This window comes from Lepus europaeus, chromosome 3 (genome assembly GCF_033115175.1).
Source record: "Lepus europaeus isolate LE1 chromosome 3, mLepTim1.pri, whole genome shotgun sequence".
In the NCBI taxonomy this organism is placed as follows: domain Eukaryota; kingdom Metazoa; phylum Chordata; class Mammalia; order Lagomorpha; family Leporidae; genus Lepus; species Lepus europaeus.
Window position 1 is genome coordinate 3287764 of NC_084829.1, and position 276152 is coordinate 3563915.

General features: G+C 48.9%; 5 protein-coding genes across 9 annotated transcripts; 1 reads left to right on the forward strand and 4 right to left on the reverse strand.

Annotated features, from left to right (window-relative positions):
- Positions 1 to 971: 971 nt before the first annotated feature.
- On the reverse strand, positions 972 to 106725 carry MYLK4 (myosin light chain kinase family member 4). 3 transcript variants are annotated; one of them, XM_062183864.1, is made up of 13 exons: positions 105585 to 106725; positions 86962 to 87232; positions 28473 to 28551; positions 25097 to 25202; positions 21812 to 21905; positions 21626 to 21735; positions 19988 to 20129; positions 16918 to 16988; positions 16081 to 16209; positions 14716 to 14868; positions 11503 to 11581; positions 8397 to 8474; positions 972 to 4693 (listed from the first exon to the last, which is right to left on the reverse strand). In XM_062183864.1, the coding sequence occupies exons 2-12, from the start codon at positions 87118 to 87120 to the stop codon at positions 8430 to 8432; spliced, it is 1167 nt and encodes a 388-aa protein (XP_062039848.1). In that variant the 5' UTR covers positions 87121 to 87232; positions 105585 to 106725; the 3' UTR covers positions 972 to 4693; positions 8397 to 8429. The 3 variants fall into 3 exon arrangements, with proteins under 3 accessions (XP_062039848.1, XP_062039840.1, XP_062039856.1); XM_062183856.1 differs by lacking the exon at positions 105585 to 106725 and adding an exon at positions 102054 to 102121; XM_062183872.1 differs by lacking the exons at positions 14716 to 14868; positions 105585 to 106725 and adding an exon at positions 102054 to 102121.
- Positions 106726 to 107098: 373 nt separating this feature from the next.
- On the forward strand, positions 107099 to 127535 carry WRNIP1 (WRN helicase interacting protein 1). The gene is made up of 7 exons (XM_062183880.1): positions 107099 to 107972; positions 109763 to 109954; positions 111131 to 111372; positions 119613 to 119842; positions 125202 to 125357; positions 126006 to 126085; positions 126751 to 127535. The coding sequence occupies exons 1-7, from the start codon at positions 107169 to 107171 to the stop codon at positions 127024 to 127026; spliced, it is 1980 nt and encodes a 659-aa protein (XP_062039864.1). The 5' UTR covers positions 107099 to 107168; the 3' UTR covers positions 127027 to 127535.
- Positions 127536 to 159383: 31848 nt separating this feature from the next.
- On the reverse strand, positions 159384 to 167129 carry SERPINB1 (serpin family B member 1). 2 transcript variants are annotated; one of them, XM_062183897.1, is made up of 7 exons: positions 167064 to 167129; positions 166069 to 166244; positions 164407 to 164544; positions 163641 to 163758; positions 161473 to 161615; positions 161229 to 161396; positions 159384 to 159903 (listed from the first exon to the last, which is right to left on the reverse strand). In XM_062183897.1, exons 2-7 carry the CDS (start codon positions 166234 to 166236, stop codon positions 159499 to 159501), a joined length of 1140 nt encoding a protein of 379 aa, XP_062039881.1. In that variant the 5' UTR covers positions 166237 to 166244; positions 167064 to 167129; the 3' UTR covers positions 159384 to 159498. The 2 variants fall into 2 exon arrangements, with proteins under 2 accessions (XP_062039881.1, XP_062039874.1); XM_062183890.1 differs by lacking the exon at positions 167064 to 167129 and adding an exon at positions 166741 to 166854.
- A 34726-nt stretch (positions 167130 to 201855) lies between these two features.
- On the reverse strand, positions 201856 to 213776 carry SERPINB9 (serpin family B member 9). 2 transcript variants are annotated; one of them, XM_062183911.1, is made up of 8 exons: positions 213702 to 213776; positions 213253 to 213353; positions 210945 to 211122; positions 209625 to 209762; positions 209126 to 209243; positions 206883 to 207025; positions 205351 to 205506; positions 201856 to 203958 (listed from the first exon to the last, which is right to left on the reverse strand). In XM_062183911.1, the coding sequence occupies exons 3-8, from the start codon at positions 211110 to 211112 to the stop codon at positions 203551 to 203553; spliced, it is 1131 nt and encodes a 376-aa protein (XP_062039895.1). In that variant the 5' UTR covers positions 211113 to 211122; positions 213253 to 213353; positions 213702 to 213776; the 3' UTR covers positions 201856 to 203550. The 2 variants fall into 2 exon arrangements, with proteins under 2 accessions (XP_062039895.1, XP_062039902.1); XM_062183918.1 differs by lacking the exon at positions 213702 to 213776 and having other exon boundaries at positions 213253 to 213554.
- Positions 213777 to 243893: 30117 nt separating this feature from the next.
- On the reverse strand, positions 243894 to 268636 carry SERPINB6 (serpin family B member 6). The gene is made up of 7 exons (XM_062183929.1): positions 268400 to 268636; positions 255433 to 255607; positions 253571 to 253723; positions 250443 to 250560; positions 249238 to 249380; positions 245001 to 245156; positions 243894 to 244440 (listed from the first exon to the last, which is right to left on the reverse strand). The coding sequence occupies exons 2-7, from the start codon at positions 255595 to 255597 to the stop codon at positions 244036 to 244038; spliced, it is 1140 nt and encodes a 379-aa protein (XP_062039913.1). The 5' UTR covers positions 255598 to 255607; positions 268400 to 268636; the 3' UTR covers positions 243894 to 244035.
- Positions 268637 to 276152: the final 7516 nt, after the last annotated feature.

The following is a 276152-nucleotide window of genomic DNA, read 5'->3' on the forward strand; positions in this document are numbered from 1 at the left end:
GAGGCTCCGAATGGTGAGGTGGCGGTGGGGAGGTGATGTGGTAAAGGGGTGTTTGGCCCTCCCCTGGGGGGCGTGGTGAGGGAGACCATCCACTCCATTCTACCCTGAGAGGACGAGGGAGGTGAGGAGCAGGAAGACAACTGATTCTCATCTCCGAGTCGCTGCCCCGTAACTCTAGCTTTGAAGATCTATCCCTGGGAAAGAGCGGAGCTGTGCTCCAGGGCTATTTTGCTCGGATATTGGAGGGGAATGAGGTGTCCTCGCTTCGGGGGGAAAGTCAGAACACCTGGCTTACAGGCTCAAGAAGGAAAAGAGGGACAGAACTGCTGAGGGAGAGAACACGACCCCTCCCCAGGCCTGTGGCACAGGAGGGAAGAGTCCAGTGGGCCCCTCTTAAGCCAGACGGGTTGGGAGATCCCAGTGCTGGTGGGACAACGCCTAAAACTTCCCTTCCCTGGTGGGCTAAGTCAGGAGTGTTGGCTGGGCCTAGATGTCGTCCAAGATGCACGTGCAAGCTGGGGACCTGGACAGTCCCCAGGGCCGACACGGAGCTCAGAACGTAAGATTGCCACTTGTAATGGGATGGCCCTCCCTACTGACCGTCTCCTGTTGCCTGAACAGATTCTTCTCAGGGCCCACGCGTAGTCAGCGACTCAGGAAGTCCACCAAAGGCCTTCGTCATTTACCAGCGCCGTTCTGGCACTGGACACGTTACACAGCTCTCAGGTGACAGCTCTGTATTGATAGGAAAAAGCAGCCCTCTGGACACTGTAGGGGTGCGTCGTGTGCGTTCCAGTGGGGAGCCACCTTCAGCCATGGGGCTGGCCTGTGGACAGCTCCAGAGCCCCTGGGAGAAGGAGGAGCCTGAAGGTGCCTTGGGTTCTCAGTGTCACAGGAATTGACATGTGAGACTGCACTGCATGGGGCAAATCTACTTCCCTGAATAATTAACCTCATTAACAAAGGAGTAATGATGTCCATGTTTGTTCTTTAATATAATACACGTATATGACTCATATCTCTTTATAAGACAAAGCAGTACGCTTGATCGAAGCTACGTTCAGAAATTAAACGTGTGCATGATGTAGGCGATCACCACGTGACGAATCATTTGCATTTCCTGTCTCCATGGAGAAATTTCATCGGAAGGACTCAGGCGATGTCTGTCAGCTGATGACAGCAAAATGCACAGTCAAGACCAGCACGCTCCAGCGCCGGGCGTTTCCTGCTGTTCTGAGTGGGTGGCGGGAATCGAGTTATCAGCCTTCATGGAAGGTGGAACTGCCCGTACAAAACACACCTCAATACACGGCTCTTCTAATCTAGGGAGCTACCCAAGGGAGTGGCCTGACTCTCAGCGGCCGGACTTTCCTCCGGGACGCAGCAATTTGCCATTAGGAGGTGAAGTTTTCATCTCACAAAGGCTTTGGAGGAGTATACTGTGACGGGTATGAAGTCGCAGGCCACGCACGTGACAGACGGGCCAGGGACAGAGCGTGAACTGAGCCCATCAGCCGCAGCCCACCGGGGCATCCTCCTTCCTCTGCCTTACGCTTTTACGAATGTATGTTCCAAATGAGGGTTCATCCGCTGAGCCACAGCCCAAACGAAACAAGCAAACGTATGCCTGCTGGCACCCTCGCTGGATGGCTGGGCAAAGGTCAGGGAGGGCAGAGGGACACACACACACACACACACACGAAACAGGAATGAAGAGCAAGATTCTCAGTGCCCTGGGACAAAATCCATATTTCAATTCTAAAATAAGAAAAAAATTTTCACTCTACTAATTTCCATGAAATGAATGAAAATATAAGTATTCACACATCTTTCAAAACATATTCACGTAAGCCCTGACAATGGCAGCATGCCTATTTACATCTTCAAGGAAGGAAAGCAAATGAATATCAAATCAGACACAAAAACTCCTGAAAACAAATCTACGGCCATCTACAGATGTGTGTTACCCAAGCTCAACCTCGAAATCTGTTCCCCAAGTTAGTTCAGGACATAATCCCACAATTTAAAAAAAATGTAAGAAATAAAAGCAGGAGCCCGTTTCCTCCCAGATTCCGGGTAGTTGTTGGTGTCTTCTAGATGAGTGAACGTGGGCCTGTTTTCTCCGTAATAATTTGTGGGGTTTATTTCTCTCCAGGCAGTGGGCAGTGGCCCCTCGTGGCTGGGAGAAAGTGCGCAAAGCTGCATCACCCTGTTAGAGGGTGGAGGAGAAATACACTCTCCAACCCTGACGACTTCTTGGAAAAACTGATCAGGATACAGCCCCTGTCCGGCCAGACGCAGCTTCTCCGGGCCCGTGCTCACATCTGGTTTGATCCCTGGGCTTTGCAAAGCCCCCTTTTCCCATCAGAGCAGCAAGTCTGCCCAGATACCGGCAGCAATCCATGGGCGTGGAGCGAGGGGACAGGATGAACCCGAGACTGATAATCTCCCATTTCGCCGAAACCCTAGACTGTAATCACCAACTGTGCAAGGCAAACCGTCCTCAGCTCTCATAAAAAGGCACCCTGCTGGCACAAGGATGCCTTCCCAGCCAAATGTGGAAATTTAACTACAAATTCAAACAAGATCTGTTTTCAAAGTATGGTCTCCTTTCTAAACCTCAAAGAGAAAAAGGAAAACTCACACCCACTCATGGCAGGGCCATTGGTGGATTAATCTGACAAAGAGCCCCTTCTAAGCTACCTCTTCCATGTAGCCCATGCGTGGCAGGGCCTGGGGAAAGTTGGTCTGCCCATGTGAGCCAGAACTGAGCTGGAGGTGAGCAGCACACCACGCGAGAGATTTCCTGTTTGATTTGGTGGAGGATCCCCACGGCAGGACAGAAAACGCCCTTCCATGAGAGATTTCAAATCAGACCCTTGTGTCCTATTTAGCATTTGAGTCAGTGCCAGCACTCTGTGGTCTGAGTATTAACGCAGGCACTGGCTTGTATTTTTCCAGACTCAATGAACAGCATCAGCTAAAGATAGCACAGTAATACAACACTTCAGTCCCAGGGCTTGGTGTGTGTGTGTGTGTGTGTATGTGTGAATTTTTTGAAGGGCACTAAATTAAATATTTGAAGCATAGTCACATAACAGGAACATGGGAAACCAACCTTGGATAAATGCATCGGTCAAAGGGAAGAAAGAAAAATTGAAATGCATCATAACAGAAGCGCGAAGGCTGGGAAGGGGTAGGTTCTGTAGGGGTAGGTGTGACCCCGAGATTGGCATGTGGCTGTCACTGAATGATACATTTCGCTTCTATCTCTACCTTTACACTGAACAGAATAAGGACAGCGCCTGTGTAGTTGACCCTGGGCAGGCTGCAAGAATTCGTGAGGTGGGTGTGAGAGGGAATGAAGGAAAGCTGAGGCGAGTAAAAGCTGGCCTCAGTGAAATGGCCACCAAGAGACTCTCACTGCCCTCCACTGCTGTCAGGACAGCAGTGGCCTAGAGTGACCGGTGGCTACACAGAAAGGCATTGTGGCAGCTGATCTCAACACAGCAGCCATTTGACACGGAAAAAGGAGAGCGCGCAGCGGCGAGCATGGGTGGAGTGCGCAGTGAGGTTTCAGTCTGGCTTGCACTGTCTCTTCCTCCTAGGGAGATGGTGCCCGTTTCCCTTTGTACAAGCGCCAGTGTCTTTCTGTGCCCGACTTGCCAGCCACGGCAGAGCCCACGTCCCCATTAAAGATCTGTTGGGAAATGGTACGTGAACTTGAGGACAGGACGCTCCCGCCTGGACATCATCCTGGTGTCCAAAAAGGGAACTGAACAGGGAGTCCCTCTGCCTTTGGCTTCAGACTGCTCCCTCATAGCCACCGAGTCACATGCGATCCCGTGAACATCTGTGTTTGCCTAGAAACGGGAGGGCTGCTTCCAGGGGCGCCCACACGGGCCACCAAGCGCTGAGCCTTCCCTTCGCAGGGACAACAGGGCTTCAGGACACGCCCGAGGCTGCTCACGCCCTCCCCAAGGGGGTGCTGCTAGAGTGACACCATAAGCAGAGAGCTGTCACTTCGCCTCTCAAACCAGGCTGTTCCGTGCGGCTGGCCTGTCAGCCGGGAGAGGGCAGGGGGTGCGCTGTGAAAGGCACGGAACGAATTTGAGAGTAGGGACAGCGACTTGGGAGGAACCTGAGCAATCGTGGGAGAGTTCAGGATGAATGGGAGGTCCAAAGGCTGCGGCCTCAGGGCTCGGAGCTGAAAGGTTTGTGTCCCAGCAAGCCAATGGGCTGGCGTAACTGCAGCTGCTCTTCAGGCTTCCTCAAGAAAGTCCGAGAGACCACGTGTCCCCGGGGGTCCCAGACGGAGGACTCTTTCTGGCAATAGAAACATCCCCTTTGAAAGGCACAGAGCGGTGACGGGGCTCCACTTGCTCCCTGTCCGTACATCTTCCAGGTGTTAGGACCCCAGCCATGCTCTCTCTCCGACAATCTGAGAAACAGCAGACACAATGCAGCCCTGCCCCTGTGACGAGGGTCAACCAGGAAAAACAAAGTGTGGGGGGCTGTGTGAGCCCCCGGAGGCTGCAGCGCTGGGTATCCCCCTTGAGCTTGGAGAATCACTCAAAGTCCAAGTTCAAAGGGTCCCCCAGCTTTGGCCACCCGTCGGCACAGGGGTCAAGGCATCAGAACTGCTGATTTTTCCAAAAATCTTCTCAAAGCAGCAGCAACCGCAGTCGTTTTCCTGCAAAGCAAACAGAATATGAATCTTGTTAATTCAGCAGGACTTTCAAATTGTAATTAGTTGGTTGTGCCCCTTAGGAAAACCACAGATGATTTCTTTTTTAATAACGTATGTGTGGATGTGAGAGAGGAAAAAAAAACAGAAACCTCTTGACCAGTTCCACTGCTTACCAGAGTGTGTGTGTGTGTGTGTGTGTGTTTTTTTTTTAGTGGATGCAAGATATTTCTGTTCTATTTGCAATCTCAGAGCACAAGGCCCCTTTGTTTTATCTGAAGCACAGCTGTTCCTGAAGCTGTTGCCACCCATCCCTTGGTCAGCTCAATCCTGGAGTCTTAGTGAGGGTGCATGGCACACTGGGAAAAACACTTGTCCCTTGCAATCCCTAGGGGATTGGGCCCAGGGCCACCAGGGCCACCAAAGTCTGTGAGTGCTCAGGTCCCTTTCATAAAACCTCATTGTATTTGCATATAATCTGCCGCAGCCTCCCCGGGTGAGTTATAATACCTAACGCAATACAAAGCTATATGTAGTAGTGCTGGTGATGTGTCGTTTAGGGAAAAACAAGAGGCCAGCGCCGCGGTTCACTAGGCTAATCCTCTGCCTGTGGCGCTGGCACCCCGGGTTCTAGTCCTGGTCGGGGCGCCGGATTCTGTCCCAGTTGCTTCTCTTCCAGGCCAGCTCTCTGCTGTGGCCTGGGAGTGCAGTGGAGGATGGCCCAGGTCCTTGGGCCCTGCACCCCATGGGAGACCAGGAGGAAGCACCTGGCTCCTGACTTGAGATCAGCGCAGTGCGCTGCTGCAACACGCCAGCCGTAGTGGCCACTTGAGGGGTGAACCAACGGCAAAGGAAGACCTTTCTCTCTGTCTCTCTCTCTCTCTCTCTCACTGTCCACTCTGCCTGTCAAAAAAAAAAGAGAATAACAAGAAAAAAAGTCTGAATAAGGCCAAACACAGTGTTTCCAAATATGTTTTCCTTCCTTCCTACCTTCCCCTCTTCCTTCAAGGGTGTACCTCCCCTTCCTTCATTTCTTTTGAAAGATTTATTTCATCAATTTGAAAGGCATAGTGACAGAGAAACAGCAAGCAAGAGAGAGAGAGAGAGAGAGAGATCTTCCATCCACTGGTTCACTCGTCAAATAATCATAACCGCCAAGAGCTGAGCCAGGCTGGAGTCAGGAGCCAGGAACTCCACCCAGGCCCCCTGCATGGGTGGCAGGGGCCCAATTTCTGCTGCTTTCCCAGGCACATTAGCTGGGAGCTGGAGAGGAAGCAGAGCAGCCAGGACTCACACCAGCACCCCCCTATGGGATGCCAGCGTCACGAGGGTGGCTTCACCTGCTGTGCCACAACACTGGCCCCTCTTTAAAAAAAAAAAATCCATTCATTTATTTGAGAGACAGACACAGAGAGAGCTCCCACCGACTGGTTCCCACCCTAAATGCCTGCCCCAGACACAGGTGCTCTGACATGGGATGTGGGTGTCTTAACTGGTAGGCTAAGTGCTCCCCTTCTTTTTTTTTTTCGAGTATTTTCTATCCTTGACTGGTTGTGGCTGAGAACACAGACGCCAGCGATGGGGGAAGCAGCTGTGTTCCCATCTGCTTTCTGTCCAGCTCCCACCTGGACCTGCGCTCGGCCATTCTGTGGATGCAGTGGTGCCCTGGGCCGGTCTCCCCCAGGCGGGCAGGACGTCAGAGCGGAGGCCGGCAGTGAATGCCACCGGCTTGATTTGGGAAGCGTTTCTTTGATGCATCAAAAACCCTCTAACAAATTGCAGGAGATTTATATGCCTCAATTTACATTGTGGATTATGCCTTATTCGTTTGGCCTGGAACTCTTCCTTTTTCCACAGGAATAACCTTCAACCACTCGGTTTTTAAAATCAATATTATCTCAAGACTGGTTGCACTCATAATGGATCTCGCCCAAACCCTCCTCTTAGGCTGGCAGAGAACGTCATGGTGAAGGGTGATCTCTTTGTCCCTTTTATTCAAACTTAGAAGTAGCATCTTAAATTTACGTTTCAATTTACAAACGAGAAGTAAGAATATCAACGAGGAAGCATCAGGACCCTGTGGTTCTGAAATGATTTTCTCTTGGCCTGCAGTGGGACCCAGGTTGATTTCCGTGGCCCTGGAGCGGGAAGCGGCCAGCCCAGGTGAGTGCCAGGAGGCGGACGTGACCAAGTGCAGACAGCGCCCGCCTGGCCGTTCCTGCAAAGCGTATGTCTCACTGTGCCAGCGTGAGCATCTCCAGTGCTGCTGGCTTTGTCCTCTAATTGCCGCTGTGTGGGCTGCCCCGGTCCCTGTCACACTGGGTTCAAAGCGCAAAGTGCAGTGTGGAAAGATTCTGTCTCCTCCCACTGCCATTTCCTCCCCATTCTTCCCTGGCCAGGCCCTGGCGACCGGCCCGCCCTGGAATGCACCCCCCTGTCACCCGGGCATCCATTCCCACCAGGCCTTACAGTGGGAAGGTGGTTTGTGGCAAACCCTTGGGGTTTTGTGGTACTGGGGACAAAACTGCTTCTGGGGGAGAGGGTGAAGGAGGGGACAGAGCAGGAGCGGACATGGGCCCGCTGCCTGTGACTCGAAGCAGAGGACCCTCCCTGGGCTCCAGGACCCCAGGAGAACAAGAGTCCTTGGAAGACCACGGCCTGTTTCTCTTCCCAAAACTTATGGCCTCGCTATTTGCAACAAAAAAAGAACAGTCTTTGTAAATAGAAAAGCACGCGGGCCTTGCTGTTAACGTTTTGTAGATTTCCAAACAAAGGATAGGCTAAGCCCAAGGGTTTTTGCTCACATTGGTTCCCGCCCATTATGATAGACTGATTTCTTTCTACCTCATCTTGTTCTACAAAAGCTTCAAGGCCGCTTACAGGAATACACACGGCCAGAAAGTCAAGCAGAAACCTCAGACTCAGAAAAACACAGGTCAGAATAGAGGATTAGGGCAGTGGGCAGCAAGTCGCCGACTCACAAGTCGTAAATCCTGCCCAGTGGTTACAAGTGAGCTGCACAAGTGACCATGGACTTATGGCCCAAGACTAGGGGAGCCGGATGACGGGAAGGTCCGTGACCCCCAGCAAGGACATAAATGTTGGGGGCTGCTAAAGGCCCCCCATAGAAGTACACTGATGTCCTATCGTCTAGGGCATGCAGCAGTCTGGACTGTGGATCTGAATGGAGGCATTCGTGCGTAAAACCATCTCTTAAGAATTCTGCCAAAACTCCAGGTGGGGGAGAAGAGAATGCACATCTGGGCTGGTAGGGAGTGGTGCTTTCTGGGATCAGAGGCCGAGCCAAGGCCGGGAGGCAGCTCAGGGGAGAGGTGAACGCAGGCTTTAGCTTCTGAACCTCAGTTTTCCCGTCTGTACAAAGGGAGTATGTCTTCCTCTGGCTCACCGATTGTAAGGGTGACCTGGGCCAGTGTCATGCCTCCTGAGCTGACTACTGAGTGCTTCCAGTGTCCCAGGCCCTGGGCTCGGGGCTTTGGCTCAGTATCCCACCGGAGCCACACAGCAAGCTACCATTCCCAACCCACACATTGGGAAAGGGCAGAATCAGGAGGCAAACACAACAGTCTGCTGTCAGGGCCCTCTGCCTCCGCAGAAACACTGCCAGCCTCCCAGTCTGTGCAAGCTCAAGTGTAAGTCCTTGCACACGCCCTTCCCTCAGGGTTTGCACAGAGAAAGCCCTGGCACCAACCTTTCAAACGGGCATCCACCGTAGACTCTTTGGTCACAGGTTCTGAGAATCAGAGCTGCAGTGCGGCTTCTTCTTTTTCTGGGAAAACCAGAAGACATTTTGAGAAGGGGGACACCTGTTTCTATCACTTCCTGACCTACAGAATGAGAACCGGCACAGGGTCAACACAGGAGCACGACGATATTGTCTAAGATGCCTTCGGGATGGGTAACTAATATGATTCATAAAGGAATGTTATGCTTAGACTTGGGGCCCATCCCCAGAGGATCTCATTGTGTATGTGCACAATTTTTGTGTGCAAATATTCTGAAATCTGCAACACTTCTGGTCCTGAGCATCTCGAATGAGGGGTACTCAACATGCAGTTTATTGAAAATACGAAACACCGGGGCACAGCCGGTGAGGCCACTCCCTGCAGAGCTAGCCCCCAATATGGGTGCTGGTTCTAGTCCTGGTTGCTCCACTTCAGATTCATCTCCCTGCTAATGGCTTGGGAAAGCAGTGGAAGATGGTGCTTGGGCCCCTGCATTCACATGGGAGACCCAGAAGAAGCTCCTGGCTCCTGGTCCAGCTCCTGCTGTTGCGGCCATTTGGGGAGTGAACCAGCACACAACAGAAGATCTCTCCCTCCCTCTCTCTCTCTCTGTAACTCTGTCTTTCAAGTAAATAACTTAATCTTTAAAAACAAAATAAATAAAGAAAATATAAAACATTAAGTCTGGATATTGGTTTTCAGTAGCATAGAAAAAGAATGGTCTGGAAACTTCATTCAAGCGCCGTCCACCAGCAGAGGCAAAGCTCTGACCTTGAGTCCAGACTGTCACCCTCATCCTGTGCCTTCATCTATGGATGGTGATAATAACAGTGCCTGCCTCTAGGCTTGGTATGAAGATTCCGTGAGTTAACTTTTGTAATGTACTGGAACAGTGCCTGGCACCATGTTACATAATTATAACTTGAATGATAACCAGATTTTTACAACAGAATTTACTTCTTTAATTGTCATCATTCTTGAAATATCTACTTACCTTGGGCACTAGCAGTTAGGTGGAATAACAAAAAAGGTGATTTTTTGGTTGTCGTTATATGGTTTTAAAAATATTTTAAAATACTTTTTGGGCTGTACAATGTCATTAATTCTCTACTGTGGTTTCTATATTGTCCTGCCACGTCAAAGTGTATCTGGACACCAATAAGCTCGGATAAAAATACGTTGGTGGAGAGTGGGCCTAAAATAGGTTGGTCACCCTAATAAGCAGTTTATGTCGTCTGGGTGAGGTACCAGCTAGGTAATAAGTCTATTTTTGCTTGACATCAGTACCAATTATCAAGGAAAGGTATATTCAGACACAAATAAAACTTGGTTCTGGTGCTGGATTTAGAAGTAGAGTTAATTTCAATAAAAGCTGGATGTGGAAAAAATGAGTACCTGAAGCACAGTCATTCCAGGGTTTGTTGGTCAGGGGAAAAGTTCCACTCGGAAACCCCAGGGAGTGGGGAAGAAAAGGTGGGAGAAATGAACGTGTGTCAGGCTCGTACGTGCCAGGCTACGGCAGCGCCACCCTCGTGAAACCTGTGGGAGCTGCGTCCCCGGTGAGCCTGTGTGCACCTAGCCGGCCATCCCACGTATGTGGTAGAGACCTGTGCCACACATCTGCTTCTGTGTCCGTTCTGTAATCCACGGTTATTTGGATGGAAATGACATGCAGAAGGCAACGCAGCTGGTTAGGGAGGTGATGGTAGTGATTTGGGGAACAGACGTCCCAGACCAGGAAAACCATGGAGCTGGAATGAGTGGACAGATTCCAGAGGAATAAGGGACTTGGGGATAAGTGAAATATGAGCTGGGGAGGGGGATGGAAGGAGAGGCAGGAAACAAGGAAGATGCAAGATCTGTTGAGGCTGCCCAGGGGGCACCCTTGGCCTGGCCTGAGGAAGCGGGAGGGGGCGCTGAGGGGAGGTGTGGGGAGCTGAGCTTGGTTTAGGGCTTGGAAGGTCCAAGTGGAAACACACTACTGGGCTGGATCTGAATCGAAGGATCTGAGGCTTAGGGAGGAGTTGGTGCAGACAGAAGTGAGAGAGCAGTGACATCAATGGGAGCAGGTGCGAATTCACTGTAAGAGGTTACCACAGAATGGGGCTCCCTGGAGCTCAACAAACACTGCGGTCCTCAGACTCTACTAAAAGTCTCCTTCACAAATACCTGTATGGCATCTTGTCCCAGCTCAGTGCTGGAGTTAAGACCTGATGCCTTGAGCAGGCCAAAACAGGTCAACAGAGCTTAGAGCTCTAACTTCTCTCAAATGCATATTTGTCTAGACTTTCCAGTGCTTTTTATGTTTGTATACCCTAGGCTACACACGAGGGTCCTTCAAAAATTTTATGAAAAATGAAATTACAAGGTAAGTTTATCAGGGCAAGTGTTGTGGCACAGAACGTTAAACCATCAGTTGTGACGGCTGCACCCCAGTCCCAGCTACCCTGCTCCTGATCCAGCTCCCGGCTAACGTAGTGATGGTCCAGGTACCTGGCCCCCCGCTGCCCATGTGGGCGACTAGGATAGAGTTCCAGGTCCTGTCTTTGGCCTGGCCCAGACCCAGGAGTTGGAGCCGTTTGAGGGAGTGACAACAGTGGATGAAAAAGCTCTCTCCCTCTCTCTCTCTCTCTCTTTCTCTCTCCCTCTGTGTGTCATTCTGCCTTTCAAATCAATCAATCACTCTTTTGAAAAGGGATGTTTCGTTTGGTACAGAACATTTTCAGATCCATGCAGTTTTGTCATGATAATCACTGTCCAAGAACGTTGTGAAGAGCCCTCACACGTGTGTGTAAGTGTGTGCATGTACCACAAAGCTGCGACTCATTTATAGTGAGTATGATGAGTTGACAATAAAGATAACCAGTGAAGGTGAAAATAACACTCTACTAAACATATACAAGTAATATTGGCATTTTTTTAAAATATGAACTGCTCAATGAAAGCATTTTAACAAACACAAGATTTGAAAGCTATGAGGAAGCACTTCTTCACTTAGGGTTAATGTGACTGGCTGGCATCAGCTCATCAAAAGACAGGGAAAGAAGAGGAGAAAGAAGAAGGCATGGTCACCTGGGCACTGAGCCTGGCGTGGAGCTTGTGGTCTGCCAACCAAGGGTGCTTGAGAGCTTCACTCGCACTTATCCTCCAACTAGAAGGAAATCCAGAATATTAGTAGGAATAGCAAATGAGGATGCACCTGCCACTGAGCCGCAGGTCTGACCTCTCTCTTCAGCAGACCAGAGGCCAAATGCAAACCCACAGACAAGCCTGCTTCTCTGGCCTGTGTGCTATCACTGATGGCAATGGCTACCATGAAATTCAGGCAGGGTAGCGCATGGGTAAGGTTCGCAAGACAAAACACTGAAACTCTAGTGAAGAAACAGACGTCTTCTTTCAAACACAGATAACCATTCCTGGGACAGAACATGTAAGCTTCAAAAATCCAAGAACCCCAACAGTCAGTTAAATGGATAGATTAACAAATGGTTAAGAACAAAATGCTAGAGTGATTCAAACGCATTTGTGTACTGAAATTTACAATAAATATTACTAACTTTTGAAGTAAGGACTTTTGAAGCATCAGATAAAGTACAGTAGGTACCTTTATGAAGAAGTGGCATCCTTAGAAAATAATAAAGATCCTATTACACCCTAATGCTAGGTTTTGTAAACTCGTTTGGTGTGCAAACAAGTACCACATTAAACCAAATACTTTTCCAAATCAAAACTGCAAGTGAGTGAGAAATTGAAGCCTGAGTGCTTCTGACAATGCCAAGCAAGGAGCTCCAGTAGCTGAGAGGCTCCGGTGTGTAGGTCTGCGTCAGCGTGCGTCCTCAGCAGACGCCGGATGTTTAAGCTGGAGACCTGAGATAGCCCTAGTCCTACTTCAGCGAGAGCGTGTTGATAACACCCCCTTCCAGGACCCTGTGCAAGCAGAGGTAATTTTTGGAAACAAAGAAACAAACAAAAAAACTCTTGACCTCCAATGTCTGTTGCATGAGTGATTTTGTTAATGTGATCAATTCTCCATATTGACTCCCCAGAGCATTTCAACAGCTGACAGTACTGAAAAATGACCATTACTCTTTGTAATAGTCTGAGACTATTACACTTTGTAATAGTGAACAGTAACATTATACTCATAATTAAACTTTTAATAATGTTTCGGTACATTTTTGTGCCCCGGAAGTACAAGCTACAATAGTGGTATTTGGCTTGGCCTTAGTTTCAGGCCAGAACTGAGTCAAAGACCACACCTCTGCTGTTCTACTCGAATGGCTCCAGTGCAGCCCTCAGGTTGAAGGAGCGGGCAGGGCACAGGGCTGGGGTCCAGCAGGCCTGCTTTCGCATGTCCTTGGTGTTGACCGACTGCTCTACTGCTCTCGCCTTCTGTTTGCTCACTGTACATTAATCGTGGTAATACCCACACACGCAGTGTGACCTGGAGTTTCCATCAGGTATCACTAAAGAGTGTGCATGTACAACAGGCTCTCCGTCAATGTGAATTTCTCACTCTCCAAAGATGTGATAGGGTTCACATTTCCCATCTGCTCACTGCCTGGGACAGTCATGTGCAGCTAGTAACCACCACTTCACCTGTCATTGTGTCTTCCCATTATGAAAGACAAGGAAAGCCCACTATTTCCAAATCACTCCCCACCACCCCACTGACACTCCTGGCCTGGCTAAGCCCTCTTTGCCTTTTAGAAACTCAGTTCTGGCTCTTTCTTTGTGTTGTATGAGGGAACTTGGAAAAGTGTGTGGAAGAATGAAATTAAGGGGTCAGCATTGTGGTGCAGTGGTTTAGGCCATCGCCTACAACACCAGAATCCCATGTATAAACCGGTTCAAGTCCCAGCTCCTCCACTTCTGATCCAGCTCTCTGCTAATGCACCTGGGAAAGCAGTGGAAGACGGCCCAAGTACTCAAGCCCCTGCACCCATGTGGGAGACTTAGATGAAGCTCCTGGCTCCTGGCTTTGGCTGGCCCAGCCTTGATCTTATGGCCATCTGGGGAATGAACCAGTGGATGGAAGATCTTTCTGTCTCTCTCTCTCTGTCTCTCTCTATATATATAACTCTGCCTTTCAAATAAGATAAATATTAAAAAAAAAAAGAAAAGTGAAATTAGAAGATAAATCTTGGGGCCGGGGCTGTGGCATAGTGGATAAAGCCTCTTCCTGTGGCACTGGAGTCCCATGTGGGCACCAGTCCAAGTCCAGACTGTTCCACTTCCTATTCAGCTCCTTGCTGATGGCCCAGGAAAGCAGTGGAAGATGATCAAATGCTTGGGCCCCTGCACCTACGTGGGAGACCCAGTAGAAGCTCCCGGCTCCTGGCTTCAGATCAGCCCAGCTCCAGCTGTCGTGGGCATTTAGGAGTAAACCAGCAGAGGAAAGACTTTCTTACTGTCTCTCCCTCTCTCCGTAGCTCTGCCTCTGAAATGAATCTTATTTGGGTACAATTAAATTCAGCATGTCTTTTTTTCCATAATTCTCTTTTTCCGTAAATTTTTAAAATGTTCCTCATATACTAGCCCTGAAAAATCTCAAATACTGTTTATGGCTTTGGTATAAAGCCATTGGAAGCAGTGACGAGGTAATCACAATGCCCTTCCCCCACCATGATTCTAAAATGCAAGCCCCCCTATTTCAATGCCACTGTTCTTCATCCAGCGCATTTTGAATTGTACGGGTTTGGTAAGAGAGAACACAAAAGGCCGTGTAACACATAACAGTTAGTGTGTGGCCCTCAGGGAAGCTTGACAAGGGTTTGCGTCTCCATTGTGCCATTTACTGGCAATGTGCTCGTGGGAAAATACTTAGAGTCCCACCCGCAAGACAGTAATAAACATCATTTCTACCTCATGAAATTGGGAGCTGGGGTGGTGGTTAAAATAGACACTGTCTCTAAAGCACTCAGTGTGGTCTGGCGCAGAGTAGGTTTGCAAATAACACGCTGGCTAAGTGTCCAGCTGAACGGAGCCATTGCGTGCTTTGTGAAGGTGCGAGGGTAGCAGAAATAACTTAGCCCAAACCCTTCATTTTCAGGCTGAGTCAACAGAGGCTCTGCAGGGGTCCGTGACTGTCAGGACTTCGTCACGAAAGGCAGGACGGACGTTTCTAGAGCCCCATTCGAGCCTCACAGAGGCAGTCTGAGCTCTCAGATATCAGCAAGATCTCTGCCACACTCTACTAGGCACACATCGTACATGTCAGCAAGGGAATGCGTCCCACGAGCCCTGCTGAGCCCTGCTTCTCGCGTGCAGGACCGACGTGGGTACCTCTTCTCCTTGATCAGAAGCTTGGAGATGAACTCCCGCGCCTCCTCGGAGATGTCCTGGAACTCCTCGTCCTCCAGGTCCCACCTGCAGGCCAGGATGTTGTTCAGCGTCTCCGCGTCATTGTCTCCCAGGAAAGGCGACAGACCACTGAGTCTACGGCACATGGGATTCAGAGACAGTAATTTTTTAAAAAGCCTCAGATCCTTTACAGACAGGCTGTTTTCGGTTCTGTCATGTAAGAGTGAGAGAAGGAAAGTAATCCAATAATGAAGCATAGTTTTATGCTATTCTGATCAAGACAGTGCCCCAGTGCCTATGAAGCACCCACAGCAATGAGGACAGCAGCTACCCTCAAATCAGAATCTCAAAGAGCAGCACAGCTTCCCCTGCAAAGCATCTTTCAGGAGCCCTGGCATGGTGGCTCAGTGGCTAGGACACCACCTGCAACAACGGTGCATCCCATAGCGAGTCCCAGCTGCTCCACCCGCTCCAGCTTCTTGCTAATATGCCTGGGAAAGCCGCAGAGTGTGGCTCAGGCAGGCTCTGCCACTCACCTGGGAAACCTGGATGGAGTTACAGGCTCTCAGCTTCAGCCTGGCTCAGCCCCGGCTGTTGTGACCATGTTGGGGAGTGAGCCAGTGGATAGAATACCTGTGTACATGTGTGTCTATGTGTGTGAGAGAGGCTCTGCTTTTCAAATAAATAAACCTTTTTAAAAAATAAAGCGTCTTACAGCTGGCAAGTGCTGTCACCAGCTCAGATGGGGAACACCAGGAAGGCCCCCTTAGGATAAGGCCCTCAGACCATGAGCTTTGTCTCTTAGAATTGTTTTCCGGGCTTTAGGTGGTTTCCTAGGAGTTCAAGTGATTGGTGAAACGCACGGCCATTTACTTTCTCAGATGAAGTGTGGGAGAAAAATTCACTCTGTTCATCTGCAGGATTCAACAGAACCTATAAACCAACTGAATGTAGCACAGTGACACTTATTTTTTCTAAAGATTTCCTCTATTTATTTGAAAGGCACAGTATCGGGCAGGCGGGGTGGGGGTGGGGGTTGCGGGCATCTAAAGCCAGGAGCCAGCAACACAGCAGACTATGTGAGTGGAATGAGCACAAGCACTTGGGCTGTCGTCTGCTGCTTTCTCAGGTACATTAGCAGGGAGCTGGATTGGAAGTGGAGCAGCTGGGACACGAGCCAGAGCTCATTTGGGGTACGGGTATCAGAGATGGCTGCTTGACCTGCTGTGCCACAATGCCAGCCCTGATGCTCATTCTTAAAAGATCTAAATTCGGGATTTTACATAGCCAGGCCTCTTAGAATAGGCATGGAGATTGTGAACGAATGTCAGAGAGAGAACTGCTTACAACATGTAGGCGATGACTCCCACGCTCCACATGTCCGTGGGGAAGGAAACAAAATCATAGTTCACGACTTCGGGGGCGAGAAATTCTGGGGTCCCAAAGTTCACCTTGAGCTTCTCCCTGGGTTTGTATCTGAAATTTAAGAGACACAGTGGAGGAATGGAGAGTGTTGGTTGAGAATCAGAACTCGTGAACACTGAAACAATGCAGTCCATGCAGCTTGTACGGAAGTCCCAGGGGTTTTCAGAGTCACACTTCACACTCTGAAACCTTAATAATCTGAAAGAACTGTGGGCAGAGACACACTGAATACTCAGGATGTCTGAATGATCGTCCGTGACAAAAGCAAAGCTGATGGGGTCCGTGACATGCAGATGGTGCCAACAAGTCAATATTAATGAATAAGCAAGGTGCTCCCACAGTCTACCACGTCCTTCCCACCTGTGTCCAATGTGCTGACTTGTTCATGGGTCCTTGTTGAACTCTTTGTTCCTGGCTCAACGTGGGCCAGGACCCTTCTCCATATTGTTTACACAATTACTGTTCTCCGAGTAAGTCTTCTCTTTACAAATGGAGCACATAGAAAAGGCAAAGGCCAACTCTTCCAAATGTAAAACAAATGGCTCCTGGCATAGTAAACGCCACTGTTGCACGTGTTCTAGAAACCTCTAAGCATTCCAATCTCAAATTCAGCAAGGTAAGGTTGAACACAATTTTTGTTAGATTACTTCTGAATGAGGGCATGAAACCCAGGGGGCGTATCAGATTTACCTTTGCTAAGAAAGCGCATCTATCACTTCCCTTAACTCCATTCACACACCTATGCCCGAGTAGACTTACCTTCTTGCCAATCCAAAATCAATAATTTTTATTTGCTTAGCATCCCGATTCACACACAGGATGTTCTCAGGCTGCCGGGAGAAAGAGACACATTAGCAATGAAAACAACCATCCTTCAGTCAAATTGTCCTTGAACCACAACTAAAAATACAACGGTACTCAGGAAAAACATATCAGGCCTCTCACTTGGGGACTGGCTTGTCTGCGTGGGTATTTTCTCCTTTAATTATGTGGTGGATGAGGTTGTGGGTACCCTGCCAGCCTTGCATTACCCTGCCTGTCCCACTCCACGGGTTTTGCAGTTACCATAATGCCTGAGTTCAGGCAGAGGCCTTCTGGAGGGAAGGAAGAAAAGAGGCTGCCTTGGGACACTGCAGATGAACTGGCAGAGCCCCGCTCAGAATTCGACATCTGCCTCCAGAAAATTATTAAGTATGAATTTCTCCTTTTTGGAAGAGGACTTCTTCCAAAGATTTATGAGTTCCAGGAGCAAGGGCCTGATTCATCTGAGCAAGCACTCTGAACATGCAATATAACCCGAACATTGTCGACCTCTCGATTCCCCCTTTGCGCTCGGTCTATGAGGAAGTCCTCCTGTGAAAGGCAAAGTTTCCTCTCTTGGTCGTCCTGCATTCTGTGCAGTTCCAGGGTTCCGCTGTGCCTCGTCCTGATGCCCAAGACCCTTGACTAAGTGTCCCTCTGGTGTTCGACTTGGGTGAGGCTTCACCTTGCTGGTGAACCACTCGGGAGGGAATGGGGGAGAAAAGGAGGCTGTAGCACCACTGTTCAGTGTTCATAGAATGTGTTACACATGTTCCTACATTCAGTGGGATAGAGAAACTGTGGCCTGGGAAGAATATGGGATTTGATTTAAAGTCAAAGTCACCCATGAAAGAGAAATAAATCTTTCAAAGAAAAGCCAAGAACTCTCCAATGTTGGTCCCAACACTCTTGCCTAAGAACTGGACAGGAAATCAGCCAAGTCACTGGATGTTCAAGGCTCCGTTTCCTCATCTTTAGATAGGATCTTGGCTTCCGCCTCCCACACCTTTCTGGAGAAGAGGTTCAGATGAGAAACTCAGCCACAGTTTATGAAATGATATAGTGTCTCCTTAATCAATATTCAATAGTCCATTTGATTGAGTATAGTGTCTTTGGAAGACTTTCTCTAAAATATCTCTAAACCAGATGTTGGGAAGTAAAAGTCATTTTATACAGACATAGTGGGTGCTATGTAAGAACAGTTGGTTTCATGCTTAAATAACTGATCGATCATGCACAAAGCCGTTAGTTGTCCAAGAATACAAGGACATCCAAAAATTGGTTTGCAGAATGCAAAGAAACACCTCTGAGGGCATTCCCCAAAGTTCATGTTTCACGGTCATGAAAACCAAGAATAAAGTTTGCAAAACAGAAAAGCATAAAAGAGACCTTTTTTAAGTCACCTATAATTTCCCCCACATAGGAACAAGCACTTTTAATATTTTTGGCCCTTTTCCTTCTAAGGAGCTTTCTGAAAAGCTGGGTCCTTAACGACTCATCCAGCCGTCATCTTTAGTATTATCTTTACATATAAGCCATAGCTAAAATAACCCTTTGCAAATTCTCAATCAACATTATGAAGCCACAGGCAGAGTCAGTTGGCTAAGGATAGGTCAGCTCCCATCTCCAGTTGCCAATGAAATCCCTGCAGGGATATCTGTGGACTATCTACACTCAGTGGAAACATTCCACGAAAACAGGCATTATCAAACTCAGTTCATAGTAAGGGCTTTGCTAATGATTTTTAACCTCCAACTTGGTCATTTTATATCCCACTTCCCCACTCGTCTCTTGCTCCACAGTGGATGGGAAAAGCAATGCCCATAAATCAAGACAGTGAGAGGAGCAAAGCTGGAGGAAGAGAGGCCCATGGAAACCTATTTAAGGAGGCTAAATTTATTTAGCTGCATGATCCCTGGTGATTTGCAATAGTTGGTATATTATGTGGAAGGTATATTTTATCTCACTGACATGCTCTACAGACAGGGAAATGAGAAAATGATGGAGCCACACAAGAAGATATACTTTAGACTGCTTAGCTCCAGTGTTCGACTTGATCATGGCTTGGGGGCCTGGGTTTTTTCTTGGTTGTATCTAGGACTGTCTGGAGTCCAATACTAAGAACTTCATAATGAGAGTACCAGCTGTTCTGCTTCTGATTGCACTCCCTGCTAATATGCCTGGGAAAGCACAGAAGATGACCAAGTGATTGGGCCCCTGCATCTACTTGGGAGACCCTGACAGAGTTCCAGGCTCCTGGCTTCAATTCCAACCAGCTCCAGCTGTTGGGACCATCTGGGGAGTAAACCAGCAGGTGGGAAAATCTCCTTGCCCCCAGTAATTCGGCCTTTCAAATAAATAAATAGATCTTCAAAGGGGGACAGCAAGAGCCATGAACACAAGAAGAAAGGAAGGCAACTTGCTTCTCACGTGTGCAGTCCAAAATTCCCAGCATGGCACCCCCTGCCCACACCCTCTGCTCCTCAGCACTTCCGCCCCGCCCGCCCTCTGGCTGCTCTGTATTCCATCCCATCTGGCGTCTGCTCCTTGTTGCACCACACCCACAGAGACTAGATCCCAAAGTCCAGACTTTCCTGAAAGACTTCAGGAGGACCTTGGGGATTCTTGGAGATCCAGAAAGGTTGGCTACCACCAGGGGATCCTGAGTTAGCTAAAATCCACCCAACTATTTGTCTTGCTCAGGAGAAGGATACCATGGTGGTGGTGGTGGTGGTTTTAATTCTAAACTTTTAAGCAAACCTTCCACCAGGCTGAGCTCTGTAACACATGCCAATCACAAGAATCCGAATAGCAACCTCTAAGGATAAGACATACAAATCTAAGGGGGCGAGAAAAGTTGAGAATGAGGAGATGAAGTTAAGAAACTCAGTTATTATTCATTCCTGAAAACACAGCCAGGGACACCACGGATGTCTTGAGCTGGTGCACAGGCTCTGCTGGGACACAGGATCCCCATGGGTGAGGCCCAAGAAGCTGCAGAGTCCGTGCCCTTGAAGACTTGCTGTACCTTCAGGTCCAAGTGCAGAATGTACATCTGATGCATGTGCCTGATGCCCTCACATATCTGCTTGACAAACAGGATGGTGTCCAGCTCTGTCAGGTTGTAGTTGTCATCAATGATGCGGTCAAACAGCTCCCCACCATCCACACTGCAGAATGGAGAGAGGGAAACCCTTAGCTCTGCTCCCTTAACCACCATGAGCTTTCCTCGTAGCCACTTGGCATACCAGTTCCTTAACTATGCAGAAAGATGTATATGCACAGTTACTTCTCTGCCCTCTTTGCTACCTTGTGTTCAAGGTTTGTCCTTTTGTCTACCTTCACATTTGCAAACAGAAAAATCTCAAGGGCTCTTTTGCCAGTGGCTGCAGCTTTGGGGTGAGTCCCTGTGTCCCACTCTTGAACATGTGTCAAAGATAAAGAGGACTCTGAGAACGCAGGGAGGGAAATCCAAACGCCAACTGCAGGTGAGTCACCCCTCAGCCCAGGAAGACCCGAGGCTTATCACCTCAGTGAAAAGTTGCATCTAGGCGGCGAGGCGAGCCACTTTATTATCCAAGATGCCTTGCTGCGCTGTGGTAAACAGCACCCAAAATAGAAAACAATACAAACTGAGTCAGAGTATGGATTCAGCATAGAACTAGTCATTTTCTAACTCACCGGGGGTTACATTTTTATAAACGCGAGTTTAAACTGAAGCTTCTCAGCTCCAATCATTAGCAGATACAGTAATTTCCCTTGTCCACTGGCTCACTTCCCGCTCTTTCAGTTACCTGAGGTTGGCTGTGGTCAGCACAGCACAATAAGCTATTCTGAGGGAGACACACGCAGAGACCACATTCACAGGAGTTTACTATGGTGTATTGTATTAACTATTGTTTTATTATTAGTGATTGTTATCTCTTCCTGTGCCTAATTCATAAATTCATCTTTATCATCTTTATCACAGGTGTGAATGTATAGGATAAAACAGCATACATGGGGTTCAGCACTATTCCCCACTAGGGTTCTGGGGACATACCCCTCATGGAGAAGTGGAGGCTATAGCATGTAGTTAAAATATGAAGTAGTGGGGACTGGTGTTGTGGCTCAGTGAGTTAAGCCACCAGCAGCCCATATTGGAGAATCAGTTCAAGTCCTGGGGGCTCTGCTTCCTATCTGCCTACCCACTAATTTGCCTGAGAAAGCTGCAGAAGATGGCTCAAGTACTTGGGCCCCTGCAACCCCCATGGGAGACCTGGATGGAGCCCTGGGCTCCTGGCTTCAGCCTAGCCCAGCCCCGGCTATTGAAGCCATTTGGAGAGTGAGCCAACAGATGGATGGAAGATCTCTCTTTCTCTCTCTTTTTTTCTCTCTCTCTCTCTGTCAGTCTGCCTTTCAAATAAGTAAATAATAAATCTTTTTAAAATAAAGTGCAGTAATTGCCTCCCTCCAGGTCACACAACATGTAAGTTTGTCTTTGACAGTGTAGCTTCAATGCAAAGCTCGATCTGCTGTGTCCGTTAACTTCTCGTCAATGACTACAGTGGAGCTGCACAAGCAGATGCAGTCTCCTCGCTGGGACTGATGTGACCGTGTGGTTCTCAGAAGCGATGGTGCATGAGCTTGGGGGCAGGGGCACGTGTGGGAGGTCAAGGACACCTACTACTCCAGGACCAGGACGATGTCATTCTTGGACTCGAAGGCATCGTAGAGCTGAATGAGGTTCACGTGGTCCAGCTGGTTCATGACGTTGATCTCGTTCTTCACTTCCTCCTGCATGGAAGGGCATGGGCCTCAGTGTGGCGGAGCCAGGAAGGGGGAGGGGAGCACCCCCTCCTGTGACCTTTACCTTGTCCTTCACGCCTCTGGTCTTAATGATTTTGGCGGCCAGCTTCAGGCCTGTTGCTTTCTCTTCGCACTTGTGGACCTGGCCAAAACGCCCCCTGCCAAGAAAGGGGGCACAGCGTCAGTCCCTGGCAGTGGGTGATGCACACTGGTCCTGGGCATGGCTCTCTGCGCTGAGTGTGCAAAGTGGTGAACTCAACCACTGCATCCAATCAACTGTAAGACAGTGTTTGTCCAGGTGTGGTCTGTGTATCGCTGGCATCAGAAACACCTGGGCGGTTGTTAAGAACACAGGTTCCTGGGACCCACCTCAGACCTACAGCGGCAGGAGCCCAGGGTGAGGCCACAGAAGCTGCGTGTTTAGCCCATTCCCTAGGTGATTCTATACCGTACAATTTGAGAACCACCATTAGAGATAACACAGAATCTTTCTAAATATGTACACGAGAATGTGGTAAGCAGGGCTTTATAAGCATGTGAACAAAGCCTTCTGTGTACCTGGCCCACCAAATTCTTTTTGGAAAAATGCATATAAATAATAATAATATCGCATATAGACACATTTAATAAGAATACATTTTACATAGTTACCTTTGGGTTTTTGATAGTTTAGCTTAGGTACAAGGGATCTTCCAAAAGTTCATGGAAATGTGTCTAAAAACTATGCAAGAATTTAAAAAAATTTGGACCAAAATAGCTTATCTTTAGACTCTATTTTATACATGTACTTTGTAAGTCAGGTTTATACCTACACAATCACACTCATAAGCAACTTTGATATTTGATTTGCTCACTCTGATTCCTTATTTAGGAATGTGAAATAGACCACATGTCCCTGCTGTGTGCAATGGTGGCTGTCATGGCAGCCAGTGAAAGGGGGGCCTCCCAAGCAATACAGGGGACTCGAGGGAGGCCACACCACCAGAGACAAGGGGTCACGGCAACATTGGACCGAGGCAGGGGCCACCACAGCTATCACATCCCGCGCAGCACTGAAGCAGGTGGCTCTTGGGTAATGACGTCAGATTTCTGTAAACACCCCTGAGCAGTGCCTTCAATTCCAACCATGGCTCCAGCTGCAGTTTCTACTGGAGCACACCAGCACAGCACAGAATAAGAAACGCTTTTGTGCCTTCACATGCCACGGTCCCTGGAACTGCCTGACTCCAGGGCTACCTCAACTCTCGGGCTTTGCTGGGTCTTAAATGTTGCAGCTACCTCACAGAATTCATGCTGGTCCAGCAGACCGATAGCCTCATGCTAGTGGAACATGGATATCAGAGAAGTTATAAATACCCTACAGTCTACAAGGTTAAGACATGATCCCAGAAAATTCCTGGTATCCAGTGATCTCTAGCATATTGGAATATCTCTGCCAAGGATGCCAGACTAGCTGCTGATCTTGAAACTCCTTATACTAAAAAGGAGATACAGGGAGGGCATTTGGTCTAATGACAAAGGCACAGTTGAGATACCCACGTCCCTCATTGAAGCGCCTGGGTTCTATTCTTAGTTCCAGCTCCCAATTCCAGCTGCCTGCCAGTGTACATCCTGGGAAGCAATAGATAATGGCTCAGGTAGCTGGGTGATCTGGATTGAGTTCTTGGCTCTTGGTTTTTGCCTGGTCCAACCGCAGCCATTGTGGGCATTTGGGGGGGTGAACCAGCAGGTGGAAACTCTGTCTCTCTGCTTCTCACATAACTTTTTTTTAGCAGGAAGAAGTACAACTGGGGGTGATCTCTCTGCATTTTTAAGCAACGCATTCACCTGCGCTCGTCTAACTTACTTGTGGGTGAATTACAGCTGCTGATGTGCAGTGGCGCCCAGAGCAAGTGATGACCAGCCACTGGTGCAGGGCCACCAGGCCCAGAGGGGCAGAAGGGAGCCGGTGACAACCCTTACTGGAAAAGCAGCACAAACCCTTGGAACCATTTCAGTTTTTTTCTGCAAATAACTATCCTCCTTTAGCGAAATAGCTACTGGCTTGCCACTGGAGTCCCTGAAGATCCGAGTATTTCAGACTTCCGTGGCACCAGTTCGTATTTTGTAATTCTCATTTCTCCCTCAGCTTATCCCCATGGACTCTTGAGGGTTTTTTTTTTTTCTATGATTAACCAGCTGAGAAAAAGAAGTCAGGTGGCTCCATGTGGCAGAGAGCAAAAGAAATGTGCAATGGGAAGGGAAGAGCAGACTTTACCAGTATCAACTACTTCTTGATGACCAATCACAGACAACCTGTACCACCTATAGTTTCCATGTGTTGACATATTTGCATGTATACATGCGTGTGTGTGTGTGCACATGTGTGAACTTTCTGACTTCCTCTTCAGAGTTTGCACTAATGTGCTGATGGTAGTAAACTTTATCATTTAGGCCTTGAGTTGCAAGAATTATAGGTGGATTTTTTTTGACAGGCAGAGTGGACAGTGAGAGAGAGAGACAGAGAGAAAGGTCTTCCTTTTCCATTGGTTCACCCCCCAAACGGCTGCTGCGGCCGGCGCGCTGCAGCCGACACACCACGCTGATCAGAAGCCAGGAGCCAGGCGCTTCTCCCAGTCTCCCATGCGGGTGCAGAGCCCAAGCACTTGGGCCATCCTCCACTGCACTCCTGGGCCACAGCACAGAGCTGGACTGGAAGAGGAGCAACCAGGACAGAATCCGGCACCCCAAGCGGGACTAGAACCTGGTGTGCCGTCGCCGCAGGTGGAGGATTAGCCTGTTGAGCCGAGGCACCGGCCTTATAGGTGGATTTTGAATGAAGCCAAAGAAGAACAAACATCCCCACTGTGAATGCAGTCCTGATGCACCCACACCTTCCTTCTCTAGGGAGAAAGGGTGCACGTAGGTGTCCCTCAAACAAACCTTTCAGTACAGAAAGTAATCAACTGAACCGGGTGATAATAATTAATACAGAAACAACAGAACTGGAAAACCAGCCATAATGACCGAAAGGTTTGACACCTGCCACAAGAAATACACAGTCTGGACTCATTTCTCCACTTTGTCTCACAAGGTTTAAGCCACGGCTTTGGACAGCTTCTAGACCCTCAGCGACGCACACTGGGATGTTCTGACTCTCGGACATCAGAACACAGGAAGTTGGGCAGATAACAAGCACAGCCCCTCCAGGGTCCTCACATCAGCCTCTGGCAGCAGAGACGATTGGCAGAAATGGCCGCAGCTCCTCCAGTGTTTGTTTAGGTGGAAGATGGCCAAGGTGGAGGAGCTCCTCAGGCTCCCGCAGGAGGCTGCTTCCATTGAAAGACTGTTCAAACCACGCGTTACTTACCCTCCTAAAACCTCTGTCTTGCTCACAGTATAGAAACTGTTGACGGCCGCCTGCTTGGCTGTCACAATGCGATGATCGAACGGGGCAGCGGGAGCCAGGATGTCATCTTGAAGGTAAGAGGAAAAGAAGGGTCACTTGTCAGGCACCCAACCTCTTTATGGCATCAAGCGTCGGCATCCTGATGGAGATCTGTCATTTAATAAAATATTACAGGCCATCTGTGTCACACCTAAGAATCCGAATTCACTTTCACTTTTTGTCATGATCGGTGACTCTGAAGGCGACCCCTGCCGTCTTTGAGGAAGACGGTCAGGACCCCACAACCACTGCTCTCACCGTCTTCAGGCCCAAGAAAGCTCAAAACAGTCAAAAATCTCCAGCTCTAACTGAGTCCAAACAGATGCTACCCGCAAGCCTGGGCCCATTTTCATTCAAACACAGGAAATTGTTTGATCAATTTCTTTAAAAAAAAAAAAAAATCCCCACAGTCCATTATTTTAATCAAAATGAAGAGAAAAGAAAGGAAAAATGAAACATTTCTTCACATCATTGAAATCTTTGACATTATGAATTACTTTCCAAAATGTTGTGGGCTTTATTTAAGACACATGTAAGGCACAAAGATGACTTTTTCCTGGCTGGCTGGAAATAAAACACCCAATAAAACTAGGTAAGTGTGTATTCTACAGCTCTCAAATTTCTCCCACGTTGCACCTTCCTTCTTACGTGTTTAAGCTCTAGTCCATGTCGGCTTCAGTTCTAACTTACATAATTACTCAATAATATGTCTCCCCATATTCCTTTTACTTTTCCATGACTACTGCTGTTATAGTTGCTGGCCACGAACCTACTCATTCTCCATTTATTCATTTATTAAGCAGCCACTGCATACAGTAATGATACTGAGGGCAGTAGACAACAGCTTTGCTTTCAATGATTTATGTTTTTCACAATACGTTTCTTGAGCAGTTATCTTGTTCTAGATACTGCCAAATGTCAACGTTCTTTGAAACTTTAGATAACATAACTCTCTGGGAATTGGACTTGACAGGGGCATTCACCTCTCACATTGTAAGTATGCTGGAAAATAACATCATGAGCCAATTCTCTTGGTGGCATTCATTGCTTCAGATTTACAAAAGAAAATGATGAGTTAAAGACACAAGTGATTCGGGATAACATCACAGATCCCTTAGACTGCTAGGCTGCGTGAGGCTTGGCTGCAGGTGCTTGCATGAGAAGGTTAAGAAGCCTGAAAAGTCTGCAACAAAAGCCGTGTCCTACCCAGTGGGCTTCCCGGGCCTGGCTCCCTGGAGGTCTTCGTTCCCGTGGGCTCCTGGGGCTTGCCCTGTACGCGTGCCTGGGTTCGCAGGGCTTCCTGGGGCCTTTCCAAGGCTCGCTCTTCCCCTGCACCCCCTACATCTATTCTGCTCTTTTTGCTGTCCTCGTTGGCAAAGGACTCCTCCTCCTCCTCAGTCACTCTGCGCTTGCTGCAGCCGGTGGACTCGCTTTGGTCCGCGTTCTGGACAGTGAGTTCTGTTGCTGGATTTCCCAGGCCTGGGGATGTGGCAACGGGCTTTGTGCTGCTGACACACCTGGAAAATAAAACCCAGTTGCAGCTCTCAAGGTTTCAAGGTGAAAACTTTCAGATGGTTCACATCCTCAGCATCAAAGCTTCCCTACAACGGCGGCTCAGGGAAGAGGATGGAGGCTCTGTGAGGGAGTTGACATTCTGGCATGGGACCGGAGAAGAGCAGTGTGCTCCCCCTCTAGAGGGGTAGAGTTACCAGGACCCCAAGGCTTCTCCCCAGTGCCCTCCTGGTGACCCCACAGTCTTCCAATGGCCCTGTCCCAACGCAGTCATTCAGCAATGCCTGATTTGATCTTCTCTTACACTTTCTTTCCTTACAGGAGGGAGAAGTGACTAAAGTACAGCATAGTAAAAGAAGCAGTAGTCTCTCTGAATATTAACAGCAGTGAGCGTAAACCTTTGTTGGTGGGAGATCTGACCTAGATTCTGGTTTTGGACAGCTCCTGCCCTTACTAAGCACCTCTTTATAAAGGGACTTTCTTAATCATCACTAGTGTTTATATTTAGTTCCTGGAAAATTAGGATGCCTGCTACAGCTGGGGGCGGGCCTAGCCACAGCCAAGAGTCAGGGCCCAGGAACTCCATCCAGTTCTCCCACATGGATAACAGGGACCAAACTACATCACCTGTTGCCTCCCAGGTGCACATTAACAAAAAGCTGGACCAGAGCAGAGGCAGACTGCACCTGAGGCACTGGGATGCAGGCTGTGGGCATCGCAACACCACCCCTGCCGAGTCTTCTGAAAACCCTGACTCCTGTGAACACTAACCGTTACTGCCTTTGTCTACCAGCTGGGAGAAGACTTAGAAAAGAACAATAAAATGACTAAAAATATCACAGCGACACAGAAAAAAAAATAATAATAGGGAGAAAATGTCACTGAAAAACCCACATAAGCTGAGAGACGGTTCTGAAGCTTTGCTTTAAGAGTACGCCCTCCGTTTATGGGGAGATGCACATCAATCTGCAGAGGCGTCAGCCGTGGTGGGCGCTGCCGTGACCCTACCTTCCGCGGGGTTGATCCCCGTTAGCTTTATCAGCGTTCTGCTCTTTGCTAAAGCACTGGGCGGGCACTGTCTCACTTGCGGCTGTTGATTCTCCTGTTTCCTCCGCTTCTCTTTCACCAGTGTCTTCCTGAAATCCAGTTTTCTCTCCTTTGAACACTGGACATTCATTTTGATCCATGGCAACTTGCATGTCGTCTCCAGCTCTACTATTCTCCTGTCCGTTCAGGCTGCTAGAAGCAGCTTTTTCATCCATATTCGCTCTTGTCTCTGTGGAAGTCCTTGGAGTGCAGTCTTCGCCACCATCTGGGCTTGCCGAGTGATACATGGTAAAACTTCTCTGCGTGAGAGAGGTGTTGGTCTTCTCGGTGTTTTCTACGTTGAGTATATGAACCTTTTCTTTTTCAGAAGAGAGCTGCTTCTTCTGAGTAGATCTTTCTAGAAGCCACCATAGGACACAAAACATTTTAATGGGGATTTGATGTGACCAGATATATGCCAGGCTTCCTATAATGGCATTTTTATTCAGGTTTCCTTCTATTAGCAGACAGAAGCTTTAAACAGCAAAGTAGAAGGAAATAGGACCAATTGATTGACAATTGAGTTTCAAGAGATTTTCTTGTTTGTAGCTGGTAAGACCCAAAGCCATTCAAATAGAGGTATTCAGAAAACCGCACCTCCCCCTACAAGGCTCCAGGGCCCTGTGAGTTTCTCTGAACAAGCAAGGCCTCTGTGGCAGAGCACTCCTGGCATGGTTCTCTAGTCTTCCAGAGGTGTTACCTGTGAGGGCTGCTGGTCTCTCACAGCTGGCAGGTGTCCTTCCCTCCAGACCGCGGTCCGGCCACGCCTCCTCCTTAGCCTGTGGATGCACAAGGGACTGAGGTTACTCACACACCAGGGTTCTCAGCCTCAGCACAGCTGACACCGTGAGCATCACAGGACGGAGAGAGGATCCTTGGCCACTGTCACACACACCAGTCGTACCTTCTCTCTCACTTGCAATAACCATAGGTGGCTCCGTATATTTGAAGTTTACTCTCAGTTATTCTATATTAACGTTGGCCCTGTTTACCCTGCTATACAACAGATCTCAAAACCTGTTCCTCCACTTTGAAAATTGGTCAATCAAATATCATACGAATTTAAAAATCACCAGAAATTGCGAAATGTGCCCTGGGAAAGAATTACCCCAGGCTGAGAACTATTATATGGTTTCAAACAAAGGGGGAAAGCACAAAAATTAACAGTAATGCAGACGACAGAATAGTATGAACTAAAGAAATGTTGGATAGACAATGGGATCTGAAAGCAAATGGACTCACTATTTTCAAAGAAATTCTGTAAAACTCTGTCATTGTTTGTAGAAGGCAGCTCATCTTCGTGAATAGATTAAAGGATATTGATCATGTGTATGTCACCCTTGACCTCTGTTTAAGTTATCTTGATGTGGCTCACATATAAATCAAATAAAAATGAGAGGATATACGTGAACAGGCTTTGTAAACCAGAAAGTCGGAGATGAAAGCAAGTTTTGTAAGAGGAGCTTTCACATTGCTTAGAACAGATGGCTCTTTTCCTGAGTAGATAAACACTCTTCTTACAACCCTGCATTCTCTGAGTTAGTTTAGCAAACCCTTTTAAAATACCATATAAAAGGTAAACATTAGCCCAATCCACCCAAATTATCACAAATTCTAAAGTTATGCCTTATAAATGAATGAAATTGTATGGATGCCCAATGATTTAGGCTCCTTCCTCACTTTGAAACAGAACACAATTTGCCTTAGGGTGATTCGCAAACCCAAAACACCCTGTAAGTGTGGCGCACAGACTCAAAGCGCAGTTTCCAGTTTCAAAATTTCTCCATTTTTCAGATGAGGACCCTGCAACCCAGGGGCTTAACAAATCTGTGGAAACCAAGGTTGGAGATCAGAGCCTCAGAGGTTCTTTCCAGGAAACGTGCAGATGGCCGTGCCTGCTTTTCCACTGCAGGGAAAGTGGCCTTCAGTTAGGGAAGCAAAACCAGTCACTCCGTCCTCTAAGCTTGCACAGAACTCGGCGTGTGCCCCTACTCCTCGTGTCTCCTGCAGTATGTTGTGGAACTTTTTCTTCCTGGTCATTTTCTACTAGATTGTGTGCTTCCAATGGACAAAAAGACCTTGACTTCTGGGGGCTTAACCCAGTAATGATGATGATGGTGATGGTGATGAAGAAGGTGATGATGGCAGTGATGACGATGGTGTGGTTGGTGATGATGATGATAGCAATGATGATGGCTCGCATATACTGAACATGGGATATGTGACAGCAATTCTTCTACACACTTTATAATGTTAACTCGGTTGCTCCTTATAACAACAATTTGGGATAGATAATATTGGTCCCATTTTACAAATGAAGTTAGATAACTTCCCAGTGCTGTAAAGTCTGGAAATAGTAGAGCTATAGTTCTTTTTTTTTTTTTTTTTTTTTTTGACAGGCAGAGTGGACAGTGAGAGAGAAAGACAGAGAGAAAGGTCTTCCTTTTGCCGTTGGTTCACCCTCCAATGGCCGCCGCGGTAGGCGCGCTGCGGCCGGCGCACCACGCTGATCCGATGGCAGGAGCCAGGTGCTTCTCCTGGTCTCCCATGGGGTGCAGGGCCCAAGGACTTGGGCCATCCTCCACTGTACTCCCGGGCCACAGCAGAGAGCTGGCCTGGAAGAGGGGCAACCGGGACAGAATCCGGCGCCCCGACCGGGACTAGAACCCGGTGTGCCGGCGCCGCAAGGCGGAGGATTAGCCTAGTGAGCCGCGGCAGCTGTAGTTCTAACTTAGATGTTCATTTCAGACTGTGCTCTTAATTTCTACTTTGTATTGACTCGGAGAAAAAAAAAGAATGATTAGGGACATGTTACATTGTTAATATTTATTGAGATCTACTACTTTGGTTCTTTTTTCTTACCACAGGAGGTTAAAAAATTTAAGAGAAAAACCATAAAACGAATAACAGATTAGCAGAATGAAGAGATAAACATTTATTGGTCAAAAGATTAGTTAGGGCCAGCATTGTAGCACAGCAATGTAAACTACTACTTTAATGCTGGCATCCCATGTCCCAGCTACTCTTCTTCCAACCCAGCTCCCTGATAATGTGCCTGGAAAGAGGGCAGGTGATGGTCCAACTGTTTGGGCCCCTGCCAGCCATATGGGAGACCCAGATGAAGTTCCTGGCTCCTGACTTCAGCTTGGCCCAGCCCTAGCTGTAGCAGGCATTTGGGTAGTGAACCAGAGAAAGGAAGATCTCTCTCTCTCTCACTGCTCTTCAAATAAATCTTTTTTTAAATAAATAAATCTTTTTTAAAAACAATAGAATTAACATGGAATAGGGACAGAACAAAAGAGAAAGATAACTCAAGTTCAATTTTGAAAGTATATATCCAAATTAGTCGAATAAAACAGTTAAACAAATTGTGTTTAAGACACAATTTTGTAGCTTTGGCTTTCAGCACTGCTGTTTTGAAGCAAAAACTTCCGATGGATTGACGTGTATTGGGCTTCTGGGTTTATTCTGTGTGGCGTCACACCCAGAAGCATATGTGGACTTTATGTCAACTGATGTCCACCGGTCAGTCTCAGCTCATGAAAACAGGTAAGCTTGAGAATGTGGCTGCAAGACTGCCTGGGGTGCCCATCAGACAGCACCTGCTCTGCGGCCACTGAGTGTCAGGTGTAACCCACAAGTAGGACTGGCATTGTTCAGGCAGAGCCTGCCCTGACCAACCAAAGAGGAAACCAGCTGCTGAATGAGGCTGGCTCATTCTTGGGCCACTCTGCACCACATAGGTTTTACCAGTTAAATAATGTACGAAGGACTTTATTCATGGCCTCAGGCTGCTGTGTTTTCATTTCCCTGTGTAATACTGACATCTAGAGGAACTTTGAACTGAAGCGCTTCCAGGGAACACAAGCTGCGTTTCTCCTCTCCTGTCCTTGGGGAGGTCGACACGAAGCCTTTTAACTTAGTAGTTCTGAGTCACGTAAGAAGCTGCTTCTGGAGGAAGCACGGAGCTGTGGGCCCACCTTGTCTGTTGTCCCAAAGGGAAACAGGTCCTCTACCCAAGAAAGTGGGAAGAGCAGTGAGGCGTGGGTTCCTGCAGTGACTCTGCCCATCACTATTACAGGGAGGGAAACCACACCAGGCACGCAAACCACACCTCTGCAAAGTCACATTCAAGGCAGAACGGCATCACAGTACCTCACATCACTCAAGTTCACTCATTCATGAGATAGTTAATGTATTTGCATATGGATTCCTTTGTAACTATTTACAATTCCTTTTATAATAATTTATCAGGGGCCACCACTGTGGTGTAGCGGGTAAAGCCACCACCTGAGCGATGGCATCCCATGTGGGCACCAATTCAAGTTCAGCTGCTCCACTTCCTATCCAGTTCTCTGCTACGGCCTGGGAGGACAGTGGAGGATGGCCCAAGCCCTTGGGCCCCTGCACCCGTGTCAGAGACCCGAAGGAGGCTCCTGGCTCCAGGATTCATCCTGGCCCTGCCCTGCCCATTATAGCCATTTGGGGAGTGAACCAGTAGATGGAAGACATCTCTCTCTCTCTTCCTCTCTCCCTCTCTCTCTCTCTCTCTGTGTGTGTATGTATGCATCTGCAACTCTTTCAAATAAACAAATAAACACAGCTCAGTTTCAGTTCTCTCCACTCCAAACCATTTTTCAGGCTGGTCTCCTACACGGGGCTTATGCACAGGGCGTGTCCCCGTGGGGAGTGTGAGGGAAATGTCAGAATTCTCTTCTACTGATTCCATTTCCTATGGAGTGAATGTGTGTGTCCCCTCCCCAGGATGACGGTTTTAGGAAGTAGGGCCTTTGGGAGGTGATTAGGTCACCAGGGTGGAGCCCTTATGGGTAGGCTCAGTGGCCTTGGCAGAGCAGACAGGAGAGCTCACTCTCTTTCTCCATTTTCTGTATTTTTTTTAAATATTTTTTTATTTATTTGAAAGGCAGATTTAGAGAGAGAGAGAAAGGTCTTCCATCCACTGATTCACTCCTGCATCAGCCTGGACTAGGCAAGGCCAAAGCCAGGAGCCAGGAGCTTCTTCCAAGTCTCTCATGTGGGTTCAGAGGCCTACGGACGTGGGCCGTCTTCCGCTGCTTTCCCAGGCCATTAGTAGGGAGCTGGATTGGAAGAGGAGCATCTGGGATCCTAACCAGTGCCCACAGGGGATGTCAGCATCACAGGCAGTGGCTTTACCCACTACGCCACAGCACCGGCTGCTCTTTCTCTTTTCCTGCCATGTGAGACTATAACAGGAAATGTCCATCTGCAAACCAGGAAGTGGGCCTGGGCCACGCTGGATCTGCCAGCACCCTGATCCCAGCGTCCAGCCTCCAGAACTGTGGGAAATAAAGGTTTGTTGTGGCACCCTACAGTACACCGTGCTTTGCTGCAGCACCCAGAGCCAAGGCACCACGTTTAAAAACTGTATGTTTTACATGCTCTAAAATCTATATTAACAAAGCTAGACACATAATTTGTAAGTACCTATGATATACTGAATGCTATGTGTAAAGGTAAATACCTATGGGCTGGTTACCAATGCATTTTATAACTAAATAAATACATCCGGGCTGGCATTGTAGCACAGCAGAAAAAGCCATGGCCTGCAATACTGGCACCCCTTATGCGTACCAGTTCATGTCCCAGCTGCTCCACTTCCAACTCATCTCCCTGCTAACGGTCTGGGAAAGCAGTGGAAGATGGTCCAAGTGCTTGGGTCTACGTGGGAGACTCAGATGAAGCTTCAGGCTCCTGGCTTCAGCTTGGTCCAACTCCGGTCATTGCAGCCATCTGGGGAGTGAACCAGTGAATAGAATCTCTCTCACTCTCTCTCTGTCCCTGTCTCTGTGTGTGTGTGTGTCCCTCTCTGTCTCTGTCTGTAACTGAATTTTAAATAAATAAATTTAAAATAAGCAAATAAATACCTACATTGAGGCATGCTTAACGACCTTTTACTGATAGCAGTGCAGAATCAAAATAGCTTTGAGACCGTTCCTTTAGATAAGAGTATTTCCCGCATTCTGATTTTCTGAACCATGTTTTGTAAACGAGTCCTTCTAATTAGCAGGTCCAAGGGCAAGTACACAATTAGAACTATCAGTTTAAGTCTTGCCAATTCTTTTTCTCCTGTATAAAATACTACTTTTAGGGGATCAGATGCCTATTTTGACTGCGTAACCAGTTTTAAGTAGTACACGTTCTTGTCTTGTCTGTGGCTCTGCTGACTGCCGTGGGATCCAGCCTGAACCAGTGGGCATGGCAGTCTGTGGCCAATCCACAGTGGGCGTGCACCCGCCTGGCTGGGCATCATTTCACTCTCACTCTGTGCTGCGAACCTGGCCCAGGGCTACCTCGGAATTCTACGTTTCCTGCAAGTGATGGAATAACACCGGAAAATTAGCTCAACTGGACAACCTTACCCACTCCCTCTTTCATTGCCATTCCATAAAAGTCAATTTTTTAAAAAGTCAACTTGAAGATGAATTTAGCCTTCAAAGAGCAGTGGGGCTGAGATGGTGGCTATTTCCATTGGACTCCAGCAGTCCTGTGATCACGTCCTGTGTTGTTATACCATCAGGAGACTCAACTGTCCCCCACTGGAACGTGAACTGTTCTCTCCACTTTTGTTTCCCCTCCCACCAAACAAGCCCGTGAGGGTTCTAAAAATGCTGAATGGGGCCATGTGCAAGGCAGGAAAGCAACGTTTTCAGGAAGAACACTCTCAGTGAGAAGGACCCGTCACCTGGCCACAGGTGACCACCTGGAGACCACTGGAAACCACCTCAAACACACCCTTGCTACCCATTCCCACAGTCTGCACTTCACTTAGCCAGTGTCCAGTGATAGCCATGCCCTAGCATGTTGGGATGATTGCCGCTACAGAAAATGGGGTTCAGGGCCGGCGCCGTGGCTTAACAGGCTAATCCTCTGCCTTGCGGCGCCGGCACACCGGGTTCTAGTCCCGGTCGGGGCACCGATCCTGTCCCGGTTGCCCCTCTTCCAGGCCAGCACTCTGCTGTGGCCCGGGAGTGCAGTGGAGGATGGCCCAAGTCCTTGGGCCCTGAACCCGCATGGAAGACCAGGAGAAGCACCTGGCTCCTGGCTTTGGATCAGCGAGATGCGCCGGCCGCAACGGCCATTGGAGGGTGAACCAATGGCAAAAAGGAAGACCTTTCTCTCTGTCTCTCTCTCTCTCACTATCCACTCTGCCTGTCAAAAAAAAAAAAAGAATATTGGGTTCATGACACCGTGTATGGGACACAGACTAGATTAATTATGTTTCCCTAGCAATGGCTTATGGAGGCGCCAAGATGAAGACGTTAGGGTCATTTTAACCCAGCTCCTGGAAATAGAAAAAGCAAAATTTCAACAATTTGTAATTACTTTAAAATTTTGATTAGGCTCCTAACAAGGGACAGGAAAAAAATATATAAGCCCTTATGGAGTACAGTGAGAGGAATTTGCGGAAGAAATATTAAAACTGTGGTTCTTCGCTTGAGCACAGAAGATCCTTTCTGAAATCACTTCTAGTGTACACCCTCACTCAGCATACTTTGAAATTCTCTGTGCATTAAGTATGAAACACCCTGATGTCTGCGGCTGACGAAAGGCATCCTCACTAAGCACACCTGCTCTGTGGTCTGTGGGGCGGGGCAGGACCCGAGCAAATCCAGGAAAGGAAAATGCTGGCCTTGATCTCGGAGCTCGGCCAGGGGGTCCTCCCAGGGCTGCCGACGACATGGGGTAGAACTGAACGGTCACCTGAGCAAACAGCTCTGCCAGGGAAAGGAAAACCTTTCCCTCTCCCGAGGGGCTGTGAACAGGGCTCCTTTCAGAATCCAAGCAGCGGACTCTCAGAGCAGAAGGGGCCTGGAGGCAGAGGCGCTGGCTCAGGAGGTGAAGGGAGACGCGGGGTGACTGTCCTTTCCTTTCATTACATTATGTATCGAGCAGTGCCACGCGCTGGTGTGCTAGGACGGAACAGAGCACAGCACTGCGGAAATCCGCTCTCTTGGTGGATCATCACCTTACTGGATACTCTTTTTTTTTTTTTTTTTGATAGGCAGAGTGGATAGTGAGAGAGAGAGAGACAGAGAGAAAGGTCTTCCTTTTTGCCGTTGGTTCACCCTCCAATGGCCACTGCAGCCGGAGCATCTCGCTGATCCGAAGCCAGGAGCTAGGTGCTTCCTCCTGGTCTCCCATGCAGGTGCAGGGCTCAAGGACCTGGGCCATCCTCCACTGCTCTCCTGGGCCACAGCAGAGAGCTGGCCTGGAAGAGGAGTGACCGGGACAGAATCTGGTGCCCCGACCAGGACTAGAACCTGGGGTGCCGGCGCCACAAGGCAGAGGATTAGCCTATTGAGCCGCGGCACTGGCCTCCCATGGGCTTTTTAAAAATCTCTCATATTTAGTCACCTTGGGTCATTTGATAAGACAGATTTTATTTTTCTATCATATATGTGATGAATAAGCTGATCTACGACACAACTGATGTTCGTTTTTGTGACTTCTCTTCAGCTGCCACCTTCCCTGTCCTCCCCAGGGAGAAAATGCTGAACCCTCTGACTTGTAACTGCTCTTCTCTTCTTTATAAAAAGAAAAAAAAATGATTTCTTTATTTTGAAAGTCAGAGTTACAGAGAGACAGAGAGAGAGAGAGAGAGAGAGAGAAATACACACACACAGAGAGAGAAAGAAACACAGAGAGCGAGATCTTCCATTCACTGGCTCACTCCCCAGATGGCCTCAACAGCTAGCACTTGGCCAGGCCAAAGCCAGGAGCGTCTCCCAGGTCTCCCATGGGCCGTCCTCCTCTGCATTCCCAGGCACAATAGCAGGGAGCTGGATTGGAAGTGGAGCAGCCGGGATACGAACCAGTGCCCAGATGGGATGCTGCCATCGCAGGCAGCAACTTTACCTGCTGTGCCACCACGCCAGTCCCTACTTTTCTGTTCTCACACCAACAACATGACTCCTGTCCTGCTGGCCCTGCCTGCTGCCCCCACCTTCCCCACCAAGGACTGTCTTGCCCAAACTCACCTTTGCTATAACACTGGTTCTCAACCCTCCAGCCAGGGGTTGTGGGGGTGGGGGGTGGGGGGTAACGGTGTCTGCACACCACTGAGCCTTGGTCCACCACCCCACCCCAAGGATCTGATGAAACAGTTGTTGGGTAGTTTCAGCCCCACCCACACTCCAGGAGGATAACGTCCTGCATGGGCTGGGAGCCACCACCTCTGACAGCCGTGGGCCCTCTGGCCTTGCTTGAGTCCTCCTCCCCAGTCAGACCCCTGCAGCTGCAGCAGGGAGTGACAGGACTCCACTGGAGCCCCTGCTTCCCCCACCCACCTGCAAGGATCTCTGATCTCACCTGGGATAGACGATCCAGCAAACCATTGCCTGCTCGTCTCCCCACCACCTGGGGGTACAGGTGTGGATGTGGGTCTAAGTCTAAAACAGACTGCCCTGGGGACCACAAACCTCCCCCCAGTGCGATCGAGGCAGCATCCAGGGAGGGTGGCAAGTATGCAAAGCCAATGTTCTTCACCCTGCCTCTGGTCCTCCACCCCGATCTTCTGTCTTGATTCTGGGTCAAAATGGGATCATTGGAAGTGGTTTAAGTCCTCCCAAAAATGGACATGTGCAGAAGAGAGGAGAGCCCAGGCTGGGGTGAGGAAACCTGGCTTTGCGGGTGTAGAATTATCTATAGCGCTTTCTGCGAAGCTAAAGCTGCAAACCACAGATCACGGCATGCCTCTTCTCAAGTGTCGTCCAGCAGAGCACCTGGACACGTCAAAAACTGTGCAACGAGACTACTAAGACACTGTGTGCATGGGCACACGTGTGTGTGTGTGCGCGCGTGTAATAACCACATTCAAAGGGAATCATAGCTCCTTTATGTCCATTTGATCAAAACGAGTCTTGCTTAGTAAAATTCCTCTTTTATGCCACGCAAGACCAAACCTTGGAATGTTTTCACATGGAGTTTACAGTGTTTTCTCATCACCCAATAAAACTCTTTGATTTCTTCTCACCGCAGACAGTTTTAAGAGCATGGCTTGCACGTGGTGTTCTCGGTATGCTATTTAATTTTTATTTTGGGCTCACTTTTATCACTCCATCTCCTGTCTCCTGCTCTGAGCACAAGTTCAGTTCAGCCCCTCCCGGCAGACTGGCTGCTGGCGGCGGCGGGTGCCGGCAGAGGCTGGCCGCAGCTCGGCGTTTCCTAAGGTGAGAGGCTGTGTGGTCCCACGGCTGCAGGGATGTTCGGAGATCAGAGCTTAGACTAGCCGAGCAAAATGTTTCATCTCCAGTGGTTTGTTTTCCTGCATCTTCCCCCGCACATGTTGCCAAGGGAAATGGGATGCAGCCAGGCCAAGGCCCGGAGGCATGGTGGGGAGCATCAGCTTTTTTATGTGTTGCCCTCCCTGGATTCCTCTTGGGTCATTTCTGGAGGGGAGGTTCTGTGGTCCCCAGGGCATTCTATGTTAGACCCACTTCCACAACGCTATTGCTGGGGCAGCTTAGGGAGCCTATGCCTCACATCTGAGTGCTGGGATCCATAGTCAGCTCTGGCTCCTGACTCCAGCTTCCTGCTAATGGAGACCTAGGAGGCCACTCAATAACTGGGTTCCTGTCACCCATATAGGAGACCTGGATTAGTTCTTGATTCCTGGCTTCAGCACCCAAGGGACTCTTGCGGCCATTTGGAGAGAGAACCAGGAGATAGAATCTCTCTGTCTGCCTCTCAAATATTTTCTTGAAAAGATGTCTCTAGGGCTGCAGTTGCGGTACAGGGGGTAAAGCTACCACCTGCAATGCTGAGATCCCACAGGGGCATCAGTTTGAGTCCCAGCTGTTCCACTTCTAATCCAGCTCCCTGCTAATGGCCTGAGAACAGCAGCAAAGAATGGCCCAGGTGCTGGGATCCCTGCCACTCTTGTGGGAGACCCGGAGCTCCTGGTTTCCACCTGGCCCAGTCCCTGCCTCTGCAGCCATTTGGGGAGTGAAACAGCAAATGAAAGCACTCTCTCTCGCTCACTCTCTCTTTTTCTCTGTGTGTGTGTATGTGTGTCTTTTCTGTGTGTATAACTCTGACTTTCAAATACAATAAATGAATCTCTTTTAAAAAATATATTTCGAAAAAGCAACAAGAAAACTGCAAAGCCCTTAAGAATGTTTCTGAATATGACGTATGTAATTCAGATTCTGTGGATAAAAGCTTATCAGTCCTGAATATTAGGTGTCTGGTCCCTTCCACTTAGTGAATGGGTCCATGGACCATCATGAGAGAGAGATCCCATCTGCTGATTCACTCCTGAAATGCCCACAACAGCCTGGGCTGGTCCGGGCTAAAGCCAGGATCCTAGAGCTCAATCTAGGTTTTCTACATGCATGGCAAGGACCCAAATACTTGAACCATCATTGGCTGCTTCCCAGGGTATTCATAAGAAGCTAGAATCAGAAGCGGAGTCAGCACTCAAGCCCAGGCACTCTGATATGGAATGCAGGCATCCCAAATATTGTCTTAACCGTTGTACCAAACCCCACTCCATGGTGCGAACAAACAAAAAAACTGAACTCTGTGCCTATGAGGGGTATTCAAAAATTCATGGAAATGTCTATTATGGGAAAAAACTATGCATAAATTTTAAATATTTTTCACCAAAATAAACATTTTAATTCTACTTCCACCAAATTTTTAAGTACTCTAGTACATAATGAATTGATGTGCAGAAATATTCACAAAACAATTAGCATGGTCTTGTGTCTATTTAAATCTCGCCTCTGAGGAGCTCGCTTGGGCAAGCTCACAGGGGAGAAGCAAGAGAAGAGGCAGGAGCTAAGGCAGCACCCAGGTATCTGGACGCCCCGAGAGGAGTTGGTGGTGGAATCCAACACTGGGAAGGATCTCGATGAGCTTCTCAGTATGTCCTGACCCTGACACTGACCCAGACTCCTGGCAGGGCCTCAGAGGAGGGAATGCACAACTGGGTACCAGAGGCCTGGAACTTTCCACCTCCCTCTGCAGTCTGCAGCGTGCCCAGACTCAGGCCTCAGAGAGCAGCTTTTGGGTGCAAAGGAAACCACCCAAGGGTAAGCCCTGGCGAATCAGGAATATATTCTTTTTTTTTTTTTTTTTTTTTTTGACAGACAGAGTGAACAGTGAGAGAAAGAGAGACAGAGAGAAAGGTCTTCCTTTGCCGTTGTTCACCCTCCAATGGCCGCTGCGCGCTGTGGCCGGCGCACCGCGCTGATTCGAAGCCAGGAGCCAGGTGCTTCTCCTGGTCTCCCATGGGGTGCAGGGCCCAAGCACTTGGGCCATCCTCCACTGCACTCCCTGGCCACAGCAGAGAGCTGGCCTGGAAGAGGGGTAACCGGGACAGAATCTGGTGCCCTGACCGGGACTAGAACCTGGTGTGCCGGCGCCGCAAGGCGGAGGATTAGCCTAGTGAGCCGCGGCGCCAGTCAAATCAGGAATACATTCTGATGAACCCCGAAATGCAAAGGATGCAGTTAGAATGTGTGCAAGTTACAGGAACTTGGTGATTACTGATTTTGAAGGACGTAAAAGTAATTCTACTTAGGCCAGCTCTTACAAATCACAAATTTAGAAAGTGAAGGGAGAGGGAAGGGTGAGGAAGGGCAAATGTTGCTTAAAGGGGAGATGTTAATTGAGGCTTCAGTTAGACTGGAGAAGGAAGTGCCAGTGAACTCTTGTTCTCCAGGGTGATCGCAGTTCATAATAGTGCACTTTGGATTTCAGAGTGGCTGAAAGAGTAGGTGTTTAACGTTCTCACCACAAAAACATGGTATGTTGGTGAGGTGATGGCTATGTTAGTCGGTTTCATTGAATTTTTCCACAATATCAAAACATCACATTGTAGCCCACAAATATTCACACTCACTATTTGTCAACTAAAATAAGCTAATAATTTAAACTCTAATAATGCATATTCTCTAACACTATCCAAATGCCTGTGACTTTACTCTTAAGATATGCTGAAACCTTCAATGTAGGGAGAACAGAAATTTTTTTTGAACTCTTCACGTGACTGTCTCATTGTCTTTTGTTTTATGTGGACATCAAGGCAATATTTAGTTGGTATGCTGGTACTATACCAATTGTCAAAACACAAAAATACATCCATGCTGGTTAGTACAAGGCTGGCTCAAAAAAAAAAATCCATGGAAATATAGAATTAAAATATTCTTAGTCTGGTAAAAAAAATTGAAATCCATGCATAGTTTTTTCATAACATGTAATTTTGTGGCCTTTATGTACATCTCCCTCATATACAGGGATTTCAAGAAAATGTTTGCACCCAAATAAACATGTTTTAATTCCACTTCCCATGGAATTTTTGTGTGTTTTTTTTTTTTTTTTTTTTTGACAGGCAGAGTGGACAGTGAGAGAGAGAGAGACAGAGAGAAAGGTCTTCCTTTGCCGTTGGTTCACCCTCTAATGGCCGCCACGGTAGCGCGCTGCGGCCGGCGCACCGCGCTGTTCCGATGGCAGGAGCCAGGTGCTTCTCCTGGTCTCCCATGGGGTGCAGGGCCCAAGCACTTGGGCCATCCTCCACTGCACTCCCTGGCCACAGCAGAGAGCTGGCCTGGAAGAGGGGCAACCGGGACAGGATCGGTGCCCCGACCGGGACTAGAACCCGGTGTGCCGGCGCCGCAAGGCGGAGGATTAGCCTGTTGAGCCACGGCGCCGGCCCCCATGGAATTTTTGAAGCACCCTCATGAACAGAGAATATCCCAAGATCCCCAGAATTCCCTTTCCATGTCCTGAACCTGAGGACCTTCCTCTGACCAGTGACTACAGGGCCACGAGCTCCAGGACTCTGCCCAGTGCAGCACAGTCTGAGAGGTGACTGACTGCAAACTCCCAGTTCCTGGACAGAGCACTGCCCGTGGAATGTGAAGGCACTTGGCCACAACAGGCTGCCAGCCATCCAGTAAAAGTCGTTTGTTGTATTTATGCCGTCCCTGCAAGTTAATTATGAGTAGGAAATGGAAAGTATGCTTTGCAAGTCAGAGCAATGAATGATGGGGGGGGGGGTTTCCTGCCAGTAACACCTCAGACCTCGAGACAGGGGTCTTGAAGTTTATTCGGCTCTTCCCCTGGAGGGTCAGTAGGCCTAGGTTGGAGCCCAAGAAGATTTCCCACAAGCTAGGGAAGTGATCCTCATGCCAGTGATCCAAGGACCATACTTTGAGGAAACATGAATTCCCACTCCTTACTCAAGTTCCAGCTCAGGAAGTTTTCCCTTTGTGGATTCTTTTTGAAACACAGCCCTTGCACATTCTATACCAAGGGAGTCACACTTCCCTCTACCTGTGTTGGCCACGCAGCTGTAAAGCTTTTATGGCTCTGTGGGGGAACTGCAGGCATGTCTGGGGGCTGCAACATCTCAGTATCTCCAGCGTCTAACTCAGTGTCGGGCTCAGGACAGAGTGATTAACTAAGGACTCAGCCATTGATAAGTAAGTGGGTGGGGGAACTGATGTTGGCAGTAGTTACTGAGCATCCAAACTGAGTATGGATAAACTTTTTTCTTATAGGCTATGACCACATCCCTCTTAACTATATCCTCCTCCGTATCAGGGCTTAATGTCCAGCCCCCCGACTCCTGTGGTATCTGGAAATTTCCACTTTTGTGTAGGGAAATTTTCTGTCCTGTGCCTCAAGGAAGAAGCTATAATCTTCTCAGACCATTGCAGGAATTCAAATATCTGTGCCGCCAATAATATCTGGAACTGTATCTTCAGTGTGGTTTTGGGGGTAATCTACTATTTGACCACCTTCCCAGCAAATGTCTTATACCTAATGCAAATCAGAACATGTACTATAAACATTCATTTGCTAAATGTATACATTTAAGATTTATGATTCACATTTCTGCATTGACCATAATTTCTTTAGCATGCTTCGGCACATCAGCCTAGACAGATACATCATGAACAATTTTATAATGGGAATTGAGCAGCGGTTAAAAGGCTGGTATTGTTGCCCACCCCTACCATTTTCCTTCACTGGGATAATGAACTCATTTATCCAGAAAGCAAGAGCCAACAGTAGCCATTTCCTTTGAGATATCTGATTCAAGTTCTTTGTACATCACCTAACCCAACACCAAATCAAGAGCTAAACAGATGTCTTTCCCAGTGTTCATATGGGATGCAAATGTTGCAGGCCACAGCTTAATCCTCTTACCACAAATCCAGCCCGCTGTTTTGTTTTGTTGTTGTTGTTGCTTTTTATTTACTTGAAAACTAGAGTAACAGACAGAAAGAAAGGTCTATCATCTGCTGGTTCACTCCCCAAATGGTTGCAAAGACTGGAGCTGAGCAGATCCGAAGCCTGAAGCCAGGAGCTTCTTCCGGGTCTCCCACTCAGGTGCAAGGGCCCAAGGGCTTGGGCCACCTGCTGCTGCTTTCCCAGACCATCAGCAGGGAACTGGATCAGAAGAGGAGCAAACAGGGACACAAGACAGCACCCATATGGGATGCCAGGGCTGCAGGCAGAGGCTTGGCCCACTGTGCCACAGCGCTGGCCCCAGAATGTTATTTTGATCTGGTGATATTTTGCTGCTGCATTTGTCCCTGAATGGCTTTCATCCCCCAAAGAAAACTCAGTTATTGGCACCTCGTCCTAAACATACAGCATCCCTGTGATCTGCCATGAGCAACAACACCAGGATTTTCCGCCTGATTTTAAACGCACTGACAGTCCTGTGGTTGAATTTAAACATGTTTTACCTGCAGAGATTCTCACACAATAACCTGCAATAACTTGAAATGCATACCTTTTGAACACTTTCTTTTCTTACAATAAACAGAAATGTGTGCTGCATTTTCTGCAATGTCAATCCTCCAAAAATGTGTCTGTGTATTTCTGTACCTGCATTGTAGTAAAGGTTGAGGTGAAACCCCATAATTATAGTGCCAGGCTGTCACGTAGGTTTCAAGCAGCAAAATAAAGAGTACAGCACAGGGCCTGGTGATGTGGCGCAGCAGGTGGAGCTATTGTGATGCCAGCATCCCAGACTGGAGAGCTGGTCCCAGCCCCGACTGCTCTGCTGCCTGTTACCACATCTGGAAAGGCAGCAGAAAATGGTCCAAGTGCTTGGGCCCCTGCCACTCACACGGGAGACCTCGATGGAATTCCCGGCTCTTGTTTCAGCCCGGCCCAGCCCCAGTCATTACGGCCATTTGAGGAGTGAACCCGTGGATGGAAGATACCTCTCTCTCCAACTCTCCTTCTCTCTGTCACTCTGCCTTTCAAATAAATAAATAAAGAGGAAGGAAGGAAGGAAGGAGGAAGGAAGGAAGGAAGGGAGGGAGGGAGGGAGGGAGAAAGGAAGGGAGGAAGGAAGGAAGGGAGGAAGGAAGGGAGGGAGGGAGGGAGGAAGGGAGGGAGGGAGGGAGGGAGGAAGGAAGGGAGGGAGGGAGGGAGGGAGGAAGAAAGGGAGGGAGGAAGGAAGGAAGGAGGAAGGAAGGGAGGGAGGGAGGGAGGGAGGAAGGAAGGGAGGAAGGAAGGAAGGGAGGGAGGGAGGGAGGGAGGAAGGAAGGGAGGGAGGAAGGAAGGGAGGGAGGAAGGAAGGAAGGGAGAGAGGGAGGGAGGGAGGGAGGGAGGAAGGGAGGGAGGGAGGGAGGGAGGAAGGAAGGGAGGAAGGGAGGGAGGGAGGAAGAAAGGGAGGGAGGAAGGAAGGAAGGGAGGAAGGAAGGAAGGGAGGGAGGAAGGAAGGGAGGGAGGAAGGAAGGAAGGGAGAGAGGGAGGGAGGGAGGGAGGGAGGGAGGGAGGGAGGGAGGGAGGGAGGAAGGAAGGAAGGGCGAGCCCATGATAAAGAGGCAGCCGGCCTCTATGGCTGACATGTGGTATCATCACAGAAAGTTCTGTGATAGGGATTCCAGGAACAGAAGTAAAATCTGCTGCAGGTTAGGAGTTCCCTGGAAAACTGCGCCCCTCTGTTTCCTCCACTCAGCGCGCCTTCCTCAAAGAGCAGAACGCACGTCTCTGGTTTGTGAACGCTGACTTGCAGCTCCAGGTCACCACCTGACCTAAGCAGCACAAGCACAGGAGCGAACGCCCTGCGGGAGACAGCAGGGGACCACACCAGTCTGCGCGGCCCCCAGTAGCCCACGCGGACAACGTGCTTCAGACGCATGTCCCCAGCTATTTCACCACATTACAGAAAATCAGTCAAACCTGGGAACGGAGAAACTGCTAAAAAAAACCTGAAGTAACTTTTTCCAAGTCTTTTGTTCATATCTCATTATTTTCGTGTGTTAACATGTAGGCGATAGTCTAAATATACTTGAATTTCATGTTTAATGAGATCAGTTCAATTTGGGATTTAACAATCACTATAAAAATTTTCATTTTGATTTAATTCAGTCATACAGCAATATATTTTTCAAACTGATCTCATTATTGGAGGAGCACATTTATACGAACACATACATCAGTTAAAGCTGGACATGAAAAGCTCCTGCACTTTGCTGTTGCTCATGTTTTATTCACCCCTACAAACTTAATCATATTTGCCCAAGTGTCGTTTAATAGGGAAGCAATGTTATTTAGAATCAGTTCAGTTTCCAGGTAAAGCCATAGAAAGCGTCTAGTATGTCGCATGCATTCCACATTTAGCTAGCATCCTACTCAAAGTTGTGATAATAAATGCCACAGTCAAATGCAGTTTTTCTTTTAAATTTTAAAGAGTTAACCAAATGAGGATTAGGTCTCCTATGAAAATCCACATTCTATAAAATGGAGACTTTAGTTGTGAAAAAAAAATAAAAATCCTCAACTCAAAATCCCCAAATCTATATTTTTTCAAGTGATTAAATAACTAAATCTAGCTTATTACATAATATGGATATATTTTAATGAAATAGCATGCCATTCACATGCATCATGTTTTCATTAAAATATTGCTCCCATCAACACTGATTTAAGAAAACTCACATTCACACAGTATATGTAACTTCCCCTCCAGATGATCTAATATCTTATTAAATTTCAAAAATAAGAATTTTGATAGTGTTAATCTCAGCCTTTTATTGAAACATACTTTCATAATAACATTTTATTTTAATAATTAATAAAGTAAGTTTTCTTACTAAGTTCAACCAATAATCAAAGAACACCAGCTCCAAAGTAGAAGTTGGGAAAGGTGGCAGCAAATCTACAACATATTTGTAGTTAGAAACAAGAAAAGTGTGTGCTTACGAGCAATATTCCCTGATGAAAAGCTGCTTTTTAAAAATTTGCTTTTGAGTGTAATATTTTGTTAGCTTTTCCACCAATGGTTTTGTGGGTAGTTTTTCAGAACATACAAGGGAGGTGATCTTGGCTAATCGGAGTTTAACTTCACAGATTTGCCATTTAATGTGGACTTCATTGTGGCTGTCAGGAAAGGAACCGTGCCTCGCTCTCCCATTTCCTCTGCTCACAAAGCAGCAGCAGTTATCCAATCCTGAACACACGAATGATGGAGGTGGCCATTAGCCCCGAGGTCAGGATGTCTGTGTCCCACATCACAGTGCATGGTTGGATTCCTAACTCTGGCTCCTGATCCCAGCTTCTGGAGAATGCTCACCAGGGGAGGCAATGGTGATGGTTCAAATAATTGGGATCCTACCACCCACGTGGGAGACCAGAATTGTGTTCCTGACTCCCAGCTGTGGCCTGGCCCACCCCTGGCTATTGCAGGCATTTGGAGAATGAATTAGCCGAAAGGAATGCTCTCTCTCTCGCTCTCTCTCTAATTTACTAATTAATTAATTAACTTTTAAAGGATGTGAGGGTACTTAAAAATGTTATGGAAAATGGAATTAAAAGGTAAGTATATTTTGGTGTTAAAAATTTTTGAAATCCATGAATAGTTTTTTTAATAATACACATTGTTCATGAACTTCTTGAAGATCTCTTAAATGGATTTCAAAGATTTCTGTGCTGAAATACATTCATCTTTTAGTTGCATTTTCCAGGTGCTTTCTTCAGTACCCTGATGTCTACTCTGACTGAAGCCATTTGTTCCATGCATCTCAGGCAGCCCAGAAGCACACTGGCCACCCTGATGGACTCTCAGCTCCTCACCAGGCACGCCCAGACCACTTAATTCTTGGCCCCATTACTGGGCACTCAACTCATAAGGGAACATTCTGTCCCCAGGCAGGAGCATGACCCTTCAGCGCAGAAGTCTTTACAATTAGTAAGCTCTGGGGTTCATCCTGCGCTTCTGCATCTCAATATAGTTTCTAGACACCTCATCTCCTTGGAAACACTTTGTCTCTTCTTTCCAAATGAACAACTCTGGTAGAGAACCTTTTAAAACACCTGAAAAGTTCAACTTCTTGTCTCAGGCCATGAACATTTTACATTTGAGATTGTCCCCAGCTTCTGAGAAGACAGTGTGACTTCTTCAGCTTGATAAGAACAAGCTGACCATGACTGACTGCTGTAGACGTGATCCTGTTAGCGGGATTCATCATTCTTCATCAGGGACTGATAGCTGCTTGACATTTCCTCCCACTTTGGCCATCAGGAGACGCTACCAATCTTTTCATCTACTAGTCTACTTCACATCTATGAACAATGACTCAGGGCTATTTCTCTCAGAAACCCATCAGCTCTTACAGCTCAACTCCACACCAATTGTTCCAACATTTCTTTTTTTCCTTATAATCCATAGATTGCATAACATTTGGTCATGTTTTAAAGATTTTGATCTTTGCATATTAGAAAGAAAATGTCATCTTCCAGCAATACCCTACACCCCAAACGGATTTGCCTTCTTGTTGTTCCAATTTTTCTCCATCGTCATATGACTAGTGCCTTCTTTGTGGCTCTGCCAGTGAGGCTTGGCATCCCACTCAAAGCTAGACAAAGCCAGATCTGCACTTTGCTCCCTATCGCTGCGCGTAGCTCATTAGAGAGGTTTGTCTACCTGAGAATTAATCCAAATCACAGCATTCCCCTCGTTAGCTGGCTTAGTAACCTGGGAGAAAGGGGATGAGTAGAACATGGCGTTTTCCTAAGGGAACACGTGTTACACGCTTTGTTAGTGTTTTGGATGTGTTTCCATTACCCTGCCTTAGTGCTCAGGTGGTTTCCTACCCTAAATATTCTTATTTCCTGTTACTCATTGCTTCCTTTCTTGTGGTTCAGAAAAGAAGAAATGAAACGGGAGGAAGACTCCTTTTATTCTAAGGCTTCTCATCCCTATGAGCCAAGAGGACAAGGTTCTGGCCATAGAGTGTCAGCCTCTAGAGTGGATACAATTGCACATGGAGGACTTTATCTGAGAAGCCACACTACTGGGGCCGGGGCTGTAGTGTAACAGGTAAAGCTGCCACCTGCAGTGCTGGTATCCCACATGGGCACCAGTTTGGGTCCTGGCTTCCCCATTTTCAATACAGTTCCCAGTTTCCTGGGAGAGCAATGGAAGATGGCCCAAATCCTTGGGCCCCTGCACCCACATGGGAGACCCAGAGGAAATTCCTGGCTCCTGGCTTTGGATAGGCCCAGCTCCAGCTATTGTGGCCATTTGGGGAATGAACCAACTGATGGAAGATCTCTCTCTGTCTCTCCCTTTCTCTCTCTCTCTCTCCCTCTCTGTAACTCTGCCTTTCAAATATATAAATAAAATATTTTTAAAAAGAAGAAGAAGAAAAAGAAGAAGCCACATGGTGCAAAGATGCCTTATAGGTACATCTGAGACATGCACGTAATATGTAACATTATCCACTGATTACACCAAAGGAAAAAAAAAAACTTTTATACAAACTAAAATTGAATATCTTCGGTTTAAAAAATATTAATTTGGCCGGCGCCGTGGCTCAACAGGCTAATCCTCCGCCTTGTGGCGCTGGCACACCGGGTTCTAGTCCCAGTCGGGGCGCCAGATTCTATCCCGGTTGCCCCTCTTCCAGGCTATGCCCGGGAGTGCAGTGAAGGATGGCCCAAGTCCTTGGGCCCTGCACCCCATGGGAGACCAGGAGAAGCACCTGGCTCCTGCCTTTGGATCAGCGTGGTGCGCCAGCCACAGCGCACCAGCAGCGGCGGCCATTGGAGGGTGAACCAACGGCAAAAAGGAAGACCTTTCTCTCTGTCTCTCTCTCACTGTCCACTCTGCCTGTCAAAAATTAATATATATATATATATTAAGTTAAATTTTAATAGTATAACACATAGGAAAACTATTTCTCCTGCTAACTGAAGCACTGTCCTTCTGTCATGGCACCCTTGACAAAATGTGCTTCTGGGAAGACACAAATCATGAAAACACAAGTTATACATCACACAGGTAAGTCCACACCAGAATATTGATCGGAGCTGCCCATTTGAAGTCGGTTTTGTTTATCTTTTGTTTTACGAGCAAGAGACTGCTGTGAGCTGGCTTATTTAAGGAAACCATCAGCACGTTCCTAGCCATCCCCACAGTAATCTGAAACGCGGCGGCAGCCATGCCTCCAGTCTCTGGGACAACAGGCTTGTCATGCTGTGGGGCTCGGATCCAGCGGAGGCCACCTGAGCCGAAGGATGACCTCGGCAGACAGGAGCTGCCAGTCCAAGCGGGTTGCCTTTTGTCTGTCAACGGCACTCAGGGACCGTGTTCTTGAGCGTCCTGTGCTCTCTCCGACACGCAGGCCCTCGTCGGCAAATTCCAGAGAGGGACTGCATGCGGGCCAGCTTGCCCAGACCTGCGTGTCCACTCGGACCATTCAAATGGAAGGTGAGAGCCAGCAGTCACTTAGAGGGCATTGTCAGTGACGCAGTTTCAAGTGGTCTCCAAGTTGTGCAAAGCAGAGCAACAATCACCAAAAAACCCGGCAAATTCACGAGTCTCTGACACCGTGTGGTGAGAAGTTGAGTTCAGTGATCATCGGAGTCCTAAGCCATGGTCTCTAAACTTGAGCTAAGCAAAATCAACTAAACTGAACCTTGAGCACTAGTGAGCAGGTGAGGAAGGCCCAGCGGAGGTATGGCTGTCTCAGGACCTGCTCTGAGCTTCAACACACCAAGACTGGATGGCAAAAGGCTCAGACCCCGGCTCCTCTCTGCAACCACTCACCACTCTCAGTGCCCTGCTCGAGCCCTGGGAAGTCCGGAAGAATGCAGCCCCTTCAACCCCACAGAATGTTGGCTCCTGCCATGTCATCACCATCCAAAGCCTTGTATCCATCTGTAGATAGGATGCTGGGCCAACTGACCAGGAAACCCTTTAACAACTCAACTCCAAGACTACGTTCTCTCTGTAAAATGGGTATGTTTTCCACTAGATATGAAGATTACTCTGTGGCTAGGGTAAAGTGACAAGTACGAGAGTGTTTTTAGAGAAAGGAAAGCAACACAATCTTTCCTTGAATGGGCGTTTTCACTTTCTGCACAAACACCACCGTGCACTAACTCCCCCTTCTGTGGCCAGAAGAGAAGGCTCTGTGTGTGTACATCTTGGTGTCAAGTCCTGAAATAGGAGGAGAGTCTCTGCCTGACCCTGACGAAGAACATTCTCGCCTTTACATAACAGCATGCACAAAGCTGCCACTGGTGTTATGTTAACGAGTGCATTCCCCACCTGCTGCCACCTGCCCCCCCATCACCACCATCACCAAGCCAGGACAGGATTTAACTGTCAGGAATCCCCTGAGGAGGTCACTGAGCCCAGCATGGCCAAGTGGTGCAGGGTTCCCCCAGCTAGCACCTTTTAAAGGTTGTATTCTATATTTAGGCCCAAGCATTGCTGGCAAGTGTACCCTGAGTTACTGCTGTTCAGTGGAGAGAGCAGCTTTTCAAAAACTCTTCTTCCAAGTACAAATAAGCCATGGCATTCCCATCAAAACCTGGGATGGAAAACAAATTTTTCTGGGTGAAAAAATCATGCAATCCTCAAGGAGGTATCATCTTATACCCATTATGATGGCTACTGCCACAAACAGAAAACCAAGTATTGACAAAGATGTGGAAAGCAGAAGCACCTGGGCAAAATGCTGTAGTTGCTATGGAAACTGAACAGAGGTACCTCAAGAGGCGGGCATTTGACACAGCACTTAACACACTGGTGGGGGCAGCTGCACCTCGTATAGAGCACCCGAGTTCCAACCCCATTCCCACTTCCAAACCTGGCTTCCTGCTAATGCAAATTTGGGGAGGCAGCAGGCAATTGGCTTGGCTGGATTACTTGCTGCCCATATGGGAGACCTGGCTTGAGTTCCTGGCTCCTGGCTTTGGCCTAACTCAGGCCTGGCTATTTGTGGGCACTTGGAGAGTGAACAAGCAGATAGAAGATCTCTCTCTTTTTCTCTCTTTCAAATAAATGAAAATAAGTAAATCGGTAAAAAGGCGGTTCAAGAGATTCATCATGGAATGATGATGTGGCCCAAAGTTCCATTTCTGGGTGTTTATGCCTATGAACCGGAAGCAGGGCCATGTAGAGCTGTGTGTACAGCCACGTTCACAGCAGTAGTGAAAGGCAAGAACCACCCGAACGCTCGTCGACCAGACAACTTAATCAGCGGAAGGTGGTGTGTGTGGACAATGGGGTGTAGGGGATTCTGACACAGACCACGAAAGGGGTGAGCTTGAAAGACAGGCTGAGTGACATCAGCCAAGGACAAACACTGCAGGATCCACTTACATGAGGAACCAGTGCCAACTTCATAGAGAAAGTAGAAGCAGGGTTGCCAGGGGCTGGAGGAAAGGGGGAAGTGGGGAGAGGGTGTTGAATTAGGACAGAGTTTCAGGTGCGCAAGGTACAGAACTCTGGAAGTGGATGGTGGTGATGGTTGCACAGCAATGCAGCTGTGTTTAACACCACTGAACTGTACATTTAAAATGGTTAAAACAGCAAATTTCATATTGTGTAGATTTTATCATATTTTTTAAAGTCATAGAACCCAGTTTCCTGTGTGTTCTGTTTGGGACCTTTCTGGGGGAAGTAGACTAACCTAGACACTGGGGCAGACAACAGTATAGGGTTAAGAGTTCACTGCAGGGACTGGCACTACGGCATAGCAGATAAAGCCTCTGCCTGCTGCACCGGCACCCCATGAGTCTCAGCTGCTCCACTTCCAATCCAGCTCTGGCTAATGCACCTCGGAAGGCAGCATAAGATGGCCCAAATACTCGGGCCCCTGCCACATACATGGGAATCCTGGATGGAGGTCCTAACTTCTGGCTTTAGCCTGGCCCAGCCTGGCTGTTATAGTCATTTGGGGAGTAAACCAGAGAACGGAAGATCAATCACTCCATCTTTCTATCTCCCTCTCTCTCTCTCATTCTTTCTCTCTCTCTGCCTTTCTTAAAAAACTAAAAAGAAAGGGCCGGCGCTGTGGCTCACTAGGCTAATCCTCCGCCTGCGGCCCCGGTACCCCGGGTTCTAGTCCCGGTCGGGGCGCCGGATTCTGTCCTGGTTGCAGTCCAGCTCTCTGCTATGGCCCGGGAGTGCAGTGGAGGATGGCCCAAGTGCTTGGGCCCTGCACCCGCATGGGAGACCAGAAGGAAGCACCTGGCTCCTGGCTTCAGATCAGCGTGGTGTGCCGGCTGCAGTGGCCCCTGGGGGGGTGAACCAACAGCAAAGGAAGACCTTTCTCTCTGTCTCTCTCTCTCTCACTGTCCACTCTGCCTGTCAAAAATAAATAAATAAAAAGAAAAGATTTTCCTGCATGGAAGGCCTGAGCATGGGGACTTTATGTACCTGGTGGAAGGAGAGGAGGTGTCTATTTGTATCATATGGGAAGTGAAGATGTTTTCCCCTCCAGAAAAAGGGACATGTTTGCACAGGCAAAAAGCTCAGAGTATGTATGAAAATTAAGTCCCAGCCGGTGCCGAGGCTCACTAGGCTAATCCTCCACCTGTGGCACTGGTACTCCGGGTTCTAGTCCTGGTTGGGGCGCTGGTTCTGTCCTGGTTGCTCCTCTTCCAGTCCAGCTCTGTGCTGTGGCCCGGGAGTGCAGTGGAGGATGGCCCAAGTGCTTGGGCCCTGCACCCCATGGGAGACCAGGAGGAAGCCCCTGGCTCCTGGCTTCGGATCAGCACAGCACACAGGCCGTAGTGGCCATTTGAGGGGTGAACCAATGGAAGGAAGACCTTTCTCTCTGTCTCTCTTTCTCACTGTCTAACTCTGCCTGTCAAAAAAAAAAAGAAAGAAAGAAAGAAAGAAAGAAAAGAAAAGAAAAGAAAAAGAAAATCAAGTCCTCAGAAAGGCTGAGGTTAGTGGCACCTTCTTTGCGCCATCCAGGACCTGCAGTTCCCTCGGCACTGCCACTGCCCTGGCCAGCAGGGCTGATGCACGAGGACTCCAGAGTCTGCATGGGCTCAGGGCAAAGGGTCCCACTCCTCCACCTCTCTTTTTAAATATTCATTTGAGATGTAGAGTTACAGACGGGGAGAGGCAGAGACAGAGAGAGTGTTCCATCTGCTGGTTTACTCCCCAGATGGCCACAACTGCCTAAGCTGGGCCGATCCAAAGCCAGGAGCCAGGAGCCTCCACAGGGTCTCCCACACGGGTGCAGGGCCCAAGCACTTGGGCCATCCTCCACTGCATTCCCAGGCCATGGCAGAGAGCTATATCAGAAGAGGAGCAGCCAGGATGAAAACTGGCACCCATATGGGATGTTGGCACCATAGGCAGAGGCTTAGCCCATTATGCCACAGTGCCCCCCCTTTAACTCCAGCAAATGCAGAAATCACAGAAACTAAAGGAAGTGACTGAGCACCGGTGGCAACCACATGGGTTAGGATAGATAATTACAGCCCTCTGTCATGATCTAGGGAGGACTGGTTCCAGGATCTCCTGTGAATACCAAAAACCCACAGTTGCTCAAGTCCCTGATATAAAATGGCAATGTATCTGCATAGAACCTGTACCTGTCCTTTGGTATGCTTTAAATCATCCCTACAGAGCAATACAAGGCAGTCAACACAGCCTAGTTGTTCTAGTAAATACAATCATATGAAGAAAACAGGGCTGTACATGCTTGTTCAGATGCAATTTTTTAAAAGTTTACTTATTCATTTTTATTTGAAAGACAGAGCAACAGAGACAGATCTTCCACTGTCTGGTTCACTCCCCAAATGTTCTCAATGGATAGGACTAGCCCAAGCCCAAGTTAGGAGCTAGAAATTCAATCCAGGTCTCCTATGTGGGCACAGGAACCCATATACTGGAGCCACCACTGCTGCCACCCAGGGTGCATTAGCAGGAAGCTGGATCAGAAGTGGAGGCTGGACCTGAAACCAGGCAGTCTGAGATGGAATGCAGGCACTGCAAACATTGGCTTAGCCTGCTGCGAGACGCCCTTCCCCAGAGGCAGTACGGTTTTCAAATTCTTCCATCTGCAGCTGGTTGAGCCCATAGATACAGAACCTGCAGATACGGACGCCTGACTGTCTCTGCTCATTCTTTTCTCTCCTGCCCAGAAGACTTCAGGTTATTTCCATGTAGTTAATGTGACAATTTTATGGATACAAAGTGGATAGACTTTTCAAAGTATTGTTATTAAACAAAATATCATGAATCATCCCTTTGAGTTTTCATTATTCTTTTTGGTAAATTGAGAAGGCTCCTTGATACCTGTATATAACAGCTAGGAGCAGAATATGTACAAGAAAGATCCTGCTTGGCTCAATCCTTTAAAGGACCTTCATACACGGTGACCTATGCGCTAAAACTTAGGAAGAAATAACAAGACACGAGTAAGTGTTCACTGCGGAGAGGCAAACTTGAAATGGGATAGTAGAGGAGTACTCCATCTTAGTTTTCGAGTTTTCTGTGTTCTGACTATGTCACTGTTTGCTGGTATTTGTGTGTGTGTGTGCGTGCACATTCATTTATTCATTTAAGATCAAATGCTGCATATGGTCAAATAAAACAGGGCCCTGAGATAAAATTTTTTAGAGCAGAGCAGGAGACATGGATGCACACATTGTTAAAGTAGTTCCCGATGGGGCCAGCATTGTGGGGCAGTGGGTTAAACCACTGCCTGCAACACCAGCATCCCAGTAAGCACCGGCTCCAGTCCCAGCTGCTCCACTTCCAATCTAGCTCCCTGCTAATGCACTTGAAAGAGCAGCAGAAGATGGCCCTAGTGCATGGGCCTCTGTACCCATGCGAGAGCCCAGGATGGAGTTCCAGGCTCCTACCTTTGGACTGGCTCAGCTCCAGCTGTTGAGGGTATTTATGGAGTGAACCAGTGGATGGAAGCTTGATCTCTCACTAGCTTTCTCTGTAACTCTGCCTTTCAAATATTTAAATTTTTTTTTAAAAAGTTACTGTGCACATACTGTCATTAGTGAAGAACCTGGGTTCAAGTAAAAGTGTCCACTTCTTGGCCATGTGATCTTAGGCAAGGTACTTAACCTTTCTGTGCCCCAATTTTCATTTGTAAAATGAGGATATTAGATAGTAGTTCCTACCATACTTTCTATGACTATTAAATTAATGACAACACATGATGCACTTAGAGTAATACCAGGCGCACTGTCAGCTCTCCATCAACATCTGATGCTAACATAGTGAAGATAAGAGGTGGGCATTAGCCAGCAAACAGGGCGTTGCTTCTGCCTAGGTCCTTGGTTCCTGGGGCTTTGAAGGGGGAGGGAGTGTGTTGTTAGAATTAGGGCTTAGCAAGTCAGCAGGCTTTTGCCAGGTGAGGAGAATGGAAAGACATGCAGGAGCATGAATACAGGCAGGTGATGTGAGTACCCGGTCAGCCGCTCGCGCAGGCACTGTGAACTCCTGAACTTTCTTTCCAGGAGTGTCTCAAGGAAATCAAGAAGAAAGCGCAACGCTGTTGGTTTTTCAGGTCCGGTACGTAATTCCTGTAAAGTCTGACCCTTCGTACGGCATTTCAGACTCACTGGTTACATTTCTGTTTTATGATCTTCTTGGTAGACGTTCACACCTGATCAAACATCTATAAATGAGCTAGTATAAAAATGAAAACCCTGAAATACAAAGCAGATCCCTAGGCAGACCTCCTGGGCACAGGCACACAGTGTGCAGGGGCCCCCCTCCCCTGGAGATCCAAGTGACACATGCCCCTAGGGCCAGGACTTCACAGTGTGGCTGTGTGGCACTGGGAGGTGACCTAGGACCTGTCCAGGTGGGATTCAGAGGCAGGGGTCTGGCAGGCCACATTTCGCTGGCTGTCCCCAAGTATGAGGTCAGACTATAACCTCGGTTCTCCTGACTTAAGGTAGCATTCAGTAAGCGTCCACATGTGAAGACTGCACCCAGACGCTCTTATCTGATACTCCAAGAAAGCTGCGGGTAGACTGTATCACGAGTGGAGCATCCAAATCTGAAATCTCAGAGTGTGACACTTTATGAATAACCTACATGATGCCATGAATGGAAAATCCCGTAGCCGACCCCACATGATGGGTTGCAGTCAAAACTCAGGCACACTAAAAATAGTGTGTAAAATTACCTACAGACTAACAAAGTGTAAATGAAACAAGTGAATTTCATGTTTAGACTTGGGTCCATCACCAAGATATCTCATAACATATGCAAAAATCTTCCAAGATTTGAAAAATTTCAAAAGCTAAATTGCTTCTGCTCCCAAGCCTTTTGCATGAGAGATATTCAATCTGCACTTCCTTTTTGGGGAAGAAAAACTGAGCTCCTTCAAAGTCGAGCAGTTTGCCCAACTTTCTGATCAGTGGTTCAAGATTTGAATCCAGGTCTGTTGACGCACTGTTCTTTTCACTGCTACCTGCTTCCTCCTCAGAACTGTCTTCTAACTAGCACCCTGAGGTGTCAGCCTCATAGAATCGTCATGTGAGGGAGATGTCAAAAGTCCTGTACTTGGAGTCCAGGAGACTTCAACTCACACCCTGGTAAGTCCAGCCCTGCCCATGCTTGCCATCTACACACTGAACAAGTCACAGATTTCTAGGAATCTCTCCACTATCCTCCTTTCGTCTTCCATTCTAACAGATGCCTGGGTTGTGTGTTCAGAAAAACTACACCTGGCAGCCTTCTGTGCAGCTGTGCTAGTGATTGAGATACAAGCACAAAAGGATAAAAAAGATTTCAAGGTAAACTTCTAGGCCTTTCATTGCCCTTCCTATTTCAAGCTTCAGGAAGAGCAGATGTGGCAGGAACTCCAGCAGTCACCTTGGGACCATGAGGAAAAGACCAGAGACCATCAGAGACCTCAACAATAAATCAACATTACTAGGGCTGTCGTTGTGGCACAATGGGTTAAGCCAGGGCCTGAGACCCTGGCATCCCATAGGGGCGCCTGTTCAAATCCTGGCTGCTCCACTTCTGATCCAGCTCTTCAATAATGTACCTGGGAAAGCAGCAGAAGCTGGTCCACGGACTCGGGTCACTGCTACACACATGGGAGACCTGAATGGAGTGCCAGCCTCCTGGCTTTGGCCTGGTCCCACCCTCACTGTTGTGGCCATTTGGGGAGTAAACCAGCAGATGGAAGACTTCTCTGTCCATCCTTCTCTTTCAAATAAAATAAATTTTTAAAACCAACATCTCTGGGCTTTTTAGTGTGAGGACCTAAATATTTAGTGTATTTAAACCTCTGTGAAGCTGCACACAATTCCTAATCAATACATGGACTTAATATTGGCACTGCTGAATGTACCACCACCATTCAAATGTTTGTTTATACCTAGGTTGTTAATAAGAACCAAATTTATTTGAAAGCACAGCTGAATTAAAATAGCTGTTAGTCACATGTTTTCTCAACAGGAAATAACAGAAGTAGAGCTGCTATTTTAAGGAAGTTTGTAGCTTTTTCTCTTTTGCATTAAAGGCGATTTTTTTAAACTTTTGGTAAGGTGCTTGAAGTCACTGCTCTCATTTGATCCTAGAAGAGCCTCTCCAAGGCCGGTTCTCTGGATTCACGCTGTGTCTTCTCCCATCCCTCTGACATGGGTGCTGTTGTAGACCCACCCACTAGCAGGAGTTCTTTTTTCCAGGAAAATCCCTGGAACTTGCTTGGTAGGGAAAACAAGCACCCTTCCCAAAAAAAGAATCTTCAAAGGGCAGGATGTGCAGCTAAAGCTCAAGTTAGTCTTGTGCCACACCTACCCACACATGGGAAAGAACCCTCCATTCAGCTTCACACACACAGACCAGAGTCCTGGGGAGCAGAGGAGAGGAGGGGAGAGCAGCAGGGGCAGACGCTCGGTACACCAGGAAGACACAGCCGCATTTCCCGCAGCTGGAGGGCTGAGCACAGTTCCCCCCTCCCCTTGGTTTAAAATAGTCCCGGAAAGAGTCCAAAGAGGGCCACGATTCCACTGGTAAAACTGTGAGTTTGAAAGCAATTAAATATGGTGATTTTCCCACCCAGCCTCAGAATCGACTGTGCCAAATCAGAACAAGTTTGTCTGCCCACCTATACATCTCAGTAGCACTCGGGCATATTTTCTCTCTTACCCAGATCAACAACCTACCTATAAACTTGGCTACACTAAGTTTTCAAAATCAAATCCTCTCCCTGGTAACTAAAACAAAGGCAAACTTAAGGAAGTGCATCACCACTAATTATAAATTAGCAAAGTGCCTACCTGAAGTTTTCCTATGTGACTATGATGCCAGAGCACTCTTATTTAAAGATGATTTAGATTGCTTGCAAGCTAGTAGCCCCTTTTGGAACAAATAAAGTAGATATAACTGCTGATAAGTTTGTACAGATGTCAATAGCACCATCCAGTTCAAAACTCACCTCTCAAAGGGCCCTGTCCTGGGGCCAGCATTGTGGTCCAGTGGGTTAAACTGCCACTTGCAATGCCAGCATCCCATCCAAGCCATAGTTCAAGTCCCAGCTGCTCCACTTCTGATCCACCTCCCTGCTGATGTGCCTGGAAAAGCAGCAGAGGATGGCCCAGGTACTTGGGCCCCTGCTCCCACATGGGAGACCTGGAGAAGCTCCCAGCTCCAGGCTTCAGCCTGGCCTAGCCCTGGCCATTTCAACCATTTGGAGAGTGAACCAGCAGATGTATGATCTCTCTCTCTCCCCCTCCCTCTCCCCCTTTTTCTGTAACTCTTTCAAATTAATTAATTATTTTAAAAAACCCAGTTTCACAGACTGATGGTTGTGAGAGTCTAGTAAAGGGATGAAACACTCAGACAAGCCTGCCAATTTGAAGTTTTCAGAAAACTGGGAACAAATACAGGTCACTTAGAAAGGATCAGGATTCTGAACTTATTTGGACTACTCAGCAGCTACATAAAAGACAGAAGACAATGGTGTAATGCCTTCCAAATTATTTTATTTTTATTTATTTATTTGAAAGGGAGAGAGAGAGAGAGAGAGAGACTCTGCTCACTACTCAAATGCTCAGTGAAGAGCCAGGAACCCGACCCTGGATAAACCATGTAGGTGGCAGGGACCCAACTAAGCAGAGCTGTCACCACTGTCTCAGGATCTACATTAGCAAGAAGCTGGGATTGGGAGCAAAGCCAGGACTTGACTACAGGCATTTCAGTGTGGGATGGGAGCGTCTTACTGCTACACCAAACGCCTTTTCAATGCCTTCCCAAGTTGGAAGATAAATTATTTCCAACCTAGAATCATATAGCCAAATAAAATATTACCCAAATGTATATGTGTAGACACAGATGCTCAGAATTATAAGGTCTCAAAAAATGACAATCTGTATCATTTCTCAGGAAACTACTGGAAGATATATTCTGTCTAAACAAAAAGTAAAACAGGAAGAAAACCCAAAAGAGGCAGGGTCTCTCCAGACCAAGGGGAGCGAAAATCCTAGGATATCAATGGACTTCAGGTTTAGAGAGCAACTATTTAGAGATGAATAAAGTCCAGATTGGTCAGAAATCTCTGGAGAAGTTTTCTCAAGGAGCTAAAATTGATAGAATGTTTAATACATCTAAATACATGTAGAGGGGCCCACGATGTGGTACAGTAGGCTAAGCCTCCACCTGTAGTACCAGCATCTCATATGAGTGATGGTTCTTGTCCCAGTGCTCCTCTTCCGATCCAGCTCTCTGCTTATGGCCTGGGAAAGCAGTGGAAGATGGCCCAAGTGCTTGGGCCCCTGCACCCACAGAGGAGACCCTGAAGAAGCTCCTGGCTTCACATTAGCCCAGCTCTGGCCATTGCAGCCATTTAGGGAGTGAATCAATGGATGGAAGACTTCTCTGTCTGTAACTCTGACTCTCAAATAAATAAATAAATCTTTAAAAAAAGGTATGTAGAATGGATTTAGACAATTTGTATATAGTTTGGCTTTGAATTAGTGATGTGGTTTTTTAAATAAGCATTTAAAAAAAAAAGTCAAGGCTACCAATAACTCCAGAGAAAGGAGAGAGCTGAGAAAGAAATAAGAATTTCTAATACATTGCTCTCAGGAATGAAGAGCATTTTTTAACTGAAACATTGTATTTTTATTTGCCAAAAATTAGAAACATGTTAAGAGAATGGCAGCAGGATATAGGGCATAAAAGCTGTGTGTGTGTGTGTGTGTTGGAACTGAAAGATAAAAGAGATCTAATCCTCATCTTTCTCCCTATAGAAGTCAATTTTTAAAACTTAAATACGCAAAGCAAAAGGAACATATGCTTGTTATTCAGACATGTGGCGTTGAACAACAGAAGAATGAGATAAAACAAATGAAAATGTTCACCTCTGCTGAGGGAAAAATGGGGCTGGGAGGCTTTACAGAGCATTTACTCATGTTAATATAAAAGTAAAGTAAAAATAGAAAATCTTCATGTAAAATAATTTAAATAGAAGATGTTTTATTATAAATGGGCTGCTCCAATTTTTGGCATGACAATTTCAGGTTTTATTGTAACACCATGAAGATCCACATTTTTTAAATGATATACCAGCTTCTCATATTTTCAGTTCTTTAATTCTACCAAAAAACACCTATGTGAGCACCAATAATTTTTAAGAAGTTTAAGTAAGGTTTTAGACATGGTTTTTCTGTTTCCCAGAAACATTGGGAAGAGTGTATTTTGAAATAAAATTGCTCAAGCAATTCATCATGCAAATATTGGAAAAACAAAAGAAGCGAAGGTCTCTCGAAGTGACTGAGCGACCTCCCTCACACGGAGCTACCTGGAGGGTCTCTGGCCTCACTGGCCCTCCGGGCTGCGTCTGATCTTTCCTTTAGCATCAATCTTCCATGTTTCCGTTTTGCACATGGCCCAGTCCGAACACCTCATAAACTCATGGTTTTGGCTTTTCGCAAGCTCAGTAAGAGCTGAGGCGGAAGTGGCTGGGCTGTGGGCAGCCGAGGCTCCGGCCTCCTCTGGCTAGACGGATGCTCTTGGTGAGGTGGTCACTCACAGAGGGCTCCCAGTTCCCGGGCCTCCTACACAACGTGATGCTGTCGCTTTGGGGCACCCTTCACACTGGCTGTAACTCGCTGACCTTTCTCAGCCGGTCTCCCTGTAGGCACGAAGGACATCTCCCCTCCTCACCCAGCATCTGCTGCAGAGAGCCTTCCGTGTGGGGGAAGTTCCCTCCGCTGCTGAGTCATCATCACCAATACCCTGGTCTCCTGAGGGTCCCTCAGGGAGCTGCTCTGGGTGGGGCCAGGGTCAGGAGCAGCAGGAACCCCAGAGGGCTCAGATCTCTAGGAGCAAAGAAGGGGTCCCCTGACTTCGTCCCAGTGAGGAGACGTCAAGCCCTGCACGCACACTGAGCGGCATCTGAGGACCTCTCACCACTCTGTGCTACAGAAAGGAAGTGGGATGTGTCAGCGGGAGCTTTTTGAGGGTTGGGTACGGCAAGTAAAAATCACCCCACAGAAATTCATCCATTAGTTCTTCATGATCAGATGCTAAAAAGCCCACGCATCTGCACTTATCCCGATGCTGGTTATTTGCAAGACATCTGGAGAGAAATCGTTTCATCAGGATGGAGCCCGACATGATCTAGGGTTCTCAGCACTGTGTGTGGCATAGCACCACACAGGTGGGAAATTAGCAAACACCTGGGTGGTGACAAAGAGCAGGTGACAGGGACATCCTCAGAAGCACAGCCTACTGAGAGCTCCTAATACAGACAACTCAGCATACCAAAACCAGAACTGGGAATATGCTGTAGATAAGCAGGATGCTGGACTTAGCTCTTAAATTAAATCTTGATGGGCAGAGCATGTTTCAAAGTATATCAGGATTCAATTTCCTCAATAAAAGATCAAGGAATCTTCCATGTTGAACAAGTACGTGAATGCGTCTAATTAGATCTTCTCTTTTTTAAAAGATTTATTTATTTATGTGAAGGGCAGAGCCACAGAGAGAGGGGTGGGGCGGGGGGAGAGAGCTCTTCCATCTGCCAGTTCACTCCCCAAATGGCCACAACAACCGAGGCTGGGAGAGACGGAAGCCAAGAGGCAGGAGCCTCATCCAGGTCTCCCACGTGGGTGCGGGGGCCCTCCGTTGCACCCCTCGCCACCAGGGACATCAACAGAGAGCATGACTGGAAGTGGAGCAGCCGGGACTGGAACAGGGTGCCCACATGGGATATCAGCAGTAGAAGCAGCAGCTCAACCTGCCACGCCACGACACCAGCCCCGGGACGTTCTTATACACGTCCAGACACGAGCTTTCCACTTGGAAAGCTCCAGCAGGGAACGTTCTCAGCATCTGGAAGGCCGATTTTCCCCGCTCCTGCTCCCTCATCTCCAGCACAGGAACCCTCGGGGGTTGCACGAGGAACAACGAGAGGCCGGTGGTGCAACGCCATCCCTTTCTCTTGGCTAATGGCCCTCACCCTCTGTTGCACACTTTACCAATGTTTCATTCTTAAAGGGAGTTAAAACATTTCTCAAAAGGCGATGAAATAATCCACATATTCAATGTGCTTAGGATGTACATAAAAGCCCAAAACCAGTATTAGGACTGTCTAAAGGTAGAACTGCCAAAAAGGAAAATGTTTTTCTGGTTGGAGACAGATGTAATAAAATGCAAAGAAGATGGAGTGGGTGAGAGGAGAGAAGGAGCTTTGCCCACACAAAGCCAGGACCGTTTCACCAGGAAGCGGTGTCCGGTCTTTTTAGACTTGAGGTGCATGGTTGGCAGGAAACCAGGTCGCAGGGCTAGGTGTCTGCTTAAGTAGATTCCACCCTGACAGCCGCTGAGAAAATTACTCATTCCACCTTGGAGGAGACAAAAACCATGCCCAGAACTGTGGTCGCCACCACCAAGGATGAGAGAGCACCGTGAAAAGTGGCCATGCTCCAAGGGATCCCAAATCAAAGCAACCCCCAAATCCTGAGTTTTGCCACCTATATAGTTAACCCTTTGATGAACTCAAGTTAAAATAAATATCTTAAAAGCTTATTGTGACTTCACAGCAGGAAAGACCAGTCTCACAACACACAGTATCTGAGGTGGAAACCACGTTAGGCTCTGTGATTTGAAAGGTGGCCCATCCCAAGCGTGGAGCAGAGACACAGGCAGAATGGGAGCAGCCACCAGGACAAGGGGAAGTTGCTCTTCCTGTCTTTATGTCAGTCTTCATGACCCATAAAGAACTGGCTCCACGTGCCTGGGAGAGCAGCAGAGGACGGCCCAAGTGCTTGGGACCCTGCACCCACATGGGAGACCTGGAAGGAGCTCCTGGCTCCTGGCTCCCAGCGTCCATCTGGCCCAGCTCCGACCATTGTGGCCATTTAGGAAATCAACCATCAGATGCAAGATCTTTGTCTCTGTCTCTCCCTCTTTCTGTAACCCTGCCTTTCAAATAATTAATAAATAAATAAATAAATCTTTTTAAAAAAGAAAGAAAGGGCTTCACTGACTACATCAAAACCAAAGGCTGGGGGCCCACCTGTGGTGCAGCCAGCCAAGCCACATGGGTCCCTGCACCCATAAGGGAGATCTGAATGAAGCTCCTGGCTCCTGGATTCAGCCTGGCCCAGCCCTGCCCATTGCACCCATTTGAGGAATGAACCAACAGGTGAAAAATCTCTCTCTCTCTCTCTCTCTCTCTGAACGTCTCCTTCTCTGTGTGTAACCCTGTCTTTCAAGTAAAAAATAAGTCTTTAAACAAACAATAAAAGATCCACCTTCTCTAGAGTCTTCAAGCGCAGCCGCCGCTCCCAGCTGCACTGTGAAGAGGGTGGGAAGCTGCCCAAGGGCGGCTGTGAGAAAATAAGTCAGCACTTCCACAACTTCAGAATACACAAGACCCGCGCAGTGCTGCACATCCACACGAGGACCGGGGGCTTTGATTTCAAAGATCTGGAATGAGGCTCAAAAAAAAAAAAAAAAAATACACGACCTGGTTGGTTCATGTACTATTACTACTGTTGTCATCACTGATGGCTGTCATTCACTGAGGCATTACAACAGCTCTGTCACAGCCTTCATTCAGTGCTGGCCTCGGTCTTCCAAGTGCTGAGCACACAAGCAAACCGAGGCACACGGAGGTTAAGTCATGGGTCCAAAGCCCATGACCCCGGTGCCACACAGTTTGGAAAACACAGTGCTAAGAGATGGCATCCGACGGTAGCAGGACACTAACGCTTGCTGCTTTCTGCAGAATGGGGGGTATTTGAGTCCTCAACCCCTAAAGGGAGCGCTTTTTTGTCTTTTATTTAATTCACTGTGTGTTGCGTGAAGAAAGAGCTTCAGAAAGAAAAAGGCTTGGGGTGAGATGCCTGCAATGGGGGCCGGCGCTGCAGCATAGTGGGCTAACATCTCCACCTGTGGCGCTGGCATCCCATACAAGTGCTGGTTCATATACTGGTTGCTCCACTTCCAATCAAGTTCTCTGCTATGGCCTGGGAAAGCAGTGGAGGATGGCCCAAGTGCTTGGGCCCCTGCACCCATGTGGGAGACCCAGAAGAAGCTCCTCACTCCTGGCTTCAGATCAGCTCAGCTCCAGCCATTGGGGCCATTTGCGGAGCAAACCAGCAGATGGAAGACCTTTCTCTCTGTCTCTCCCTCTTTTTGTCTGTAACTCTACCTCTCAAATAAATTTTTTAAAATCTTAAAGAAAAAAAAAGATGCCTGCAATGCCAACTCCTGTATCAGAGCTGGTTCAAGTTCCAGTTGCTCTGCGTCTGATGCAGCTCCCTGCTAAAGGTTCCAGCGCTCCAGCTCACTCTCTTGCAAAGCCATCATGCGCCAGCCTGTCCTACAGGCCATGTCCCTGTCCCCTTGCAAGTAAAGATACAAGATGACCAGTGATTCCTAGGGCTTAGATCCGCAACAGATAACCGTTCAGCACTGTAAGTGTGTCCCAAGTACGACACGGAGCTATCAGGATAAGAGTGATCCACCGTGTGTCTGGTATTCAGAATTCCCTGGGGGCTCTGCATTTTCTTTGGCAACCTTATCCTAGACCCCTGCAGCAGATGCCCGGCTCTAGGAGAGTTTCTCTGCAGGCCTCTTGAGAGGCTTTCCGAGCTGCAGGCTTGAGTCCATCAGATGTGCTTCACTGACTTTGAACCTCACTGGGGAGGGGGTGAAGGTCTCACTTCATTTCTCTCTTGAGGGCTCCTCCCGGGGGGCATTTTCCCACTTTTTCACACCAACACTATTGGAAGAGATGTTTTCTAACAAACTACAAAGACCCCATCCCGCAGGCAGGGGCTTCTGCAATTTTGTTAACATTGATATGGCCAAGAAAGGTCCATTGAGCAATTCCTCCCAGCAAGGCTCCTGGGCCCAATCAGCTCCTCCCCCAATCCTGACAGGATTGCAGCTGGGAACCTTCAAACGCTGGCTTTTCCCTCCTAACACGCTGCCTTCCCCAAAAATCCACTGCAGGGCCAGCAACGTGATGCTGCATGTTAGGCCGCCACCTGCTACACCAGCATCCCACATGACCACTTATTCAAGTTCCAGCTGCTTCACTTCAGGTCCTGCTAATGTGCCTGGGAAGGCGGTGGAAGAAGGCCCAAGTGCTTGGGTGCTGCCACCTACATGGGAGACCCCAATGGCGTTCCTGGCTCCTGGCTTTGGCTTGGCCCAGCCCTGGCAGCTGCAATCATTCGGGAAGTAAAGATGAAAGACATCTCTCTCTCTGTCTCTGTCTCTGTCTCTCTCTCTCTCCTCCCTCTCTCTCCCTCCCTCTCTCCCTCTCTGTCACTTTGCATTTCAAATAAAAAAATAAATCTTAAAAAAAAAAAACCTATACTTCCTTCTGCTGGAAGACTCCCGGGGTCTTCTGAGTAAAATCTCAGTGGTTCAACAGGAATGCATGGACCGGCCAGCTAAGAACAGAGAGATGGTCACCTGGGGACGCATGCCAGAGAGACGGCCACCTGCAGCATCAGGTTCCCACATGGAACATTCACATGGAATATAGCTGCCTTGTGAGAAGGCAGATGGGCTGAAAGCCAGTTTATGCATCCTTGGCCAAGCTCACCAGGCAATGTCTGTTTCTCCTTCCATAAGCGTCGTCAGCTGGCTGAGACATGTGCCTCCATGTGCCCCATCAAGCTACCGGCCCAGAGGGAGCAGCTTTTGAAACTGTAGAAACACACGTCGCTCTGAGTGAGCCGCCCAGTGTAAAGAGAGAATGGATATGGAGCACATGGATAAGGAACGGCCTTGGTGAGAGACTCCAGCGAGTCACAGGAGCAGGTCCCTTTGTGGCCTAAGACGCCGGCACTCACTTACGAGGCTAGTTTTCAGACGACTTTCTCTTACTCAGCACTTCGGATCAAAAAGACCAGCCTAGTGTCTGAGGAGGAACCGGGAATGAATAGGCCAGTGTAGGACCTTCTTGATGCCAATGAAATATTTAAAAACCCAGGATAGTCATGGCCTGTACTCCTCAAGCAGGGGACATGCTGACCACAGACCCCCACGCCCTGGGCTTTTTTTTTTTTTTTCTTCTTTGCAAGAGGGGGAGAAAATACAATTTATGCACCTTAAGAAAATACAAAGCAAAAAACTATGTATTAGCACAGCAAAGATCTATTTCCAGGAAATGGGTTTTAAAAGAACATTCTGGACACCCTAAGGTTGAAACCAGGAGGTGTCGTGGCTTTGAACGTGAGGATGAAAGGAGCCTGTGTCCAGGTGCAGGTCAGGCTGGGCTCACTTCAGCTGCTCCGGGAGGCTGCTCAGACCCCTGGTTGTGTTCCAAGAATATCCTGGCAGTTAGCGTCCTGCATTAAAATTTATAAACCACGAAAGACCTTTTCTTACAGAAAAGTTAATTCAGGCTGCACAGCCTTTTTTTTTTAAGTCTTTCAAAGAGAGTAGTCATCAGAAGAGGTTACATGGAAAGCTAGAAGTAACGAATGCTTTTCACTCCCCCAAAACGTACTAAAAATACAGCAACAGTAATTTCAGAAGGAAGGGAAGTGGCACCGAGCATAATTTCATTTCTAAGAAGTCCCAGGAATGAGCCCTGGAACTGCCAGAATTAACTTTTAGGGCTGACAAAAACACTGGTAGGAAGATTAGCAGGAAATTGGGCCTGTGGGGAGGGGGAGACCAGGCTGCACCTTGGGGTCTTGGCCCAGGGCTGCTAAGGGCTCCTCCTCTCTGGGACTGTGGTTGGACTCCGGGCAGGCAGGTCTGAGAGGGCCCCGGCCACTGCCCGTGGCCACGGGCAGCTTTCCTTCTGCTGCTTGGCCACATCTCTGCACTCCCTCCGGACCCTCTACCAAGCCCTGCTCTGTGCCGCCCTGGTTTTAGTCCTGGCCGTCCCTTAGATACAACTGAAACTTGCCGTGCTCAGAAAGGCCCTCTGAAATCCCTGCAGATTGGGCTAAAAGCTCTGCTCTGAACTCCCGTGGCTCCTGCTCTATTCTTAACCCTTAACACCCATCTAATAAGGCTGGGGTCAGCGGGGCGAGGGGTATAGACTGTTTCTTTTTTCCCACCTCTCTTGCCCATCCTCTGTAGGCCACCCACGGGATGCTCAATCAATGTTGGTGAGCTGGATAATGCCACTCCTTGTGATTCTAGTTATAAATGCCAAAAGGACCAAGCAATTTCACTCCGAAGTTTAGGGAAGGAGATTGATGAAGAAGAGAAGCTGGGAGCAGGAAAGGGGTGCCCAACAAAATGCGCAGTTATGGCGCTGGCTCTCCTCACAGGCTGATGGCTGGGCGAGGGGAGGGCAGCTCCACTGTAGCATAAACTTCAGTAGAGGAAACCCCAGACAAGGCTGCAGTCCGCTGGACCAGCCCACACCAGCCGCCAGTGGCTGGGAGGCACCTAGAGGATCGCAGGCTCTAAGACCTGTGCAGGAATCCCCCAGTCTTGGGTTGCTCCTGATTGATATAATCAGCTACTTCAGCCTCAGTGAAAGAATAAAGTCCTGAGTAACAGTGACACAACACTGAGGGTGGCACCCTTTCTTGAGTGCTCATGCTGTATATTATCATAGCACCTGCTTGTTCTCCACAGCGGCCCAGAGAAGCTCAACGACCTCAACCCTGCCTCTCAGAGAAATCTACAGAGGCACAAGACCTCATCATGACGGCCATCACAAATTCCATTTCTTTGGCTTCTTGTAGAGCTCTTAGTGGATACCTGGGCACTCAGGAAACAGTTAATAACCCCCCTGGCTTAGCTAGAGCAGAAATAGAACAAGTACTTGCATTTCTGCTTACAGAGGTTCCCTCCCGGCCCACGCACCTGCCACCCTGGTCCTCACAGCGTTCGTTGGCCAGCCCTGCAGCGACCCCAAGGAAGGCCGAGCTGCACTGAGTGAGTCCCGAGAAGCACTGCTGGGGTCTGCAGCAGCACTGGGAGAGATTTGCTATAAAACTGACCATCCAGAGGGTTTTGCAGGAAAGGCCAAAGGGACTGGACTGGAGCCGTCTCTGCTGAGAGTGGCCCCGTGCTGCAGAGTTTGGGCTTCCCTCCACCTCGTCCTGGCTGCTCCTCCCCAACATTCCTCCCCTGCAGCCTGCCTTGACCTCTGTCCCCATCTGCTCTCTCCATCTATTTGTGGACGTGGCTGTGGCTAATAACAGAGTTGGATTTCATTCAGTTCCTCAAGTGGATTCACAAGTTTTATTTTATTATAATTATTCAAAGGTCCTCCTCCTCACTTTCATAAAGAGAAAAACTATCCTCAACTCAACTCTCCTTTAATTATTAGATCCTCCTCCTTCTTCTTGTATCATTTTAACTCTGCAAACAGATCTATCTTTGCTGCCTCAACACCATATTGGCTATTTTATACCCAACCATGAAAAAAGCTACCTTCCTCCACAGAGAGGCTTGTGACAGCCAGATCAGTGAAGGAGCAACAATAATAATCCCAAAACTGCTTCTTGCTGCAACTCCTGCAAGGATATAAGAGTTTTGATGGAAATGGAAGGATGTACGTAAAAACCATAGTTGTCAATGTTCCACGAATTCATAATGTAAGAGACCTCTGAACCCAAGCAGCCAATAAGAGGAGCAAGAGAGTAATATCAGCTCAGAAGCATACAGTGTTTGCTCAAAACAAAGAGCCCACCTCAGAGACGTGTGTCTCATCATCGGGTTCGTTCCACACCCAAGGAAACTTCAGTGGTCACAAGAGTAACTCAACCGTAAGATTCAGGGGAGATGCATAGTCAGCCCGGAAACAGGCAAGTACTTCAGTGATGTGTGTGTATTTTACAGCCATCCACCAGCAATGACACAAATCATCCTCTTCGTTGTCATTGGCAAGTTCCAACACAGCAGATTCAGAGGGAAGAAGGGACAAGAGCTGGACACGGATCGAGTGGCCTCCCCAGACCTGTGCAAACCACGATCCCCAGGGGCACCTCTGGCAGGTCAGTGAAAACAGAAGACATTCCCCCTCAGTGGCTCTGGGGGCCTGGGAACCTGCATGTTCACCCCAGGGGATTCTCCTCAGTGGTCCTCATCCCTGCTGGGTCAATAGCATCAGACCGCCCTGCAACTTGCTCAAAGTCAAGGTCACTTATCTAGTGTGAGTGGCAAAACCCAGATGGGCCCAAGAGCTCCAGAGACAACAGGAGACTGCGGTGGGGTTTGGTGACCCCAGGCCACACATACTGGCATTTACAAGCCCTGGAGGGAGCCACCCTGACAGGACAGAAGCTCCCAAGTTGCCCCTTCTCACAGCACACGCATGGCTCCTAATTACACCACCTGCTGCCTTGCCGCCAGGGGCAGACACAGGGATTTCCATGGTGCAGGCTGCTGGCATCTCCTCACGGGGACGCCGCCTCCTTTCCAGTGGGCACAGGAACTCAATGTCCAGACCCACCTCCCCGGGGACCAGGATGACCCTCTTAGGGAAGGCAGGACATGCTGCCATTTCACATGTCCCTTCACCCTGGCTTATCTGACTGGCCCAGGGACAAGTGCTGTGTTTTGTCTGCCTGGGAAATCTAATGGAAAGAACTATTATTAGATATATTTATTTTATCAAGGAAAACATGCTCTTAAAATGTTCAAAAAAGGATGTTGCCTGGTTCCCAAGGAATAGCCTGAGACCCTTGAGAGAATAAAAAATAAAACACATATATATGCATACACACGTACATATATATACACACAACACATATAGATGCACACACATATATATAAACATAACACATACATATGCATACACACATCTATATGTACACACAACACATATATATGCACACACTAAACACACACATATATACACAAACACATATATATGCACACACATCTATATACACATAACACATATGTACACACAACACATAGATGCACACACGTAACACACATATATTCTAGTGTGAAACGTGGACATGTATGTATAGGTAGGTATAATGTATGCACCATAATATGAATATTCCTAGGCATGCAAATACGGTTGTCCCTCAGTATTCATGGGAGACCATTTCCAAGGCTCCCATGGATACCCAAGCTGCTTATGCAAAATGATAAAGAATTCCCACAGCTTAAAGACATCCTCCTGTGTCTTTGACATTGTCTACTTATACTGCCCCCTGCAAGGTAAATGCTGTGCAACTGTCTCTTACATTGAATCGTGTAGGGCATAACACCAAGAAGAAAGTCCGCCCATGTTCTCAACGGATGCGGTTTTATTTTATTTCCCAGTATTTCTGATTCACAATTGATTGAATCCAAGGACCTCCAGGAAGTAACCGGCAGGAGCGGGGAGGTGTGGGGCAGCAGGCTGTACTCACAACTGCGGGATGGGGTCACCTTCCTCTTTCAGGAGTTTTCTTGAGGGGAGCTTTCACCTCTCCTAGTTCGAGTGCAGAAGGTAAGGAGCTTTCTGGTTCTTCTCAAATGTAAATGCGCACATGAATCATCAGGGGCCTTCGTTATAAAAGCAGATGCCTGGTCAGCAGCGTGTGGCAGGGCCTGAGAGCCTGCAATGTACAGCAAGCCCTTCCCCCACCTCCCGGCCCCCCGCTGATGCTGAGCATGCATGAGCTGCTCTTCTGAGAGAGAAGATTTCTGTTTGCAGCCAACTGGTCCAAGAGCAGAGATGTAAAACAAACCGGCAGAGCTCGCTAGAGATGAAGTCATTCTCTTCCCGGATGAGCCTCAAAGAGACTTCAGAGTCTGAGCAGTGCCTCTCGGCCTCACCATAACTGATTGTCAACTATATCAGAGCGGTTTCAGAGTGAGAGTGGACGGATTTCGACTTCGGGAAGTCAGGTTGCCTTGCTCTTCAGAAAGGGGACCGAAGGCTCCAGAACAGCAGGTGACTATTTGGCGACGCTGTCATCTGGGAGTGAATGAAGATAGCTGGGGCGGGTCAGGCTGCACCGACCTCTCAGAATGGATCCGCCCGGGCCAGAAATGATTAAAATACCACTAAAGCATGTCCCCTAGGAAGACTGTGAGGAAAAATACACAAACGCAACATCTTCCCAAATATTCTGCTGTACGGAGGCTGGCCTTCCTCTTACTGTGTTTAAATATTTTAAATACTTACATTAATTATTTATTTAAATATTTATTTATTTATTTATTTCAAATGCAGAGAGAGAGAGAGAGAGACCCAGAAAGATCTTCCATCTACCAAACAGCCACAACAGCCAGGACTGGGCCAGGCCGAGGTCAGGAGCCGGAACTCCATCCAGATCGCCCAAGCACTTGGGCCATCTTCCACTACTTTCCCAAGGGCATTAGCAGGGAGCTGGATAGAAAGTGGAGCAGCCAGGACTCGAACCAGCATCCCGAGATGGGATGCCGGTGTCACAAGCAGTGTACATTTCCTTAGATGACAGTGGGGGACACATTTGCCACCACTCCAGTGGGGAGAAAGGACAGATGGGAGGTGTTTCCAGCATCACATTGCAGAGTGTCATGTCTGGTGGGATGCGAGGCAGTGCATCACCAAGAGACTGAAGGATCCCAACCCAGGAGCCTGAGACCAGTTGCAACACCTGCCTGCAGGAAGAAGTCAGGCGTGGGATGTTGACCTCACAGAAACCAGGTCGGTAGCACTCTGAGTGGGAAAGAGATCAGGCCATGGAAAGACTCCCTGAGTTGTGTAAGCATGTGGCTGCCATGAACAGTAAAAGCTGATGGCTGCGACCAGCGTTGTGGTACAGTGGGTGAAGTGAGTGCCAGTTCAAGTCCCAGCTGCTCCGCTCCACATCCAGCTCCCTGCTAATGTGCCTGGAAAAGCAGAAGATGGTCCAAGGGCTTGTGCCCCTGTCACCCAGATGAGAGACCTAGATGGAGTCCCTCGCTCCGAGCTTCTGTCTAGCCCAGTCCCAGCCCTCGCAACCATTTGCGAAGTGAACCAATGGATGGAAGATGGATCTCAATCTCTCTATCTCTCGCTCTGCCCCATCCCCCCCCCTTCTATCTCTACCTTTCAAATAAATAAATAATGAAAATAAAAACCTTATTGCTTTCTTTATTGAGCTATTTGTTTTCTCTATACCAAGAATTGCTATAACCAAACTGTACATCAACCCCGTGGGCTTGGTGTTTCTAACCCCAGATAAGGAAACAGAGAGAGGCTAAGCCATGTGCTCAGAATCCTACAGGTAGCAAGAGCCAGAAGTGAGATTTAAGCTTTGGTCTTGCCTCTAACTCTACTGCACAGTGGAGAAAAAAAAGTCTCATATTGTAACTTCTCACTGCTAGCAAAAAATATGTGAATAGGCAAATGTCAACTCTGGTCGGGCATGAAGGTTCATAAAGCACTGATCTTAAAGAAACCGTTGATGCCTCCCATAACCCCTCAGCAATGTATGTTAGAGCGTGCTAACAGTGTGTGGTTTGCGTTCTTCAGCTCATTCCGTCTGCCCTAGGAAACACTGGTTCCAGTGCAGTCTTTCCTGGCTGCCCCGTGGACCAAGAATGGCCTGACATTGAGTTCAGCCCAGACCAGCCTGAAATGCTCCTGGCTTGGCTGCCACTGCTGTAACTTTTGCAGCTTCTGCCCACCGGAGGGCGCTGTGACCTCGCAGCTGCAGAGAACCTCCACCCTGGCAAAGAGACTGGACTTTCTTAATTCACCAGGCCTGGCTGCATTTAGTTAAAGAAATCGAACAAATAACCGAAACATCATCCAATAAAACACACTTCCATTCATGGGAAGATAAAGCAAACTGTCCTCAGAAAATCCATCTGTGAGAGTGGCTTGTTTTCAAATACTTAGTGCTTCATGTTTAAACTTTTTAAAGCGACAGTAACGGGGCGGGGGGGGGGGGGGGGGATGACATTGTAGTGGTGTTTTTCCAGACCTCCAGAATGTGCAACACCAAGAGTGAGCCCTGACGTAAGCCGTGGACTCTGGGTGATGACCATGTGTCCATGTAGGCTCATCAGTGGTAACAAAAGCTCTGCTCTGGGGGAGGACGTCTCCCATGCAGAAGACTGCGAAAGGCAGGGAGGGACCAGGGGACTATGGGATCTCTCTGTGCCCACCTCTCCATTTTGCTGTGAACCTAAAACGGCTCTAACAAGTGAAGTATCGGGGCCAGTGCTGTGGCATAGTGGGCTAAGCCTCCGCCTACGGCGCCAGCATCCCATATGGGCACCAGTTCAAGTCCTGGCTGCTCCTCTCCTGATCCAGTTCTCTGCTATAGCCTAGGAAAGCAGTAGAAAATGGCTCAAATACCTGGGCCCCTGCACCCGCTTGGGAGATCCGGAGGAAGCTACCGGCTCCTGGCTTCAGATTGGCCCAACTCCAACCACCTGTCTCTCCCTTTCTCTGTCTGTAACTCTACCTCTCAAATAAATAAAATAAAAATCTTTCAAAGAGAGTGAAGTTAGTTTTTAAAAATTCTAGTTCAGGGGTGGGTGTTTGGCACAGCAGGGGAGACAGCACTTGGGATGCCAGGTTCTGTATCAGAGTACCTGGGTTCAAGTCTCGGTTCCACTTTTGATTCCAGCTTCCTGCTAACCGCACCCTGGCAGGCAGCAGGTAATGCTTCAAGCAACTGGGTCCCTGCCATCCACAGTCCCTGCCCAGCTCCAGCTGTTGTGGGCATTTAGACAATGAACCAAGAGATGGAAGAAGATTCATCTCTGTTCTCTCTCTTTCTCTTTTTCTCTTTCTCTAATTCTCGCTCTCTTTCCAAAAAAATGAAAATAATAAATTTTGAAAACTTTTTAAAAAAATTTAAAAAAGTTAAATTTCTACTTAAAATTTCTACAAATAGAGGCTGATGCCTTTGGCACAGTGAGGTAAGCCACAGCTTTTTATGCCAGCATCCCATATCATAGCATGGTTTGAGTCCTGGGTACTCTACCCCTCTCCAGCTCCCCGTTAATGTGCCTGAGAAAACAAAGCAGCAGACGATGGGCCAAGGTCATGGTCTCTCGTCACCCACGTGGGAGACCTGGATGGAGGTCTAGGCTCCTGATTCTGCCTAGCCCGACCCTGGACATTCTGACCATTTGAGGATTGAGCAAGTGGATAGAAGATCTCTCTCTCTCTCTCTCTGTGTGTGTGTGTGTGTGTCTCTCCACCCACCCCTCCCCGCCTTTCAAATAAATAAATAATTTTTAAATAAGTCAAAGTACATCTTTCATATATTTGGCAAACTAATCTATTCAGAAGGAGATAACGCGGCATGTTAGTTGCATAACTTTAGGAAGCCTCAGTTTACTTGTCTATAAAAACAGGTAATAATTACAGCAATTTCATGGGGCCTTTGGGAAGATGAACACTGTATGAGAGAGCTTAGCTTGGCGCCTGGGACAGGATAAACACAACCTAAATTTTAGTGGTTGTTATTATTCCTGGGAGAGCCAATCAGGAAAGCGTTTCAATGTCTCCTTATACAGTACTTAGAACAAGTTCTGTCGCATAGAGAGGAGTATCTATCAAATAAAATCAGCTAGTAGAGATATACCCAAGTTCAAAGGCATGAATCGTAATCAGGAACACACACACACACCTTGAAGAGTCTAAAACGGATGAGTGGTTTCATAGCCATCCAACATACTCATCTAGAAAAGTAGAAAGAAATGAGTGTCTAGGTTTCTGAATGATCAGGGATGGCCACATTGTCTAAGGAAACGTCCGTACAGAAACCTTGTATACATAAAGGAAAAGAGCAGCTCCCAAAACACATCCTATGTTCACCTTGTACATAGATGGTCCTGCTGCTTCAGCCTCCGCCTCTTTTGACATCACCAGCAGCTGTGGCCGAGTGAAACGGCTTGTGTCTCAAGTATTTGCCCTCCAAGTCACATTTGGAAGTTATTATTAGAGAGTCCAAGAACAAACAACACGGAGTCTGTCATGCAGCAGGGCTCAATAATTCTTTGCAAAGTCAAACAGAAAATCTAGTTGCAAAGAATTAAATGAGTATTTAGGCTCTGACATAGATGGATCTGCATTTATGAATTAAAAGTTTGTCTTTGGCCGGCGCCGCGGCTCACTAGGCTAATCCTCTGCCTTGCGGCGCCGGCACACCGGGTTCTAGTCCCCGTCGGGGCACCGATCCTGTCCCGGTTGCCCCTCTTCCAGGCCAGCTCTCTGCTGTGGCCAGGGAGTGCAGTGGAGGATGGCCCAAGTGCTTGGGCCCTGCACCCCATGGGAGACCAGGAGAAGCACCTGGCTCCTGCCATCGGAACAGCGCAGTGCGCCGGCCGCAGCGCGCCAGCCGTGGCGGCCATTGGAGGGTGAACCAACGGCAAAAAGGAAGACCTTTCTCTCTGTCTCTCTCTCACTGTCCACTCTGCCTGTCAAAAAAAAAAAAAAAAAAAAAAGTTTGTCTTTGAATTTCATTTTTAGACCTATCCCTTATTCTAATGTAGTAAGGATGATCCTTAAACCCTATAAAAAGGCAAAAGAACAGACCCATGATTTGCATCCCTGCTCACTTCTCACATTTGAAACTCAAATACTAGAAGATTGGACTCACACACTCCTGGCTTCTAGTCTGGCCCCAGACCACCAACAGGAGCATTGCACCTGCTGCTGTCCAACCTGAGTCACCTAAAGACGTCCTTACAGCTCAGAATCCCAGCTGGCACACAGGGGACTTCGGGTAAATTGCTAGGGAGCTGGCTGCTGTGCTGTGCCCTGGTGCAGGAAACAGCCAACAAAAGAAACTGACAGTGACCATGCAAAGGACTGTCCAGCCCACTGTAGAGAAACACAGCTCTGACAAAACAAAACCTGTAAGAGGTAGCATGCAAGACTCAGTTGGGGGGCCCAGCGCTGTGGCTTAGTGGATAAAACTGCGGCCTGCAGAGCCAGCATCCCATATGGATGCCAGTTCGAATTCTGGCTGCTCTACTTCCAATACAGCTCTCTGCTATAGCCTGGGAGAGCAGTGGAGGATGGCCCAAGTCTTTGGGCCCCTGAACCTGCATGGGAGACCTGGAAGAAGCTCCTGGCTCCTGGCTTCAGATTGGCATAGTTCCAGCTGTTGCGGCCATCTGGGGAGTGAACCAGCGGACGGAAGACCTCTCTCTCTCTCTCTCTCTCCCCCCCCCCCCGCCTTTCAAATAAATAAATAAATCTTAAAAAAAAAAAAAGACTTGGTTGGAAGAAAATTCTGATTTTCAGAAAGGATCATCCGTGCATGTAATGAATGAGTCTTGGGCGAATCTGTTTAACCTCTGTAGAACCCTGGCTTTCTCTTCCAATGAAGGATTGGATGAGCAGACTTCCAAGGTCCCTCAAGATCTGTGCTGTAAGGCCCCTAATCTTTGAGTCACGATGTACATGCTACAGCACAGACAGGTCCCATTCATCACGGGCACAACCACCCGCTCACATCAGGACCCCCAAGTGAATGAAGCCACGAGCCATGGACTACACGACAGGTTTATATCATCCCAGTGCCATCAGTGGGTTAGCAAAGAAGATACTTTTCCCTGTTAATAATTATAAATGAGGTTGCCAGACTTTCTGAAATGAGTACAACATGCAAGGAAGCACCATGCACACCAAGGCTGTGTCTCCACACGAAAGAAGACAGGAGGAGGTGGGGAACAGTAAGCACACGGGAGAAGAATGTGGTGGTGATGGTAACAGCATAGGGCATTTTACATTGCACAAAGCACCCAAGCACATACACAGTGCTTCACTCGGCCCTAAGAGCAGCGCTTTATGGAGCCCACACACACACACTCTCATGCTAGCAATGTAAAGAACCCCGAGGGGCAAGAGTCAGCACTAGAAGTCTACCTGTAACAGGACGCCCCGCTGTGGAGCAGGAAGTTGGGTGTAGTGGGGCAAACCTCCTGGAGGTGTAGACAGCAAGGTGGGGCCCTACCACTGGGTTCAAAGCCCAGCTCCACCTCTCACTCTGTGTGTGTATCTCACTTTCTGTCCAGGATTCTCTGGCTGCGGGACCTTAATGAGAACTAGTACTTATGCACCAGCCAACTGAAAATGCCAGAGGGCCAGTCACCCTACGGGAGATCCCTTGATGGCCCCTGGTACACCAGTGCCCCCTTCAGTCATGGGGGCTCTGAGGGCTTCCAGTTCCCAACAGTGTGGCAGCCCAGCCTTCTGGGGCTTTCTGCTTCCCTACTTCATCTTCCCTGGGGCCCCACACCTATACCTGGAGCCATTTAACAAAGCAAGTCGCTTTCGCACACACCCTGATCTCAGGTTCTCCTTCAGGCAGGAACTCAAGAGCCATGTTAGGTAGACAACAGTGCTGGACACAGAAGAACCCTGAGTGAACTTCACCTGTTACCAGTTTTCTGTGCTGAACTCCGATGCCTGCTTGCCACAATGTGGGCTGTTGTTACTGTCCTCCAGTGGTGAACAGAGAGAGAAGTAGAGGTGAAGGGCCAACACCATGGGCAAAGACCTGCAAACTACTTCCTGAGCCCACACCTCCAGAGGCTGAAGTGGCACCACTGCACTAAAGGGATGCTAAGTCACTCACTAACCGTCTACTGGAAAACAATGTTGTGTGTCTCACTGTGCCTTATGGAAATCTGCTACTGGCATAGCAAAACCATGATTTCACTCCACGTTTGCCTCTGGTAGAATGCTTTCAATGGCTTGATAGATGGAAAGTACCCTTTGGAAAAAAGGTACCATGTAAATACAGTCATCCCTCGGTATCTATGGGGACTGGTTCCATGGCCACCTTGGATACCAAAATCTGCGGAATTACACAAATAGTATTTGCACGTATCCTACTGTGCCCAACCTCCTCTACGCGTTGCATCATTTCTAGATTACTTATAATACCTAACACAATTCAAGTGCTTTGTAAATAGCTGTTATTCACGGGAAATAATGACAAGAACAAAGCCATGTACCTTTCATTCAGACTCAATTATTTTTTTCAAATATTTCCTATCTGTAATTGAATCTGGAGTTGCAGAACCTGTGGATATAGAGGCCCCACTGCATAGCAAAAATCATAAAGGTGGTGTGTGAAGAAGTGAATTCTAGGAAAAAAGCCAGTAGATAATCATGCATTTTACAGTTGTTCTGTTTTAGATAAGTGGATAGCAATGTAGTTTGGTCAACTGTAATTAGGAATTTCATGATCAAGTACATTAACCATTCTCTTATGAAGGAACACAGCATTGCAATATTATAGTTTTAACTCTGCTACTTTAACTTTTAGAGAGAGAAAGATTTTTTATACTACCACAAATTGCAGAAATGGTATCAAAAATCATAATTTTAATCATTTTGAGGAGTGGATGGAAATTAACATCAATATGCCCCATCTGTCATTTGTCAAGAACGCCCAGAACTTTTCCTGGGCAGGAATCTGTACAGAGCCTGAGAAAACCTTTTCATTGTTTCAGGTTCTGAATGGACACAGAAAACATTACTATCACAAACAGGACTCTCTCATACCTCTATAAATAATAGTTCCAGGCGCCAGCACTGTGCCACAGAGGGTTAAGCCATGGCGTGCAGTGCCAGCATCCCATATGGGTGCCAGTTCGAGTCCCCGGTGATCCACTTCCAAGCCAGCTCCCTGCTAGTATACCTGGGAGAGCAGCAGAAGATAGCCCAAGTCCCTGGGCCTCTGCACCCACATAGGATACTCAGAAGAGGCCCCTAACTTCTGGCGTCAGCCTGGCACAGCCCTGGCTATTGCGGCCATCTGGGGAATGAACCAGCAGATGGAAGATCTCTCTCTCTCTCTCTCTCTCTCTCTCTCTCTCTCTCTCTGTCTCTCCTTCTCTCTGTCCATTACTCTACCTTTCAAATAAATAAATAAATATTTAAAAATAAATAAATGGCAATTCCAAAAACTGCTGTTTGTAGAAATTTCTAAGACAATGGATTTGCCCACATTTCTAAACAATCCTTAGCAACGGGAGAGCCAAGAGGATATGCTATAAAATCTGACTGAAGAGACATTTTCTTCACAATTAAAAAGTTGCAAAAACTTCTAAAACTACACACGCACAATACTCCCAGTTGGCCCGTGTATCCCATTGATATTTTCACTGGGAACTTCTGAAAGCCACATTTTCTTTTCTTCTTCTTCTTTTTTTTTTTTTTTTTTTTTTTTTTAGTTATTTATTTGAAAGAGTTACACAGAGAGAGAAGGAGAGGCAAAGAGAGAGAAAGGTCTTCCATCCTCTGGCTCATTCCATAATTGGCTGCAACAACCGGAGCTACACTGATCCGAAGCCAGAAGCCAGGAGTTTCTCCCAGGTCTCCCATGTGGGTGCAGGGGCCCAAGGACTTGGCCCATCATCCACTGCTTTCTCAGGCCATAAAGACAGCTGGATTGGAAGTAGAACAGCCAGGACTCGAACCGGCGCCCATATGAGATGCCAGCACTGCAGGCGGCAGCTTTACCCACTACACCACAGCGCCAGCCCCTGGAGCCACATTTTCATCACTTGGATGAATAACACATTCCTACTCACATAACATATGAAAACCCCATAACATATCCAATAGCAGAAGTGTAGCCCTCCTAGTACCACTAAACAGCCCCAAATGATGACATTTGGGCAACAGTGAAAAAACAGACTTATGGTATTAAGTCAGACTCAGAGAGTGTTGTGTCCCATGATGTCTTACTTAGAAGAAAACTCTGTTTCTGTCTTTATCCCATCTTTTACTTTGTCCTAAGTTAAGATGGATCAGATTATTGACAAGCCATTCCAAGATTTGGCTATTGATCTGAATGCACACGTGGGAGTCACAGGAGTACTTGTGTGGCAGGGCTCCTGGGAAGGCTCAAGGCCATCATGGAAGCCCAACTCCCAGAGCGTTCTGTTCTGCAGCACGGCCAGACCTGAGCCATGGCTTTCTGGTGAAGACTCTATAAGCAATGCCTTCGTAAACAGGCACAGGGAAACATCACCCATCTCCCCTAGAGAAAGCTTTCCTTAAGCTGTAAACCACGCCATTGTCCACAGGGGCAATTAGAACCCTAACAAGTTGAAGACTGCTTTTTGGGAGAGGTACAAAAAATCTTACCCTTTTGTACATAGAGCACAGACACACATACAATGCACTGACTGCTGTTCAGTATATTTCTGGCTCTGAATTTCATGAGGAGGGTGGGCTAAGGGAAAGGGGGCACAAAACTGTGAAAAACAAAAAATCCTGCTGGGAACCCAGCTCCATAGAGGGACAACAGTTCAGACTGTTCTCCACAGTATTTGCTAAACCATCTTGTAACTGTTTCAGAAATAATTTATCATGTGCTAATCGATAAAAGAATTCAGTTTGCCAAAAGAGCCGTTTCCCTAAACACACATTGCCCCCTCTTGGAATGTGCTAAAATCCTGAGGCTTGGAATTGTTTCTCATCTTGCAGAATCAGCCCTGTGCCTGACTGAATTCCATTCCTGGAATAGCTACGGCCATCACGCGGAAAGCGTGGTCGGGCAGCCGCTCAAAGCAGAAAGCACCGAAAGGCTGCGCTCAGAAGGGCAGATCCCCCTTCAGACAGTGTCTGCATGAGATGTGCAAACAACAGAAAAAGAAGTTTGGCCGAGAGTTTGTTTTCTTTCCGTCCTTCAGTTGTATCAGAAGCAGGAGAAGGAGGACAAGTGAGGTTATTTTTAGTTCTCACACACCAGAATAGATCACCAACTTCGATGGCATCAGGAATGACTGCCTCGAGGTTCCCCGGAAGTTGGTGCAAGTGTGTGAAATGTTGAAATGTGCCACATGCCACTATTATTATCCCGAGCCCTCCTCAGACCGCGGTGCTGGGCAAGGATTCAGCTGGGGCACGCATTCCAGTGCCTCTGGCAAGCACCATTCCCAGGCTGGAAACACTCAAACGGAGCTGCAAAATGAATCTGTCTGGGTTAGAAGTGGTTTTGCTACCTGTGCATCCTCCAGCGCAGGAGCCTGCCTGTGGTCTCCCCGGGCCATCAGCAACCGGAACAGGCGCCAGAGCACGGAAGACGAGAGAAGGCACACGGTACCTACAAGCCACAGGCCTTTTCTTCCCAGGGGTGCGTCCATTCTCGGGGAGCGGCTGGGGCCGCCGCGTGGCTTCTCAGCTCCCTCCTGCCCTGATCCAGCCAGAGCATCCACCACACGCTGCACTGTTCTGAGGGGTGGGTGCCACTGGAGGGCCAAGGGACGGTGCCTGCCTCTCCAGTTACACCCCTAACAAATATTCGTCCTCTTTAAAAGGAAAAATGTGACAGCCTTGTGTGACAGATCTGCAACAGGTGCAGGGGCCGAGGGAGACCTGCTGGCCATAATTTACAGCGACGCGCATGCGTCTGTCCCCAGTTCAAGGCCTATCAGCGCCACTGTAACTGGCAGCGGCCACTGCGCCTGGGCCGTGGCCAAAGGGCTTTCTTGCACTTGCGGGGTGAGGAGCAAAGAGTGGGGGTGGGGAAATACAACTTAAAAACATCTCAAAACCTCCACTCTCAGCCATGTTATTTTGAGATCTAAGTTATAGTCATTATGAAGGCTGCTGATGGCACAGTTCCACAGCAGCTGGTCAGGAAATGCCACTTGGTATTAAGTCCACCAACTGCAATCAAAATAGGGATAGCCAGGCTTTTCTGCAACCCACGCCATCCTTTTGTACGTCCTGTTAATAAATATTTTGTTTTGCTGGGTCTTCAGAGCATTTGTTCCAGGGCTATGGGGTCCAGCCTCTGTTTGGGACACACCCCAACGCCATGGTGGAGGGTATGAAAGTATTTTTTTTAAGAGGCAGAGAGAGAGAGAGAATGAGTTTACTCCTCAACATCTAGGGCTAAGATGGGCTAAAAAGGCAGGGACCAGGAACTCAGTTCAGGTCTCTATGTGGGAGGCAGGAACCGGACTATGTGAACCATTGCTGCTGCCTCCCAGGCTCTGCACTGACAAAAAGCTGGAGCCCGGAGCTAGAGCCGGGTATGGAACCCAGGCCCTCTGACACGGCACACAGGCATCGTAACTAGCAGGTCAAATGCCTGCCTCAGGATACAGGAATTTAAACCTGGCTTTAGAATTAATTATTCTGGGGCCAGTGCTGTGGCATGGTGGGCTACGCCTCTGCCTGTGGTGCCGGCATCCCATGTGAGTGCCAGTTCTAGTCCGGGCTGCTCCTCCTCTTCTTCTTGTTTTTTTTTTTAAAGATTTATTTCATTTATTTGAAAATAAGAGTTATACAGAGAGAGAAGGAGAGGCAGAGAGAGAGAGAGAGATCCTTGATCCGCTGGTTCACTCCCCAATTGGCCATAACGGCCAGAACTGGGCTGATCCGAAGTCAGGAGCAAGGAGCTTCTTCCAGGTCCCCCACATGGGTGTAGGGGCCCAAGGACTTGGGCCATCCTCTACTGTTTTCCCAGGCACCTTAGCAAAGAGCTGGATCAGAAGTGGAGCAGCCGGGACTTGAGCCGGTACCCGTATGGGATGCCGGCACTGCAGGCAGCGGCTTTACCCGCTATGACACAGAGCTGGCCCTTGCTCCTCTTCTGATCCAGCTCTCTGCTATGGCCTAGGAAAGCAGTAGAGAATGTCCCAAGTGCTTGGGCCCCTGCACCCATGTGGGAGACCAGAAAGAAGCTCCAGGCTCCTGGCTGCAGACCGGCCCAGCTCTGGCCATTGAGGTCATTTGGGGAGTGACCCAGCGATGGAAGACCTTCCTCTCTGTCTCTCCCTCTGTCTGTCTGTAACTTTACCTCTTAAATAAATAAATAAATAATTTATTAACAAAGAGTGAATTATTCTCCAATTAGAGATAGTTTTAAACCCAAACCAACAGGGTTAGGATTAAGTCAGAAAGGAACTCGTGCAGCAGAAGTCTTACAAGCACAGAGGTGGAGTCGTGGACATATTTTATAGAAGGATCATCCACACCCTCATGTCCTATAGCTTTTGTATGTGGGACCATGCCTTGTGGACAAAGGACAGGTGATTAGGGTATCCCAAAGGTGACAAAGAGACAAGCATGGATAACCTTGGACATAAAAGGTAGAGATCGATGAGGGGACTTCAAAGAGTTCATGGAAAGTGTAATTAAAGGATGAGTTTTATTCTGGTACAAAATATTTTGAAATACATGCATTCTTTTTCAGGATGTGCACTTTCCATGAATTTTTGAAAGATTTCTTGTGGAGAGGGAGGCAGTGAGAAGCAGACAGAGCTGAACAGTTGTCTAAGAATATTATCTGACACTTTGAGCAAGAGTGTGTGTGTGTGTGTGTGTTAGTGAGTGACAGAGAGAAAGAGAGGGAGAGGGAAAGGGAGAGAGAGAGAGCATTAAATCTGAGAGCAATGCTACAGGAGGCCTATTGGATACTAAGGAACTTAAAAGAAAAAAACAAAACCTTGGATTTGATTACTAAGAAAAGATACTCGTTACAGTTATGAGAGCCATCCATTGCTTATATTTAACTATATACGTCAGCTACTAAGCTCATCATTCATTTTTGTCAGATTATTTTTTTGTTGTACTTGACTTCAACACCACACTGCAGATGTTCAGGTCTAGTTTGTTATGATCGTGGTTATCTGCTGAAGACTTAAAATTCTGCACTATGGTGGAACTTTGGTGACTTTGAACACTCAAATAGAAGGAGAAAAGCTATTAGAAATCAAAATAAAAAGTAGAAAGATTAAAAGAATACAACTTTTAGAAAGAAAAGGAAATATGTTGTAAGTAATAAATTCAATTAAAAACCACAGAAAAAAAAGAAGTTGGTTAAAAAATCAGTACAGTGGAGGAGAAAGAAATGAAATAGAAAAACCTGGTTAAGAGCAGGAAAAGAAAAAGAATCTGAGTTTTACTAAATTATCTTAACAAATGCAAGCTGATGAAATCTATGTCTGAATGTGTAATTCCCCCACTGGGACTGGAGAGAAGCTAAAGAGTCTTCTAGAAGATAAATCACACTGAAGATTCCGGAATAAAACCGTGCTGTCACAGGAGCGGCTGCGATCCAGAGTCAGCTCCTTGCAGGGCAGCTCAGCAGCTGCTCCCACCGTGACCAGCGGTGCCAGCCTCCAGGAGAAGGGCACACAAGAGAAGGGTGACAGCGGGGAAAATCCTCAAGCACTTTTTTATAGCCCCTTGGAGAGAAGAGTGGTAAAGATTTACTGCCACCCCAGGAGAAGATGGAGACGTGTTAATTCCACTCTGTCTACATACCTGAAGAAACCCGAGCCACTGGATGGCCTTCCCGTCTACCCACTGCCAAGCCTGCAGGTGGCCCTGGGCCCACTGGCTTGGACAAGCAAGGCCTCTGGCCCCAGGGCCTTGGCCACCACAGAAAGAAGAGCTCTGTGCCTCCAACACGTGTACCCATCCATTGCACACACTGCCAGGGAGACAGACAGGGAAATTTATTGCTGCTTTCTCCACACCCTTCTCCATTTACAAGTGAGACATTGAATGAGACCTATGGAGGTGCCTGTCCCTCCTCCCCACCCTCTGCTGCAGAGCAGGGCCAGGAGGCCCAGGTGACAGAGGGAGAGCAGGCTCACTTCCTCTATCTAGGCATCCTGCAGTAGATACAACATTCGCAGTCCTTCCCTCAAAGATATGCTACTAAGAATCATTTACTTCTGGAGTAATTCTCCCTGAACACACTTAGGTTCCAACTTAGCACTATCCCATTCTTTATAAATGTTGCCTTCTTATCAAAATTATATCAGAGAACTTGAAAAGATCAAATTTATTTATAAACTTTGATAATCAGTTGATGATTTCAAAGTCATCCGTGGAGACAGGCAGAGTGGATAGTGAGAGAGAGACAGAAAGAAAGGTCTTCCTTTTGCCGTTGGTTCACCCTCCAATGGCCGCTGCGGCCAGCAGCATCTCGCTGATCCGAAGCCAGGAGCCAGGTGCTTCTCCTGGTCTCCCATGCGGGTGCAGGGCCCAAGGACTTGGGCCATCCTCCACTGCCTTCCCGGGCCATAGCAGAGAGCTGGCCTGGAAGAGGGGCAACCGGGATAGAATCCGGCGCCCCAACCGGGACTAGAACCCGGTGTGCCAGCGCTGCAAGGCGGAGGATTAGCCTGTTAAGCCACGGCGCTGACCAAGACTTCTTACTATCTATGAGATGTCAACTCTTACGGAAAGCTGAAGCCTCAGAAAACCTGCTTCTAGCCGTCTCATTGCTTCGCTGCAGCGCATCTCGTCAATCTTCCCTTCCTTGCGGTAACAAGTCTCCCAGCCTTTCACACATGGCATCTCTGTTTCATTGCCTGTTGTTAGAAATGTTCCTTCTGCATGACTTGTGTTTTCCAGAACAGGAGCTGGGCAAAGAAGGACGCTTCCAAACCTGCCTTGTCATGATCACTTGCTCTGATTATTAAAAAACAATGCACCCCAGCCCTCAGCCAGAATACAGAATTCACTCAAATAGATCTGTTCGTTCCACACACCCCTTTGGTGCCTATCACATGGTGGTGCCAGGGAAAGCAACTGAAAATGCACAGATGAGTAATATGGGGTCCTGCTCTTGAGGATCCCTGTCCGGATGGACACATTCAAAGTCATCATGTGTGCTAGAATCAAGGCAGGGGCAAAATGCCGTGAGGGGCCACACTGGGCCCAGAGCTACATTTGATGAGTGGAATTGACTAAGTGAAGGCAGGGGCGGGAATCGATGATGATGATGATGATGGCAGACACTTATTAACTGCCTATTGTGGTGACAGATGCTACGAAGAGTGCTTTGAATGAGAGGGACTTTAAAAAGTTCATGAAAAATGGAATTAAAAGATGTATTTATTTGGGGGGCAAAAAAAATTTTAAATCCATGCATACAAGGAGTCTTCAGAAAGATCGTGAAAATGTGTTATGAAAAATCTGTGCATATATTTCAAACTCAAACATCATTTTTTCCATGAACTCGATGCGCTTTCTCACAGATACATGATCACACTCACTTTCCATGGGTGCTGTCATCCATTACTCAGATGTGGCAACCTCTTGCTTAAATTCAGTAGCTAAGTGCCAAAGGACAGGCTGGACCAGGGCTCAGGGCCGCTTTCTGAGGACACGTATCCCACAGCTCTTCTCCAACTGTGCCCTTCACAAGACAGTCACTACCAACAGCTCCGCCATCTGCCCCACAGGAGCTCAACGTCTTGGGAGAATTAGACATTTCTCTTGCAGAACTGTGCCCCTGACAGCAATGCTCCAAATTGCAAGACCAAATCCATCACCTTAAGGCTGCTTCTTCCATGTGTGTTTCCACGACCTGTTTAGAACTAGTTCTAAGCCACTAAGCACAATGAGGCATGGCCTGCAGGCGGAAATGCATGCTCAAAGGCCTCCTAATTGTTAACCAAACTCAGCCGAATGGTTTACAAACAAATCTCAGTGAAACTGGCCTAGTCACCATTTCCTTAATTCTCCACAAAGGCTACAACACAGAATTTGGGGAGGGTTAGAGAAATGGCTCTGGGTGTAAGAAAAGAGGAGGAAGAACTGATATTTTAATTAGCCCATAATTACCTCATTCTTTCCAGGTCTTGGGTCCTGTTCGCTAGAATTTTCTTCCAGAAAGCATTTCACTTTCTCAACCTCTTCCATGCACTGGAAAAAGGCCATTTTCTCCAGGCCGTTACTGCTGTAACACGTGCTGATTTCCTCCAGCCTCTTCATGTTGAACATCTTGCTGGTGAGTCCGATGAAGCCATTGCCTGTAGTGCGCACCTCATCCAGCTCTGTCTCCGATTTACAAATCAAGACACAATCGTGACCATTCAGGGCTCCTTTCTCTTGGCTGTAAAGAAAGCAAAACACAGAAAGTTCTAGTTATGTATTCACATATTTGACTTCTTGGGGGAAATGACCAGTACAAGAAATCTCTCCTATTTAAACTGGAGAGGGGATCCAAAATTAGGATGAGAAATGCTAATATTCATATTGAGTTTCCATCGCTGGAACTTTGGAAGGAAAAAGTTTTTTCACTTTGTCCTATGAAAGCAAACAGAAGCAATCTCGAGTTTCACCAGGCAACTAAACATTTCCCTTGTTGCATAAAGTAAGATGTACACAAGGTGGCCAATTTCAATATAGACTAGAGAGGATCTCTCAGTCTAACTGGGATTGCAGGTTCTGCTCCTTGAATCCTTGAGGAACGAGCTCACCATGAAAGGGGGCCTCTGCTGCTCCCGGGGAATTTTGCCTTCCTCTTGGGAAGAGTCTCCACCAAGGAATCGTCTTCTGGAGCTTTCATCTTCTCCATGTCCACATGTTCGATGTTCATTTTTCTAAAGGAATTTGCTCCTGGGCAGCCCTGTCACACGATGGAGATACCCAGGCGCATTTCTTTGCATCTCCACTACCAGCCATGCACTGAGGAGCTGTCTCTGCTTCCTCTGAAACCCTCTCCCCACATGTTAAGTAAGGCACACAGCACACAGCACCGCTTTTCTATTAGACACTCATGCACATCACTTGATTTGACAGGAGGAGGGGGTGAAGGAGAGAGAGACAAAGGGATTTGAATTTGCAGTGTTCCCACGGCTGACTCCTGGAGCCCCCCCCGGAAATGTCCTAAGAACTGCTTCTGAGTTTTTTCTTAACTTGAGAATCACCTGTGAGTCTCTCACGAATGACAGCTTTCACTTACAGAGCTCAAAGGGCAAAATGAGAAACCTGAGTTCCAAAGTATTTAACATTCAGTGCTCTGTAAAGTTCTGCTTAGCCACATAGAGAACTTACATTCAGACAAATCAAAACGCAAATAGCATCAACCAGAGCCCTACAAATACATTGTACAGGTTAGCATTCTTTCAAATTGCTCAGGGGGTAAAAATCATTATTAAAATACGAAACAAATGCATGGCTGTTTCTAAGCAAAATATCACATTTAATTGCAAATGCTACTCAACTTGGATCAAGGAGCCACATGAAAATTCACATATTAAAACAAAAGCTCTAGGTCCCAGATAAAATAGTTTTGCAAAAAAAAAAAAAAAAACAAGTTCAATAAGCTCTACCTGAAATGTAGTACAGCGTTCTATTTAAAGAAACAGAAAGAGAAGGAGACTTGAGAGTTTATAACAATAAACAAAACTAATTACCGTGTGTAAGAGGACATCATAGAGTTTTAACCACCCCAGCGCAGAGTGTCAGCTCCAGCAGATAAAAGAAAACTTTTCAGAAGTAAAGGTGCCTGCAGAATCCTCTGGACAAAGTATTTACCCACAGCCAACAGAAGTCTTCTGAAAAGACAAGTGTCCACTCCAAGAGGAAGTCTCCTCTCTCTCAAATGCCACGTTGAGCCTCTGTTTAAACTAGTATGGCCCTTGGTCTCATGTTGCTCAGCTGTTGCTTTCTTAGTCAGATGGAGAAGAATATTAATTTTAGACACCAGGTTTTTCAAGGCCGATGGCTCCATTTCAGAGGTCAGGTAAGGAGAGGATGAACTGGGAACACTGGATGAAATATCACCTTCACCTTCCCCTCTCCTCAGTGTGGCAACACTCTCGTAATTACAAAGTTGGATGTGTCTTTGGTGATTCTCTGCCCAATCCTCCTGCCCCTTTCAGATGCATGATTATTTATGTGCTTGTTCCCAGCTGAGAGGATCCAGTGTGCGAACCTCACAGCCACCATTGTCTGTCGTCTTACAACACATCCCACTGCCACATAGGGGATCTCCCAAGAACATTTTGCAAGTTGGCTTTTTTTCTCTTATTGTATTTGCATGCAATTTGCAGTATCTTCAACTGCTTATAGCTCTAGAGAAAGGTCAAAGGCACAGGCCTCCAGGTAGGTATGACGAATAGGCATGAATCTTTCAGAAAACCTTCCTTGCAAGCAACACTGTGACTTCTCCTTGGTTTTCTGCCACAAACCAAGGAAAGAGAATTAACGTGGAGATACCGCACACCCAGTTCTAACAATAGTGCATTTCCTTGGGGTTAGAGACATAAGATCTTGGTTGTTTAGAAAGTAGAATTAGTATTATAAACAACCCCACAATTCTTCACGGCCTGGCCAATGGTCACCTTGTATTTGGAGCCCTTGCTGAATCCTCTATTCCTCACCAATGCCTGTAGCATTTGCTTGCTTTTAAAAAAAATTCTTATTTTTAATTCAGATCAATGTATTCTATATAATATAAAAATACATATTTCCTTCCATTTTAAGAAGCATGTAAAGAAATATAGCAAAATCTTTTTTAAGAAAACAGATGCTTAATTTTTTCCAGGGTTAGAGAACTTTGTTCTTTAAGGAAGAATAAATAGGCATGACTTTATATTTGTGAAAAATAAGTCATTTTTGCCAGTGTAAAAATACTGATAAGGTGACACATGCCCCCATCAAAAGAACATGTGTGCCTGCTGCTGATTCAATCCTCTGTTACGCAGACCATCAAAGCAACAAAATCAGACTTTCCACCTTCCTTGCTGTAGCAAATCAGACACAAGCTCTAGTGAGCCAGAGCTAGTAGAATCTACTCCTTTGCCTCTTTTTTCAAAAATGAATATCATAATCTAGAATAGTTTTAGATTTAAAGAAAAGGTATGGGAGTCTAACATTGTGGTGTAGTGGGTTAAGCCACTGCCTGTGCCACCAGCATCCCATAGGAGCACCAGTTCAAGTCCTGGTACTCTACTTCCAATCCAACTCCCTGTTAATGTACCTGGGAAATCAGCAGAAGATGGCTCAAGTGCTTGGGCCCCTGTACCTACATGGAGGACCTGGTTGGAGTTCAAGGCTCCTGGCTTCCCCCTGGCCTAGCTCTGACCATCGTAGCCATTTGGGGAGTGAGCTACCACATAGAAGATATCCCTCTCTCTCTCTGTAGTTCTACATTTCAAATAAATAAATAAATATTTTTAAAAAGAAGATATATGAAGATAGCACAGGGAATTCCCCTATATTTTGCACCTCATTGGTAGAGTACACTTGTCACAATTAATGAAGCAATGTTATTATTCCAATAACTGTAATACTTAATTCTATTGCATTCTCCAATCACCCCCATGTCCCTTTCCAGAATCTCATGCAGTCTTCCTAGTTTAGATATTTCTATGAACAATATGCATTCAATAAGTAGCTACTGCTCAGTTACTAGAGAGAGCCACCTTTAATTGCATCTCCTTGTCCTGAAAAGCAAAAGTTAATTAAAATAATTCATGATAATTATCTTCTAAAATTAGGTGACATTATTCTAGTTCTGCTATGTCACATTGTTCCCAGCTCCTGATGGTATGGAAAACAAGAAGCCTAGTACATACTTGACCACACCATTCACACACACAAAAACTAGGCAATTCAAGCATAACCAGTATGTTCTGCACACCTAACCTCAGGATCCTAGGAACATTCCATAAAGTATTTTAAATGCCTTAAAGATCCTCTTATGTCTTGAAAAATTCATTAGTAAGTTATGAGCAGGCCCAGCAATACTTTTTCAGTATTTCTGTGACATTTTGGAGTACCATCAGGAAATCAGCATTCTACAGAGCCATGGAAAAGACTCCATTAGCTGAGTAAGAGGCTGTGCTGTCAACAGAGACACACAAAGATGTATTGCCATGGCTCTGTCTACTGGCTGGCATTCAAACCAGCCTGGTGACACTAATAGTTTCTACCTGGATGCAGCACTCTGAATGGGTCCAGAAGAGTAAGGCCTCTTGAATATTTACACACAAAGTAGAACAATCTTCACAAATCAAAATGTAAATGGTAGTCTATCTCATTCCTGTTATCCATATTACCATTTAATTTTCTTTCTTTAAAAAGAGGGTCAGTGCAGTGGTGTAACGGATAAAAGCTGCTGTCTGCAGTGCCAGCATCCCATATGGGCACCAGTTCGAGTCCCAGCTGCTCCACTTCCAATCCAGCTCTCTGCTATGGCCTAGGAAAGCAGTGGAAGATGGCCCAAGGACTGCACCCACATGGGAGACTCGGAAGAAGCTCCTGGCTCCAGACCACTTTACCTCCAGCCATTGCGGCCATCTGGGGAGTGAACCAGCAGACTGAAGACCTCTCTGCACCCACATGGGAGACCTGGAGGAAACTCCTGGCTCCTGGCTTCAGATCAGTGCAGCTCCGGCTATTTCGGCCATCTTGGGACTGAACTAGCAGATGGAAGATCTCTCTCTCTTTGCCTCTGCCTCTGCCTCTCTGTAACTCTGCTTTTTAAATAAAATAAATAATTTTTTTTAAAAAAAGGCACTACTGAATATGGCTTACAAAGCAAAAATTGATGGACTGTGCTTTATCAAAATTCAAAATATTTGCTCTCCAAAAGATACCATGATGAAAATGGAAAGGCTAGTTGCAGACTTTGAGAAAATACTATGAAATCATATATTTGATAGAAGACTTGTATCTATGATATGTAACAAACTCTTTTACAACTTGATAACAGGTTGACAAACGTCCTAATTTTAAAATGGCCAAAAGATTTGAATTGGGCATATCACCATATAAGATACACATAGTTAATAAGCACAGGAAAAAATGCTCAAAATCTGTCATCAGCAAGATAAAAACTATAATCATAATGAAATAGGAGCGTTATAATTTTAAAAACAGAGAAAAGCAAACATTACTAATAATGTGGGAAAACTAGAACCCTCATCAAGTATATTGATGGGATTATAAAATGGTCTCAAATGTTTTGGAAAAACATTTAGTAGTTTCTTAAAAAGTTATTTCCCATGGGATCCACCCGTTCTCCTATCTAAGAGAAATGAATACACATGAACACACAAAACCTTGCATACAAATGTTCACAGTAGCATTACTCACAATGGCCCCAAATTGGAAACAACCCAGATGTTCATCAGATTGGTGAATGGGAAAACACAATGTGGTATACCCACACAGATGGAATACTACTCAGCAATAAAAAAAGAGTGAAATACTGACACCTGAACATTGTGGTCAATGGAAAAAGCCATATTCTAAGATTCCATTTGTATGCAGTAGCCAGAAAAAGCAAACCTATCAGACGAGGTCAGGAGCATTTAGTGTGGTATGGCCATAGACATCAAGCAAATCCATCAAAACAGAAAGTAGATTGGTGCTGCTCATGGGTGACAGCAGAAAGGAGAGTTAACTGAAACAGAATCTTACTGGGTGATGTGTGGTGGTGAGGATTACATAACCTGTTTGTCATAGCATAACCAAATTGTGCATATAAAATGGGTAAATTTTGTGATCTGTAAATTATGTTTAAATAATTTCAGTAAGAAAAAAGACAACCCAATAACATGATGAACAACATGTAAGATTGTTTAAAAAAAAAAAAAAAAACACTTCCACTGAGTAGTCTGTGGCCAGCTCATCCAGGTGACCAAGGCTGGGAGCCAAAGAGACACAAATTACACCCACACTTGCCAGGTCATCTGGGGCCAAAGAAAAGGAGGAGGAAATGGTGACTGGGAGAGTTGATACTCTTACAATTTTTCTTCCCCTAGGACAAATAACCACATAACATAAGCTTTTGTGATTAATAGAAAAATTAATGCTGATTTAAAAATAGCATCCATCTCATATTATGTGCTTGGAGAGAGGGTTCTTCGAGCAGAGAACAGCGATGTTACAGAATGTCCAGATCTGTTTACAGCCTAGCTTGAGATCAGACCTTACAATTTCCAAGTGACAGTGAGTGCATAGCTAAATATTGTTTAAGAAGAAAAACAAAACAAAATAGGAGGTTTTTAAAAAGCTAGATTAAAAACGTGGATGGATCATTTTAAAATTAATATCTTTGGAAGTAGGCATTTGGTTTAGTGGCGAAGACACAAGCCTACATCCCATATTGGAGTACGTGGGTTCAATTCCCAGAGGCAGCTGTAATGACCCAAGTAATTGGACTCCTGCAACCCTGTGGAAGACCTGGATTGCATTCCTGCCCTTGGTTTCAGCCCAGTTCCCTGATCAGGACCAGATTTGATTGTTGTGGGCATTTAAGGAGTGAGTCAGAAGATGGGAGCATTTTGTCTTTCTCCCCCACACTCCCTCTCCCATTCTTTCTCTCTCTGAAAGTTTCTTTCAGAAATATTAAATAATGTTTGATTGACTGCAAATTTTTCCTCTAATTATGTCCCTTTTTACTTTGTAGTATAATGCAACTACCTATCACTGAGTTAATATATTATTTGGAAAATAATACAATATTTTGTATTATTGTATTATAATAATTATATTATACAATAATTATCATTGTAATATAATATTTTATTGTAATACAATAAAAATATTGTATTATTTTCCAACCATTTCAATGTAATATTTTAATGGGAATAAAGTATGCTATACAAATACTATCCATAAATAAATTCATAAATAGGTCTTGTTGGTCTGAGAGAGTTGCTTAAACTAAGTTTTCACAGGTCATAGATGAACTTTAATATCATTTCTGTTCAATGTTCTCCTAATTTTTAAAAAATTTTTAAACCTATAGAGAATTTGTAAGCATAGTACATTGAACACCCATACAGTCTTCACCTACACTGCATTGCTAGCATTCTCCATACTCCCTGTCTTCCTGCATTTTCACAGTTTGTGGCAGATCTCATGAAATTTTACCCCTAAATGCATGTGCATATGTTTGCTGAGAACACATAACAGGATCCATTCAAACACCACATATTTAATTTGTCACATTTGTCATTTTTTAAATCTCCTTTTAGCTATTTAGAGAACAGTTACCCTGTTTTGCTTTGTTTTTTAATCCTTTGTGGCACTGGCAATCTTCAAATTGCTTCACAAAACATCCCTCAAAGTGAACTGCCTGATTGTGTCTATTTCTAATTTCAATCCAACATCACAGGAGTCCTGTCTTTTCACCATATGCATCTCCCTCCCATTGAATTATTCAAGCGTAAGAGTGAAAGAGTCAAATAAAATATTTGCTACCAGGTGAAAAGTCTGCTACTGTTGGGACTATCCATCCTAAACAATCAGGGAAAGCATAAGAGAGTCCTTACCCTTGTTTAAAACCCCCAACCTACAGCATGAATCATCATTTTCTAGTTTTAGGAACTGGAGGAAGAGTGTATTTATATTTACATTCTTGGGAATGCTTTTCTACCTTCTAAATTGGAAGTGGATTTCAGGAGCTAGAAGCAGCTTATGATAGTAACAAGGCATGAAATTACAGAAGTGCAAAGCTGAAGCCATGTTCTTCTGACCAAATGCTGGCCTGCTTCTCCCACAAGAGGTAAAGTTCAGGAGAGAAATTTTCCACAAGGAAAAACATTGCAGTAGGGAGCATATCATGGCAGATGGGGGCCTGCGAGAAGATTTCACAGACTTTCAAGGGTGTCTTAGGGGGAAAAGTTGTATTTTTTAGTAGAAGATAGATTGGGTTATTATGTGATGTACACAGCAATTTGTTAGGTTTATTCTATACATTCAAAAGCATCACAGAATTTGGGATGCAAAAGATAAAAGGGTGATGGCATTGAATGCCTCGGTTTCCATGGGGAAAACACTCTCTGTGTGAATGCAGCATGGTGGGTAGTGGTGGGTGGTCTCACATACTTCTGGTAGGAACATGCACTGTGCTAATCTTTAGGGAAAACACTTGTGCCACACCCTTGACCCCATGATTACACGTTTAAGAATCTTACCTCAAACTGTACATGAAATATCATCTTTGAAGATGTTTACTGTATTTAAAATATTGAAATAGAACCCAGATATAACATTTGGTTAAATAAATATGGCACTTCTATAACAAAGAATACTGTGTTTCCATTAGCTATGGGCAAAGAATATCTAACAATATGAGGAAAAAAAGCAATAACAGAGTTAGGGAAAAGAGGTCAGCCTGTAGGATAGCATATGCAGTCGGATCCCAAATTTGTCTAAAACAAGATGCACTACTAATGTTTAGATGGGTGATAATATATACATGGGTACACAGTTATAAAAACAGGTAAGATAGTTACACCAAATGTGGTCTGTGCTTTTCTAAAGTTACTATTTTTTCTAAAATCAACACGTATTTCTTTTTTAGTCTGAATAACTGCCATCAAAACTGATCATAAATGCCGTAATAAAAGGACCAGCTTGATTGGGGAACTCATGGGCTTTGGAGAAAGATAGCCTAGATGTGAATTTGAGCTTCGCTCATTCTGTAGACAGAACCACCGCTCAGACTTCCTGAGCTTCATTTTTCACATCTGTTAAATGAGTGCAGTCTACACATTTTTGAGTAAGAAAGGAGAAAAGTTATCGATGCAAACCATCCAATCATCAATAATTGATGAAAGTGATTTGATAAATAGCAACTTCTATGGTTATTACTATAAGTATGCTATTAACATTACCAAATTTCATAAAACTAAAAGATAATCAGCTGAAAATTTGGAGTTTAATTCAAAAGAGATAAAATGCTCATAAGTATTTCAAATTCACAGCATAGCATCACTTACTGTTAAAATACTTTTATTCTTTCATCAGGCTATGCACAACATGGAAAATACAAAAAAAACTTTATAAGTACAGTCTAAGAAATGATTATAAACACCCACAAAGTCACTACCAGGTCACAAACTGGAATACTTCCAGCATCCCAAATGCCATCATTTTGTCTTCTCTCCTGAATTAACTACAAATCTGATTTTTTAAAATAGTGACTTCCTTGATTTTTCCCTGCAGTTTCATCACTTACATGTGCACCCTAAATATATAGCTTTGGCTGGCCAGTTTTGGATTTCTATGTGGATATATTCATAAGTTTACATTACTCCGTACTTTCTGTGTTTGTATTTATATATTTTGGAGTTTCTTTCAGTCAAAATTGTGTTTTTCTGATTTATCATACTGTTGTGTATAGTTTGCCTTGCCTAGCTGTTTTCTCATTTAGTAATATTTTCTCATACAAATACTATAAAGTTGATGTACTTATTCTACTACTGATAGACATTTCAGTTGTTCTCAGCTTGATGTGTCTGTGAACATTATTGTGCATACGTCATGTACATGTAAATGCATAAGGTGACTTCAAAAAGTCTGTGGAAAAGCGAAATTAAAGTTTATTTTAGTGCCAAACATATTTTAAATCCATGTGTAGTTTTTCATATTTATTTTCATTATTTATTTCATAGTTTGAAGATCCCACATATGTATGCACATATACCAAATTGTATTCCTTTCAGCGCTGTAGCAATGATCCTCTTGCACTATGTTTTGCAGCACTTTAAATTTTATAAGCACTGGGTTACAGTAATACATCATTTTCATTTAAATTGGGTTGAAATTTTTTTTTTTACTAAATTTTCTAACTTTTTTTTCTTGCTGCTATGTAGGAACTATTTATATATCCTAAACACTGCAGCTGACAACAGTAGGTATTACAAATGACTTCTCCCTCTCTTCGCTTTGCATTTTCCCCCTTTTTTGTGTTCGTGTGGTATGTTCTGATAGGTTAATAGATGCTCGTCATTTTTACATAATAAGATATTAATAGTTTCCTTATGTTTAGTGTTTTTGTCTTTAAAGAAACCCTTCCTCATTTCCTCATTCTGAGATCATAAATAAATTTCTATATTATTTTATAGATTCTTTATAGTTTATCTTTCATATTTAGGAGATCATTTATTACTATACCAAAAAAATCCAGTTTTCTTATTCTAACACATTCTCCTGACATCACTTATTGAAAATTCTATTGTTTTCTTATTAATTTGCAGGGCTCTCTTTGCCACATATCAAATATTTGTATGCTTGGTCCTGGGCTGTCTCTGCTCCAAAGTCTGTTTGCCTAGCCTTGAGTTCTGATGACACTGCCTTGCTTTCCATCACCTTTGTACTCTGTCTTCCTGTGGAGCAGAACAAGTCCTCCCACCTGCTCTTCAGGAGGGTCTCGGCTGTTTGGGGCACATTTTGCAACTTTTTAGACTCAGCTTGTACTATGGTTTGGATATGATTTGGTCCCCAAACTCACACAGGAGTGTAAACCCCAAGTCATAATAAGTTAATGGTACTAAAAGGGTAGAAACTTAATCTAATTATGGTGTTGAGAGGTGGGTCTTTGGGTAAATCACTAGATTGGATTCTGTCCTAAGAGACCTCCATGGTTGAATCCTGGTAGCTTTGTGATGACAGAGAGATTTAGACACACGCACACTTCATGACTCTTGCCATGTTATGCTCTGTGCGATGTCAGGCCTCTAGCAAGAAAAGCCACCACCAGATGAGGTCCCTAGAGCTTACACCCCCAGAAACATCAGCTAAATTTCCTTTCTTTGCAATGTTAGCCTGCCTCAGGTGGTTCATCATAGTGACAAAAACCTGACTGACACAGTTTGTCAAGTTCACACCCTGTAAAACAGATTGGGGTGGCAGTGAATCTACACATGAGAATAAAAATACTTTACACTAGTAAGTATTCAGGTCTGAAAGTATGGCATATATAGCCCCACTTCCTTAGGTCTTCTTTACTTTCTCGCAGTAAGATTCACATTTGGGGCCAGCACATGTGGCGCAGCTAGTTAAGCTGCCAGCTGTGATGCCAGCGTCTCATATGAGTCCCAGCTGCTCCACTTCTGATCCAGCCCCCTGCTAATGCACCTGGGAAAGCAGCAACTGATCTTTGGGACCCTGCCACACATGTGGGAGACCCAGAGTAAGCTTCTGGCTTCTGGCTGTAGCCTGGCCCAGCCCCAGACACTGCAGCCATTTAGGGAGTGAACCAATGGATGGAACAGCTCACACTCTCTCTCACTCACTCCACAGCTCTGCCTGTCAAATAAGTAAATTTTTTAAAACTGACAACTTTTCTGTGGCTATCCTTCATGTTTTTTATCAGACTTATATTCTTAGGTACTTCATCCTTTTAGTGCCACTTAATGTTTTGTTTTTAAATTCCCTTTCCTGACCCTATTTATAAAAATGAACATTTTAAGTAATTAGCTACAATAATTATCTCAAAAAGTTTGCAAACTTATTTACTGTGAATATAATCATTGGAACTACAAATACAAATGGCACTTTTCATTTCCAAACTTCATAATCTTTATTTCTTGTTCTTACCTTATAGGGATTCTAATACAACACTAAATAGAAATGATTTAATATTTAACTTTATTAGTTAACATTTAGTATTGTCATTCTTTTTCATTTCAATCTAGTTGGAGTGTATTGGCACCTCACTGTGGTTTCAATTTGCATTCCCTGTGCATGTTATCTGGAGTCACGTGGCTTTTTCTATGAAGTATTCTTTTATATCCTTTGCCCATTTAAAATCTGGGATGTTTTATTATTGAGTTATAAGCATTCTTTACATATTCTAGACACATGTCCAATGCAGATCTATATACTGCAAATATTTTCTCTCAATGTAGTTTGTCTTTTCATTTTCCTAAAGATGTCTTTTGAATAGCAGATGTTTTTAAGTTTTGATGAAATCAAATCTATCCATGACTTCTTTCCCCGTTTCTCTCTCTCTCTCTCTCTTTCTCTTTCTCTCTTTCTGTTTTCTGTGGTCACTGCTCTTTCAGTCCTCACAAAACTCCCCTAAAGCCATGTAGATATTAATCTGTGTTTGCTGATGGAAGCTTCATAGCATTGGCTGTTAAGCCAGTGATTCAACTTGAATTCATTTTTGCACGTAATATAAGACAGGGGGGTCAAGGTTTATTTTTTTCTCTTTTGGATATTCAGGTTTTGAAAATATCATTTGTCATTCTCCTTACCAATTGCAAATGCTTTTTAACAATGTCTCTGTGAGTCTCCTTTATTCTCTCCCATTCTACCAAGCACCCACTTAGCAGTTCCTAAGGTAGCCCCTACTTATTTCCAGAAATCTCTCAGACAGTTGCTTAGAGCACTGAGAGTCCTGTGGTGTGTCTGCAGGTTCCTGCTGTCCCATCACTGAGCGAAGGCTGCTGATCTGGAAGCTCCTTGAAGAAACTGGGCTGACACTGCTGACAGTCCCCGAGTGCCACACCAAGGTCTCTGCCATGGGAGTTTCCAGTAGGTGCTACCCGCCCATGGGGGCCACAGCAGAGCTAGGGAATATGGCCTCCTCTCCAACTCCGTGCTGCAGGGTCTTCTAGATCCCAAAGCAATGTCTGCTATGCCCAGAATGCTGTTTCCCAAGAATGTTTATTCATCTTCCAGTCACTAGCACTCTCACTTCAAGTCCAGCTCAATGAACAAGAAGGAAACACGCGATGGCACATCCTCCACCTTTCCCTCTCTTTCCTTAATTAAAAACCCTCTCTCCCAAAGCAACCCAGTCTTTCTTCCTAGTGGCAGCTCTCCATTCTTTCCAGATAACCATTTTATCCTTGCTTCCAAAATAGGGTTTTTCCCTCTTTTAGAAAGGTTTGCTAAGGCCCAACGCTGTGGCTCAGCAGGTTAAGCCGCCACCTATGATGCCAGCATCCCATATGAGCACCAGTGACTCTACTTCCCATACAGCTCCCTGCTAATGAGCCTGGAAAAGCAGCAGAAGATGGTCCAAGTGCTTGGGCCCCATCACCCACATAGAAGGCCTAGATGGAGGTCCAGACTCCTGGCTCCAGCCTGGCCCAGCCCCAGCCAATGGGGCCATCTAGGGAATGAACCAGTGGATGGAAGCTCTCTCTCTCTCTCTCTCTCTCTCTCTCTCTCTCTCTCTCTTTCTCTCTGGTTCTCCTCTCTGTGTAACTCTGCCTTTCAAATAAAGAGAAAAGTTTGCTAAATAACTCCAAATCTGCAGAAAACCTTCATCTAACTTTTCCATGAAAAACCCTTCCAGGTGATTTTCCCAGGAGAGACAGAACACTCCAAACAGGAATCTTCAGAAAAAAGAGTTGGCCTGCACTTCAGGCCTGCCTGGTTGTCTTCACTCTCTATCGCACTCAAGCACATTGCTAGTGTCTGCTGCATGTCAGACACAGTGCCTGGCACTGAGAGTGCAAGGTCAAAAACTCTGTCCTCTGATGGAGGTTGGCAAGAGGAGTGGAAACAGGCGTAGCAAGTGGTCATCAGAACAGTGCAAGGTAACTGTTAGAAGGGCAAGGCTTACGGCAAAGGGCATCAAATCAGCCTCAGAGGCAGAGCACTGGGGGCAGGGAAGGCTGATGGGGTATCTTCTAGCTGAAAGGTAAACAGACACAGCGGTGAGCTGGAAGGCAGCCCAGGGGAAGAAAGCACCAAGTGCAGGGGATGGGGTGGTGAAGAGCAATATGAAACAACTGCCAGTGGTTATTACCTTTAAGCACAGTGATGGCTGCTGGTGTGAGGTGAAAGAAAAAAATCACATTAAGAAGCACTCTCTCTGGGACTGGCAACATGGCACATGGATAAAACTGCCTGGGCAATGGCATCTAATATGGGCGCCAGTTCGAGTCCCAGCTGCTCCACGTCCAATCCAGCTCTCTGCTAATGACCTAGGAAAGCAGCGGAAAATGGCCCAATTGCTTGAGCCCTGCATCCACTTGGGAGACCTGGAAGAAGCCCCTGGCTTCAGAACAGAACAGCCCAGCTCCAGCTGTTGCAGCCATTAGGGGACAGAACCAGTGGATGGAAGATTTATCTTTCTCTCTCTCCTTCTCTTAACTCTGCCTTTCAAATAAATAAACCTTAAAACAAAACAAAACAAAAACTTTTCTCTCTGGGCCAGCATTGTGCTGTAGTGGGTACAGCCCCCACCTGCAATGCCCACATCCCATATGGGCGCCAGTTCATGTCCCAACACTCTACTTTTGATCCAGCTCCCTGCTAATGGCCTGGGCAGGCAGTAGAAGATGGTCCAAGTGTTTGGGCCCTTGCTACTTACGTGGGAGCCCTGAATGAAGCTCCTGATTCCTGGCTTCAGCCTGACCCAGCCCTGGCCATTGTAACCATTTGTTGAGTGAACCAGTGGATGAAAGATCTCTCTATATACACCTCTCTGTAACTCTGAATTTCAAATAAATAAATAAATCTTAAAAAAGAAAAAAACTAACTCTGTATTTTACTAGAGGTTTTTTAAAGTCAAGGATTGATTGAATTAGAATTTTCTCTCTTTCTTTCTTAGAAGACAAATAGAACTGCTTTCTCTAATAATCTGATGATCCTCAGTATTAGAATGGAAGAGCCAAAAGTCTTTTATTCTGACACTGAGTGTCCTACAATTCGACACCAAAATGCGGGAGTGAGTGCAGACCTCACTGGTTCAGGGTGATGACCTCCACACAACAGCCCCACTTCAGACCCCGTCACAAGTCTCAGGGACCATCGATCTACAAATTAGGGGGTTGCAAAAACCCTCTTGGTCCTTTTTTTTTTTTTTTCTTAAAAAAGATTTATTTATTTACTTGAGAGGTAGAGTTACAGACAGAGAGGGACAGGAGGAAAGGTCTTCCATCCACTGGTTCACTCCCCAAATGGCCCCAACGGCCCCAACGGCTGAGCCAACCCAAAGCCAGGAGCCAGGAGCTTCTTCAGAGTCTCCCATGTGAGTGCAAGAGCCCAAGTACTTGGGCCACCTTCTTCTGCTTTCCCAAGCCATCAGCAGAGAGCTGGATCAAAGAGGAGCAGCTGCCAGTGCCACAGGAGGAGCTTAGCCTATTATGCCACAGTGCCAGCTACCCTTCTACCTCTACCCCCACCCTTCACCTTGGCCTTGATAATTCAAGAGAACAACTCACAGGCTCATTGAAGACACTGCAGTTAAATGATTAATGTCCCATCATAATGGAGACATATAGGATGAGGTCCAGGAAGGTCCTAGACACGGAGTCCTATCTCCACTCATGATGGAATCTCAGCATGCCATCCTCCTGGCAGCCCAGTGTGCCCACAACCAGGAAGCTCAATGAAGAGTTCTGTTGGGGTTCCATGATGTCGGCAGGGTGATGACATCACTGGACAGCTGCTTGACCTCAAGCTCCAGCAGCCCTGCCCCACCCCTGTTCCTTCCCCTGAGGTTAGCCTCACCCACATTCCAGCCTCAGAGCCCCACCAAGAGTTGGCTTACAAAGGCAATCACTGAGGGGTCCTAAGGGATTCTGAAGACCTCTGCCAGGAGCCAGGGACAAAGATACGATGTACTGTTCACATCATATTATAAACATCGATTGAATATCACTTAAAACTAATAAAGGACTTCATTAAGAAGACCAAATATGAGAGAAAAAAATAAAAATCGATGAATTTCTTAAATACCAAGAGACCAGTAGAAAAGAGAACACTTAAAAGGTAATACTTACAATAGCAAGAAAATGAGTCAATTTATTACAATAAAATTAATAAGAAGTATGGCATAGATTACAAGGATACAGGGAAAAGCCAGGAAAAGAAAGCATGAGGTTGGGTTAGGGGAGAGGAATCACAGGTCAGGAAGAACAGATGATCATAGGGTGAACTTTCAGAATGGCGACTAAGATGGCAGGTGTGTCACAGTGGGATTATCCACACTAAAATGTCCAACATACTCGGGGTGAATATGGAGGTGAAAGGTGATAATGTCCAGAGATCCAATAATACTAGGAGGTTTATAATCTACCTGTGCTTAGGCAGTGCAATCAGGCTAATACTCCAGCTACAGTCACTGAACTAGTTCTATACAAGTCACCACTGGATCCATCACCCCCATTTTTACTCTGAAGAAGAAAAGATGGTTACACAGTTCAAAAGTATGAATTGCCAAAGTCAACTGAAAATTGAGCAATGAGGTACTGAAGAAGAAAACTTAATCCTAAGTTTTTGTTTTATATTATTTCATTTCCTGTGACCTTTCCACTAGCTTAAATTTGTATTTATGCTGGTTCAAAAAGAAAGTTGAAATTTGGTTAGCAAAGCAAAATAAGAGGTGGGGGTTGATTTTTGAAAGGTCTTTACCGGTATGATTTATTTATTTTTCTATCATCACCATCTAGTGGAGAAAACCTTGAACTTCAGACAGAAGCAGCTAGTGTTCAGGAAAAAAATAATAATGGAGGGCCTACTGTGTGCCAGGCACTATGTTAAATGCTTTTATATATTAAGCTTATTTAATTCATCAAAGGGACTGAGAGGTAGACAGTATTACTCCTCTTTTAGATTTGGAAACAGACTGAGAAGTTAGATAGCTTAACTAAGGACATACTACAGCCAGCTCAAACCTAGATTCTTAAAGTTTAGTGCCATTTGACCTTATAGTACGTCCACACTGCTCAACTCTCTTCATGTATGTGGTCATGAAGTAAAATATATATGCATAGGAGAATTCTGTATTCATTTTGTATTTTGTATACATATATTTGTATGAGCAAAGTACATGTATAAAAAAGAAATTCTTATACTTTTTATATTAGTGCCCCATCTTTTAATTTTTAATCCACATTACATATTGAATATTTCATATGGCAACAAATATTTTTGAAAACACATACTATATAGAATAAAGATGGGCACAGAATTATATCTAATTGCACAGTGTAATTGCACAGTGTAATCTGGTTTTTTTGTTTTTTTTTTTAAGATTTATTTTATTTATTTGAAAGGCAGAGTTACAGAGAGAGGTAGAGATCGAGAGATCTTTTACCCACTGGCTTACTCCCCATATTGCTACAACAGCTGGAGCTGGGCCAATATGAAGCCAGGAGCCAGGAACTCCCTCTGGGTCTCTTACATGGGTGCAGGGGTCCAAGCGCTTGGGCCATCTTCTACTGCTTTCCCAGGCCATGGCAGAGAGCTGGATAGGAAATGGAGCAGCCAGGACTCGAACTGGCCCCTATATGGGGTGCTGACATTGCAGGTCAGGGCTTTAACTTGCTGTGCCACAGTGCTGGCTCCCACAGTGTAATCTTGAAAAACATTTATAAAGACTGGGAAAAGGTGTTAAAATACTAGCAATTGTTATCCATGAATAGATTTTCCATAAAAAGTATGTGTTATTTTCAGAAAAAAAGTTTAGGCCTTACAGCTATTAAAAGAAAACACACTTAAAAACTTCACAGTGTATCTGTCATTATTTAAAATATTTTCGTAGGTGACCACACCTATATATCTCTATAAATGTTTAAAATAAGGGCCGCCATTGTGGCACAGCAGGTTAAGTCTCCGCCTGCAACACCAACATCCCATACAGGCCCCAGTTAGTTTCGGCTGCTCCACTTCCAATCCAGCTCCCTGCTAAAGAACCTGGGAAAGCAGAAGATGACCCAAGTGCTTGGGTCCCTGCACCCACGTGAGAGACCTGGAAGAATCTCTGGGCTCCGAGATTCAGCCTGGCCCAGCCCTGGCTGTTGGGGCCATCTGGGGAGTGAACCAGCAGATGGAAGACTTCTGTCTCTCCCTCTCTCTCTTTAAGTCTGACTTTGAAATAAATAAATAAATCTTAAAAAAAAAAAAAAGTACCTGCTTCAGTGATGTTTCTCTAACAGTTGCTCTGGGGTACAAAGGTTATTTTTTTTTTTTACACAATTTCAAATTATTTGACGATCAAAGAAATAAAGATTTTTTACTTAACTGGTGTTAACATATTTTCTATTAACCTATTGTTGAGCCTACAATTCTAGTTAGAAAAACATCTAATCATCAGAAAATGATTTCATTTGTATAATCCCAGGAGGTTGGATTGAAAAAGAGCCCCTGTCCTTGGTGCCTGTGACGAAGAGTCTCTCTCCTCCTTACCTTATAGTTCTTCTGCCCTGCTTTGATGACTGGGAGGTGATCCCTTACTAAAGATTAATTCACTAAATTGAAGCAGTGGTGCAGTAAGTTCAGCTGGCCCTACAGGGTCCCAGATCACAAGATCCATGCGGTAATTTATGCCCTCTTCACCTAGGTCCCGTCTTGAGAGGACGGGACCTCATCCGGAAGCTCAGGCCCTGAGCGAAATCTGTCACCTGCTGCTAGCCCGCAGACTGCCTGGAGCCCATTGTGCCACCACCGAAATTCTAGAGAACACAATGGTCATTCTATCGTTGACCAATCAAAGGAGGGCAGAGAGCACTTTGAACCAACCAGAGATCTGCACAGGAGCTGAACACGCCCCCTGCAATCCCAGCTTCGGCCTGTAGATTTAGTACCCTTAATCCCATGAAGAGTACAGCACTAATAGCTGCCCATACTCCTTGCCCTGTGCTTCGCAAAATAAATACCTACTTTCCCCACTTCAAGGTCAGTGATTGGCTTACTATGTGTTTGGTGAGTGAACACAGTCTTTTTGGGGGCTCCACAACAGGAGCACATACCTTACAGCCAACACGTACTGAAGAAATTATGTTAGTATCCTTCATCCAATTGTAGCGTTCAAGAAATCCTCTCATAAGGGAAGGCTGTAAAATCCATAGGTGCTTGTTCTTCGAACGAGAATAAAACATCCCGAGAATACGGCCTTGGCATATTCTGAGTCGGTTAGTGTGGGTGACCGCACACACAGGAGAGGTTCTCAAGAGCCTTCTTGTAACAGGAAATCTACTCCTGTCACATTAGTGAGCACCGGCCGCAGGCCGAGGGGGTGCTGATTGTTCCTGCTCTCTCTGCCTGGGAAAGACCCATCGATAGCAACAGACCGGGGGCATCACCTAGCCCAGAGACGGCCACAGGTGGCGGTTCCCGGGAACATTTTATCTGCACAAGACCAGGGCTTCCTGCCTTCTCCCAGGAAGCCGATTCCCGCTCTGTTAAACTATTAGGGTCAGCCACCTCGCACTCCCACGCCTCAGGGAGTAAGTACCCTTGCTGTTATCTGCGGTCGGCTTATTTCATAGGCTAACATCACTGACCCTTCAGAGGCAAAAGAGCAAATTGAAAACTTCCCTGTGATAATAACACGCTTTTGTGCAAACTGTGTCAGATTTCAAGTCTTCGCTCCCCTTGTTTAAGGTATTTTTTGAAATGGGAGCTTTGAGGTCACACATTCGAAGACGCACACTCTCACTCATGTTTTAATCTTTTCGCCGCACTTCCGGTGGTCATTTTCCGTCCGCGAGGCTATTTGGAAAGGGTGCCCACTTAGCACTTAGTGATGTTGCCAATGTCCAACTAGCAGCAGACACGTTTTTGGTCAACAGTCCTTGGCTAAACGACCACCCAATCAAAAAGGGGGCGAGGAAGCCCCTTTGTTTCTATTTCTTAACCGCCGCTGAGGTGCTTTTTCCACAGGTGCAGCCATTAGCATTTTTCTGGTTGTTCCGGTCTTTTGTCCAGTTTTCTATTGGAGCGAGTTGGGGCTTTCTCCATTTCTTTTCTAGTACAAACAAGAGACACCGATCCTTAGCGTCCGTTCAACCCCCAGCGTGAGGGAAACAGAAAGCCTCTCTGCCCGCCAAAAACCTCTCCACTACCCTTCGGGCTCCTCCCGCGGGGCCTCACAGGGCCCAAGGCCCGCGCCGTTCCCGCCACCGCGCAGCCTCGCGCACGCGCACCACGCCGACCCTAGCGCGCCCCCAAAAAGGCGGGTCGCGGGACCGGAAGTGGACGCTCCGCGGCCCGGGCAAACGACCGCGGACTACACTTCCCAGCGTCCCGCGCGAGGCACTGCTGGCGGCGATTGGGGCAGCCGCTCGCGGACTACAGTTCCCGGCGTCCCGCGCGCAGCGTCGCCCGCGGCGGACTACACTTCCCTGCGCGCCGCGGGCGGCGCTGCCCGCGGCCGGCGGAGGGCGGGCCGACGCGGGAGCTCCGGACGTGAGGCATGAGCGGCGCCCTCCCCTGGCCCGCGCGCGTCCTGCCGCCTCCCCGAGCGAGGGTCGCGCGGCACGGGGCCTAGCGGCGGGCCTCGGAGGTCTCGGCGTGCGCAGGGGCTGCTGCGGCCGCGCCGGGCGGCGGCCGCCATGGAGGTGAGCGGGCCGGAAGACGACCCTTTCCTGCTGCAGCTGCACCCGGTGCAGTGCCCCGTGTGCCAGCAGACGATGCCCGCCGCGCACATCAACTCGCACCTGGACCGCTGCCTGCTGCTCCACCCCGCGGGGCACGCGGAGCCCGCGGCAGGGCCGCACCGCGCCGGGGAGCGCGCCAAGGGGGCCTCGCCGCCGGGCGCCAAGCGGCGGCGGCTGTCGGAGAGCTCGGCGCTCAAGCAGCCGGCCACCCCGACGGCGGCCGAGAGCAGCGAGGGCGAGGGCGAGGAGGGCGACGACGGCGGCGAGACCGAGAGCCGGGAGAGCTACGACGCGCCGCCCACGCCCAGCGGCGCCCGCCTCATCCCGGACTTCCCGGTGGCGCGCCCCGGCAGCCCCGGGAGGAAGGGGTCGGGCAAGCGGCCGGCGGCGGCCGCCGCGGCGGGGAGCGCGTCTCCGCGCAGCTGGGACGAGGCGGAGGCGCCCGAGGAGGAGGAGGCGGTGGGCGATGGCGACGCGGACGCGGACGGCGAGGAGGACGCGGGGCGCTGGGACGCGGACGCGGCCGACGCCGCCTTCGGGGCCGCGGGCGGGAGCCGGCCGCACTCGCGGGCGCCGGCGGCCGAGGAGATCCGGCAGATGCTGGAGGGCAAGCCGCTGGCCGACAAGATGCGGCCCGAGAGCCTGCAGGACTACATCGGCCAGAGCCGGGCCGTGGGCCAGGAGACCCTGCTGCGCTCGCTGCTGGAGGCCAACGAGATCCCCTCGCTCATCCTATGGGGGCCGCCGGGCTGCGGCAAGGTGAGTGCCGGCGTGGCCGGAGCCCGGGCGGGGCGGAGGCGGGGTGGGAGAGGCCCTCGCGGCCAGTCCGGTGTCCAGATGCACCTGCCGGCCGCGCTCAGCCTGGGAGGATGTGCGCTCGCCGTGTCTGCGCTGCGGCGCCTCTCCGCGGCCCCCAGCCCCGCTCCGAGTGTCAGTGACCACGCGACATCGCGAAGGGCCGCTTTGGAAAGAGAAAGCTGCATTTCTGTTGCGCTTGCTTCCTGTGGGTTGAGCCGACTGGTGTTCATTCTTGAGAACGTGCTTGGCGGGACCACGGGGAGCCGCGCGCCCTGCACGGCGTGTGGGTGCTCAGTTCCGTGTACCTCCCTTCGGAGCGAGCGGAGGGGGCACCGGGCTGTGGCGGGTCTGGAGCACACTTGCAGGAAGTTACTGAGAAGACCGGTGGCCAAGGGCGCGTCACGCAATGTCCACAGGTCGTGGGAGAGCGAGCGCCGCGAGGGAGGAGCAGGCAGGTGCGAGCGGCGGCCTCCTGTCTTTGAGGGTCAGGCTCGCACCAGGGAGTTTGTGTTTTCCTGTTTCCTTCGCAGCCGCAGCTTTCCCAGCTCGACCACACCTCCCCGTACGCATCTGGCCCTCTGTGCCCGCTTGTCTGCACGCTGGCTTCCCCTCTGGCCGTGCCAAAGTCAAGTCTGTCCTGATACCTCCTCCTCATGATGACGGAGTAGCTTGTCCCCCCTGACGGGGGAACTGCAGCAGTGGCTTTCTTGGTAATCCTCCGTGAGATCATGACGATGGATAATCAGCTGTTGGTGGTGCCCGATGGCAGGAAAAGTGTCCCTAGGGAGACGATGGGGGCGCCCACAGCAGAATTAGTGCGCGGGATGTAGGGGCCAGGCTGCTCAGTGAGTGGTGCGCAAGCCTGTGTGGCCCCGGATCCTGATCCCGAAAGGCCTGTAGGCGGAGGTGTGGTGAAGCAGCAGCCAGCGTGTCTAACGCTCTTCAGCTTTCAGAAAATAAAGCGCCACCTGTCCATTGAGGGGCAGAGCCGTCCCTCGTTAAAACAGTCTCCGCTCCCTAGGAGTCTGGTCCCCGTGACCACAGTGCTAAGGACAGTAAGGCTAGCCATGTGATACTTCCTGAGCGCCTGCTCAGCGCCCGTCGCTAAACTGTGCTTCCCTTGGGTCTCCGTTGTTTCCCGGCAAGTGCCGACCCGGCCAGAGTGCTGTTGTTAGTCTGCCGGAGTGGACTTTGAGAGTGGGCACCCACTCCAGTGACCTCCAGTGCTAGTGAGCTGTCATTGGTCGCCACCGCAGGCTCCGGCCCTCCTCCCTCAGCTGCTCGCGGAGCTCCCAGTTCCAGCTGTTGGCTGCAGGCTCCACACCTAGGTCTTCAGCCGCCCTGCTTTCTTGGTTCTTGGAAGGAGAATTTTCTCTCTTTGGCGCGAGGTCACAGCTGTCACCCAGGCCGTGCTAAATCAAGACTTCCAGTCTTACTGGAATTCCATTGATCTCAAAGAGTCCCCCAAAAAGGCACCAAAAGGGGTGAGGGACAAAGGAGAAAAGGTCAGGATTAGCCTAAGGGTTAGCTGCTTTGCTGTCTGACTGACAGCATTGGTTTTGTGGGTGTGTGGGTGTGTGGGTTTGTGGTTTTTAATTGTACAAAGGGTTTTGTGGTGTTCCATTGTATCCGTGCCGCCAGGCCTCGTTCAGAGTTCCAGTTGCTTGGTAAAGACTGCCGGTGCTGCTTGCAGTACCCGTGGGTGCTGCCCTCCTGTCTCATCAGCTTTCCATGTGTCTCATCTTTTCTAGACCACTCTGGCTCACATCATAGCCAACAACAGCAAGAAACATAGCATAAGGTTTGTGACGTTGTCTGCAACAAATGCCAAGACAAATGATGTGCGAGACGTCATAAAACAAGCCCAAAATGAAAAGAGCTTTTTCAAAAGGAAAACCATCCTTTTTATTGATGAGATCCACCGGTTCAATAAGTCTCAGCAGGTATATTAACTTCCTCTTACCTTTTGGTCACCAAGCAGAGTGTAAAGCGTGAAAGATCACTTTGAAGAGTGTGACGCGCTGTACCAGCGCCAGGCACGGTCGCTGTGATTATTAATTCTGTCTGCAAAGCGGCATAAGCTTGGCAGCCGATTCTCAAGCCCATTTCCCCAAACTTTCTCAGTGTATTTTGGAAACAGGAAATGTGTTATCTATCTGATGAGTGGTGGTTTAGCCCTGAGCAGCATGGAACAGAAAAGCTGCTGTGGACCAAGTGTCTAACTTTAAAAACATTTTTGTTATCAAACTATTAGGAGTCATTGTGAACAACTTAACTTTAAGGTCATTTTAAACAAACATAAAACATAAGAGTTTATATTTTCTGTGGCTTCAGGCTCTCATTAAGGTGGAAGTTATAGGGTCTGAACATTTTATTTATTTAAATGGCTTTCTAAAGTAAAAAGACGTTATTTCTACAAACAAAGCCATTTTTGGATTGTTTTTTACATAGACATTGCAATGTCTTTTTCAGGTATAATTTTTCTTTGATATATTTTGTTGTAACTTTAAATCGTAGATAAAAATATTTCACACAACTTTTCTAAATTGTGTATGTTTTTCACCTAACTTGAATCTTCTGGGAGAAAGATCCTTTAGAGTTCAGACTAGATGTTAGCATTCTGGTTCGTATTGGACCCCGACTCATCTTAGGATTCCTTCCCACAAGACAACTGATAGTTGCTGTTGCCAAGTTTGTCAGGAAGAATAACATTTGATTCAGTACTTGGAGAGCAGGAGGATTTGGGAAATATTAATATTTTTGTATTTTCTTACTCTTCTGTAAATAGCTGTCATAAGCTCGGTGCCAGTGCAGCCTTGGCTAGAGGATACTTTTCTAAGTAAGGAAGTCACTTACGTGGAAACGAAATTAGAGTTTTGCTTAGAGCCGTTAGTCTGCCAGCCAGAGATCGGGCTTAGACATTGGCAGTCCAGAAGTGTTTTAGATTGAGCAAGCGAGCATACTTGCCCAGATGCTGTGCCCGTAGTCAGGAACTAAAGCTGTCATTCGGAACCCTACAGAGGGAAATGGGGAAAAGGAAGGCAGGGATGGCCGACTCACCTGGGACTCTGGGCGGCTGCTGACTGGATCACTTTCTTCTGCTTCCCTCCCATGCCTAGGACACTTTCCTTCCTCACGTGGAGTGTGGGACGATCACTCTGATCGGGGCGACCACTGAAAACCCTTCCTTCCAGGTCAACGCTGCTCTTCTGAGCCGCTGCCGGGTGATCGTTCTTGAGAAGCTTCCGGTAGAGGCAATGGTGACTATTTTAATGCGAGCGATCAACTCCCTGGGAATCCACGTCCTGGACTCTAGTCGTCCCACTGACCCTCTGAGCCACAGCAGCAACAGCAGCTCTGAGTGAGTTGACAGTGTGCCGAGCCCCAGGGGCACACACTGCCCAGACGGTCTCCTGGCAGAGGGCCAGCAAGGGCTGGGCCTCAGCACAGCGGGCGGGACAGAGAACCTTGGTGTGCCAGTAAACGAGGGGAAGGAGGGGTTCTCGGGTAAAGGACCGCGTGTCGTGGAGGTGAGCTTTGCAGCCCCTAACGGAGGCATGGAATCCTTCAAGCTGCAGAGTCGCTTTGTCTGCTCACCCTCTGCCGTTCGCTCTGGCGCTTAGGGCTCTTTGCCTAGCGCAACTTTTTAAAAGCTGGGAACACTGCAGGAAGCCTTATCATTTTAAAGGCTTGGTCTTGCTCATTGAGAAGAGCAGACAGGTTCCTAACGTACAGATCTTTGGGAGATTATACTCACAGTTTGATTTCCTCTGTTTCTGCAGTTTACTATTTTGAAAACACTTAAGTAAAAAGTAATGCAACTTGTAACCATACAGTTATTTCAACCCTTTTTTTACACTCTTGAAAAATCAAGCTTAGTCCCTGAAAGTAAAGGCATTTGTACTGACAGTCAGAGAGGCGCTCCCCTTCCTGCTGATTGGCTCAGGTTTCTGCATCGTGAGTGTGTGTCGCAGCTAATCAAGTCCTTTGCGTGTGCTAGCGCATACTCCTCACGAGCCATTTGTTCACGTGCAGCAGACGCGGTGTGGTGGAACATGATCCGGGCTGAGGAGGAGCCACGGCCCACCTCCTCCGCTGTGGCTGCAGCTGCTCACGCCTGCCCTGAGGCCAGGTTCTGGAGCCGCTCTTCTGCGGGGATTAAAGTTCAAGGCGCAGTTGTAGGCCCAGGGTTTAGGTTTCAGCAGTCTTCCCTGTGTGTCTGGCCTCCCCATTTGCTCCTGTCTCAGCTGTAGAAGAAATCTGTGCCCCTTAAAAGCCTGGAGTCATTTGCCTGCGGGCCCCTGGGTGGAATGTGGGTGTTTTATTGTAGGGTACACTTGTGACAGGCTGGCCATTGGGTCTGGGCTACAAGGAAGTGGAGACCCTGCTGGAATCAGGTGTGCTCCGGCTCGAGCCCCTGCCAGCTCCTCCTTGTCTGGCGTAGGTCTGGTAGCAGAATTTTCCCGCCAGACTCCACTGCTCAGTAAACACAAATGGAAAGAGATGGGGGGGAGGGCGGGGTCCCCGCAGCTTTCTGTGTGTTGATTCTCATGATCTGTCCACAACGTTACATCCTGCATTTCATTTACCTGGCCTAACTTTCACTCACTTTATGCTGTGATTTCATGACTGAATAATTCGCACCCCATCAAGCTTTTTACCTGCTTGCCATTTTATTTTAGTTACTGAAGTGGAGTGCCTGATAGAAAAGTGAGCCAGTGCTTCTGAAGCTGCTAGAATGGAAGCTTATCATAGAAGTTTTCCTGTCCGGTAGATGGTTCAGTCTTTCCGCTAGCTTAGCGTCAATCCAGGTTAGCACTTCCCTTCATTCTTCTGTTTGCTTTCTTTTGTTCCCCGCCTTCCGAGGAGAGCTGGGACGACAGGGACTTTCCCTCTTACGCATATCCCAGCACAGCGCCTGGCATAGATTTGTGCCTGTAAATCGCTGCTGAGTTCACTCTAGCGCTTTAATAAGAGAGAGGGAGTTTATCTATTTACTTATTTTGGTGTAATTCATCTTAAGAGATAATGCCCGGGATCGAGTGCCTTTTTGTTTAATGCTATTGCTCTCTTCCCCATCAGTAAGCAGGATGAAATTAAAGAAAGTAAGCTTAGATCCACTGATTGACTTTCTGGTTAGCAATTCTGAAAGAAATTAGCTTGGGAGAAATACAGTGAACCACAGAAAGAGCTCTTAAAATTGTAAGCACTTTCCTAATAGAAGTACCTGCCTCCCTCTTGCCTTGGATAACAATGAATTGTAGAGCAAAATTTTACTTTCAAATCCCTGTTGATTGGCTTGAGCTATATATACATCCTTGCCTGTAAATCAGATTTGATTGTGCTAATCTAGCTGGGGGAAAAGACCTGCACCTGTGGTGATTCCTGTCTCTGGGAAGCTGAGAGTGCGTTTGTATTCTTTGTGCCACGTTTTGGTGCCTCAGATGGCAACTGGGGCATTACAGAAAAGTCCTCATCTTTTGAAAGCTGTGCAGGAGAGGTGAGCTGGGCTCCTGGATATGGAAGCCAGTGAGGCTGCTGCAAGACCATTTCTGATTATACTTGAGGAGTTGTGAGTTCTCCCACAGGGTACACGTGTGCATGATAGATTTCCATTAGCGTGAAGTGAAAGGATTTTCCCCTCCATTTGTTTACTCAGTAGAGATGGCAGGTCCTGCAACGCGAGGCATTGGCGGTGTTGGGAAGCATGTCCTGAGCTTTTAGAGGGCACACAGGATGATCAAGGCTTGGTGAGCAAATCGGCTTACAGTGCCAGGCCGTCACCACGCCACACACTGGGGTGGTGGGGAGAGAAGCATCCAGAATACGTGGAATCAGTTTTTGCCTCCTGTGAGTTGAGTTAAGCGCCTCAGCTAAGCCAGCATTCCTTGGTTTGTGTGGCTGGCCAGCAGCTTCCTAGTGTTCTGCTGGGTGCATTTTGGTCACATGATACCAAGCATGCAGTCTGTAGACTGGGTTAGTTTTGGAGGCCAGGAATAAACACCCATTGTCCCATGGAATGGTCTGCTGAAAGTGAAAAGGAAAACTAGTGTGTAGTCATCGTGGCACTACTTGCTGCTTTGGAGGATTGTAGGTTCCCACACCATAGGACACCTGCATATTCAGAACACCCCTAAAGACTGAGTTGTTACGGAGCTCGAGTGCCTGCGTCTGGAGGTGGAGGGTGAGATGAGAAGCTCGGAGTTCCCTGTCACTCTAGGCCAGGCAGAGTTCCAAGAGCTGGGTGAAACCTCTGAAGCAGCATCTGTCCCTGTTCAGGCCGGGGCCTAACTCTGAGGCTGCGCTTTGCTGTCATCACCCACAGAGGAGCCCCAGACGAGGTGGCCGCAAAACAAGATGGCTTTGGATCTTCCCATTATTTGTTTTTTCTTTTGTTTTGTTTTTGATAAAAATGGAAGTTATTTTGCCTTCTGCCTCTCAGATAGTCTTCTCCACCACTGACTAGACAGACAGTAGAACACAGGCTGGGGGGTGCTGGCCAGAGGCTGAGTGGCTGTGGATGACAGGTTATCATTCTTGTAAAAATGGTTTACTATAAGATGGAGAAGATACATGACTATAGTACATTAATGTAGGAAAAATGTCCATTGATGTAATTAATATGCTTAAAATCAAGAGAATATATAATATGAAGAAAAAAGATACATTAAAATGATACTGAAAAAAAACCAGCAGCCAGAAACATAGATCTCGTGGACCGTATGTTTCACCAGAACGACAGAGCTTGATTATCAAAGTCCCAGAATCTAGAAGACCAAAGTCAGGGTGTGCCCAGGGCCACACTACCCCCAGGGGCTCAGGGGAGAGTCTCTTCATCACCTGGTGGCCACGTCACTCCAGTCTCTCATATCCATCTTCATGTGGCCTCCTTGTCTGTGTCCCCGTGCTTTCTCTTTTTCTCTTATAAGGACATTTACCATGGATATAAGGTTTGCCCTAAATGCAGGATGATCTCATCCTGAGAGCCTTGATTCAGTTACATCTGCAAAGACCCTGTTTCCAAATAAGGTCACATTCACAGGTTCCAGGGACATGTCTTTTGAGGTCACTGTTTAACCAGTAGAACCCTGTACCAGGTATATGCCACCGTGTAATTTGGAAAGACGTATCCTTCCATGGGAGTCAGCAGAGAAAGGACGTGATCCGTGAAATGTGTGTTCTTTTACTTTACTTTCACTCTGATTATTATGGGAACACCAGAGTCTGGGGCTGTAGCTTAAAGATGTGCAATCCCAGGGAGGATGCTGTGGACCAGTCTAACGAAAATGCTTGTTGCCACCTGTAAGAACAATAGTTAACGTTTACTACATGCTCACGGCGTGGCAGGCACTGCTGGACGTATTCTACACACCTCATGTAGTCCTCAGTATCAGAACTGAGACAAAAAGGTTAAGTAGCAGGCCCTCAAGCGCCTAGCCTGAATGTGACGGAACCTGTTTTAGGGTTGCTGACAACTAAGGGACCACAGTTGCTTGAACTGGGGCCGGGCACCATGCTGAACCAGGGTGACTGCTGGTGAGTGTTACCATTCTGATCTTTCTTTGTACTCTGCCGTGTGTGGGGGCAACTCTGCATTCTTTTGTGCAGGGTTCAGGATAGAAGATTCCCGCTAATGTAGCACAGTGCCTTTGACCTCTGTCTGCACATCACTTACCCGGAAGACACTTGGAAAACACACAGGCCCAGATTCTGTCCCTCGAGTAAATCAGTAGATCTGCCATGAGGTTTCAGCACTGGGCTCTGAGCAAGTTCTCTAACCTGATGCGCGTCCCTGGTTGAGATCACTCACAGCAGCTGCCGCCCTGACCATGCAATGCTCCTTTTCCTTAGTGAAAGAGATTCACAAAGTTTGGTTTATAATTTAGGGAGGGAGAGTTTAACCAAGCCATATGTATGTTTTTGTTCTGCCATGAGATAACAGGTACTCCTTCTCTGACTTAAATTTCCAGCCATCTTAAGTAGTATCTTCCAAATCCTGGTATCCTCCAGAGCAGCAATGTACAGAAGGGTTCAGGCCCTTAGGAAAAAAACAGGGAAGGAGGGAGCTTCCCTTACGCGTCTGTTAAGAGCCGAACTGTCTGTCTGCATTGCTCATGTCCATGTAGGTAGGATGCCGTGAAGTTTGGGGCCTTCCATCCCCGAGGATGTCACATCATCTAATTCTGTTCTACCTCTAGAAAGTTGTTTTCAAATGCAGTACATTTGATAAGTGTATGCTTACATTTAAAAATAGTACGTTCTCTAGATGGGAGTACTCTTAGTTACTACACTTTGTGCAGCAGTTTCTGTTTGCTGAGGGGTTGTAGATATTAGTGCAGGCACCCTTCCTGCAACATTCTTGGCTGATTTGTCTCAGCTGCTCCAAATTCTGAGCTCTCAAAGTATATTATCAACTGTCAGAACTTCATGGGGGCAAATGGGAGCTCCGGCTACGCTGAGAGAAAGATAGAGCCCTTAGAACATTCTGCACAGTGTTCTAAACTGAATGTCCACTTTGAGTGCCATCAGCAGCCCTACCCCACCCCCTTTTAAAGATTTATGCAGCCCCTTTTTCTTGAATGGAGTTGCTGGTTCGTTTGAACCTTAGAATGCTCTTCTTTTGGATGTGGTGAAGTCTGGGATGTGGCTCCTGCCCCAGGGAGCAAAGAGGAGGGAGCAGTAGTGTGGGTGTTTGCTGTAGCAGCACCCTGAGTCCCGCCAACTCCAGACCAGAGCAGTAGAGTGACTTGTGCTCTGATTGGTAGTTTACAAATCCAGGGGAAGCCCCTGTTCTCTGACCAGAGAATTCCCATCGCAGCGCGCTGTGTGGAAATCTGTGGGGCAGTCTACTGTTGGCTGCTCTGCTAATAAGGCTTGTTCTGTTCCTTGACCTCACGTGAGGAATGGTGTCGAGAATTGGGTCAGTGTAGTAAGTAGCAGCGTATAGAAGGGCGCCCATCTTGTCTCTGTCCCAAGAGCACTCCACGACTCTTAATGCACAGAAATAACAAATTCAAAGAAGAAGAATAAAGGATACTGTTTTTAAAAAGATTTGTTGGAAAGGCAGAGCAAGGGAGAGGGGAGAGACTGAGTGAGAAAGAGGTCTTCCATGAACTAGTTCACTCCCCAAGTGGCCACAACAGCCAGAGCTGGGCCAGGCTGAAGCCAGGAGCCCAGAATTCCATCCTGGTCACCCCTGTGGGTGATCAGGCCCAAGCACGTGGGCCATCTTAAACTGCCGTTCTGCATTTGCAGGGAGCTGGAATGGAAGTGGAGCAGCTAGGACTTGAACCAGCACTCCAATATGGGATGCTAATGTCACAACTGACGTGGCACCTGCTGTGCCACAATGCTGGACTCCAAAATCATTTTAAGGTGGTCTAGTAGTAGATTGCTTTTCTCCTTTGCTTATTTTTAAAATAATGTACATTTTAAAAAATAATATTCCGAGATCTGAGTAACTTAGTGTTTTCCAAACAGTTATTTAACTATTAAAGATGTGAAACTATACACAGTATAATCCCAGTTTGGTTCACAAAATCAGATGTAAGGTCAATGGTTGCACAGGTACACGGATCGTAAGGGAAATTCCATGGATGATGGTTATCTCTGGGTGGTGGACATGGGGCTTTTTTTTCTTTGTTTGCTTGTTTTTCCTGTGTTTTGCATGCAATTTTTAAAAAATGTTTCATGGTGCAGATATTGAATGCCTGTTATCCACCAGGCACTGAGGATACAAAGAAAGAATAAAACGTTCCCATCCTGAGGCACTCAGCGTTTGACGGGGAGGGAGAGATGACAAGTGTCATCAGCTCAGGATCCGGGGTGGGGTAGCACCTGAGGACTGACTGGGGCTCCCCTTGTACTCCTTTGTCTTCCCTCAGTTACCCTGCAGGCGTTTTGTTGCTAGGAAGCTTTCCAAGGAGAGAGAAGGCATTGCTTTTGTTAGTACTGTAGCAGGAATGAGATGTTGGAGTTCTCCCTCCTAACAGTCCCTCCTGGCCCCTCCCCCTCCCAGCACGCACACAGGTAGTGGGTGCTTGCCTATGAGATGTGCCATGTGCTGCTGCATCCCTTACATCTTTTCTGTAGAATGTCTTCTGTCCAGCATTCTCTTCTAAATTGTCTTCCAAAAATTCTGCTCAGAGTTTGTAGTTGAGAAATGACCCAGAGACTGTGCAGGGTGTCAGCGATGTAACTGCAGCGCTAGGGCCCGAGTGGCCGTGAGTCGGAAGAGAGAGCAGTGTGTTGTGAAGCTAAGATGAGCTAGGTGTTCCGGGTCTGGTGAGGAACCCACGGTGAACAACTGGAAGGCTTGGCTTTGGTAAACAGAGAACGATATGAGACAGTCTTTACGATGCCAGAAACAAAATCCTGTAGTGCGTGGACTGTGGAATGGTGTTACTCTGGTATTCACTGAGTGGGTGGGTGTACCCCCAGCAGGCCCTTGGGGTCTCAGCCCAGCCCAGTGGGTTACCACGTGTTGTTCTGTGAGTAGCTGATATGCACAGTCCTGGTGGACTGAGTTACTACTGCACATATTTTCAGTTGAAGGTTGGTGATGATATGGGTGAACTAACTTTGAAGTTATTTTTGCTACACAAGTGTGCAGCTAACAACTCAGCCAAGAATTCATAATCCCTTTAGGTAATGAAATGTGTTAAATATCTCGTCCAACTACATCGGGAATAGGACATTTTGCTGAATCAGACTTGAGATGATCATAGCTGAACTTTATGAAAGTCCAGAGTTAGAAAAGTAATTATGAATTTTAGTCCTGATATTTGGAGAGAGAATGCGTGCCTTACTTCAGTCTCACAGCCAAGTTCTGTCGGAATCTTCAGGCCCATTCGCAGGCTAGTTACCTCTCTGCTACCCTGTGCAGATTTTGTGTGACTGGTACCTACTGTGACGCGGTACCCAAAATGCCTTGGGCCAAGATTCCAGACCCCCTGCTTCTAGGTCCTGCTTAACCCTGGGTGACTGGGGCCGAGGCTTGTTTATAGAGTGAAGAAACTGAGCCGCGTGCTGGAGGGCCTCTCGGAGCTAACACTTGTGTTCTGATGCCGTGTGTGGGTGACCTAGTCAGACCTGACTCTTCATGGCATGTGCTGCCTTTGAGGCGTGTTTTCCATGTCTAACAGGAGGTATGGGCATTTCCAATGAAGTTTTCACTGCTATCTGTGATTGTCAGTGGCTTTCCAGGACTGTCAGGGTCTCCTTCACGCAGCTTCAGTGTGTGAACCTGCGACTCACAAGGTACCCTGAGATTACCCCGAGGCTCGGGAGATGTGGTGGGGTGCCCTCTGCACTCCCACGGTCCAGCCAGTTCTTAGACTCACGCTGCTCAACTACATTCAGAATAAGGGACAGAAGTCCTGAGCTTAGAGCGCAGTTTTTCAGTGACCTTATTGAGGATTAGAAGGGGTTTTAAGAAGTTTATGGAAAAATGAAGTTCATGAGATAGATGCATTTTTCCATGAACTTTAAACACCACCACCACCACCACCACCCCCCCCCCCCAATTCACTAAGACATGCAGCAGAACAAGAGAGATGTGCGTAAGCTGTGTGACAGTAACTAACCCTGGTTGTGTTGCAGGCCTTCTGTGTTCATAGAAGATAAAGCGGTGGACACTCTGGCTTATCTCAGTGACGGCGACGCCCGGACTGGCCTGAATGGACTGCAGCTGGCAGTGCTGGCCAGGTTGAGCTCTAGAAAGATGTTCTGCAAGAAGAGTGGGCAAGCGTACTCTCCCAGCAGAGTTCTCATCACAGAGAATGACGTGAAGGAAGGCCTCCAGCGATCTCACATTCTGTATGACCGAGCCGGTAAGTGGCTGAACTGATCAGAGCAGACCCGTGAAGGAAGTCCGTGTGGGCGCATGTTCTCGTTCCCGGGTATCTGACCTGTAGCTGGGCCCAACGCACGCCGCTGGTTCTCGGTTGGAGCTCTGTATTGGTAATAGAATGAAGCCCTCCCACACAGGGCTGACCTTTCTAAAGAGAGGCATAAAGCAGAAGCTACCCTGTAAAGAATCAAGATAAGTTCTCGCATTTGAACTTGTGGGCTTCACGTTCATCTCTTGAGGTTGTTAGTATTTTCCCATTACTCTCTGGAAGCACCTATAAGCACAAGCAGTTTTGAAAATTTGTGCATTCAGTTGACTGTGAATACTCAGATCATTTGTAGTGGCAATAAGTAACAAGAGAACTGATGTAGTAAATGACCTACTGGTTTAATTGTGAATTAGAATCTTTAATTTCTAGAGCATAAACTAAAAAATAGGTTTTCATAGATCTCGATGCCTTTGTTTCGCAGTTTGAAAAATTTTTAATTTTGTAATGCGCACTTCTCTGTGAGAACCGTATTTACAGACAGCAGCTCTTATTAAATCTGATCTGGCAGTATTGAATGTCATAGCACAGCACATTTGCATCTTTTTATAACAGAAATGGGAGATGAAGATAGCATTGGATTAGGCTGGACTCTAGGGGCTTGAGCAGTTGTGTGACTGGATAGAGTCGTTTTGCAGTCACTGTGGAATAGAATTCCCACACCTTTAAAAGCTCTGCCCTGAAAGGAAGCTGGTAATTGAACAGTGCAGGTCTCGCGTGGTCTGTGCCATGTCTGTGATATTTCCTGAATATGCAGAGTCCTTCCTACTGGTTAGGGAGAGGGGTGGAGGGCTTAAGAATGATTTTGGCTCCCGCAGGCTCATAGCATGACTCAGGGAGGGTGACCGAAGCTTTTTGGCCTGGTGATAGTGTGGGGTGTTTGTTAGTGTCAGGCACATGTTGGACACAGTCCTGTCTATATTCTTTTTATTTTTATTTATTTGAAAGGCAGAATGACAGAGATAGACATAGATTTCCACCTGCTGATTCACTCCCCAAATGTCTGCAATAGCTAGGAGCCCAGAACTCCATACAAATCTCTCTCTCACTGGGGTGGCAGGAACCCAAGTAGTTGGACCATTATCTGCATTCGCAGGAAGCTGGATTGGAAGTGGAGCTGAGACTTGGTCCCAGACATTTCGATACAGGGTGCGTGGGCTGTGGGTATCCCAAGCGGTGGGTGAACCTCTTGTGCCACAGCGTCTGCCTCCTGTCCTGTGTGCATGTCCCTCGGCAGATGGCCAGCCCTCCCCGCGCTCTGGAGTGTTACATGAGTGCTTGAAGTGTAGAGTTTATGGGTGTAGAGCCTTGCTTTACCTTTGACCACATACAGAAGTGGGAAATACGAACAAAAGAAACATTCTTATTTATTTTAGATTGATCTATGTATTTGAAAGAGTTACAGACAGAGAAGGAGATACAGATCTTCTGTCTGCTGATTCACGCCCCACATGGATGCAGCAGCAAGGGCTGGGGGAAGCTGGAGCCAGGAGCCAGGAGCTTCCAGGTCTCCCACATAGGTGGCAGTGGTGTAAACACTTGGGCCGTCTTCCTCTGCTTTCCCAGGCCATTAGCAGGGACATGGGTTGGAAGTGGAGCAGCCAGGACACAAACTGGCCTCATGGGATGCTAGCGTCACAGGCAGCAGCTTTACCCACTATGCCACAATGCTGGCCCCAAGAAACAGTTGTAAGAGGTGAAGAACATTCCCACGTGCGGGACTCTGGAGTCCCACAGCAGCGCTCACCCTCCCTTCTTGGGCTGTACCAGAGACTGCTTTGGACTGGACTGGTGGGACTGGTCTTCCACATTGTATCAGTCAGTGAAAATCTATGTATGATATTCACGAACAGTCAGAGTATTTTAGAGATACTTAATTCTCACAATAGCCTTAGGAGGGAGGTAGCTATTACAGATGAGAAAACTTGCTTAGGTTTACAAAGCAAGCGGTCAAACTGATCTGCAAACCCGGCTCTGGCTGGATCCAGCCACGTCCTCGCTGTCTGCAGTTGGCTCTGTGTCTGCCCCGCCATTGCTGACCTCACCCCAAGCGCCTTCCTGGAGGGGCACCTTTTCTACACACATACACATGCAGAGCAGATACTGGGGGCCACGCACAACGGACTCACCGAATCTCTACCTCTGGGCTGCCCTAGGAATTGCTGGGGGCAGTGAAGGCTGCCGCAGTCGAGGGAGCCCCACAGTCTATATGTCTTCTTCTTTTTTTTTTTTTTTTTTTACAGGCAGAGTGGACAGCAAGAGAAACAGAGAAAGGTCTTCCTTTTGCCGTTGGTTCACCCCACAATGGCCGGTGCACCGCGCTGATCCAAAGCCAGGAGCCAGGTGCCTCTCCTGGTCTCCCATGGGGTACAGGGCCCAAGCACTCCCGGGCCACAGCAGAGAGCTGGCCTGGAAGAGGGGCAACTGGGACAGAATCTGGCGCCCTGACCGGGACTAGAACCCGGTGTGCCGGCACCGCAGGCGGAGGATCAGCCTGTTGAGCTGCGGCACCAGCTGTATGTCCTCTACTATCGGTGTGCTCGTGTACCTCCACGCACGCCAGCATGTCTGCTGCACAGGGGTCCACAGACACTCCCAGGTCAGACCCTGGAGTAGGTGCTCCTGCAGGCTTTGTTCCAAATAGATAGAAGCTGCTGATGGAAGCAGTGCCCTGGAAACTTGCTCGTTTGTATTGTTGGGGCTTTTTGTAACCCTGGTGAGATAAACATCTCACCCCTGCAGTTTTTATGACTTAATTTAATGTCACCTCTTACACAGTTGCATACTGCTAGGATTCAGTAACTGAAGAAGTTTCCAAATAAGAGAAGATTCTCTGCTGTGTTGATATCAGGGTTCTGTATTGCTGCAGTCAGCTCTCTGTGTCCATAGATTGCAAATTTTTGATTCAACCACAGGCCGAAAGCATTTGGAAGACTTTTTCTTGTCATTATTCCCTAACTCCACGGTATAACACCTGCTCACCTAGCGTGTATATTGTATTAGCTATAAGCTGGAGATGATTTAAAGGATGTGAGATGATGTGCGTATGATATATGCAGATCCTGTGCTGTTTCAGTGTAAGGGACTGGAGTATCATAGATTTTGCTATCCATGGGCATCCTGAATCCAGTGCCCCGTGGAAATCAGTCTGTGACGATAATGTGAAACTACAAGTTACGTAAATGTACCTAAGTGTACATTTATGTAAATAAACAAAAATGGGGGCCTGGCGCCGTGGCTCACTTGGTTAATCCTCTGCCTGCAGCACCAGCATCCCATATGGGCGCCAGGTTCTAGTCCCAGTTACTCTTCTTCCAGTCCAGCTCTCTGCTGTGGTCCGGGAAAGCAGTGGAGGATGGCCCAGGTGCCTGGGTGCCTGCACCCACATGGGAGACCAGGAGGAAGCACCTGGCTCCTGGCTTCGGATTGGCGCAGTGCGCCGACCGTAGCAGCCATTTGAGGGATGAACCAACAGAAGGAAGACCTTTCTCTGTGTATCTCTCTCTCACTGTCTAACTCTGCCTGTCAAACAAAATAAAATAAATAAAAATGGGAGTAGCACAGAATAGCAGGTTGGAACACTCTAGCACTTGTTGTGTGCCAGACTAGCTAATACAGTCCTCTGAGGATGGTTGGTCTTATTCATCTCATTTTATACGTGTGAGCCCTGGGGTGTAGAGGGGAGCGGTAATTTGCTCTTGACCCTGTGGCTAGGAGTTTGGAGTTGAAGCCCAGGCTGCCTGGCCCCGGCCCCCATTCCCTAACTCAAACTAGTGGTGTTGCTTTCACGCTGAGCCCGGTCACGGTGGGGGAAGGTGACTCGCCTGTGCGGCAGAGTATAAATTTGACAAAGGGACGAGAGGTGCTTCCCTCCCTTCCTGCACACCCTGTGTGCCTGAGTCCGCTCCCCAGCCTCTCCCCACTTCCTCGCTCCAGCCTGCAGAGCACAGGGCAGACCAGGGCGACGCCTTCCCAGCCAGTGCCCGTGACACACTTCCCTAGGGAAGCCCTAGGACAGGGGCCGCTCAGTTGGCCCACACGAATCCAGTGGTTTTGCTGTCGTCATTTATCTGCCCTGGTCCTGCGCCAAAACCAAAATCCCTGGGGCCTGCATCAGCCTCCCAGCCCCTCCCCCTTGGCGGGCCAGGGTCTTGACACTTGGCTCTCTTCTGAGGACCAGCGTGGTGACCTGCTGTGAACTGTTACGGGGCCCAAGTGCTGTGCCCCGCCGGGCAGTCTTAGTGTTGACAGGAAGGACTCAGACCAGAACGATGCTTAAGTGCGAGAGGCTGCTCGGGAGAGTGAAGACACACGGGGCTGGGGTTGGATTGCAGGAGGTTAAGCGGCCTTGGGTCGCTCACATCCCAGGTCAGAATGCCAGTTTGAGTCCTGGCTGCTGTGCTTCTGCTCCTGCGTTCCTGCTAATGCGCCCTGGGAGGCGGCCAGACGCTCCCGGCCCCCATGTGGGAGACCTGGATGGGATTTCTGGCTCCAGGCTTCTACCTGGCCCTGCCCACGTATTGTGGGCTTTTGGGAGGTGAACCAGCAGATGGAAGATGGATCTCTGTGTCTCTCAAGTAGATGAAATACATAATTAAACATTTTTAAAGCATGCATGTTTTTTTCTAAAGCACATTTCACTGCTTTGTCTCCATGTGAGTCCAGGGTAAGCCCAGGTGGAGAGGGGATGGGTTACAGTGCCTTCAAGGTGAGAGCGCTTCGTCCGTGTGCTGGCTCTCCAGGATGCTGTCGCACAGGTCCCCACACTGGGTTGTGACTTAAATGCCACTGTAGGTATCAGAAAGGCAGTGGGACATGACTGGTCAACACATTGGCTGTCACAGCTGCCTTTGCCACGTGATCCACCCTGGTGCTGCAGCCAGGCCCGGGCTTGACTGGAAGCCGAATGTGAGACTCGCTTTCCAGTCTCGTGTGTGGCACGTGCACTGTGGTGGAGGAGGACCGTCTTTCAGAGTGGACCTCCTTCCCCCAAGTCTGTCTGCACATGCACTGGATGTGGGCATTCTCGTTTGTCCGGCAGCAGCCTCTGCCTCGGAAGGGCCTGGGTTACCGTACTGGCACCCCAGCCCCGCTGCAGACTGTGCTGGGGCGTGTTCCAGAAGTTGTGCCCTCCCACCCAGCACAGTTTGAGGACAGTGGTCCAGCCCCAGTCTCCCGTCCCCAGCTTTCTCGGGTCCTTTATTGGGATGGCCTTAAAATCCGCCTGTCGCGGCACAGCCGGCTTGGGGGCCGCTGCCATGGGTCCTGTGTGTGAGTGGTCTCTGGTGTGCAGGAGAAGAACACTACAACTGCATCTCCGCCCTGCACAAGGCCATGCGCGGCTCTGACCAGAACGCCTCCCTCTACTGGCTGGCACGCATGCTCGAGGGAGGGGAGGACCCACTCTACGTGGCAAGGAGGCTGGTGAGGTTCGCCAGTGAGGACATCGGTGAGTGTGCCGGCAGGGGCCCCAGCCCTGTGCCCATGACGAGGGTGTGGCGTGACAAGACAAGCATGGCTTCTGTCTTGGGGCCCTGCGGGGGGGGGGGGGGGGTGTTTTCCAGGGACTCCGTGTTCGTTTTCTGGTGTGCCTGTGCTTTTTAGTGTTTGTGCTCCTAGTCACCATTTTGTTTCTTCCTGGGGAATGCTTGTACTAACGTGAGCAGCTATTCAGAGGAGTAAATAAGAGCTACTTGGTTCACTCTGCACTCGGGTGACTGGTTTTCACTGGGCAGCTCCTGGGGTGGGAGTGAAAGATTCTGGACACTAGGAGGACGAGCTCTCCTCCCCGTGGTCCTAGTGTTTATTGTTAACGTCGTCACCTTTGTGAATGTCGCCACGGCCTTTGCCCGTTTGCTTGTTGTACGGAGTCTTATTTTCCCTACCAAATAGCAGAATTACCCACAAGGAAACGGTTCTTACACTGCAGAGTCCACTCGGGAAGTGCTTCTGGGATGAGTCAGTGCAGATGGCCACTAAGTGGATCTTCTGCTGCTGGTGACTGTGTGGGCCGAGTCTGTAGGCGCTGCTTGTGCTTGGGAGTGGAGAGGCGGGATAGTGTGTGTGACTTACACGTCCCTTTGTCTCTGTGTGGCAGGGCTGGCAGACCCGTCTGCACTCACACAAGCAGTTGCTGCCTACCAAGGCTGTCACTTCATAGGCATGCCTGAATGTGAGGTAAAGTAACCCGCTCCAGTCTTGGCAAACCAGTCCTTTCCCTTGTCCTCTGCCCTTTTGGAGGATTTGAGCTGTGTCCCGCCTTCCCCTTTGATGTTTCTGGCCCTCGGAGTGAATTGCTGGGCCTGTGAACTCCCATCATAGAACCCTAGACTCTTAGTGAGAAGAGACGCTTTAGGTTATCCACCAGGTCATACTATTGGTCGTCCTCAGGAGGTCTGGGGCTCACAGGACGTGCTCCAGGCTTTGTGTGGGAGCAGAAAGGTTGAAGGAGCAGGACCAGAAGCCCCTGCAAGTTCCCCTCCAAACGAGCAGCTTCATATTCATCTCTTTGATGTAGCAGGAGGTGAAGAGAAATTGCATTTAGTAAAAAGTTCTTTAGTTGAAAATAACGGGAACCACTGGTTGAGCTTACTTCCCGTGTCATAGACTTTTCTTTATGTTAGGAGCTGTCCAGACCGGACAAGAAAGGAGAGATAATAGAGTCATGGTGGGACCGGACAAGAAAGGGGAGGTAACAGAGTCATGGTGGGACCGGACAAGAAAGAGGAGGTAACAGAGTCATGGTGGGACTCTAAAGAATCAGCTCAAGGTGTCGTCAGAGCACCCTGCAGGTGCCACGCGGCCAGCCCCTTCCTAGTAACGCGTGTGCTCCTGTGTCGTAGGTGCTTCTGGCCCAGTGTGTCGTCTATTTTGCCAGAGCCCCCAAGTCCATTGAGGTGTACAGCGCCTACAACAACGTGAAAGCCTGCCTGAGGAACCACCAGGGGCCTCTGCCCCCGGTCCCCCTGCACCTGAGGAACGCACCAACGAGGCTGATGAAGGATTTGGGCTACGGCAAAGGCTACAAGTACAACCCCATGTACAGTGAGCCAGTGGACCAGGAGTACCTGCCCGAAGAGTTGAGAGGAGCCGACTTCTTCAAGCAGAGGCGTTGCTGATCCCTTGGCTCTGACAGGAACTGCAACGGGAAGCTGGTGGCCTGGTGGAGCGAACACAGGCTGCTGTTTGTGCCAGAAGGTGACGAGCTCCGTCGGTGGAGGCAGCACTTCAGCGAAATGTGTAACTTTGAAATTGTGTTCATTTGCACTCTGTGCAATGGTTATGCTTCTGAAAATACCTGGCAGCTTTGTGCAATGAATTAATGTTATAAGGAATTATCTATTTTGTCATAGTATTTAAGTCATAATGTCATTTCAGAATTCAGTTCCGTAGGATTTCTTTTCCTTTAAAAAATGTATATTCTGGGTAGTTTCAATTGGTAAAGAAAATGTAATTGTGATTTAATACTGCATAGTGTTTTGGGTATTTTTTTTATATGCAAAGGTCTTATGAGCCAATAAAACTATTTCAAAGTATTCTTCCTCGGTTCGTTAATGTTTCTCCTGCCTGAGAGGCCAGGCACCAACATCCGTCTCTGTTACGTTTTGGTGGGTAGTCAGTCTGTCTTTTGGAAAATTAATTCTTTCTTAAAAATTTTAATTAAAATTAATTTTTACACACACAGTTTTAAATGGTGTGTTACAGACTCCTGTAGTCGCGTGACCATTCCCCGCGCTTCCAGTTTCCTCTTACAGCTCTGTATTTCTAAAGAGTGATTCCCATTTTACTTCTTGTGTTCTTGAAGTCAAATATGCGCGCGCACACACACACACCCCGCAGTTCTCTCTTGCCAGTCGTCTGACTCCTTAGTCAGCACTTGGTGCACGTTCCCACGGGGAGGGGAGAGGTCCCTGCACACAGTGGGCCAGTTCTCTTCTCCCTGGCGTGATCCCTCCTGGGGACCCCCCTGCCACCTCTGGGACAGCTGCCAGCCGCTGTCCTGGGATTTCTTAGCCTTCCCACTGAGTCAGAGTTGAGAGGCGACGTCCTGCGTGGGCTGCTTCCACGTCTCTAGCCGTTTTATGAGGCAGGGGAGACAGCACATGGAGGGAGTGGGCCCTCCCGCTGCAGTCTGGGCTGGTGCCCTCGGTGCCCACAGTCCCCCTGATGCTCATTCTGGAGGTGTCCTGCCCTCTGCTCGTGTCACATCTGGTCACTGCTGGGCTTCTGTGATGTCATTAAGAATGTAAGGTAAACCAAGCTAGTGTAGGCTGAGTCGTCATCACAAGCTAAGTGAGCCATTGTTCACATTTTCAAGCTAAGGGGACTGGGGCACAGGAAGGTCAGTAGCTCCCTCAGGACCCCAGCTAGTACTGCTGGAGGCAGGGCCTGGCCCTGGAGGATGTGGTCAGCTGGTGCTCACCCACAGACACTCGTCCTCCCGTGGCTCCCGGCCGTCCTGACCCGGTTCTTGCTCATGTCTGCTGCTGCTCTTCCTCCCGTGCATCGCCTTTTGTCTCTCTCTGTTCTGGTTTCTGGGAGATTGCCTCTCCTGTATTTTTCATCTGGCTTTTAATTTCTTTTTTTAAAAGATTCTATTTATTTATTTGAGAGGTGGAATTACAGACAGTGAGAGAGAGAGACAGAGAAAGATCTTCCTTCCGTTGGTTCACTCCCCAGATGGCCACAATAGCCGGAGCTGCGCCGATCCAAAGCCAGGAGCCAGGCGCTTCTTCCAGGTCTCCCACGTGGGTTCAGGGGCCCAAAGACTTGGGCCATCTTCTACTGCTTTCCCAGCCACAGCAGAGAGCTGGATCGGAAGTGGGGCAGGTGGGACTAGAACTGGCGCCCATATGGGATGCCGGTGCCACAGGTGGAGGGTTAACCTACTGCGCCACAGCACTGACCCCTGGTTTTTAATTTCTAAGAGCTCACTTTTGTTCTTACTGTTCCATATGTTTGTGTGTGCACATGTATGATAGCTTGTGTTTCGTTATTTATTTGTTTGATAACTGCTTATCTTAATACCCTAAGGATATTAATTTTTAAATCAGAGCAATTTCATTGGCCAGGCCCAAGGCAGGACCATATATGGATCAGTCAGCGGACTCTGTCATCTATGGACCCCTTGCTTCCTAAAGCTCACTGCCTCTTCTGTTTCTGCTTATTCTCCAGTTTTTGGTTGGGGTGGACTTTGGCTCGGGGCATCAAGGACTTGCAGCCAATTGGGGAGTGAACCAGCGGATGAAGACCTCTTGCTCTCTCTCTGCCTCTCCTTCTCTCTCTGTGTAACTTTGACTTTCAAATAAATAAATAAGTCTTTAAAAAAAAAAAAGCAGTCCATCATCTTTAATAATGTTTAGCTGAGAGAGTTACAGTTCAGTTTTTCCTTGATTTCGATTCTTTAAACTTTTGTGAAGGGGCGGAGTCACCTCCAAATAGGAACCTGGAGGTGACACTGGCAGAGCTTTCCGGCAGTGGTAAAGGAGTGGAGAGGATTTTACAACAAGAGATCAGAGCTGTTTGGTACCATTTTTGGACATCTGGCCCTCAATACCATTGCGTGTGGAACAGACTGAGTGCCTGGTCTCACAGAGCAGTGACACTAGGGAGAAGTGGAAGGACAATTCCTGGGGTGTTCTAGGGCTGGGGCCAGCAACCAGCTTCCTGTAATCATAGACTGTGAGAGCTGGGGAATGGCTGTTGTCTGTCCCCACAGCTCTTCAAGTGGACAAGCAGAGTTATTTGCTATTTAAAGTAGATCTTCATTGACTGGATACATGGGATGTGAAAGTACGTTTGCCGAAGCCCATGAAAAACGAAGAGTAAAACACTTCTGTGCGAGGATTCGGTTCTTTGTCTTTTTAGCCTAGAACTCACCAGTGGTGGCGGCCCTTCATACGCAAGTCACTCAGGTATTACAGATGTTATGTAATAATTAAATATGTGCCGACTCTGGAGAGACCATCAAGGTTATCACCAAACTCCATTTATTCTTTACTTTCCAAGTGCACTTTTGTAGTTACTGTCACCCTCATACAACCACACTTGAATTTAATAACAGTAATAAACAAGAATGGTTGTTAATCACCTTTTCCAGATTCAAATCTTCAAGTCTGAACATTTTTAGTTCCAAATGAGAGCCCGTCTTTTGGCACTGATGTTATATTAGGATGTAGACTCTTTGAGCCTTCAACGGCATCTAAGACTTACATGGAAACCAAACAAGTAGATATTTTTGGTAGTATTCAAATTGCCATAAAGGCAATGTTGAAAACCACATTCTGTCGCACTGAATACATTCCCACCACAGCAGGAAGAAGGACTGACACCTGCTGTCCCATTTTATAAATGAGAGGCCAGGGCAGGCAGGCCCCTGGCTGAGGAACGCCCAACAGGATTGCAGTATTACAGGGTGTGGGGAGGGCTCAGGGGATCAGTAGGAGGTGGGAGAGAGCCCCTCTCCAGGTGCAAAGAGGCATGGGAGCCTGGTGAGTTTTAAGTATGGGGCCAGCAGACTTTTGACAAGAACTGTGACCAGTAGATGAGAAGGGGCCCACATCTGCTGGCGTCTTGGTGGACTGGTGTGGAAACGAACATTCTACTCTGTCCTGCGCTCTCATCTCCTGCCGGTGCCTCCCACTGGCAGAACCAACCAAGTCTCCGTGGTTAGCAAGGGCAGACTAGGAGAAAGTAGGTCTGAGAGGGTCAGCAGAGAATCCCCAATTCGGACACATCTGTGTTCTTGTGTGGTTGCTGACCCTGAAGAACCACGGAGAATGGTCTGGACAGCCAACAGTGCGGTCCACTGGAGCGGTCAGATGTAAACAACACTGGAAATCGCTCACTTCTGGACTGTAATGAGAACATGTTCAAAGGAAAATGCCTCATTCTCAGAAGCTGCCCAGAATGACAGCACCTGAGGGGCTGGACATTCAAGAAAACTACCACACTCTTGAAACAGAAAACTTGAGGCAACGTAGAGAGAAGCCACTTTCCTAAAAAGGCTGTGTCAACGTTCATACTTGTCTTCCCAGCATGCTGAGCGAGCAGGGCGTGATCAGCATCCACTGTTGAATGACAATGAATGGGTAGCTTAAACCTGAGGTGGAGGCCTTCAGATAGAAACCTGTCCTTGATGTTTCTGTCCACCAGGAGTCAGGCTTCAGCCAGGACAGAGGAGCCAGTTTTGAAGCCATTGTCTCCCCACCGCTACCACCTGGTACAGGTGACCAAACTCAGGCCAAGGCTGCCTCTGAATAGTTGCAATGCAATAAAACAGGTGTTGTAGATTTCCAATTTTCACACATGCTGGAAAAATACTGAACGTTTAACTAAATATTTATAGTGGTTGTCACTGAGTAAATATTACAGCTAACTTTTATAATTTTTTCTGTTGATTTTTTTGCATCTCCGTTTTTGCAGTGGTCACATATATAATCAGACAAATGCACAAAGGCGAAGAGAGGATGGATGTCTTCCCTCTCCTCTCTACGGGATTTGTCATGCACTGTGCATCACCCCCGGCTTCCCCAGAGGCTATGTGAGGACAGACACCTGGGACAAATGGGGGACCTCCCTGCCCTTCAGCCCCCTCCCCTCAGGGTTTTTTGGCTCCTGGGACAACTGTACATGGTGAGGGGCGTGGTCCAGGAATCTGTGCGCTTGGCTTTTGCCCTGTTTCTGCTGCTTTTCCACTGTTCCCTTGATCAAGGTTTTCGTCTCTGTTTTTCACTTTCTTCATCTGTAAAGTGATATCAAAATATCAGTCCCAATGGGGATGACGTGATTTAAAAGATGGAATCGCTTAGAGCAATGCATGGCACATACTGAGGGTCCATAAAGGGTGCATTATTACTGTTACTCAATGCTCTGATCTCAGCAGGAACTTCTCGCTCTTGGGCAAGCCTTCCCTGACCCCTTAGGCTAAGTCAGGTTCCCGCCCTGGCCCACCTGCCTTGTATCTGCTAGCATAGCCCGGGGTGCTTGTTCTCTGTCAACACCTGTGTCCCAGGGCCCTGGGTGTTGCTGGCTGGATCACTGCTGTCTTCGCTGGACTGCCTCTGGGCGCCAGCCTGCACCCTCTCTCTTTTCCCTCTCTGAGGGGCCAGGCTGAACTGGGGAGGCCGGCGGGGGACTGCAGAGGGCAGCCTTGTGAGCACACTTGACCCTTAATTCTGGCTGGTACCGTAATCGCAAATGTGTATATGCTACATGCTATGTTTCAGGCACCATTCAAGATGTTCTCCAGATATTATGTCCATTTCCAAAATGACTATATAAGCTAGTACTGCCGTTATGTCTATTTTATATATAGAAGAGGACCTTGGCACTTGGAGTGGTTAAGTGACTTCCCAGGCACGGTGCTAGAACCAAAACCGAGTGGCTCTCAGGCTCCTGTGTGCCTCAGCCACCCAGAGGGTCTGTTAAAGTCCCAGAATGTCTAACTCAATCTGCCTTCAGTGGAACCTAGTAATTGTGTTTCTAGTAATAAATGTCCACACGTCGCTGCTGGTCGGTGCAGACGGCACTTAGAGAACTGCCACACCCTCCTTGTGACCGCCCACCGACACCTGAGACGCTTTCAACGGCAGACAGACTGTTTTCAGGCCCAGGATAGAATCGCAGAGTTGTCCCTTCCTCCCGCCTCTCGACCAGTGTCTGTCAGTTATCTTTGCTGCCTGCTTCAGTCACATCCAGGGACTTGGTGACTGCCCAGGACTCACTCCCTCTTCTCCCCCGCCCCCGCCCCCACCCCACATCCTGCAGGCCCTTCTAAGGGCAGCTGTGGGTTTTGTCCCGGTGCTCACATCTGAATGGTCTGCTGTGTGGCTGAGCAGGCTGGCCATGCCCAGGGCACCCTCCTGAGGGCTGCTGGCCAGCTTGCTGGCTGACTTCAGAGGGAAGGGGGCAGTCTTTGTCCCTAAGTCTTACTTGGATACCACTTGGGCTAGCTGGACTCTGAGCAAACTTGGTTCGTGCTTCTTGCCTATGTTGATTCATTTGAAGCTTCCATTGAAAATACACTTTCTTGGCCGGTGCCGTGGCTTAACAGGCTAATCCTCTGCCTTACGGCACCGGCACACCGGGTTCTAGTCCCGGTTGGGGCGCTGGATTCTATCCCGGTTGCCCCTCTTCCAGGCCAGCTCTCTGCTGTGGCCCGGGAAGGCAGTGGAGGATGGCCCAGGTCCTTGGGCCCTGCACCCGCATGGGAGACCAGGAGAAGCACCTGGCTCCTGGCTTCAGATCAGCAGGATGCGCCAGCTGCAAGCGGCCATTGGAGGGTGAACCATCAGCAAAAAGGAAGACCTTTCTCTCTGTCTCTCTCTCTCACTATCCACTCTGCTTGTCAAAAAAAAAAAAAAAGAAAAAGAAAATACACCTTCTTACTCTTAACTGCATACTGAAGGATAAATGAGGTGGACTTCTGTCTATACCCGGCGAACTCTAGCTGCCTCCCACCTCCTCACTGTTAGAGGCAGCGGAGACAAATGCAGTGAGAGGCCAGTGCTGTGGTGCAGGAGGTAGAGCCGCCGCCTGCAATGCTGGCTTCCCATAGGGTTGCCGGTACCACTGCCGACCCAGCTCCCTGCTAATGCACCTGGGAAAGCAGTGGAGAATGGCCCAAGTGCTTGGGCCCCTGCACCCACGTGGGAGACCCGGATGAACCTCCTAGCTCCTGGCTTCAGCCTGGCCTTTGTGGCCACTCGGGAATGAACCAGCAGATAGAAGATTTCTGTCTCTTCCCTCTCTGTGTAACTGCCTTCCAAGTAAATAAATCTTAGAAAAGAAAAAAGTGCAGTGGAAACACAGTGTCTTCTTGGGCTGAGAGCAGGCTGGTGCGCGTCATGAACGTCAGAGGCTCGAGTTGCGGGACCACGCACCGAGGGCCTCACTCCCCCTGCTCGTGCTCCAGCTGACGCCAGCATCCCCGTGCCCTGTGCTTGAGCAGCCTGCCACTTCCTGGGCCTCCTGTTCCTTTACTCTGTGGGGAAGTTACGCAGCCTTTTGCTGAAGCAGAGACAGCGTGAGTTGAAATCTCACATTTCTTCCTGTCTCCATTTTTTGACATCTCATGCCTGCATCCCTCAAAGTTGTAAAGCGTACTTCCCCATCTGGTTAGAATAGACTCCTTCCTCTGCTCACATCACACCTGGCGCCTTACATTGCACCGCTTCTGTCTTTTTCTCCTTTTTTTTAAGATTTTATTTATTTACTCGAGAGGTAGAGTTACAGACAAAGACGGAGAGAAATGTTTCCATCTGTTGGTTCAGTCCCCAAATGGCCGCAACGATCGGAGCTGGGCTGATCCGAAGCTGGGAGCTTCTGCCATCTTCCACTGCTTTCCCAAGCCACCAGTAGAGAGCCGGATCTGAAGAGGAGTAGCTGGGACACAAACCGGTGCCCATATGGGATGGTGACGCTGCAGGCAGAGGCTTAGCCCACTACAACACAGCACCGGCCCCAGCTTCTGCCTCTTCGGCTCTGGGTGACAAGCCTGCTGAGGGCAGTCATGGCAACAGTCACGTCAAGCCCGCAGCGTGTGTTCAGCCAACATCTGTGTGCTGAAGAGAAGCCGGTGGCCTCCACGAGCAGACGTCTCCCTTCTCAGTGAAGGTGTCAAGCTTCCCCTAGCTCATCAGCCAGTGGGTTAGTCAGTCCTCCACAGGATTTGCTGTGCTCTGGCTTGTGGAGTGGTGAAGGTATAGGACGTCAGGATGAATCTGCTGCATTAAAACCGGATCCACGTCCCCTCTCTTCTCTTAGGCCATAACCTGGTTGCAAATCCAAATTCACCATTGCTGTGCCTTGCCGTGATGTCTTAATCAAGTAGAATTTTATTAAAAAAAATTAATGATTACTGCACATGTGGTCATAAATCATCAAACAGATCTGGACAACTTCTGGAATCAGCAAGTTAGCCTCTCTCAGCCTTAGTTTCTATTATCCCTGCAAGGGGGATGCGTTATAAAAATATAAAAGCTCACAGTTTGAAGATACATAGTTGTTATCCACATTATAAAAAAACCACTTGAAGAAACTCCTCATTTTGTTGATGAGTCACGATGTACATTTTCTTACATCCTCCCAACGATCTTCCGTGTTAGGAAGAGAGGATTTCAGGGTAAGACCGTCGTCTGGGCTCTCGCAGTCCCTCACTCCTCCAGGCCTCAGGTTTCTCAGTGAGGGTGTATGGCTGCCGGGCACCCCCTCCCCCTGGTTCCGCCAGCACCACTTTCACATTGGAAATGGTTTGTGAGCACCACGTGAGAAGATAACAGGTGACTGTACTTTATTAGCCGTCAAGTGCTCTGTGCAAGTCAGGCACGGTTGTTTTCTGACCATTTATGCATGAAAGTGTTAAGTCACTGGCGATTTTCAGAGACCAGATGCTATGGAAGTGAAAAGTTTTTCATTAGCTTGCCTGGTATTCAACCAGGAATGGATGAACTCCAAGGGAAAAGTGATGAGACCTCTGCCCTCTGCCTCCCTCTGTCCTTACCCCCTTTTCTCCCTCTGATCTTGCACACTCCTGGCTGGGGAGGCGAGCCTGGCTGGCCACTTGTTAGCATGGACTTCCTGCTGCGGATTGTTGGAGTTGTTGGCCTTTTCAGCAGGCAGTTTCAGAATGACCTCCGTCTGCCCAGGCCTGTGAGGGCAAACAGGCTCAGCTGAGCAACTACAGCTTAGGGAATCAGATCTCCCAAGAGCAGTGCTGACCTTGGCAGTGGTGTGGAAATCCTGCGCTGTCAGACCCCGCCCAGACTGCCAGCCGGTTCCTACCAGGAACTTCTTTTCTAGTTTCTTCTTGCGTGCGGGTCATCCCAGTGAGGCAGAAGAGGGAAGAGAACAGAGACGGCATCCCGACATCAAGGCTGTGACATGTTTGCAGACATTTTTTCAAGGCCCATTAGGACTAGGAGTGCTGCCTGACCACAGGGGGAGAGGCCCTGCGGACAACCAGCTTGTCTGCTCCGCCCGTGCTGGGTGCCCAGAGAGCTCCACGGAAATCCAAGCCGTGGGTTCCAGTCCATCAAACTAGGGCAGGGGCCAAGATTCTGTGTTTGAACCTTTCTCAAGAGACATTTGTCCATGCTGGACGTTAAGAAACGATGTTCTGGCTGGCGCTGCGGCTCACTAGGCTAATCCTCCACCTGCAGCACCGGCACCCCGGGTTCTAGTCCCAGTTGGGGCGCCGGCTTCTGTCCCAGTTGCGCCTCTTCCAGTCCAGCTCTCTGCTGTGGCTCAGGAGTGCAGTGGAGGATGGCCCAAGTCCTTGGGCCCTGCACCTGCATGGGAGACCAAGAGGAAGCACCTGGCTCCTGGCTTCAGATGGGTACAGCGCCAGCCGTAGCGGCCGTTTGGGGGGGTGAACCAACAGAAAAGGAAGACCTTTCTCTCTGTCTCTCTCTCTCACTGTCCACTCTGCCTGTCAAAAAAAAAAAAAAAAAAAACCCTATGAAAGCATGTGGCTGGGTGGTCATCCCAGATCGGCCCTGGGTTAGATCACTCGGAGATAATAAGCATTGTCTCACACAGCACCCCAGGAACTCATGAGTCATTTAATCCAATTCCATGCAGTAGTCGTGTATCATCCGCGGGCGATGCGACAGAAATCTGACTGTGGTCGGAGAAGAAACGTTCAAAACCATGGTGATTCTGAGAGATAATATGGTTGGAGCACAACTTTTTCCATTAATATAGCCAGTAAATACCAGATCCCTAATCTAATCAACTCCATCAGGCTTCTGCCTGGAAACAAGAAAAACACATTAAAAATATCAGCAGTGGCGGAGGGAGATGGAGAATTTGAGACCCGACTGCTTTCAGCAAATATGGGAGAGATGGAGCTCTGTGCCCCAAATCAAAGTCCCATGACATTCAGTTTAGTTCCCTCGGGGTTTCCATGCGTGTTCTAGGCTTACCTGGAAAGGTTTTGTGAAGCAGTTTCCTGCACTGGCCAGCAACCTGTCTGAGTGGTGAAATGCAACACGTTCCCACACCAGTTACACAAAACGGGCTCATCGTTTACAGACAGGCAGCAAGGGGCTGCACGAGCCTCGGGTTGATTGCAAGCTTAGGAAAGCTGCCTGGAGCCGCCTCTGAGTTTGCCACCTGCAGTGCAGCTGAGGGGTCCTGGAAAGCAGCCCACCCTGGGCTGTCCACCCTGGGGGTCACGGGAGTCACTGGGCTCCTAGGGCAGAGCAGAGCAGGGTGCAGGCGGCCTTATCGCAGGAGCTTGCATTCCCAGGCTTCTAGGGTGATTCTCGACTTCCCAGTGTGAAAGCGCGAGGCCAGCGCGAGTGGGGAACTGCCCGGCTCCAGAATCCCCTATGGCCAAAGCGCGTCTGTCCCACACACCCTCTGCCCGCCCCTGACCTGGAGGCAGGTTTGTCTGGTCAGTTCCGTGTGACACCTTGATCAGCACAGTCCTGGTCGAGCATGTTGGGGCTCAGGCAGAATACATTTTGCCAGGCCCAGGAGGGGCCCTAAGTGGGGTGACCAGGCCTGTCTAAAGCAGTGACCTCACCCAGGATCCCAGTGACCCAGGTAAGACGTTGCTCAGGAGGTCAAAGAAGGAGCTCCAGGTGCCCCCACCGTTCATGGCTAGTGGGCCGCCTGGGTCTCCTCTGCCTGTGCTCTACAGCGCCGGAGTGTTTGTCCAGGTATGGCAATCACATACGCTCCTCCCAGCTGGCAACAGGAAGTCCAGAGCAGACCTTCCCAAGGGAGTAGAGGGACATCCGCTGGGCTGCCCAGACTGGCGGTGGAGGCACACATCTGGCATGGTCAGGCACAGGTTTCCTGCCGTTTGTTCGTGAGCGCTGACTCCTGTGTGTGGTCACAAAAATCTCATGCGTGCCACAGCCCCAGAGTCAATCACACCTGCTGGCAGATCCCCGAGAAGCCTGATGTATGAGGGGCTAAAGAATGTTTATGAAGTGGAATTAAGACAGTTTGGGGTCAGTGTCAGGCAAAGCTGCTGCCTGTGACGTCAGCATCCCATATGGGAGCCGGTTTGAGTCCCGGCTGCTCCACTTCAGATCCAGCTTCCTGCTAATGGCCTGGAGAAAGCAGTGGAGGATGGCCCAAGTGTTTGGGCCCCTGCACCTACATGAGAGACCCAGAAGAAGCTCCTGGTTCCTGGCTCCTGCCTGGCCCGGTGAATGAACCAATGGATAGAAGATCCCCCCCCACTTGCCCTTGGCCTCGCCCTCTTCCCCCCCCAACTCCCTCCTTCCCCACCCTCTTCCTCCTCCCTCTGTAACTCTGATTTTCAAAATAAATAAATACATCTTTTAAAAAAAAAAGACAATTTGGATCTTCCTATATTATTCCCAAGCCCCTCCACAGAGGGCTAGTACTGGTCCAGTCTTTGTTCTCTTTTTTATTTTTAAATATTTATTTATTTAAAAGAGTTACACAGAGAGAGGAAAAGACAAAGAGACAGAGAGAGAGAGAGAGAGAGAGATCTTCTATTTGCTGATTCACTCCCCAAATAGCTGCAACAGCCAGAACTAGGCTTATCTGAAGCCTGGAGCCAGGATCCTCTTACAGGTCTCCCACATGGGTGCAGAAGCCCAAACACTTGGACCATCATCCGCTGCTTTCCCAGGGGCATTAGCAAGGAGCTGGATTGGAAGTGGAGCAGCTGGATCTCAAACCAGGGCCCATATGGATTGCCCGCATTGCAAGCAGTGGCTTAACCCACTATACCGCAGCGCCAGCCCTAGCCTTTGTTTTCAACATTGGTCTGGTTGTTTATGCCATCAAAGGGGTATGGTACATCAGAGTCCAGCCCTCCAAAGGTTTCTGTTGTGTCCATGACACTCTGCTACAGGATCGGTCCAGTTCAAGAGGCTGCTTCTGGCCCCCTTGCATGCAGTCTTTGGTCAGCAGGACCTGGGTTCTGTTGGCGCACACTGTGGCATCGGGAACACTGGAGGGGCTCATCCCTGGGAAGAACAAAGGAGTCACTCTTTCTGACGGACTGAGGCCCACGATGGCAGATCCAGCACTTTATCAGGTTACCTACAGTGGCCGCGGCTTGACAGCGTCTACCACGGGCACTGTGCATCCAGGTCTCTGCGGCTACATCATTGTGGGACAAGCAGATTGACAGGTTATTGCCCCACCTCCTTCCCCTCCTGGGCTTGCAGTGTTCCCTACTTGTGTGGGGGTTGGGTTGAGTTCAAGGAGCAGACGACTCTGTCCCAGTCCTAACGTTACTGTCTCTGTGGGCACTCGTTGTTCTTGATGCTTCATCCAGACCTTCCTGCCTCAGTCATCTCATCCGGGAAAAGGGGCCACATCTATATGAACTTGCCAAGTCTGAAGGATCCATGTCCCTGGGATCACTAGAGAGGCCCTAGCACCCTGGCGTCCCTTGGCCTCATCCCCTACCTGTGGGATCTCATAGAGGAGAGGACCCCACTTGCAGGTTGGTGTCAGGAAGCCATGGGTAAGGCTTTAGGGGACACTGTGGTATTCTGAACTGCCCCCAGCAAGTATACTGTACAAGGAAAGAGGAAAGATGGTTGGAACACTGAGATTGGACTTGCAGAGACACAGCCTAAGTGGATGGATGCCTGCTCCACCTCCACCCCTACAGGCTCAGGGTTTCTCAGCATCTGCTACAGTGCCAGGGACTGCAGGGCTTAGCATCCATACTGACCTAGTCATATGGGGGTCTCCCAGCTAGCAGCCCATCGCGATGCCGGCCTTCAGGGGCTGTGAGAGTCAGCTGTCCGTCCGTCAATGGCCCCATCACAGTCCGTGAGAGCTGCACCCACTGTTGTGTTGCTCAGGCCGTGAGGGAGTCCCTTGGTCTGGGTGAAGTCCCATGGGGTATCCAAAGTCATGACGTATCCCCCTAAGTGACACATCTGTGTCCCTTTCAGGTGACAAGCTGTTGTCCTAGTCACACAGGGACCCTTTAGTAGTCCAGACACTTAGTCACCATTCTCCTGACCAGATGGCCAGGCTGTTGGCAGTGGCCTGTGAGTCAATGCAAATGTAGCAACATATGTAGGTAGAAGTGGCCTGAGCCATCACCATTGTGTGCAATTTGACCCACGGGTAGAAAGGTCATGTCCAATCTCAGTCAAAGATGGCTATCCACTGGCTATTGGTGGTCACAGCCCAGTGGACTTTGTCTGCTTGTAGTTTTGCTGAGCCACCAGCAAACCATGCCATCCCGTGAGCAGGCCTTTCTGAGTCCTGACCCCAGAAAACCACGAGAGGACCCAAAGCATCCTCTATGGGTCGTTTGGGTCCTCCTGGTAAGCTGGCCATTTGTCCATGAGGCCTGTTTGTCCACTGTAGTCCTGGCGGGGCTCGTGTTAAATAGACCGTTTGCACTTGGCAGCTGAGCTCTGTTGAGCCTGTCCAGTCTTACTGGTGAATTTTTTGAGCACCCAAATGAACACGGGCAGTTTGAGTCCCAGTCCCGGCATCCCGTGTGGTGCTCCCGCCATTAAGACACTCAGTTTTCACCAACAGCCAACACTAAACAAGGAGTCATCATTCAGAAGAGGCATATCCGGTGGTTGCCTTGGACAACTTATGTGTCCAGAATCTGAGAGGTGCCCCTTAGTGGCCGTTTCCTGTTGCCGGAGACTCGGTAGCCTGCATGCAGATCGCAGGCACTGGCAACACCATGGGGCTGGCAGATGCTGAGCTTTTAATGGCGGTGCCTGGGCCAGAGCTTGTTCAGTGACTCCCAAGGCCCACTGTTGAAAAGGGCCCCATAATGTTGAAGCCTCTTGGGCTACTTTGAATAAGGGAGCCAAAAGAATGCCAGGTGGAGCAAATGCTATCCCTAGGATCCAAAGAGGCCGGCCAGAGTGGCTGCCGCCCGGGGCCAGCAATTTTTTTTTTTTTTTTGACAGGCAGAGTGGATAGTGAGAGAGAGAGAGAGAGAGAGAAAGGTCTTCCTTTTGCCGTTGGTTCACCCTCCAATGGCTGCTGCGGCCGGCGCATCGTGCTGATCCGAAGCCAGGAGCCAGGTGCTTCTCCTGGTCTCCCATGCGGGTGCAGGGCCCAAGCACTTGGGCCATCCTCCACTGCCTTTCCGGGCCATAGCAGAGAGCTGGCCTGGAAGAGGGGCAACCGGGATAGAATCCGGCGCCCCAATCAGGACCAGAACCCGGGGTGCCGGCGCCGCAAGGCGGAGGATTAGCCTGTTAAGCCACGGCGCCGGCCCAGTGATTTTTTCTTGATGGTATCTAGGCCTGGACATGCAGCCTGCCCATGGCTGCTCTCCACGCCCTGAAGGCCTTTTTGACCAGCCAATGTTGACCATGACCTTGGGGGAGAGAGGCTTGTAGCACTTTCATCTGAGTTGACATATTAACATCCTGTTCTCTACTTACCGCACATGGCTGGGCCCTGGGGAGCTTGGGTGACGGGCAGGAGTGCACCTGCCCCACCGCCGTGGCTCAGATTCTTAGCTGGGAAGGCAGTGCTGGGGACATTATGTGGCACAAGCAGCCAACATGCCAGTGCCGGCAGTGCACTCAGAAGTGGGAGCAATGGTCACTGGCACCTAAAATGACCCCAAGGATCCCGCTCAGATAAGAACCATAAGCAAATAATCGCGTGAGTCACCATGTTCATGCCTAACACCCAGTGCCCTCCGTTGAATCACTTCCTCTTTTTTCCGTTCATCTGGGGAGGACCTGGAGACCTTGGCCCCGTCCTCTGTGTGCCATTCCTTGCGAGGCAGCAGAACACCTCGTCCTCCCTCCTCTACTACACCAGATCACCACTTCCTCTCTTGGGTGTGACTCAGGTGCGTCCCAGGGTCCCAAGTGTCCCTCTCTGTGCAGACCTGTGTCGCACGTCAGGCGCCTCCGCGAACATCTCAGGACTTCTCGCTTGCTCTCTTTTCGGTGCCTGAGGAGCCACCTGAACACCCACTTCCCGAGCCTCCAGCCCAGGAGCGCTGACAGCAGAAGTGTCCAACACGGAGGACTGTGGGTCACACTCCCACGTCTACACTGTCTCCAAGTCCATGCAGCCAAGTCATTACCCTGTGGGGGCTGTGGCACTTGTCCCAGTTATCACCCCCCCTCCCATAAATTATCCATCTGTGTGTCCAGCACAGCCCCACCCCAGCTGAGGTTTCTGCCCTCGGTTGGAGAGGGAGGCGGTAGGGGGGGTTCCAACACTCACATCCCTTATTGGCGTTCTTGGGTTCAAGTTCAGTTCCAGCTCCTGACTCCAGCTACTTGCTCAGTGCACCCTGGGAAGGTAACAGTTAGATCCCTGCCAGTACATGGGAGACCTGTATGGGTGGCAGGGATCCAGCTACTTCAGCCTTCACATACTGCCTTCCAGGGTGCACTTTATCATGAATTGAAAGTGAAGCCAGGACTTGAACCCAGGCACCTGGAATGGGAGGTTGGCATTCAACTGGTATCTCAACTGCCAGGCCACACACCCACCCCTGATTTTTGAATGTGAAATCAACACTGCATTGCTGAGATAAGTCCTATTTGATCTTCAGGTAGGATCTTTTTGTATGTTGCTGGATTTCATTTCCTAGAATGTAATTGATTTTTACATCTACACCATGAAATTTCTTGGTGTTTAGTTTCCTTTTCTTATAATGTCTTTGCTGGTTCATATTGGAGTAATGCCACTCATAATTAGTGAGAAGTGTTTCATTCTTTTCCACTTTCTGGGAGAGTTTATATAGAATGAGCATTGTTTATTCTTTAAATTTTTACTATAATTCTGCAGTGAGGTCCAGCTGGGCCTGGAGTTTAAGGTATTTAATTACAAATTCAATTCCTTTAATTAATAGCTTATTATTTATTCTTGGTGAGCTGTGATAGTTTTTAATCTCTCAATAAATAAATGTATTCATTTCATCGAAGTTGCTGAACATGTTAGTATAAAGTTTTCATTTTATTTCCTTCTTGTCCATACAATCTGCTGTGATGTCCTCTCTAATTCCTGATATTTGTGATTCACTTCCTCTCTCTTTCTTTCCTTATCCATCTGACTAGAAGTTTTCCGGTTTCATTCATATCCTTAGAAGACCAGCGCTCAGCTTCGTTGATTCTCTCTAGTCTTGTCCATTCTTCTATGTGACTGATTTCATCTTGCGTTTCCTATTTCCCTCCTTCTGCTTACTTTAGATTTATTTTGCTCTTCTTTTCTGATTCCTTAGGATAGGAGCTTAGGTCACAGCTGGAGACCTTGCTGCCTTTCCATTATAGGCATCAATTCTACTCATTTCCCTTTCTAAGGGAGGGGAGTTGTGGCACAGCAGGTTAAGCTGCCCTTTGTGATCAGCACCCATATGAGAGTCCCAGCCCCGCCTCTTCCCATCCAGCTTTCTTCTAATGCACTAGGAAAGGCTACAGATGATTCCCCAGCTGTTGCAGCCATTTGGAGAGTGAGCCAGTAGATGGAAGATCTCTCTGTCTCTCCGTACTCCGCTCTGTCCCTCTGCCTTTCAAATAAATAAAAAATAAATCTTTAAAATATTTGCCTCTGGCTGCTCTGCTTCTGATCCAACTCACTGCTAGTGTGCCTGGGAGGGCAGCAGATGTTGGCTCAAGTATTTGAGGTCCTGCCACCCATTTGGGAGACCTGGATGGAGTTCTAGGCTCTAGGATTTGGCCTGGCTCAGCCCTAGCTATTGCAGTAATATGAGAGGTGAACCAGCAGATGAAATGTCTCTCTCTCTCTGTGTCTCTCCCTCTGTCACTCTGCCTTTTAAATAAGCAAATAAAACTTTTTTTTTCTTTCTTTCTTTCTTTTTTTTTTTTTTTTTTTTTGACAGGCAGAGTGGATAGTGAGAGAGAGAGACAGAGAGAAAGGTCTTCCTTTACCATTGGTTCACCCTCCAATGGCCGCTGCGGCCGGCGCATCGCGCTGATCCGAAGCCAGGAGCCAGGTGCTTCTCCTGGTCTCCCATGCGGGTGCAGGGCCCAAGGACCTGGGCCATCCTCCACTGCCTTCCCGGGCCATAGCAGAGAGCTGGCCTGGAAGAGGGGCAACCGGGATAGAATCTGGCACCCCAACCGGGACTAGAACCCCGGTGTGCCGGTGCCACAAGGCGGAGGATTAGCCTGTTGAGCCACAGCACCAGCCTGCAGATAAAACTTTTAAATTTCCTTCCCTCTAAGCACTACTACAATTTTTTAAAAAGATTTGTTTTGATTTATTTGAAAGAGTTACAGAGAGAGGTACACACACACACACACACAGAGAGAGAGAGAGAGAGAGGGAGGGAGGTCGGTCAGTCTTCCATCCACTGGTTCACTCCCCAAATGGCCACAATGGCCAGAGCTGAGCCAATCCGAAGTCAGGAGCCAGGAGCTTCATCTGGGTCTCCCACACAGGTGCAGGGGCCCAAGCACTTGGGGCATTTTCTGCTGCTTTCCCTGTGCATTAGCTGGGAGCTGGATTGGAAGTAGAGCAGCCAGGACAAGCACCGGCGCCCATCTAGGGTGCTGGTATCACAGGCAATGCCCCTTTTACAGATATCTTTCAGTTACTGACTTATAATTTGATTCTATTGTGCTCAGAGGAAACACTTGGTACAATTTGTGTCATTTCAAGTATATTGAGACTTGTTTTGCAGCCCAAAATAAGGTCTATGTCGGGTCCATGAGAAGACTGTGTATTCTGCTGCTGTTGGGTGGCATGTTCTGGAAATGTCAGGTAGACTGATAACGTTGTTCAAGTCTTCACTTCACTCGTTTTCTTTCTTTAAAAAAAAAAGATTTATTTATTTACTTGAAAAAGTTACAGAAAGGCAGAGGCACAGAGACAGGGGTCTTCCATCTGCTGGTTCACTCTCCAACTGGCCGCAATGGCCGGAGCTTGGCCAATTGAAAACCAGGAGCTTCTTCTGGGTCTCCCATGCAGGTGCAGGGGCCCAAGCACTTGGGCCATCTTCTACTGCTGTCCCAGGCCATAACAGAGAGCTGGATGGGAAGTGGAGCAGCCGGGACTAGTTTTCTATTTACTTGTTCTGCCACTTGTCAAGAAAGACGTGCTACAGCCTCTGGCTTTAATAGTGAATTTGCCTATTTGTCCTCTCAGCCCTATGAGTTTGTGTTTTGTGTATTTGGATCCTCTGTTGCATGCGTAAATCAGAAAGGCTTTTGGAAGGTGGGTGTCTATATTTTTTTGCAGCTCTGTGGGTTGATGAGGGTGGGAAAGCAGGAGAAATCAACATGATTCTGCACTTGTGATGGCTGTAGAAGCTCACGGCCCTCAGGGCAGCATTTCCCAAGGCAGGACCAGGCTCAGGCCTGTTGTTGTTGTTGTTGTCGTCGTCGTCTTTAAAGATTTATTTATTTATTTGAAAGGCAGAGTTACAGAGAGAGAGAGTTAGAAAGGGTGAGATCGTCCATCTGCTGGTTCACTCCCCAAACAGCTGCAATGACCGGAGCTGGGCCATTCTGAAGTCAGGAGCCAGGAGCTCCTTCCAGGTCTCTCATATGGGTTCAGGGGCCCAAGCACTTGGGCCATCTTCTGCTGCCTTCCCAGGCACATTAGCAGGGAGCTGGATTGGAAGCAGAGCAGCTGACCCTCGAACCAGCACCCATATAGGATGCCAGCTCTGCAGGTGGCAGCTTAACCTACTATACTACAGCGTCAGCAGCCCCCCCCCCTTTTTTAATCTGTGATGTAGGGCCTTTTATTTTGCTATTTCCCCCAAGCCTAGTGCCCTCAGATTCCCCTCCCACTTCTATCTTGTTCTTGGCTCCTTCTATCCTACTGATCTGACTGATCTTCCCTAAGTAAATTTGGCTGCAAAGACGATTATTATTCCTGGTAAGCATTTTTATTTTAAGGGTGACTTGGCATTTTATTTAAGGATGACTTGGCATTTTAAGGTTCAGGCTGTAGCCCAGCCTTGGCACTCCAGGCACTAGTCAGAGGACGGCAGGATCTCTGGGGGCGGAGGATCCGGACTCCTCCAGCAGCAGCTGGAGATGATTCCATTTCTCCTTGGCTTCCGTAAGCCTGCTCTCAGCCACAGTAAAGGTTCAGTAGCCCCCAGGTTTGAATTACAGCTAGTCAAGTCTTCCAGGGGCTGGCACTGTGGAGCACCAGGTTAGGCAACCACCTACAGCAACGGCAGCCGCCATGAGTTCTGGTTCAAGTCCATGCTGCTCCGCTTCCGACCCAGCTCCCTGCTAATGCACCTGGGAGAGCAGCGGAAGATGGCTTGGACCCCTGCACCCACATGGGAGACCCAGATAGAGTTCCTGGCTTCTGTCTGACTCAGCTCCGGGCCAGTGAACCAGCAGATGGGAGATCTAAGATTTAACCTTTTAGCTTCTCCCAGCATGCTCTGTCTCAGCCCTCACAAGTGACATTTTTAAGAATCAAGCAGATGGCCGGCACCGTGGCTTAACAGGCTAATCCTCCGCCTTGCGGCGCAGGCACACCGGGTTCTAGTCCCGGTCAGGGCGCCGGATTCTGTCCCGGTTGCCCCTCTTCCAGGCCAGCTCTCTGCTATGGCCCGGGAGTGCACTGGAGGATGGCCCAAGTGCTTGGGCCCTGCACCCGCATGGGAGACCAGGAGAAGCACCTGGCTCCTGGCTTCGGATCAGCACGATGCGCCGGCCGCAGTGGCCATTGGAGGGAACCAATGGCAAAAAGGAAGACCTTTCTCTCTGTCTCTTTCTCTCACTATCCACTCTGCCTGTCAAAAAAAAAAAAAGAATCAGGCAGAATTTTCTCCCTTTACGCTTCAAATTCAAACCACATTTGTGGCTGCTCTACCTGCAGTGAGACATCATCAGCCTCTTATCTTAACAGGAAGCCTGATGACCTGTCAGTTTACCTCTGCTGGGTAATTGGAGAAGGTAAATAGACTCTCTGAGGGTGGGAGGGCCCCACATAGGGTAGATGTGCTAAAGTCACAGAGACAGTAAGAGAGGCTTTAAAATCAACAGAGAACCTGTTGCCAGGAAACCCGCTAGGTCATCAAAGAGCTAGAACACTCTTCATAATAACTCCCAGGATCTGCAGTAACCACCCAGAATGCCCTGAGGCTGGCAAGTCTATGGTGACCTGCGGCCTGGCCAAAGGGCCCTGGTGTTCAGCCCTCCCACTCCATTCCGCAGGCACAGACCGCACAGACCTGTGAGTCCAGGGCTGTGCTGGGGGTGGAAGCGACCCTAAGAGGACCTGAAGCTCACAGGTCGGGGGCGTGGCTTCCATGGCTGCCCTCCTCCTTTGGCCCTTTGGGCTACCCTGGACAGAGGCCTTTGCGGTGGGGATTGTCCTGCCTTTGCGCTCTGTTCAAAGGCTGCTGGCCGGCATGAACGCTGTACTCATCCCCAAGCGCTCGCAGTGTCCAGTATGGAGAAGCACTGATGCCCGGACCTGAACACGATCTTCCAGACACGCAGAGAGTCTCCTTCAGTCAGAGCTCGTGCCGCTCCTCCCTCCCCTCCCCTGCAGTGTGGCTAAGAGCACAGGAGGCCCCTGGCTGTTCTCAGCCCATCACAGGGTGCAGAGGATTCGGGAAGGCTTCTCCCTGTCAGCCTCTGTGATCTCTGTCAGTACCACTGCTGATCCTGTCACCGCAAAATCTCTCCAGGGCCCGGGGTTGCAACTTGCAAGGGTTGTGCTGGACAGTAAAGAAAAGCGCGTGGGCAGGGGTGGGGTTGGGGCGGCGACGGGGATACAGGTGCCTTTCTTCTCCTTGGACTTCTCCTGTTCGTACAGGACCCACTTGGTGACTGGGCTGGGGGCTTCTTAGCAATATAAATCAAGACACCATTAGGCTTTTTTTTCACTGAGATTTTCCAGGTCAATGCTGATTTTTATTTACTTTTATTTCTTCCAAAAAGTAGCAGCAAAGAGGCCTTGCAAGGAGTTTGATTCACCATCGTTGCAAAGCTGTGGTTGAACTGCTCAGGAAGAGAGTGGTTTCCTGCCTAACTGATAGCAGGATTGCTCATTAGAGAGTTTCTTAACATCCAAGAGAGAGAGCTGGCCAGGGCAGGAAAAACCAGATGAGGCCAGAATTCTCTAGGATCTTGTGTACACATGAGCCAGACACAGCCCTTCGGTCCCAAAGAACGCTGCGTTCTCCACAAGGTTTGCTGGTTGTTCTAGATAAATTGATCATGGACCACATGCCTGTATACACACAAAATATAACATGAAGAAAACCAAGACAGTGCCTACACAAAACTCCTCTGTTGTCTGCAGAAGGTGTTTTGTGGCCTCTGGGTGCTGAAAGAATTCCATTCCTTGATCTGGGTGCCAAATACATGGGAGGTTCCTGTTGTGCCCCATTTTTGGCTGTACTGAGAAGATATGGAAGGTAGTATATAAGAAACACTCATGGTGCCAGCGTGTGGCACAGCATCACAGTGGCTACTGGTTGGGGTCCCAGCTGCTCCACTTCCCATCCAGCTCCCTGGTAATGCACCTGGGAAAGCAGTAGAAGATGACCGGTATGCTTGGGCCCCTGCACCCGTGTGGGAGACCTGGAAGAAGCTTCTGGCTCCTGTGACCTGGCATAGCCCCAGTTGGGGAGTGAACCAGAGGATGGAGGACCTCTCTCTCTCTGTGTGACTTTCAGATAAATACAATAAATCTTAAAAAAAAGCACTCATTAATTTGTAATAAATCTCATGTATTGAAATACAGACAGTGTTTTAAAAGAGCTTTATAAATTTTGTGAAGTCAAGTAGAGGTAATGCCTAGTTAGGAAAATTCATGGCGGCTAAGATTAAATGAAACAAGCGATACAAACAGCAGTAAAGGGAACTGTATGGGCTAGCTGGGGGTCGATTGACCTCCCGAGGCGAAATGAGTCACTCTTCTCTCTGTGCGGCCACACACTGCGCACTCCCCTGCAGCTGCTCTGTCCTCCCATGCTTCGTCGTGGTGGTGAGTCGTTTACGGAGTATGTCTCCTAAAGAAATCACCTTGTTTTACTTATAGCTTTTGATCTTCAGCATCTAAGGCAATGAGAGGCACCTATCCATCTCATTGTCCATCTGTGGAATGGATGGATGGCCAGAGGACTTTTTACTGGGGTCCTGGTTAGGGGGCTTCCCGGGCCCTGTGGAGTAGCACCCATGGGGACAAGAGCCTCTGAGAGTCTGAGAGGCAGGTCATCCAGCCAGCCTTCTGCCCCTGGACACAGCGCTTGGCTCCCCTCGATGTGCCTTGGGGACACTAAGCTTTGTTACACGTTGTGCAAGGATTTCCTGCTGGTAGTAGAAGAGATTGCAGAGTCAAATCTGTAGCTTTCTACTTTATGGCTACATTTCAACTTTGAGGATCTTTCGACTTATTTAACAAATCCTTTCTCAGACTGTAAATATATCCTCAAATATTTTATTGCAGTATTTTGTGGCTTTCTATTTCAAACTTACTTTGTAAGTTTAGGCCTTGAATCCGTCTGAAATTTGTGCATGTTATGAGCAAGGGAACCCTGTTTCTTCCCCAAGTGACCATTTCTTGCCCCAGTGCCCACCGGGTCCATCCCTTCCCCGGATTTGGGGTGCCACGTCAGTCACACAACGAACTGCTGTAGGTTCTCTCAGCTTCCTGCTGGCACTTTGTTTACTGTCAGCCGTCACTCCTGAGCTCCGGTTGCAGACACGGAACTGCAGGCCTGTGTTTGCTTCTGGAAGGCCCACTGTCCGAACTGCCCTCCCACCTGTTCTCCGACCCCGCTTCCTCGTCTTCCCCTCCCACTGCTGGGGTGTCCCGTCCACACACTCACACACTTGCTAGGACGCTGGCAGAAAACCTCGACAATTCATATCCTTCCCCCTTCACAACTGACTGGCCGTCAAATCCATCTCTTATGGCCACCTCCTGGCCCTTGGTGACGACTCTCATCTGTCCCATTGGAACAGCCCTGTGCGGTCCTGCAGCTCCCACTCCCAGCACGCTGCCGTTCATGCGTTCACGTGACCAGCAGAGTGCACCTTTCAATGTGATGTGTTTACGTCACTGCCTGCCTTAAACCCCTCAGTAGCTAAAGGGCGTGGTGTTTGAGCTGCTGCATCCCAGTGCCTAGAGCAGTGCCTAGGACATAGTAGGACATAGCAGACGCATGGAGTAAACTCCTCCGGGGTGACCGCAGCTCCCCAGCTCCCCAGCTCCCCAGCCCCCCAAGCACATTGAGCTTCTGCTTCTTTCACGAGTCTCCAGTCTCACCATCCTGGGGCTAGTTCCTCCAGTCCCTGCCTTTGCATGTAGGGAGAGTGCCTCGCAGCTCTTGGGTCATGTGTGCCTCGGGAGTCTACAACTCTTTTTTTTTTTTTAAAGATTTTTGTATTTACTTGAAAGACAGAGTTACAGAGAGGAAGAGAGAGAGAGAGGTCTTCCATCCCCTGGTTCACTCCCCAGATGGCCACAATGACCGGAGCTGCCCTGATTCAAAGCCAGGAGCCAGGAGCTCCCTCGGGGTCTCCCACGCAGGTGCAGGGGCCCAAGGACTTGGGCCATCTTCTACTGCTTTCCCAGGCCACAGCAGAGAGCTGGATCAGAAGAGGAGCATCCGGGACTAGAACTGGCGCCCATATGGGACCGGCTTTAACCCAATTCACCACAGCACTGGCCCCTACAACTCTGTTTTATCAGGAATCCTAGGAAAGAGGATACTCAGAAGGGGACATAGATATCGGAATATGTATCTGATGGCCAGAAAGCTAGAGGCAAGTTCATCACCCAGAATGCCAGTTTACTGACTCATGTAGAGAATGAAGCTTCCCCGAATGTCAGCACTCAATGCTGAAGACAACTCCTTGCCGATATTAAGGCCCCTGCTACCAAATTGGTGTCCCGGCTAGCCAGGGGGGCCACTTGGCTGAATCAGTAACTGGGAGCTGTTTCATCCACTACACACAAACTACCAGAGAGCAGACATGCCGTTTGTTTCACTCCTATGTCCATAAGGCCTAGTAATTAATGCATTTGAAATTAGTAAAAAGAATAACTTTAAGCAACCTTCAGAGGTGTTTCAGGCATATTGTTATAGTTCAATGGGAGATTATATATTTTGAATATGGGGAAACTTACCTGTTCTAGATTTAGCATATTTCTGGAGTTAATATAACTTAACAACAACAACAACAAAAAAAACTCACAATGCTTGCAAAATATTTATTAATTGAAAATTAGTTTATCAAGAAACATCAAAATATAATATAGGATATAAGTTATGGTAGTAAATTAATTTCAAGACCACATGAATCCTAATTTTTTTTAAAAGATTTTATTTATTTATTTGAAAGAGTTACAGACAAGAGGGATAGATAGAGAGAGAGGTCTTCCATCTGCCGGTTCACTCCCCAAGCGAATCAGGGCTTCAGCCAGGCCAAAACCAGGAGCCAGGAGCTAGGAACTTCATCTGGGTCTCCCACATGGATGGCAGGGGCCCAATCACTTGAGCCATCGTCTGCTGCTTTTCTCAGGGAGTTGGATCAGGGCTTTAACCCTGATTAGCAGGGAGCTGGATCAGAAGTGGAGCAGCTGGGACTCAAACTGAGACCCGTATGGGATGTCAGTTTTGCAGGCAGTGGCTTAATACGATATACCACAACACTGGGCCCAAATCTCTTAATATAGGTATGTCACATGAAATCAGGTAAATGATACAAATGTCTGTTTTTCCACCCTGATAGAAAACCTTTGAGGATACCTGAAAACAGGGGTAAGGATCTTACCTGATTTCATAAATATTTCAACTAATCTATAAGATTTTTACATAGAAAACTAAAATTTACAAGGCATCTTTATTCTTTTAAAACTGACTCTTAAAACATTGTGCTGTGATAAAATATCTACATTTTTAGTTTACAAGAAAACTTATTTACCAGTTGAAATGGAACCGCCACAGGATTTGTTGTAACGTCTACAAAATGAGGGAGGAGCTCGTGGGAGAACTCCTGTGTGACCTCTTGCTTTCTCTGTGGGTGGCATTGTATTTTTCTCATAGGAGCGAGAGGGAAACAGAGAGAGAGAGAGCTGCTATCCACTGGCTCTCTCCCCAGATGCCCTCAGTGGTCCTGGGATGGGGCCGAGAATGGAGCTGGGAACTCAGTCTGGGCCTCCTTTGTGGGGGGCAGGAGCCCAATCAGCTGAACCATCCCCACGGCCGCCGAGGGTCACGGGACCCTGGCACCTGCTGTGGGAGGCAGGCGTGTAATCTGCTAAACCAAACAAGCCACTTCCCATAGGTTTGTAAAAGTTTATTCTCCTGTGCACTAGAAAATCATCTTTGTCCCATGGAACATGTAGATGTCACACTGCAAATACTTTTGGGCTGGTTCAGTCACTCTGCATCACTTTACCCACACCCCAAGGATTCAGCTGCTGTCATAGTGGCTGCAGACTGGTTTTATTATCATAACGTCTCCCTGGCTCCCAGTTCCATGATTTTCAATATGTGTAATTAGAACCCTGAGAATTCAGTTGAAGAAATGCTTTTGTACTTCGTAACCTGTAGATGTTTGCAATGTAGATGTTTAGCCTCTTCAAGGTTAAAATACAAGACTTTTCCTTAGTCCTGGGGTATTTTTAAAAAGACAAGATTGTAGGGCTGGCGCCGCGGCTCACTAGGCTAATCCTCTGCCTGCGGCGCCGGCACACCGAGTTGTAGTCCCGGTTGCCCCTCTTCCAGGCCAGCTCTCTGCTGTGGCCTGGGAAGGCAGTGGAGGATGGCCCAAGTGCTTGGGCCCTGCACCTGCATGGGAGACCAGGGGAAACACCTGGCTCCTGGCTTCGGATCAGCGCAATGCGCCGGCCGCAGCGGCCATTGGAGGGTGAACCAACGGCAAAAAGGAAGACCTTTCTCTCTGTCTCTCTCTCTCTCTCACTATCCACTCTGCCTGTCCAAAAAAAAAAAAAAAAAAAAAAGACAAGATTGTGCTGCAGTGTACGAATATCCTCATCCCCAGCAGATGTTCAGTTTTTCTTTTGTTGTCCTTTCAACTCTTGGCGGTGATGTTGGAGGGGATGGGCCGCTGGATTTGCACTGTGGAGAAGTAACTCAGCAGGTGCTACTGAAGGGTTACTCACCTCCTGCTTCCGAGCGCGCCCACGCCTGCTCGACAGGAGCAAGCTGGAGACGTGGAGCCCTCCGAGGCCGAGCATCACAGCTGGAACCGGCAGCACAGCATCATTTTGGAAGCTCAAGAACCCACTGGAGCAGCTCAGAACGTGTTTCTCTTCCCTCTGGACGAGACTCCGTGGTGAAGCTCGGGGACTTCAGCTTTGAGATGTACGTCCCCGCTCCGCTCTGAGCCCAGCGATGGGGAGGGACCGCAGCACCCACAGCACAGGGACCCCATCAGATGACAGGTCCCACGCGCCAGGGCTGGCTGGCCCTGTGAACTCCCCCTGAACTACCGGAACGCTCTCCCCACCCGCAGCTGGAAGAACAGCTCTGAGTGGAAGGGAATCCCAGGTCACAATGTTTTATGATTGTCTTCAGAGGAAGGGAGAATCCAGATGGAAAGGACATGGCAGTAACCCGTTTGAAGAACCATACAACGGAGAGACCACGTCAAACATGTGTCTTTGTTTTAATGACTTTATAAGTACTCTTGAAACAAATTACAGAAGTAAATGCATAAATGTAAGCACTCTTGATTTTATATATTCCAGCAGGTCCCCTTTTTTTCAGTACCCCAGGTTGGCTGCCCCTTGTTTTACGTCATCCCACGCGGTGTTTCTGGTACATAAAAACTGTTACGATACTTGGAAGCGAGTTCTCCAAAGCCGTGACATCACAAAGCCCGCTGGCTGTCATCACCCCACTGCTTTAGGTGTAGCTTGGGAGATAACTGAGCAATGAGAACGCTCTGGAATCAAAATTCTGCCACTAGGGACTTCTCTTGGATCCTGATTTCTGTTTACCACCTCTCCGTAGGGCAGTGCCCAGGCTGGCCTTTGTCCTCTCTTCATGGTGGAAAAAATTAAAAAGCATTTATGTATTTTTGTTTTATTTGAAAAGAAGAAAGAGAGAGAGAAGACAGATTGTCCTCTGCCAGTTCACTCCCCAAACACCTGCCAGGACGGAAGCCAGGAGCCAGGAACTCCACTCAGGTCCCCCACTTGGTGGCAGGGACGCTAGTCCTTGGGCCATCCTCTGCGGCCTCGCGGGGTGCACATTAGCAGGAAGCTGGATCAGAAGCGGAGGCGAGACCTGAACCCAGGAACTCCGCCATGGGTTGCTAGCATCCCAAGTGTCGGCTTAGACTGCTGTGCCACGACACCTGCCTCACCTGTAGAATTTTTATTTGATGCCACTTAGCATGAGGAGTTCCTATGCTGAGACTAAGTCTAACAGGATGTGTGTGTCATGTGTGTATCCTGTTAAGAAACCACTCTGTCCACACCTTCCCGAAGATAGATAGTTACATTATCTTCCAGAAGCTTTATTGTGTTGCTTTCACAATTAAGTCCACAGGCATTGTGGTGGTCCTGTTGGTATAAATCACAAGGCAGAAATCAACTTTAATTTATATAGATTCCCAGAACAACTCATTAGAAATTCCTTCCATTCACCCTAAACGCAGAAGTGCTACATTTGCCCAGAATATAATGACTATGTTATTTATTATTTGAATTAATTAAAATGTAAGAGTGAAAAACACAGTCTTCCCCAGTTGTCTGCAGGGGGCTGGTTGGTTCCAGGACCCTGCAGACACTAACATCCTCCCTTACAGAAAATGGCGTAGCGGTTGCATAGAGCCTACACACAGCCTCCTGGACAGTCTAAATCAGCTCTGGGTTCCATAGAATACCTAGTACCACGTAGACACTAAGTATGCAGGGTCATACTGTGCTGTTCAGGGAGTCACGCCTTGTTCAGCACAGGTTTCCTTTGAGCTATTTCCAACCCACAGCTGGCTGAATCCACAGACGTGGAACCCTTAATACAGAGGGTCGGCTGACCCTGTTAGGACAAGAGGCAGACGTGGGCTGTTGGAGGCAAACTGGTGCGACGTTCCCTCTGGTCGTGAAGCAGGGTTCCTCCTGGGTGGGGCTCCTGCCGGGCTCTCTGTTCCGACCACGCTGTCTTACAGCTGCAGCTTTAGAGCAGGGCTTGGTTCCATTAAGGTGTCCTCTTCGCTGATTCCACTTCCAGATTGTGTCGGACATTCCTGGTCTTCCACGTAACGACGTAACTATGAACCACTTGCCATATTTCACTGAAAAGCAGACAGGAACAACTGCTTGTTGCTGTTGTTGGGGTTTCATTGAGTCTGCTGGTCAGCTGACATGTTTCAAATATTGAATCCCCACCAGGTAAAGCCATCTGTTCTGACCTTCTTCATTTTCTCTCCATGATGCTTATACTTTTCTGCATAGAGTTCCAGAACATCTTTTGGTAGATTCATCCCTAGGCACTGCAATATTTTCTGATGTTGGTATAAGTGGTATTTAAAATTATTTTAAACCATGATGTTACATACAGATACAAATCAGTTTTGTAAACTGAACTTGTGACGGGCCACCTCACTTTACTCACTTATATGCTAATAATGTAGATTTTTCTATGATGGTCAGCTGAAATACTGTGAAGTTTGTTCTTTCTTACAAATTCTTATATATTTTTCCCTGAGTTACTGTGTCATCTAGGATATTCATTAAATTACTTACTGTGGCCTAGCAGCTTAAGACTCTATCTGCAGTGCCGGCATCCCCTATGTGCGCTGGTTCAAGTCCCAGTTGCTCCACTTCTGATCCAGCTCCCTGCTGATGCATCTGGGAAAGCAGTGGAAGATGGCCCAAGTGCTTGGGCCCCTGCTGATTCATGCCCCAAATGTCCACAGAGAGTCAGTACAGAGCCAGGCTGAAGCCAGGAGCTGGGAAACACAGTCTACATCTCCCACATGGGTAGCAGGAACTCGGTTCCTTGAGAGATCAGTGTGGCCTCCCCAGGTCTACACTGGCAGAAGCCGGAGTCAGCAGCCAGGTGTGGAGCCGAGGTGCTCTGACGTGGGATGGAGCACCTTAGCCTGCAGTTTAAACGCCCGCCTCTGTGATTTGCTTTACTTCTCCGTGTGCTTGAAACGCTGTGGGGTTTTTATTCTTGATTTTTTTGGTTTTTTACTGTAGGGTTTTTGCTTGTTGGTTTTTGCTGTTCTGTATCATTTACATTTACCGGAGTCACAAACTGTTTTTGCTTTTTTTCCTGATGCTACTTATGCATAAAGACATTGTTTAGATTTCTTAAGGACAAGTAGTTTGTCTGAAAATACCTTAGAGGACTTTTTCTCCTGGGTGTGGAATAGCTCTGGGTCAGCAGGCTTTTTAATTGGTTATTTTGTTCTTCCCAGCAATAGACAGAATCACCCTATGCCCTCCCCCCCCCGCCCCATCCAGCTCTCACGGTTCCTGCTGGTGGCTGTGCCATCTCCACCTGCTGCTCCTTCCAGGGCACTCTGCGTTTTCCTCTGATTGCCTTTGTCTGGCTTCCTTTAAGATCTCTTGTTCTTTGGACTTCTGTGGTTTCACTAAAATGTGCTTAAAGATGAGCTTCTTGGGGTTTTCTCGCTTGGGGTTTGAGGACGGTTTCTAGACTCTGAGCTCTGCCTTTATCAGGTGGGTTTTCATGTCATCTGCAGAAGCCTGTGTCAACTTGCTCACTGCTACATGCATCAGGCACTCTCCACATAAAGTATAAGTTGGATTCTAGGGCCAGCGCTGTGGCGTAGTAGGTTAAGCTTCCGCCTGCAGTGCCGGCATCCCATATAGGCTCTGGTTGAAGACCTGGCTGCTCCACTTCTGATCCAGCTCCCTGCTAATGCTCTGGAAAAGCAGTGGATGGAGCTGGCGCTGTGGTGTGGTGTTTAAAACCGCCACCTGTAGTGCTGGCATCCCATGTGGGCACCTATTCAAGTCCCAGCTGCTCTTCTTCCAATCCAGCTCTCTACTATGGCCTGGGAAAGCAGTAGAAGACGGCCCAAGTCCTTGGGTCCCTGCACACTCGTGGGAGACCCTGAAGAAACTCCTGGCTCCTGGCTCCGGATTGGCACAGCTCTGGCAGTTGCAGCCATTTGGGGAGTGAACCAGCAGATAGAAGACTCTCTCTCTCTCTCTCTTTCTCTCTTTCTCTCTGCCTCTGCTTCTCTGTAACTCTGCCTTTCAAATAAATATATAAATCTTAAAAAAAAAAAAAAGAAAAGAGGAATGAAAGCAAGCATGCAGTGCAAGATGGCCCAAGTCCTTGGGCCCCTGCACCCACACGGGAGACCCAGAAGAAGTGCCAGGCTCCTGGCTTCTGCCTGGCCCAGCTCCAGCCACTGCAGCCATTTGGGGAGTTAACTGTCAGATGGAAGGCCTCTCTCTCTCTCTGTCCCTCCTCCTCTCTCTGTGACTCCGCCTTTCAATTAAAACAAAGAAAAACAAAAAAAAGTTGGATTCCAGTCTGGGCTCTGGAGCTTTTGACCTTTGGCGGGGGCAGGGTGCTTAGTGATGGAACGCTGCCTCAATGCCTGTGAGCAGGCGTGAGCGCTGTTTCTGCATGACTGACCTGATCCGCTCTGAAGCAGAGTGGAATCCAGGCTGGCAGCCAGAGAGAATCACAGGGGGCAGGGGCCGCACTGTGATCAGAGGACCGGAACGGGATGGGGCGGGGAAGCACTTACAAAAAGAAAATAGGCACGACACCTTGCTGGCAGGAGTTGTCCAGCTCCCATCGTTCCTATCTGCGGAGTCCCTCTCAGCCACCAGCACTGGCAGACCAGGACTCGGCTCCTCGGCCACCAGTCTGGTTTGCAGACTCTCAGGGAGTTTGACTGAGTCATGAGGTCTGCTCGGCCTAAGCAGCAAGGAGGTGACGCATTCCAAGCCACGCAGAGGAGAGCTCCCACCCCACCTCCCGGCACCGCCCTGTGCCCGCCACGCCAGCCATCGCCAGACCAGCAGCGACAGGAGAGCGCGGTCAGCACCTTTATCGGGGCACCGAGAGGCCAGGCGACGGCGCGCTCTCCGTGCGCTTGTTTCAATTGCATTTTTCCCTTTGCGGTCTCTTAGCATCTTTTACGCGAAGACATCCAGTTTTTGACCCCTTGAAATCCCACAGGAATCGCATCTCATACAAAGCAAAGCAAAAAGGTCGTGAGGTTACCCCCTTTAATGGACGCGTTTCAAGCCCGAGGGTGGTGGCAGCTACTAATCCTTCAGAACAAAAGGACAGGCACACTGGAAGGCAGGTTTGTCTTCATAACCTGGTCCCTTAACCAGGGCACTTGGCCATATTTCAGCTGAAAATCTGTTTTGAATCCTCCCTTCAGTAGTCACAGCGCCTTTTATGGCTTCTTTCTTTCTTTCTTTCTTCCTTTCTTTTTTATTTTTGGACAGGCAGAGTTAGACAGAGAGAAAGGTCTTCCTTCCGTTGGTTCACCCCCCAAATGGCCGCTACAGCTGGCGCTGCGCCGATCCAAAATCAGGAGCCAGGTGCTTCCTCCTGGTCTCCTATGTGGGTGCAGGGCCCAAGCACCTGGGCCATCCTCCACTGCCTTCCTGGGCCACAGCAGAGAGCTGGACTAGAAGAGGAGCAACCAGGACAGAATCAGCGCCCGAACCGGGACTAGAACCCGGGGTGCCAGCGCCGCAGGTGGAGGATTAGCCTAGTGAGCCGCGGCCCCAGCCACTTCTTTCTTTTTTTTAAAAGATTTATTTTATTTATTTAGAAGGCAGAGACAGAGAGAGAGGTCTTCCATCTGCCAGTTCACTCCCCCAATGGCCACAACAGCCTGGGATGAGCCAGGCCGAAGCTGGGAGCCAGCAGCTTCTTCCAGGTCTCCCACATGGGTGCAGGGACCCAAGCACTTGGACTGTCATCTCCTGCTTTCCCGGGTGCATTAGTAGGGAGCAAGATTGGAAATGGAGCAGCCGAGACTTGAACCAGCACCCATATAGGATGCTGGCACTTTTACGGCTTCTAAAATTCTAACTATGAAATAAATGATCATCTTATGCTTTCCCACAGCTACCAGAGAAGTAGAGCAATCCCACTGATTGCTGCATTGTTAAGAATCGACACATCTGCTTTCTTCTTTTTTTTTTTCTTTTTAACTTGATGCATTCAAAAGCAATCACAGGATTTTTTTAAGATAAAAATATAGAAATAGGGACTGGGGTTGAGGCATAGCAGATAAAGCCATAGCCTGCGATGCTGGCATCTCACATGGGTGCCGGTTTGAGTCCCAGTGGCTGAGGAAAAACAACAGAAGATGAGCCAAGTGTTTGGACCCCTGTTACCCACTCGGGAGACCTGGATGAAGCTCCTGGCTCCTGGCATCAGCCTGGCCCAGCCCTAGCAGTTGTGGCCACCTGGGTCATGAAGCAGTGGATGGAGGACCTCTCACTCGCTCTGTCTCTGTCTCTCCCTCTCTCTGTGTAACTCAGACTTCCAAATAAATAAATACATACATATACATACATGAATATATTGCCCATGCCAAAACTCAGGAGAGTAAAAGTCAACAGGGACAAACATAAATGAAATTAAACATGTGTTAGCAGTTTTATTGGTAAAGATATAGGAAAAGTGTCATCACTAAACATTCAGGTCATAAAGCTTTAGGCATGACCTGTATTCCCACAGTCTCTTTCGTCTAAGGAGAACAAAATCTGCCCAAGAACAGGATGTTAGATGTGGGATTGTGCCGAATGAGGAAAAGGAATGGATGGTCAGCAGTGAAATTCTCTTCCGGCATCAACATGCAAAAGACGGCGATGCCTGCCGTGGCGGCTGCCGCCTCGGTCCCCTCTTCGTTCACTTCCACAAAGGACTTGTGGACAATTTTTGATATAAACAGATCTCTGGCTGCCGAAATGCCGGACAGATCAGCCTTGCCACTCTGAAAGAGATCGTGCACACCCAGGCGGGCGAGATCGGAGTTGAGGATGTAGCTGTCTTCCAGCCTGAACCTGGGCAACCTGACATTGACCTCAACCACACCCAGATTCCCAGGTTTGGTCCACTCTCGCAGTTTGTCCACAGTCAGCTGTTTCTCGATCTGGAGTTAGAATGAGGCAAGAAGAAGAGTTGAAATCAATGGTACAAAGGTGAAATAACGAAGCGTCATGTCAGTGGATGGATCCGCCGTATCACTTGCTAATTAATTTCCTTTACGTTTTTTACCAAAACAGATTTCCTATTTGAGGATTTCATTTCTTTGTGGCATTTGGTGAGACAGAACACCCACCTATGTTCCAAGTGTCAAAAGTTCAAGTACAGACACTTTGGACAAGATCAGATCTATTATCCACCCATTGTGCACCCCCTCTCCCACCCACCCACTTCCTTGCATCTATCCATCCACTCACTCTCCCTCCCTCCCTCCCGTCCACTCACCTATGCACACACTCATCCACTCTTCTCATCCACCCACCCACAGATCCATCCATTCATCCGTTCGCACACTCACCCATGCACCCCTACACCCATCCTCCCATTCTCCTACCCGTCTGTCCAGCCCTCACCATCCACCCAGGACGTACTAAACACCCACCATACTCAGCTTTCACTCTCTGATTTGGTTGAGGGGGGCATGGACAATTTTACAAAGGTTTCAAGAGAAAACTTTAACGCTTTACTTTCTTTTCCATCCCACGGAAGCCATGATAATCTATAAGCCTCACTGGAGCTGAAGTAATCTCTAATAACGTCAGCTTCTAGGTAACCATTTTAATGGCAGTTGATGTACTGGATCTAGTTCCTCATCTAATATGGCAGTAATAATTGTACCTACCTCCTGGCTTGTTGTGAGCATTAAATGAGCCAATGTATATAAAACGCTCGGCACACAGTGTCAGCTGTTACCATGATATCACCGTGGGGCCGGAGCGGAACTAGGGCTCCATTTGTTCTACGATGCTGATGACCCACTTCACAACCAGAGAAAGATGAATGGGCAAACGCAACTGAAGGAACCCACACTGCACACATGCACACGTTCCCCATCCCAGCTCTTCACTGAGAGGGGCTGGCACCTCCCGTGAAAACTGCAGCTCGGGGCTTTGAAGTGGTAAATGTTGCTGGGGAGACATTATTGGCAAAGGAATGGCAAATGTTGGCGAGGAAGGGCAAGTGGTGTCAGTGAATGCACAGTAAGCCCTCGCTGCGAGACACACACACACACACACACTCACACGCACACACGCACGTGCGCGCGCACACACACCCACACACACGTGCGCACACACACGCGCGCACACACGTGCGCGCACACACATGCACACTGCACGCACGCGCACACATACATGCACGCACACACTCACACGCGCACACACGCTCACGCACTCCCACAGAGCAGCAGCAGCACGCGCTCCAGGCGCTCACCTCCTGCAGCCCCGTGGACTCGTCCTCGATGTCGTCGGGCAGCAGGATGACCATGCTGAGCTCCTTGCCCTGGTAGGGCAGCTCCAGCACGTGACACTTGAGGTCCTCGATGTAGCCGTAGGGAAACTTTTTCTTCTGATACATCATTTTCACTGTTTTTGTGTCTTTCTGCACATTAAAAACCAGCAGATTAGTCTCTGGTTTTCTTCGACACAGAATACCGTGGGCAGCGACGTCACCTCACCTTGTTCAGTCTGAATGGTGCGTCGGTCGTGGCCTCTTTCATGAACTTCTCCTGCCAGTTCCCCTTGAAATAGATGGCATTTACCAGGACTAGCTTCGTCAGCCTGTCAACCACGCCAGAAGCCAACAGCTCTGGAATTTTCCCTAAAAAGGCAAAGTAAGAGTTCTAAAAACACAAACATGTTGATGGGGGTGTGCACTGTCGCACAGAGGGTTAAGCCGCCACCTGGACGCAGGCATCCTATATGAGAACCAGTCTGAGCCCCAGATGCTCCGTGGGAAGGCAATAGGAGATGGACCGAGTGCCTGGGCTCTTGCCACCCACACGGTGACCCACATGGAGCTCCAGGTCCTGATTTTGACCTGACCCAGTCCCAGCCATTGCAGCCATTTGTGGAATGAACCAGTGGATGGAAGATCTCTCCCTCTCTCTCTTCTTCCCTCCCTCCCTCCTTCCCTCTCTCTCTCTCTCTCCCACTCCCTCTCTCCCTCCCTCTCCCTCTCTCTCTCTCTCTCCCTCTCTCCCTCCCTCTCTCCTTCTCTGTACCTTTGCCTTTCAAATAAAGTCTCAAAAAAAAAAAATACTCTCATGTTGGAATTCCAAATCAAAGCTGACAATTTATTTGCACTGAGGTACAATCTAAATGTGTAATTCTTATTTAATCTTCATTTAACATGGTATTAAGTTAGGAAAGGCCTACTGGGGTGTTCCTGCTCAAAATACAAACCACACTGTGAGGTAGACCAGGACGACACACAAACCACCCTAAAGGAGCCAACACTTTATTTTTTGACAGGCAGAGTGGACAGTGAGAGAGAGAGAGAGACAGAGAGGAAGGGCTTCCTTTACCATTGGTTCACCCTCTAATGGCCGCTGTGGTCAGCGCATCGCACTGATCCGAAGCCAGGAGCCAGGTGCTTCTCCAGGTCTCCCATGCGGGTGCAGGGCCCAAGCACTTGGGCCATCCTCCACTGCACTCCCGGGCCATAGCAGAGAGCTGGCTTGGAAGAGGGGCAACCGGGACAGAATCCGGCGCCCCAACTGGGACTAGAACCCGGTGTGCCGGCTCCGCAGGCAGAGGATTCGCCTATTGAGCCGTGGCGCCGGCCAGGAGCCAACACTTTAACCAGCACAACCTGTACTGTACTCAAAGGCTAAAGGCACACAAATTATTTTTTGGATTCTATGATCAACTATGAGTTTTATTTTGTAAAAGGCCATTCCTTAATGAAAATGTTTTTTGTTGATTCAATGTTACATCTTCAGATCTACTCTCACACAAAAAAGTTTAGGGGGCTAGTGTTGTGGCACAGTGGGTTAAGCTGCCTCCTACATCACCGGCATCCCATATCAGAGCGCCAGTTCAAGTCCTGGCTACTCTGCTTCCAGTCCAGCTGCCTGCTAATGAGCCTGGGAAAGCAGCAGAGGATGGCCCGAGTCCTTGGACCCCTGCCACCCATGTGGGAAAAGCCAGGCTCCTGGCTTCAGCCTGGCCCAGCCCTGACCATTGTGGCCATTTGGGAAGTGAACTCCAGAGGATGGAAGATCTCTCTCTATCTCACTCTGTAACTCTGCCTTTTAAATAAATAAATAAATCTTTGTTTAAAAAATTTTTTAACAAATATTACTCCACGGAAACCAAATCTCCACCAGTGGGCACCAGCGCTGCCAGAAACCATCCCTGTACCAGTGGACCGGCACTCGGTGGGTCTGTCAGTCCCTATGGTAACCATGGAGAAGAGAGGCCTGTTAGATAGCCCCACCCCCCATGCCGGGGCGACGCTGGTGAAAACTGCGGCCACAGCAGTCTGCACACGGATCTCACCTACTCCATGCAGCTCCAGGCCACTTCTTTCCCATGTGTGTACCAAATACCTTTCGGCAAGCTGGATTCTCAGAAACATTTCTTTCCTGTTAGTCCACACTCAGGACTAGCTCTAACTTTACAGCGTCGTCTGGGGGACCCACGGGTAAAGCTCTTTGGCGGCTTCTGGCTAAGTCTCAGCTTTGGTGCACTTGGGACATGGGACAGCCGCCCAGCCGCAGGCACTGCAGAGCTCACACCCAGGGGTATGTGCATGGGCCAGGGTGTGGGGGCCTGGGGCCCGGACTGGGCAGGGAATGGGACTGGGGCGGGCGATGGAGGAGAACACCTGCCCGGCTCTCACCTTCTGTCTGCCCTTTGACCCACTGGTTTATCTCCTTCCTTGCGTCCTCAGAGGCCTGCTGAAAATCCACCCTGGCCAAGTCTGCGCCGTACATTTTCTGAGTTGAAGCCAAGAACTCCTAGGTGTTTTTTTTAAAAGGGAAATGTCATGAATGACTCCTACTGCGGACAACATTCACAGAAAACACATATTATGGAAACTAGGCTCGGGTTTTACACTTTTCACCCCAAAATAAACATCTTTGCATTCCATTTTCCCACGAACTTGTCAAAGTACCTTAGTAGAAAAACAGTTTTCTAAAAATCCTGAAAAGCCATAGAAAGTGTTCTAAAAGGCTATACTCCATTATAACACAAAAATTCTCTATGTTTCTTTAACAACTATGGAGTAAAAACCACATAAGATTAGATTTACCATGTGAATCGTTTTTTAAGCCTAATGCTCCTACTTATGCGATATAACAAGTACTAATTCTTTTCTAAATCCTGGGATAACTTTTTTTTATATAAATAAGCAAGATTTTTTGTATTTGGAAGCAAATTCTGGAGTTCACTCCTTCTTTAGTAAGACATCCGGAAGTGTTTTTTTTTTTTTTTTAATTTCATGAGACTAAAACAAAGCCACCCCGCGGACAGAGGGAGGCTCTCCGCCATCTGCCTTCACCCCACACAGTGCTCCCACATTAAAACTCGCCACCGTGACTTGACTGTGCCAGGGGAAAAGCCATGTCCCGTGGGGTTCCGAATGCGAAGCGAAGCTTACTTACGGGGAGGAAGTCATAGGTCTTCTCCCCGTACAACCTGTTGGCCAGCTTCAGAACGTAGGCCGCCCCGTGTTTGCTCACGTCAGCATTCAGGCCCTGGAAGCTCGAATGCACGTCTTCAACCGCGTCGAAATGAAAAGCCTAAGGACCAAGCAAACAGTCCGCCTGCAGCCACTCATTCCCGAAGGACCCGGGTGCCTGAGTGTTGGCTTCCGTCAGACGCCCGCCTTCTCGTTACCCACGACGCTGATCCCAGCCTGATCCTTCCTTAATAAGTCACAGGAACCCCAGAACATGGCCCTGGGAGACGCAATACCCACCGCACGCTCAGAGACAGCGTCCACATCCTGTGTTGTCATTTCTGTCCCACAGACGTAGGTGGTAACACGCTAAACGCTGACATGTCTGCTTCCCCCCCAAAGAAACAGAAGTAGTTTGTTCGTAGGCTGTATCCAGTACCGTCTGGTGGAGATCTCGGCGACACAGCCAAAATGAGAATCGGCCCTTACCCAAAGCCACAAGGCACATGGCTGCTGTTCTCTGCTCCCAGCCTGGTAGCACCTGTAGAACTCTACACGACTTCTTAAAACTTAGCACTGTGGCAAAAGCTTCACTTCCTCCTGTATCTGCTATACCTTCGGCAGCCCTTTATGGTTTTATGAGGCCCGGCCTAGTTCCTTGCTTTTGGGCCACAAAGAACAAAAGTACAAGGCAGGCAAAGTCCACCTTCATGGAAATGCGGGGGTGAAGGGGGGACCCTGCAAATGACTCTGCTGAGGTTACCAAGTCCTCAGAAAGCCTCAGCATAGGAGCTATAACCCTGCAAGAAGCAACCAGCAGTTAGTATCAGTGGTTTTATTAAAAAAAAAAAAAAAAGGTGAATTTTTAAGAATGGTCCAGTGCTGTCGTATCTGAGTGTGGTAACAGAGGCTTGGTGAAAGCTTGCGTTTGACTCCAGAGCTGCACCTGCCCGAGACCCAGGAGCACTGTAGCTGGGGGGGGGGGGGGGGGGGTAGGGCTGGAGAAGCCTCCAGGGCTGCCTCCCCTGGGCTCTGGGCTGCAGGAGGAAGCTAGGTCTGCCTTCCCCACAATGAGGACCGCCATGCCCCACAGCCCTCCACACCCAGGAGGACAGGAAGGCTGGGCAGGTGGCCTCTTCCGTGCTGTGGGAGTGACCTGCTGCCATACCAGGGCACAGGAACTTCCAGGTCTCCACACTCCTTCTCCCACCGGGACCCTCCCTCCAAGGCACAGCCCGCAGAGCCATGCTCAGGCCACGGGAACACAGAGCCACCCGGTGGCCTTTATTCCTGCTCCCCCACACAAAGGCAAGGCTGCCAGCACCCCCACTGTGTTCCTGATGTCTCAGACCCTCATGTTGCTCAAGGTCACCCTTCCCAACAGGGCCATTGCACGAAGGCACACCCCGGGAACCGGGAGGTGGCACGGCTTACAGAGAAGCTGCCCGAGAGCTGCCCGCGGCCGCAGAAGCACCCCTCCCTGCAGGGATGCCCACACAGTAGGTGCGCAGTAAAGGGCGCAAGGGGCGTGCCTGGGGCTCTCTGAAAGCCGGGCCTCACCGCCAGAGACAGGGCAAAGGCTCGGCTTTCCGGGCAGGCGCCACACCAGCAAGGGGCCAGCGGGGAAGGCAGGCGCTCTGCTGACCTTGGACAGCTGTGCTGCCGTGTCACCTCCGGTCCCCAGAAAGATCATGGCCATGGCCGATGAGATGCTGTAGGGAGACACGAAGATGTTCCCCGTGGGGTTGTTTTCGTTCAAGGCCCGGAAAAGGTCCAGGGCAAACCGGGTGTTTGCTGCGCTCAGCTGCTCCATGGTGAGGGCTGCAACACAGAACAGAGGCCAGTCAGCTTCCTGAACCACACTGACCACCCTGCAGCACCCTGGGCTCGGACTTGCGCTCGCTTGCTCTCTCTCTCTCTCCCTCTCTCCCTGTCTCCCTCTCCCAAGAGCACAGCAGGTTCCCTTGCGCACACGGTGGGAGCAGGCCGGCCTGGCTTCAGCGGGAGCACCGGGCTAGCCCCTGGGGTGCCCGCGTGGGCGCTGACCTGTCACGCAGCGCAGTATAAGGAGGGACCCGCCCTGGGTCCTTCCCCGGGTGGAGGAGCTCGTTCTCTGGCCAGGGCCGTTTGGGTATTTGCAGCGGCATCCGCCGGCCACACAAAGTCCAATTAAAACAGCCTGCTTTCGGTCCCTTGCACGGCCAGCGAGCCCTGCACCGGCACACACGGCGCACACCTCCGCGCAAAGAACCCGCTGCTTCCCTGTCCCCGAAATAATTACATTTCTACTTAAAGCAACAGAACCACGGCCCCTTACTATTCGTTAAAACGGAGTCCCGCAAAGACGCGGCTAGAATCAACGCCGCAATCAGGCTCATGTTTGAGAACCGCGCCCCGCTCAGGGCTCGGCCCGGCGGGCCGGGCAGCGGGGTCACGCACCGCCCGGTCCCCAAGGCGTAAACGTGGGCGCGCACCGGCCTCCGCCTCGCCGGCTCCCGGAGCTGCGAAGCGAACACGGGAGAGCCCCGGACTGCGCGGGGAGGAGCGGGAAGACCCCGAGAAGGGGAAGCGCTCCGCCCCCACGCGCGGCCGCGGCGGGTTCCGCCACGCGCTCCGTGTCTCCCCTCGGGCCGTGCTTACCCGGCGCGGCGCACGGGCTCCGGGCTGGGCGTGATCTGCGGGGAGGAAGTGCGGGGCGGCACGGCCGCCCTTATGGCAGGCGGAAGGGGAGTGTCGCCCTGACGCGCCGCGGGCCGGGCCCTCGCCCGTCCCCTGCGTGGCAGTCCAGGCGCCGGGGTCTGCCCAGCAAAGGCAGCGGCCCGCGGGGACCCCCGGCGGGGATCCGCACCTCCCTGAGCCCTGCGGTCCTGCAGCCAGGACCTGGAGGACTGTCCCTTACTAAGGTGTGAGTGGCTGCCATCACATGATGTGTCCTGGAGGACGCTCCACCCCATTGAATCCCACCTCTGTGCGCCAAACTCTGGGAGTTTTGCGGGCAGGGGGAGCAGCGAATTTGGGGCCTCCAGGATGCGCTGAAGCAGAATCAGTCCCAGCCAGCGTCTTTGACGTCCCTGTCTCTCAGCTACCAGAGTTCAGGCTCTGCCAGCTTCCTCACGGGGCCATGACTCACGTCTGTGTGGAGTCGTTTGTACCCCGTAAGCTCCAATTCAGACCAGAGCTCCCCCACCATAACATCAAAATAAGCAGATCTGCATTGCACGGGACAGGCAATCCCCTCCGCCCCTTTACTGCCTGATGTGTAATTCCACCCAAACTGCCAGTGCGGGGCCTGTGCGCTGCCTCTCAGCTCACGGAAGCAGAAACGTGCCCCCTGCTTTCCTTCGCAAATCTCCCCAGGGAAAGTCCTATCTCCTTATTGGTGCAGATCACACTCTGATTTTTTTTTTTTTTATGGTGAGAATTTGTCTAACAGCAAAAGGGGCAAAGCAGCTCACGGGAATGGGAGATGAAAATCCCCACAGCTGAGAGAGAAGCTCCGGAGCGTGGCAGCCAAGACTGCACAGTGTTTCATGGCTCCTGAGACGGAAGATGCCAGCTTCGGGGAGAGCCAGTCGTGGCTCCGCGCAGTCTGCTGGCCTCCCAGCCATCGGAGCTTCTCCCGGCCTCCTACTGAGAGGTGCTGAACGTCACATCCCGTGTGAAAGAAGGGCCACGAGGAGCTCTTCGTTCAAAATCCGAGATGCGGGCGCCCGGAGAAGCTGGGCTGAGTGCTGGCTTCCTCTTCTGACGTTGTGACTTGTGCTCACCTGGAGTGCAGCAGTCGGGATCAAATATACCATAAAATCATCTCCCAGATCAGTACACACACAGTGTCTACACCCTTCATGAATCAGTCATCTTCATGATCAATCATCCATTCGTTCGTGCGCTCCAGGATGAAGCTAAAATGACTGCTGTTCCTTGTCACTTGTCCAGCCAGCAGGAAGGTCACCTCCGAGGCTGGCATGTCTGGTGACACTGTCCACACGGCTGAAAGCGTCAGACGCTCCTGGGGCCACTGCAGAGGCCCTGGCATCCCTTGGTCCCATCCCGCCCCACTGTGGGATCCCATGGAGGGGAAGCATCACTCCCGTCCAGCCAGGAGTCATGGGGTCTCGTCTGGGGAACGAGGGTGGTCTGAGCTGCAGGCCACTCCCAGGACACACACTGTAATGGAAAAAAATAAAAAACAGCGAAATACGGCTGGGCACTCTGCGATCAGGATCTCAGAAGCACCGCCTGAGCAGGCCACGGCCCCGTCCGCCTCCACCCCCACCAGCGCAGGGCTCTCCATGCACTGCAGGGGAGTGCAGGGCACAGCACGCATGCTGCCCTACTAGACAGGCACCGCCCCACCAGCAGCCCATCGCGATGCCGGCCTTCAGGGGCTGTGAGAGTCAGCTGTCCGTCCGTCAATGGTCCCATCACAGTCCCTGAGAGCTGCACCCACTGTTGCGTTGCTCAGGCCGTGAGGGAGTCCCTTGGTCTGGGTGAAGTCCCACGGGATATCCAAAGTCATGACGTAACTTCCTTTCGAGGGTGGCTATGGCAGCCCCAGCATCCCCGAGTGACACGTCTGTGTCCCTTTCAGGTGCCAAGCTGTTGTCCTATCCTTGTCCCCACTCAGGGGACCCTTTAATAGTCCAGTCACCATTCTCCTGACCGGAGGGCCAGGCTGTTGGCAGTGGCCTGTGAGTCCATGCAAATGTAGCAACATATGTAGGTAGAAGAGGCCTGAGCGGCCATCACCATTGTGTGCAATCTGGCCCACTGGGTAGAAAGGTTGTGTCCAATCTCAGCCGAAAGATGGCCATCCGTGGCCCGATGGTGGTCACAGCTGGGGGGACCCTGTCTCGCCACCAGCAACCCGTGCCATCCTGTCAGCAGGCATGGCTCCAAACCCTGCACCCCAGGCAGCCACAGGAGGAGCCAGGTCATCCCCTGGGGTCACTCGGTCCCTTCTGGTCAGGGTGGCTCTCTGCTTCCCAGGGGGCTCCTTGCTGCTGCACCCTCTGAGGCGGGAGGTGGAAAGGCAAGACCCTAACGCCATGTGGAGCTCTTGTTCCTGGGGGCCTTATCCCACTCGTGAGGGAAGACCCCTCATCATCCACCCACTTCCTAAAGCCTGTCTGTCTCTTAATGCCATTACGCTGGGCACTGGGTTTCAACATGAACTTTGGAGGGGAGACATTCAAATCACAGTACTCTACCCCCAATTCATGTCCCCTCATCAAATACACTTGTTCCACCCCAGCAGCCCAAACTCTTAACTCATCCCAGCACTGACATTGAAGTCCACGTCCAAAGTCTCATCTAAATGGCTTCTACATCAGCACAGGTGAGACTCAAGGCACCCTTCGTCCTGAGACAAATTCCCCTCCAGCTGGAAGTCTATGGAATTAGGCAAGCTACGGACTTCCGCCAGACAAGGTGGGGACGTTCTCATGGGAGCCAGACATTCCTAAAAGGGAGAGGCAGGAAAGAAGAAAGGAATAACAGGCCCCAATAAGTCCACAGCCCAGCGATACAAACAACACCAAACCCTGAGGCCTGAGAGCGATCTTCCTTCTCCCCATGTCCCGTCTTCTGGACACACTGGGAGTGGTGGTTGGGTCCCCAAGGCTCCAGAGACCCCCATACCATGATTGTGCCCCCTGAGGCCCGTGCTGTATCTCTCACAGGTTGGAGTCCAGTAGCTCCCCTAGGTTTTAGCTGCATGTTGGTGGCCTCGGAGTCCTGGGGTCTCAGCGGTGGACCTGCTCCCATGACTCCCCTAAACATCGCCCTCCTGGGGTCTCTCCGTGTAGGGTGGCCCCACCCCTGCAGCCAAGAGCCAGGGCTGTGTGAGGTATCCTTTGACATCTAGATGGAGGCAGCCCTGTCTTCCTCATCCCTGCATTATGAAGCTGCCGAGTCAGCACCGGGTATATGCCACCTAAGCTTCCTGGATGGGCAGCTCAAGCCACATCGGGCCCCCAAGTAGCCAAGGAGCACTGGACTACAATGTGGGGAGCAGGTACTTGAGCAGCCCTGGGCAGTGAGCCCCAAGGTCCCATGGGGCCCTGGGACCCCTCTCTTGAAACTATCCTGCCCTTACGTCCTCGGCGTGTGATGGGCGTGGCAGGACCAACAGTCTCAGAAATGCTTCCAGGCCATTCCGTCGTCTTTATGAGCAGCGTCTGGCTTCCTTCTGTCCATAGAATCTCTTTGTGCAATGTTAGATTTGGCCGTGGTGCTTGCCACCCTCTGCCAAGCACCTTTTCATTCCTCTGTGACCGGGCCGAGAACTTTCCAGGTCTTCCAGTCCTGCCTCGCTTTCGATTACAAACTCCAGCTTTCACTCACTTTTCTCTTCTCTCGCTCTTACTATCAACAGTGAAGAGAAGCCGTATTTTACACCGAGTATTCCAGGTTCAGCCATCCACAGAGCACTAGGACACGGCCACGACTCTGCTGAGTTCTTTGTCACTTTGTCACATGCACAGTCTCCCCAGGTTCCCACTGCACGCATCCTCACATCTCCCTCTGAGCTCCTCAGAATTGCCTTTACCTTCCTCTGCCTGCCCGCGTCCTGAGCCCGGCCATTTGCGTCAACTCGGAGAAGGGGCTGGCTCCCCCACAGCTCTCCTCTGCGTCTAGCCTCGTCAGAACCACCCTCACTGCTCTGTTCATGGTGATGCAGACCCTTCCCAGCATGCACCTCCAACCCCGCCGGCCTCCATCCACTCCCCAGTTGCAAAGTCACTTCTACATTTTCAGGAATGGGCCTGCAACCAGAACGTGTGAGGCTTTGGCTACGCCACACGTCTCAGGACCAGTCGCTGTCTTAGTTCACTTGTGCTGCTGAAACTTAACACCTGAGATGGGGTGATTAAGGAAGCACAGAAATGCATTGCTCACAGTTCTGGGAGCTGCTTTCCCCGGGCGCATTAGCAGGAGCTGGATTGGAAGCAGAGCAACAGGGACTCCAACCAGTGCCCCCATGTGGGATGCCAGCGACACAGGCCACAGCTAACCCTGCTGTGCCACAACACCAGCTCCCACAGCCTACTTCTTTCCTTTTTCTTTCTTTCTTTTTTATTTATTTTTATGTTATTTTATTTTATTAACAGGCAGAGTTAGACAGTGAGAGAGAGAGACAGAGAAAGGTCTTCCTTCCGTTGGTTCACCCCCCCCCCCCCCAAATGGCTGCCATGGCCGGCGCTGTGCTGATCCGAAGGCAGGAGCCAGGTGCTTCCTCCTGGTCTCCCATGCGGGTGCAGGGCCCAAGCACTTGGGCCATCCTCCACTGCACTCGAGGGCCACAGCAGAGAGCTAGACTGGAAGAGGAACAACCGGGACAGAACCGGCACCCCGACCGGGACTCGAACCCAGAGTGCCGGTGCCACAGGCAGAGGATTAGCCTAGTGAGCCGTGGCACCGGCATCTTTCTTTCTTTTTAAAAATATTGACTTATTTAATTGAAATTCAGAATTACAGAGAGAAAGGTCTTCCATCTGCTGCTGCAATGGCTGGGGCTGGGTCAGACTGAAGCCAGGAGCCAGCAGCTTCATCTGGGTCTCCTAAGGGGGTAATAGGGGCCCAAGCACCAGGGCTATCTTCTGCTGCTTTCCCAAGCACATTAGCAGGAAGCTGGATCAGAAGTGGAGCAGCTGGGACTCGAACCAGAGCCCATATGGGATGCCAGCACTGCTGGCGGTGGCTTTATCCTCTACACCACAGTGCTGGTCCTGAATTGTAACTCTTTTAATCCACTTAGAGCTACGTGAAACTAGTTGTAAATCTCAGAATAGTGTTTTTTTTTAAAGATTTATTTATTTATTTGAAAGTCAGAGTTACAGAGAGAGACGGAGAGAAAGGAGAGAAACGTCTTTCATCCTCTGGTTCACTCCACAGATGGCCACAACAGCCAGAGCTGCACCAATCTGAAGCCAGGAGCCAGGAGCTTCTCCGGGGTCTCCCACATGGGTGCAGGGGCCCAAGGACTTGGTCCATCTTCTACTGCTTTCCCAGGGCATAGCAGGGAGCTGGATCAGAAGTGGAGCAGCCGGGACTTGAACCACTGCCCATATGGGATGCCGGCACTGCAGGTGGTGGTTTTACTCACTACATCACAGCGCTGGCCCCACAATAGTTTTCCTAAGAGTAAATTATTTTCTTGTTATGCCCTCTAGACAGCAATATATTTTGTTTTAGCTAATCAATACTTCAAAACAAATGAAATTTACAACAACCCATGAACAGTTCAGCGACTGGAAACACTTCAAATTGCAAAGGTAATATTTGGTTGCTATGGCCTGTATTAATTATAAAATGAGTGAGATATGAAAATAACTTGGTGTCTTCCTGAGTAATTGTTCGGCTCAAAATCACCCTACCGATAATGTCTCCCGAGGATCTGGGTGTGACCATAATGTCATGGCCACATGCAGTTGTGGACTCTGGGCTGTGCTCGTGGGGGCGCAGACACTCCTGGGGAAGTCTCCCCGTTTGCGCTTTCCTATCTTGAGCAACTGGAAAGGTTGGAGTCACGGGAATGAAGAAAATAACCTCCCAGGATGTCTTCCGGTCCTTTCTCTTCCTGCTGATAATGGAACAAATCCCGCGTGAGAACCGCAGCTGTGCGACTCCGCTTCCTCCTCCAGAGGGCAGCGGAGAGCAGGCTGCCATCCCCGTGAGAAAAATCCAGACTCCACCGAGAGCTCTGGACCGGTTTTTTCTGGCAGTCAGTTCAGTGTTCCCCTTACCAGGGAAGCTAACATCTCTATAACTCAGTCTTTTCTTGCAAATACACACGCAGACGATGCGGGTTCTCCTCTGTCCGCGCCCCTTCCCCCTTATTTCACAGTTTTCTGCTGGCGTCTCCCATTAGAAGTCTTCCCCTCCCTGGAGGCTTGATCCTCGCTCTGGCCTCTCTCTCTCCTAATTCTACTCCACGCGGCCCCTTGGCGACTCCCGCCCTGGCCAGCCCAAGTGCTTTCTGTTGCTTTGTAGCTGGCATCAGTCGCCGTGGGAACTGGTGTGTGTCTCCAACAGAACAGAACATTAGGGCCGGCACCGCGGCTCACTAGGCTAAGCCTCTGCCTGTGGCGCTGGTACCTCGGGTTCTAGTCCCAGTCGGGGCACCAGATTCTGTCCTGGTTGCTCCTCTTCCAGTCCAGCTCTCTGCTGTGGCCCAGGAAGGCAGTGGAGGATGGCCCAGTGGTTGGGCCCTGCACCCGCATGGGAGACCAGGAGGAAGCACTTGGCTCCTGGCTTTGGATCGGTGCAGCGCGCTGGCCGTAATGGCCATTTAGGGGGTGAACCAACGGTAGGAAGACCTTTCTCTCTGTCTCTCTCTCTCTCACTGTCCAACTCTACTTGTCACTACCTGTCAAATAAAAAAAAAAACAAAAAAACAGAACATTAGAACAGAAGTGCACACTGTTAGCTGCTCACTGCCTGCTGGGTACCCAGGACCTAGGACACCTGTCACCCAGACGTTTGAGAAGCCATGTTGAATAAATGAACAGAAAAGATAGCCTGGATCAAACCGAGCCATGGAGCCACAGGACGTTTGGTGAAGTTGCTGGACAAATGGTACACGGAAGAGGAGGCTTTAGGAAATTTAAATGGAAGTGGATCGCAGGCTGGAAAGAATTCAGGTCCCGGTACAGTTAACCAGAATACGGTATGCGTGATGTAACCATGGGGCGGCAGTGAGAAAGGGGTGTTTACAGAAGCCTCTTATCACCACTCTGAGGCCAAGATAGACAAGGGCAAGATAACGCTGGACCAAAGGATCATTAGCCTTAGAGAAATGACAAAGCATGGCTCACGCGGGAGGGAGGGCTCTCAAGGCATGCCCAGGGCTCTCTGTCTTTGGTGTGATCCTGTATCGCCCTCTCACAAGTAACCTGATGGGGCCACAGAGGGGAAAAAATATATTACAATTATATTACAAATATCACAAACCTACTGCAGGGGATGGCAGCACCAAGGCTCAAAAGAACCCCACTCGCTGAAATGTCATTCTAAACAAATATGAAAAATGGCAGTAAAGAGGATATTACACTTGGATTTCAAAAACTCAATTTTGCAGACACTGAAAGTAGAAGGCCTAGTTTAGTAGGAGTTCATGTGAGTAAATGTTCAGATATTTTAACTGAGTACTTACCAATATATTTATGGGAGTTTGAGTATTAACAGAAACAGAGTAGCCACATGCACTGCTCAGTACAGGAACTCGAAGGAAGCTTCTATGGCAAAGGACCTGAGTGGTCCCGGCACCGCCTCTTGCTGGCTGGCCCTTGAGCCAACTTCTGCTATTCTAAGTGTCACAGCTGAATCGTCTGTACATTGGACCTGATAATAGCAGCCTCCGAAGGTGTTTGGGCAGACGAAATGGAACATCTCTAAACGTCAGACTCCATCTGGCTCGGAGATGGTGGCACAGTTAGAGCACGGCCCAGTATGAGCCCTGGTTTCCGCTCTTAGGAGCTGCAGGACCTCAGACTGCCCAGGTGTGTTTCAGCACGGCAACAGGAGTTCAACACCAGTCACAGATGAACTGCAGGGTGCCAACATACTTAAAGCAGTGTCTGTTCACACATAGACAGCATGGAGCTAAGCTGAGAGCCCATGGGGAACTGAAGGAGGCTACGTGTTCTGCTCTCCTTGTGAAAGGAAGGTCAGAAGTGGTGCTGGGGGTGGGGGTCCAAGGACGGCCCCCCGGCAGGTCCCAAGGTCGGCGCCTGGGGTGGAGTAAGCTGTCTCAGCTGTTCCCTCCACGGCAGCTGCCACGGGAGCCTGCGGTTCCCGGGTGGGCGCTTGGCCAGGACGCAGCAGACGCTGTGTCTCCCATCAGGACCACAGTGCTAGGCGGTGGTTGGGTTCTGTACAAAAACGCAGCCTGAGAACCATGACCTCCGACCCATGACCACAGACACTCACCCATCAGAGCGGGACAGCCGGGCAGGAAGTACTCTCCCCAGGACTCCCTGCCCAGGGGGAGTGATGGGGACACCTGTTCCGCTTTCCACCACAGTGAGGGCTCTTGCTTGGAACCTGGTCCCAGAGGCTCATAGGCTCATTCTGCAGTGTCTGGGTACTGATGTGGGCAGAGGATACAGAATCAGGTCGCCATCAGGACCTGCCTCATCCACACACACGAGCCATTGATGAGACAGTCACTGAAGCCGACTGGGCAGTCTATCCAGGCACAGTGAAGAGGACAACTTCCATTGGCTTCACGTTCTGGAAGAGTTATCCTCAGAGTTCCAACAGCCATTCTTAATTCCAAGCCCTCTGTGAAGTCAGCAGCTCAGGCTGCGTTTTTGTGCAGAGCCCAGCCACCGCCCAGCACTGTGGCCCTGACAGAAGCAGGTGCAGGACAGAGGACACACAGCGTCTGCTGCGTCCTGGCCAAGCGCCCACCCGGGAACCGCAGGCTCCCGTGGCAGCTGCCGTGGAGGGAACAGCTGAGACTGAGCTTACTCCACCCCAGGCGCCGACCTTGGGACCTGTGGGGGGGGGGGGGAGTCCTTGGACCCCACCCCCGGCACCACTTCTGACCTTCCTTTCACAGGAAGAGCAGAGTATCTAGCCTCCTGCAGTTCCCCATGGGCTCTCTTCTCAGCTTAGTTCCATGCTTTTTTAAAAAATTATTTTAAATCTTATTTGAAAGAGTCACAGAGTGAGAGAGGGGAAGAGACAGAGGAGAGCTTCCATCCACTGGCGCTGCAGCGGTCCAAAGCCAGGAGCCAGGAGTTTCTTCTGGAGGTCCCACGTGCGTGCAGGGGCCCAAGCACTTGAACTCAAGTGGGAAAAGTCAGGGAGTTAGACAAAGATGGTGAGCTGGAGGCCACACCTACCTCACCCCCACATAATCCTATCAGCAATCAGACGACCCCTCCCCAGGGTGTATCTCCCCTTACCTGGAACCTGGGGGCAGTACTCTGTAACCACGCCCCTCTTCCAAGCTCCTAAGAAGCCTGGTGAAGGGGAGGGGCTCTCTCTCTCTCCACCTCATGGGCCCAGGACAAGCAGAGCAGATGTGAAATCCCCCTTTTACCTTTCCTGGCCCACGCTCCCTAAATGAAGCCCTCCGGGCCTGTGTATCCTCACTTTCTAAATAAACCTTATCACGCTGCATGCCATGTTTGTGCCTGACTTAGAACACTTCTCTAAGTAAGAGCCAAGAGCCTGGGATATGAATTTTGGCCCAATCTAGCCCAAACAGAGCCATCCCCTGCTGCTTTCCCAGGCACACTAGCAGGGAGCCGGATCAGAAGTGGAGCAGCCGGGAATTGAACCGGCACCCATTTGGGATGCCACAGGTGGAGACGTAATCAGCTACACCTCAGCCCTGGCCGCCTAGTCCCTTACTTTCTAACCATGACCAGAAAAATATTGTTTTAAATATTTTGGATCCTGCAGTTCATCTCTGTCAAATGAACTTCCTCCAGCTGGGAAGACACCCTCTCACCCACCATCTCCTAACACAACTCTCTGATGCCAACTAGGTGTCCCTCAATTCAACTCAATTCTGACATGCACTACCCAGACTTAGTACAGGCCTCACAGGTATAGGACCTGGTTCCACAAGACGGCCTCATCCCAGATGCCAGTTACAAAGCCCCAGTCCCCCAAGCCCCCCCCACCCCCACCCCACCTCTGTCTGGGTACAATTCCAGGATTCCCACGACCTCCGCTCGGGTTCATTTTGCTAGAATGACTCACAGAACTCAAGGAAGTGCTGTCATAGTTTTGTCTATTTATTTACTAAGAGCAGCCAAGTGGAGGAGACACAGCGGGAGGCAGGCATCGAGTCCCCATGCCCTCTCTGGGGCTGTCACTGTCCCAATACCTCGGTGTGTTTACCATCTAGAGTTTTCATTCTGCTGGCCATTGACTATATCATTGGCCTCCTGTTGAACTCAGTCTTCACCCCCCACTCCTCCCCAGAGGTCAAGGGCAAGACTGAAACCATGGGCTTGTTCCTCCTGGCATGGGCAGCCCCACCTTTGAAACTATCTAAAGTTCTCCCATGAGTCACCGCATTAGCACAAGCTCAAGTCTGGTCCAAAGGGGCTCTTAATGAGTAATCAAAGACATTGCCACCACATTGGAGACTGCAAGACTTTTTGGAGCTCTGTGCCAAGAACTGGGGAGAAAGACCCAATATATTTTTTATGACACCATGCCTGTACTCTGGGATAACCCAGCTGCCTGGGCCAGACCGGCATTTCCATGGGAGGAACCGACAACTCCAGAGGCACAGACTCAGACCAGAGTTTTTGGACTCTCCAGGGTCCTTGGCCATCATCCAGTTCGGCCCATTTCGTTGGACAGACACCTGGAGAGCAGAGAAGCTCAGAAACTCTTGCCCACATGTGCCCAGTTGGCTGTGTTGGACCTCTCAGTTGTAGAGATGCCCACTTGCTCGAGAGGACGCCCAAAAATCCAGACTCCAGACCAGTTGATGCAAAAAGCATGAGGTATTTATTGTACGTTTGCGCAAACGGGCCCCCACCTAAGGCGGTGAGGAGCCCTGAGCGGCAGTTTCACACAGGTTATATAGTCAACAAATTAGCATATGGGATTGGCCGGTTCGGAGGGACAATTAGCATACCGGAGAATGCTGAGGAGAGTGCTGAGGGAACCAGCTGAGGAGAATGCTGAGGAGAGTGCTGAGGGAACCAGCTGAGGAGAATGCTGAGGAGAGTACTGAGACTCTCCGAAGGGGGAGTGGCAGCTCTGCTCTGGGCATGCCTAGAGGTTCTCTAAAGGGGATAGACTTTTTCCTTCCCAGAGAACGTGCCCGCTGGACCCTGGGGAACATCTAACCTCTTAAGAAGCCCCTGATATCTGCCCAGGCCTAGTTTCTTGTCCCTCTCCCCCATAAGGGTCCTTCAGCTGAAAACATTGGGTACAAAAGCCTTCAACAATAGTTCATAGTTTCACAGCTCCGCCCTCTCGTGTTCCTATTATGGTATAAGTCATTTCCACACAGAATGGCGCCAATCCTTTGTGCTGAACTTGCTATCATTTTGTGTTTACTGGAAACATTCACTTTACTTATTCGAAAGGCAGAGTTACAGAGAGGGAGAAGGAGTGACAGAAATAGTTCTTCCACCCACTGGTTCATTCCCCAAAAGGCCATAATTGCTGGGCCATGGCAATGCCAGGAGCCTGGAACTCCATCCAGGTCTCCCATGTGGGTACAGAGATCCAAGTACTTGGGTCATCTGCTGCTTTTTCAGGCACATTAGCAGGGAGCTGGATTGGAAGCAGAGCAGCCAGGACTCAGACCAGTGCTCTGATATGGGATGTTGCCGGCAGCAACTTAACCCACCATGCACAAAGCCAACCTCATACTGTTAGCATTATTGTTTCTCCTGCCCTCCCGCCTCCTGCCTTCAGCGATGGGATGGTGCAAGAAGGCCTTCCCCTGATTCAGCTGCCCCATCTTGGACTTCCCAGCCTACGGAAACAGGAGGCCAATATAATTCTGTTTACTATAAATGACCCAGACTGGGTTGTTCTGTTGTAGCAGCAAAGAAACGGACTGCGACAGACATGCAGTTTTCATCCTGAGGCAAAACCACCTTGATGGCACTACTCCCAGGAGTCTGCCGCTGGCGGAGGGCATTCTCCATGTCAACAGTGTCCAGGGGGCCGGCGCTGTGGCACAGCAGGTACGACTGCCACCTGCAGTACGGCATCCCATATGGGCACTGGTTCAAGTCCTGTCTGCTCCACTTCCAATCCAGCTCTCTGCTATGGCCTGGGAAAGCAGTAGAAGATGGTCCAAGTCTTCTGGGGGAGACCCAGAAGGAGCTCCTGGCTTCGGATTGGTGCAGCTCCAGCCATTGCAGCCATCTGGGGAGTGAACCACCGGATGGTTCACTCTCTCTCTGTCTCTGTCTCTCTCTCTCTGTAGCTCTCCCTTTCAAATAATTAAATAAATATTTAAAAAAAAAACAATATCCAGGGTCAAGTAGTACTTTAAATGACCCTAGGAAGCAGGCAGATGCTTCGCTGAGCAGCGTGGCGTGGGGGGTGGCGGTGGGTCAACATCCTCAAGGGCAAACTCAAGAAACGAAAGTTGCCAACCTGCTCTCCAAAAAGGCTGGTCCCCTCAGCCACGGAACTGTTGTTTTGCTGATACCAAGGTGGGCAAGCAATGGATGAAGTCAGATATGAGGAGGGCTGGGTTGTCCTGCATCCTGGAGCCTGGGGACTTTGAAGTTGCACGGGCCAGGCAGAGAATACAGAAGAGGAAAGAGGGCCCGGGGAGGCTGGGACCTGCCCAGGGAACAGGGTGGGGAACAAAAGTCCAAACCAATCCCAAAGCACAGCTGCTGATGTGGCCAGAGGGGTCTAAGGGTCAGGAATGGCTGAGCTTGGGTTGTACACTGCTGCCCGCGGGCGTGTCCTCTGACCCCTTCTGCCTCTTATTTTCCTCATGGTTAGACAGCAGTTCTGGGTGTAGGAGGTAAAGAGCCACCCTCTTCACACCAGGTGCAGAGTACCTGCTGTCAACTAATCACTGTCGGTGGTGTTGACCTTGATTGCCTGACCAAGTCAATGGTTTCCAGGTTCCTCTAACTCTGCCCACCAGCAAGACACCTGACTCCTACCACCCAGCACCCACTCACTCAACTGTGCAATTCCAAGTATGCATAGATTAAAATATTTTTGCCAAAATAAACTTTTCATTCAATTTCCTACTTTTCTTGAAGTCCCCTCATACTAACATCACTTTCAATCAAGAGAGGCGTACCAGAGAGTCCCCAGGTCTCCCTGATACCAGCACCAGGAAATAAAGGTCCAGCCACAATTTCTCAAGGGAAAGTCCTGCAAATCCCTCCAAGTTTCATTTCCCCCATCTGTGTAACCTTGGCAGGGAGCGCAACTGTGTCTAACAACGGGAACTTGGGAAGTTGGTGTCAAGTGCCAACACAAAAATCTTGCTGAATTTTAGAAAATTTCCACCTCTTGGTTGCAAAAGTGGGTCTGAAGCTTATGCTACAGAAATTGCATTGCACCTTCCCTGGGGAGGGCTTCTTCTTGTGGGAGTGTCTGGATGCTGGCAACCCCACCTTGTTCCCTATTTCATGTCGAGATGTGTTTGGAGTGCCTGAACCTGGAAGGGAACCAGAACTTCCACCCAGACGAAAGCAGAAGTCTTGAGTGAGCACTTCCCTCCCAGGACCACACCATGACTGACCACAGCGTGGCCAGGCTGGTCGCTGTCGCCGAGACCACGCACACAGCAGAGGTGAGAGGGAAGCAGAGTCCAGCCATGGCAGCCCACAGCTGAGGAAGTTCTCTGAGCTGCTACTTAGCCAGGGCAGCCTCAAACGCTTCCAAGTACACAGCTCATTCCTTTTCTTTCCCCCACTTCTCTCTCTCTCTCTTGCTTCTGCTGCCAGACGCTACAGATGAGTTGAACAACCGAGGCTTTTTCTCTGTCTAGGGTCTATATCCAGAGAGCAGAGGGCCGGAAGCTGTGATCACAGATGGAAGGCTATGTGGTTTACCCAGTGGAAGACTTCATAGGGTCACAAGGGAAGGCCAGAAATGACACCCAAAGGCTGGAGAGGCAGCCCCTGGAGAGGAAGTTAGGCAATGGTTTGTGAACAGCCAAATCTAGAATATCCACTTCGGGGTCAACATTGTGATATAACTGGTTAAGCCACTGCCTACAATGGCAGCAACCCATATGGGCACCGGTTCAAGCCTCAGCCGCTCTGCTTCCAATCCAGTTCCCTGCTATGCACCTAGGGAAGTAGTAGAAGATAGCCCAAGTGCTTGGGCCCCTGCACCCACATGAGAGACCTGGAAGAAGCTCCTGGCTCCTGGCTTTGGGCTAATTGAGCCCTGACTTTTGCAGTCATTTGGGGAGTGAACCAGCAGATGGAAGACTTTCTCTCTCTCTCTCTCTCTCTCTCTCTCTCTCTCTTTCTATCTCTCATCTCTCCCCTCTTCTCTGTAACTCTACCTTTCAAATAGAATAAATCTTTTTAAAAAATAGAGTACTCAGGCTGACGCCGTGGCACAACAGGCTAATCCTCCGCCTAGCAGCGCCGGGTTCTAGTCCCGGTCGGGGCGCCGGATTCTGTCTTGGTCGCTCCTCTTCCTGTCCAGCTCTCTGCTATGGCCCGGGAGTGCAGTGGAGGATGGCCCAGGTGCTTGGGCCCTGCACCTCATGGGAGACCAGGAGGAAGCACCTGGCTCCTGCCTTCGGATCAGTGCGGTGCACCAGCCGCAGCGCACTGGCTGCGGCGGCCATTGGAGGGTGAACCAACGGCAAAGGAAGACCTTTCTGTCTCTCTCTCTCTCTCACTGTCCACTCTGCCTGTCAAAAATAAAATTAAAAAAAATTAGAATACTCATTTTATTTCTAAGCCCAAATTAATATTCCCCTCTGCTCCAGGTTCCACAGATGGCCCAAGTTGTTTGAAAATCACGGCTACCGCACACGTTCTGAGCCCAGACTCTCGGAGGAGCTCCCTAATGTGGGATGGTCACTGCAGCCAGTGGGACAGGGCCGGATACAGCAGAGCAGTCGCCGGCAGGGAGCCGGCTCTCAGAGTGGGAGACCCGGAGCACAGGCCCCGCTGGCCCTGCTGTGCTGGGCGAGGGAAAGACAGGCAGCAGTGCCCTGGGTTGCCCCCAAGGTCACGTGGATGCCTTGGGCCCTTCCTCGCTGCCCTCCACTAAGGACTCGTGCACACATGTGGACAGGGACAGCTCTCTCGGATGACATTCTGGAAAAACCGGCCTTGGCTCAGTCGAGAACACTGGCAATGCCCACGCCTTCATGTAGTGTCCTCTCCCTCGCCGTGAGAAAGGGAGTCCCCTCTGCTGACCACGGCACCTGGCTTTGGCCGCTCACTGCCGTTCCATAGTAAGCACATAAGAGCTGAGGGGCGTAGGGTCCCCGTGTGGGTCAGTGCTCAGACCTGCTTCGTGTCCCCCACTCCTGCCAAGGACCACGGCACCCAAGTCCCCTCTCAGGGAGCCAGGCCATTAACAGAGGCTCACACACCCAGGCCGCTGCCTCGTCCTCCCAGTTTAATAAAGGAAAAGGAGAAATGCCAAACTCTGTGGAATGCTTAAAACACACTACGGAGCTGAACACTTACTCAGGCAAATACCAAGTAATCTGCATATCTCACTCATGTTATAGTCAATACAGGCCATAGCAAACACATAGTACGTTTCCAATTTGAAGTGTTTCCAGTCGCTGAACTGTTCATGGGGTGTTGTAAATTTTGTTTATGTTTTGAGGAATTGATTATCTAAAACAAAATATATTGCTGTCTAGAGAGCATAACAAGGAAATAATTTATTCTTAAGAAAACTGTTGTGGGGCTGGTGCTGTGACGTAGCGGGTAAAGCCTCCGCCTGCAGTGCCGGCATCCCATATGGGCACCGGTTCAAGTCCCAGCCACTTCTGTTCCAGCTCTCTGCTAGGGCCTGGGAAAGCAGTAGAAGATGGCCCAAGTCCTTGGGCTGCTGCACCAACATGGGAGACCTGGATTAAGCTCCTGGCTCTTGGCTTTGGATCAGCCCAGTTCCAGCTGTTGCAGCCAACTGGGGGAGTGGACTAGCAGATGGAAGATCTCTCTCTCTCTCTCTCTCTCTCTCTCTCTCTCTGCCTCTCTGAAACTCTGCCTTTCAAATAAATCTTTTAAAAATAAACAAATAAAATAAAATACACTACAATGCAATATAATGATACCAACCCCAAAGGAACAGTGGGAAGCATTGTTGTGTAGTTTAGTCTATGGAACCTGAGCTTTAGTTTTAGAATTAAAGTGTTTTTAACATATCTATCTGACTCTACAGGTGACAATCCCGCTAGGAAATCATCTTAACAGTTTAACTTTGAGACCCAGACAATTCCTTCTTCATCACCCGTGGGCTTTGCTGCCTAGCACCTCAAGGCTGAGTCCTCGCGTCCTTGACTCTGGTGCCCATCAGGTCCCCGGGGCCCTGGAGGGAGGCGTATTTTGTGGTCAACCACAGGCCGAAATGGAGCTGAAGCTCAAGAAGATTCCAGTCTCCTGCCCCGGCAGCTGGTTGAGGGTAAGGATCAAGTTGGTTTTCAGTGGTTGAATAGTTATTAGTTGGAAAATGGTTGTACATTTTAAATATATATATATATATGTATATATATGTATGTATATATATATATATTTGAAAGGCAGACTTGCACAGAGAGCTCTCCTAGCCACTGGTTGACTCCCCAGATGACTGCAACAGCCAGAGCTGGGCCAGAGGAAGACAGCACAGAAGCGACAGGCAGTGTCCCTGGCGTCACTTAAGGAAGCAGCATTGGTTGTGCTGTGCAACACCTGTACCTGAGGCTTTGGGCCAGGGCGAGAGGCTTGCAGGCTCTGGGCGGAGTCTGGAGAGGAGGAAGAGAGAGCTGGCCTGCTGGAAGCCAGAGTAGAGGCTGTGCAGAAATGTGGACGGAAGCCTGCTGGGGCAGCAGGGGCTGCTGCTGGTGGGGAAGACACGGACCAAGAGGAGCACAAAGTTGGCCTCCAGGACCTGCTAAGGCAACCCCTACTGCCTCTAACACATGCCACGTGCAGGCGGCCATCGTGGTGCCCGCGGGGAGCCTGGTTGGAGTCCCAGCTACACCGGCTTCTGGTCCAGTTTCCTGCTAACACACACCCTGGGAGGCAGCAGATCATGGCCCAAGGACTCGGGTCTCTGCTACCCACTCGGGAGACCCGGGTGGAGTTCCTGGCTTCAGCCTGGTGCAGCCCTGGCTACTGGGGCTATGTGGAAAATAAACCAGCAGATGGCAGACTCTCTCTCTCTCTCTCTCTCTCTCTCTCTCTCTCTAGTGTGTGGGGTGGGGTCATTCATAGGACTTTCCCCAAAGGGCAAAGTTGCAGGAAGAAGGCAGTGCCATGGACCTCCCCAGCCACTGTCCCCACAGGTGCTCTCAGCCTCTTTGGTGACTGGAAACTTGGTGGCCTGCTTACTGGAAGGCAGGAAAGCCCCTTTCTGTATACAGACAAGGTTGGGGGGGGGGCTGTATTTGTAACCTTTTTGGGCAAGACGGGCCCCATGCCTGTGTCTTGGAGCACACACTCGAAACTCACAGTTCTGTGCCCAGGGCACAGAATGAAACTCCACAAGTGGGAGGAGAGGTTGCAACTGAGGATGGAGACGGGGCTGTGGAAAAATCCCACTTCAGGGGCTGGCGCTGTGGCTCAGGTTCCATTCTTGGCCGCTCCACTTCCAGTCCAGCTCCCTGCTAATGCGCCTGGGAAAGCAGCAGAAAATGGCTCAAGTGCTTGGGCCCCTGAACTCGTGTGGGAGACCTGGAGGAAGCTCCTGGCTCCTGGCTTTGTCCTGCGTCAGTCCTGGCCATTGTAGCCATTTGAGGAGTGAACCAGTGAATGGAGGATTGCTCTTTTTCTCTCCCCCTCACCCTGCCCACCACCACCCCCGCCCCGTTAACTCTTTCAAATAAAATAAGTAAGTCTTTTAAAAAAAAAAAGCTCTCTCCATCCCTGCCTCCTTTCCTGACTGCCTCCATTTTTCTTGTTTCCCTTTTTTCTTGTATCAGGGAACTGGAAAAAGACAGAATTCTACCTCAAAGCCTGCAGAAAAGAATTTGGTTGCATTTTCTTTCTCCACTGGACTGCAGCCAGCTTCCCTGTCCAAGACTACATCTCTTCTTGAGAAAACAGAGCACATCCAGGTTCTCTGAGCTGAGCCTCCCCTCCCACGCCTCCCCCGTGTTTGAGACCCACACGCCCCCAGACCAGATCCCTTCTGGCTACCAGATCACCTGCTGAACCAGAGCTCCAGTTATTTGTACAATAAATACTTGTAGTGCAATTTTGATTGAAGTGCCAGGAATCAGACTAGGTTCTGGGAAGTCAAGAAAGACTTAAAGTGTCTCAGTCTTCCAGGAGGTTGTGTGTCTCCACTGACCGTAAACAGTGGCCCTGGAGTTAAATCCAACACAGCTTCAGAATGGCCCTAGCCCTGGAGCCTCTCCTCAGAGTGGAGCCAGCCCCTTCTGGGAATACCGCATGGCTTATCTCTGCACATCTTTGCCCTGGCTGAGCCGTTGGCTTAGTCATCCTCTCAGCTGCTCAGCCCATCAACCTTTTCCTGGAGCTTTTGAGTTTAACCCCATCCTCTTCCTCTAGCTTTCATCTCTGTGCAATCAAGTATCCAAACATGAGACCCAACTCTGGGGGCTGGTGCCATGGCACAGAGGGTTAAGCCACAGCCTGCAGTGCTGGCATCTCCTATGGGTACCAGTTCAAATCCCAGCTGCTCCACTTACGATCTAGCTCTCTGCTAATATGCCTGGGAAAGTGGAGGATGACCCAAGTCCTTGGGCCCCTGCACCCACTTGGGAGACCTGGAAGAACTCCTGGCTCCTGGCTTAGGCCTGGCCCAACCCTGGCTGTTGTGGACATTGAGAGAGTGAACCAGTGGATAGAAGATCTCTCTCTCTCTCTCTCTCTCTCTCTCTCTGTAACTCTACCTTTCAAATAAATTAGTAAATCTTAAAATAAAAAAGCCCTGTCACTTTTTTTTAAATTTTATTTTATAAAGGTCTTCCTTCCGTTGGTTCACTCCCCAAATGGCCACTAGGGCTGGCGCGCTACACTGATCCGAAGCCAGGAGCCAGGTGCTTCCTCCCGGTCTCCCATGTGGGTGCAGGGCCCCAAGCACTTGGGTCATCCTCCACTGCCTTCCCGGGCCACAGCAGAGAGCTGGACTGGAAGAGGAGCAACCAGGACTAGAACCCGGTGCCCATATGGGATGCCGGTGCCGCAGGCGGAGGATTAACCAAGTGAGCCGCAGTGCCAGCCAAGCCCTGTCACTTATTACCTGTGATATTAAACAAGTTCCTAAGCCTTCCTGTTCTAAGTTCCTTTTTTTCTTTTTTAAAGATTTGTTTATTTATTTGTTTGAGAGGCAGAGTTACAGAGAAGCAGAGGCAGAGACAGAGAGAGGTCTTCCATCTGCTGGTTCACTCCTAAATTGCTGGAACAGCCAGAGCTGAGCTGATCCGAAGCCAGGAGCCAGGAGCTTCTTCTGGGTCTCCCACATGGGTACAGGGGCCAAGCACTTTTCCACTGCTTTCCCAGGCCATAGCAGAGAGCTGGATCAAAAGTGGAGCAGCTGGGACTTGAACTGGAGCCCATATGGGATACCAGTAGCACAGGCAGAAGCCTAGCCCACTATGTCACAGCACTGGCCCCTCCAAGTTCTTTTTTTTATAAAGGGAAGTTAACAGCTCCTGTCTGACCAGTGCCTAGAGTTATTATAAAAAGCAAATGACAAGTTTAAATAAATAAATAAATACCAAGGGGGCTGGCACTGTGGTGTCACTGCCTCTGACACTGGCATGCCATATTGGGTTGGTTCTGGTTCTGGATGCTCCACTTCCAATCCAGCTGTCCGCTAATGCACCTGGGAGTGCAGTGGAAGATGGCCCAAGTGCTTGGGCCCCTGCACCCATGTGGGAGACCCACATGGAATTCCTAGCTCCTGGTTTTGAGGCCATTTGGGAAGTGAACCAGTGGATGGAAGATCTCTCTCTCTCTCTCTCTCTCACTCTATTACTCTGTCTTTCTAAGAATAAAATAAACCTTTTTTTAAAAAAAGAACAAAAATGAGATTGATTGTTTCAAAATCACTTTCCTTATATGGTGGGAACAGGGAGACAGAACAATAGAAAAACAGCCAATTGCTTACATGAGGTTATTTCAGGTAGCTTTTGGTTAATTACATGAGGCCGTCCATGGGGCTGGGGTCTGTGGGCCCTGCACACGTAGGTAGAATGTGCTTCCCAAGCAAGCTGTCAGCCCGCTTCCCAAGCTCTCTGTCTCCTGTTTAATGCTGACACACCAGCCACTGGCTCTCTCCAGACAGACAGGGTCGAGCATCACTCCCTCGTTTAGCAAGCATAGCTACTAACCTAAGCAACTTTTCCTCCCTACAAACAGCAACTGAGCAACCTTGGCGTGGACCTGTCCCGCCCCAGCAGTTACCGGACAAAAATCGTCCCTCCTTAACCCTGTCATCCCCACAGACCAGCTCTCATGCGAGGGGGAAGGGACTTCCTGTGTAGATATGGGAGGGCTATATTGTTATACTTCTTTTTTTTTTTTTTTAAATTTTTGACAGGCAGAGTGGACAGTGAGAGAGAGACAGAGAGAAAGGTCTTCCTTTTGCCGTTGGTTCACCCTCCAATGGCCGCTGCGGTAGGTGCGCTGCGGCCGGCGCACCACGCTGATCCGATGGCAGGAGCCAGGTGCTTCTCCTGGTCTCCCATGGGGTGCAGGGCCCAAGCACTTGGGCCATCCTCCACTGCACTCCCGAGCCACAGCAGAGAGCTGGCCTGGAAGAGGGGCAACCGGGACAGGATCGGTGCCCCGACCGGGACTAGAACCTGGTGTGCCGGTGCCGCAAGGTGGAGGATTAGCCTAGTGAGCTGTGGCGCCGGCCTATATTGTTATACTTCTATTTCCGGCCCATCAAACGGCAATAAAATCTTGGAAAGTAAAACTACAACTGTTCCATCAAGCAAAACAGCACTTAAAATGTCCCAGAGTGGTGAGGGTAGAGACAATATAACCCACACATATACAAAGGAACATCAATAGCTTAGAAGCACCCTAGCAGCAGGAGGCACTAAGATTCTGACCTCCTTAACAACTGACCCATTCTGTCTGCTACGCCTGACTCTAACGTCTGGCCCGTGCGTCTCTAACTGCCTTGTCAAGTCTGTCTCTCAGAGCTTAGATCCACCAAGATGCAGATGGTCCTTCAGATGGAACCCAGTATGGAGACTGCATCCTGCCGCAGCCACCTGGATGGAGACCACCACTCCCGACCTCCCACACCCTAAGGGCCCCAGGACGACGACTTCGTCAGCAGGAAGTAGCCAGAGCAGCATTCTAGTCCCTGCAGCAGTAGGTGTGGATTAAAGAAGGTGGGGAGTATGAGGCCATTCAGTGGGGCTGTGGGCCCCTCAGACGTCCTTCACAAACAAGCTGTCAGCCGTGGCTGGAAAGCCTGGCTCCAGACCGACCGGCATCTCCCCCACCAATAGCTCCTCGTGCTGCATGTGTGACCTTGCAGCTTTAAACCACACTTCCAGGGTGGGTGCAAGCTTTCACCCAGAGCTGGCAGGGGAAGGGGCTGGGCCCCTGGGGAGAGTCGGGCCGGTTCCAGGAGATCCAGGCTATCTTGTGTGACCTTAAGGCTTTAAATCACACACCTCCAGGGTGGCTGTAAGCTTTCACCCAGAGCTAGCAGAGGAGGGGGCCTGAGCCCCTAAGGAGAGGGACCGTCTCCAGGAGACCCTCCCTCTGTCTCCATGAGCCCCAAGCCAGTCAACATATGTACATGAAACCCCCACCCAATGGGCACCCCCAATAGGGTGATCCAAACAACAGACAGTAGCGCCTTAAAAGCCCGGGCCCCTCCCTCAAAGCCAGCGTCCCACTCGGGCACTCCGCCTGCGCTCCTCTCAGACCAGATGCTTTCTCCGTCGCTTGCCAATCAAGTAAAAGTGTCTTTTCTGTCTAATAAAAGTTTCCGGCTCTTTGCAAATTGTTTCCCGGCTGTTTATTTCTATACTAAGCTGAGGGAAAGAACCCACGAGGCTCTCTGCAGCAACCCCCTCCCCAACATTAAAGCACAAAGAACCTCATTACCAGGGCAGTCAACATGAAAATGAAAAGCACCCTGCGATTGCAACCGGCGTGCTTGGGAAACCCGGCTGCTATCTGTTACTGTCCTGCCTTCTGAGAGGTCAGGCATCAGCTTCGTGTTGGCTTGGTGGGGTGCAGCTGCAGCAAGAGCGATCTCACTTCGATTTGGTCTGGTCTGTTGGACGCTTAGACACGGAGCAGGTCATTCATCCCCTAACAAGGGCCTCCTGGAATGTCACTGAATAACACCAATTCAGCTCTAACTAGGAACTCTCTCCACTCCCACCAACCAAACGTGTTTCTTTATCTTGCTTCTGCAAATTCCATGTAGAAGTGTCCCCTTCTGCCCTTCCTGCCAAGAAGACACCAGTAGACATTTGCGTCTGGTGCTGCCCTTATTTGTGAATCCCCGAAGGCTCAGATAAGCTCTGCATGTCCATGTGCTCCAGCTTGTCTTTTATCATCCAACATCATCTGCAATCCCCCAGAACAGATGCTAAGAAGGTGCATCTTGGGCACCGGGGTTCAAAGCACAACACCCAAGGTTGTCTCCCTTGTTTAGCACATGGAAACCTGAGCTCGCCGACACGCCCTCCCAATGGATCTGTTCTCATTCTAAAAGTCAGCAGATGGCACTGAAACCACATGACCACACCAGATCACAGGAAGGGGAAGGTGAAAGGTCATAATTTATTAAAAACATGAACTTGACTCAGCGTATGCACATGATACAGCTACAGAGAAAAGTCGTCTCCAGGGTCCAGGAACTCATTTGCATCTAAAAACTCCAAAGGGAACAGTTCTGATTCTTTTTTTTTTTTTTTTTTTTTTTTTGACAGGTAGAGTTATAGACAGTGAGAGAGAGAGACAGAGAGAAAGGTCTTCCTTCCATTGGTTCACTCCCCAAATGGTCACCACGGCCAGCGCTGTGCCGATCTGAAGCCAGGAGCCAGGTGTTTCTTCCTGGTCTCCCATGCAGGTGCAGGGGCCCAAGCACCTGGGCCATCCTCCACTGCCCTCCCGGGCCACAGAAGAGCTGGACTGGAAGAGGAGCAACCAGGACTAGAACTGGCGCCCATATGGGATGCCGACGCTGCAGGCAAAGGATTAACCTAGTGAGCCACAGTGACGGCCCCTCTGATTCTTGAAATCATTATTTCCAATCCATTTATTTACATTGTAAACACATCTCTATTTTATCAAACTAGTTTAGTTCTGTTTATTCCTAACATCATTTTTGAAAAAAAACAGAATTCTCCTCCTTGCAGCACTAGTTGTTAGGACCAACTCTAAACGCCATGTTGTTGAGAATAGCTTCAAACACCCAGTGAAAAGGAGTTATAATGGATGACAATTCGCCTTAGTTTGACTTCTGGGCGCGACAGGCTTACCACAGCTGGAAAAGGTGGTCCTCAGTTCATGATACGTCTGCTATGTGTTATCACAGCAGGTGTGTCCATTGCTCCCAGAGGTGAACTTGTAGCTGCATTTGACTCTTATTTTGTTGTTGTTGTTGTTTTATTTGTGTGCGAGGCAGGCAGAAAGGGAGGTAGCGAGAGGCAGAGACAGCTTGCTCCCCATACGCCAGCGAGGGCCAAAGCCGGGGCACAGGAACACATTCCCGGTGTCCGGGATGGGTGGTATGAATCCGGTCTGCTGCCTGCCAGCATCCACATCAGCAGGGAGCTGGAGCCAAGCACTGGAGCCAGACAGTGAGCTCAGGCACTCTGCGGTGCCAGGAGTGGCAGTGAGCATAGCTGGAGCCAGACAGTGAGCTCAGGCACTCTGTGGTGTCAGGAGTGGCAGTGAGCATAGCTGGAGCCAGACAGTGAGCTCAGGCACTCTGCTGTGTCAGGAGCGGCAGTGAGCATAGCTGGAGCAGGTGGGTTAGCTGGGAGCATGCACCACACCCGGCTTCACTGGGACCTATCACGTCTTAGGTATTGCATGGGGCAATCAGACACATTCACACATGTAACCCCAGGAGGAAGGCCCTAACATCATCCTCAGAGGCGCGTCAGCTCTCCCAGGGGAGATGGATTTGATTCAGGGGATGCAGGAATGAACCCCGGTTATAACATAAGCTAAGGATCTCACAGGGCAGAGGTTTTTAAATCTCTGTAACCTCAGCATCTGGACCAACATCAACATTCCTATGTGTTTACTAAACAAGGTTGTTGGGGAAGAAACCACTTGAAATAGCAGCTGGTTCTCTGGCTGCTGTGACCTGAGCTGTAAGACAAGTTACTGCCCTGTGGTTAAATACGGAGATAACTACAGGAGAAGTCATTTGCTGATGGCTAAAGCTGGAAACCCCGGAGTCATTAAAAATAGAGCACTTTTCGGCCGGCGCCGTGGCTCAACAGGCTAATCCTCCGCCTGGCGGCACCGGCACACCGGGTTCTAGTCCCGGTTGGGGCGCCGGATTCTGTCCCGGTTGCCCCTCTTCCAGGCCAGCTCTCTGCTGTGGCCTGGGAGTGCACTGGAGGATGGCCCAAGTCCTTGGGCCCTGCACCCCATGGGAGACCAGGAGGAAGCACCTGGCTCCTGGCTTTGGATCAGCGCGGTGTGCGGCTGCAGCGTGCCGGCCGCGGCAGCCATTGGAGAGTGAACCAATGGCAAAGGAAGACCTTTCTCTCTGTCTCTCTCACCGTCCACTCTGTCTGTCAAAAATAAATAATAATAATAAAAAAAAATAGAGCACTTTTCCTCCTCTAAAATTTACCAATTTATATGTTGGAGAAATACCCAAGGAATCCTGAAACCACCAAACAACACAAAAATGAGAACCTCATCTCACAACCTCATACAGTGCCGCTAGGAAGGAAAGTGCTTTCCCGAACTCTGTGAGCCATCGGCACGTTATCAAGCCCGAGGGGAGACTATAAGAGCCACCAAATTTGAGAGAAAGCGTGTGGCTTTAGCTTATTGATTGCAGGAAGCCTTCAAATGCCTGTTTGGCCAGGCAGTATCTGAATCTCACCGAGTCCCTGGACACCCACGCGGTATCACAGAACTGGTCGGCGCGTGGAAGAAACCACCCAAGGGTTTTCATTCCTACTTACTGATAGCGTTGCTACGGTCGGAGCTGTGTTTCCTGATCAGTCATGAGCGCATGACTTGCTGTGCGGAAATCATGCACTTCCTCTCAAAGCACCTGCGGGCTGTCCTAAGCAAGAGCTCCCCTCTCGGTGTGTTAACGTCAGGAGATGCTGAAGAGCACCTTCACCTCTGCGGAAAGAAAGCACTGGGGGTGGGGGCAGTGTGTGGCACAGGAGGTACAGCAGGGGCCGGTGCTGTGGCTAGCGGGTAAAGCCTCCGCCTGCAGTGCCGGCGTCCCATATGGGCGCCGGTTCGAGTCCCGGCTGCTCCTCTGCCAGTCCAGCTCTCTGCTGTGGCCTGGGAAAGCGGTAGAAGATGGCCCAAGTCCTTGGGCCCCTGCAACCGTGTGGGAGACCTAGAAGACCTTGGCTCCTGGCTTTGGATCTGCGCAGCTCCAGCCGTTGCGGCCAACTGGGGAGTGAACCAGTGGATAGAAGACCTCTCCTTCTCTCTCTGTGTAACTCTGACTTTCAAGTAAATAAATAAATAATTTTTTTTTTTTTTATGCTGGCATCCCATATAGGTATCGGTGCCTGTCCCGGCTGCTCCACTTCTGATCCAGTTTCCTGCTAATGGCCTGGGAAAGCAGCGGAAGATGGCCCCAGCATTTGGGCTGGCCCCTGTACCCACGTGGGAGACCTGGAAGAAGCTCCTGGTTCCTGGCTTCGGCCTGACCCAGCCCTGGCCATTGCAGCCATCTGGAGAGTGAACCTGCAGATGGAAGATCTCTCCGTGGTGTGTGTGTGTGTGTGTGTAACTCTGCTTTTCAAATAAATAAATCTTTAAAAAGAAAGAGCCCCTGCCTCCAAGCCAGTATCCCCAGAACTGCATTAGCCACATCAAGGCACTGCTCCCAGCACCCCCCAACCCTCAGAGAGCACAGCGAGGAGGAAGACCCCTTCCGCTTGGGCAGAAAAGCAAGCACAGGACTAGGTGTTGTCGGGCCTGGCGATACAGGGTGGCCGCACAAAGAAGTCGTTCCATCTCTCAAGATCATCCCTGCACCAAGAGGAACCTTGCTCGGTGGGAACAGAGCGAGCAGGAAGCCCCTGGGAGGCCCCACTCAGGCCACAGACCCTCGCGTCATTTGCTGTTGGGAATCCTCGGGCCCTCGCAGGCCCAGAGCCGCTGGGAGCTGCTGTCTGCTACACCACTGCACTGCCTCAGCCCTGGTGCCCCTCCTGCTCAGGCCCCTGCTGCGTGGGCCATTTGAGACCCCACCCCGCACACCCCGCGAGAGAGGAAGGGAGGAAGCGAGAGAAAAACAGAAAGAAAAAGAAGAGTGAAGAAAGTCTTTAAGATTTGCGAAGCACCAGTAAGTGAGCAAACATTTACCTGAGGGAAGTTCTAGAAGAAGGGTAGGGAAACGCCATTCAATGGAATAATTGCTGAAAACTTTCCAGATTTTGGAAAATATACAGACATCCAGAAGTTCAAAGGACCCACAATAGGCATGACTAAAAATTATACTTTCTGAGGCATACTGTCGCCAATTGTCAAACACATCAGCTAAACCGGCGCTGTGGCTCCGGCCTGCAGCACCGGCATGTCCCGGCTGCCCCACCTCCTATCCAGCTCCCTGCTAAGGGACCCATGAAAGCAGTGGACAATGGCCCCAGTGCTTGGGCCCTGCACCCCGGTGGACCCAGAAGAAGCTCCCGGCTCCTGGCTTCAGCCTGGCTCAGTCTTGGCTGTTGTGGCCATCCGAGGAGTGAACCAGCGGATGGGAGATCTCTCACTGTCCTCTCTCTCTGTGACTCTGGCTTTCAAATAAATAAATAAATAGATCTTTAAAAGAAATAAAACTACAGTGAGAATTTGAAAATCCGCAGCAGAAAAAGTGACATGTCAGTTGTAAGGTTGTACCTATTCGATTAGTGGCAGACTTCTCAGTTGAATCTTACAGGCTAGGAGAGAATGAGGTGAAGTATTCAAAGTGCTGAAACTGCCAGCCAAGAAGAACACAATACCTAGCAAAACGACCCTTCAGAAATTACGGAGAAATAGACTTTCCACAACAAGCAAAATCTGAAAGAATTCATCATCACCAGACCACTCCCACAGAACTCCTTAAGGAAGTTCTACATTAGAAGTGAGGAGGGGCCAGCGCTGTGGCATAGCAGATAAAGCCACTGCCTTGCAGGCATCCCATATGGGTGCCAGTGCATGTCTCAGCTGCTCCTCTTCCCATCCAGCTCTCTGCTATGGCCTGGGAAAGTAGTGGAGGATGGCCCAAGTCCTTCCGTCCAGAAGAAGCTCCTGGCTCCTGGCTTCGGAGCTACGCCAACCTGAAGAAAGAACATATTATTGTGTTTTTTTTTCTTTCTTATATGTGTAGCAGTGAAACTATTAAGACTTTAGTTATCTCCAGGGGAAGATTTTAAAAATGAATTTAATTTCTTAGATACATACAGGGCTATTCAAAATTTTTTTTGTTTCCATGTGAATTTTCCAAATTTCTGTTTTCTTTTTCTTTTTTTTTTTTTGACAGGCAGAGTGGACAGTGAGAGAGAGACAGAGAGAAAGGTCTTCCTTTTGCCGTTGGTTCACCCTCCAATGGCTGCTGCGGTAGGCGCGCTGCGGCCGGCGCACCGCACTGATCCGATGGCAGGAGCCAGGTGCTTCTCCTGGTCTCCCTTGCGGGTGCAGGGCCCAAGGACTTGGGCCATCCTCCACTGCACTCCCTGGCCACAGCAGAGAGCTGGCCTGGAAGAGGGGCAACCGGGACAGGATTGGTGCCCTGACCGGGACTAGAACCTGGTGTGCTGGCGCTGCAAGGCGGAGGATTAACCTAGTGAGCCGTGACGCCGGATCAAATTTCTGTTTTCAAAAAATGTGTATTTCACATAAGAAGCCAAAGTTGTTGGCATAAAATTGTTTTATACCTTTTAAAAAACTAAAAATAGAACCATCCCATACAATGCGGCAATATCATTGCTAAGTATGTATCCAAAGGAAATGAAATTATTGGAATTACATTTGCTGAAGAGACATTTGCACTTTTATGTTTTTTTAAACCATTATTGCAATAGCAAGATACTGGATCAACTTAAGTATCCATCAACAGATGAACAGATAAAAAGTATGGCATAAATACATAATAAAACACTACTCATCCATTTTAAACAGCTGAAGCCTCATCATTTACAACATCAATGGACCTAAAGGACACTTTGTTCAGTGGAAGACAAATATCACATGATCTCACATATGGACTCCATACAGTTGATCTCACAGAAGTTGAGAGTAGAGAGGGCGGTGCTGTGGTATGGCAGGCTAAGCCTCTGCCCATGGTACCTGCATCCCATATGGGTACCAGTTCATGCCTCAGCTGCTCCTCTTCCAATCCAGCTCTCTGCTATGGCCTGGGAAAAGCAATGGCGATCTGAAAGAAGCTCCTGGCTCCTGGCTTTGAACTAGCTCAGCTCCAGCCATTGAGGCCATTTGAGGAGTGAACCAGCTGATGGAAGACCACTCTCTCTGTCTCTCTCTCTCTCTCTCTCTCTCTCTCTGTCTATAACTCTACCTTTCAAGTAAATAAATAAAATTTTTAAATAAAAAAAGAAGTTGAGAGTAGAACTACTACCAGGGGGTGAGGAGGGGAGAGGCAGGGAGGGAGGGAGATGTTAGTCAATGGGTACAGCATCTCAGGAGAACAAATCTTGGTGTATTATATATTTTGAAACAGCTAGGGAAGGATTTTTAATGTTCTCTCCACAAAGAAATGCTAAATATTTGAGGTGATGATATGCTAATTAATTTGACCATCAGACAATGCATATCTGTATTGAAATATCATAATAGACTCTGTAAACATGTATATATAATTATATGAAACAAAAATTTTTAAAAGAATCTACATTATTAAAAAAATTGAAATAAAGGCACCTACCACCCCAAAAAAAGTAGAGCACCTTAAAGGTTGCCCTTCACGGCCAGCGCCGTGGCTTAACAGGCTAATCCTCCGCCTTGCGGCGCTGGCACACTGGGTTCTAGTCCCGGTTGGGGCGCCGGACTCTGTCCCGGTTGCCCCTCTTCCAGGCCAGCTCTCTGCTACGGCCCGGAAAGGCAGTGGAGAATGGCCCAAGGGCTTGGGCCCTGCACCCGCAAGGGAGACCAGGAGAAGCACCTGGCTCCCGGCTTCGGATCAGCGCAATGCGCCGGCCGAAGCGGCCATTGGAGGGTGAACCAACGGCAAAAAGGAAGACCTTCCTCTCTGTCTCTCTCTCTCACTATCCACTCTGCCTGTCAAAAAACAAAACAAACAAACAAACAAACAAACAAAGGTTGCCCTTCAGTTTTCCAATGAGCAGTGAGCGTTCACCTAGGAACACCTTTCTACTTGGCTCCGAGAGCTCTTGCTGTCTCAAGGGAGAGATGAGTGACTTTGAGAATCCGCACTCAGGGAAAGCTCACGAGGGAACACAAGAAGAGATGCAGTGTTAACACGTGGTCAATGGAAACCTGCTGCTCATGGGTAACCAACAAAGAACGACAACAGCAACATGTGATCTGAACAGGTCCAGCGGCGGCCTGAGCGCACACTCGCATTAAGGGCGCGAGTGAACACTTTATCTCGGTTGTTTGTGGCTAACTGATAAAAGACTTACAGAGCACTTGGTGATGTCCCTGCTCTAGCCAGGAAAGCTGACTCATTCCCAAGAGTTACATATACAAGGGTATTTTGAAAAGTTCATGGAAAATCAAATTAATAAATAAGCTTATTTGGGGGCGGGCATTGGGCATAGCAGTTAAAATCTTGCTTGGGATACCTACATTCCATATTGGAGTGCTCGTGTCTGTTTTGTGCTGCTATAACCAAAGTCTCGACTGGGCGATATACAAGGAACAGAGATTGATTGCTTACAGCTCTGGGAACTGGGAAGTCCAAGGTCAAGGTCAAGGGCTTCACATCTGGAGATGGCTCCTTAGCTGCACGGTAACAGCAGAAGGCAACCGCTGCAGCACCACCGGGCTCTCCTCCGTTTGCCCAAAGCAGCCGGTTTCTGACAAATGAGCCTGCTCTTCCCGGTGCCACGGTGTGCAAAGTGCACCCGGACAGCTCATGGAACTCCTCCCCGGTGTTACTCTCCTCTCAGGGTCATGGCCTTGCACTGTCTGCCCATACCCAAGAGCAGCTGCTCTAGTCTTTCCCAGTTTTCGTTCTCTTCAATAAACTCACGTAATTGCAGACTTTTTGAACTAGAAAATTCCCCAGAGATCATATAACCTCTAGTTCCATGGATAAAAGACACAATTATTTTACAGCTTATGTGGCAACTGCACATCTGCATTTCACTGGATTGCAACCATTGTGTGAAGCAATAGGTCAGGCTGATATTCTCTCTCTCTCTCTCCCTCTCTCTCTCTCTTTAATATTTATTTATTTATTTAAGAGGCAGAGTTACAAACAGAGAGATGGAGAGACACAGAGAGAAAGGTCTTCCATCCTCTGGTTCACTGGTTCACTCCCCAAATGGCTGCAATGGCTAGAGCTGGGCCAAGCTGAAGCCAGGAGCCAGGAGCTTCTTCCAGGTCTCCCACATGGATGCAGGGGCCAAGCACTTGGGCCATCTTGTACTGCTTTCCCAGACCATTAGCAGGGAGCTGGAGCGTAAGTAGAACGGCCAGGAGTCGAACCGGCACCGATATGGGACGCCGGCGCTGCAGGTGGAGGCTTAGCCTCGTACTCCACAGAGCTGGCCCTTCGCTCACCCTTCTAAGGCCCCGAGTTCAGTGGTTTAGGAGAACATCTGGTGTGAAAGGAAACACGGCATGATTCCTAACAGTCAGGACAGCCTAGGTCTCACTGCAACGATCCCCTAGTCCCAGTGGCATCAACCCATAGAAGGTCACTTATTCTTCGGACTGTAGGTCTATCACGGGGACTTGAGGGGCGCTCGGGGCGCCAGGCCAGGGGATACCGGCCAATCTGGATAGCACAGCCAAGGAAGCCATACTGTGAAACACAGCCTCTACCAGCCATCCCCCAAGTCACTGCCTCGCCCCAGTCCCCAACATATTCAATTGCTGAAGCCGGCGCTCAGGCCGAGGCAGCAGCGCGGCGGACTGGGAATCTAGAAGTGGACACTGAGGGGCCGTCCCGGCCTCTGTGGATCCTCACCCTGGGCACACGCCGCACCCTAGAGCCCCTCAGTCCTTCCTCACCCTCCGCCGAGGCCAAAGCGAGCGCTCCGAGGGCCGAAACCGACAGCGGCCCCGCGAGCGTCCCTCCCCCGTCCTCCTGTCCCCGGGCTCCGCCGGGCTTCCTGCGCGGCCCAGTGCGCTGTGCCCGCCGCCGCAGGTGTCATGGGCGGGCAGCCCCAGCGCAGCGGCCCTGCCCCTCCCTCCGAGGGTGGACGCTGCGGCCATCTCCGGCCGGACGCTGGGGGAGCTGCTGTCCCTCCCCAGCCCTCCCAACACCGCCCGGCGGCCCAGGGCCCACCGCTCCTCGGAGAGCTCTCCCGCTCGTCCGGCCCCCAGCCCGCCCTGCCCGGCCGGGCCCACCTTCAAGTTTAAGGAAAACGAAGCGCACCTGCAGCGAGCACGGTGCAGTACCGAGCAGCTCCGCCGAGGGGCGCGCGTCTGGGCAGCCCCGGGGCGCATGCGCCGTGCGCAGCGATGGGGCGCGGCCTGGGCAGCCGGGGCTGGGGTCGCGACCGGGGCTGCGGGCAGGGCGTTCCGCCGGGCGTTCTGGGTGAAGGAAGCCCCCTCGTTCCCCCAGCACGTGCCCGAAAGGCCCGGAGCAGGTCGCCCGGTGGCTGAGGCCTGTGAGGCGGGTGGCCCTGGGACGCCAGGCCCCTGGGAGAAGTGACCGCTCCGTGCTGCTGACCGCTCCGTGCTGACCCGAGCTGGGCGGTCACTGTCGCGCGGACAGGATACCCTGAGCTCCCTTGCGGGGCGCTTCACACGCCCCTGGCTTTTCTGTCAGCGAACCCGGCGTGGCGCCTGCCTGACGGCTTCCCGCGCTTTTTTGTTTGTTTGTTTGTTTTTCTCATAAACATCCATGGTATCGGTGTTTCCGGCAAAACTGAAACAGAAAGAACCTCTCCTTCTCCAGAAAAAGAAGGAAAAAATGGGTCCTGTTCAGCCAAGGATCAGGAAGTTGGAGTGTGGCCTCGACGTTACCTCAGCCGCAAACCCACCGTTGGTATCTGCCGCCTGCGACTTGGCCCGCGTCACTTCAGGAACTGGGACCCGGGTACCTGGTCCCCGAAGGTCCCACACTCAGAATGGCCTCCAGGTGCCTGTGTCGTGACCGCTCGGTGGGAAGGCCCTCCTGTGAATGAGAAGTCCTGCCGGAATCACACAGGGACGAACCTAGATTCGGCCACGGGGTCGTGGATGGGGCGGAGTCCCGGGTATTCATAACATAGAATGAAATTTAAAGGACAGCCACAGCATGAGGAAAAACTGCGCCAGGGATACTGGTAACAGAAACCCGGGGTGAGAAACCCCCCTGGTTCAAACAGGCACCAGAGACAGCGCCAGTGGGCTCGACTGGAACCCGCTCCTGGGAACCCGGCATCCAAACCACGTCTCTTACAGCATCATTCCTTCACTGCCCCAGCATTGGGGAGTTTAAACTGCAGCCCATGTGACTTAGCACCACGCTTCCAATGGTCGGTGGGTCCGGTATGCTTATAAGAGACACTGGGGCAAATTTATAGGATAGATTTATGACTGGAGTTACAGAAGCAGAACTAAGGCTATCATCCCTTGCTAGACAAGATAACTGTGCACAGCTACTTCCCCTCATAATTGGGAACAGCCACTTTTCAAGGTTAGTGTTGGGGTCTGCTTTCCCTTGTCTCTGGTTGCCAGCATTATTCCTTCTATAATACTACCTTTAATAGAGTTATGCTACAGTCAAGAAAACTGACACCCAAACAGAAAAGTACAATTCATAGGAGGGAGAATTCGAACACATGACAAAGCTCTCACCAGCAATAGAAGTGCAGTAGATGTGCAATCCTTGTTTAATGCATCATGTCGTAGATGTTTATAGCTTAGATGAAAGATGGACTGTATACCTCTCTCTGTCAGTCTCTTTTGCCTCTTCTGCCCATGAGCCAGGATGCACAGCCCATTTGTACTTTCTAACTCCTACACAGTGCTCCAAAGTGTGCATTACATTTTCCTGATCTGTTTCCTCTGAGATGGACATCAAGGTCCAGCTCTTTACAAGTGAGGATGAGTGTCCTAGTCCCTGTCCTTTCACAGACCTGTGCAATGCACCAGGAGAAGTGTACACCCAGAAGGGAGTCTGCTGGAGCCCAGCACAAACACCCACTCTCGTCACTGCCAGATCATTTCCTGGTTTGCTTGGATCAGATCATGTTCTCATGAGGCCTCCTGTTTCCCTACTTCCTGGCTGACACTGGGTGGTGTCTGTCCATCTTCCTAACTTGACACCCATCTGATGGATGTGTAACACTATCTCATGGCACTTCTATTTCACTGATCATCAGTTCACTACCTTATTCTGTTTGATTTGTAGTTCTTTATATATCCCAGTGTTGATTCCTTGTTATCTGGTGTCTACTACTTGTTTAGATAGAATCTTTCCTTTTTGTTTCTTGTCAATACTATTTTTTTTTCCAACTCAAAAACAACTACAGGTGCTAGGACAAGCAGATAACCACATGCAAAGAAATTAAGCTGGATTCCACCCCATATCATTTACAAAATTTAAAAATGGTCAAAAATCTAAATATGAGAGCCAAAACTGTGGAAGTCTTAGAAGAAATATAGAAGTTTATTCATGACGTTGGGTTTGGCATTGTGTTCTTAGCTAAGACATTAAAGGTATGAGCAACAAAGGCAAAAAGAGAACTGGATTTCACTGAAATCTAAAGTTTTTGTGATGACTAGTATCAATAAAGTGAAAATACAACAGTGGAAAATATTTACAAAAAATATCTCTGATAGAGTTTTATTGTCCATAGTGTATATTTTTTAAAGAGTTATTTACTTATTTGAGAGGCAGAATTACAGAGAGAGGGAAAGACAGAGAGAGGTCTTATGTCCCCTGGTTCACTCCCTAAATGGCCACAACAGCCAGAGCTGGGCTGATCTGAAGCCAGGAGCTTCCATTAGTAGAGACCTGGATCAGAAGAGCAACTGGGACACAAACCAGCGCCCACGTGGGGTACCTGCGCCACAGGAAGAGGCTTAACCTACTACGCCACAGTGCCAGCCCTGACAACCCAATTTTTTTTTTCAAATGGGCAAAAAGCTTGAGATTTCTCCAAAGATATGGAAATGGCCAACAAGCACACGAAAAGATTCTCAGATTTCTTTCTGTTGAGACAAGCAGATCAAAAACACAATGAAGTATCACCTCATATCCACCCAGATGACGATAGTTTGAAAAAAGAAAATAACAAGTGTTGCTGAGGTGTAGAGAAACTGGAAGGTAAACCCATTGCTGGTGGGAATGTTACACGGTTTAGTCACTGTAACAAAGGACTTCCGTCTGGCTCAGCAATTCCATATGTAGGGGTACACCCAGAAGAATGGGAAACAGGTATTCAAACAAAACATGTATATGCATGTTCAGAGCAGCACTAGCCACAAACAGCCAGAAGGGGGAAACAATAAATTGTCTACCAATGGATGAGTGGATAAATTGTGCTATGTTATATCTATACAGTGGAATAGCATTTGGTCACAAATAGGAGTAAGGACTGATACATATTATAGCATGAATGAGCACTGAAAATATTACATTAAGTGAAAGGAGCCAGACATAAAAGGTCATATATTATATATTTCAATTTATATGAAATTTCCATTATAGGTTAATCCATAGAGAAAACAGATTGCTGGTTACAAGGGGCTGAAGGGGGGAGAACTGAGGAGTGATTATTTAATGGATACAGAGTTTCCTTTTGGCATTAGGAAAACTGGGGGGGCGGGGAGGGAGAACTGAACTGTGTCCTTTACAATGGTTAATTTTATGTTATATGAATGTTACCTCACTAAAAAAATTCACAAAAATCCACAATCAAGTTGGTTATATGCCATAATTTAAAGTTATAGCACTCATATATAATCCAATTACTTATTATTGCACTATAAGTGCCACACTGATATGTAAGATGAATGTCAATCCTCAATGAGCTTAAAGTGTAGTTGAACTTAAGCATTACCCAGGGAGATTAAAAACATGATTATCATGAGAGCAGTGCCCTCAGTGCGTAGTGAAAGGTGAAAGATGTACAGCTGGCTATGGACAAAAGGAAAAATTCTGCATGGCCTTTGAAATGAAATCGATGCACTGAATAGAATTTTTACTGTTAAAACTGGAAGTGGGGAGATACTACAACATGAAGAAAGGTGAGGCCGGCACCGTGGCTTAACAGGCTAATCCTCCACCTTGCGGCGCTGGCACACCGGGTTCTAGTCCCGGTTGGGGCGCCGGATTCTATCCCGGTTGCCCCTCTTCCAGGCCAGCTCTCTGCTATGGCCCGGGAAGGCAGTGGAGGATGGCCCAAGTCCTTGGGCCCTGCACCCGCATGGGAGACCAGGAGAAGCACCTGGCTCCTGGCTTCGGATCAGCGCGATGAGCCGGCCGCAGCAGCCATTGGAGGGTGAACCAATGGCAAAAAGGAAGACCTTTTTCTCTGTCTCTCTCCCTCTCACTATCCACTCTGTCAAAAAAAAAAAAAAAAAAAAAAAAAAAAAAAAAAAAAAAAAAGGTGATATCCTTATAAGAGGATCACAAGATAAGTTTAAAGGCATCAAATAATCAAATCTGGCTGTCATAAAAGCTACATAAATTGGGCACAGATTTCAAAGGACAACAAGGTGTTTTCAGGTCCCAGCACTTAATGCAATGTTTGGCATATACTGGGTGACTGATGAATGTAAAAAAAAAAAAAATGCATCAAAAAAAAATTTTTAAAAGTCAATGCAACAGGAAACTATAAATAGTAGCAATAATATCTAGCAACATCTACTGCCATTGAGACAGTCAGATTACGGGAAGTTTGTGACAGATTTGAGATGCCAAGAAAGTACAATGTGATGAGAATGAGTTGCACATGCAAGGAACGGGGAATGCATTTGAAGACCTCTAGGAAAACTTTGCATACCATTCTATGGAATTTGAACTACATCCTAAATACAGGAAACCCTATGGCCTGGTGTCGTAGGATATTGCTTAAGTAGTGGTAAGTGAGTGGGGAGAGCTGACTATGCAGCACCAAGAAATGGTTCAGAAGAATGAAGAATCTGTCCACATCTTTGCACGTGGAGACGTAGAGGGGAACATGGAGACACAGAAAGAGGAACATTCTCACGGGCACAGAAGTGCACTCCTATGGAGAAGAGAACCTGCCACAGAACAGGAGGCTTTTGGTTCTGTTATGCCTGATGAAAAAAAGGAAGGGGTGGTCAGCACAGAACACGGGTGGAGATTCCACGCGACCTGCCAGAACCGTAATGGCTGAAGTTGCCGCGGCGGCCTCTGTGGCTTCTTCATTCACCTCCACAAAACTCTTGTGCACAAACTTGGACAGACACAGGTCTCTTTCAGCTGACATGGCTGACAAGTTGGACTTGCCCTGTTGGAAGATATCGACCATTCCCAACTGCTGAAGCACCGATTCCATGTCGTAATCCTCTTGCAGTTTAAACCTCGGCAGGAAAACTTCAACTTTGGTTCTCTTCATACATTCTGGCTTGGTCCAGGCTGTGAATTTCTCAAAAGTGAGATTCTTCTCCACCTGAAAGACCCAAATTAGACTTAAGGATTCAGACATCAGTGGGTATCTCCAGGTGCACGCACTCCCATAGGCAAGCAGTCCCTTTCTGCTTGCTGATGTGTGTTGATTAGTCACATTGCATAGAAGCCCCTTCATCTGCCAGGAAGCTTGTGAGCTCTCTGACTTGTCATGTACCCCTTGTGCTATTCCATACACGACTTCCTTACCAGGCAGCCTGGAGGCAGGAAGACTGGGCTGTCTTCTCTCTACCCAACAGCTTCCGAGACACCTTTTATTCTGACAAGTATACATGATCATATGGACGATGTTCTGTTTTTAACAATGCTTAGTTTTGAGGACAACAAACCATTGCTGGTAAGAAAGAATGGGCTCTCAATACAAGCCACCCCATAAGGGAAATCTGCCCTGCATTGGTGTTACGTGTGATTTCTGGAGTCACAGGGAGGTGGACAGAGCCCTCGGGTCAAGAGCTCCTCATTGCTGGCCATTCAGGTGAGGGTTGACTTGACCTAGGCACCAGTGCTGACATGAGGCAAGCAGGGCTGGGATGCACCAGGTTGGGCTGTCTCTGCTCCCTTCTCTGAGCAATGAACTCCATTCCTTCCTGGCCACCACCATTCTCTCCTCCTTAGATTTTTTTTTAATTCATTTGTTTGAAAGTCAAAGTTACAGAGAGAAGAGAGAGAAAAAAGAGAGAGAGAGACAGACAGAGAGTTCTTCCATCCACTGGCTCACTCTCCAAATGGCCACAATGGCTGGAGCTAGGTCAGGCCGAAGCAAGGAGCTAGGAGCTTCTTCCAGATCTCCCATGTGGGTACAGGGGCCCTAGCACTGGGGCCATCCTCTGCTGCTTTCTCAGGCCATTAGCAGGGTACTGGATTGGAAATGAAGCAGCTAGGACTCAAACCTATAGGATGCCAGCACTGCAGACAGCAGCTTAACCCACCATGCCACAGCGCCGACCCCTCGTTCTTAGATTTTTTAAAAACATGATACTAAACACAATGATTATGGTAATAATGGCTCACATATATAGTGGTATGACATTTGTCAATGTACTAAGCCTTTTTCCTTGAATTATCACCATTTCTTTCTCTTAAATAACCCTATCAAGTAGACCTTATCATCAGTCCCATTCTAGCTCTGAGAAAACTGAGACCAAGATGTGTTGAGTCACTTGGCAAGGCCACCCAGAGAAGAGAGAAATCCCAAAACTAAGTACCTGCAAACTGTGCTTTGCCACTGACTTGAAAGGCAAATGCAAATGTGAAAGCAATACTAGAGTGCTGCCCTAGTAAGAAGGAACACAGAAGATGACACACATGGAGGATGTCACTGGACTTCTCCAGTGGAAATTTAGTGCGGGAAGACCCTCAAGCCCTCCCAGCTCACCGTGCTGAGATCCACGCCGCTGTCTGGGAGCAGAATGATCATGCTCAGCTCCTCCTGCTCGTAGGGCAGCTCCAGCACCTGTGCCTGCACCTCGCTCACGTAGGACATTTTAAACTTGGACTCCTGATACATCATCTGCACTGGCCTTTGCTCCTTCTGGTGGAAATGAACAGAGGAGTGTGGAATTTTAAAACACGTTACTGAAAGAGGCAAGGAAAAGTTTCTAGTGAACTGCAGCGGATGCCAGGAGTTTTTCAGCACCAAAGGCAACTTTGAAAAGTTCATGGACAATCAAATTAAAAGATGTTCATTTTGTTGTGGAAAAAAAATCTGAAACCCATGTAAGCAAGGGGTATTCAAAAATTTCATGGGAAATGTGACTTACGAAAAAACTGTAAGTGGATTTTTAAAATTCTTTTGTACCAGAATAACCTTTTCTTTTACTTTCATTTGGAAGTAACCTTTAGTTGTGCTCTAGTTAGCACTTACAGAATGTCAAGCAGCTCCATCTTTTCATCATAAGTCATCAAATGAAAGCAGGCAACCGTGCAAAGACACTCTATTCACCAAAACAAAATCAATTCCTTCTGGGCAAAGGTGTTTAGCCTAGTGGTTAAGACACCATATCCCATATCTGAATACCTGCATTCAATACCTGGTCTGGCTCCTGACTCCAGCTTCCTGCTGATGCAAACCCTAGGACACTGTGGTGATGGCTCAAGTGATTGGGTTATTTATTACTCAATAACCTGAGAGTTCCTGGCTCTCAGTTTTGGTCTGGTCCAGCTCCAGCTGTTGGAGGTACATGAGGAGTGAACCAATGGATGGGAACTCTGTGCGTCTCAAATAAATACATAAATAATGTTTTTTAAAATGTGGTACCTGGCATTTCCAGAGGAAGTCAGATTTTCCTCATTTAAAGCATGCTCAGACAATTTATCTAAGCAAACAATATGATCACATGAAATTATGTAGAGAATTTTTCTATTAAATTAGAAAAAAAACTTAATAAAGGAGGATGAAACAGTTTCCCAACAGTGTTATTGGAGTATAAACAGATACACCATCCCAGAAAGCAGCCTGGCAACAAAAATACAGAGGTTCCTTCATTGACAAGGGAGTTATAGCCTTCTAAACCTATCATAAAATCCAAAAATCATTAAGTCAAACCATTTTAAGTGGAGGATCATCTATATATACCCACATATATTTTCATTCATTTTAACCCAATTGTCCCAATTCTCATATTCTAAGGGAACAATTTTTAAGGAAAACCTTCATTTTTCAGGATTAGGTGCTCTCAAGGGAGGTATGAAAACTCTGAGACAGTAGAGCAGTAATAAAACGTGCACAATTAGAGGCAGCAAATATTTTTATTTCTTTAACTTTCTCCTCCTGAATCTGTAAATCCATTGAGAAATATACTGTTTCTATTATTTTTAACCCAGTCATCTATGCTCTTACAAAGTCAAGCTTTTCCATTAATTTCTTCATCAAACTAGCATAATTTCTTTTGTCAAGCTTCTTCCTACCTGGTTGATCTTAAAAGGCATTTCCTTTGTGCAGTTTTTATAAAACTGCTTGTCCCATCTTCCTTTGAAGTAGATGGCATTGACGAGAACCAGCTTGGTTTGGGCATTAATGGAATTTGCTGGCAACAGCTCATTAATTTTACCTGTTGGGAAAAGCAGACACCACATTTAGCTGCCTTTTATAGATGTATGATGGATAAACTACGAGAGCTTGCAGCTAGGTAGGACTGAGCCTGAGGTACTAGCAGATCCTAAAGTATTCATCAAGAACCAAACATTCTGTTTCCGGGGATGTTTCAAACGACCATTGGGTAAAGTACATGGATTCCTGCATCTCATAGGGGAGTGTCTGGCTTTTAATGCAAGCTCTGCTTTCCAATCTAGATTCCTGCTAGCCCACGCTGGGGGAAGCAGGTGATGGCTCAAGTACTTGTGCCCCTGCCACCCATGAGAGAGACCTGGATTGAGTTCTAGGCTTTAGCCTGGCCCAGTCTTGGCTGCTGACCACATTTGGGGAGTAAACCAGTAGATGAATGATCTCTTTCTCTTCCCTCTCTTTTTGTCTACCTTTCAAATAAGATGGATATCAACAAAATAGCTTGAACATTAGTTTTCCAAATGTGCTGAGACTGGATTATTACTTACAGAATCGAGAAACAACACCTGTGAGTGGTATTCTTTGTTACCGACACCTCCGGAAATCCACCAAGTTGAGGATGCCGAGGGACTTCTAAGTCCTCCAGCAAAAAAGCGGGAACACTATAGCAGGTCAGAGAACAGGACATGGAAGTCGGGCTGGAGGGGCCACAGTTACTTCCTATGGTTAGATGGAGTGTCTGATCTCACACTCCGCCATCACACCCAGTTCTAACATTCTCCACCTACACATGGAAAACCAGAGGGACCTGGGATGAACTGGCTGCTAGGAGAAAGAGCTGGCAGTGGGCACATGAGGGGCACCTGGCAGACATAACTACTGGATTCTCCAAACAATGCCCAAGGCATCCCTGGAGAAGACAGCGTGGCAAGTGACAAGATTCCCTCCCTCCCTCCCTCCCTCCCTCAGGTATCAAGTGGTACCTTTTCTGTGATCAAAGAGCATCCCTGCTAATTCACTGCCTCGATGGGGCATAAGGGTTCGATTCCAAGAAGGAATGAGGAGAACTATTACTTCTGTAAGAAATATGTATCCTTCACTGTCTCATTGGTTAACAGCAATAGGAGTGTTCCTTTTGTACTAGGGGTAATAAGTACAGAGACATCTGAATGCTTCAAACATCAGACGATGATTGGTCTTGGGGTCAGTGTTAGAATAGGTCACTCTCAGCCGGCGCCGTGGCTTAACAGGCTAATCCTCTGCCTTGCGGCGCCGGCACACCAGGTTCTAGTCCCGGTCGGGGCACCGATCCTGTCCCGGTTGCCCCTCTTCCAGGCCAGCTCTCTGCTGTGGCCAGGGAGTGCAGTGGAGGATGGCCCAAGTCCTTGGGCCCTGGACCCCATGGGAGACCAGGAGAAGCACCTGGCTCCTGCCATCGGAACAGCGCGGTGTGCCGGCCGCAGCGTGCCTACCGCGGCGGCCATTGGAGGGTGAACCAACAGCAAAAAGGAAGACCTTTCTCTCTGTCTCCCTCTACTGTCCACTCTGCCTGTCCAAAAAAAAAAACACAGAATAGGTCACTCTCCGAAATCAAAAAGAACCCCAAGTGGAGCTCTTTTCAGTCTTTGGAAATGATCAGCCCTGAGAGAGGGCCTGGAGTTGGCCAATCAACTCTAGGCTTATCAAGTCTAATTATAGGCGCGTGAATGGAAGGCACAAAGGAAGCAGAAGTCACTGTAACTTGTGAAAACAGTGGCGATGGAGACCTCGGGGAATCTGGGAGAAGCAGCCCAAGTGCATGGCTCAGGGAAGAGCTGTCCACCAATCTCCCTCACAGACGTGGTGGGGTCACTGACTGGTGCACATTACAGGCCAGTGAAAGGATGTTTTATTAGAAGTTACTAAGCTGGAAATCCAACCTAAGAGTTTCCTTTTGATGTCTGCAGCAGGCATTCTAGTCCTAGGAGAATACACAAAATTCTGTTGGAACCCTGAACATGTGCTAGGAACCTTTATGAATCCACTGAAGCTCAACTGATAACACAAGGTCGACCACAGGAAACAGCAGTGAAATCAGAGGAGGAAGAGGGGGAGGAGAGGAAGGAGGGAGGGATGGGAGCAGGGTGCAGCAACACATCCTTCTGACCTTCTGTCTTCTTGGAGACCCAGGTGTTTATATGGTTCCTGGATTTCTCTGCAGCTCTGGCAAAAGAAAGTTGCTCCAGCTCAGCGTGGTAGAACTGAACGCAGGCTTCCTTAAACGTCTTTGGAGAGAAAAGCATCCAGTGAGGCCGCCTGGCTAAATGAGATGCCAGCAAGCTGCCAAAAATTCTGATCTTACATTCACTTTTTAGTTAAAAAGAGCATATGCATTTCCTAAAAGTGGTCCCATCCTAGTCTAGCATGTGTGAAAATATCAGAGGTTGCAACTAGGTAAGGACTGAGCCTCCAACTAGCAGAGATGAATATAGCAATTTTACAGAGTCAAATTTTAAATAAGGCAAGGTGCAATTATGAAACTGTCATCCTTAAAAAAGAAAAAAAGTTCACGAGACGTTTCCCAAGTTCTCTAAGGTGTTTCTCCCAGGCTCTACGTGACCAGGTATTTTGAATACAAGTGTTACAGTTCTACTGATTGGACTTACAGAAAGGAATTCACAAGTCTTCTCTCCAAAGAGCCTGTTGGCTGTTCTAAGCAGGTACTGCATGCCTGGCCTGTTCATGTCGGTGAGAAGTGCCTGGAAGCCCTGGTGCACATCTTTCTCTGTGGTCAAAGAAAGCACCTGTAGAGAAAAATCATTAAAAATGACCTCCTTGCTCTTGGGTCTGTTACGTTCCATAAAAGTATCCCTTGAGAGGAGACTATTTTTATTTTAATTGACCATTTATTGCATGCTGGAGGAGTGACACTCTTGGGAGTGGGGTAGGAGTGGAGAGAACAAGGGCGAGAGAGGCCCAGAGAAGGGGCTCCTAAGTCCCGCACCCCACAAAGAGCACGCCTTCCACAGAGGAAAACTGGCCTCTAAAACATATCCCAAAAAATACATAGTTAAAGGCACTAAAAATGCAAAGAAAAATGGGCAGAAATACAACCACAACATGTATCTCCAAAAGGAAGTAAGGCTCTGAAATGTGTAATGTGATTAATAAGACTAAAACATAGTTATTAAGATTGTACCCTCAAGAGACTAATAATATTTTTTTAAGAATGCAACACTAGGCTATAAAGAGTCTTCAAACCTCACACCCTCGGTGATGAGACGGAAATGATTATAATGAGTAAGCTTGCAGTAAAGGCTCATCAAGGGAAGAGAAAGTCATTGTGAAACAAGAAGCCACCCTCCCACGAGGCAGGTGCTCAGACATGACACACATGTTGTCGGATTCTTCTAGGACTCCTGCACACCCCGTCAAGCCAGGGACAGGGACTGGTTCTCTAATCCCTTCCAGATGGCCACGGAACAACTGTAGAACAGCAGGAATGAGCCTTCACCGTCTGGCGTGTCATTAAGCACAGGCCTTGTGCGTGTTTCTGTTCATGTATGGCCTGATTGGGCGAGGGACACAGGCTGGGACACAGAGGCCGTGAAACAGGCATCAACCTCCCTGCCAACGAGCAGTTACAGCTGCAAAGTCTTTGCCCCCAAACTGAGAGCCATGTTGGCAGCTTAGGCTTCACATAGTTTTAGTATCACTTTCTAAATACAAAGACAATGCAGGACAAAAACTTGACATCGTTCTCCAGGTCACTAACCGGGGCAACATTGTCCCCACACAAAGAAAACCTCAGTGGAGGAGGTGCGTGTCTCTCCTTCCCCTCGGCACCCCTCCCTGGAAGACTCACCCCTCTGAAAACAGTGCAGGCCCCCGGCCTGCCCTCCTTCACGGGTACGAGTAGGAAGCTGGAGACAGAGCGAAGCAGCCACAGCCCGGCCCCCACTGAGGGCCACAGCGGGCCAGCTTACCTGGGCCACCTGGGCCGCGGTGTTGCCCTTTGCCCCCAAGAGGACCATGGCCAGGGCAGAGGAGATGCTCACAGGAGAATAAAACACATTGTTCGAAGGGTTGTCTTGACATAATCCCTTTAAGAGGCGGATGGCAAAGGTGCCGTTGGCTTCCGAGAGAGCATCCATGCTGCAGGGTCTGGATGCAAAGAAGAGGGAGAAAGCACTGTGTCTACACAGCCCTGGGCGCACTCAGACCTGGAGGGCTACTTTTGGTTTCCATCTTTTCTTTAAAAAAAAGATTTATTTATTTATTTGAGAGTCAAAATTACAGAGAGAGAGAGAGAGAGAGAAAGGTCTTCCATGTGCTGGTTCACTCCCAAAATGGCCACAACTGCCAGGGCTGGACCAAGCCGGAGCCAGGAGCCAGGAGCTTCCTCTGGGTCTCCCACATGAGTGCAGGGGCCCAAGCACTTGGGCCATCTTCTGCTGCCTTCCCAGGCACATCAGCAGGGAGCTGGGTCAGAAGTGGAGCAGCTGGGACTCAAACCAGCCCACATGGGATGCCTACACTGCAGACAGCTGCCCCACAGCAATGGCTTCTTGGTTTTCGTCTTGATGCTCAGGAACTTTGAGGCCTGGGAGAAATCTACTCAAGGTTGTTCCTCATCCGAGCAGTAAATCCAGATTCTAAGGTAATTCATCAACCAGCTTGAGAGCCTCAGGAGGATGCCCAGGCCTGACTTACTTGATCAAACAGACAGACACACAGGACAGAGCTGGGAGCAGTGAGCTCTGGTGTCACCCGTACTGTGTCTGGCTCCTGCATCATTTTGCTTTCAATCTTCTTGCTCATTTGGAAACACGGATTTGGGAGCTTTACTCATGAGTCACAGCCAAAGCCCTGAGAGTGGGCTGTGCATGGGACAGGGGAGCCCTGATCCCTGTAGAAACACAAGGCAAGGAGGGAGCCGAGAAAACAGTGAAAGGAGAGGAAGTAAACCAGCCAGAACAGGAATGCAAAAGTGGACATGCAGGGGCAGCTCTGGCCTCAGGACAGTCCTGTCACCCTCCCCCAGCCCCCGGGGTCCTTGGGACACCAGCCTGAGTCACCAGCTGGGAGAACCCCTGACTGCTTCCTCCCAGCTCTCCCTCCTCCCCCAACACCCACTGCCAAGGCCTGCCTTCTGCCCCCAACTCCCTCTACCCATCTACTTCTAACCCTCTGCCTGGTCTAGGCCACCCTGGCTCTTCCTGAGAGCCCCTCATCCCCCTGCCTGGGAACCCCCACTCCAGTGGGCCTGTGCTCACTAAAACACAAGTCCAGTCAGCTAGGGCACTGGCCCCGAACAGTCAAGGAGAGCTACCCAGCACACACACACACACACACACTATGCAACATCCTGAGAGAAAGGCTGTATCTTGATCCTTTTTTTTTGACAGGCAGAGTGGACAGCGAGAGAGAGAGACAGAGAGAAAGGTCTTCCTTTGCCGTTGGTTCACCCTCCAATGGCTGCCGCAGCTGGTGCGCTGCGGCCAGCGCACCGCGCTGATCCGATGGCAGGAGCCAGGTGCTTCTCCTGGTCTCCCATGGGGTCCAGGGCCCAAGGACTTGGGCCATCCTCCACTGCACTCCCGGGCCACAGCAGATAGCTGGCCTGGAAGAGGGGCAACCGGGACAGAATCCGGTGTCCCGACCGGGACTAGAACCTGGTGTGCTGGCGCAGCTAGGCGGAAGATTAGCCTATTGAGCCACGGCGCCGGCCTGTATCTTGATCCTTTGACACCCCTCCCCCCCCATACTCCCACTCCAAATCAAGGCCACACCCATGGCCTTCAAGTGAGCTCTAAGCTTGGGGCCAGGGCTGTGGAGCAGTGGGTTACTGCTGCTGCCTGCAAACCCAGCATCCCATATGGGAGCGCTGGTTTGAGTCCTGGCTGCTCCACTTCCACTCCAGCTCCCTGCTAATGTGCCTAGGAAGGCAACCGAGGATGGCCCAAGTTGTCACCCACTTGAGAGACCCAGATGGAGCTCCTGGATATTGGTAGAGTGAATCAGCAGATGGACAATCTGTGTGTGTGTGTGTGTGTCTCTCCCTCTGTAACTCTGCCTTCCAAATAAATACATAAATCTTTAAACAAACAAAAAATCTCTAATCTTGTTTCATTTAAGTGACCTTCCCTTCACCCAACCCCTTCCCCTACTCCAGCCTCTCCCTCTGGCCACCCTGAAGACCTTTCAAAGCCACCCCTGAACCTTTGCAACCCGTGGATCCCACTAAGGCCCCTGACCCTACAGGCTTCTTGCGCGTCCCTGCTCAGCCCTTACCTTGATTCCTTGTGTCCTTGGTGCTAGCCCAGGAGACCCGACGCGCTCGCAGGCAGAGGCCGCCGCTGGCACCACTGATTCTGAGGCCCTGGAAGCTGGCTCTGGGGAACAGGAAGGGCTTCATCAATTTGGGGTAAATTCTGGGAGGATTGAGGTGGACCGGGAGTGACTTTTAGCGGGCAGAGGTAAAGCAGAACGGAGGGGAGGGGCGCGCAAAGAGAGGGGATGCAGCCTTAGGGGCTGCGAGGGACGCCTGGAGAGGCCCCTCGGAGAGGACCCTGCAGAGGGGCGAGGTCCGCGGCCCACGGGGGACTGCGTAGCAGACACAGCCCAGCGGCGCCACTGACCGGCTGGGGGCCAGAGGCGATTTCTGTAAACACCGCCACTGCCCCGCCTCCCCGCGTCTCCTTGGCCGAGAGCCGGCTCCCCCTGCCTCGGCCTGTGCTCACCTGCCGCCTCCTGCCTGGCTCCCTCCGCGCCCGGACGCCTACCGGTGCCAGCGCACGCAGCCTTTATGCCCCAACCGCCCCCGCCCCACGGAACTTCCCGCTGACCCCGCGGTGGGCGGGCGGAGCTGCGAGGGGGCGGTGCCCGGGTGTCGGGGGTCGCGGCGGGCGCGGCTGTCTCCGGTCCCGGCGCTCGGTCCTCCTCGCCTGCGCGCGCCTGGCCTGACCGGGCCGGGCCCAGCCTGGCCTCGCCTCTGCGACCCGGCCGGACGCTCGGCGTCCTCGGCGCCAGGGTGACTCCAAACCGGCATCCGAAAAGCAAGGGCGTCCTGGCGCCGGCGGGAACCTCGGGGCTGGGCGGCGGGGCGGCCCTGAGGATCGGGGGCAGGGAGGAGACCCTGACCCTGGCCTTCCTCGGTCCAGGGGCGTGGCAGGCTCCGAATCTAGGGTGAGGAGTGTGGTGCATCTTCCACTCGTTCCCTTAAGGGAATTCCATGGGAAGACCGCGTCAGTCATGGTCCCACCTCCCATTAGGACGGGCCCTGGGTCAGACAGCGGGCGGGTGTCCTGACTCGCAGGCGGCGCCGCTGTCCCAGCCGCAGGTGGCCAGGCTGGCCGCAGGCCCACAAGGCAACAGACATCAGACTGGCTGGGGACCTTTACCAGGGACTTCGAAAAGTTCATAGGAAATGGAATTAACAGGTAAGGGGGTTTCTGGTACAAAATTTTTTTGAAATTTTATATGCAGGGGACCTTCCAAAAATTCATGGAAAATGCCTACGCATGGATTCCAAATTTCGTTTTTGTGTCCCAAATAAACGTCTTTTACTTCGGTTTTTTCCACGAACGTTTGAAGTCCCCCACCAGGGAGCTCAGAGGCAGGGACAATCCATGACGTCATTGGAGATCCAATGTGCCATTTCCATCCTCCTGCCGCAAACAGCTGGGAGCATTGAATGCTGGCAGGATGGTGTCCTGAGGGAGGGGAGAGACCAAGCGACTATTTCCCCGAAAGCAGAGCTTTTCCCAGAAGCCTTGGCCCTCAACAGATTTCAACTCAAGTGGAATTAGGGCCTGAATCGGAGTGAGGCAAGCCAGGGACTTGAGTTGTTCTAGAAGCCTGAGCCTGCGCGCTGAGTTGCTCTCTGCCTCACCAGGTGATCTCCTCCTCCTGTTCTTGCTGTCTGCCGTGAGGTCCTCACCAGAGTCTGAACCAACGGGGCTGTCCCCCCACCGTGTAGCTAAATAAATTTATTCTTTTTTTAAGATTTACTTATTTGAAAGGCCAAGTTACAAAGAGGTGGGGGGGGGGGTCTTCCTTCTGCTGGTTCACTCCCCAAATAGCTGCAATGGTTGGAGCTGGGCTGATCTGAAGCCAGGAGCTTCTTCCAGGTCTCGCACGTGGGTACAGGGCCCCAAGGACTTGGACCATCTCCTACTACTTTCCAAGGCCATTAGCAGACAGCTGGATTGGAAGTGGAGCAGCTGGGACTCGAACCGGCGCCCATATGGGGACACCCACACTGCAGGCAGCGGTTTTATCTGCTATGCCACAGCGCCGGCCCCTACGTTTCCTTTCTTTACAAGGTTAGCCTCTTTCAGGTATTTCATCTAATACAGATTCTGAGATAAATTAAAGATGTTGAAACATACTGGAGCAGTGGACATTTGGCCTAGCCATTGAAGAGCCACATGGGACACCGCATCCCTAGGGGGTACCTGGGTTGGAGGCCCAGCTCTGCTTCCCTGTCCAGCTTCCTGCTAATGCAGACCCTGGGAGGCAGCATAGATGGTTCAAATGGTTGGATTTCTGCCACTCACATGGGAAGTCTGGATGAAGCTTCTTGCTCCCAGCTTGGCCTGGCTTAGCCCTGGCTGTTAGGGCCTTTGAGAATGAGATCTCTGTCTGCGTCTCTCTGCCTTTCAAATAAGATGAAAATGGATTAATAAGTAATATGTTAAATGTGTATCTTCCATATGACCCAACCATTCCACTATGTATCTATTCAAGAGAAATGAAAGCCTATGTCCATGCGAAGACTTGTACATGAACATTGATGGCAACTTGAAGTGCCCAGCGTTTATCTCAACAGTCCTATTTTTTGGAATATTTCCTCAAAAATGTTAAGGCTCTGAGAACATATTTAGGATATTCATAAGAGTAGGACATACTGTAAGTAATTAAAATTTTTTAAGTTATCATCTACAAATAGACTATCGAAAGCATGGACAGTCATCCAATGGAATATTATGCACCTCAAAATTGATAGACAATTATCTTTTTTTAAAGGTTCATTTATTTATTTGAAAGTCAGAGTTACACAGAGAGAGAAGGAGAGGCGGGGGGGAGGGGAGAGGGAGGGAAGGAGGGAGGAAGAAAGAGGGAGAGGTCTTTCATCCACTCACTTGTTTACTCCCCAACTGGCAGCAATGGCCAGAGCTGAGCCCATCCAAAGCCAGGAGCCAGGAGCTTCTTCCAGATCTCCCACGTGGGTGCAGGGGCCCGAGGACTTGGACCATCTTCCACTGCTTTCCTAGGCCCTAGCAGAGAGCTGGATCAGAAGTGGAGCAGCTGGGACTCAAACCGGTACCCATATGAGATGCAGGCACTGCAGGCGGCGGCTTTACCCACTACGCCACAGCGCTGGCCACAGTGCCGGCCCCGACAATTACCTTGAGAAAAGTTTATAGTTAAGTAGGGATGGAAGTAGGCCATGGAGATATATGATCAATTTGTATAAAATATAAGCTTATATTTGCACACATAAAATAGAGAAAGTTGTTAGATGAAGCTTCTGGCCTCTGCCAGGCCCAGCCCTGCCCATTGTGGCCTTTTAGAGAGTGAACCAGCAGGTGGAAGATCTCTCTTTGTCTCTGTCTCTCTCTGTGTCTGTCTCTCTCTCTCTGCAACTCTGCCTTTCAAATACATAAATAAATATTTTTTTAAAAAAATTACGGATGGATTTCAAAATTCTTTGCACCAAAATAAACTTCTCTTTAATTCCATTTTCCATGACATTTTTGATGTACCCTCATGTTCTTGTTAACCAACATAATTATGTCAGTGGACACAAAGAGTCCATTCAGTTGGCACGTTGCTAAACATAATAATGATAATCAGCCTCAAGCAGGAGCTCGTCAAAGGAAAGCTTTATTTACTTGTGACAAGCAAAGGAGACGGAGCGGGAGGGTTCTTTCCTGTTCCAGCGACCGTCCTCACAGGCTATTGTTCAAAAATCTGGGTGAGACTGGTCTCTCCAGCTTCCTCATTCCCAGTGGTCTAGCCTCTCCGAACACAATGCCGCATGACGAGCTTTGCTGGAACAACCTCTGAGAAACAAGCTCATGAGTAAACAGTTGCAGATTCCCTGCCCTGGCCCAGGGCCCCTCTGGACTAAACCCTCCCCTCTGGGTCACAGAATTGCAGCCGAATGCTTTCACAGCTCAGGTAGCAAGGTCCTGTCCATAGCTACTTCCTGTGGGGGAGGGGATTGTCCGTGTCTTCCTGGTTGAAAGAGTGCAAACCTGCTGCAGAATCTCGGCTATCTCCTCTTGTGGTTCTAGAGTTACCGGGGCACCTCAGAGGAAATCTGGGCGTGGTCAGTGGGTGCCAATCTTCCTCAATCGTCCTCTGTCAAGGGGATCCAAGAGGAATCAGGTTTGTCCTGAGCCCTTCCTGAGGACAGCATGGCCAGTCCCATTTCCAGTGCCCTTCTGATTGCCAGGCCCTAACTTAGCTGGTGGCCAATTGTTGGCCACACCTTGCAGGGTCCCCCACCCGTGGCAGCTCCCTCTCTCTTCCTGCGCACTGGAGAGAAATGGCTAATAAAGTTGTCTGCCTGTTTTCCATGCTGAGGCTCTCTTTCAGAAGAAGTAGATTTTATTTCTCATGCAATTGTGCTCTTTAGGAGACAGGCTAGACACAGGACTCACTGATCAAGCCCTCCAACCTGATCTGTATCCATCTCCCTACCTGACTGTATTCCCATCCAATTAGGGACAGGGAGTATCCATGTCCTAATTGCAGAAGAGTCCTCCTGCCCTGTTAAGGGGCTGCCCCAATCTGACTCCTGCCAGCTCACTGCCTCCCCTGCACTACCTGATATTAGGGCAGAAGCCTTTGTCTTAATTAAATTTGTTTCTAACTGACATGAGTAAAGCTGTGGTAGAGGCCTTCCCAAGGTCAGAGAAGAAAAAGGGAGGGGTCAAGGATCTAGAAAAACAGTAGCAAACCAAACCCAGATCCAGTAGAAGAAAACAAATAATTAAAATTAGAGAAGAAATCAACAAAATTGAAACAAAAAAAAATACAAGAGGTCAACAAAACGAAGAGCTGGTTTTTTGAAAAATAAACAAAATTGACACGCCACTGGCCCAGCTAACCAAAAAAAAGGAGAGAGAAGACTCAAATTAGTAAAATTAAAGATGGTAATGGAAATGTAACAACAGACACAACAGAAATAAAAAGAATCATCAGAAACCACTACAAAGAGCTGTATGCCAACAAATTGGGAAACCTAAAAGAAATGAATAGAATCCTGGACACATACAACCTACCTAAATAGAGCCATGAAGACACAGAAAACCTAAACAGACCCATAACCATGAAAGAAATTGAATCAGTAATAAACACACTACCAAAAAAGAAGAGCCCAGGACCAGATGGCTTCACTGCTGAACTCTACCAGACATTTAAAGAACTAATCCCAGTTCTTCTCAAATTATTCAAAACAATTGAAAGGGAGGGAATCCTCCCAAATTCTTTCTATGAAGCCAATGTCACCTTAATTCCTAAACCCAGAAAAGATGCAACAGAGAAGGAAAACTATAGACCTATCTCCCTGATGAATATAGATGCAAAAATACTCAACAAAATCCTGGCCAACTGAATCCAACTACACATCAGAAAGATCATTCACCCGGAAGAAGTGGGATTTATCCCTGGTATGCAGGGATGGTTCAATGTTCACAAATCAATCAATGTGATACACCACATTAACAAATGGAGAAACAAAAATCATATGGTTGTCTCAATAGATGCAGAGAAAGCATTTGACAAAATACAACACCCTTTCATGATGAAAACTCTAAGCAAATTGAGTTTAGAAGGAACATTCCTCAACACAATTAAGGCAATTTATGACAAACCCATGGCCAGCATTATATTGAATGGGGAAAAGTTGGAGGCATTTCTGTTGAAATCTGGCACCAGACAGGGATTCCTACTCTCACCATTGCTATTTAATATAGTTCTGGAAGTTTTAGCCAGAGCCATAAGGCAAGAAAAAGAAATCAAAGGGATACAAATGGGAAAGGAGGAAATCAAACTATCCCTATTTGCAGATGACATGATTCTATATACAGGGAACCCAAAAGACTCCAATGAGACTATTGGAACTCATAGAAGGGTTTGGTAAAGTAGCAGGATACAAAATCAATGCACAGAAATTAACAGCCTTTTTATACACAGACAATGCCATGGCTGAGAAAGAACTGCTAAGATCAAACCCATTCACAATAGCCACAAAAACAATCAAGTGCCTTGGAATAAATTTAACCAAGGATGTCAAAGATCTCTACAATGAGAATTTCAAAACTTTAGGGAAAGAAATAGAAGACACACAAAAATGGAAAAATCTGCCATGTTCATGGATTGGAAGAATTAATATCATCAAAATGTCCATTCTTCCAAAAGCAATTTACAGATTCAATGCTATATCAATCAAAATACCAAAGACATTCTTCATAGATCTGGAAAAAATGATGCAGAAATTCATATGCAGGAACAGGAGAACTCAAATAGCTAAAGCAATCTTGTACAATAAAAACAAAGCTGGAGGCATCACAATACCAGACTTCAAGACATACTACATGGCAGTTATAATTAAAACAACCTGGTACTGGTATAAAAACAGATGGATAGACCAATGGGACAGAATAGAAACACCGGAAATCAATCCAAACATCTACAACCAACTCATAATCGACAAAGGAGCTAAAACCAACTCCTGGAACAGGGACAGCCTCTTCAACAAATAGTGCTGGGAAAACTGAATGTCCATGGGGGCCGGCACTGTGGCTCAGTGGGTTAATGCCCTGGCCTGAAGCGCCGGCATCCCATATGGGCACTGGTTCTAGTCCCGGCTACTCCTCTTCCGATCCAGCTCTCTGCTATGGCCTGGGAAAGCAGTAGAAGATGGCCCAAGTACTTGGGCCCCTGCACCCATGTGGGAGACCTGGAAGAAGCTCCTGGCTCCTGGCTTCGGATCAGTGCAGCTCTGGCCATTGCGGTCAATTGGGGAGTGAACCAGCAGATAGAAGACCTCTCTCTCTCTCTCTCTCTCTCTCTCTCTCTCTCTCTCTCTCTATCTCTTTCTCTCTCTCCCTCTCCTCTCTTTCTCTGTGTAACTCTGACTTTCAAATAAATAAATAAATCTTTAAAAAAAAACTGGATGTCCACGTGTTGAAGTATGAAGCAAGACCCCTACCTTATACCATATACAAAAATCCACTCAACATGGATTAAAGATCTAAATCTATGCCAGGACACCATCAAATTAATCAAAAGCACAGGGGAAACCCTTCAAGACATTGGCACAGGCAAAGAATTCCTGGAAAAGACCCCAGAGGCACAGGTAGTCAAAGCCAAAATGAACAAATGGGATTACCTCAAATTGAGAAGTTTCTGTACAGTAAAAGAAACAGTCAAGAAAGTGAAGAGGCAACTGACAGAATGGGAGAATTTATTGGCAAATTACACAACTGATAAAGGATTAATAACCAGAATCTATGAAGTGATCAAGAAATTCCACAGTAACAAAACAAACAACCCAATAAAAAAGATGGGCCAAAGACCTTAACAAGCATTTTTCAAAAGAGGAAATCCAAATGGCCAACAGACACATGAAAAAATGATCAAGATCTCTAGCCATCAGGGAAATGCAAATCCAAACCACAAAGAGGTTTGACTTCACCCCAGTTAGAGTGGCCCTCATACAGAAATCAACAAACAACGAATGCTGGAGAGGATGTGGTGGGAATGTGAACTGGTACAGCCACTGTGAAAAACAGTATGGAGATACCTCAAAAATCTGAATATAGACGTACCGTATGACCCAGCCATCCCATTCCTGGGAATTTACCCAAGGGAAATGAAATCAGTAAACAAAAGAGCTATCTGCACCTCCATGTTTATTACAGCTCAATTCACAATAGCTAAGACATGGAATCAACCTAAATGTCCACCAACTGAAGACTGGGTGAAGAAATTGTGGGATATGTACACTATGGAATACTACACAGCAGTAAAAAATAAAGGATGAAATCTGGTCCTTTGCAAGAAAATGGAGCAAGCTGGGAAATCTCATACTTAGTGAAATAACCCAGTCCCAAAGAGACAAACACCATATGTTCTCCCTGATTTGGGAGAATTAATAGTGCACCTAAAATGAAAGCTATGGAAGCAAAATTGTGACTTTTAGAATCAGTGTCTTCAAGAGTCCTTGACCTGATTGTCGAGGGACAGTTTACCATTGTTAGTTTTTACTGTGTATATCCTTTTTGTTTTGTTTTGTTGGTTTTTTTCTCTGTTTTCTTTCTTTTTCTCTCATTTCTCTTCTTCATACTATATGCTGAACTCTATGTAACACAGAGTTAATTATATGTATTTTATGGCAATTGGAAAATATCCCAGTTAAAAGTAAGAGGGGAATAAGAGATGGAAGAGGTAGTCTATAACTGTAAAGCAGTCTAGTTCTGCATACAGTCCTACAAACTTACCTCTCAGGGTACAGCCTAAGAACTAGTCATGGGGCTCCAAACCCATAAGAATCGGTGGTATAAACACCATCTTCACTGTTAAAGTTATCACATTAAATGTTAAAGGCAACAGATAGATCGGTCTAAGTTTAAAAGGGGTGATATAAATAACATCAAGTACCCAGTAAAAATAATAGAATTAAAAAGGAAGGAAGGACCAACATGGGAAGCAGTCCACACAGCAGACTCCTAGAATGACTTTCGCAGTAAATAACACTCTGACCTCAGAATCAACCCTTAAGGCTTCCTGGTCGGGCTGAAAGGCCTGCAAGAGCATTTCAGGAATGGAAAGCCAAGAATCTCTGACAAAAAAATATCCTACACGGAGGATCTCTGTGAGACCTCAGAGGAAAGAAAGGGTCATCAAAGAAGGAGACACTCTTCTCTGAAGGGAGGAGAGAACATCCACTTTGCTTATGGCCGTGTCCAAATACTGATGGAGTCTATGGTCACAAAAGGCTTCCATAGCCTTGGCAGCCCATGGCAAGAGCCTCGGGTGATCACTGATGTCATAAATAAGAGTGTTAATTATTAAAGGAACAACAGTAGTTATTGTGCACTTGCTCCCCAGGTAGGACCTCTGTCCCTATTGAATTGTAATATAAGAATTGACTGCAAATTCTGTCCCCAAACTGTATTCTGTATGTTGTGTGTGTGCGTGGGTGCAAATTGTTGAAGTCTATGATTAGCATGGAGTTGGTCCTCTGTATGTAAAGTCATACTAAAAATGAACCGTAATGAAGGAGATGGGAGAGAGAGGTGGGATGGGAGCTGGAGGGGAGGTCGTATGGGGGAAAGAACCACTACATTCCTAAAGTTGTATCTATGTAAAAATGCATTCATTAAATAAAAATTTTTAAAAAGGGAGGGGTATCTCTCCTGGGAATTAAATGTGTTGCAGTCCCTATCTACTTCTATGTAACCACTTCAGGTTCTGCTTGTTAGTACAGAGCAATGGTGTTTACTCTTGGGGGACAGCTTATGGCTCAGTATGTGTGTGAAAAGCATCACTAGTAACTATATAGACATGCTGAGTATTATTATCAATTCCTGTGGCTGCCATGTACCATTAGAATATCCAATCAGATGTATGCATGTAGGGAGACAAAGAGGCTAAAACCCTATATAAGGAAATACCCCTCTTTGTTTTGGGCTCAGGATTTTGGATAAGAAATTCCACTTGGGCCTTATGCCAGCATAATAAAAGACTACTTCTGTTAAAAGGCCCTGGTGTCTTGTCTCAGTACACAAATCCTGCTATGGTATGTCTCCCTCTAAACAGGACAGCCCACCTGGAATCACTCACTATCCATGTACAAGTACGTGATGTCCTCTGAGATGGGGAGCTAATGCAGATGTTGTGAGTTATAGTACCTGTTCCTGTTTCCATGACTGACTTAAATCATTGCCAACAAAAGCTGGGGAGGTTCTCAGAAGACCTTGCCAAATTTGCTGAGGGATTTTAGGCCCTCACTGACCTTCAATTTGACCCAGAATGACGTACACATTGTGCTGTCCACTTGCACCCCTGAAGGAAAGCAATGGATCTGGGCTGAATCCCAAGCCCATGCTGACTCCTTGCCAGTCCAACAGCCCAAGCAGTATGATGTGGCAACCCTGGGAAGTTCCATAGATGGGCAAGGTCATCAAGATTTGAAGTGCCAAGATCAAGGACAACTTCTCTAGTGGCTGGAATGAAAAAAATGCATATTCTGAAACCCATACCTCCCGTGCCCAGGGAGGTAACGCAACATGAGGAAGAGAATATGGTCTTATTCCAGGGATGGCTGCTGGAGGCCTTAAAGGGGTCCTAACATAGACCCCACCACCCCTGAAGGGGAGCTCTTACTTGGAGCCCTTCCCCAGCCCGTCAGCTCCAGACATTCAGACGAAACTCCAGAGGCTGGCAGTGGGACCTCTGCAGGCTCACCCGAGAGATCCGCACACTGTCGGCCTGGTGGGGCGGCGGCGTCCTTCAGCAAGAAGCACCAGAGACAAGCTTCGGTGAACATGTCCGCTGTATAAACGAGCAAGCACACCTTTTAAAGGGCAGGCAGCGGGGGCGTAGCTAATCAGGGCAACACTAACTTTATAGGATAGAGCTGATATTGGCATCGCTATGCTACTTCAATCAGCTTGAAGGCCACAGCAGAGAGCTGGATCGGAAGTGGAGCAGCCAGGACTCGAACCAGCACCCATATGGAATGCTGGCACTGCAGGTGGTGGCTTTATGTGCTGTACCACAGCGCCAGCCTCTGGACTTTATAATTAAACATTATTTCTCCAGGCTAAAAGGAGAATCAACTAATAATTTTCAGGCCTTTAGTTGAGAAAGATATTATAGGCCAAAAGGGGTTATACTTTTACTCTGGAAAATTTCCCAGTTATAAAGCTGATTTTGTGGCTCTGTTTTCCTTGAAGAGGAGACCTTGACCAGCAGCACAGGGTCACCCATCATTAAAGCTTGCCTCAAATCTGGACCAATAGAAACCAAATCCTTGCTATTGATCCCTGACGTGGCATCCAAAGGCTGTATAGAAAAGTGTTAAGATTGAGCTTTAACGTCTGGTAGCACTTTTTCTTGTGTTCAGAATTGCATGACTGTGAGTTTTGGAGCAGCAAAGAGGCATCATTGTCCCTGGCATTGCAAGAAGTTGTCTGTGAGGATCGGACCAGCACAAAATGAACATGCCAACTGCCTCTGTATTCTGAGGCTTGGCAAAAACTTCAATCCAAATGACAAGTCCAGTGACAGAAGACAGATTTGCTGAAGTGTGAGAAACCAGAACCATCAACAACAATAAAAAAATTATAATGGCCGGTGCTGCAGCTCACTAGACTAATCTTCTGCCTGCGGTGCCAGTACCCTGGGTTCTAGTCCTGGTTGGGGTGCTGGTTCTGTCCCGGTTGCTCCTCTTCCAGTCCAACTCTCTGCTGTGGCCCAGGAAGGCAGTGGAGGATGGCCCAGATGCTTGGGCCTTGCACCCGCATGGGAGACCAGGAGGAAGCACCTGGCTCCTGGCTTCGGATCGGCGCAGCGCACCAACTGTAGCAGCCATTTGGAGGGTGAACCAACAGAAGGAAGGCCTTTCTCTCTGTCTCTCTTTCTCTCTCTGTCTCACTGTCTAACTCTGGCTGTCAAATAAAAAAAAAAGTATAGTTTTTATTTTGTCTTCTTCCCCCACTAGAAGATTTACAGAGGGCATGAAACCATTCAGAAATAGATTAACAATCTAGAGATCTTAAAATCAGTTATTTATATTTCCTACTCAAAATCTTTCCCACCTTATTACTTAAGAAATCAACAGTATATCTGAAAAGTACTTTCCTATCTGGTTGGTTTATAAGGTCCCTCCCAGATAGAAGATAAACAAGGCCCCAAAAAGGAAGCATCTCTCTGGGATTTTTCCAGCACTGTCCAGAGGGATGGAATCTGATATCTTAATACTCAGTTTAAATAATTTTCTTTTTTTTCTAAAGATTTTATTTATTTATTTGGAAGGTAGAGTTACAGACAGTGAGAGAGAGAGAGACAGAGAGAAAGGTCTCCCGTCAGTTGGTTCACTCCCCAAATGGCCACAACAGCCAAAGCCAGGAGCCAGGTGCTTCTTCCTGGTCTCCCATGTGGGTGCAGGGGCCCAAGGACTTGGGTCATCCTCTACTGCTTTCCCAGGCCACAGCAGAGAGCTGGATTGGAAGAGGAGCAGCCAGGACTAGAACCGGTGTCCATATGGGATGCCAGTGCCGCAGGTGGAGGAATAACCTACTGCGCCACGGCGCCGGCCCCAATTTAAATAATTTTCAAAAATGCCTACTTCATGATCAGATAAGCCCCAGAGAAGGCACTGGATTGCAGTGCTGGTGTGACAGACTGGCAGACACACACACACAGACGTCCAGTTCCTAGGTCACAGGGACAACAGTGTGAGGCCACACCCAGCCACTCTCAGCTTCCCTTCCTTTGGAAATGAATGTTTACAACAACGAAACCTCTCATCAATCCAATCATTATGTGTTTATGGATTCTTCTGTATCCCGCTCAAGGAGCAGCCCCAGGAATGTCTGCGAGGACTCACTGAGGAGCCACCGAGAGCAAGACACGGAGTGTGGCCCTCGGATGAACTCATTTCCTGTTGCTGAAGTACCCAAACGCTAGGTACTTTATAAAACACAGAGGTTTATTTGGCTCGTGATTCTGATGACCGGAGGCTCCCGGGAACATGATGCCAGTGTCCTGGCAAGAGCCCCAGGCGTATCCCAACGTGGCAGATGTGCCCAGACCATTGGATCCCCAAACGCCGCCAGAGGCTTGAACACACCGAAATGCAAGAGCAAAGTTTACTTCGGAAGTACAAGCTGCAGGAGGGACCCGTCTACTCAATCGCACAGCGGAGGGCAGAGGAAGGCCCGGAGCCACGCTTGGGAGCCTCTTTTAAAGCCGGGTTACGTCATCGAGGGGTGCGGGGTAACAGTGGACTGGCTGGGGTCACCTCTGGTACTTCCTGATTGAACATGGTTGTTCCTGATTGGCTCAGACCCAGGAGATTCCCTTATATGGTGAACCTAGCAAGCTGTTCCGTTGTAACTTTCAGTTTCCCCCAGAGTGAGGCTGCTTTTCCGGGAAGTCAGGCCTGCCTCTCCAAATGGAGGCATTTTTTTGAAACAGTTACTCCAGCCCTTCGGCAGAGACCAGAAAGGGAGATGTGCAGGAGGATCCAAGTGTGTGGCGGGGCCTTGCTTTACAAAACCCACTCTTGTGAGAACCCAATAGGTCCTAAGAGACCTGCACTAATGTCTTCTGAGGCCACCCACTGTCCTCTCATGGGTTCTACCACCTCTCAGCGCCACCACACTGCAGACCAGGCCTTCAGCACGTGAATCAGTCTCTCTCTCCCTCCCTCTCTTCCTCACTTTCCCATAGGAAAAGGGGTTTGATATTATTGTCTAACATGGGATTCCCAACTCAGTATTGTTGACCTCTGGGACCTATTATGGGCTGTGTAGCATTTGTCTCCCCAAAACCCATGAAAACCATGAGGTCTTAATGGTTGGCTAATAGGACTTGACAATGTAATGAATGACAGGTAGAGACTTGATCTAATGATGGCATCTGCCGGGAGGTGTTTAAGTCATGGCGGTGGCGGGGTGGGGGGGTGGGGGGGTGCTCAGAGGATGGATCTCATGAGAGGATTCATTGTTTCAGTTCAAGTTCAGCCAAGGTGCTCTCTCGCTCTCTCTCTCTCTCTCTCTCTGCTTCCTGCCCCCACACCTGCCAGTGACCAGCCTCCCTCAGACACCAGGCTATGGGGTTGCCAGATCCTGTAACCCCAACTATAAGTTGAAACAAATCTTTTCTTTCCTATGCAGCTCCTCTCAATTATTTTAGTTAAAGTGACAAAGAATGGACTGACGCAGGGCCAGGTAATTCTTTGTTGAGGTGCCATCCTGCGCATTAGTTGAAAGACACCCTGCTTTCCACTGGAGTTGCTGAAAGATGCTAGGGAGCCGCCCAGAGGGCCCCTGGCACGGACACCAACTATGAGGCCCACGTCACAAGCGGGCACTTTGGGTTGAGGCATTGACTTGGGTCCAGCTCCGTGGGGCAGCTTCCAGGTGAGGGGCAGCAGGATTCGCCCACATGCACCTGGAACGCAGAAGGAAAAGCTGTCCCTCAAGAAGCGTCATTACTAAATCAAGTGATTGCTGCTATAATTTCAGCACACTGTTGTAAGTCTGGCATCCACCATTTATTTCATGAAGCCTATTTAAACACACACTATGCTGGTGTGTGTGTGAGAGAGAGAGAGAGGGAGATAGAGAAAGAGAGAAGGAGAAAGAGACAGACTGTCCTGTCTGAACAAAGGAACATACCCCATCAATCTTCACCTTACAGGAACTTCCCTTAAGCCCTCACAGTCGCCTCCTGCAAGCCCCCCTAACTCCCTCCTCCATCCTGTTTCCTCACCTGCATGCTGTTCCAGTGTTTAAGTGGTACATGACACGCCCTAGCACCCTCATCATGACACACACCCATGTGCACACTCCACACCGTTGTGCCTCCAAGGCCTTCCAGCTCACTCTGATGACCAGGCAGAAACTGGAACATTTTCACAGAGCAACTCTGCCTCTCTCTCCCCAGTCCCATTTGGGCGACCCACACCCCCAGCCATGGGGCCTCCTTGCCTTTCCTCTCTCAGTGCCCACCCAGCCCTGGGACCTCTCACTGCCCACACCCTCACAGCCCTGCACTCCTGCGACCTCCACCATTGAAGTAACTGCACCTCCACCCAACCTGTGGAAAATAACTGGGGTTCTTGCAGGTTGACTCAAGGCAGCCGGCTGGAGCAGGCCACTGCCCAGCAGCCAATGCTTTGTGTCAAGGAGCCGCAGGTCCCCCACCCAGCTGTGGCCGATTGAAGGCTCTGCACACCCCGGGGCCACCGTGCCCTACACTTCACCTCCTGAGGGAGGAAGTCCAACCCTCTCTTTGTGATGATGTCTCCACCTGTACCTCCAGCCATGCGGGGAACACATGGGATAACCTAGTGGCCGGGCACCCCTGTCCCTTTAGGGTACGGGTAAGCCTTCTCGCAATGCCCTCAGTCTTTCTGAGTACACATGACTTCTGGAAGCAGTTCCTATTAAATTTGGAATTCCAGGCTGGCTGGTTTGAGTCCCAAGTCCTGGCTTGTGTAACCCATCAGTTCCTTTCTGCACACAGCTCACTTCATTGTTTCCATGGCCCCCATGCTAGACCAGTGTCCCCGGGTTCCCCACCTGACAGTGTACTCCTGTCCCTGCCGCTGCCACTGCTGTGACTACCTGTGCACGCCCCCTTCTCTCTCTCTCGAGGTCAGCAGCGGAAGGCATCGTCCCTGCTGGCTGTCTTTATGGGTCAGGGTGGACGGTTTCGGTGGTCGGTGTATGCGTGCAAGAGTAGTTCAGCACTGTGGCTTTACAAAGCTGACTAAAAACCATACCAGAGGTTAGAGGTTCTCAGCAGTTTGCCTCCAAGGATTGCATTTTAAAAATTTTTTTAAAGATTTTATTTATTTATTTGAGAGGTAGAGTTACAGACAGAGGGAGAGACAGAGAGAAAGGACTTTTATCCACTGGTTCACTCCCCAAATGGCCCCAGTGACTGGAGCTGATCCGATCTGAACCCAGGAGCCAGGAGCTTCTTCCGGGTCTCCATGCGGGTGCAGGGTATCAAGCACTTGGCTCATCACCCCAACTGCTTTCCCAGGCCATAAGCAGAGAGCTGGAATGGAAGAGGAGCAGCCGGGACACAAACCATATGGGATGGCGGTGCCGCAGGCAGAGGCCCAACCTACTACGCCACAGTGTGCATTTTTGAGTGTCCATCCCTCATTTATCTTTCACATTGTGTGTGGTAATGCACCTGACACTGTTGACTATAAATACAGAAGTGGAAATTCAAAAGATACAAAAACTTTGTCATTAAAAATACTCATCTCTGGGGTCCACGTCTCTCACCTGTCCAGAGCTGTGGGCATTCCCAGTCTCTGGGGCATCACCCAAAAGCCTGGAATGAGGAGCTTGCCTGAATACCTGGGATCCATGACCTGGTCAAGTTGACATGTAAAATTAGCTGTCACAGTGGTTCCTCTCTTGTAGATCAATATTGGGAGTAGCCGTGTCAAAGATAACAAAATAAGATGCCAGGCAAAGTGGTAAGGACAGATTTTAATCAATCATACAAGCATGTTAGTACAACAGGGAAGCGAGTCCAATATCACATGAACTTGACTTTGATTTGTGCAGAGGCAATGGGGTTTTAAAAGTGATTTATTTATTTGAAAGTCAGAGTGACAGAGACACACACACACAGAGAAATCCTCCATCTGTTGGTTCACTCCCCAAATGGCCCCATTTGCTGGGGTTAAGCCAGGCCAAAGCCAAGAGCCTGGAACTCCATCCGTGTCTCCCACGTGGGTGGCAGGGGCCCAAGCCCTTGTGCTGTCTTCCACCGCCTTCCCATGAGCATTTACAGGAGGGTCAGAAGTGGAGCAGCTGACTCCAACTGGTACTCATATGGGATGCCAGCGTTGCAAACAATAGCTTAACCCCTGTGCCACAACGCCTGGCCCAGTGGAGGTTTCAAAGGAAGGATGAGGGTGGGGGCAGGGGAACTGCACAGCAAGCAGAATTGGGGAAATAAAAACCCCCAAAGGGTTGGACGCAGCAAACATGCGGGGTGGCTGTGTAGTTACCACAGCCAGAATCCTTTCTCCCCAAGGTGACGTGGGGGCAGAGGCCCTGTCCTTCCTGGGGATTCCATGACAAAGGAACGGCCTCTCGTCCTTGAGAAGCACATGCCGGAGTGGTGCACGTGTGCAAGGGGCTTTGGGAGCTCATGACAAAACTGGATTGAAAGATGACGCGTGGGGCCAGCGCTGCGGCAAAGCTGGTAAAAGCTTCCGCCTCCCAGAGGGGTGCCGGTTAGAGACTCGGCCACTCCACTTCTGATCCAGCTCTCTGCTACAGCCTCGGAAAGCACTGGGGAACGCCCAGGTCCTTAGGCCCCTGCACCCACGTGGGAGACCCTGAAGAAGCTCTGGCTCCTGGCTTCGGATTGGCCCAGCTCTGGCTGTTGTGGCCATTTTGGGAGTGAACCCGCAGATGGAAGACCTTTCTCTCCCCTGCGCCTTTCTGCCTCTGCCTTTACTTCTATATAACTCCGCCTTCCAAATAAATAAATAAATAAATAAATGTTAAAAAAAGATAACGTGCATTTTCTTGAGCCCCTCACATAGCTCAAAGGGACAGGAAAAATTGACAAGTGGAAGCTCTTTTAGTAAACGCCCTAAGAACAGAAGTTGGGGGACCTGTCCTCAGATGTCGGACACAACAGTGAATTCGGCAGCCTTGAGTTTCCTTAGGCAGCACTTTAAGGAATTCAGCCTTGAACTGTGTTTTCAGTTTTTTAATATAGCTGGAAGGACATGAGGAATCATTTATGATGAGAGAATGCCATTTGTTTAAAAAAAAAAGATTTACTTATTTTAAAGACAAAGAGGGGAAAGAGAGAGAGAGAGGTCTTCCATCCACTGGTTCACTCCACAGATGGCCACAATGGCCATGGGTCAGGCCAGGCTGAAGCTGGGAGCAGCCGAGACTCAAACCGCTGCCCGTACGGGAGATGGTGTTGCAGGCAGAGGCCCAGCCTGCTACCCACGCCGCTGCCCAGGGAGTCCGCAGTTTTCACAGCCCAAGGTGGAGCCCCGGGTGAGAAGCAGGCTCTGAAGGGCCGAGCTCCAGTGTGGTCAGGGAGAGGCTCTGCCCCCGGGCGTCTCCCCACTCCAGATCAGCCCTTGACCTGCTTTACAGACCCTAGGGGACCGCCAAGCAGGACCCCAGGATCTCTGTGCCGGGCTCTGGGCTGTGAGGCCAAGGCAGGCTTTATCTGATAGAATCCAGTTAGGACCACTTGTGAGCGGGCAGGCCCCCTCCACCAGTGAGGGGCCGTAGCCCCACCCCACACAAGATTTCCAGCAGGCTCTCAGGGTTTGTTTGTTTTTTAAAATTTATTTGCATGCATCTCATAAATACATTAGGAACATAGTATTTATTCCCACCGTACCCACCCTGCCACCCACTCTCCCACGCCTCCTCCTCTCCCCTGCTGCTCTCCGTCCTGTTCTCACTAAGACCATTTTCATTTGCAGGGGTGGAGCAAAAGATGCGCTCGCCTCTCTCAGTGAGCCCCAGGACAGCATCCGAGATGTAGTGTGGCAGGTGACTCGGGAGTTCAGGCTGTCTACAAGGGACAGCACGCGCGGTGGTTACAGACGACGGGGCATTTGTTTGGTTGTTTTAACAGCAGGGCCTGTTCTACACGAGAAATGTTGGTTTGTAGCCAGCCTGTTTCTGGCTCTGTACCTCAGCTTCGCTGATAACGGCCAAGGCCACCAGACCACGGTTTCTCCTGCCTCCAAGCGGCTGCAGCCATGGCGCCAAGGTCAGCGACACCATGCTTGGCCCCGACCGGGAACAGTTAAATAACTGAATCGTTAGATTTTTCAAAAAAGTTAAAAAGAAACTGGCAGATTGGCTAACCACGTCTCGCTTCTGTATGCCTGCTTCCTGCTTCCACAAGCCCGCGCACGTGATTAACTGACTGACAGAAAGCAGGCTTTGCCTTTGAACCACCCCAGCCCTGCATCTCGGGGCTTCTCCTCCGGCTCGCGCTGTGAGGGCAGTCGCCGGCTGGCTAGGACAGACTCCTCACTCGACCTCCAAAGCCCCGCTGCGTTTTCAGCCTGTGCGCCCCAGAGCAGTCGGCGCTGGACGGGGCCCCAGGATGGTTGCCGAGGCCCTCGCGGCTCCCGGAGCAGAGCGAAGGAGGTGCGGATGTGGTGTGACCGGGCAGCCAAAGGGAGGCGAGCTGGGCCTCTCCAGCCTGCCGTCGAATGTCCGTCTCTTAAATGGCGGACTAGAGACCACGCCTTCCCAGGATGCACCTGTCCATCCGGGTCCGCGGCGCATGCTCAGACCCCACCCTCTTTGTGTCTCCCTAGGGCGCCATTCCTTACCTCATAAAAGGGGCCGAGACGAGGGCCACTGTCTCCTCCCGGGGCCGCGACAGCAGGTACGTCTCTCGTGTTCTCTCTGGCGCTCCTTCCTGGCCCGCTCGTGACGGGTGCATGTGTGGGGCGGCCCACACTCGCGCGCGACCGAGTTTTCCCCCTCACGTAGATAGAGCCAGGCCTAGCGGCCTCAGAGCCTCAGGTCGCGGTGAGGCGGGCGCTTGGAGAGGACGTTAAGGCGCCCACGCCCCGCAGGGCCCCGAGCGGGATTTCGGGGGGAGTCCGGGAGTGGCGGTCCCACGCCTGCCGGGTCTGGGGCTGAGGGCGCTGAGCCGCTGACTGGGTCTGGAGCGGGGCGGGGCGCGGGTGCTGACTCTGTGGGGGTGCGTGGGCCCGCGGGCCGTGCTAACGGAGTTCGCCCAAATCTCTTCTCGCTCCGCACTATCTGTTCTGGTGATCGCCGGCCTCCCTAGGTTGCGTCTGGCCAGGCCAGAGTTAATGAGCCGCTCCGGTAAGATCCACCCGTGTCCTCCTCGCCGCCCTGCCACGATGACCTGAGCACTGCTGCCGGATCTGTCCAGAATGCGAGAGTCCAAGTAGAGCATGGTTGTACTAAACAGCTCAGGCCATGGCCAAAAGGCAAGCTCTGTGTTACGGAGAAGTGGGCACCGTGTTTGGCCTTGCGGCCAAGATGGCGGCTGGGATGCCCACATCTGTGTCACAGGGCTTGGGTGCAAGTCCCGGCTCTGCTCCCAGCTTCCTGTTACCGTGCACCCGGGGAGGCTGCAGAGATAGTTGGAGTCACTGGGTCCCGACCGCCCACGTGGGAGACCTGGCTTTGCTGCCCAGCCCGGGACCAGTGCAGGCATTTGGAGAGTGCATCACCAGATGGAAGATTCTGTCTCTTTCTCTAAAATCATTTTGTAGAGAGGGAAGTGCTGTGACTTGTCAACTCAGGAATGTGCAGGACCCAGCAGGCCTCAACTTGATAAGTGTCAAGGTGACTAGTTTGCCGGATTTTGTTTTTGAAGGAAGTTGTCCAGTACCGTCTGTTCTTGTCATCAGGGTGCTGTCATTCTCTCATGAACTCCCGGAGTGGTTCCTAGAAGTACTAAGTGACTCGGAGTTGGGTGGTGGTTAGGGAGCTCTGTTTGTCCTCCAAATAGATCCTTCCTTCTGTGATGTTCTACAAAAAACGTTAAATAGGAAATACAGGCCTCATATATGGCTCGTCAATACAACAGCCATACACCTTCATTTATCCGGGAAGTCCCAGTTATACCTGTTGCCCATGTGTCCTGCCTGGTTCAGCCCTTGTCCCAGGCTTTTCCTTTTTAATGATGTATTTTTATTAATAGTGGCAGGAGACAGTCTGATAGATCTTCAAAGTATTTCCTCCTTGTCTATAGGTCATATGTTCTAAGACCCCCCAATAGGTGTCTGAAATTGCAGATACTACCAAATCTTACATGGAAAGATATCCAAAAAGGTTCATATAAAATAGGAATTAAAAGATAAATTTAGGGGCAGATGTTGTGGCTCAGTGGTCACGCTGCCACTTGGAATGCCTACATCCCATTTTGGAATGCCTGAGGTTAAGTCCTAGCTACTCTATTTCCAATCCAGCTTCCTGCTAACATGCACCCTTGGAGGCAGCAGATGATGGCTCAAGTACTTGGGTCTCTGCCACTCACATGGGAGACCTGGACGGAGTTCGTAGCTTCTGACTTCCGCCTGACCCAACTCTGGCTGTTGGCAGGCATTTGAACCATCAGCAAGTGAAAGATCGCCCTCTCTGTCACTATGCCTTTTAAATAAATAAGTAAATGAATAAATACAAACTTAACAATGAAAGACGTTTATTTTTGTGCAAAAAAATGAAGTCTATGCATGGTTTTCCCATCACATGCATGTTTCATGAATGTTATTCATCTTTCTACTAGTTCTTTGAAGTACTTTTTTTTTTTTTTTTTTTTTTTTGGACAGGCAGAGTGGACAGTGAGAGAGAGAGACAGAGAGAAAGGTATTCCTTTACCATTGGTTCACCCTCCAATGGCCGCTGCCAGGAGCCAGGTGCTTCTCCTGGTCTCCCATGCGGGTGCAGGGCCCAAGCACTTGGGCCATCCTCCACTGCATTCCCGGGCCACAGCAGAGAGCTGGACAGGAAGAGGAGTGACCGGGACAGAATCCGGCACCTCAACCAGAACTAGAACCCAGTGTGCCAGTGCTGCAGGTGGAGGATTAACCTATCGAGCCGCAGTGCCGGCTTGAAGTACTTTTGTATACTTTGTTTTCTCCTTTGACCTTTTCACTTAAAGGAAGCACTTTATGGCTTTTCTTGGGCATACCTGGATTGCCAGCATCACTATTGCATGTTGGGGCCATTATTAAGATGGCAACATTGTGAGAGTGGACCAGATGGCTGGAAAGGCTACTCAGTGACAAAGGGACGATTCATATCCCAGGTGGCATGGAATGGGACATGGAAGATTTCGCTACACTACCAAGAATGATATGCAATTTAAAACGTATGAATTATTTACTTCTGGAATTTTGCTTCTAATATTTTTGGACTGTAGCTGATAGAGGGCAACTGAAGCTTCAGAGTGAAACCATGGATAACCTGGGACTCTGCACTTCATGTTTCTGCCATAGTCTTTCCTACAAGTACATGAAACACAGGCAGTTACATCAGTTACAAAAACACATCAGGGGGCCGGCACTGTGGCTCAGTGAGTTAACGCCCTAGCCTGAAGTGCAGGCATCCCATATGGGCACTGGTTCTAGTCCTGGCTGCTCCTCTTCCAATCCAGCTCTCTGCTGTGGCCTGGGGAAGCAGTAGAAGATGGCCCAAGTCCTTGGGCCCCTGCACCCACATGGGAGACCTGGAAGAAGCTCCTGGCTCTTGGCTTCGGATTGGCACAGTTCCATCTGTTGGGGCCATCTGGGGAGTGAACCATCGGATGGAAGACCTCTCTCTCTCTCTCTCTGCTTCTCTCTCTGTGTAACTCTGACTTTCAAATAAATAAATAAATTTTAAAAACCCACATCAGTTAATTAATATAATTAATTTATAATTAACATAAAGAGTTGTTCATTAGAGAAAGGGAAGCAATAGTGTCTGAAAACAGGCAGCTTGTGGACCTCATACCTTTCCTGTCCTCCCACCCCCCATTCACACATATTTCCAGCTGAGATTCCGATTTTGAAGAGGGCACGGCTCCCACAGGAACATGACGCTGGGCACTGAGCTGGCCCACAGAGGCTGTTGGCCACTGTTGAGGGTGTAGGCAGGCTGGAGCTGGACTGCAGAGACCACCTGCCCTGTAGGATTCCATTGCTTGAGGTTGCAGCACCATAACTGCAGAAATGGCCATTACAGGGGAAGAGCATGAGAATGTGGCTCACGGTGCTCTGTGTGGGCTGCTGGGCCCCTGCAGTGCCCTCTATTGGCAAAGCTCTACATTGTACCTGCAGGGGAATAGTAATGTTACAGAATCCGAATCTATTACTGATATGCTAAAGAATTAATTGATATAGTCTTCCCTGACGAACACTTGGCTGTGAGGTGGCTCATTCTGTGAGAAGCCACCATATGGCAGGGCCAATGGATAAATTTTATGCATATTTAAAATACGTACAGGAAAATAGAGGCCATAAGTTGTTGTATAAAAAGCTCAAACTGTTGCTACAGTGGTTTTGCCATTAATCACATAGTGAAAATTTCCAGTTATTTATTTCCTTTATGGCTTGTTTATTATTTTTAATTGGCACATAGCATTTGTACAGATTTATGGAGAGCAGTACAAGAATTTGGTAAATATACAATGTACTATGATCAGATCAGGATAATCAGGATTTCTACCTCCTCAAATATTAATCTTTCTATGTTTTGAGAATTGCACTCTTCTAGTGATTTTAGTGCCCTTATCTAACCTCTTTGTATCCTTGCTTTTCCCTACCCATCCCAGGCTCTAGTGACCATTGTTCTGCTCTGTTCTGAGATCAATCTTTTAGTTTCCAGAAATGAGTGTGAGCATGTAGTATTTTCTGTCTGTGCCTGGCTTACTTTAACTTCACACTATGTCCTCAAGTTCTATCCACTTTGATGCAAATGATAGCATATCACTTTTTTATGGCTGAATAATATTCCATGCTGACTATGTACATTTTCTTTATCCAATCAAACTTTTAAAAAAATTTTTTTAAAGAATTACAGAGAGAAAGAGGGAGAAACAAGAGGAAGATAAATCTTCCATCCACAAGATCACTCCCAGGCCAAAGTCAGGAGCCAGAAGTTTCATCCAGGTCTTCCACATGGGTGGCAGGGACCCCAGCACTTGGGCCATCTTTGGCTGCCTTCCCAGGTGCATTAGCAGGGAGCTGGATGGGAAGCGAAGCAGCCAGGACTCAAACCAGTACTCATGGTATGCCAGCATCATAGGTGTCAACCTGCTGTGCCACAATGCTGACCCCTCATTGAGGTTTTAATTTGCATTTCCCTGATGGCTAGTAGTACTGAGCATTTTTTTTGTAGTTATTCTTATTTTGAGAAGTGTCTATTCAGAGCATTTTATTTTAATTGGATTATTTAAGGTTATTTTAAGTTTTCTGAATTCCTTATACAAAGACACTTGAAAGAATTTATGGAAAATTTCAATTTAAAAGTAAGTTTATTTTGGTGTAAAACAATGAAATATATGCATAGTTTTTTCATAATATGCATTTTCTATGAGCATTTTGAAGACCCTCATGGATGAATTTCAGAATTGTGCCAAAATAAACTTACCTATTGATTCAGTTTTTTACAAATTCTTGAAATCCCCTTGAATATTCTGGACATCAGTCCTTTGTCAGATGAACAGTTTGCAATTACTTTTTTCCATTCTGAAGGTTTTCTCTTTATACTATTATTTCTTTTGCTATGCAGATGCTTATTAGTTAGATATAATCTCATTTGTCAATTTTTGCTTTTGTTGCCTATACTTGGGGGGGATCTTAATCTAAAAATTATTGCCTATACAGGTGTCTTGAAATATTTACTCTGTTTCCATCATAGTTTCAGGTCTTATATTTATAGCTTTGATCCATTGTGAGTTGATTTTTATAAGTGTGAGAGATAGGGGAGAAGTTTCATTCTTCTGCATATGAATATCCAGTTTTCTTGCAGCATTGTTTTTTAAAGATTTACTTATTTATTTGAAAGTCAGAGTTACACAGAGGTAGGAGAGGCAGAGGCGGGGGGCGGGGGGGAGTGTCTTCCATCCGCTGGTTCACTTCCCAATTGGCCGCAACTGCTGGAGCTGTGCAGATCTCAAGCCAGGAGCTAAGATCTCCCACATGGGTGCAGGGGCCCAAGAAGTTGGGCCATTTTCTACTGCTTTTCCAGGCCATAGCAGAGAGCTGGATTTGAAATGGAGCAGCCAGGACTAGAACTGGTGCCCATATGAGATGCCAGCACTGCAGCGGAGGCTTTTACCCACTACCTCTCATACCATTTCTTGAAGATACTGTACTTTCTCCAATGTATGTGTTTGGTCCCTTTGTCAAGAATCAGTTAGCTGTAGATGCATTTATTTATTTCTGGGATCTCTATTCTGATCCATTGGCCTATGTGTTTGCTTTTATGCCTGTACCATGTTGTTTTGATTACCATAGTCCTATAGTATGTTTTTAAGTTTTTAAAAATAATTTATTTGTGAGCCAGAGTTACAGACAGGAGAGACAGAAAGAAAGGTCCTCCATCCTCTGGTTCACCCTGCAAATGGCCTCAATGGCCAGAGCTGGGCTGATCTGAAGCCAGGAGCTTCTTCAGGGTCTCCCACGTGGGTGCAGTGGCCCAAGCACTTGGACCATCTTCCACTGCTTTCCCAGGCTATCTGAGGGGATCTAGATTGGAAGAGAAACAGCCAGGGACACAAACCAGTGTTCATATGGCTTGCTGGTACTGCAGGCAGAGGCTTAGACTACTAAGCAACAGCAGCAGCCCTCTATGGTATGTTTCAAAATTGGATATTTGGATACCTCTAGCTTTGTTCTTTCTGTTCAAGACCACTCTGGCTATTTGGGGTCTTTTGTGTTTCAGTATGAATTTTAGGGATTGTTTTCATCTAATTCTGTGAATAACATCATTGGTATTTGTTGGGAATTTCCTTGAAAGTGTAAATTGCTTGGGGTTAGTATGGAAATTTTAACAATAGTAGTTCTTCCTATCCATGAACATTGAAGAGCTTTCCATTTTTGTGTATCTTGTTCTGTGTCTTTCATCAGTTTTTGAAATTTTCATTTTGGAGATCTTTTACTTCCTTGTCAGATTTATTCCTAGGATTTTTCTTTTCTTTCTTTCTTTCTTTTTTTTTTTTTTTTGTAGCTATTGTAAGTAGGATTGCTTTATGTGATTCATTTCTCAGCAAATGTTCAGCCCAACTGTGGGCTGGCTAAGGCTGTGGCTGAGGGGGCTGTGAGACTTGAGTCTTGGCCAGTGTGGGCTCCTGGCAACTGGCAGCATGGCTCTAGCCCCCAGTATGTCACCACGCTGCAGCAGTCTGGGCTCTGGGGGGATGTAGGGGGATGACTCAATGACCTTCTCTGAAGGAAAGCTACAGTGCAGAGTGCAGGGAGCTGTCCTAACTGGACCCAAGCCTATAGCTTCTTTGAACTTCTCCTGTCACTCGGCTTGCCAACATCTGTGGTGATGTGTCCTGCTGGGTCTTCCATCACCCTTCCTCCTGTAATGGGGAGTCTCTTGGCTGGGGCACCAGGGTTGTGGTTGCCAGTGTGCGTTATTCTACTTTCTACACTGCTGTCCCAGGTCTTACACACTGTCCCCGTGTCTTACAGGGTTCCCATCTCTCCCTTGCTGAGTTCTAGGGCTTCCACCGCAAAATGCAGTCTTTTGTTTGTTGTTCTTCGTTCTTCTTTGTGAGGAAGAGGCAAACACTGAGCATGTCTATTCATTCACTTGACAGGCTCCTAAAAAGGATGTTAAATTACTGCAAATTCACAAAGAAACCATCACACTTACTTTCAGCATTCATTTCCCTTTTCCATTTATAGTTGCTCTGTGCTCCCCTCAGCTACACACACACACACACACACACCCATGAATCAAGCTGTCCCAGAATGCTCTGTCCAAAGATGCAGCAGGCATCATTGTACGTGGAGACGAGGACTGGAGGCCTGGGGGGGAGCAATCCTAAGAAAGCCCAGAGCAGCCCAGGATGCCTTTGTGCAATAAATTAGAAGGGTCTGAGTTTATTTTTACTAAGAAAGGGCAAGTTTTACTTAGCAATGAGAGTTTTCAAGCGTGCATGGCCAGAGAGGACAGCATTAGTTAGCTGTGATCGCTGCCTCTGCGTCTTCCTGTCTTTCCAGAGTCTCCAGGTAACAGAAGTGAACCCAGGCATCTCTTTCATTTATCCTTCTCTGTAGTGGGTATATTTTCTGTAATTTTACAGTTGTGAATTTCAAGAAAACTAGTACAATTTTTAAATAATTCACCTATTTGCCCTTGACACTTATTTAAATTATTTAAATTACTAAAAAGGGGGAGGTAGTAAGTGAAGCTGAGAAAACTTTTCTAAAGAGAAGAAATTGTATCTGGCCTTCTGTCTACAGATAAAATCAGCAGTCTGTGCTTTTGTCCTGTCAACGGGATGGGTGAAAATAATTTAATTATGATGCAAGAACTTTGGACTCTTTGGACAAACTCATACTGTCATACAACTGGAGGAACAAGGCTACACTTGCGAGATAGTCCACTAAAAGTCTTTCCTCTTTGTCATTCTGTGTGTATCTTGGGTAAGATTAAGTAATTTGTGCTGTGAGTACAACATGCAGAATTGCACGGGCATTTGAATCCAGGTCCACCTGACTGCAAGGCATGTACCGTTCCCGAGCTGTCAACAACCTCAGGGAGGGAGTGAAGGTGAGCCTGGCCACAGGGTACTCACAGAGTAGCTGGGCCTCAGCCCAAGGTTCCCTTCTCCTTTCCTTAGACTGTGTGCCATAGTTTCAGGAAGAGCAATGCAACTGCTCTATTGTAAAGGAGTGAATCCAGCGCCAGGTGTTTCATGCTTTGTCTCTGAGCACCATCTGCACGACCACAGTCATCTGCTCAGCCGAGCCCAGAGGACCAGGCCTGGACTGCCTGTGCTGGTTCCCGAAGGCTGAGTCATTTTTAAAGAAGAAATTGACATGAGAAGAACCTGGAGGAGGATGCATAGGATGAGAGTGAATTAGAAAGAAATGAGTCTCTCTGTCTCTCTCTCTCTCACTAACTCTGCCTGTCAAAAAATTTAAAAAAAAAAAAAAAAAAAAAGAACGAGCTTTGCACTTCATGCTCCCCACCACTTCCACAATAGTTAAATATAATAAAAACCTTTTGGGGTACAGTTTTTAAATAATACAAAAGTATACACAAGAGGACTTTTAAAAAGTTCAGGGAAAAATGGAATTAAAGATCATTTTGGCCAATGTTGTGGCACAGCAGGTTAAGCCACCACTTATAGTGCTGGCATCCCATGTGGGCTCTGGTTGGAATCCTGGCTGCTCCACTTCTCATCTAGCTCCCTGCTAATGTGTCTGGCAGAACAGTGGATGATGGCCCAAATGCCTAGGTCCCTGCCCATGTGAGAGACCCAGATATAGTTCCAGGCTGACTTCCGCCTGGCCCAGCCCCAGATAGTCCAAGTACTTGGGTCTCTGTAAACCATGTGGGAGACCTGGATGGAGTTTCAGGCTCCCAGCTTCAGCCTGGCCCAGCTTGGCCATTGTGATGATCTGGGGAGTGAACCAACAAATGGAAGATCGCTCTCCCTTCCTTCATTCTTTGTAACTGCCTTTCAAATAAATAAATCTTTATGGGAAAAAATAGTTGGTCCCAAAATAATTTTTAAAATGTTTATTTTTCAACTACTTGAAAGGCAGAGTGACAGGGAGAGATGAAGAGAGAGGGAGGGGGAGAGGAAGAGGGAGAGGGAGAGGGAGGGAGAATCTTCCATCTACTGGTTCCCTCTCTAAATGCTCACAACAGATGGGGCTGGGCCAGACTGAAGTCAGGATCTAGGAACTCCATCCTGGTCTCCCATGTGGGTAGAAGGGACCCAAGCACTTAGCATCATCTATTACTTTCCTAAGCATGTTAGGAGGAAGCTGGATTGAAGTAGAGTAGCCAAAACTCAAACTGGAACTCTGACGTGAAATGTGGGCATCACAAGCAGTAGCTTAACCCACTGAGCCACAGTGGCCTCCTGTTTTTTCATACTATGTGTTTTCCATAAACTTTTTTTTTTTTGACAGAGAATTAGACAGAGAGAGAGAGGAGAGAGAGAGACAGAGAGAAAGGTCTTCCTTCTGTTGGTTCACCCCCCAAATGGCCACTATGGCTGGAGCTACGCCAATCTGAAGCCAGGAACTAGGTGCTTCCTCCTGGTCTCCCATGTGGGTGCAGGGGCCCAAGCACCTGGGCCATCCTCCACTGCCTTCCCTGGCCACAGCAGAGAGCTGGACTGGAAGAGGAGCAACTGGGACTAGAACCCGGTGCCCATATGGGATGCTGGCGCCACAGGCGGAGGATTAACCAAGTGAGCCACAGCGCCAGCCCTCTATAAACTTTTTGAAAGCCTCTTATATGGATGGATTTCAAAAAGTTTGGCACGAGAATGAACATTTTTGTTATTGAGATGTAGAGAGGCAGAAAGCTGTCATCATTTGGCTCACTCCCCAAATGCCCACTACAGCAAGGCCTGAGCTGAAGCTGGAGTCAAGAATGCGATCCAAGTCTCTCACATAGGTGGCAGCTACCCAGTCATTTAAGTTATCACTTGCTGCCTCCCAGCATCTGCACTGATGGGAAACCCTAACTGGGAGATGGAGCTGGGAATCTAACCCAGGCACCTGGTACAGGATGCCAGCATCTCAAACCAGCATCCTAACTGCTCGGTCAAATGCCCATCCCTGAGTTCATCTTTTTAATTCCATTTTTCTACTAACTTTTTGAACTCCCATTCTACTCAGTTGAAAAAAAAAAACCTTTACAATTTTCTAAATAAAAAATTATATCTTTTAGTGCCATTTCATAAAAGATGTGGAAGCACTGTTAGGATGGTTGTCCCTTTTCCTGAAGTACAAATACCAAGAGATAATTCTTCAAAGGCAAGTGAACAGGCAGCTGAAGTGAAGTCTGTAAGAACCAGAGAGCCTCTTAGGGCAGGACGTGCACTGGGTTGTATCCTGGAATGGATGCCCATCCTCACTGTGCACTGCCCATATGGTGCGAGGTCCTCATCCTGAGGAAAGGGAAGATGGGTGCCTTGAGACTTGGATGCTCACAGACCACTCCACTTACCCCACCACAGTTACCTGCCGCCCTCCCTGCCCCTCTGCAGGATGGTGTGGGCTGGCATTCCTCCCCAGGAATAGGATGTCAGGCTGGCACTGCTGGCAGGAGCTCTCAGAGGCTCCCTCTGCAGTGGAGGCATCGCATGAACCATGCCCCACATTGGACTCTTTGTTCCAAGTCCCTATGTCCTGATTTCCTTCAGAAATACCAAGAGCACTATGCAAAGGCTTATACGCCAGTGCAGCAATGTTGAGAGGCAGTAGAACCTTTAAGATGCAGGACCTAGCGGGAGGTACTTAGGCCATGGGGGCTTGACCCTCAGGGGAGTAATGCAAGCCTCATGGGACTGTTAGTTCCTGTGAGAATGGGTTCCTCTCAGTCCGCACCTCCAAGCACCATTTGCCACTGTTCCATGCACCTCTACCACAACAAAGCCCTCACCAGAGCCGAGCAGATGCTGGTGCCATGTTCTTGGACCCCCAAAACCATGAGCTACATAACTCTTCTTTATGAAGTATTTGGCCTCACGTTTTTTGTTTTCGTTATAGAAAATGGACTAAGACAAAAAGACAAGTGACAAAACCAGCAAGCCCTGTCCCCCACTTCTCTCTTCTCATCCCACTCATAATTTCTGATGACTAAGCACCTTTCTGCCACCATGACTTGGGAACTGCAGAATGAGTGTGTGAGTAGCATCACTGATGTCGCAGGGGCCCAGACTCCTGCAGGCTGCAAATAGGCCACTGGAAGTCCTTCTTCCACTGTCCCCTGGAAAATGGCACAATTCTTCCATGTGAACCTGACCCATCAACTCATTCTCATATTGCTGAATGGGGTGACTGCATTTCCAGCAAGGGACACAGGTGGCTGCAGAAACCTTAGGCACCATTTGCTGTCAGTAATACTTGGCAGGAAGGGGAGAGTCAGTGTTTTCTTGTGACGATGTTGTAATCTACATTCCTGCAAAGGCAAGCTGTCTGGTTGTCTCGCTCTCTGGTGGCAGTGTAACATTTTCAGGGAATGTGGGTAGGGTGCATTATCACTGATTGCCAGGAAAGCAGAAATGCATGTGGGAAAAGGGACTGATTGCTCACTGGCCTGAGTTGCAGGTTCTCTCTGCATCCCAGCAGACTGCCAGAGAACACACAGAAGTCCTAGAATCCGGCTCCCTGTTGAGGGTTTTCCAGACCTGAACCTCCTTATAGCTCTCCATTGCACTCTTACTAAACATGGGATAAGATTCCATTGGCAGTGAAAAAAAGCAAGCAACATGTACGACTTCTGCCTGGAGAAGGCACACACAGCCAGCCATGAGGACTGCTGTCGGCTCACAGTGAAGCAGTTGGATCTTCCGCACTGCAGGGTGTGGGTGATGCCTGGTCCTGAGCATGAACACAAGAGCCAGTGTGACCACAGATCAGCAGAGAGGGGTGGTTTCAACTTCTAGAAAAGCATCTCACATAAAAAGACAGACACATTAGCATCTTGAACCTGGGACACCACTTGGGCCTTTATTTTGAGACTGTCAGCAGCACGATGATAAGGACACTTGGGTACAGGCACACTGGCCTGTCAGGAAAAGTGGGTTGGTGGGGGAAGGAGAAGGCTGTGGCAGCAGTGACCCTCCTCATGGAGAGGAGAACCGGCCACAGAACAGAATCCCATTGGTCTTGCTGTGCTGAATGAAGAAGAGAAAGGGGCGATCGGCACAGAACTGGTTGGGGATCCTCAGACACCGCATCATCATGATGGCGGCAGTGGCAGCCGCGGCCTCTGTACCCTCCTCATTGACCTCCACAAAGGACTTGTGCACAACCTTGGACAAGTGCAGGTTTCTCTTGGAGGACATTCCAGAGAAGTCTGCATTGGCTTGATCAAAGGCATCAGTCATACCCAGGCCACGCAGGACTTCTTCCATGTCGTAATTCTCCTCCAGTTTAAACCTGGGCAGGTAAACATCCACCTCCTCTTCATCCATCATGTCTGGCTTCGTCCATTCAACAAAGTTCTCATAAGTAAGTTCTTTTTCCACCTAGAAGAAGAGAGCCGAAGATTTTAAGACCTAGGGCAGATGTGGCCAACAGGGCCAGGTGCTACAATGGAAATAATGCTCTCTAGCAGGTGTACAGGGTGGCTGCTGTGGGCCATGTTGCTGTCTTGAAGCCAGAGAGTAAGGAGTCTCTGTTCCTTTAACTCTGCCTTTAAAATAAATCTTTCAAATAAATAAGAAGGGGGAGCTATCTTTGCAGCACAGTGGGTTAAGCCACCTCTTGTAACACCAGCATCCCATTTAAGCGTTGGTTCAAGTCTTGGCTGCTCTGCTTCTGATCCAGCACCCTGCTAAGGTGCCTGGGAAGGCAGTGGAAAATGGCCCAAGTATTTGGGCCCCTGCCACCTGTGTGGTAGACCCAGAAGGAGCTACAGGCTTCTGACTTTTGCCACCATTTGGGGTGTGAACCAGCAGATGGAAGATCTCTGTCTCTTTGTCTCTGTAACTCTGCCTTTCAAATAAATTTTTTTTTTTTTTAATAAAAAGAGCTGCTACAGCAGGACTCCCAAGTGTGCTTCTCTGGCGTTCCCAGGGCTCATTACCGTTTTCAGGTCGATGTGCTCGTCTGGAAGCATGATGATCATGTGTAGCTCCTTGCCAACGTAGGGGAGCATCAGAATTCTGGTGAATATTTCTCCTATGTAGGTAATTTTAAAAGTAGACTTTCTAAACATCATCTGTACAGGCTTCTCCTTGTTCTGTAAAGGAAATGGACAAATGTGAAGTTCAAACAAGACCCAGTAGTCACACTGGACAAATCTGAAAGCGGCTAGCTTTTGCTGCTAGAAACACTTCCTTGCTTTGGCGTCCAGGACTTCCCACCAGCCCCCTCCCTGCCAGCTCATCTTCATCACCTTTATCTCCACATGTAGGGGCCAGGGCTCAAGCTTGACCCTGCTGTCCTGGTGATCTCATTCAGTCTCACAACTCGAAACATAACCCCCAAGTCCACAGCCCCAGCAGAGACCGCCCCTCCTCTGTACTCCAGACTCATGTTTCACTGCTTACCTGACACCGTATGCATACATAAAGGCAATTCCCAATGTTACATGTACTGCTGTAGCTCTCTCTACAGATCTGCCCAGGCCAGGTGAGAGTAACACCATCATCCTGCTGTCGACCCCTGTGGAGCATCCTTGACCCTGTCACTCTGCATCTGAGTCAGCAGCAAGTGATACCAGCTCCCTTTAAAATGCAGCTAAAATCCAACCTGTTCTTTCTGCTGCCGCTGCCGTCCACCTGGCACTGGAATGTCTCCATGCCAGCAGCCAGAGGGGCCCCGGAAAATTTAAGTCAGATCACACTGCTCTTTGACTACCGGCACCCTTCCTTCCCCTTGTACTAAGAGCAAAAGCTGAGTCCTTAACCTGTAATCTGCACAGGATCCTGGCCCCACTGCCTCTCCAGTCTCATTTCCCACGCTCTGCTCATCTGCCACAGTCACAGGGGCCTCTGTGTGGTCTCTGTAGCAAAACCAACGCACTCATTGCTGGAGAGTGCACCCTTCGCCTCTCGGGTTTTTGCTCAGATATCACCTTTGTGGTGATGGCTTCTTTGAGAGCTCCCACTCTCAACACAATGTCTTATTCCCTTCTTGTGTGCTCTGCAGCATCCAGCACTGTTTAATACACTCCTTTCCTCTCACGCTGTCTGCTGCCCAGCACAATATGAGCTGCTTACATAACTGTCACAGGACACAGCACAGTGCCTGTATGCAGCAGCTGCTCCATCAACATCTGCTAAATGAATGATTAAACAAACAAGTGGGAATCTAGAAGGACTAGGCAAAACTAGTACATCCTAATAGAAAAAAAAAAAAAAACTGCATTTGATGCAGGTGCATCCCTAGCCAGAAGGTAAAAAAGCCCCAAAGTCAGTGACTATGTTCCACTCCCAATCCTTAGATCCCAGCGCTCTGCAATTTAACACTAGCAACCCCTGCAAATGTCCTGGATGTTATGTGACAAGCACAGCCAAAGTACTATACAGTCTCCAGTTCCCTGGTAGGGCACAGTACTCTAGGGCACAGTACTCTACATTAAGTTGGACAACCCAAGATGTTCTGCTGTGGCTTTGTCTCCACCTTGTCAGCCCCCCTGAGCTAGCCCTCAACGGCACTGGCCTCCTTGCCCTTGGCTCCCCAGTCACTTTCTTGAACCAGCAGCCAGCATGGTTTCACTCTGACTAGCAGAGCTTTGTGGAGCACACAGTGTCTGTCACAACCACTCAGCTCTACCATTGTAGGATGAAACAGGTAAGCAAATAAGCGTGGCTGTGTTCTGATGAAACTTTACCCAAAAAAATAGTCTCCTTGCTGGCTTGGTCTCAGAAGCTGTTTACTGTACTATCTTGGGGAATTTCTTCCTGTACCCCTCCAGGGCTAAAGCCCCCAGTCTTGTGATACAAAAGGATCTGGTCTTAAGGCCAGCTCTCTTCTGTGGCCAGGGAGTGCAGTGGAGGATGGCCCAAGTGCTTGGGCCCTGTACCCCATGGGAGACCAGGAGAAGCACCTGGCTCCTGCCATCGGAACAGCGTGGTGCGCCGGCCGCGGCGGCCATTGGAGGGTGAACCAATGGCAAAAAGGAAGACCTTTCTCTCTGTCTCCCTCTACTGTCCACTCTGCCTGTCAAAAAATAAATAAATTTAAAAAAAAGGATCTGGTCTTAGTAACAGGCTGATGCACTGCATATACAACTGTGTAGGCCAACTCCATTTAATTTGAAATGAAATGAAAATTGTATCAACAAACATGCTTCCCCTGCACTGAGCTGGTACAGTTAACACCCTGTGCAGTCCCATCCCCTGGCTTTCTCAACTGGTGAGACAGCAAGAGCAAACTCCTTACTCTGCAGAGCCAGCAGAAGCCACACTGAGTGGCTCAGGCCTGGGTGACAGAGCGCCTTCCTTTTCTGATAACAGAGGCAGAACCTCAGGAGCACAATGCCCCCTGTCATTCTGCCCTTCTGCTTGGACACTGGAGGCAGTGTCTGCACCATCCGTGAGCAGGAGGAGGGAGTGTCATGCTGAGGACAGCAGGGCAGGGAGGAAGCTAATTCCCTCACAACATGGCCCCCAGGCCACATTGTCCCCTGTCTTCACCCACCCCATACTTCCTGTTTAGGGAGACGGATGTCTCTGAACTTCTAGAGTGAGCTGGGGTTACAGCTGAATGAAGTCCCAACATTTTGTTAAAGATTAGTTTCATGGAGAGAGATTTCTTTTCCAGGGGAAATGAGGACAGTTGGTTTCAGAAGAAAATACATTTTTTGAGAAACTGAAGGGTCAGGCTCAAATTTTCCTGGAAGATTTAACTTAGGGTCAGTGATGAAGAGTACACTATAATTAATTTATTCTAACTGCTCTTGAATATGTACAAAAGTCTCTATGAACTAAAGAAAAGGAAAAAAATGAACTGAGGTCATTAAGATGTCGCTTCCCATATGGAATGCCTGAGCTCATTGAGTCCCAGCTGTACTGATTCCAGCTTCCTGCTAGTGTTCACCCTGGGAGCCAGCAGGTGATGACTCAAGTACTTGTGTCCTTGCCAACCCCATGGGAAACCTTATTTGGGCTCGAACCAGCCCTGGTTGTTACAGGCATTTGGAGAATGAACTAGCCAATGGAAGATCTTTCTCTCTGCCTTTTAAAAAGAAATGAAAACAAAAACTTTTGAGTAAACCAAAGTGGTTAAGATGCCATTTGAGATGTCAGCATCCCATATTGCAGTGCCTAGGTTTGAGCCCCAGCTCTGCTTCTGATTCCAGCTTCCTGCCAATGTGCACCCTGGGAGGTAGCAGGTAATGGCTTAAGTACTTATGTCCTTGCCAACCGCATGTGAGACCTAGATTGAGTGCCAGGCTTCTGGATTTGGCCTGGATCAGCCCCAGCTGTTGTAGGCATTTGGGGAGTAAGCCAGTGAATAGATGATCTCTCTGTGTTTTTCTCTCTCTTTCATTTAAATAAAAATGAAGATAAATTTTAAAATATTTAAAGGGAATAAATTGGATTCAACAAGAGAAAGGTTAGGGCCATCAACAGATAATACCTGCAAAGCTGGGAGTGGCTAAACTCAGCCTGTCCTGTGTTCATGTCCTTTGTTCACTTGTTTTTGGACAAAAATATGTACTTACATTATCCTTACTCTCAAAACAAGATTGAAGAGCACCTCTGGTTCAGTGTTTGCTGAGAACCAGTCACAGGCCAGGCATTCGTACGACAGCTGCCTACACTCAGACTGTAGCAGCCTTCTCCCTGTGGGAAAGCAGCCGTTTGCCCTGCAGAGCCTGCAGGGTCACGGTGCTGGCTTGGGGAAGGGCCTAGACACCGGACCCTGAAGAGAACTATGAAGGGCATCCAAGAATGCATCTCTGGACAGCTGCGGGTGGAATGAGGAGATTGGCAGGATTCAGGTCCACAAAGAGCCTTGCACACCATATTTCAGAGTTTAAACTTTATCCCAAATGGTCTAAAAAGCCAAGAAGGACTTAATTAAGCCTGAGAAAGACACCATCAGTCTGCCAAGTGCAGAACACTCTGGCATAGCATGTGACAGTATAGGGACCTGAAGAATGCGGTCTCTTTGGATGATGTACAAAAAGGAGATGAAGGGTGAGAGGCCAAGGGCTTGGTGGGGGAGACCTTGTTGCCAGGCACCCAAGGCTGTACCCAGCTCAGGTTATACTCGATCAGGTCACCTGAGGTGGCCTTGCATGTTTCAGAAATCAGTGTGAACACAGGGACAATTTCTGGGAGTCTCCTTTGTTTACGCATGATACTCACTTTGCTGACTTTAAATGGTCGCTCCTGGGTACGCTCCTTGTTAAACTGTTTTTCCCAATTTCCTTTGAAGTAGATGGCATTCACGAGAATCAGCCTAGTCAGTGAATTCATTGAATTTGGGGACAGCAAGTCGGTAATTTTATCTGAAATGGAGAATTAAAGAACCAGTCAGCTAAAAGAGTTTGCTGATACATCTATCAGGAATGACATTTGCAAGGTACCATCTCCTTGAATAATCAAGTATGTGGATAAAGGACTTTACTGTTCCCTAGATAGAAAGGAATATTTGTCCTTAAAATAAGCAACAAAAACTTAACTTTTATAAAAGTTCTGATAAGGAAAATGCAGTCATTTGAATAGCATGTAAAATAAACAAGCAGATGTTAGTATGTGCAGGAGAAATTCATAACACATGAGATAGAAAGGAATTATTTGTGCCTGTAACTTAAAGGATTGCTTAAAAAGATGAGTGGTTACAATATGTTCTTTAAGGGCTGGCTTTGTGGCATAGCAGGTGAAGCCACTGTCTGCAACATGGACATCATGTGAGTGCTGGTTCGAGTCCTGGCTGCTCCACTTCCAATCCAGCTCCCTGATAATGGCCTGGGAAAGCAATAGAAGATGGCCCAAGTGCTTGAGCCCCTGCATCAACATGGGAGACCTGGAAAAAGCTCCTGGCTTCAGCCTGGCCCAGCCCTGGCCGTTGTGACCATTTGGGGAGTGAACCAGCAAATAGAAGATCTCTCTGTCTCTCCCTCTCTATTTGTAGCTCTGCATTTCAAATAAATAAGACAAATCTTTTATCAAAAAAATTATCCTTTAAAGAACAGTTTAAATTAAAAGCCACAGGCAGATGAGACTTGGCTGGGCAACCTGACAGGGCATGAAAACGAGGGCATGAGCTACACCACACCACGCAACAGCTTGAGGTCTGCCATGCAAATGTTTCTTTATGCTGTTTGTGAAAAGAAAGACTAAGTATGGATTGTTCCAGAAGAGAAGTTCTGAATATTGAGAGACATTACAAATACAGATTGATGAGAGCAGGAAAGTTAGAGAACAAGTCACAAATTGACTATTTCACAAGTGGGTTTGTAAAATTTGCAGTTTAGAAGGAACAGCAATCATTCCTATTTACACATGATCCTCTTGTGAAGGAACTGACAGTAAAACATTACATTGTGAAAGTAACAATACATGTTCACCTTCTGTCATTTTGGCTACCCAGCTGTTGATGTGTTTTCTGGACTCCTCTGTGGAGTTCATGAAGTCAAGCTCTTCCAACTCTGCTTGGTAGAACTTTTGGCAGGAATCTTTAAAAGTCTGGGATACAGAGAGCAAGTTATTCACATGGCTACAAAAATCATAACATCAACTGCTCGCTTCTTTGTGGCCTCAAGGCACAAAGTCGATAATCATGATTCACAGATTATAATTTGTAAAGAAATATGAAGTTGAAACCCAACTTCTCAATATTCAGCTATATTTAATCTTAGCATATAAACTGAGCATAATGGTCTCGATATCAAATGAACCTCATAGGTTGCTGGGTCCTTGAAGGGAATGGCTGGGGATCTGGGAGGTGACTGACCCTGAGTGCATCTGACAAAGCCCAGCAGGTGCTGAGTGAGGGGTAGCCCTGCAGGAACCACAACTGCAAACTCCAGACACAGAGCATGGGAGAGGGAGGAACTCCACAGCAGCTCCTCCATCACAGCTTCCCATGATGGAAATGCTCCACGTCAGTGTTGTCCAAAACAGTGCCACAAGTGCTGCTGGGTACCCGAGATACAGCTACAGCACCTGGGGGCTGAGCAGTTCTTTCCATTTCCATTTTAATTAAGTTCACTGTGATTTAAATAGCTACATGTCTATTGGCTATTGTGCTGGATGGGTCAACAGTGAACAACTCTCAAAACCAATTCATACTATTTTGCTAATAAATCCTATTAAGTAATAAGGGTATTGGTGAACACCTATATTATGCCATATTAAAGTGAGAAATTCGATGGAAAATAAATGAGCTGAAATAACTTGTTAGGTAGTGGGCCAGTGTTGTGGCACAGAGGGTTAAGCCACCGCTTTCAGCACCAGCATCCAATATCAGTGCTGGTTCAAGTCCTGGCTACTCTGCCTTCTATCCAGTCCCATGATGATGTGCCGTGGAAAGCAATGGAAGACGGCCCAAGTGCCCGAGCTACTGCCACCTATGTAAGAGACCGGGACAGAGTTCCAGGCTCTTGGCTTCAGCATGGCCCAGTCCTGGCTGTTTGCAGCCATTTAGGGAGTGAGCCAGCAGATGGAAGATGTCTGTCTTTCTCTCTCTCTTTCTCTGTCACTCCAGATGCCAAATAAATAAAAATCTTTACACTTGATCTTAGCCAAAAGGCCGAGAAGCGATAAAATAAATAAAAATCTTTTAAAAAATTAACTTGTTAACATTGTTGACAATGTACTATAAAGAATTCTGTAATCTTTCTTCTGAACAGCTATGGCTAAATATTTAATTCTACTCTTGAGAACTGTTTTTATATATTGGGATTTCTAGTTTCTCCTTCAATGTAGCCCTAGAAGATGTGACACAGTAGAAGGCCTGTTCTGTGATTTATTAGCTGTAAGGCCTTAGAGAAGTCCATCAATGTCTTGAGGCCTCCAACAAGGAGACAGCGATAGCTCCATCTCACAGTGCTACTTGGAGGACTAGATGAATTATTGTCATGACTCCTATCTTACATGATGTTGCTCAGTTCTCAGCGTGTTGCTGGCATTTGACTGCATTCCTTGGACACCAATTCATTTTAAGACAATTACTTGAGAACCTGAAACTAGTTTGAAAACTTATGGGAAAAAATCATAGAAAAGAATAAGCTTAATATCCCAACACATACAAGAACTCTTAGAAATCAATAAGAAAAAAGGGATGCAGCCCAATATAAAATGACAGAATATATAAACAGAATTTGCAAAAACAAAACAAAACAAAAAAACCCCACAGTCTATGTATCCCTTATCCAAAATGCTCAGGATTAGAAATGTTTCAGATTTCAGATGTTTGGATTAAGGATGCTCAATCTAGATATGCTCCAAGAACATAAGAATAGTTATTCAATCTCATAAACAAGCAAATTTAAAAGGTTAATAACTTGTAGCATTGCTAGTGGGTAGAAATGAACATTAAAAGTTTAAAACTGTACTTCCTTCCTCCCTTGTAATCCATCTTGGGCCAACATATGCACATACGTGGCACATATGCAACATATGGGGCCAGTGTTGTGGCGCAGTGAGTTAAGCCTGCATCCCATATCTGGAGTGCAGGTTCAAGTCCCAGCTGTTCTGCTTCCATTACAGCTTCCTGCTAATGTACCTGAGAAGGCAGTGGATAATGCCTAATAGCTTGGGCTTCTGTCACCCATGTGAGAGACCTGGATGAATTCCTGGCTCCTGGCATAGGCCTGTTGCAGCCCTGGCTATTGAGGGCATTTGAGGAGTGAACTGGGGGATAGAAAATATCCCTCTCTGCCTCTGTGTCACTCTGCCTTTCAAGTAGATAAATTAAAAAAAAAAATCACATATAAAACATGCATTGTCTATAATGGTCTAAATTGTGTTTGACTTAAATGCTCATCAGTTAGGATGGTTTATCATATTGGGATCCATCAATTCTTAGGGATTATCAATGGTTAAAAAGTGTGAGAGAGGGCACTTCAAAAATTTTGTGAAAAAATAGTTAAAAATAAGCTTATTTTGTTGTAAAAATTTTTTGAAATCATGCATAGTATTTTCATGATACATATTTCTCACCAGCTTTCTGAAGACCCCTCATATGCATGGATTTCAATTTTTTTCTGCACCAAGTTAAGCTTCTATTTCAATTCCATTTTCCATAAACTTTTTGAAGTGCCCTCATATGCTGAGATGCAAAAAATAAAAGGAACAAATTATGAAACAATATGTATGGCATAATAGCATTATGGTGAGGAAAAATCCACAAAAGTTTGTATGTATGCAGGAAGACACACATCAAGTCCTTAAATTTAATTTAATTTTAAGTTAATTAAAAGCCCTTATCCAGGCAGGGGGAAGAGAGGGGATGATGGGTGTGGAGAGAGGTTAATGAGGACCTTTGCTTTGCCTGCTTTATTTGCACAGCAAGAATGTACACAAAAAATTTATTTTTTGTTTATTTCATGTTTCTATCATGAAAAGCATCATGACAGTCTGTGAGCAAAGAGAACCTGGGTGAACTGTTGCCCTCCACTGTATTTATGCTGCAGCCCATAGTCCCCTGTTCTCCACTACCTTTGCTCAGTGAAAACCAGCAAGTGCAACTTACTGAGAGGAATTCCCAAGTCTTCTCTCCAAAGAGTCGGTTGGCTGTTCTAAGCAGGTACTGCATGCCTGGCCTGTTCACTTCGGTGAGAAGTGACTGGAAGCCCTGGTGAACATCACCAGCTCCGCCACCCTGGGTTTTATTTAAAGAAAGTGCCTGCAATTCAAGACAGAATGAAAACACAATTTCAGAAGATGAGTACAACATGAAACTCAGGCTAACAACTGTGCTGATGGATCCTGTTGCAGCTCATCCAGCTGCAGATGTCAGATGTCTTCACAACCCTCCCTGCACCCTGTCAACACTGGTATGAGAAGTGCCCTCCACTGTCCAGGCTCTGTATGCTCACTACTGGCAGCTGGGCTGCAAACAAGGCTGCCCACCACCCCTCCTACCTCTGCAAATGGAGGCCACTCCTGACATTGAAGTGGAGTCTCTTCCCCTGCCCTTGGAGCTAGGCTGAGCTCGTCATTGGCTCTGACCAGCAGATTTCAGCAGACATGATGCTGTTCCACATCTGGACTCTTAAGCAGCTGCCACACTGCTCTCTTGTGTACCATCCACCATGATGGAAGGAAGCCAGGTTACCTGGCTGGAGACCCCATGGAGGGCCCCAAAGAAGGTGCCACCACAAGGGGAGAGTTGCTTGGAGAACTGAGGCTTCAGCCAACAGCCAGCCCTGATGTTCTAGGCTGGAGAGAGGCCTTCTCGGACCTCCCAGCACAGCTTCCTGCTGAAACAGCTGCAAGGTGACCCCAGCTAGCACCATGTTGAGCAGAACTGGTCAAGCCACAAACTCTGAGAAACAATGTACCTCTGTTATTTCTAGCCACTAAGTTTTGGGAGGATTTGTTTCACAGCAACAGATGGTGGAGATCTTCCAGGATAAAAACCTAAGACATGGGGCTCTGGCTTTTAGTCCGGGGACTGTATTGTGCCTCCCATACCTCCTGCTGTGGAACAACCTGTGTCCCCTCACACTCCCTGTGTTAAAGCCCTAACCCCTAGAACCTCAAAATGTGACCATATTTGGATAGGGTCTTTAAAGAGATAATTAAGTTAGAGTCAGATCATCAGTGTGGGACTTAATTTAATCTGACTGAGGTTCTTGAGAGGAGATGAGGACATGGACACAACTGCAGGACCAGGAGAGAGGTCTCAGGAGAAACCACCCTGCTGACACCTTGATCTCGGACCCAACCTGCAGTAACTGCCTGTGGTTCCAGCCACCCAGTGGTGGTATTTGTTACACAGCTCTTGCACACTGGCATACCTCCTCACATCACTCCCAAAGGGACTGTGCACTGCAGTTGTCCCTGCCTGCCTCACCATCACATGTCAGGGGGTTAGAGGAGGCAGACTGTCCCTTTAGTTCACAAATCTCTGAAGAGCCTCTACCGGTCCCGTTCTGGGACTCCCATTCTGAGTCTGACCCCCTGAAAGGATGAGACTTCAGGGTTCTGGGAGGGCTGGGGTCAGAGTACCTTACCTGAGGGAGGACGGGGAACTGTATGGGGCCAAAAGGCTGACAGTGGGGGCTCCTGGGTAGCCTGGATGAGCCATGCCTTGGTGTTCAAGCCCTAGTTGATGAGCAGGTGACAATCCCCAGAGAATCAGAGGACTCAGACTGAGACACACTCAGGCCATGTGGTGATAAAACCATTTACTCCGCTGAGCCAGACACACTATCTCTGTCCCCAGGGTACAGGGGTGGCGTGTCCTTCTCTGTCAGCACTCTACCCACACCCAGTGGTGTTAACCTTCAGTTTCTGTCAGGAGCAATCCCTGTGTGATTGAGGATGTGGAAGACTTGATTGACAGCAGACAGCATTTCCTGTCATGTCTTCCTGACATGGGTTAGATACCTGGGTCATCTGAGCTGCGGTGTTTCCCTTTGCCCCCATCAGGACCATGGCCAGAGCTGCAGAGATGCTCATGGGCGAGAAAAACACATTTTTCGAGCTGTCTTCACCCAGCGTTTTCAAAAGGGTTAGGGCGAAGGTGCCATTTGCTTCTGACAGAGCATCCATAATGGCAAGCCTGCAATGACAGACCACAATCAGTAGCACATAGAGAAGGCTGGCACATCACCACATCTCCACTCTCCTCATAATACTCACCGTAATCCCAGGGCCTGCAAGCAAATGGGGGCACCCAGAGCCCTGTCTGAGTCTTTTCCAGATTACTTCGTGTGCTTCCAGTGTTAAGTGAAAAACTGAAGAGTCATGTTTAGAGACTGTCCTCTTTTGTGGGAACTTGCACTTGTACACATGGCAAAAGCGGGAGAGGCAGCACATGTGGCTCTTCCTTGGAGTCACTTCCCAGGGGGAGAAGGTGCTCCTGGCTTTTGCTTCATGTCTGCATTCTCTGGTGTGTGCTCGTGTATTATGGGTATTGTTTATCATTTGAGTATCATCCAAAGATGATAAATTATCTCACAGTGTTTTTATGGTGTGAGAGAAGGGATCCCATTTGGGGGTAACCAAAGCCTTAAAGATGATCCAAGGGGCTGGTGTTGCGGCATAGTGGGTTGGGATACTGCCTGCAATGCCAGCATACTATATGGGCACCCGTTCAAGTCCAGCTGCACCATTTCTGACCTAGCTCTCTGCTAGTGCACATAGGGAAAGCAGCAGAAGATGGCCCAAGTGTTTGGGCCCCCACTACCCATGTGGGAGACTGGATAAAGCTCTTGACTCTTGGCTTTTGCCTGGCCCAGCACTGATTGTTGGGGCCATTTGGAGAGTGAACCATCCCATGGAAGTTCTCTGTCTCTGTAACTCTGCCTTTCAAACAAATAAATCTTAAAATGGGATAGCCTTACAAACAAGTACCCTTTGACACTCAGTTCTCCTAGGAAACAGGTATGTGGCAAAGCCCGGATCTGAGGCCATGCTCTGAGGGACCGCCCCCTCACCCCGAGCCTCAGGCATGGCATCTTCCATCATCCTGGGCCATGAGAGCACACGACTGTGTGTTCTCTGCTCCTCAGCCTCATCTCCCAGCAGGCCGGGTGTGTGCCCATCTCCACGTCCAGGCCCAGGCCCAGAGGTCAGGGTTTCCACAGCCTCTGTGAGGCAGGCTCCAGCGCAGGAAGCCAGCAGGGCCACAAGGACAGGCTGCAGACAGGCTCTTCTGTCAGCAGTGAGTCACAAATGGCAATGGGCAGCAGGCCTTCAGAGATACCTGTTGTCAACTCCTTGCTTCACAGCAGGAAAAGCAAAGTGACGGAGCCCAGCTAAGGAGCAGAGAGCATAACTTGGGCCCAGAGGCCTTTCAGCTCCTATTCAAGAAGTCATGACTTCAGGAAGTGACTGAAGGAATTAGGGGAGAGAAAAAGAGGCAGTTTTTCTTGTTTTTTTTTTTTTTTTAAAAGCATTGTGTTAAGCTACTGCTTGGCACATCTATATCCCATATAGGAATGCTGGTTTGAGTCCCATCTACTCCATGCTTCCAGTCTAGCTTCCTGCTAATGTGCCAGCAAGGCAGCTGCTGATGGCCTGAGTACTTGGGTGCCCACTCTGCTCAGGGAGTGATTGGGAATGTTTTAGAATGTGTGTGTTTTCACCTACATGGGAGACCCGGATGGACTTCCTGGCTCCTGGCTTCAGCCTGGCCTATCCCTGGCTGTTGTGGGCATTTGGCAAATGAACTATTGGATAGAAGTGTGCTCACTCACTCTTGCTCTAACTCTGCCTTATAAATAAATAAATACATTTTTTAAAAGAAAAAAGTCCAGACAGAAGGTACAAAAACGTGGCAGGACAAGCTGGGGAGGGTGGTGGCTGTGGGAAGCAGAACCTGTCTGCTGTGACATGGTTCACAAATATTTACCAAATTCTCATGTCCTCAGTGAAGGATGTTGCATTCTAAGACCTTCCCAGTGGCTCCCCAGGCAGTGGGTAGGAACCCCCAGAACATGTACAAGGAGCAGCAAGAGTCGGTGCACCCTGGAGTGGACAGGAGAAGAGGCACCCAACTGAAGGGCCTGTGAAGACAATGATGAACTGCCAGATCTCCACATGGTTAACTGTGGCTGTCTGAATAAGGGCCCAGAGACATTCCAGGTGCTAATCCTTGGAGCACATCAATGTGCCCTCAAACAGCAAAAGAGACTTTGAAGCTGTGTTTAAGGATCTTGAAACAGGAGATTATTCTGGATCATTCCAAAGACCGCTAAATGCAATGATAGATTTCTTCATCACAGGGAGGATCAACCCAGCAAAAGGAACATCAGGTAGACAGGCAACCTGGAACAAAAGATTTCAGTTGGGAATAGCAAAGATTTGAAAAGTGGCATGAAAATCATAGGCACACCCCAGGAAATACAAGTGAAGGAAAACTTTCAGTGATAAAGAGGAATCATATAAACAGCTTTGAACAAAGTCCATGGATCAAAGGAGCTCACTGCAAGAGTTGGTGTATGTTGCTAGCGACAGCCATAGTTGGCCATCTGTCCTGGCCTCGGTGCCTTGTCTTATCTGATATACCACAGGGCAGTGGTACTTCTTATGATAAGCCCTGATAGCTCTGTTTGCAAGTTGTAGTGACACCTGCAGATGTTTTGTGGTGCAGGCATGACAACTTCTTCTTTACTGCCCACCCTACTCTGTTTTGATTAGGGGTTTTCATTGTGCACTGTCCTGGGAAGCAGAGATCTGACACTATAGAAGACACCAGGGTGAAGAATGAAGCAAGATGCCCCTGTTGACTGTGAAAACAGCCATGGTTTGAATGTATTGCCCAGGGTTCACATGTTGACATTTCATCCCCATTGCTGCACAATAAGAGGATAGAAACTTAATCCAACTACAGTGTTAAGAGGTGGGGTCCTTGGAGGATGAGTACGATTAAAGACATCAGGTGGGCATCCCCATAATTGGCTTCATTAGAAGAGCAAGAGACATCAGAAGACATATACACACATGCACACTTGGGCATGTCCTTTTCATCATGTCAGAGGGACTTCATGCTGAAAGACCTGATTTCTGACATGTCTCACCATGTGATGCCCTGTGGCCCTGTCAGCATGAAGGCCATCACCAGATATGGTCTCTTGAACCACCTCAACTGTGAGCTAAATAGGCCCCAGCCTCAGGTATGCTCTAGAGGAGTCTGGCCCCACCGATGCCCTGATTTTGGCTCAGTGAGACTGCAGACTCCTGACCTCCAGAATGCTGATAAAAATCATGTATTGTCCTATGCCATTGAGTTAGTGGACACTTGTTACAGCAGCCACAGGAAACTCACACAACAGCTAACATACATGCTTAAGTCTTGCTCACTATCCTTGCTTCAGTATTTTGCTTGCCAATTGCTCTTGGTTCATTATAAAAACCAGGTGGAGCTCTGGGCAGTGCTGGTTTGCTAAGACTCCATGCACATCTAAGATTATTCATCCTTAATGACAGTACAATAGAATGGATGCATTACTAAAGTCCTTTTGCATCCTTTAATAATCAGAAATAACTCCAGGACTTTGCAGAGCCATGGAAATGTCAGTGCGGACAAAGGTAGTCATGACATGAAACCAAAGCAAAATTGTGCCTACTTGTGGTTCTTCAGATTCTAGATCAGCAAGAGCTACCTTTTCATCAGTTTCAGCAAACACTGGGTAAAACAGGGAATTTCTGAAGTGAGAATTAAGAATAGAAGTGGCACAGATTCAAGACTCAAATATCTGCCAACTCCTCACTGCACTGGGTCTTTGGGGACGCATGTGACTCTGTCCCTAAGATGGTTCAGCTCAACAAGGGAGGCTGCCGGGCAGGACAGCTCCTCAGTGAATGGGAAAAGGACAAGGGTTGTTACCCATGCAGCTGGCCTGGGGAAGGGCCAGGACTGCGTACCACCCGCACACATTTCCCCCTTAAACATTGAAGGGTTCTCAATTCCAGTGGAAATGCCAACCTGGGAAAGGCCATCAACGAAGCTCTCTGTCTCTAGTAAAGCCCTAAATCACTGGTCTCAGATGCAACCTTTATGTCAATAACCTCAGAAAAGGCAACGCTGCCTTCTCCTCACCTGAAGACGCACCTGCCAGGTCAGCACCGTCTGTCCAGTGCACAGTTCACCGTCTGGGGCCAAAACCAGGGCATGTCCTTTTCATCATGTCAGAGGGATTTCATGCTGAAAGACCTGATTTCTGACATGAACCCTCTCCCTGCATGAGGAAGGTAACACACCTGGTACCTGTGTTCCCTTTCCTCTCCAAATTCAGCAATCATTAACATCAAGTGCAGAACAAAGAGCAAAAACATAGCTCAATTTTCAAAGCCCACAGTGAGGTCAGGAATAACGTTCCATTTTTCAGTAGGGGTTGACTGCTGATAGCCATGGACAGTAAAATTATACTCATTTTCTATATTTAAAATATTGCTAAATCAAAAAGACACAAACCAGTGAAGGCCTGGGGGTTTATCCAGGAGCTACAGGAGAATCTATTGGTGGAAAATATGTTAATCGTGAAATTCACTGAGTAGCCCACTCCTGGCAAAGGCACTTAGGTCAGAAAGGAGGTTTCCCTAAGAAGACAAGAACCATCCACTTCAGCAACCGTCATCAAAGTTGGTGACAAAACATTAACAAACAGAGAAGCAGAGCTGCTAGCCAGTGCTAGTGGTAACTGTTGTGACAGCTCTTGTCAAGGCAAATACAACTCATGAAACAAGAAGCAGAATTATCAAGAGGAGACAAAGTGAGCCTGGTTAGCAAACTATTTAATAGTTAATTTGAAAAAAAAATAGAATTAATGAAATACCCTGGAAACTGGTAAGAGATTACAGTAAAATGGGGTCCAAAGAAAGTCGATAAAGCAGACTCCAGTAGAAGGATGTGCAAAGGACGTCAGCAAATTTACAAAAGAAAAAAAATCCTAATCACCATATAAAAAAGCTTACATTTCAGAGAAAAATAATAAATATTATTTTATGGACAAAACAGTGTGCCAGGTCCCATATTAGCACTTTTCTTGAATGATCTTACAACTCTATGAGGTAGGCGCTGTTAACCTCTGCATTTTACAAGCCAAGAAACTATGCCTTAACTCTTAAGTTTCTTGCTCCCAGAGGTCCCACACCTACAGGTAGCAGAGTAAGGGCTGGAAACCAGATCTGTATGGCCCTTAGTCACTGTGGCACAGTCTTTCTCCTAAAAGGGGAAAACATTCAAGATGGGGAGCAAATTAAAACATGAGCTTCGTAAGTACAAAAAGCATTCATTTCCAGCACTGACTAAATGGGATAAGCATTCCTTCATATACTAAGCAAGTGATACTGTGAATTGGAACACCAGTATTTCCTGAGTGTAATTAGAATTATGTATAAAATATAAATAAAATAGAGGAATGAAGGAGCGGGCATTTGGCCTAGTGGTTAAGACATCCACATTCCCACAAGGGAGTGCTTGGGTTCAATTCCCAGTTCCAGCTCCTGACTCCAGGTTCCTGCTCCCGCAGACCCTCAGAGGCAGTGGTGATGCCGCAAGTGACTGGGCCCCTGCCACCCATGTGGGAGATGTGAATTTTGTTCCCAGATTGGGAAGTGAACTAGCAGATGGGAGTGAGTTCTCTCTCTTTCTCTCTCTCTCTCTCTCTCTCTCTCAAATCAATAAATAATTTTAAATAAATAAAAGAATGAAGAAAAATGCCATGAAGACATCCATACCATCTGAATAATAAAATGCACTTCCAAGAATTTCATTGAGGATAAAGCTCTCAGGTACTGATCAAAATATTATGCATAAAAACAACTATGGCCACAGAGAAAAATCTTCAAATGCCAACAACAAAGAACCAGTCAGATTCTGTCATATTCATGAAAGGATATTAGTAGAAGTATTCATTTTTAATAATCACAGTCATATGAGGGAAATGTACAAAATTATTTTTTCAGAAATATTTAAGCATTGGTGACTTTTTTTTAAAAGAGTCTTTTTTTTTTAATTTGGTAGATGAACAGAGAGAGTTCTCATCTGCTGGTTCACTCCCTAAATGCCTACAACGTCCAGGGTTGGGCAGAGCCAAAGCTGGTAGCCAGGAACTCAGTCCGGGGTCTCCTCTGTAGGTGGCAGGGACCCAATCACTTGAACGTGCTGCCTCCCTAGTGTATAATAGCAGGAAGCTTGAACTGGGAGTGGACACAGGACTCAGATCCGGGTACTCTAATATGGGGTGCATTAACCACGAGGCCATACTCCTGCCCAACACTGGTAACATTTTAATGTCAGATTTCACTAATCTTTGGAAACATTTGAACTTCCATTTATCTGATAAATCAAATCTAAAAAAGCTCATAATTTTGTCTCCTAAAACTTCCAAACATGTTTAAACATACCCAAAAGAGTAAAGTGATTTTTTAAAAACTTACTTCTACACCTGTACTTAAATCCATCCAAAGGTACTAATATTAATATATTTAATTTATATTTGGTGTATCTTTGTATGCCTTTTCTACAGTAATAATAATGTTCACTTTAATGATTTCCTGAGATTAATCAGAAGTAACGCGTCCCTCTCCACAAAGATAAGAGGGTGCGGCTGCCTGGTTCATGGTTATTATCCCATCCCAGCCCCTGCTTGGCACAGGGTGTTCACTCTTTGTAGATAAGCACATTTGACCTGATAGCAAGCTCTAGCCACAATCCCACCGTCATTAGGATTTTACAAAGTCTTGGCCAAACACCAAGTTTCAGTTCCTTGTAGCCCGGTGTGTTACAACGGAATATGATCTGAGTTCTCCCCCATCTCATTTGCAGAGCTCCACATTCTATCGTGTGAATTGGCACTAGGTCTTTTAGTTTAAATGTTAGGCCTATAAGTTGATTTGTGTAACTCTTAGGCTTGTTAACCCAGGAACCAGTAATAACCACTTTTGTAAAGCAATCCTAGATGTAATGTCTGAATTTATGTCTTTTTATTTATGTTTTGAAAAGCAGAAAGAAACAGACTAAGAGAGCCCCCTTGTGCTTGTTCATTCCCCAGATGCCTGGACCAGGCTGAGACCAGGAGCCGAGGTCTTTATCCACGTCTCCTAAATGGATGGCACAGACCCGAGTACTGAGCCATCATCTGCTCTCTCCCATAGTATGTATTTGCAGGAAGCTGGAATTGGGAATGGAGTTCAGGCACTCTGAAATGGATGTGGGTATCTTAACCATTAGGCCAAACACCTGTCCCTTTGGGGCCTTTTTAAAGCTTGTCATTTGTCTCATCTGAATACATTAATGGACTCAGCCTTTTTACATGTATAGTTCAGTTAACTGATGTTTGTTTTCTCCACGGTATCCATGCTTTCCTAATGTGGTTAGTGGAAATCTACAAATTGGTGGCTTTTTCTCCAGATGGTGGTCTCAGATACTGGCTTTAGGGGCCGGTGCTATGGAGTAGTGGGTAAAGCCACTTCCTGCAATGCTGGCATCCCATATGGAAGCCAGTTGGAGTCCTGGCTGCTCCACTTCCCATCCAGCTCTCTGCTGTGGCCTGGGAAAGCAGAAGATGGCCCAAGTGCTTGGGCCCCTGCAACCATGTGGGAGACCCAGAAGAAGCTCCTGGGTCCTGGCATTTTTTTTTTTTTTTTTTTTTGACAGAGTGGACAGAGAGACAGACAGAGAGAAAGGTCTTCCTTTTGCCATTGGTTCACCCTCCAATGGCCGCCGCGGCCAGCGCGCTGCAGCCGGCGCATCATGCTGATCTGAAGCCAGGAGCCAGGTGCTTCTCCTGGTCTCCCATGGGGTGCAGGGCCCAAACACCTGGGCCATCCTCCACTGCACTCCCAGGCCATAGCAGAGAGCTAGCCTGGAAGAGGGGCAACTGGGACAGAATCCAGCACCCCGACCAGGACTAGAACCCGGGGCGCCGGCGCCACAGGCAGAGGATTAGCCTATTGGGCCGCAGCACCGGCCGGTCCTGGCATTTTAACCACAGTTCCAGCCATTGCAGCCAACTGGGAAGGGAACCAGTTGAATGGAAGACACTCTTTTCTCTCTTTCTCTCTCTCTCTGCCTCTCCTTCTCTGTGTAACTCTGACTTTTAAATAAATAAATCTTTCAAAAATATTTGCTTTATGGCAACAACTGGATTTTACAGGCTCAATTAAATTATTTTGTAGTACAAAGAGATAGTATCAGCCTTCTGATTTTTTTAATGAAGAAGAAGAGTTATAAAGAACAAAAACAATCTGAATACTCAGCAAATGAGTTTTGATGCTGACCAAAAATACTGCCACTATCGTTGGGCACATCAGTGGCAAACCTGGATAGATGTTTCCTTAGCCTCTCATATATCACACTGTAAATTAGATCCCTGTTTCAAGCTCTGTTACACCCACTCTTTTTTTTTTTTTTTTTTTTTTTGACAGGCAGAGTTAGACTGAGAGAGAGAGGCAGAGAGGAGAAAGGTCTTCCTTCCGTTGATTCACCCCCTAAATGGCTGCTACGGCCTGCGCGCTGCGCTGATCCGCAGCCAGGAGCCAGGTGCTTCCTCCTGGTCTCCCACGCGAGTTCAGGGCCCAAGGACTTGGGCCATCCTCCACTGCCTTCCCGGGCCACAGCAGAGAGCTGGACTGGAAGAGGAGCAACCCAGACAGAATCCAGTGCCCCGACTGGGACTAGAACCCGGGGCACCGGCGCCGCAGGCGGAGGATTAGCCTAGTGAGCCGCAGCGCTGGCCTACACCCACTCTTCTAAAAACACCTTTACCTAGGGGCATTGCTCTGGGCTACAGTTGCCCCACTCCTCTGTCTTTATACACAGGAGCTGCAGTGCCAGTACCGGCAGCCACACTGTCTACACGATTCCATTGTGGACCCATTGCTCTGCAGTGCGCTGCATAGCTGCCTCTTCTGGAATATCCTTACGCCCTTCCTAGGATGGAACAAACTGTCCAGTAACTTTTTTTAAAAGACTATTTATCTGAGAAGCAGAGTTATAGACAGACGGAGGGAGACACAGAGAGAAAGATCTTCTGTCCCCTGGTTCACTCCCCAGATGGCTGCAAAGGCCGGAGCTGCGCCGATCTGAAGCCAGGAGCTTCTCCCAGGTCCCCCATGCAGCTGCAGGGGCCCAAGCACTTGGGCCATCTTCCACTACTTTCCCAGGCCACAGCAGAGAGCTAGATTGGAACTGAAGCAGCTGGGACTCAAAGCAGTACCCATATGGGATGTTGGCGCCATAGACAGAGGCTTAGCCTACTACACCACAGCGCCAGCCCCCTAATAACTTTCTAAGAGCACAGAAAATTCTGATGTCCTGCATATCTGAAATCACCTTCATTCTACCATCCTGTGTGATTGAGGGTGTGGTGGGGTCCCTGGGGATTTCTGAGGCATCACGTCGAGGCTCTCCAGCTGCCAGCTTGCTACTGGCAAGTCTGATGACATTCTGCCCCTGGTTGTGTTGATATGCACTCCCAACCCCACTCCTTGGGAGCTTTGAAGCCTGACCACATCCCTGACATTCAGAAACCTCACAGTGATGGATCTCTGGGGGCACAGTTTCTTCATTTCACTAGGCATTGCACTGCCCTTTCAATCTAGCAATGTAAGAGGTTTCTTTCCCACTCTAGGAAAAGTGTGTGTAAGGCACTTGCTCATTCCCCTCAAACTGACCCTCTGTTCTTTTTCTGTACTTCCTATTAGTCAGGTACGAACACCCGTCTGGGACTTCCCAACCTTCTTCCTATCAGGGCACAAACAGAAAATGCTTTGACTACGGCACTTTGGGTCAAGGCTGCTCATAGCAGAGGTGACTGGCGGAGAGCTCCAGCCACCCTGCTCACCCCTCCAGCCACCCAGAGTGGAGGGTTCCAAGTCCTCCCCAGGCACACGTTAGGAATCTTGCCCCCCGATTTTCTTCCTTCTCTTGCATTTTCCACCACAATAACTTCATTCTATTTTCCAGAAAATAGTCAAGACTTTACCTTCCAGTTGTTCTACTGACTTGGGGGTTAATTTTCAGCTATTATATTTTCAATCTCCAAGGATTCTTATTCTCTGATATCCCTTCTTCACAGTCTCGGGTTCTAATTTCTCAGAGAATATCAACTATAGTTCCATTGAGTTCTCTTCTCTGCCCTCATTGTCTTTCTCTGGGATCCTTTTGTTATTGTGGTTGGTATGTGCTTTATTTTCTGTAGGTCTCTCTCTTCTATACCTGAGTTTCCCAGAACTGCCTGATGACCCTTGGGTGTTAGCCCATATTTAATAAGAAAATAAAAAACGCTGTGGAAATTCGGGTCATGTGCAGGAGGCGTCAGCTGGTGACTTCCCTGCGTGCAGTCACAGGGGTCAGAACTGGCACGTGGAGGAAGCTCCAGGTCTGGTGGCTGGGCGTGCCCTAGAAGCAGGTGGAGGAGGAGTGGGGGGGCTCATGCTTGACCACAGCCCCTCATTCCAGCAGTGCTGGCTCCTCCATGGACACTGAGCTCCCTCCTCGGGACACTGTCCTCCTCCAGCAATCTGCAGTCTCCCTTGCCTCCTCTCTGATCTTCACCTCTTTCCTAGTGATGCACAAGGCTCCTTGACTGTTGTCTTAGCCAGGCTTTATGAGAACGGAGTTAAACACAGATGGTTACAAATGCGCAAACCATTTGGTGAGCAGAATCAACCAATGTTGGAATACTAAAAGCTGTATTTCGTCAGTTACTTAGTCCCTCTTTTAATCAGCAAATATGTGCCAAGCATTGAGCATAGATTATTGAAATCCTTGTTTGTCTTGAAACTTGCATTTGAGAGTCACCTTCCACTGAATAGTCATAATCATAAAACAATTTTCACTTTACAATAATATATAAATTTTAACAATTATAAAAAGATTAAAAAGGTCCCGAGCTTAAAAGAAAAATAAACTCTGATTTAAAGTTTACCACTTACTAAGACATTTCCAATAGCAAAGAAAATTTTAGACAATCTAGTGAGATTGTTACAGTGAAGCTATTGTCTTATCCCTTCAGTGAATGTGTCTTAACAAGGATGCCTGTTTTCCAGCTCAGACAGCAAACTCAATGCCTAGCAGTGGGTTTCCAAACACCTACCTCTTCAGCTGAGTATATAGTAACATAGCCAATTGCCCTTAAGATGCACATGAAAAATTCATTGTATATTCTAGAATTATTTACTGCTTTAAAAACAGGATTTTTAAATATAAAAACAGTATTTAATCACAGACTGATAATTAAGTTTTCTTAATGACTGGTTTTATATATTTTTTTAAAAATTTATCCTAGGATCTTTAGTGCCTCATAGCATCCCCAGTAACTGCAGTTAATGTTCACCACTGACCAAGTGCTAATACTCGGTGTCACTATTGAATTGTGCTGCTCTACTTCTTCGATGTCTTCATTCCCTACAAAATCTAAACCACACAAAGTTGGTTTAATGGACACCTGAGCCCCTGCTTTATCCTCACGTTTGTTTTCTTGAGGGAGGCTGTGTGTGTGGGGGGGTATGTGCATGTATGTGTGTGTATCTGTGTGTCTACTATGTAAGCAGGGGAATTATACATTATTTTCCTGCTTCCGATGCCTTGGCTGAATCCCAGGTCCAGCAAGCTTGGAAATGGATGGCATGGGGTTTTCCATGGCCCGCCCAGCATCCACGTGGTGCTCTTTCCAGAAATACGGAAAAGAATGTTGATTCTGTACACTGATTTCCCTCTACTGCTACTGGTTTGAGTTAACTGTCATGCTCTGAGTTGTAACAAAACGCCTTGGGCTGGAACTGGCCTTTTACAATTTTAAGAACTTAGTTTACATGGCCAAGTGTCACCCACAGTGTACCCTTTCACTGTGACGGCACCCAGTGACATGGTCACGAGGCACGGTGACACACCGGCACATGCTGACAGCAGCAGCCGCTCGCCTTAGCTCGGCACTACAGGCACTTAATACTGCCAAGCCCATCGCCTAGCCCTAAACCACAGCAGGCAGGAGGCAGGCAGCCCGCGGGCAGTCTTCCCGGTGCCACCGCCGCATGCAGATGCTCCTGCTCTCAGGGAGAAAAAAGGGAAGAAATGCCAACTTCAAGTAGACCCAAATAGGACCCAGCTTTCTCCCGGTCCTCTTAGCTTTGAAGACACCAGATCATGGCTCATTTTACCTGCGGTGAGTTTAGTTTACAATAAAGACAGAGCAGTAAGGAGGCGCGCAGTGGTCCTCACGGTTATCAGCGCAGCCCGAGCGACCTCCAGACTTGCGGATTCGGCTCAGTCCAGAGCGCAGGCCAGGCCTGGGGTCCGCCTGCCACCCCGGCACCGCCGCCGCCAGCCCTCGGCGTCCCCAACGCCCGGCGTCACGAGCCCGCGCCCTCTCGGTCGCGGGGTGGGAGTGGTCACCTGCGGCCAGGAGCGTCCCCTGCCATCGCTCCGGGGGGGCGGGGGGCCACCTGTGGCTGCGGGTTGGGTGGGGGCCGCCCGCGACCGCGGGAGGCTGGGGGCGCGGGGGTCACCTGTGGCCCAAGGAGCCGGCGCAGCAGCCCGGCCGACTCCACGCCGCCCCCATCCCGCGCCGGCCGCCTTCCCCTGCGCGCTGGGGCCTGCACGCCGCAGATCCGGGCGGTTCTCGGCGTCACGGGCCCGGCCCGCAGGCCAAACAGCTCACCCGCGGCCGCCGCCGGGCTCCAGGAGGGAACCCGAGCCCGGGCGCTCTCGCCCCATCCCCCGCCGTCCGGGGCTGCAGGGTCACGGCTCCGTGCGGCGGTCACGCCCCGCTCCTGCGGGCGCTGAGGTCCCCGCGTCCCAGGCCCAGCACCTTCCCCGGTCCTGCCCAGCCGCGCCTGCCCGTCCCCGTCGCTGTCCCGGAGACTCTCGCTTGCCACAGCGGGTCCCGCAACAGGCACCTACCGCAGAGTCGCCGCGACACGGCCGGGAGCTGGGAGCAGCGGGAATGAGGCGCCAGAGCCGCCCTGGGCCTCAAATACCCGCGGGGCCGGACTGCGGGCGGAGCCGGGGAAGCGAGCCAGGGCGCCGGGGCGGGGCAGGAAGCGCGGGAAGGGAGAGGCTCCCAGGTGTGCGCCAGGTAAAGGCCACCGCACCCCGACCCCTTCCCCTGCCGGCCATCTGCGCGTCTGCAGGCTCCAGCCGGCCGCTGGCCACCGAGGGGCCGCGCGTCGTTTCTGCGCGACCCGGGAGGAGGATCCGAGCGGCGGCCCTCCCGAAGGTTCCCGACAGGGGGCGACCGTGCGCGTCTCCAGCAAGATGTTCGCGGTGCCCTGCAGAGACCGCGAGTACGATGGCCTCGCTGACCACGAAGGTGCCGGCTCCTGGTACATGGGCTTAAAAGGACAGTGAGAGCAGAAGCTAAACAGGAGCAGGTCCCTCCCACCACCTCTTGTGTTCGAGCACCGGACGATACGGACGGATCATACAAATGATGAACCCAGTCTGCCTTCTGGGAGCGGCCTCGGGCCATTCCAGGGGCTCGGGTACCTGGAGGGGGGCTTGCTAGCCAGCTTAAAAATGAGTCCAGGGGACAGCTTGTGGCGCAGCAGGTTAAGCTAGGCTACCAGCTGGCATCCCTTCTGTGCACCAGTTCTTCCGATCTGGCTCCTGCCAACGTTCCTGGGAAAGCAGTCGAGGATGTCCCAAGAGCTTGGGCCCCTGCACGCACCTGGGAGGCTCCTGGCTCCTGGCTTTGGCCTGGCCCAGCCCTAGTGTTGCAGCCACCTGGGGAGTAAATCAGTGATGGAATCTCTCTCTCTCTTTCTCTCTCTCTCTCTGTTGGACGCATTTGGGGAGGGAACTAATGGATGGCAGATCTCTCTCTCTGTTTCTCTCTGCCTTTCATACAAAACAGCTAGGGCTGGGCCAGGCCAAAGCCAGGACCCCAGAACGCAGTCTGGGTCTCCTGTGTGGGCGGCAGGAATCCAAGTACTGAAGCCATCCTCTGCTTCCTTCGCAGGGTGTGCCTTAGCAGGCAGTTGGAACAGAGATGGGCAGGTGGGACTCCAGCCAGGCACTGCGATACGTGGATGTCCCAAGGGGCATCTTCACTCCTGTGCCACACACACACCCTGGTTTTTGGCAATGACATTGGTATGAATATGCAGTTGGAGAACTGCTCTGGTGAGTAGTGTTGGAGTTCACGTGACAAGGGCTGGTTAGTAACGACCCCTGGCAGCCCAGGCTGCAGAGACTCTACAGTCTCTCTTCCAGCAGCTGGCCTCTTGTGCACGCTGCCCTCTTCTTTACTCAGGAGGATTTAAACAAGCCTCAGGCGCATTCTTGGTGCTGACCTCCGACGGCCAGTGTCACTGTCGCTGGGGACCCAGGGTGGGGTCGGAAAGAGGAAGGAAGGTAGTCAGCAGGGACATGGTTAGCACCTGACGCGGTGGTTGTCCTTGTCAGCGCTGGACCCTCACCCATGGAAGGTCCGCAGGGGGCTGTCTAGGAAGCTGGGCTTGAGGTGGCCTCTACGCTGTTTCAACACCAGGTGCTGAGTCCGATTTGGCCGAGGATAACTCACCACAATGAGAACGAAGAACTGCAGCTGAAACCGCTGCTCCGCAGTGAGGGCCCTTGGACTTCCTCTCAGTGCAGCCTGGGAAGGAACTCTGGGCGGCAGCCTTGCAAGTGCTGTGTCCACTCTGCTCCCTGCCCCTGCTTTGTTGCAAAGAGCTCAGTGCTTCTGGGGACTGGAGCCAAAGAACCCACTTTATTTTCTCAAATGTTTGAGTGGGGGCAGGGAGGCAGAGCAGATTTGGGAGTCAAAGAACTGACGTGCCTCAAAAACGATTCAAAGTGCTTGTGAACGTTTGGGTGAAGCCATCCAGAGGACAGGTAGAGACAGAGGTTGGGACACAGGTGCAGAGTGAATCCCGGGAGGAATGCACTGGGGCCCAGGGGGGCTGAGGGTCTATGACAGAAGCCAGGAGCCGACCTGACAGCAACCAGCATTGTAAAAGGCAGCCAGGAAGAGCGCACACAGGGAGGGTTAGGAGGAAGACTGAGGAGAAAGTGAACAAGAGAGACCCAGGTCAGTAGCATCCGCAGCTAATGTGAGAGGAAGGGGAGGGTTAGGATGGAAGGATGCCGCTGCCCGCCCCCCCCCCCCCTTAGTTACCCTAGGGACCGTGGTGGGGCTGAGCACTGAGCTGGCCATGGAAAGAGACAGGAGGGGGCTGGCAGCCTCTTACAGCGCCCCCCCCCCAAAAAAAAAGAATTTATTTATTTATTTGAAAGCATTACGGAGAGGCAGAGAGAGAGAGAGAGAGAGAGAGACAGTCTTCCATCCGCTGGTTCACTCCACAAACGGCGCAAACGGGCGCTTCCTTGGTCGTACTTCGTGCTCCCTTTGAAGAGGCATTCCCTTGATGGCCCACTTGGATGTCGCAGATGGTGTAATTCCAAAATGTGGGCTTTGTGTCGCAGACTGAACACAGAGGAGGGCAGGAGGCGGGCGTGCTCCTGATGCCTCCTGGGTGGAGGCTGGGCAGGGCGTTGCCACTTCTTTCAAGATTTATTTATTCAGGGCCGGCGCCGTGCTGCAGCGGGTTAAGTTGCTTTCTGCAGCACCAGCAACCCATGTGGGCACCAGTTCGAGTCCCAGCGGCTGCACTTCCAATCCAGCTCCCTGCTAATATGCCTGGGAAAGCAGCAGAGGACGGCCCAAGTGCTTGGGCCCCTGCACCCGCATGGGAGACCCACTGAAGCTCCTGGCTCCTGGCTTCAGCCTGGCCCAGCTGTGGCCTTTGTGGCCATTTGGGGAGTGACTCAGTGGGTGGAAGACCTCTCTGTCTCTGCCTTTGCTCTGCTCTCTGTAACTGTACCTTTCAAATAAAGGAATAAATAAATCTTTTTAGAAAAGATTTATTAGAGGCCGGCGCCGTGGCTTAACAGGCTAATCCTCCGCCTTGTGGCGCCGGCACACCAGGTTCTAGTCCCGGTTGGGGCGCTGGATTCTATCCCGGTTGTCCCTCTTCCAGGCCAGCTCTCTGCTATGGCCCGGGAAGGCAGTGGAGGATGGCCCAAGTCCTTGGGCCCTGCACCCGCATGGGAGATCAGGAGAAGCACCTGGCTCCTGGCTTCGGATCAGCGTGATGAGCCGGCCGCAGCGGCCATTGGAGGGTGAACCAACGGCAAAAGGAAGACCTTTCTCTCTGTCTCTCTCTCTCTCACTATCCACTCTGTCAAAAAAAAAAAAAAAAGATTTATTAGAAAGGTACAGTTACAGAAAGAGAGAGATCTTCCATCCACCCCACTAGCCAGATGCCCAGAACCGCCGGCAGCCTGGAACACCATGCCGTCTCCCAGATGCCCAGAACCGCCGGCAGCCTGGAACACCATGCCGTCTCCCATGTGGGCAGCAGGAACCCGAGTTCTTGATTCATCCTCTGCTGCCTCCCACAAGCGTTGGAAGCCGAGGTAGGACTTGATCCTGGGCACTCCAATATGGCTTCACCTACTGCACCACAGCCCCCGGCCCCATTTTTATTCTTTTTAAACAAAGGTGGGCAGTTTCACTTTCTCAGTGCCCACTGTCCTAGTCCATTTTTTGTTGCTATAACTGAATACCTAATATGGGGTATTTTATAAAGAATAGAAGAGTGGCCATGTGGCAGAGTGGTTGTGTGACTATGGGATGCCTGCGTCCCATATCAGGGTCCTGGAGTCCTAGCTACTCCACTTCCAACCCAGCATCCTACTAGTACACACCCTGGGAAGCAGCAGGTGATGATTGGAGTGCCTGGGAGACCAGGATGGACAGCCTGGCCTCTGGCTTTGGGCTGGCCCAACTCTGGCTATTGTAGGCATTTGGAAAGTGGACCAGTAGATGGAGGATTTCTCTATATGTCTCTTGCTGTCTGCCTTCCAAATAAAATAGAACAACCTCTAAGAAGAATAGGGATTTATGTGGCTCATGGTCCTGGAGACAGGGAGGTCCCAGGGTGAAGTGCCACATCTGTCTCCCTTGGAGGGGGGGGGTGCTCTGGGAAACCCAGAGGAGCACAGGGCATCACACGCTGAGAGGGACACATACGAAAGACAAGGAGCAAACTGGGCTTCAGAACAGGCCGGCTCTCGAGATAAGCCATTAGCTCATGAATCCTTGGGTCCGCTCATGGCACAGCCCTAGTCACTGCTGCAAGCGTCCACCTGGCCCCACCTTTTATTTTTTTTTTTTAACTATTTATTTACTTGAAAGGCAGAGTTATAGAGGGATGGGGGAGAGGGGAGAGAGAGAGAATATCCTCCATCTGCTGATTCACTCCCCAAATGGCTGCACCTGGGACTGTCTGAAGCCAGGAGCCAGGAGCTTCCTCCAGGTCTCCCACGTGGGTGCAGGGGCCCAAGCACTTGGGCCATCCTCCACTGCCTTTCCCAGGCACCTTAGCAGGGAGCTGGCTCGGAAGTAGAGCAGCTGGGACTCAAACTGGAGCACATACAGATGCCAGCGGCACAGGCAACGGCGGCTTTTACTCGCTACATCATGGCACCAGCCCCTGGCCCCACCTCCTAACACCTCGCAGTGGGAAATAACTTCAGCCTGATTTTTGACGAGGACATTCGGACTCCAGCACCAACCTAGCTGAAGTAGGACCCCTAGCTCCTAAGCAAGACAGTGCCTGTCCAGTGAGCCCTAAGGACAGAGCAGGTGGGGTGAGTGAGAGGCTGGAGCATCAGGTCACCACTGAGCCTTCCCCTCTGACTTCTGCACGCCAGGACACATTCTCTTTCCCCGTAATACACTGGCTCTCCCCACAATATCACGCCCTCTTAGACCCTAATTCACACGCTCTCTTAATCCTGAACACACACCGTCTCGTACCCCCTAATGCTCTTCTCCAAAGGCAGCACAGGATCTTCGCAGGGACTGCTGGGGGCTCCCACACTCCCAGCTTTCCGAGCAGCCTGACAAGTCCTTTCCATCATTTGCAGGCTTGGCCTCCACTGATTTCCTCTCCAGAGGACCCAGCAAGCGTGGGTGAAGTGGGAACGCATCCGGCCCGAATACAGCTTTCTTTTCCTTTTCACATTCTGACTTAACAAAAGTGAACTGCTGGCCTTGTGACTCATTATAGAGTGTCGGTTCAATTCCACGGGTAGATAATGCTTGTTGGAAAATTCCAGAAACGCCTTGAGCTAGCCGGCTAGAGTTGCAGAGTAATCTGACCCGCCCCAGTCAGCAGGACTGCAGAGAAATGGTTGAGACTGCAGATCCCAGGTGAAGAAGGTTAGGGAGGAAGTGTGGGCTCCTGGCTGAAACAGCCAAGCTTCAATCCAGGCGGGCGCCACCAAGCAGCCCTGGCGTGCCTGGACGGCCGCCTCCCCTGGGCCCTTCCGTGATTGACACATGGCTGAAGCTGTCTCCCTATGTAAGGTTTGGTCTCCTTTCCTTTCTGGGAGAAGCTGGGTGTCCAGGCAGTAGCCTGCTTAGCCTGCCGCCTCCCCTGGCTGCTCGCAGCCTGAGTAAACCTCTCTCCGTTGCTTTCACCCGAATTCTTATCTCGGAGTTACTGGATTCTCTCTCTTGGGTTGGACAAGGGCACCAGTGACCCACTGGCCGTGCTGTGTCTGTTTTCTTCAGACTTGCACTGAGCCAGGAATGACACCAGGTGCTGGCAATGCAAAGCCTGAAGACCCCCATGTGTGCTGGAATGGTGCTAAGTGCAAAGGCAAGGGGGAGTCAAGAAAGCTGTCCCGGGGCTCTGACAGCTGAGCCCAGGTCTGCAGAAGTTACACTGAGAGCTTTCCTTGATCATGCAGATAGTGGGAGCTGGGTGGCCACGGGGCAGAGCCACAGCTTAGCAAGCCTGCTGTGCCACAGTGTGGACACGGGTGGGAGCGAGACCCAAGGCAGGGAACCCGATGCAGGAGGAGCACCAGGCCAGGTGCTGTAAAAAGGGAGAAGACACAGGACATGGGGATTGCTGGGAGAGAGCGTGAGGAGGGAGGAATCCCGCGTGACTCTTAGGGGACTGCCCTGCACCAGCTGGGACCACAAGCAAGACAGGGAGAACAGTGTGTCTCCCCAGCCCCAGACTGGGTGTGCGGTGCCTGCCGGCAGCGGACAGAGGAGGCGGGGTTCAAGGAGTTGGCGCGGGGCCCCTGGACAAGTGGAGGAAGCGACAGGGTGAGTCACCGAGGGCGGGCCACGGGGTTCTGGGCAGAGCAGGGGGGCAGTTCTGGGAAGGGCTCTCATGGGCAGGCGGCTGAGCTAGACCGAGAGAGAGGACGGGGTCCGCACTAAAAACAGCTGGGATCCCCGGGCCTCCCACGAGGCCTGCGCTGGGTGGCCGGACCCCAGGCACAGCCCTAGCCTGAGCGAGGGCGCTGCAACAAGACTGCAGGATCCCTGCCCACTCCCGGGCCCGCCTGGCAGGAGCCGGCCGCTCTGAGGTCACCGCCACACTGCGCCCAGCAGGTTTCACCGGGAGGAGGGGCTGGGGGCCGGCCTAGAAAGGGTCGCCGGGAGTGAGTCGCCGGGGGCCCAGGCCGGAGAGAGGAGGGCCAGGGGACGCCTAGTACCTGCCCAGGCGGCCTGGCTCTCTGCCTGCCACAGCGCCCTCTTGACTTGATTCAGCACTAGCCTTGGCCGGTAGTTCCGCTCGCTCCTCGGTTTCCAATTTCCAGCAGAGGGGGCCACCGCACGTGGCAGTCTCCAGGGAGCGCGAGGCTCGTCTTCCACCGGGAACAGGAGCAGGGTCCGCCCCGCGAGGAGCAGGGACCCGCGCTGCATCCGCGCCAAGGTCCACGTACGTGCTGGCCCTGGCGCTGTCCGCGGAAACCACCGCGAAGGCCACGCTCACGCCCGTGGACCGGTGGTACCCGCCAAGGTCACACCGAGACGGGCGGCGTGCGTGGTCGGCGCTCAGCAAGTCCAGGAGCCCCGTGTTCTGTTGGCGCTCCAACGTTTGGTTAGATGTTGGAGACCCTACCCGTACCTTAGAGCGCTTCTACAGCGCATTCCCAAGTAAGCCCAAGAGGTCAGCTTCCCGAGTGCAACCGCAACGTGGTTCACATCCTCCTAGATCCTCAAAAAACGTGCGTCTTGTGAGGTTTGGGCTGGCCAGTCACTCAGAGAAGTCAAGATCTAAATGATTGATAAGGCAGATGATAGGGAGGGAGGGAGCGACATCTTCCATCCCCTGGTTCACTTGCCAAGTGGCCACAACAGCAGGAGCTGGTCCAGCAGTGGCCAGGATACTGGGAAGCCATCCCCTCTCCGGGGTGGGTGGCAGGGGCTGGTCCAGCAGTGGCCAGGATACTGGGAATGCCATCCCCTCTGAGTGGGTGGCAGGGGCTGGTCCAGCAGCGGCCAGGATACTGGGAAGCCATCCCCTCTCCGGGATGGGTGGCAGGGGCTGGTCCAGCAGCGGCCAGGATGCTGGGAACGCCATCCCCTCTCCGGGGTGGGTGGCAGGGGCTGGTCCAGCAGCGGCCAGGATGCTGGGAACGCCATCCCCTCTCCGGGGTGGGTGGCAGGGGCTGGTCCAGCAGCGGCCAGGATGCTGGGAACGCCATCCCCTCTCCGGGGTGGGTGGCAGGGGCTGGTCCAGCAGCGGCCAGGATGCTGGGAACGCCATCCCCTCTCCGGGGTGGGTGGCAGGGGCTGGTCCAGCAGCGGCCAGGATGCTGGGAACGCCATCCCCTCTCC

Bases quoted from the DNA above. Each gene is read 5' to 3' on its own strand.
- MYLK4 (XM_062183856.1), bottom strand. The intron at 25,203-28,472 runs GTAACACCTCTG...CTTACCTTCAAG, and splicing joins GAGACCAGCAGCCCTCACAG to ATGACATCCTGGCTCCCGCT. The intron at 21,736-21,811 runs GTAAAGGTCACA...CCTTCCATGCAG, and splicing joins CCAGAGGCGTGAAGGACAAG to GAGGAAGTGAAGAACGAGAT.
- WRNIP1 (XM_062183880.1), top strand. From the start codon at position 107,169: ATGGAGGTGAGCGGGCCGGAAGACGACCCTTTCCTGCTGCAGCTGCAC. The intron at 107,973-109,762 runs GTGAGTGCCGGC...CATCTTTTCTAG, and splicing joins GGCCGCCGGGCTGCGGCAAG to ACCACTCTGGCTCACATCAT. The intron at 111,373-119,612 runs GTGAGTTGACAG...GTTGTGTTGCAG, and splicing joins AGCAGCAACAGCAGCTCTGA to GCCTTCTGTGTTCATAGAAG.
- SERPINB1 (XM_062183890.1), bottom strand. From the start codon at position 166,801: ATGAGCCTGATTGCGGCGTTGATTCTAGCCGCGTCTTTGCGGGACTCC. The intron at 166,245-166,740 runs GTAAGGGGCCGT...TCTGTGTTGCAG, and splicing joins GGACTCCGTTTTAACGAATA to CCCTCACCATGGAGCAGCTG. The intron at 161,397-161,472 runs GTGAGGTGACGT...TTTAATGTGCAG, and splicing joins CACCATTCAGACTGAACAAG to AAAGACACAAAAACAGTGAA.
- SERPINB9 (XM_062183911.1), bottom strand. From the start codon at position 211,112: ATGGATGCTCTCTCGGAAGCCAACGGCACCTTTGCCATCCGCCTCTTA. The intron at 209,763-210,944 runs GTAAGCTGGCCC...TTTTCTCTACAG, and splicing joins CCGCGGCCCAGGTGGCCCAG to GTGCTTTCTTTGACCACAGA. The intron at 203,959-205,350 runs GTGAGCTGGGAG...TGGGTCTTTCAG, and splicing joins GCGGCGTGGATCTCAGCACG to GTGGAGAAGAATCTCACTTT.
- SERPINB6 (XM_062183929.1), bottom strand. From the start codon at position 255,597: ATGGATGCTCTGTCAGAAGCAAATGGCACCTTCGCCCTAACCCTTTTG. The intron at 245,157-249,237 runs GTGAGTATCATG...TTTCCTTTACAG, and splicing joins GACCATTTAAAGTCAGCAAA to AACAAGGAGAAGCCTGTACA. The intron at 244,441-245,000 runs GTAATGAGCCCT...CTCTTCTTCTAG, and splicing joins AGCACATCGACCTGAAAACG to GTGGAAAAAGAACTTACTTA.